Genomic DNA, 270,467 nt, shown 5'->3' with positions numbered 1-270,467 from the left:
CAAGGTTTAAATACATTTATAGATAGTCAGAAAAAAGGTTTAAATGCTAAAACGGCTTGCCATAAGGGACATCATAATGACATTTGAGATATCTTTAAATTTCATTGTGCCTATCAAAACTGAATTACAGATATCTGCAATTGTTATTTAAGATGTGTGAAAAGTTGAATGTCTTTTTCAATGACACCATTACAGATATTTGTAATTCAGTTTTTCCAAGTCAAAACTGAATTACAGATATTTCTTTCTGTTATTTCAACTTGTCACAATTACTTTACGGATATCTTAAATGATAAACTGTATCCAAAATGTAATTACGTCTAGTAAGAAAGACGTTGTTGATATCTACAATGTTACAGTTTTTCTCGATCGTTTACACACGAATTCTGGTACTTGAGACACAGTGACCACATGTAACTCATTCACCAACCCCCTGAACCAATTCTGATGAACAATAAGCATAATTCTTGCTTTACACTCAAATTGCAGTTCTAAAACACAGTTTTTTAAAAACACTACACACAAATTCTCTGCATTTGACACAATTTTCATGCAGAAAATCTCGTTTTCACGAGGAACACACTGCCATTCAAATATGCACACTGACTCGTCACATGGGCAAACACCCGTCACACAGTTTTACAATTAGCAATCAGAGCTTTAGCATAAAATACCAAAACCGAAGAGAGGATGCAGCATAGATATTTTTTTTTTTTTTTTTTTTTACTGTAACAGCATAAACATTTTTTTTCTGTTGTTTTGTATGTAGACCACTGTATGTGCAACTTTGTGTTGGTAGGGTATGAAATGTGGGATCTATCTCCCATTGTTTTTGTGGGAAAAATACTGTAAAATATATTTGTTACCGTGTATTTGTGTGTTCTGGGTATACAAACAATATTCTCAAATATTTTACAACACACTTATGTATGTAATGTCTGTAGTAAGTGTAATACTGAACAAAAAAGGCCTAAGTCATTATGATGAATGTATAAGAAGTGTTTTACATTGATCAAAGTGTTTTACATTGAGCACATCACTGTTCAACTGGTTCTTATAAATGTCTATTCATATGATGGATTGTGTGTGTCATTTGAAAACAAAATACCATTTTGAGAATATATAACATTGTTTTGAATGTAAAGTTTCATTTTGCACTAGAATCGAGGGGTTTTGCCGATTGTGTGTGTTTTTAGATTTGTGTGTAGAGTTCTAAGAGTATGAGGCATACTTGCAGGAAATGTGTGTAAACAATCGAGAAAAACTGTAATTCTGGATAGTCAAACTTAGCGTTTAAATGTTAAAAGGGCTTGCCATACAGGGACAGAGGCTCAGAGAGACGCTCACCATATTCAAACCAAAATATCGGACTTTCTGTTGGTTGGAGCTAATGACTGTAAATTAGAAAGTTGTTCGACAATATTGTTGCTCGGTTATTGTACAATATACGTACGTGTTACTGTAGATAAAACTAATCCCCCCACTTTTGACAGAAGGTGGCGCTACTGAGCCCTCACCACGCCCATTTCTGAAACTTTGCACGTCTACTGGCTAAAAGTGTAATGTATCTGTTGAGTTTCAAGCAATTTCAAGCATGTTAAGAGTCTCAAAAGCATCAAACAAGAACATTAAAGTTTGATGCATTTCCACGGAAACAGTATCTAAGAAATCAATAATCTTTTCACAGGTCTACATCTGCCGTGTGTTTACATTATACACATAAAGTTTGAAGCAAATCGGATAAAAATAAGAGGGTGATTTCAAAGCATTTTGATAGTGACACTTCCTGCTGCCAGTTGGTGGCATTATAACTTTGACTCACAATAGTCACATCCATGTGATTGGCCTCTTACAACGAACACACTGTGGAAGTTTCACCAAGATCAGTTAATGTATAAAGAAGTTATAACACTTCCTGTTTCTCTTTTCATGCCATAATTTCATTTCCTCGCCACAGCTAAATCATCTACGGATGAGATGTCAAAAATCCGCAGGCAATTTTTCATCCTCAATATCTTGACTTCATGCTGACTGAGTTTTGTTGCATTTTTTTTACGTAATTCTCTTGGAGGAGTACTTCAAAATCCATTGCACACGTTTTCCAAACAACCCTAAATAACCGACTTCCTGTTTGGCTGGCGTAAAACTTAGAGCGCAAAAGTTGTTTGCCCCGATGAGATCTATAAGTGTACCGAGTTTCATATTACATGCAAGTGTGTTTGATTTATGGACCAAGTTTTTAGACCCTGTTCCAGGGGGCGTTGTTGAGCCCCCCTGCCACGCCTGGGTACCAGCTTCAGCCTGGCCCCGATGGCCGCAGTTTCTGACCCGTGTGCAGTTTCAAGAGTTTGAGCACGTTAAGAGCCCCAAAAGTGCCGAATAGTCGTTCGAAAATTTTTAAAAAAATGTATCCTAAGGAAAACAATAGCCCTATTCAGATGGTAAGCCCCTTTCAGGGCTTGGGCCCTAAAAATCTCGTGTTTTTTCCAAAAGCTTTTTTCTGAGGTTTTAGAGTTATTAGGTGATTATTTTGACTGGCCTGGCTTGGCAATGATGGCAAATTTCAAAAGTTGTTCTTAGGAGAAGTCCTGCCAGGGTTTGAGCAAATTAACTACCATTGATATGAATGAGAATTTAACCAATCCCAACTTTTAGCTGTTTGCTGAGCATTTATCATAGTCAAGTCACCTCTATTTATATAGCACTTTAAACAATAGGGATAATACAGAGTTATCTTGTGGCCAATGAACGAACATGGTTTCATTATGATTCAGGCTGCATAATAATGGAAGTTAAGCTTTAAAACACTTCAAATCACCAAATGATTTTGCAGAATGAGTCACTACGAGTCACACTGAGGACATCTGCTGGTCACAGATGTCCACATGCTATGGAAAGACTCAACTCAGCAACTACATTTACAAAATAATTTGGGGAACAGAAATGTTACTTACACAAAGAGGTAACATGGCAGTGACAATGTCATGATTTCATTTGATTTATTTAATTGTATCAGTAATGCCTTTACACATTAAACAAAAAAGGCATCAAATACAATCGAGAATAAAAACATTTTAATGTCCAGGAGGACTTATTTATATAGTGGTCCTCAACACATAACATCAGGTCAAGACACTTACAGGTTGTGTGATAAAATCAATGACATCCCATAAAAACATTTTTCTTAAATAAAAACCGTAACTGGCCCCTGGTTCTATTCTGCTACCCTCCTAACCAGGCCATGATTTTCTTTTTGAAAGAGTTCATGCTGGAAATGACATTAACCCTGTAAGACCCAAATATAGAAATTGTTTTCACCTGTCAGATGTTGTTGTAGGAGGAGGCCTCTGATGCAAATAATGAAGGATTTTAAAATATATATATATTTTAGTAAGTTTTTAAGGAAATGTAATATTGCAACGTTGGGCCTATTAGTCACGGGGACACTCAGGAAAAGTAAGTAGATCCAAATGCAGTATGGCAGTAGGTGTTTATTAAAGCGTAATCCAACTCATAGTCATCCATGCAGGGGTCAAAATCCATTTTACCAGTCCAATAAAAAAATAAACAAGAAACAAAACAAGAATAGGCAAGAAAAGACCTTGGAAGTGTAAGTGACATTCAGCAATGACTCCAAGGCAAGGACAAAAACAGACAGGGTATTTATACACAGAACTAAACAATGTAACTAGAAACAGCTGTGTGCAATGATGAGTGATGAGAAAAGTCAAAGGATCGTGGGAAATGCAGTTCCAGAGTGAATGGTGACAGTATGGGCAAAGAGACCTCTAGTGGACATTCAGGGAAACACAAACCAGACACTGTGACACAATGGGCTATGTGCACAACTGTAGTTTCGAACTTCCGCTTTTGTCAGAAGTCGGCGTATCAGTTTCCGGTCTACGACTGGTCACCCGCATCCACTAATAAACAAACAAGATGAGTGCTGCTGTTGTACAAAAAAAAAAGAGTTCTTAAACACATCTAAGTTTCCAAGAACTGTAGGTGGATCTAACGTCCGTTTCACACCCGTTTGCAGTGTGTGTTGCGGTGCAGGAGCGTGCTGTTAGTCAAGTCAAGTCACATTTTTTTATATAGCGCTTTTCACAATACAGATTGTATCAAAGCAGCTTCACACTGATAACATGAAAGTAGCACAACACAGATCAACAACATTGCTAAACACTAAATAATCCCAACTGGGTTTATTATTGGGGAATGTTAGTGCGTTCACATATTATGATGCGTTTGCACAGTGAATAACTGATCCGCGGCTGTACAACAAACACATACTTAATATTTGTATTATTTTTTGCGTGTCGATCAAAATGTCTATTTTGTGCAGCCACTGCGCATGAAGGTTGGTGTTTATCAGGAAGCAGTAGAAGCTCAAATGGCTGTTAGCGACTTGAAGCAGAGTGAAGTGCCGCACAGCAGTCTCCTAACGCACCATGTAAACAGGTTATGGCTTTCACTTTTCACTGGTGTGGTACATATAACAGCAGCACAGCGATCGTTTCCAAACCGAATCTATTTCTGCTGTGCTGCAAACGCTGGTGGTCAAAATGATAAAGATTGACCTGAAAATGTAGTAATTTCACCATAAATGCACATTTAATCAAGGAAAACTACAATTTTCTTCAACCAGGCGACAGAATGAACTCATCTCGATCGTGGAGGTGGAAAAATAAGTTTTGTGACATGCAAGATCTATTGTTTTAAAATTAAAATGCAAAAGAAAAGGCAAGTCGGCTGCTTTTGTCAATTTCAAGTTTTAATTTAAATTATTTGCGATTTTAATATAGGAAATATTTGACCACTTGCTTGAGCAACTTGTAATGCATGGAGTAATAGCCCTAACTTACATTGTTTAAATTGTGTTTAAACGTGTGTAAGGCAGTGTATTGTCTTGTCCACTAGGTGTCCCCATAATACTATTATGTTAAAACTGATGCGAGTGCCTTTAGCGCTATTTGTGCCTCTTGAGATACCGTAGCGTTGATACGTGAGTGGTGCGTCATATTTTCCTCAGTTCATGTTTTCAACGTTATCCACAAGTTTCCTACGCCCCATGAGGCCTTGCGTCAAAAGTGGGCGCGACTTCCGGTTTGAAGTAAACAAAGCGCTACTTGACATGCTTGACACTCGTTCATTCAACAGTCGACAGTCATTCAAGTTATAGCGATCCAAACTAGCTAACGATGTGGGAACACAACCTCAACGAAATTAAAAAGGGTGAAATAACAGTACCTTTACCCTCCGCAGTAGTTGGTTGGGAGTATTATAATAACATTATTAATAATCAATACTCATCAAGGCATGGTGACAGACAGTTGTACGAGCTGACAAACAATTAAAATAAAAAATACACACTTAGTCATTGTGCTTTGGAGTTTATTCAAAATTATAAATGAATGTGCTACTTGAATACATTAACTGGCACATTTGGTATTCTGTCAACACAGGCTTTGATCCTGAGTTTAGGTGTAACATCAGTAGCGAACAGCCAAACACATGCTGATAGAGTTTATAGAATATTAAGATATTAAACAAATGTACACAGGAAGATTCGTCATCTTTTGGGAGGTTGATGGAAACTTCAGTCGTTGGTAGGATCACTGTGATTTCGTTTTCAGCTTATGTTCAAAACAATCACGTTTAAGCCACTGAATTAGTTTAGTCCGGTTATACATACAACCGCGAACAGCGCATGTTGTCCCTGAGCTCCGTAACGACATCTCTCATAAAGATTGGCGTCTTTAAATAGTAAAATAATTCTCCGAAAACCAGCTAGCCTCTTCGCTAACTAACACACAAAATACCATTGGAATGCTACTTCCGCCGCGTCACCGGAAGTTTCACCCACTTTATTTTTTACAGGAGCGCCCCTCGGAAACTTGTGGATAGGTAAGCCACGTTAATGGTAGTGGGGAAAAGGAATGTAAAATATATTTGTTGTTATCGCACAAAAGTTCAGTTTATTGAGATATTTTGTGTTGTAAACGGTTAAAGACCTAAATGCAGAGAGTTAACATTTTTTAGTTTTTTCCTATAGAATGTGATTGATGTATTGTGGCTAACGCAAAGCTTTGTGTGATGATATGAGCATGTTGTTGAATTGCACGTGCATTGAAATGTACTTTGCTAGTTTAAAACTTAAGCTGAGTTCATGTTTTCAACGTTATAGTCGCTGTGCTGTGAAAATAAACGGTCAAGCCACGATCCCGAATCCTTCCGTGTCGCTTTCTACCACCACCCACGATCATCCATAACACAACGCAGAGCAGTAGAGGCGGTGCTAGAGGCCAGTGAGCGCGCGGAGAGAGAGAAAGAGGGTTACATCTTTGGTGCCGTGACCCGGATTGTGGCACTGCTAGACCGAAGAGGAAGATAATCCGACAGCCAGTGGTTTGGATGCTGAACTATATTTAAATAATGAACTTGAATTCTTAACTGAACTGGTGTTTTTGGGGAAACATATCTGCCATCACATCAATATCCTTTACAGTCTGCTGGGGATCCTAATTGTGATTGAACTGTTTCAATTTCAGTGATTAACTGTTATTTGAAGCACATTTGATAGTTTTATGGACGAGAAAGAAGTTTAATTTTTTTTATTTTTTTTTATTATTATTGTTAGCCTTTTGAGATTTGTGGAATTTATCTAGGATTGCGGTGCATCTGCTTGATAATCAGTGAGATTTAAGTTCTAACCGACAAGCCATTTTAGTTGATGAGTTAAGTCTCTGGGAAAAGTGGGTTACATTTTTGATTGGGCTGAGCTCACTGAAACACATAGCTTCTTTAGGACACATTTATTTCTCATTTTACATAGATATTCAGCACCTCCATAGAGCTTAATTACACTGCTATTTAACCTGCTTGCACACAGTAAACAAATTTGGATTTTAAGATGTCACAGACCTATACAAACTTACCACAAGACAAACAGTGCACCTCCACAAGTGCAGCTAGCCTCCTAACGCAAGCGGGGCATGCCACCTTGAGCCCGCCATCCCCTACGAACTTGCTCTATGATGACCAGTATGTGACGCCAGCCCATGCACGAAGGCTGCCAGGCCCTGGAGCCTCAGGGCAGGTACCGCCACTTTGCTTCGACAACAGCCCAGATACAAGACCAGGTGGCCTGATAGATAGGACGGTGGATGCCTCTGTTCGCAAACGCAGTAGACATGGGCCCTCAGAAGCTATGACTTTGCAAAATTCTACACATCATGTCTGTGTTGAGATGCCAGTTATGCAGCAGTCGCTCAAACCCTATCCAGTTGCCGCGCACCATCTAGCCCAGTCTATTACGCCTGGCCCACAGGTTTACCCAAGTTATCCGTATCCCACTTCTGTGCCTGCGCCGAGTCAGAGGCCACCAGTGATGAATAGTACAGTTAAGCACGTAGCTGCTGAGCAGGCCTTTCAAGTGCGTTCTCCTGAGGGCACATTTCTCCCCGCTATCTCCCCACAATTCCAGGCTATAGTGGAGCCATTCCGGCGCTCCCATCTGATTATGCATGGGCTCCCAACATAACCCTACACAGCCCTCAGGTAGCATTAGACCAGGCTGCCGCTGATGTCCCTATTGAGCGGTCTCCTCAACAGACGCTGATCCCAGCCCCCCACATCAGCAGGCATGATGACGCCCGTTCTCCAGTCCCTCCTCCGCCTGCATCTGTTAGCCAGTCTGCCCACCCGCACATGACACAATTTAGACCTCCTGATCGAGCAGTAGCCAACCACATCCTTCCTATGACAGCCTATGGGGGTTTCATGCAAACGCATCAAGTGAAAAATGTCCAAGTTTTCACTGGAAATCCAGACTGTAAGATATTGGTGGAAGACTGGATTCGCGACATGCAATATCTCTTGGAGGCAATAGAACTCCCAATGCACCTTCGCTTCTCCACTGTTGTGCGACACCTGGGGGGTGAGGCCCGAAATCTCGTCCTTAACCTACCTCCACATGATCAGACCCCAGAAAAAGCACTGGAGGAACTGAGGGCCGAATACAGCGACACTTGAGGTTCCTTAGACCCTCTGGCTGACTTCTATGAGCGGAGCCAGTATTCAGGGGAGTCTGCCTGTTCCTATGCCATAGCACTGGAGGCGAAGTTGAGAACAGTGGAGGAGAAGCAAAGAGGAGGTAAGCCCTTCCTGGATCGAGATAGCAAACTTACCCGGCAGTTCATGAGAGGTCTTTCTGATGAGGAGGTGTACGCCAGAATCGCACCAATGGCGCCCAGGCTCTTGAGCTTCCGAGAGCTGCAGGCAGAGCTCCGAAGTCTAACCAGAGAAACTAAGAAGTTTCAGACACGGAGTACAGCAAAGAAAACGTACGCTCAGGTGCATGTAACATCGGGAGGGGGTGGAAATACCAAGATAGACAGGCCTAAACCCACATCTGAATTATCTGAACTGACGGAAATGGTTAAGAAGTTAGCACTCGCTCAAGAAGAACAATTGGCTAAGCTGTCACAACTAGAGTTGAGAGTGACCTCTCCTCGCCTTTCCTCCCCAGTAGCTGTCCAGCCAGTAAAGGGAAGAGCCAGCCAGAATCCAAGCTTTGTCTGTTACCGGTGTGGAGAGCCAGGCCACACAGCCCGAGTGTGCCGAGCAGTGCTTCCGGACCCAAGCCTAGCTGAAGCCCAGCAGCCTAGGGTTCCAGCTGACGGACACATGCACTCTGCTCAACATTTAAACGCCTAGTACCCATGGCAGCTGGGGCATCCATGGGTACACAGCAAGGGCCCCAACCACCTGTCAAGAGGATTTGCACTGAAGGAGGGGAAACACCCATAGTGGGACCCAGGAATGAAGGGGAAGTGGAAGTCAATGGAAAGACATGCCGGGCTCTAATTGACTCTGGGTCACAGATCACCAGTATTACGCACAACTACTGGCAGAGCCACCCAGCTCTACAGAAGAAAAAGCTACAGCCTTCTAAAATACCAATAGAGGGTGCAGCAGGTCAGACCGTGCCCTACCATGGTGTCCTACACATCGACCTGAAAGTGCTGGGGAAAGAGCTACGGGCTGTGCCTACCTTCGTTGTTCCTGATTCCGACTATCGCGCTTCAGTCCCTCTGTTGGTGGGAACCAATGTCATTCGAGCCTCCCGAACCCATCTTCAAACAGCTCATGGCCCGCAGTTTCTGTACCAGGTCAAAGAGAAGCATCCAGAGTGGTACACAGCTTTTCTGCAGGTGGGGAGTGCCGAGCAGAGTGGAATGCATGACGTTGTAGGTCCTGCTGTTTACACTGGTCGTACAATAAACATTCCTGCTGGGAAAGAGATGGATTTAAAGTGTATGATTAAAGCTGGCCCCCAAAGGAAGATTTATACAGCCCTGATAGAAGGCCACCCCTCCTTGCAGCTCCCCCAGGACATCCTGGTGGCTAAAGTGCTGGCAAACGTGAAAAGAGGTTGTGCTCCAGTTAGAGTGATGAATCTTTCCCAACGGGTCATTACAATCAAACGAAACACAAATCTGGCCAATGCAGTCCTGGTGGACAAGGTGGTGGAGTTTCCAGATAAGAAGCATGTTGAAGCTGGGAACAGAGGGGCATGTCTCAGCCTGGACCAAGTAGTGCCTAGCTGTGGGGTTGACCTAAGTGAAGCAGCGGTGGAAAGTGAGGACCAACGTGCTCTACTCAAGGATCTGCTGGATAAAAATACGGATGTGTTCTCCCAGCATCCCATGGACTATGGTCACACCACAACTGTACAGCATGAGATTCCCCTGGTTGACCCAAAGCCTTTTCGACTGCCATACCGCAAAATACCCCCCTCCCAGTGGCAAGATGTGAGGCGATTATTGATTGAGATGGAGACAGCAGGAGTCGTTCGCCCCAGTAAAAGTCCGTATGCATCCCCTGTGGTGGTTGTGACCAAGAAGGATGGATCACTTCGATTGTGTATCGACTACCGGAAGCTCAACTCCTGCAGCACCCGAGATGCATTCCCTCTTCCAAGGATAGAGGAAGCTCTAGAGGCTTTAGGGCAAGCAAAGTACTTCTCCACCCTTGATCTTACCCCGGGATACTGGCAGGTAGAAGTAGCAGAACAAGACAAGTACAAGACGGCATTCAGCACTCCCATGGGTCTGTTTGAGGCAAATAGAATGCCTTTTGGGCTGCAAAACGCACCCTCTACCTTTCAAAGGCTGATGACCTCCTGTTTTGGGGACTTAAATTTCACCCATCTACTTATTTACCTGGACGATATTATTATTTTCTCAAAGTCCTTTGATGAACATCTAGAGAGGCTCCAGCTGGCTTTTGATAGGCTTAGGGAGCATGGCCTAAAACTGAAACCCTCCAAGTGCCAGCTTGTAAGGAAGGAGGTGCAGTACTTGGGTCACTGGGTGTCTGCAGAGGGCATCAGGACAGACCCAGAGAAGATCAGTAAGGTCAAGGATTGGGTAAGACTTAGACTTAGACTTAGACTTATCTTTATTAATCCTTAGGGATGACTCCCAAAAGGAAATTGAAAATTCCAGCAGCAGTTTTAGCAAGAAAAGAGAAGGAGAATAAACAGTAGACAGTACAAACAACAAAATTAACAATAATAATAATAGTCAAAAAATCAACAAAAGAAAAAAAGACCATTAAAAAGTGTAAGTATTGAGTCCAGTATTAAAGTGCTAGAGCGATAAAGTAAAGTGACCAGGCATTAATGCAAGTCCAGATAGATATATATGTATTTATATATATTATCCTATCGTCCTCTCTACCCTATTTCCTCCTCCCCCCTAATGAGGAGTTGTAGAGTCTGATGGCATGAGGAACAAAGGAGTCCTTCAGTCTGTTTGTCCGGCACTTGGGAAGGAGCAGCCGTCCACTGAACCGGCTCCTCTGGTTACTGATGATGGTGTGCAGGGGGTGGCTGGCATTATTAATAATGTCCAGCAGTTTGTAAGGCCTACTAATCGTAAGGAAGTGCTGCAGTTTTTGGGTTTTGCCGGTTATTATAGGAGGTATGTTAAGGGCTACTCAACCTTGGCTGCTCCGCTTTACCGCCTTACCTCTGGTGACCCTAGAAAGAAGAAAAGAGGGATCCAGAAAAGACCAGACCCTGACCTGCCATTTCTGTGGACTGCCGACTGTGAGGAGGCCTTTCAGTCTTTAAAAGATAAGCTGATAAGTGCACCAGTGCTTGGCTATCCGGACTACAGTCAACCCTTTCTGCTTCAGACTGATGCCTCAGGAACGGGGCTTGGGGCTGTGCTAGTGCAGGTACAAAATGGGGTGGAAAGGGTCATTGCGTATGCGAGTAGAGGCCTGAGTCCACCTGAGACGAGGTATCCGGCACACAAGCTTGAGTTCCTCGCTCTCAAGTGGGCCGTAACGGATAAGTTCCATGACCACCTCTATGGTCGTAAGTTCTCTGTTCTAACAGACAACAACCCTCTGAAATATGTCATGACCTCAGCTAAACTCGACGCCACAGGTCAGCGATGGGTTTCTCATCTGTCCATATTTGACTTTGATATCCAGTATCGGAGGGGACAGGACAACTCCAATGCTGACGCCCTCTCATGTATGTCCAATCAGGAAGTGGCGGAGACCTTGCAGTCATGCCCGCAGCAGGTGAGGACTGGTGGACTGAGACATGAGGAGACACAAACCACCCAGGAGTCTGGGGAGGTCTCAGGTAAGGACACAGCGGTCACAGAGGAGCCTGACAGCAGTCAGTCACTCGAGCCCACTGAGGTGTATTTGGATGTGGGGATGGAGGCCCTACCTGCTATGACCACACAGGAGCTTCGAGCAGGACAGAAGGAAGACACAGTTATCGGTCCTATCCTCCACTTTAAGAGCAGGAACCACAAGCCAAACCACAGCGAGAGGATGAAAGTGGGCGCCACCGGGAGTCTCCTTCTAAAAGAGTGGAGGAGGTTAGTGGTAAAAAAAGGGATCTTGTATCGCAGTGTCAGAGACTGCCATAATGGGGTGGTGGAGCAACTAATACTGCCAGAGAGGCTGCGTGAAACCGTCAAAACAGCCCTTCACAATGACTCAGGGCATCTGGGATTTGAGAGGACACTACAGATGATAAGGGAAAGATTTTACTGGCCAAGAATGTTTCAGGAGATCAAGGCTTGGTGCGAACAGTGTGAGAGATGCTGCCTTAGAAAAACTCCCACAGCCAATGTCAGGGCCCCCCTTGTCAGTATCCATACCAGTGCCCCCATGGAACTGGTTTGTGTGGACTTCTTAAAGCTGGAGAAATCCAAGGGTGGTATGGAGAATGTTCTCATTGTTACGGATCACTTTTCTCGTTACGCACAGGCCTACCCCACTAGGGACCAAAAGGCAGGTACAGTGGCCAGGGTCTTGTGGAGGAATTACTTCTGCCGTTTTGGTTTCCCTGCTAAGTTACACACAGATCAAGGGCGTAACTTTGAAAGTGCAATAGTAAAGGAGCTATGCAAGTGTATTGGCACCACTAAAACCCACACCACACCCTACCACCCCCAGGGCAACGGTACCACCGAAAGATTCAACCGTACCCTGATGAACATGTTGGGAACTTTAGAGCTACACCTGAAGCCCCGGTGGCATGAGCATTTGGATTCCATGACACACGCATATAACTGCTCGCAACATGACTCCACTGGATATAGCCCTTACTACCTTATGTTTGGTAGACACCCCAGGCTCCCAGTGGATCTCATCTTTGGGTCCCCCACAACAAACCAGCCGTGTGAATACAGCGATTATGTCCAGACTCTGCATGACTCCCTGTCGCAGGCCTATGCCCTGGCTAATCAGACATCTCAGCTGGCGAAAGGTCATCAGAAAAAGTATTATGACAAAAAAGCCAAGGGTGAAGACTTAAGCTCAGGGGATAGGGTCTTAGTAAAGATCTGTCATGTAGAGGGGAGGCAGAAGTTGGGAGATCGATGGGAAAGACGGCCATATGTTGTGGTAAAGAAGCAACCTGGTTTGCCTGTGTATGTGGTGCGCAGAGAGGATGGGGAATTGGAGAGAGTTGTGCATAGGAACCTTTTGACGCAGTGTATGTTTCTCCCAGTGGAACGAGAAGGAGTGATCGTGGAAGGAAGTGAGTCAGATGGTGAGATATGTGAGACAGGCATGGAATCAGAGGCTGAGGAGGGAACAAGGAATGATGGTTCAGAGGAGATGCTAGACAGAGCCCTGGTTGGAACACCAGATAAAGAGGAGGCTGACATGTGGACAGGAGAAACAAGTAGCGATGAGGGAGAGCTTGTGACTGGTAGTGATGCCGCCGCCACTCAAGGGCCCAACCCCCCAAGAAGAAACCCGAGAAGGAACCGACATCCCCCAACTAAGCTCTCACTCGAGACCCAAGTGGTAAAAATGGAGAGTGACCACCAAAAGATAGAAAGGGGAAGAAAATTGTGGCTAAAGGCCAGAAGTAAGAGGAGCAACAGACCACACGTAGAGCCAAACTGCATGTACCCTGACAGTAGTTAGCTATCTACGCCCTCGCACATTACACACATCATGTACTATGCATTCACTCACAACACATTTATTGTTTTTTTGGCACAGATTAGACCAACCTTTTTTTTTTTGGTTTAGTTTTGGTTGGTTGGATGGCTGGAACGCCATCAATTACAGAAGGGGAGGATGTAAGGCAGTGTATTGTCTTGTCCACTAGGTGTCCCCATAATACTATTATGTTAAAACTGATGCGAGTGCCTTTAGCGCTATTTGTGCCTCTTGAGATACCGTAGCGTTGATACGTGAGTGGTGCGTCATATTTTCCTCAGTTCATGTTTTCAACGTTATAGGTAAGCCACGTTAATGGTAGTGGGGAAAAGGAATGTAAAATATATTTGTTATCGCACAAAAGTTCAGTTTATTGAGATATTTTGTGTTGTAAACGGTTAAAGACCTAAATGCAGAGAGTTAACATTTTTTAGTTTTTTCCTATAGAATGTGATTGATGTATTGTGGCTAACGCAAAGCTTTGTGTGATGATATGAGCATGTTGTTGAATTGCACGTGCATTGAAATGTACTTTGCTAGTTTAAAACTTAAGCTGAGTTCATGTTTTCAACGTTATAGACGCTGTGCTGTGAAAATAAACGGTCAAGCCACGATCCCGAATCCTTCCGTGTCGCTTTCTACCACCACCCACGATCATCCATAACACAACGCAGAGCAGTAGAGGCGGTGCTAGAGGCCAGTGAGCGCGCGGAGAGAGAGAAAGAGGGTTACACGTGCATACAAAGAATCACAATGCTGACACAACTTTTTGCTTTTAAAAATAAGTTGCAGCATAACTTCTGGACTTTAAATAAAAATATTAAGTATGTGTACTTTGTTGTACAGCCGCGGATCAGTTATTCACTGACTGTGCAAACGCATCATAATGTGAACGCACTAACAGCACGCTCCTGCACCGCAACATACACTGCAAACGTGTGTGAAACGGACGTTAGATCCACCTACAGTTCTTAGAAACTTAGAAGTGTTTAAGAACTCTTTTTTTCGTACAACAGCAGCACTCATCTTGTTTGTTTATTAGTGGATGCGGGTGACAAGTCGTAGATCGGAAACTGATACGCCGACTTCTGACAAAAGCGGAAGTTCGAAACTACAGTTGTGCACATAGCCTATTGGGGAGCAGAATTTCAACATTTGCACTCACACACTGTCAGAACAAATATACAGAACAACTAAGGGCTTATTTGAAGAGTGGATTGCTTACATAGCACCATAACAGTAATTATTATGAATAATAATAATAATCACCCAATAGTCATATTTGTATGAATTAGAATTTATTCAAAATAAACATAAAATATAAATATTATATACAAAACCAGTTGAAATCTATCAAATAAACAGTGTCCAGTGTTCACTTGCAATGGTAGTCCTAAAAGCAGTTCCTTTGCACTTCTTGTAGAGCATATTTGAATATCATTTTTTGGAGTGTCTGCAGGGCATATTAGGGCAATATAATTTATTTTTTCAAATTTAATAGTTGAATTCGATTTCAATAATCAAGAAGCATGTCTAATATTTTTTTATGTTTGCAAGTTTTTTTTAAATGAAATCTTTTAAAATGTTATTAAATGAAAAACGTAACAACAATTTTTTTTAGCAAACAAAATTAAAACATGGAAGAAAATGTACAATTCCTTAAAAAATAAAAGTTAATAATTTTGTTATTTTCATTATTATTATTACTTACTGCTGTGAGAAGTACATTCTACTGTAGTGATATATTGCTGTTATAACTTCATCAAGTTAAACCACACCTTTACTTGAACGGGTTATCATGAAGACTTTCGAGTCTCTGTGTACATATGATATGATTCAGAGATTCCATCTGCGTTTTCTGCATTGCAGAAATCATAGGGGGCCCTTTCACGGACCCCTGATCTAGCCTATATCCTCATCCTGTAAGTTCACGATTCAAAATAAAAATGTGAATGAAAATAAAAGCTCTTTTTATTAGGGGTTCAAGCACGAAGTGCTGAAACCCTATTGTTATTGTTAATTTACCCATAATGCAACATTCTCCATGTAAAACTGATCGTGCAGGACGAACCGTAAGTCCTAGAGACCTGAAACTTTGTGGGCTGGTAGTACTCATATCCGCCGACAGCGTCACAAAGGCGCGCTCCGATCGGCCTGACGGGAGCGCTACAGCGGGCAAAAGTACGAAATGGCTCATAACTCCTCAACCGTCGGGCGTAGGCTCAAGTGTCTTACATCGTTGGAATCCTTGGCTCGAGCCGGACAAGATGCATGCCTCGGATTGGCTCGTCACCCTGGGTACATTTTCGGGTATTTTGCGTTTTTCGTAAAACCTACTTTTGCGAACTAGTCCTAGGTTTTTGGCCCGGCCGGAACCAAACCAATGCGGCGAGATTCTATGGAGTCCGAATGTCAATAATTATCAAAAAAAAGTTGAAATTTGGGTTCACGGTCCCTGAGGGCCGCCAAAACGTCCCAAGTGGGAGGAGCCCCTTTGACTAAATGGCCTATAACTCGTCAACGGAACGAGATATTTGCACCAAACTCAACGCACCTGTGTGAGAGCTCATTCTGTGGTTGCGTTAAAAAGGACGGGGCGACTGGCCACTTGGTGGCGCTATAACTGTTAAAAAGGTGCCAAAATGATGTATTTCTATGGCAAATCCCATGAAATGGATGAAAGCGGCCCTCTACCTGCCTGATTTGCATGAAACCTCACAAAACCGGGCGTGCGCATGCGTCAACTGACCCAATAGAGGCCTGGAAACTTTTATGGATGTCGGTCCACCGGTGGCCCTTTAACTGTTATAAAGGGAGAAAATGCTCCATAAAATCATATGCAGAATGACATTTAAGTGACTGAAAAATGGTCTGCTCTGCTCAAAACTTCACCAAATTAGCTGAGCATGTGCGCCATATTATTCTAAGGAAGCGTGCAAAGTTTTATGGAGATCGGGCCATCGGTGGAGGTGGCGCGGTTTAAAAGGTGAAAAAATAAAACACCACATTTCCATGAAAAATGAGGTAAAAAGGCAAAAAAGCGACCCTCTCCACTCCAAGGCACATGTTAAAAAATGTGATAAAGTTTTTGGAACGCAGCAGTGCAAGCGCCAAGTGCGTTGACCCAACGGTTTTATTTTTATAGGCCTTTTTAGCCCCTATTATTAGGGGTTCAAGCACGAAGGGCTGAAACCCTATTGTTATTGTTAATTTACCCATAATGCAACATTCTCCATGTAAAACTGATCGTGCAGGACGAACCGTAAGTCCTAGAGACCTGAAACTTTGTGGGCTGGTAGTACTCATATCCGCCGACAGCGTCACAAAGGCGCGCCCCGATCGGCCTGACGGGGGCGCTACAGCGGGCAAAAGTACGAAATGTTTCATAACTCCTCAACCGTCGGGCGTAGGCTCAAGTGTCTTACATCGTTGGAATCCTTGGCTCGAGTCGGACAAGATGCATGCCTCGGATTGGCTCGTCACCCTGGGTACATTTTCGGGTATTTTGCGTTTTTCGTAAAACCTACTTTTGAGAACTATTTCTAGGTTTTTGGCCCAATCTGAACCAAACCACTGCACAAATGTTCTCTGGAGTCTCACTGTCTATAATCATTAAAACATTTCACAATTTCAATTATCGGTTGCTAAGGGGAACCAAAATGTTTGATGGCACGAGAGCCACTTTTACTAAAATGGTTATAACTTGTGACTGGAATGAGATATTTTTGCTAAACTTGGGACACCTTTTCCTGAGCTCATTCTGAGGTCACATGAAAAAAATCGCGATGATTGGCCACTTGGTGGCGCTATAACAGGGAAAAAAGTCATGAAAATGGCCATTACCGCAACCAACCACTAGTCAAATAAAAATTGGCATGCAGTCTGTTTGTCCAGGGTACCTTTATAGTCTATGAGAACATTGGTGTATCCTGAGAATTTTCAACCCTGCGTTTTTTTTTTCATGGGAGTGCCCTCTTCACACTCCTGAATCCTTGACGAGTCCAATGATACCAAACATGCCAGGTTTGGCCTTATAGTTTTTGTAACGGTGACATTTAGAGCTTTGAAAAAAATAAATGAATAAATGTTGTTATCTTCAAAGGTGTTAGTTTGATCAAGACAAAAAAATATAGGCAATTTGAAAACAGGCTTTAGTAATTGACATAATGCCCAAATGTAAATAAGTTTCTAAACTTCATAACGAAATGAGATATTTACAACACATTTTACATATATATGGGCACACTTTGAGGACTACTAAAAAAAGTAGTGTAGATCAGGCAAGACAAGATTCTGTTACTGTCAAAAAAAGGCAAAAATATATTTTCCTAAGTAAATTGTTGGTATTGGCTGTAGATGTTCTTTCCTATGTTCTGATTTTATTTGTTTATTTGGATCCTCATTAGCCTTCTCTTCCTGGGGTCCCAACAATCAAATACAAATACTATGTTTAATCAAAACCAATAAAAAGTTAGGTCAATGAACCTAACATTTATTCCAAATATCAAAAACAACAATTTACCATATATAGTGTTATTAAAGGTGCCATCTGTAAAAATTGAAATTAAAATATCGCAAAAATGAGCTACACGCATCAAAAGAATGAGAAGAAATAAGGTTAATGATGTCATTAAAAAAATAACAAGTTATAGTGCTGCTGAGATATTAACCTTGAATTTATTTCAGCATGCTAAATTACTAGCCGCAGCTCGGCAGGTGTCATAATACCAGTTTCAGCCATGGGAGGCAGTATGCGGGTGGGCAACATAACCATCAGTCAAACTGCAATACACTAATAACTCGCCTGGCTTGTGGGTCTACATCTACGTGAACCTGATGTCAATCATGTGGAAACAGCCCACTATTTCAGTTCTGGGAAGAGTTCAAAAAATTATTGGTCGATATTATGCATAAGGAATACATTCTGGTAAGTTGTAACATACTGTTTCTTTCAACAGTTTTCGAGTTCTTTTACCATTAGCTAGTAGAGATGATCGTTTCACGTGCACTCTGTCGTGTAACATTTACAAGCACCAAAAGTGTATTTATTGTTTGAATTGCATAATAAAATTAACAAAATCTGAGAGCTGAGATTTTTTAAATATCATAACTAACCTGCTCCATCTTGTCTGTCATTCTCTGTGTCCTTTTCTGTGCATGACCAAATTGATGTGTGGCCTGAGAGCGTGTGAAAACTTTTCACTGAAAAGTGTCAATTGCGTGTCTCGCGCAGAATTCATGAGAGTTGGCAGCTCTAAATGGCGCTAGCTTGGTCAACCTCAGTGAATGCTCTCTGTCAAATTAATTCAAACTAACAATAGAAATGTAATATGAAAAAAAAAATACCATTAAACTACAAATAATAGTCTGGGCTTTTTATTTTCCCATATCGTCGGAATGCACCGGCTTGTATTTGATACAGGCGTCTATGAGACGGACTTTATAATTTAGTGCTGAGATGTTGTTCATTGAGTCTCTAATCTCTAAAAATCTCCAAATGCTACACGTGAAACTGCGGCCTTCCAACCTTTTACTATCGTGTCAAATGATTTGATTAATATGCACTAGGTAGAGGGAGCAAAACAGCGCTCACCTGTGTTGTTTGAAGACGTGAGAGTGCACATGAGCGCGGCCGCTACACAACTCACTTTCTGGAGGTATACTGCGCCCATCTGGTATGGAATATGGAGTATGATTTGATTTTTTTTGACAGATGTCACCTTTAAAATAGTTTCACCTTTAAAGTAATTTTCCTAATTAGAAAATGTGTAATATCAATGGTAAATCCTTCCATAGTTTCATTCTTCTATACATTACAGTCCAATGTTTTGTAGTGGATTTTGAAACAGGAAACATCTCTTTTATGCATGCCTGGTGTTAAAACATGAGTAGAACTACTATACAAAATTTGAGAGTACAGGAAATTTGGAATTCTTGACACAGAAATATTTCTTATAAAACAAAGCAGACACAATCTTTCATCAGTAGGCTACATTCTTATTCTTATATTTTTTGTCTTTATGCACTCATTCAAAAGCCTATAAATAATAAATAAAAACAAAAATTGATGAGCGTATGTGACATAACATGCTGAAGAAGCATGCACAGTTTCATGGAGATCGAACCATAGGTGGCGCTATAACTGTTAAAAATCTTTAAAACCATGCATTTCCAATGGTAAATTGCCTGTATTGGCTGTGAATGGTGTTTTCCATTTCCAATATTTTCCATCTACTCCTGAAAGTCAAGGTGGATTATTGGGAGGAATTGTGAAGCATTGTGTTTTGAGTCAAATCCAATATTGGATTCCATTTGTATTGGATTCAGAATCAGAATCCATTTGTATTCCAGTATTGGGTTTGAAAGTTTTTATTTTTCTTCACAAATTGCGGAAATTGAATCATTTTTGAATCATTCATCCCAAAAGAAACGGTAGGGTGCAACAGTCCACAAAATTTACAGTTCAGTGTATACAATTTTGTGTGCGATACATTGGTGTCATGGTTCAGTTCATTTTAGATACAACAAAAAGAAAGAAATGCCAAAGAAATTTCCTTTTAATTTTTTTTTTCTTTTTAAATTTAAACTAGCATCATAAAGTATGATCATTTTTTTTACTTTGAACAAAGATGGAGATATACTTGACTCTAAATATGGTATATCATGGTAAATCATGCTTTCTACATAACACTTAATGTCTTTTGATGCTTTTGTGCTTAAAGGCCTTCAAGGCCTAAACTGCTTGAACCCCGCTAAATGCTGCTTGCAACTTTAATTATTATTAAAATTTAAATAAAATTGAAAAGGTAATATTAGATTATAACTGAATTTGTATGACCCTGTTGGTCAAAATGATGGACAATGAGAAAGTCTACTGTGGTACTGCTACAGCCAAAACGCAGCAGCTAGACTCCTCACTGAGACACGCAAGTATGAATCGATCACCCCTATTTTATTCAAACTCCACTGGCTATCTATCAAATTTAGGATTTAAAATTTGACTTTTTTATATAAAGCTCTTAACAATCTGGCCCCTCAGTACCTGACCGATCTGCTCTGTGTACACTCCTTCTCGTACCTTGAGATCCACTGGCTCCCTCAGAAGACTATTTAAATCTTCTTTAAATACTTTTTTTTTTTTCTCTTGCTTTTAATTCTCCCTGATTGTTAATTGCTTATTTTTATTGTCCTGTGAATTATATCTTCTGCTTTGTACAGCACTTTGGTGAGCCTTGGCTGTTTTTAAATGTGCTCTATAAATAAATATTGTATTGTAATGTATTGTATTGTATTGTACTGACATAAATGACTGACATTACCTACACTAGAGGGTGCAGTTTGCTCAAGCATAGATTCTTATTCTGTAAGGACATACATTTTATTACACATTTCTACTTGTATAAGAGATAAAAACACATTAGGTCAAAACATGCAAGTAAAGTACCTGATGACAGTTGGGTAGAGCTCTGATGTATACACATACGCAATATTTAATGCAGCACTGACCAGCAGTTTTCCAACTAGAGCCAATGATCATGTGGCACTTAAGGACCCTAAAAAAAGCAAACAACAGGCTTACCATGATGTATGGAGAACATCATGTAAGGAGAATATTGTTGAATCTTTTTATGTTCATACAAATATTGAAAAATAATTTCACAGAAATTTGCTAGGAAAAGGGCAGATTTTTTGCTGAATATATAGAAATCTATGTATACTACATACAGTATATTTACATACTGGCTCTAAAAAATTTATACTTTTAAAGCATCATTTAAAAAATAATTGAATAATAAAATAACTGCAAACCTAAAACTTTCTCATCTATAATCATGTAAAAAAAAAACTACTATATGATGACAGATATCCTCTGCAAAATGGGAAATTTGATTCTAGTGAAAACCTAATTTATTCGGAAAGATGATCACCTGATACAGGTACAACCATTGAGAGCACAGACAGGATACACCTGCAAAGGCGAGAAAATTGGCCATTGACTTCCTCCTGCCTGCCCTAAAAGAAAACAAATACGCTCAGATAATAATCGAAGAGAGTCTGATACAGCGGTGTGTGGATGTGATTGTGTGAGTGTATTTACCACTGTTTGTTATTGATGTACATGCAGAGAGGGTAAGCAGGGAGTTCCACCAGCCCATACATGGCAACACTAAGGTAACGATTACCTTTCTCTTCACTGGCATTAATAGGGCCCTATGAAATCAGTTCCCTTTCGTAGTCACTTCGAGTTACGTCAGAAGTGACGGAGATTGGGGGATTTCGCATAGAAAGCCAATCCTCTTCGAGTATTTAAACACGAGCCAATGGCATGCAATGCCTTGGGGCTGCGGAAATTTGCATAGCGTACTCCGCCCTACTCCGTGAGTATAAAAGGAGGAAGTGAACGCAACCGCAGTATGTTTTCGCTTCGGAGCCAAGAGAACCTCTTCACTCCTAAAAGCTGATTCAAGACTCTTCGAGAACGAGCGTCCTCTTCAGTGTTGGTGTGACGGCGGTACCCAGCGAGATTCTGCATTGCCTGCGATCTGAGCAGTGGTCTGCCAGACTTTGCACTTCTCCCTGGTAGCCTCAGCGCTGAAAGAGGGAATTTCTCCTTTCTCATAAAAGTGAAAGTGAAAGAGCTGCACGCGGCACGTCTTTTTAAAGATGGTTCGCCCGTGCCCTTCTGGATGTGGTAGATTTCTGTCATCATCTGATGGTCACGAACGCTGCTTTGTATGCCTGGGCATTCAGCATGCAGCAGCAGCGTTCGTGGATGACTCATGTTCCTTCTGTGGGAGCATGACCATCTCCACACTGAGGTCGAGGCTCAATGATCTCACTAGAGTGAGAGCCCCGGTCCCCCCTACTCGATCGGCTTCCTTCACGAAAGGGGACCCGTCGACCCGGGGACCCGGCGATCTAACGGTGACGGTGTGGGATAGAGCCCCGACGATTCCTCGGGCCACACCTCCCGCCTCAGTGCGTGAGCCAGCGAGCGCCAGCTCGATTCAGTCGGCTGTCTCTTCGGCGGCGCCGGCTGCTGATGTGATGTCTATCACTGCATCACTAGGCGGGCTTGAGTCCTCGGGAGAGGAAGATGCGGCTGCGTTGCCCCCTTCGGGAGGGCCAGCGTTGCCCGTGTCAGATCCCGAGCTGACGGCCATGCTGTCTCGAGCCGCTGGGAGTATCGGGCTAGAATGGAAACCTCCATCCTGCCCCGATCTCTCGTGGATGGATAACTGGTATCTGAACAAAGCTGCCGCCGCAAGGCCACGGCCAACTCCGATACCTTTTTTCCCCGAGCTGCATGCGGAGTTATCGCGCTCTTGGGGGGCTCCTTTGTCCACTCGAGAGCACGATCTCTCCCCCGCCTTTCCCCCCCTCGACGGTGGGGCCGCCCGTGGGTACACTGGGATGCCCCCGGTGGAGCGCTCTGTTGCGATGCAGCTGTGTCCACAGAGCGCCTCCACCCGTGGTCCTCCTAAGCACCCATCCAAAGCCTGTGGGTTCTCGTCTGCTATGGCGGCGCGATCCTATAGAGCGGCGGGACAGGCGGCCTCCGCTTTGCATGCCATGAGCACTTTGCAGGTCTTCCAAGCGAAGGTGCTCAGAGACATGCACGAGGGCGGGACTGACTCGACGGCATTTAAAGATTTGCGGTCCGCCACTGACCTTGCTCTCCGGGCAACGAAAGTGGCCGCTCGCGCCGTCGGTCAGGTGATGGCCACTTCGGTGGTTCAGGAGCGCCATCTCTGGCTCAACCTGGCAGATACGCGGAGCGCTGAGCGGACTCGTCTGCTCGACGCTCCGCTCTCCCAGGTTGGCCTTTTCGGCGGTGCGGTCGAGGACTTCGCCCAGCAGTTCTCCACCGCCTAGAAGCAGACGGAGGCCATTAAACACATCCTGCCCCGGCGACCAGCTGCTGCCTCCACCCAGTCATCGGCGCAGGTGCCTCCCTCTGCTCGCCGCCGAGGACGCCCCCCTGCGGCTCCCCTCCCTCCCGCCCGGCCCCAGCAGCAGCCTTCACCCGGGCCCCGGCGTCGAGGAGGCCGCAGGCCGGCGTCACAGCCCCCTCAGGCCGCTCGCCCCGCTAAACGCCAGGCCAAGCGAAGATCCTGACACGGGCCGCTCAGTGACGATCTCGAGTCTTTCCCAGGAGGCGGTAGCAGGCCCCCTCCTTCCCCCGGTGGAGGGCCGGGGGAGAATCTTTTGTTCTCAACTCCCCGCTGCTCACCCACGGGTGGGCAGCACCCTGAACTGGTTAAAGAAAGACTTGACATCCTCACTGAGCTCACAGACTGGAGTGGGTGCGCTCGATGCCCCCGTGCGTCAGCCCACACACTCCTCTCTGTCTCTGAGGGCGCGGAAGGGTGCGTGTGTCGTCCCCGGGCTACACCAATCCCTTCCCCCTCTGTCGCCAGACCCCCGGCAGAACAGACCCCCGTGGAACGCTCCGCTTTCCCTGGTCCCTTCTGTCGGGGAGCGGGCTTCGACGCATCCGAGCGGGGTAACTCCTGCACGCGTGCCAGTCGACCCGCACCGCTGCCCCTCCGGGGGGACGTCTGTGGTTCGCATGACCCCGTTGGCTCATTTCCTGGAAGCCTGGCTAGCGCTTCCCGGGATATCCCGCTGGGTCATCAGAACGATCAGACTTGGCTACGCGATTCAGTTCGCACAGTCTCCTCCCCGCTTCACGGGAGTTCGCTCCACGATGGTCGGTGGCAATGCCCCAGTCTTGAGAGCGGAGATTGAGACCCTGCTGGCGAAGGGTGCAATCGAGACGGTCCCTCCAGCCGAGGTAAGGTCCGGGTTTTACAGCCCCTACTTCATTGTCCCCAAAAAGACCGGTGGGTTACGACCGATCCTGGACCTGCGCATTTTGAACCGTCCTCTCCATCGACTACCGTTCAAAATGCTCACGGCCAAACGCATTTTCGAATGTGTTCGGTATCAGGATTGGTTTGCAGCGATCGACCTGAAGGACGCGTACTTCCATGTCTCCATTCTCCCTCGACACAGACCGTTTCTTCGGTTTGCCTTCGAGGGCCAGGCATACCAGTACGCCGTTCTCCCATTCGGGTTAGCTCTGTCCCCTCGCGTCTTCACGAAGATCGTCGAGGCAGCCCTTGTTCCCCTTCGCGAACACGGGGTTCGCATCCTGAATTATCTCGATGACTGGCTGATACTAGCACACTCTCGAGCTCAGGTTTGCGAACACAGAGACCTGGTGCTCCGGCACCTAGCCCGTCTGGGCCTTCGGGTCAACCGGGAAAAGAGCAAACTTTGCCCCGTGCAGAGGATCTCTTTTCTCGGCATGGAGATAGACTCGGTCGCCATGTCCGCGCAGCTCACGAACGAGCGCGCGCACTCACTGCTGGCTTGCCTTCGTCAGTTCGAGGGCAAGAGTGCGGTTCCACTGAAACTTTTTCAGAGGCTCCTGGGGCATATGGCATCCGCGGCCGCGGCAACGCCGCTCGGTTTGCTTCATATGAGACCGCTTCAGCTGTGGCTTCGCGATCGAGTCCCGAGGTGGGCATGGCATCGCGGCTCGCTCCGAGTTCCAGTGACTCCAGCGTGCCGCCGAACCTTCTTCCCGTGGTCGAACCTCAGCTTTTTACGGACCGGCGTCCCTATTCAGTGAGTTTCCAGGCATCTCGTTGTCTCCACGGATGCATCTACCACGGGTTGGGGTGCGATGTGCAATGGGCATGCAGCCGCCGGTTCCTGGACAGGAGCCCAGCGCCTCATGCACATCAATTGCCTCGAGCTGTTGGCAGTACGGCTCGCCCTACACCGCTTCTGAGCGTTGCTCAAGGGCCAGCATGTGCTTGTCCGCTCAGACAACACTACGGCAGTAGCGTACATCAACCACCAGGGGGGTCTACGCTCACGCCAGTTGTCGCAGCTCGCCCGCCACCTCTTGATATGGAGTCAAAAGCACCTGAGGTCCCTTCGTGCAGTTTACATTCCTGGAGACCGGAACTGGGCAGCCGACGAGCTGTCCCGGGTCCGTCCCATCTCCGGCGAATGGCGACTCCATCCCCAGTCGGTCCAGCTGATTTGGGACGAGTTCGGGGAGGCACAGATAGACCTGTTCGCCTCTCGGGACTCGTCCCACTGCGCCCAGTTTTATTCTCTGACCCGCGGCACTCTCGGCTCGGATGCGCTGGCGCACAGCTGGCCACGGGGCCCACGCAAGTATGCGTTTCCCCCAGTGAGCCTCCTTGCACGGGTGTTGTGCAAGATCAAGGAGGACGAGGAGCAGGTCTTGCTGGTAGCCCCCTATTGGCCCACCAAGACTTGGTTCTCCGAGCTCATGCTCCTCGCGACAGCACCTCCTTGGCCTATTCCTCTGAGACCGGACCTACTCTCTCAGAGACGGGGCACTCTGTGGCACCCTCGTCCCGATCTTTGGAGGCTGCACGTGTGGCTCCTGGACGGGACGAGGCAGGTTTGAGTTCGCTGCCACCTGCGGTGGCGGCAACCATCACTTCCGCAAGAGCGTCGTCCACGAGACACCTTTATGCGTTGAAGTGGAACCTCTTCGTCAATTGGTGTTCTTCTCGCGGAGAAGACCCCCGGAGATGTTCGATCAGTGCTTTCCTTCCTGCAAGAGGGGTTGGAGCGCAGGCTGTCGCCCTCCACCCTTAAGGTTTACGTCGCGGCCATTGCCGCTTCTCATGAAGCAGTGGAAGGTAAGTCCTTAGGGAAGCACGACCTGGTCATCAGGTTCCTGAGGGGAGCGAGGAGGCTGCATCCGCCTCGTCCTCCCCTCGTACCCTCTTGGGACCTCTCGGTAGTTTTAAGTGCTCTGCAGAGGCATCCCTTTGAGCCTTTGCAATCGGTAGAGTTAAAGTTTCTGTCCATGAAGACAGCACTCCTGGTTGCATTGGCCTCCATCAAGAGGGTGGGGGACCTGCACGCATTCTCCGTTGACGAAGCGTGCCTGGAGTTCGGGCCGGCTTACTCTCACGTGATCCTGAGACCTCGGCCTGGATATGTGCCCAAGGTTCCCACCACTCCCTTCCGGGACCAGGTGGTGAACCTGCAAGCGCTGCCCCTGGAGGAGGCAGACCCAGCCTTGGCACTGCTCTGTCCGGTACGTGCTCTCCGCACCTATGTCGACAGAACGCAGTGTTTCAGGACCTCAGACCAGCTCTTTGTCTGTCATGGAGGGAGCCAGAAGGGAAGGGCTCTCTCAAAGCAACGGCTGTCCCACTGGATAGTGGATGCCATTGCTTTGTCTTACCAGCAGCAGGGCCTTCCGTGCCCCCTTGGTGTGACGGCCCATTCCACTCGGAGTGTGGCCTCCTCTTGGGCTTTAGCGCACGGCGCCTCGCTAACAGACATCTGCAGAGCTGCAGGCTGGGCGACACCCAACACCTTCGCCAGGTTCTATAATCTGCGAGTTGAGCCGGTATCCTCTCACGTACTCGTTTCGGCCAGTTCTGGATCCGCTCAGGTGTCTTCGCTTGCTCGCCACTCCACTCCCCGGACTGGATAAGTGCGATATTTCCTCAGTTCTTCCATTGAAGTCTTGAGTCCTCCAGCACCGACGATGCGGGCACCACTGCTGTTGCTCTGGATGCTAGCTAGGTGCCTCCATGCACACGGTTCCCCATGGTAACCGTCTCATGTGTATTATCCACTGTAAGCCTCTCTGAGCATGTGTCTTCCCTTGGCAAGCCATCTGCCACCCCTGGAGTTTAAATTAGTAGCCACCTGCGGTTGGTACTCCAGTGTTCCATATGCGTTCCTATGTGGCCATATGTGTATTCATAAGTCCTCCCTTCGGTAGGCAGCTGGTAGCATGTCCCCTTCGGGATATGTTTCCCAGTGTACCTTGGTAATCCTGTGTCAAAGTCGGATCCCCAAAAAAAAAAAAAAAAAAAAGAGGTAAGGCTCGGGGGTTCAGTCTTTCGCAGGGCACTGGAAGACAGCTTGAAGTGGCGTGATGGCACAGACCCCCAATCTCCGTCACTTCTGACGTAACTCGAAGTGACTACGAAAGGGAACGTCTCGGTTACGTATGTAACCCTCGTTCCCTGAGTAGGGAACGGAGACGTTACGTCTCCCTGCCACTCTGCTGTATCGCTGGGTAGATGCCGAGTTCAGTCTTGGCTCCTCAGCGAAGACATACTGCGGTTGCGTTCACTTCCTCCTTTTATACTCACGGAGTAGGGCGGAGTACGCTATGCAAATTTCCGCAGCCCCAAGGCATTGCATGCCATTGGCTCGTGTTTAAATACTCGAAGAGGATTGGCTTTCTATGCGAAATCCCCCAATCTCCGTCACTTCTGACGTAACGTCTCCGTTCCCTACTCAGGGAACGAGGGTTACATACGTAACCGAGACGTTTTATTTTTTTCCAAATTCCGTTTTTTCTGATTTTAATTTTTGGGAATTCATTTTGTTTTACCCTTGACTGCTATTTTAGTTGTAAAAATAGTGTGCTTTTAAAGTTAATGATTAAAATTTATACAAATAAAATAGGAATGACCTTAAATATATTGATAACAGACATTTACTCAGTAGTATTTTCAGGACATATACTGCATGATGCAACATAACACTGCACTCTTCAAGTAACAACAAAATATGGTTATGAGCTTTACACTGTCCAGTAAAATAAATTATATTAGTTTATATAAGTATAACTAAAGTCACACTCTGTCTCTCTCTCGCCCAGTGTCGCTCACGGAGTTTGCTTTGCTTTTGTCCAGTCCGGCGCCTCATGGACCGACATGTTGTTTGTGTGTGAGTGTGAGTATAATATATATATATATATATATATATATATATATATATGAAAATAGGCATGAAGGCATGAAAGGCATGGCAACAAGGCATGAAAATGCCTTGGGGCTGCGGAATTTGCATAGCGTATCTCCGCCCCACCACGTGGGTATAAAAGAAGGAGGTGAACGCAACCGCAGTATGTTTGCGCTTCGGAGCCAAGAGACTTCTTCACTCCTTAAAGCCATTCTCACTGACAAGATTCTTCGAGACGAGCGTCCTCTTCGGTGTTGGTGTGACGGCGGTACCCAGCGAGATTCTGCATCGCCTGCGATCTGAGCAGTGGTCTGCCAGACTTTGCGCTTCTCCCTGGTCGCCTCAGCGCTAAAAGAGTGAATTTCCTCCTCTCATTAAAAGAGCTGCACGTGGCACGTCTTTTTAAAGATGCCTCGCCCGTGTTCTTCTGGATGCGGTCGATTCATGTTATCTTCTGATGGTCACGATCGCTGCTCTGTGTGTCTGGGCATTCAGCATGCAGCAGCAGCGTTCGTGGATGACTCATGTTCCTTCTGTGGGAACATGACCATCTCTACACTGCGATCTAGACTCAATGATCTGACAAAAGTGAGAGTCCCCGTGTCTGCTACTCAATCTGCTTCTTCCACGAGAAGCTCTTCGACTCGTGGACAGGGTGATCTGACGGTGACGGTGTGGAACAAAGCCCCGACGTTAGTTCCTCGGGCCACACCCCCCGCTCCAGTATTAGCGAGCGCCGATTCGATTCAGGCGTCTGCCTCTTCGCAGGTACCGTCTGTTTCGTTCGGCGCTCCAGAGGATGATGCGATGTCCATCGCAGCATCACAAGGTGGGCTTGATTCCTCGGGAAGGGAGGATGCGGCTGCGTTGCCTCCTTCGGGAGTGCCAGCGTTGCCCGTGTCTGATCCCGAGTTGACGGCCATGCTATCTCGGGCCGCCGTGAGTATCGGGCTAGAGTGGAACCCTCCGCCCTGCCCCGATCTCTCACGGATGGATAATTGGTTTTTGGGTAAGGCTGCCGCCGCAAGGCCACAGCCGACCCCAATACCTTTTTTCCCCGAGCTGCATGCGGAGCTGACGCGCACTTGGAAGGCTCCTTTGTCCTCCCGAGAGCGCGCTCCAGCCTCCCCCGCCTTTCCTGCAGCTGTGTCCACAGAGCGCCTCCTCCCGCGGTCCTCCTAAGCACCCATCCAAAGCCTGTAGGTTCTCGTCTGCTATGGCGGCGCGTTCCTATAGAGCGGCAGGACAGGCGGCCTCTGCCCTGCATGCGATGAGCACTTTGCAGGTCTTCCAAGCTAAACTGCTCAGAGATATGCACGAGGGGGGGACTGACCAAACGGCCTTTAATGAGCTGCGAGCCGCCACCGGCGACGAAGGTGGCCGCTCGTTCCGTTGGTCAGGTGATGGCCCGTGCGGGGTAACTCCTGTGCGCATGCCAGTCTCCCCGCCTCGCTGCCCCTCCGGGGGGACGTCTGTGGTTCGTATGACCCCGCTGGTGCAGTTCCTGGGAGCTTGGCTAGAGCTCCCCGGCCTGTCCCGCTGGGTCATCAGAACGATCAGATTCGGCTACGCGATTCAGTTCGCACGGTCTCCTCCCCGTTTCAGGGGAGTTCGCTCCACGGTGGTCGGTGGCTATGCCCCGGTCATGAGAGCGGAGATTGCGACCCTGCTGGCGAAGGGTGCAATCAAGACGGTCCCTCCAGCCGAGATGAGGTCCAGGTTCTACAGCCCCTACTTCATTGTCCCCAAGAAAACCGGTGGGTTACGACCGATCCTGGATCCTGCGCATTTTGAACCGTACTCTTCATCGACTACCGTTCAAAATGCTCACAGCCAAACGCATTTTCGAATGCGTTCGGCCTCAGGATTGGTTTGCAGCGACCAACCTGAAGGACGCGTACTTTCATGTCTACATTTTGCCTCGACACAGACCGTTTCTTCGGTTTGCTTTCGAGGGCCAGGCATATCTGTACGCGGTTCTCCCATTCGGGTTAGCTCTGTCTCCTCGCATCTTCACGAAGATCGTCGAGGCAGCCCTTGTTCCCCTTTGCGAACACGGGGTTTGCATCCTGAATTATCTCGACGACTGGCTGATACTGGCACACTCTCGAGAACAGGTTTGGGAACACAGAGACCTGGTGCTCCGGCACCTAGCGCCCGTCTGGGCCTTCGGGTCAACCGGGAAAAGAGCAAACTTTGCCCCGTGCAGAGGATCTCTTTTCTCGGCATGGAGATAGACTCGGTCGCCATGTCCGCGCAGCTCACGAACGAACGCGCGCACTCACTGCTGACTTGTCTTCGACAGTTCGAGGGCAAGAGTGCGGTTCCACTGAAACTTTTTCAGAGGCTCCTGGGGCATATGGCATCCGCAGCCGCGGCAACGCCACTCGTATTGCTTTCTATGCGAAACCCCCATTCTCCGTCACTTCTGACGTAACGTCTCCGTTCCCTACTCAGGGAACGAGGGTTGCATCCGTAACCGAGACGTTTACCCGCCACAACACAAAATCACCCGCATTTGGCTGGTGGCGGGTGCTAATTTCCATCCCTGATGTATATATATTGTCTTAATTCCACGTGGCATGGATTCAACAAGGTGCTGGAAGCATTCTTTAGAAATGTTGGCCCATATTGATAGGATAGCATCTTGCAGTTGATGGAGATTTGTGGGATGCACATCTAGGCACAAAGCTCCCATTCCACCACATCCCAAAGATGCTCTATTGGGTTGAGATCTGGTGACTGTGGGGGCCATTTTAGTACAGTGAACTCATTGTCATGTTCAAGAAACCAATTTGAAATGATTCGAGCTTTGTGACGTGGTGCATTATCCTGCTGGAAGTAACCATCAGAGGATGGGTACATGGTGGCCATAAAGGGATGGACATGGTCAGAAGCAATGCTCAGATAGGCCGTAGCATTTAAACGATGCCCAGTTGGCACTAAAGGGCCTAAAGTGTGCCAAGAAAACATCCCCCACACCATTACACCACCACCACCAGCCTGCACAGTGGTAACAAGGCATGATGGATCCATGTTCTCATCCTGTTTACACCAAATTCTGACTTACAAAAAAATCGAGACTCATCAGACCAGGCAACGTTTTTCCAGTCTTCAACTGTCCAATTTTGGTGAGCTCTTGGAAATTGCAGCCTCTTTTTCCTATTTGTAGTGGAGATGAGTGGTACCCGGTGGGGTCTTCTGCTGTTGTAGCCCATCCGCCTCAAGGTTGTGCGTGTTGTGACTTCACAAATGCTTTGCTGCATTCCTCGGTTGTAAAGGTTATTTCAGTCAAAGTTGCTCTTCTATCAGCTTGAATCAGTCGGCCCATTCTCCTCTGACCTCTAGCATCAACAAGGCATTTTCGCCCACAGGACTGCCACATACTGGATGTTTTTCCCTTTTCACACCATTCTTTGTAAACCCTAGAAATGGCTGTGCGTGAAAATCCCAGTAACTTTTTACGTGAAGTAAGCAGATTGTGAAATACTCAGCCGGCCCGTCTGGCAACAACAACCATGCATGCCACGCTCATTATTGCTTAAATCACCTTTCTTTCCCTTTCTGACATTCAGTTTGGAGTTCAGAAGATTGTCTTGACCAGGACCACACCTCTAAATGCCTTGAACTGCCATGTGATTGGTTGATTAGATAATTGCATTAATGAGAAATTGAACAGGGGTTCCTAATAATCCTTTAGGTGAGTGATTGTATATATATATATATATATATATATATATATATATACAGTATATACACACACACACACACACACACATATACACATATATACATATATACATATATATGTGTATGTGTGTGTGCATGTATTTGTGTGTAGTTGATTATCTGAATATCTCTTTACACAATTTTTCAAACTTCAATTTCAAATTAAAGTTATCACTGGTATGAGTTTGGTTTTTTTGAGTTGGCATGCATAATATGGTTTGCAGAGATTGACAATGTACTTGTACTGTATGTAGTTATTTTAACATCAAACTTTATTGGCATAATTGTTTTATAATAACCTATATAATGTACAGTTATTTTAATGCAGTTATTTTGTTATTTACATGGTGAAGTGCAACAGAATGTGAAAAACTTTTAAAATACTACAAAGATATTACACAATACTCTGTAATTCCTTATACGCTGAACTTGGATCAGGCATAGTTAAAACTATGGATATGTGCTCTACTCCTTGTTGCTGCTTTCATTATTAATTTAGAGATTTTTAATACTTAATAATTTTATTAAAAGTATTATTTCAAATTTAGATATAGAAAAAAACTTAGATATCACCTTTACCACTTTACCACTTAACGCAAATATGATGCATGTGCTTTATATATATATATATATATAGCACAAAAAAACTTAGATATCACCTTTATCACTTCCCATATATATATATATATATAAATATATATATATATATATACAGAGAGAGAGAGGCTTCTTCATGAACCACTGGGATTTGTAATGGGCTACAATGCAAATTCTCTCTTGAAGACAGTAAATAGAGACTGTGTTTTTAAACATTTACATTTGTGGATGAAAAATGTACTCAAGATAATTAAAGTTTTTAAAAGCATTTCATAGATTTTGTCTTTCATTATAATTCCTAATGTGATGTTATCTCTAGTGAAACTGGAGGAGAGACTGGAGATAAGGCTCAAGCCAATGATACATGTCACACCAGAATGTGTTGCTGTGAGAGCAGGAGAAAAACAAATGATCCGTGGTCTCTATATTCTAAACACAGAATATACAGTTAGCTCTAAGTTAAATCTACGTGAGAGGTTTCAGCGCGATTTAGCGCGTGAGTTCTCTTTCATAGGTTCACTCAACACTGCGGAAAGCGCAGTGGGATATTCTCTGAATGTGCCGATTGTCTGAAGCCTAATAGAATCACGGCAATTCATTGGCTGATGGCGCTCGCGCAATCTGGCCCTGCCCCGACGCAATCACGTCGCATAATCATATACGCGCGTGCACCATCTTCCCCTCAGATTTCTCTGCCTTCACGAAGCAGCCATTTCGTCCTTCGACTTCGAGCCCGTATCAACGGATTATCTCGACGGATTTCACCTGTTCTTCATTTGCACTTCAGCGACTGCTTTCATTGGAACCCTGTTCTCCTTGCGGTGAGTGCCATGGAGTATCGTTGTTGCCCGCCGCCATGCTTTCGCTTCTTCGTGAACGACGACCCACACGGTAAGTGTATTAAGTGTTTGGGTGTTTGCATGCGCGCGAGGCTATTTTTAGGAACACAAAATGTAAAATTTTGTGATAACCTCCTTCTCAAACTCTCTGCTCGGTTCGCGGTGTTTGAGAAGGAGTCATTCGCCCCCCCTCGTCGCGCTCCCGAGGCCGCTTAGGCCTCGTTTGAATCCGCGACCTGGGGCTCGGATTTAGAGCTCTAGGATATGAGTTTGAGCAGACGGGCCATGCCATGTCTCTCCCTCCGTCTCCCGAGCACACACGTGGTGCCAAACCAGTCGAATTCTCGCATGATTTTCTATGTCCCAGCCCCAGAGCACGTGAATCAGTTTCTTTCGGGCTGGAAGATATTATTTATATCACGGCTTCAGACTCCGAGGATTTCGGGCCTGTTTTAGCTTCGGATGCTCTCCCGCCTAGCGGCCAGGAAGCGCCGCCTTGCAAAATACAAGGGGTATCGCCACGGATTCTTCGCACAGTTCGGTTCGGCTACACTCTCCAATTTTGCCGCAACCCCCGCGCTTCAACGGGATTTTTCCTACTGTAGTCGACAGCGCCACTCAGGCTTCTGTGCTACAGCAGGAAATTTCTTCTCTCCTTCTCAAAGGTGCGTTAGAGGAGGTTCCTGCGGAGGAAACCGAACAAGGCTTCTACAGCCGTTATTTCCTGGTTCCGAAGAGAGGCGGCAGCCTGCGTCCCACTCTAGACCTCCGCCGACTGAATTTCGCCCTTTTCAGAGGGAAATTCAAGATGTTGACGTTGAAAGCCATCATATCTCAGATTCGGCCAGGAGATTGGTTTGTGACAATAGACCTCTAGGATGCCTATTTTCACATCCAGGTCGTGCGGCGTCACAGAAAGTTCCTCAGGTTCGCCTTTGGAGGAAGGGCGTTCCAGTACAGGGTCCTCCCCTTTGGCCTCACCCTGGCGCCAAGAACGTTCACGAATAGCATTGATGCAGCACTGGCCCGCTTGCGGCTCCAGGGCATCTGTATTCTGAATTATCTGAACGACTGGCTCATTCTAGCCCAGTCCAAGGAGTTGGCTACCCACCACAGGGACACTGTTCTGCGTCATATTCATAGTCTCTTGGTCTGAGGTTGAATGTGGAGAAGAGTGTTCTTACTCCAGCTCAGCAGACAGTTTTCTTGGGTGTGCACATGGATTCCATTCGTATGCAGGCCCGTTTGGCTCCTGCACGGATTTGCAGTTTGATGTCATGTTTGGCCCATTTTTTGCTAGGCCATCGTGTTTTTGTGGGCACTTGCCACAGGCTTCTCGGCTTAATGGCCGCAGCCTCCCCTGTGCTGCCCCTGGGTCTGCTCCTCACGAGGCCCTTCCTGTGGAGGATGAAGCTCTCAGGGATCCGGCCCACTGGGCCAGCCTTTCGCCTGTTGAGGGTGCCGGGCAGTTGCTCTCGCGCCCTGTCAATTTGGCGGGACCCCCTTTTTCTTCGGAAAGGGGTCAGTATGGGGACGGTATTCCGTCGCCAGATGATTACGACGGATGCCTCTCTAACCGGCTGGGGACCAGTTTTCGAGGGCAGACCAGCGTGTGGGGTCTGGACGGGCAAGACCCTCGCTTGGCACATAAACTGCTTGGAGCTGAGAGCCGTCTTCCTGGTTTTGCGTCATTTTCTCCCTTTTCTAAAGGGTCACCATGTCATTGTCAGGACGGACAACATGGCGGTAGTTTCCCATGTAAACCGGCAAGGGGGTTCTCGATCTCGCACCCTGGACAGGCATGCGCGTCATCTTCTCTTATGGTCTCAGAGCAGGTTCTCTGATAGCGGTCCATGTCCCAGGGATTCTGTACCTCGCAGCGGATTTCCTATCGAGGCAGAAACTTCAATCGGGAGAATGGATGTTGAACCGTTAGACAGTGGCCCTGATCTGGGAGGTGTTCGGGAAAGCGGAAGTGGACCTCTTTGCCTCACAAGAGTCATCCCAATGCCCGCTCTGGTTCTCCCTGAATCCTCCAGCTCCGTTGGGGATAGATGCATTCGCCCACACTTGGCCAATGCAGAAACTCTATGCCTTTCCGCCCGTCAAACTGATCCAGGCGGTCCTGGCCAGAGTGAGGGAGAGCGGAGTCTGCCTTCTTCTAGTAGCCCCGTTCTGGCCGTCTCAGCCATGGTTTTCGGAGTTGATTCCTCTGCTGGAATCGTCCCCCTGGAGGATTCCAGTCAGAGAGGATCTGCTTTCCCAACTGACATTCAAGAGACCATCGGTAGTGCTAGAGCCCTTTCTTCAAGGAGACTGTATTCTTCCAAATGGAAGGTTTTCGTGTCATGGTGCTTGGCACATGATAGGAACCCAGTTAACTGCCCTGTCGCTTCAGTATTAGAATTCCTGCAGGAGAGGTTTACCTCCGGGGCGGCTGCTACCACCCTCAGTGTCTACGTTGCAGCCATTGCAGCACATAGAGAATCAGACGAGATTCCCTTGGGTAAACTGAGGTTAGTTTCGGCCTTCATGCGTGGGGTTAGGCGCCTGAAACCGAATTGGTTTCAGGCGGGGAGCGCCTGAACTGCTCCCCTAGAGTTCCCTCATGGGACCTTTCTGTCGTCTTGGAGAGTTTAAAGGAGGCCCCCTTCGAAACCTTGGAGTCAGCTCCGGATCGGATTCTGACTCTTAAGGTTTCACTTTTGTTGGCTTTATCTTCTTTGAAGCGGGTAGGGGACTTACAAGCTCAAGTCATGCTTGGACTTTAGCGAGTCATGCTTGGACTTCGCTCCCGGTTTAGTCAAGTTTCCTTGAGACCTAGGCCAGGCTATGTTCCTAAGAGAACTCTCCACAGCGCTCCGCTCTCAGGTTGTTAGCCCTAACGCTTTCCACCCTCCTCCTTTTTCTTCTGAGGTGGATAGGAAGCTTAATCTGCTCTGCCCAGTTCGGTCCAGCTCCAGCAGTTGGAGAAAATCCAACCAGCTTCTGGTTTGTTTTGGTGCTAGCCGCCGTGGGCTTGCTGCGTCAAAACAGAGGATTTCTCACTGGGTCACAGAAGCGATCTCTATGGCTTACGATCTCTATGGCTTATGGTGCGTGGTTTGCCTTCGCCTCTTAGCATTAGAGCACATTCCACTAGGAGTGTGGCATCCTCTTTAGCTCTTTCTAGAGTAGTTCTCTTGGAGGACATTTGTGTTGTGGCCGGCTGGTCCTCTCTGCACACTTTTGTACGTTTCTACAATTTGGATCTTGATATGACTCCGGGTTCCCAGGTTCTTTCTGTTTGAACCTTTTATAGTCATTATCTTATTGATACCAGTCATTACAACGCTCTTTGCTTGCCGAGTTTGGTATCCTGTTCCCACTGCGCTTTCCGCAGCGTTGAGTGAACCTATGAAAGAGAACGTCTCTGGTTACTTACGTAACCTATGTTCTCTGAATAGTGAACGAGACGCTGCGTCTTCTTTTCGGCAGAGAAATCTGAGGAGAAGATGGAGCACGTGCGTATATGATTATGCGACGTGATTGCGTCTGGGCGGGGCCAGATTGCGCGAGCGCCATCAGCCAATGAATTGGCGTGATTCTATTAGGCTTCAGACAATCGGCACATTCAGAGAATATCCCACTGCGCTTTCTGCAGCGTCTTATAGCCGAGAGTAGGCGGCTGCAGTGAGGGGAGGAGAGAAAAAGTGCAGGCAAGGGGGACACTTCCTGAATCTCGCTGTGTTGTTGACTGCAAACGTCAGAGAATGGAAGAGATCGCGTTCGCGTTCTTTATCGCAGTCGAAGTGGATTCAATTGAAATACCACTGCTTTTGCACGAAGATGGTTATGATGAGGAGAATCACCGAAGGTGAAATCAGTAAATAGTAGGGATATAAATCCAGTAAACAGTAAATAGTAGGGATATAAATATATCTGGTCTTGGTATGTTGCAACTTGAATAGATCTAATGAAAGTAAACAGTCCAGACTGCAGATAATTCAGCACTTAATAAAATAAAGGTTTAATAGATTTCATTAAAACGTAAACAAACCCAATAAACAAGTTGCTTTCGAGAGAGAGGTCATAAGAAATGTTTTTTCTGTCCTAGGAATGTCCCTAAAATTCCTCACTTTGTTGAGAATGTGGTCCATTTGTACAGTCCTTCTGAGTTTCAAAGTCATTTCAGACTTTCTAAAGGGCACCAACTCAATCTCTTCCATCTCAGATTGGGGTATACTGGAAGAGATTTTGATGGAGAGCGGGAGAGTCTTCACTCCGATGAGGCGAGTAAAGAAGTAAGTTACTGCCGAGAGTATAAGAAGTCCCTGGGCTGGAGGCCCAGTAGCACGGTAAACCAGCTCAATCTCTTCCATCTCAGATAGGGGTATTACTTTATTTTATTTTTACTCTTAACTGTTTTTATTTATATTGATTGCATTTACTGAATGAGCACTGTGCCGACTGTTACTGTACTTCATTCTATTTTTGATACTGTATTTTATTTTTATTATTATGATTTTTTTTATTCTAAACTGTTTTAATTATTCTGATTTCTTTTGATTATTTTAATTTCTTCCATGTAAAGCACTTTGAATTGCCACTGTGTATGAAATGTGCTATATAAATAAACTTGCCTTGCCTTGCATGTGGAGGTATGTTGACAAACTGGCTGCCTTCTCGAGAAAGATCCACATTCCCTGGTTCCTGAGGGCATGCACATAATTGGAGATTCTGCATACCCTCTCTCGCTTCAGCTAATGAAGCCATACAGAGACAATGGCCACTTGACTGTAAGGCAGAGACACTTCCATAGGAAATTGAATTCTGCGCGTGTAGTTATTGAGCATGCATTTGGAATTTTAAAATCAAAATTTAGGAGACTCAGATGTCTGCACATGAAAAAAGTAAAGAACATTTCTTCTGCAGTCACAGCCTGTTGCATCCTCCATGAGGAGGATCAGCAGGCAGATGTTATGGAGGATGACCCATACCCACCAGAAGCCCACATTCACAATGATGCATCACATCATAGAGATGCAATCTGTGGCCGCCTGTGAACATTACATTCACTTGTACCACCTTCAACAATTCCCTCCATAACAACTTATTTAAACTTTTCTTAAAAAGCTTTTTGATTTGACTGTTTTGTGAACAGGTAGATGGGATTTTTACAGGATTATTATAAGCACTTACTATCTAATGATTGACATATTCTGCTAGTCAACCACTGTCCCCTGTCTAGGGAGGAATGTTTTGTGTTCTCTATAATAATGATGTGATGAGCAATAAAATGATGATACACATGGAAATGTTAAACTTTATAGTTAAACTTTATTTTTTAATAGATCATTTATCATTTCCTGGGATTTGCTGATTTTTTTAGTTGTTCAAGGATTTCTCCAAGGCAGGTAAGAGATTTTTTTTCAGACATTCTTCTCCACCTCTCTTTAAGCCTTCTTCAGCGCTCCAAATCAGGCCGCACTAGTGATTCAAGAGCAGCTGTTCTCCTCTCTGAATGCGTTTCATATACTTCACAGAATGTGGATGTTTGTCTCCTTCTGTGCACTTCTTTGGAGGGCATAGCAGTGGAGGGACCTGGTTGTTCTTCTGGGAGCGGCTGTTCTTGGGAGCCTGTGCAATTGAGGACTTGGTCTGGGATGAGGTTGTGCTGAACAGAGGAGTTGAGCAGATTGTGCCTGATGGTGCACTCCCAACTCCAGATTTGCCAAATAAGTCATCCATTTCCTTTGAGAAAACATGTAAAACAATGTAAATAGAGATGCTTTAGAAATATTTTTTTATGTTAACCCAGTGATTTGCAGTAATTTCAATACAAAAAGCACACCAACCTTGTAATACTCCCATGTAACGTTTCCCTCTCCTGTTGATCGACACCGGTCTTTAGCCCTTTTGTAAGTCGTGATCATGTTGCCAAGATTTTTGCGCAATTTTTCATTGGTGATATTGTAGCCTTTTTCTTTGAAGGCTCGCTCCAGCTTTTTGTAAAATGCAATTTTATTTCTGTAGTACAAATGCAGATGCATTTGTGTGAGGTCAAGCAGCAGCAGCGTGGTCCTGTGTGTGAATTCTATGAAAACAGTAGTTTAAAATTGTGAGAGATAGAATTTATACATAGTTAACTTTATACATATTAGAAACAGTTGATACTTTGTTGGGTTTCTTGAAATTCTGACTGCATGGAAGGGGATTGTGTGTTTGTGTGACATTTATTTTCCTAGTTTCAACAGGGCACTTGACAAGGGATACTGGATTATCAATCGCTGGAGGGGGACACTGAGACAGAGTAACAGAAGGGCCAAACTGGGACAGAGATGCTGGGCGGGAAGGGGGAAGTTGAGACAGATTAAAACTAGATTAAAGACGCATCTCTTTAGTCAAGCATTCACATAATGCTTACCTTTTAGTCCTCTGTTATGCCATACGGAACCATTTGCCACTGAAACTGCTTAATGCACCAGTGGAGCTCGACAGCCTTTTAGACAAACGGGTCGGCGCGTATGGTTGGGTTGCGGAGAGTTTGTGAGATAGTGGTTTTCTAACACCGACTCCGTATAATGGAAATCATTATGAACATCAGCTCTGCTAATTATTTCCCATCTGCCTTTCTGCTGTTATGGCGTTCGACAGGTCCAGTTTTGTATCCAGCCTCTCACGGGGATTTCGGATTCCCCAACGCCTGTGATGAGAGGACCAGCGCCTGTGAAGAGACGACTCAACACCTGCGATATGTTATGGCGCCGTTTTATACATAAACAATATTTATATTTAATATTTATATATAAACAATATGAATGTAAGCCAGAGGAGAACTGGCCCCCGACTGAGCCTGGGTTCTCCCAAGGTTTTTTCTCCATCCAATCTGATGGAGTTTTGGTTCCTTGCCACTGTCGCCTTGCTTTTGGCTTGCTTTGGCTTGCTCAGTTGGGGTTATTTAATATTTAACAATATTATTGATCAGTGTTGTACTACTTTCATGTTATCACTGTGAAGCTGCTTTGATACAATCTGTATTGTGAAAAGCGGTATATAAATAAATGTGACTTGACTTGACTTGAGTAACAGAAGGGCCACACTGGGACAAAGATGCTGGACAGTGGGTAGTATCTGCTAAAGAGAACACAATAATAAAAAAAATCCCCATGATTATTTTAAATGTTATTATGAATAAAAGAAAAATGCCTTACCTTGATTCTGTGTTGCAGATCTCACTTGTTGCATATGCTGCATATGTTTTGTCTATAAAAAGGATTTTCAATCAATAAAAATAAAATTCATTATTTTTACATCATCAAGCAACCAATTTTATATATTTTTTACTTACCATTCTTTATTCTCTCAGCAATTTCTTTGCTTACGGTTAATGTGATTGCTCCCTGGGAGTCTGATAGTGTAAGTAACATATTCTCCATCTTGCTACAATTGTTAACTTTGTGGATGCCTTTTATAATCAAAGACATAATGACAAATAATGAGCAAACAGGTGCTGCATTAACATTTCAGAGTGGGACATGGCACAGCTGATTAACTTAATGATGTCTATCCTAAAGGATAGTTTACCCAAAGAAAAAAAATATTTGGGTGAACTATCCCTTTTTTACGTGAAAAATAGTCCATTTAAATATATTACTCAATTGTGTGCCACTTTAATGTAAATTTGGAGGCTTCACACAGACAGTGAGTGAGAGAGATCGGCAGAGCGCGTGCAATTACCTGCGTCTGTCTTTGAAGTCGTGAAAAGCTTGTCGTGTCAAAAGGAAGCGAAAAATTTGCCGCATCATCATTTTAACGTTCTCTTCACGGGTATTTTCCCATAAATGCGCGTCTGCAGCAGCGCTGGTCAGCATCCCACAACACAAGGAAGCCGAAATAAAATCAGTGAGTCACGCATTGAATCAATGGGTCTCTAATAAGTGAAGCATCAGCTTCAGCGTTGCCTATGCGACGCATTGCTGCTCAGCTGAGCCTTGAAAAGTTGAATCTCAAAGTTAAAAATGATTAACATCTTGTTGAATCATCTTTTTTAAACGTGTTCGTTGAATGAACGGTTCAATGACTCGCTCGAAGTCCGTTGTCATAACAATATGCGCGCTGAGTGAAAGTCTTTCAATGCTGTAGACCAGTGGAGATTTCTTTAAAGGTGCCATATACAATAATTGAGGTAACAATATACGAAAAATGAGCTACACGCATCAAAAGAATGAGAAGAAATAAGTGCAAAGATGTCATTAAAAAACTGACAAGTTATAGTGCTGCCGAGATATTAACCTGAATTAGCATGCTAAATTACTAGCCCCGGCCCGGCAGGTATCGTTATACCAGTTCCGGCCATGGGAGGCGGTATGCGGACGGGCAACGTTAGCACCAGCCAAACTGCAATACGCGAGTGAGTCGCGCTCGCGCCGGCTTGTGTGTGTACTTGAACCTGATGTCAGTCGTGTGGAAATACAGCCCACTACTACATTTCAGTTCAGGGAAGAGTTCAAAAAATGATTGGTCGACATTATGCATGAGGAATACATTTTGGTAAGTTGTAGCATACTGTATCTTTCAACAGAGTTCATGTTCTTTTTCCAGCTAGTAGAGACGATCGGTTCACGTGCGCTAGGGATCTGTAGTGTAACATGTACAAGCGCCAAAACGGTATTTATTTTTTGAATTGCGTAATATAATTGACAGAATCTGAGAGCTTAACTAACCTGCTTGCTAAGTGTCAATTGCGTGTGTCTCACGGTGAATTCACGGCGCTAGCTTGATCAACATCAGCGAATGCTGTCTGTCAAATTAATTCACTAACAATAAAAGTGTAATATGAACAAAACGAATACCATAAACTTCAAATAATTGCCCAAGCTTTTATTTTCCCATACCGTCGAAATGCACCAGCTTGTTTTTGAGATCTATGAGGCGGTCTTCATCATTTAGTGTTGAGATTCATAGTGTTTAGTTTAGTTCACTCTAGTGTTTAGTTCATTGAGTCTCTGATCTCTAAAAATCTCCAAATGCTCCACGTGAAACTGCGGTCTTCCGACCTTTTACTATCGTGACAAATGATTTGAATAACATGCGCAATGGTAGGAGCACAAGTCATTTTTTGGAGGTATACTGCCCCCATCTGTTATGGAATATGGAGTAGGATTTGATTTATTATGGTAGATGGCACTTGACTGCAAGGGAAGCTCAGCTTCCCCTATAATGTCAAACAAATAATGATCAAATGTGTACTATTGTGTTAACATTTTAATGAGTAAAAATGCGTTAGAACACGGTAATCTCGAAGACGAGTTCGTTCAGAATAAGCAACAAATAGTAGGTCGGCTGACTTGATCTCCTTCTCATGCATACCTGTAGCGCGTCACAGTGCATTTCCTATGGCATTTCCCCGTTGAAGCTCGGCGTCCATTGACTTCAATTCGCCTTATTCACTTGACGGCCATTTTGAAAATGGAACGCCGCTGAGGGGTACACTCACCCGGAAGGATGCATGCGACGCAGCAGCACCAGCAATAAAAACTCGCAATGCGGACCACCAATCATTCCTGTCTGCCCGAATTAACGATGCAAAATGTGAAGCAAAGTGCCAGTGACTGAAACATCCCCCGGGCTGTGTTAATTAAGGGATACAGTACCTGTATCGGAGGTTTTATCCACGACATTGAACGTAAGAATGGACGCCAATTTACCTCAGTTTCTGCAAGCTTGTAGGAAGTTGACTGTGTACTATTAGAATCTATACAAATCCATAACCATCATTATTTTTATTCTTTATGAATACATATATGTGAACTTGTATTGTCACCATAGCAGCTTATCATTGTCAGTGTGTAACAGGATCAGTCCTTGTCAGACCTTAAAATCACTTCTCCTCTTTCCTTTTACATACCTGTGAGTGATTTGATTGTTTTACATGCATGTGTGTGTATGAGCTACTGGATGTGTATCTATCTAAACAATAAAGTACAATTGTATTACACATGGATGATTTCCTTCATAACTTTATAATTTAATATACCGGAACCAGAACAAGTATAAGAAAACATAAAAAAAAACATTAATAGGCACACTGGTAAAGGTTTGTAAAAGTAACTTTGTATATAGAAGTTGGTACAGGGGAATAATGTAAAATGGCCTGCCTGTACTGTAAGCTTGGAAAAGGAACCAGAACATCAGAAAACAATTCAAATCAACTGGCCGTTCAAAAAACAATGATAGGCAGAATAGTCTAGGTTTGTAAAGGTAACCTTGTACATAGAAGTATGGAAAAACAACCGGAAAAGCTCAGAACATTGGAAATTGCATTAGGAACAAACCATTTAAAAACATTAACAAAAGAGAACTAAATACATAAACAGATTATCAGTGATGTCTTGCTCGTTGTTGGGGGGACAGATGTGTAGCCCATCTTGGCAAAGTAAGCGAGAGTGTAGAGCAGCCTGATGAGATGGTTGCACTGTCCCAAGCCAGCTTTGCAGTTGCACTGCATCTCCCTTATAAATGACTGCTCAAGTGACAGCTCCACCTAAAAACATAATCAAACTTTAGATACTTGACACTTCAAAGTTGCTATTATATATATAATTGACACACACGATTGTGCCGCTAAGAATTAGGTACATCTGGCATTTAAATTAAAATACTGGCCATGAAAATATAACAGGTACATGCTGGTAATGGTAGGTTGTTTACAGCTGTGATGCTTGATAGTTATACTTCTCATTACACTATCATTGTCAACAAGCAATTGCAACATGCACCTAGTCCTGTCTGGCTTTGCTAATTTTAAACAATAATATTTTAGTAGATATCAATTATGTGATATTACATTAACTACAGATAACATGTTAATGAGATCAAATCAATATGTTATTTTCAGTCAGACAGGGAAAGGTACATTGTTGATATGAAGTCACAATGAACTCTTAGCTCCTGTATGTTGTGGTGCCTCATTTTTCAGCACTGAGGGAAAATACCTATAGCCCTCACAAATATGTGATGGGCTCCTATTAACTGTCGATTAAAGACATGTTAACTGTTAAATAAAATCTAGCATAGTAATATACACAGTCAACAACTCCAAATTACAGCTTAGCTTACTAACGTTAAGTTACCTTTGGCTGCTGCAAGCTCGCAGAAACTGGCAAATTGGCGTCCATTCCTACGTTCAATGTCGTGGATAAAACCTCCGATACAGGTACTGTATCCCTTAATTAACACAGCCCGGGGGATGTTTCAGTCACTGGCACTTTGCTTCACATTTTGCATCGTTAATTCGGGCAGACAGGAATGATTGGTGGTCCGCATTGCGAGTTTTCATTGCTGGTGCTGCTGCGAATGCATCCTTCCGGGTGAGTGTACCCCTCAGCGGCGTTCCATTTTCAAAATGGCCGCCAAGTGAATAAGGCGAATGGGGCTGCTTTGAACAGTTTTTTTCAGTGCTGTTAAACTAGACGGTCATTGGATAAATGCTGCGATTATGTCCCGCCCACGGACGCCGGGCGTCTCTGGGGTTAATAGGGAAGTGGGCTGGCCTGGCGTCCGGGCGTCCGCGTGATGATTGGAGGATTGCATCTCCTTTTGATTGACAGCAATTTCACCCAATAAAAAAATCGCTGACGCAGACGCTAGTTTAAAGACTTCGTGCTCAGTCTCGTCGCGAATTTTGTGTGTATTTTACTCGAAAGACGAACTGCTGTAACATATTTCTTAGTATTTGCAATTTTCATCAGATATTTCACAGTTCAACCTAATTCCCACATTTCTTCCGTCGATGTCAGGTGTCTTGCTACATGTGCGGGCGTGGTGTTTGAATCACGGCACATCTGTTTAGTTTGGTTTCACTTTTGTGTTGGGATTCGGACATGCATTCTCAGCGTGTTTGTTTTCGGTTGTGAGTGCACAGGATGACCTTATGGTCGTACTCATGCGTAACGTTAGCGTTCCGTCTTGTCGTGTTGGCTCTGTTCAGTGTGTTGTGTATTGTGTGGCACATGGTTTGTGTTTACGTCGGCCGCGTGCTTTCATGTCATGTTTTGTCTTGTGCTGTGTAGCACACAGCTTGTGTTTTAAACTAGCTGTGTGCTTTCATGTTGTCATGTTCTGTGTGAACACGTGTCTTATGAGTGTTCTCATCGTTCTTCAGGTCTCATTTTGTGTGAGCACATTTGCTTTTTAATTTGTTTTATTGGTCATGTGTTTTTGTCATGTTTGGTATGAGCACATGGCTTGTGCTTGTCATGTGTTTGTTGTGCCATATGTGCTTTCCTGTCATTGTGTCGACTCCCATCTTGTTTCCTGATTATTAGTTATTTTATATAAATTATTACCCCACCTGTCCTCCCTCGTTACCTGCCTTTTTTGCTCCCAATTTATTCCCCTTGTTTGTTTTTTGTTTTTTTATCAAAAAAGCCCATCAACTCTGCATCGAGTCCTCGCTCTTTTCACCATCCCCACACCTGACAGTCGAGTTTAAAAAAAAAAAAGAAGAAGAAAAAAGAGCTTCCCCTCTTTGAAAGACCAGCAGCCGCCACTGCTGTAGATGCTGTTTTCGGTTACATTGGTTACTGAAAATGTCCTCGTTTTTGTCCACATCGTAAACATTATTTATATAGCAACAAAAACATATAAATTAATTAAATAAATAAATGGCGGTAATACCGCATATCGCGCTATTGAGCCACTCAACATTACCGCAAGGGAAATTCCCTGGGCGTTACTGGGGGTGCGATGTCTGTATTAATGTGTGAGTGTGCTCACCTGTGCGCAAGCTTGGGTTTGGATCATGGCTGCAGGGTGATTATGGGGAGAAACTTTCTGTTGACCGTCACCACTGGCCTTACCACTGTTTTCCCATCAATGTGATCATTACTAACATCCTTTATAGATGTCTCTGAGGTACCTTTGCACTGCTTACACCATGCATCGCTCAAGTAAGTGATTGGTTGTTTATTTTTGTGAAATAGTGTAATAAAGAGATTGATCAATACATACAAAGGTTCAGCGTAACGCGTCTTCAGTGTGAATCCTCATGTTTCAGCCTGCTGTGGCGTTTTAATTGTTTGTCTGTTTGTTTGGTTTCACTTGAGTAATATACGCCACAATATAATGTCAACAGAAAGTTGTTGTTGTGTTGATTCAAACGTATTGTAGGGATAACGTTGGATGTTTGCGATCGCTTTCAGTGTTGGAATGTTGACGAGCCAGCGCGTTGAGATTCGCGTAAGCCCATTCATTCATAAATTGGCTGTTATGCTTATTTGTAGGGCTGGGTATTGTTAGGAATTTCACAATTCGATTCGATTTCAATTCCTGGGACTTCGATTCGATTCGATTTCGATTCAATTCAATATTGATTTATTAGCTTCGATATCGATTCAATAATAAGTAAATACACAAGTGCCTGAGTATATTTTTAAATAATGTGTGCAGTATTACCAATGTTAAAGAACAAATTGACCCCAGCATGTTTGTTTCCTGTCATGGTTTATTTATTCAGCAGAATAAACTGTAAAATATTGTAAATGTTGGATACAAACAAAACTGTAACAAGCACTGTACAGTGCTTTAACAACACCTCTAAAGTGCATGTAACTTAGTAGAAAGGATATTTCTTCCTATACATTCAAGTTCAAGAAATGTAAACAGAAGCACAAATGTGCATACTCAAAAAAGTGCAATATTATAATTTTGTAAACAATAAATAACACTTAACATCTGATCAGAGAACCTTTGGCTTATTTACTGTGTCTAAATGAAGGACACACTACAGACATTTCCATCATATAACTCATAACATTTTAGAACAATATATATATAACAACATGTTAACTGAGTTAACTCCAGTTAACTTAACTCTGAAGCATTTGTTATCTAACTAGTGCACATGCAGGTTTTTGTTCAAAAACAGCAGCTGGTCTACATGCTCAGGCGTCAGTGCACTTCTCTGGGCAGTGACAATGTCACCAGCAGTTGAGAAGACTCTCTCAGCTGGTACACTACTACCAGGAATACAAAGGTATTGCTTAGCTTGGCATGACAAAAGAGGGAATTCCACCTCATGCTCCTTCCACCAGCTAAGTGGATTAGTGCTGAGTGGAACTGGTTTTACCTCTTTGTACTTCATCACCTCATCTACTGCATCATCTGTTGTTTTTATGGAGTCCGCTTCTGGAGTATATGTCTCCCCAAGGAGATCTGCCAATGCACAAGAGTCTCTTTTCTTCTTGGATGGGGGTCCAGAGTCCTCAGCTGGTTCTGCTTCATTGGCCTCTGCATTTATTGGTCCACTCTGTTGAGAAAGAAAAGGAATTGTGTTGTAAATAGTTATCACCCTTTTTGAAATAATATAGTTAGTTTTAAATTCATAATTGCTGTGTATCATTACTAATAATAAAAATACATAATGTTTTTATTCACACTATACAGCACTTACTGAGCTTTTTTCCGTTGCCAGTGTCTTAGTGTTATCAGTGAGTTGGGTGAAGACTTCCTCACGCTCATCATCAGTCAAAAAAGGCAGGGACTTAAAACGTGGGTCCAGGGAAGAAGCTAAGTAAAGTTGTTCCTTTAAGCCTGTGTACCTTAAAATAAACAATAGATTTCTATTACAAAAAATTATCATTATGAAATTAGCATAATACAAAACAACTGTCTTAGAATAAAGTGTCACACTGATAATAAATACCTTTTCTGGAGATCCTGATGCACAGCAGATTTCATCTCCTTCACCATCACAGGATCACTCTGGGCTGGATGCATCTCTTCCATAAGTTTTGCTCTCAGAGGTGCGATGACCGAGAGAGTTGGGGTTCCTTCTTGAGAAATGACTAAAGTTGCTTTCTTCAGTGGCTTCAGAGCCAGTGCAACAGCCTCTGCTGCTGTTATGTCTGCCTCTGTAAGGGAGCTCAGATCTTTCTCTTGTTTTCTTATCTCAGGGGCAAGTAGTGCAGCAGAGATAGCAGCTTGCTGTTCTAAAAACCTTTCCACCATGTCAAATGCACTATTCCAACGCGTTGGAACATCGGTCAGTAACTTGTGCTGTGGCAGGTCCAGCAGTTTCTGTTTTTTTTTTAGTTCGTGGCTAGCTATGGTGCTCCGGTGGAAAAATGCAGAGATCCGCCTCACTCTTCCTAGAAGCCTTGATACTGCAGGCAACTTGAGAGCGGCCTGTGATGCCAAGTTTAGGACATGTGCAAAACAGCCAATGTGCAATATCCCTGTCAGTCCAACCGCTCGTAGCATGTTAGCTGCGTTATCAGTTACAATTGCTGACACTTTGTCATTCAAGCCCCATTCATTCATTGACTCGGTGAGCAATTTAGCAATATTGTTCCCTGAGTGGCTTTCAAAGAGCGCTCTGGTCTGCAGGATATTCGACACAAGGACCCAATCAGTTGAAATAAAATGAGACGTGATTGTTACGTACGGGTCAGTCGCTCTGGAGGTCCAGCCATCGCAGGTAATCGCCACTTTTTCCGCCGACATTAAGGACTCCAAAACCTCCGTCTTAACCTCCATGTAAAGATTTGGTATGGCCACTTCTGTGATGTGTTTGCGCGTAGGTATAACGTACCGTGGCTCAAGTGTGTTGACCATGTATTTAAAGCCTACGTTATCAACAACACTATATGGGCGCAAGTCTTTACAGATGTAGACGGCCACGGATCTTGTTATCTTCTGTGCACGAACGGAGCCTGAAGGATATTTGCAGTGAAAGGCTTTGTCTAGTTGTGTCTGTTTAGCATCATCTGGCTTAGCCACGCTTGATAGTTTTTGTTGCATTAGATCTGCATGGTGTCGAGCTAGGTGGTTGCGCAAGTTAGTTGTGTTGTTACAATATTTAAGAACGGTGTGGCAATGCTTACAGACCACTTTGGTTTTATCCACCTCTTCATTTGTTCCCGGCTTACAGTTGAATCCAAAATGAGCCCAAACGTCGGCTTTTAATGTTGGTGGTGCAGGCTTAAACGGAGTGGTGCTGCTGCCCGCCATCTCGCTGTTTTGCTAAGCGCGACTTGTACAACGCTGAACGCGCTCACTAGAGTGTAGCCCACAGCGCCGCCACTGGCCTGGTTGGCTGAATCGATTCATAGGATTTGATGAATCGATATTGAATTGAGAACCAAAGAATTGCAATGCATTGATGAATCGATATTTTTACCCAGCCCTACTTATTTGTCATCGCAATCGTCTTTATCACAAGGCATAAATATTGAACATTGGGGATTGTCTGTTAAGATACATAAGAAACATTTGTATTCCCTGTTAGGCTTAGCGGTACTTTCACATAAGGTGATTGTACTGTTTGTTTGTTTTGGGACCTTTTGTAGTGTTTTGTTCGTGTGTCAAGCGGGTGAAGCATTGTGCTTGGGAGTACCGCCGTAGTTCTGGTTCTAAGACGGTCTGTCTGGTTCAAGGCTATCGGTATTTAGGTACATAAATACCCACCGCTAGTATGCACAGAAGACTAGGGTTGAGTTAGTTTAGCTTCTGTAAATAAGTTAGAGGGAATCAAAGACAGCATTGCACCTTGTTCATATGGAAACGTGACAAAAGGGTGTTGTTTTAAGCATTTTGTTAGTAGAGATTTTTTGTGACCATTAGATTATCTTGTAAACGAAAATGAAGTCGACTGGTACCGGGTCTACTGAGAAAAGGCAAGTAAAACTTACACCTAAAGCTTTTGAATATAAATTGGAGCATCTCCAAGAAGAGCGCAAAGCAAAGGTAAAAAAAATTAAAGATGGAATAAGAGAAATTAAAAAATTAATGCACAGTGTTGGAAATGCTGAAAAAATACGGTCTTGTCTTGAAAGTTTGTCGAGTTTGTTCACAGAAGCAAGTCACATTCATGGTGTGGTGGTTTCTATGCTCCCACCTGAGGAACAAGAAAAACAAAATGCTTGGTTTTGCAGTGTTGAGGACCATAAAACTGCTTTTGTGGAGGAGACAAATAAATGGCTGCTAGAGGCACCAGCAGAGGGGGTTGTTGCACCATGTTTAGAACCTGCTGTTTTCGGTGGTGAGGCATGCATAGGTAAGACTGTGGAAAATGTAGATGACGACATTAGGCCAAGTGATAGTGTGTCTAATGTGTCGTTGAGATCAAAGAAATCCAGTACAGTAGTGAGTAAACCCATGTCTACTACATCATCAGCCAGAATAAGAGCTGAGGCTGAGACTGCCGCCCTTATGGCTCGTCAAAGGCTGCTGAGCAGGAAGCATGCTTTGGAGGAACAGCAGGAAGTGTTGAGGAGAAAGAAGGAGGTGCTGGAGATGGATATGGAGCTGGCAGCGTCTATGGCTAAAGTGAGTGTGTTCAGGGTTTCAGAAGGATCTTGTGCGTCTCACGTTTCTGTGGAATTAGATGGGATGAATTCGTATTTGGAAAGAGGGAAAAACGCACAGTTGAGCCATGAAGCTGCAACTTTTGTGCCTGAGTTTAACACTCAACCACTGGCTTCAGAGTCAGTAGATGAAGTTTTGCGTCCAACTTATGCTTCTGTGAGGCCCAAGACATGTAACAAAAGCCAGCTTTCTGCTGCTGTGACCTTGACTGGTCAGTTAACTTTACCTACTCTGCCTGCTGCTGTGACTAGAGTTGATCAGCACACTTTGCCAGAGGGTGTTTCTAATCCACCCATTACTCACTTTCAGCATGGAACCGCACCTGCAACCGTAAGTGACTCCGATCAGCGTTTTCTCACAGTTTTAGAAAGGCAAAATCAAATCACTTTATTGGTTGGACAACAGTCACTTTTCCTCTTACCTAAGCAAGATCTACAAGTTTTTGACGGAGATCCACTGCAGTATCAAACTTTCATGAGAGGATTCGAACATAACATTGAGGCAAGAACACAGAGTCAGACAGATTGTTTGTATTACCTCGAGCAGTATACGAGAGGTCAGCCTAGGGATTTGATCCGAAGTTGTCAACATCTGCCTGCATCCCATGGTTATAGTAAGGCAAAATCACTACTTCAGGAGCATTTTGGTGATCCATTTAAAGTGGCTTCTGCCTATATGGACAAGGTGCTTTCCTGGCCGATGCTTAAGGCTGAAGATGTCAAGGCTTTACGGGCCTATAGTTTATTGTTACGAGAATGCTGCAATTCTATGGGAGTTTCCGCAAGTGATCTGAATGTACCTACGAATATGCAAATCATTGTAAAAAAAACTGCCTTATAAGCTGAGGGATCATTGGAGAAGTGTGGCCCTCGATATTCAGGAGAAGTTTCATCGTAGAGCTACGTTCTCAGATATTGTAGAGTTCGTTGAGAGGCAAGTCAAGATTGCAAGCGATCCTCTCTTTGGAAATATACAAGAGACATCTGCAGGTGGACGAAATGGAGCAGGAATGGTCCGGTCTCAACCTAGTTCAAAGGTTGGAGGCAGTAGTTTCGCTACTACTGTAGCACCGGCTGAGAATAAGGTGGAGCCCGGGTTTAAACGGGAGAAGAACTCGCTAGCGAAACTTTGCTTGTTTTGTGGAGCTGGGCATTCGTTAGATGCTTGTTTCAGTTTGGATAGAAGAACACAAGATGAGAAAATTTCCTTTTTGAAGGAGAATCGTATGTGTTTTGGATGTCTGTGCGTCGGACACATGAGTAAAGACTGCCGAAAACGTATGACATGTAAAGTATGCAATAATATGCATCCCACGTTGTTACATGTCCACCCCACAGCAAAACCAACGAGTCCGACTCAGGCCAATGGCGTTTTGGATATGGCCAGAGATGGTGCCGTGGTGTCTGCTCAGTCTAGTGGCTTGACTGGGGCCGGCAAGAAGGACTGTACGCTCTCTATCTTGCCTGTTCAAGTGAAATCTAAGAGGGGACAAGAGACGGTGGTCACATATGCATTTTTGGACCCCGGGAGTACCGCCTCGTTTTGTACGGAGCGACTCATGACTCGGCTCAATCTTACAGGGAAGAAGTTGGGAATTCTCCTTAGGACTATGGGACAAGAGAAAGTGGTTGACAGTTACAGGTTGTTAGACTTGGAAGTCGCCGGGCTGGACTCAAACAACTTCTGTGGCCTGTCTGAGATTTTTACCCAGCAGAACATGCCGGTTCATCAAGGTAACATTCCAAGCTCAAAGGACCTTCAAAGATGGCCGCACCTAAGGCACATAAAAATACCAGAGATCAATTCTGATGTGGATCTTCTTATTGGCTCTAACGTTCCTCAAGCTCTGGAGCCGTGGGAGGTGGTTCGTGCAGAGAACGGGGGCCCTTATGCAATTAAGACCATCCTGGGTTGGACGGTGAATGGCCCGCTCCATGGAGATTGTCATATCAATGAACAAGGATTGCAGCCTGACATTACAGTTAATCGGATCTCAGTGGCGAGGCTTGATGAGCTTTGGGAGAAGCAGCTGAGGGTGGATTTCCCTGAAACTTTGCAGGATGAACAACCTGGTCTGTCAGTCGAGGATAAGCGCTTCATCGAGCTGGTCTCAGAGTCTGCTAAGCTCATTGATGGTCATTATAGTATCGGTTTGCCGATGAAGCAAAGTCACCGCAAAATGCCAAACAATAAGACAGTGGCAGAACAACGTGCACTGAGTCTTAAAAGACGTCTGAATAAGGATCCATCTTTTCGCTCCGATTACATTGCATTCATGTCTAAGATGTTGGTTAATGGTTATGCAGAGAGAGTTCCAACCGAGCAGTCGACCCGTTGTGATGGAAGGGTATGGTATATACCTCATCATGGGGTGTATCATTCTAAGAAGAGAAAACTGCGTGTAGTCTTTGATTGTGGAGTAACGTTTCAGGGGACATCGTTGAACTCGCAGCTTCTTCAGGGACCAGATTTTACCAACTTGTTAGTGGGAGTGCTTACACGATTCCATAAAGAACCTGTAGTACTCATGGGAGATATTGAGGCCATGTATCATCAGGTCCGAGTGCCGGCTGAAGACTCTGATCTGTTAAGGTTCCTGTGGTGGCCTGATGGAGACTGCAGTCAAGAGCTGGTGGAGTATAGAATGACGGTACACCTTTTTGGCGCTACTTCTTCTCCTAGTTGTGCTTGTTTCGCCTTGAGGAAGTGTGCTGAAGATAATCAAAGGTGCTTTCGTTCTAATGCAGTTAACGCGATCTTGCATCATTTCTATGTTGACGATTGTTTGGTGTCCACTGGCTCTGAAAAGGAAGCAGTTCTCCTACGTAAAGAGCTTAGTGCTTTGTGTGCGGAAGGTGGGTTTAAGCTCACAAAATGGGTTAGCAACCGACGCACAGTTCTCGCCACTATTCCGCAGGATGAGCGCACCAAGGAGGTAAAAGATTTGGATTTGAGCAGTGACGCTCTGCCCGTAGAGTATGTCTTGGGGGTACAGTGGTGTGTCCAATCTGACTCATTCAAGTTTAAAATTACACCCAAAACTCATCCACTCACACGAAGAGGAATCTTGTCTGTGACGAGTTCGATCTATGACCCTCTTGGTTTCTTGGCACCAGTTGTTTTGTCCGCCAAGAAAATCCTCCAAGACCTCTGTAGGAGAAGTTTGGGATGGGACGAACCTTTGCCCTCGTCAGTGACTAAAGAATGGATGGCTTGGCTGGAAGAGCTTCATGAGCTAAAAAATTGGGAAGTTAGTAGATGTTTAAAACCTGTGGACTTTGGTCATCTTGTCTCTGCTCAACTTCATCACTTTGCAGACGCAAGTGAGGAAGGGTTTGGGACTGCTACTTACCTGTTGCTCCATGATGATAGAGGTCGAACCCACAGCGTATTTATAATGGGAAAGGCACGAGTAGCTCCTCTCAAACTCGTCACCATTCCTCGGATGGAGCTGACTGCCGCTGTGATGGCTAGCAGAATGGACAAGTTGTGGAGGAAGGAGCTGCAAATGGACCTTCAAGAGTCTGTCTTTTGGACGGACAGCACTTCCGTTTTGAAATATATAAACAACGAGACGTCCAGATTTAAAGTCTTCGTGTCAAACAGAGTGTCTGAAATATTGAAAATCTCTAATGCATCTCAATGGAGGTATGTGAGTACGTTAACCAACCCTGCAGATCTAGCCTCCAGAGGTGTTAAGGTTCAGTCGTTGCTGAAGACTGATGCATGGTTCCGTGGTCCTGACTTTCTTCATGATCCTGAGAGCAAGTGGCCCCAAAATCCTGAGACTTTGGAACACACTCTGATTGGAGACCCAGAGGTCAAAGCTGTGATGGTGAATGTGGCTCAGGTTGAGCAGGTCAGTCCAGTGGAGAAGCTCATTGAATACTTTTCCTCCTGGTTCCGTCTCAAAAGGGCTGTTGGTTGGCTTCTCAAGTTTAAGACCTTACTTCTGTCTCTGGTGCAACATCGAAAGCTGCTGAGAAGAACCCTTTCTGAATCGGACCAAAGTGCTGAGCAGTTGGAAAAGGAGCTACAGGTCCGTATGAAAGGATTTAAGGCTCAAGTGCCAAAGGGTCTTCTGTCCATGGAGGACATAGACGCAGCGGAGTCAAGTATTATCCGTTTTTGCCAAAAAACAATGTTTCCGGAGGAACTGGCCAATTTGAAGAAAGGAGAGAGTGTAAGGAGGACGAGCCGCCTCTACAAGCTCAACCCGATCCTGGATGGTGATCTCATTAGAGTCGGAGGACGGCTTAGTAGAGCAGCTATGCCAGTTGAAGCAAAACATCCAGTCATAATGGCTCACATCACATCTCCAATCTTATTCTCCATCATGTACACCAAGTAACAGGCCATGGTGGACGAAACCACATGCTTTCTTACCTGCGTCAGAAATATTGGATTCCTGGTGCTTGTGCCGCTATCAGAAAGGTCTTGGCTAAGTGTGTCATCTGTTGTAGATTGTCTGCTTCACCTGGACATCAAAAAATGGCTGACCTTCCTTACAACAGAATAACTCCTGATGAGCCTCCTTTCAGTCGAGTTGGTCTGGACTGTTTTGGACCATTTGAAGTCAAACGTGGAAGAGCTGTGGTCAAGAGGTATGGGCTCATTTTTACATGCTTGGCGATGCGAGCCATACATCTTGAAGTTCTGTCTTCTTTGGACACAGACTCCTTCATTAATGGTTTCAGACGGTTTTCGGCGAGACGTGGTCAAGTCTTGGAAATCCATTCGGACAATGGCACTAACTTTGTGGGTGCTGAGCGTGAATTGAGGAATTCCATAGAGAATCTGAATCAGAACCTCATCAATGACGTGCTGTTACAAAGGAATGTAAAATGGGTTTTTAACCTCCCTACAGCATCCCATCATGGAGGTGCTTGGGAAAGGCTTATTCGGTCAGTCCGTAAGGTGCTAAACTCTATTCTGAGGACTCAGACTCTGGATGAAGAAGGCTTGGTGACAGTGTTCTGTGAGGCTGAAGCTATTGTTAATAGCCGCCCTTTAACCAAGGCATCAACAGATCCTCAAGACTTGGAGGCTTTGACTCCTAACCGTCTGCTCCTGCTTAAGTCGCAACCGTTGTTGCCACCAGGATTGTTCGAGAAGGAGGATGTCTATAGTCGTCGTCGCTGGAAGCAAGTGCAGTACATGTCGAATTTGTTCTGGAAGCGCTGGGTGAAGGAGTATCTTCCTTGACTTCAGGAGCGCCAGAAGTGGAATGCTGCCAAAAGAAACTTTGTTCCTGGAGATCTTGTGGTGCTGGTGGATGATATGGCACCTCGTAATGCGTGGGTTATAGGAAGAATCGTGGATACTGTTTCAGACGACAATGGGCTGGTGCGAAGCGTACGGATTAAAACTAAGACCAGTTGTCTGACAAGGCCAATAACCAAAGTCTGCCTTCTGCAGGAAGCAGAGGAGCAGTGAAGACCCTTGGATATATCAGACATGAACTTTGACATTATCAGGACTTTTAAAGGAATGACGTTTCAATTTGCATTTCTAACTGGTGTTTGTCTCCCACAAGAGGGTTGTAAAGGTGGTCAATTATTACTATAAAATAATTTGGGGCCGGAATGTAGGAGCCATACACTGGGTTTTGGGCTTTTATTATGTTTTCTCTTTTTCTTGCACTGTTGTGTACATGCACGCGCATGGTGACGTCATCGGTGACTGTGGGCGTTACTGGGGGTGCGATGTCTGTATTAATGTGTGAGTGTGCTCACCTGTGCGCAAGCTTGGGTTTGGATCATGGCTGCAGGGTGATTATGGGGAGAAACTTTCTGTTGACCGTCACCACTGGCCTTACCACTGTTTTCCCATCAATGTGATCATTACTAACATCCTTTATAGATGTCTCTGAGGTACCTTTGCACTGCTTACACCATGCATCGCTCAAGTAAGTGATTGGTTGTTTATTTTTGTGAAATAGCATAATAAAGAGATTGATCAATACATACAAAGGTTCAGCGTAACGCGTCTTCAGTGTGAATCCTTATGTTTCAGCCTGCTGTGGCGTTTTAATTGTTTGTCTGTTTGTTTGGTTTCACTTGAGTAATATACGCCACAATACTCTCCGTTAGATGGGCTCTGACATTCTCTGGAGCAACTGCGCTCGACTGCAGAATCCGACAGGTGCGCCTTGCGCTCGCGAGAGATTTTTGACATACGTCAGCATGACATCAGAGCCAGGCGGAACGCAGTCGGACACATTTCTAACCGGCATGCATCTCACGCTGATCACCGGTGATCGATTCTGCACAGATTTCGCTCATCTCAATCAAGCCTACTTTAACAGGCGCGCACTTAATAGACAGCAAGCAGATCAGTCCACGTTCAGTGAGGAGAATAAAACACTTTGGCAGGTGCGGCACTTGAGTGCGGCTCCGGAGTAGGCTAATTATCCTGAGCGGCCGTCTAGCGTTTCCCCACAAGTGTGAGCTCAAGAGGTTGAATGGGGGGCGTCTCGACCCCCCCTGGCCAGGAGGTATCGCGTGATATCAGCTCTCGCGATGTAACATATTCCTTTGCGGCAACACTGCACAAGTGTTGGAACAAGCTCGAGAAGGATGGAGTTTGTCACACTATCGTCATGGCGGAGCCGGCATATAAGATATAGAAAGCTAGGAAAGCATTGTCGGAGGAACAGAGAAAGAGGAAACAGCAGACTGACCGAGCGAGGAGACAGACACGAGCATAGCCATAATTTGCATGTGATATGTCCCCATTGAAACATCTCGCAGCACGGATGTACGTACCATTACAAACAAATAAAACATCTCCAGGTAACTCAGTAGACTCTCCAGTAGATTCATTTATTTCGTTTGTTAAATAAGAGGCGATCTGAAATGTGTTGTTTTTGAAATCAAGTGACCAAAGTGCTCGTTGCCGCTGCGATCAGTTTCAGTGGATTCAGTGTTCTGTTGTCAGTGTTGTGCAAGTTACTTCCAAACTGTAATAGGGAGAGCGGGGTAAGTTGTCACACTGTTCATAACTCCAACACTAGAGGCTCTATCTCAAAAATCAAATAGCCACTTTGTATGACTTCTTCTTCTATAGTCAACTTCCTGTTCACATGTGGTCAAGATCAATCGAATCTGAGGTTAGCACAATTTTCTTATTTTTCTGCTTAAAAAGTAAAAAATGTGCACTTTACATTTTATGCAATACAACATTGTTAAGTAGGAATGTTAAAAATAATTATTTTGCCAAAAATAGAGGAGACAGTAACGAGTCTTTTGATACTTTAGCTAAAGTGGTATGTTGAGCTAACCTTGAGATTTAGCCAACATTAACACACATGTCAGTTTGGGGCAAGTTGTCTCACTGACTTTGGGGCAAGTCTTCACGTGTGACAACTTGCCCCAGTAGAAATAAACACATAGAACATGCTCAAAAAATGTGATATTGTAGGCTAATTAAATTTATTTGTAATTGCAATAATGTTTTTGGAGGAAGGGAGGAAGGAAGGAAGGAAGGAAGGAAGGAAGGAAGGCAGGCAGGAAGGAAAGGCAGGAATTAAGGAGGAAAGGAAGATGGTTCGAAATTACCAACAAAAGACAGAGCATGGCAGTACACCACCTGATATAATGTTAAAGGCAGTCAGGCAGGTAAAGTTGCAGAACAAATCAATCAGAAGTACAGCGAAGGATTTTGACATAAATTTCCGTACCCTGACTCGGTATTGTCAAAAGATTACCAGAGAAGAAATTGAAAGTCAGACTGCCATGCCAACAACAATGGTTGGTTATACAAAGCCACGGAAGATTTTTTCACCTGATTTGGAAAAGCAGCTTGCTGAGTATATTATTAGGTCAGCTGACATTTATTTCGGTCTGTCTGCAAGTGAGGTCAGAAAGCTTGCCTACCAATTTGCTGTGGCACACCAGCTGAAGTTTGCGCCTTTGTGGGCAGAAAAAGAAATGGCCAGCAAAGAGTGGTTTACAGGCTTCTTAAAGCGGCATACAACGCTGTCACTGAGAAAGCCAGAGGCTACTAGCCTTGCCAGGGCAAGTAGCTTCAACAGAGAGAATGTTAATGCCTTCTTTGACAACTTAGAGAATGTGTTAACCAAATATGAGTTTGGACCAGGAGACATCTGGAATGTTGACGAAACTGGCGTCACCACTGTACATAAACCAGACAAAGTGGTGGCCAGACGTGGATTCAAACAAGTAGGGTCACTGACCTCTGCTGAAAGGGGAACCCTTGTCACACTGGCATGTGCCGTCTCAGCCACAGGGAATAGTATACCTCCATACTTTATTTTCCCCCGTGTCAACTTCCGCGATCATTTCCTGATCAACGGGCCACCTGGCAGCAAAGGAGGGGCAAATTCCTCTGGATGGATGAAAGACACGCACTTTGTTGACTTCCTGAAACATTTCAATGAACATACAAAGTGCTCAAAGGAGAAGCCCTGCTTACTCCTTTTGGACAACCACGAGTCTCATCTGTCCATTGATGGACTCAGTTATGCCAAAGAAAATGGTATAATAATGTTGTCATTCCCACCCCACTGCTCACATCGGCTCCAACCATTAGACAGGTCTGTCTACGGACCACTAAAGAGGCACATCAACAGCGCATGTGATGCCTGGATGAGGAACAACCCCGGGAAGACAATGTCAATTTATGACATTCCTGGGATTGTGGCAATTGCCTATCCCTTCTGCAACCCCCTTGAACATACAGGCTGGCTTTAGGGTGGCTGGTGTTCAACCTTACAACAGACATGCATTTCTGGAAACCGAGTTTGCACCATCCTACGTCACAGATCGCCCTGTTCAGGACCCTGCCCTACCAGGCCCCAGCACCAACTCTGCTCTGCCAGGCCCCAGCACCAACTCTGCTCTGCCAGGCCCCAGCACCAACTGCGCTCTGCCAGGCCCCAGCACCAACTCTGCTCTGCCAGGCCCCAGCACCAACTGCGCTCTGCCAGGCCCCAGCACCAACTCTGCTCTGCCAGGCCCCAGCACCAACTGCGCTCTGCCAGGCCCCAGCACCAACTCTGCTCTGCCAGGCCCCAGCACCAACTGCGCTCTGCCAGACCCCAGCACCAACTCTGCTCTGCCAGGCCCCAGCACCAACTCTGCTCTGCCAGGCCCCAGCACCAACTCTGCTCTGCCAGGCCCCTCTGCTCTGCCAGGCCCCAGCACCAACTCTGCTCTGCCAGGCCCCAGCACCAACTCTGCTCTGCCAGGCCCCAGCACCAACTGCGCTCTGCCAGACCCCAGCACCAACTCTGCTCTGCCAGGCCCCAGCACCGACTCTGCTCTGCCAGGCCCCAGCACCAACTCCGCTCTGCCTGGCAGGCCCAATTATGCTTCTGCTATCACCAGCTCACCCTTACCCAGCAGTGCTATTGTTGACAGCGGGCTACCTACTCCAGAGTACATCCGGCCATATCCAAAAGCTGGCCCCCGAAAACCAGCCAGCAAAGGAAGAAAACGACGCAAATCAGCAATTCTCACTGACATGCCAGTAAAGCTGCAAATAGAAATAGAAAAGAACAAGGCTCAATCTCGCAAGAAGATGTTCCAAAAGAAAGGGAAGCAAGAGCGGGAGCCAAAATCTGGACCTACAAAGAACAAGGCAGCTAAAAGAAGAAAAATCATACAAGAGTCATCATCAGATGATGAAGAGTGGTTCTGTCTCGTCTGTGTGGAGCCATTTTCAAACAGTCGTCCGAAGGAGACCTGGGTAAAATGTGTCAAATGCAACAATTGGGCCCATGATGCTTGCACCTCCGGCCAGGCAATTTATGTGTGCCAGAATTGTGACTCTGGAGATGAGTCTGATTAGTCAGATACAGGAGATCTGTTTTGTTCAGAGATTGTTAAGTTAAGCGAGTTATCTGCAGCATTCCATTCAGTTATCATGGATCTATGTGCAAGCCAGACAACATTTAAGTTTAAAGCTCAAAGTTAAGTGGTCTTGTCACTTAATGTGTTTTGATTGAAATGTGCATTGTTTGGATTAAATAATTGTTTTTCCAGATTCTCCAGGCACAAAAGTTTATATTTCCAGTTCTAGTTTGAAATAAAATAAAATCATAAATAAAAAATAAATAAATATTCACAATAAAGTCGTGTTCATATTTTTCTCATATTCAGATAATCTAGTGTGACAACTTACCCGCCGATGGGGCAATTTGTCTCAAGTGCACACTCTCTATTCTACAGTATACAACTCTATAATGAGATAATATATGAAGATGTTATGAATACATCATATGTGCCCAAGACTTCCTTCTTTCATTTGGTATGACATTTATACCATTGTGATGTATGGTGCTCAGTAAATGTTAGACAGTGTGAAAAGTGTGACAACATACCCCGCTCTCCCCCTACATTAGGTATTACTTGTTACTTGTTATTTAAAAGTAATTCATTACCTTACAATATTACTGTCCCAGAATTGTAATGCGTTACATTACTCATGTATTACTTTTGAGTTACTTTCACCAAAATAACTAAGTAGAACTTAACTTTTGGGCTGTAACGATATGCAATATGAAACCGAAATCGCGATTCGCCACACGATGAGTCGTGACAACGATCAACGAACCTACAGAATCGCGACAAACCTCTTCCAACTCCAGCGTTATTCACCTTACCGTCCAGATCCAATGCTGCCTTATCTTTAAATTAGGCTAGTAGTATTATTTGAAGTTAACATTATAAAATACGTAGACCTACACCACAAAACTAGTTGAGGACAAATTATTTAAAATTGGGGAAGTCCAGCATTATGGACATGACATTTGCAGTCAAAACTTGAAATAAAAATTCTCAGAAAATATATGTATTGAAACGTATATAGGCTACTTCCTTAAAGGACTCCAGACGTTAGACAAATATCAGTCTATGTTTTATTTTTAATATTAGGGAAAAGACACACATTCATGCGTGACAAAAAAATAGGAGGCAAAATATATTTTTTGTAATTCTGTTAATTACACTGCGCAAATCGGATGAGGAAGGGTTGGCTCTCCAGTCTCCAAAGAACTTAAAATATTCATTTTATTTTAGTTTTCGTGTTTGCATTTATGAGGAAAAAACAATGTTACAGACGCGACCGCTCTGAACTGGCACTAAAAGACTGCTTTAAAACTTTCACATAGTCTGTTGCCTTTAAGAAGTAAAAGCAGACAATACACTGTAATACAACTGTAATACAAGCCTCACTGAACATGTAACGAGTAAAATATTACTGAAAATTGATTAGTAATGCCTTACACTACTGCGTTACAGCAAAAAGTAATATGTTACTGTAATGTATCACTTTTGTAATGCGTTACTCCCAACACTGTCTGTTGTGATATTCAAACAGACGCGTGCTCATTGCTCAATCCGTTGCAGGGACTGAGAGACTCATTACGGTGAAATCACAAAACCCAATGCACAAAAAACATGTCCCTGCTTGAAATACAGCCACTAATAAACAATCGGTGTTGATGAGGAAAATAAACTATACTATTAGTAAGGATTAGAACTAGGGCTGGGCGATATGGTCAAAAAATCATATCTCGATATTTTTTGGTCAAATGGCGATATACGATATATATCTCGGTACTTTCTACGTTTTCTATTTAGATAAAGAAAATCTTTATATTAAAAAAAAATATATATATATATATATATATATATAGTATATTCACATTCGGCCCAATGATATCCTACAAACAATGTTGATATTGAAGGATATGGAAACAAATATAATATAGGCTATGCAATATATTATGTGCAAAAAGCTTTTGTTTTTATATTGACTAAAAGCTAAACTAAAAATGAAAATAAAAACAAAAGCACAAACTAATTATATTAGCCTGCATTTGATTACCCCATTATAATCACTTTCACTTTCATTAAAAATATATACTTGTAGGTTTAAAATTCCAGATATGGCACATTTATTTTCTCCAACAACAAATATTTTAGCAATATGTTTATTTTAGTCAGAATTATTGCGTACTACGTAGTACTATTCACGCGCATGCGTGCGCCGGCGCTCGTTCAAGGAAGCATGAATTTTAGCGGAGATTCACTTGCAGAAGCTCGTCCTCCTCTGACATGGACATATTTGTTGTGAAATGGACATATTTGCTTTACTTTCTAACATTTACAGTTGGAGAATATGTGAAATGTAAGTTGAGCACTGAGGAAAGCACCACATCTCAAACGCATTAAACAGCGCAAGTATATCTGTCAGTCAGCAACAGTGTCTGTCAGAGCATTTGACAGGGCGGCAAGCTGCCTTAAACTTGTTAACTATATCAAAGTGATTTTGACGCAATTAATATAAGCTTGTGTCATGTTTAGGACAAATTGTACTACGTAGCCTAGCTACTTTCACTGCAGCAGCTCACACTGCAAGCTCCGCTATTTTTCAGATGTGCTCATATCAAACTACTGTATCGATATAAACGGTATTGCCTCATTCCATATCGTTTCAAAAAATATAACGATACATCGTACATATTCGATATATCGCCCAGCCCTAATTAGAACCCAGAACCTGTGACACACATGGCAAAAGTTCTTCCTCTGGACGATTAAAGTTCATAGGGATATGTATTTAATCACGTGAAAATTCTCACCACTAACAACATATATTAGATCTCATTAAACGACAAATTAAACACAATGTACTATTGTATACACTATAGTGGTATTTACGACAGTAACGTTAAAAACAAGTACTCCACAGTTACTGTAGGGGTACATCGCAAACAGCGATGTTTGACAAAAACAGCATTCTTGCCTGGTGTGGCTTTAAATAGACCTCAACTCCTCCCATATCAGATGTACACATTCATTTAATTAAACACATCCATTCATTCCGATTAAGGGGCGTGCGCATTAGTCCCACTCATTAGGATTGTTCGACTTCATGCTCTGCGCAGACCGATCGGCGGCTGACTTGAAACAGTGCATGCCGGTTAGAAATTTTGTCCGACTTGATGCAGCGCTGACACCACATGACTGTGATGTATGCCATCAAAGTACCGCGAGAGCGATACGAGAGTAGCCGGAGGGGAGGACTCAGCCAGCGCAGCTTCTAAAGTGAGAACCGCGCCCACTACGGTCACAGATTCTGGTGTAACATCGCCATCTAGTGGCGAAGAACCATTTTAATTGTTTCAATATTTCATATTTCTGTATTCGAAATTTGATATTTGATACATTCTCATACAATTATTTATGCAAATTGTAAGTGCTGTGTAAAATGCATTTACCTTCAAGGAACCTAATAATAGGTGTTAGAGCCAGGTAAAAATAAGGTAGCCTAGCCTATAAAATGTAATATGTGCAGGAAAGAATGGGACGGGTGAAGGTTTTTTTGTTATTATAGAGATTCTTTAGATCGATTCTCACAAAAATCATGCTGTTAAGTCAAAGCTATTTAGTAAACCTTGTTTGTTTAAACCTTGTTGTAAAAAGCAAAATCTGCGCAGAACCGATCACCGGTGATCAGCGCGAGGTGCATGCCGGTGTTGTGCCTGCCAAATTTCGACCAGTAGGTTAAGGATTAGTTGTGGGGGAGGGGGGTACCTGTTAGAAATGTGTCCGAGAGCGGTCCGCCTGGCTCTGTATGGTTTAGGAGCGCTGGAGGGGGACAGATCTGAGTCTTTTCCTATAATGCCTGATGAGTTTGGAGAACACCTGACAAGAGATCAGAGACCATTCCATAGAAGTTCATGTTGGTGCTTCTCTTCAGTTCACTCCACTCATCGGGTCAGGGTCTGGGAAGGTCATGGCAGAAGCTTCATTTTGTGCTCAGTTACACATTTTTGCGTTGATTTTGATGTTTGTTTTGGACCGTTGTACTGATGGAAGATCCAACCGCAGCCCATTATAAGAATTCTAGCAGAAGGCGTCAGGTTTTGATTTTTATCTGTTTGTACTTGATAGAATCCATAATACCATTTATCTGAACAAAATGTCCAAGACCTCCAGCAAATAAATAGGCCCACAACATATAAGATCCAGCAGTATATTTAACCGTAGGCATGGGGTACTCTTCATCCCTGTTTGCACCAAACAAATCTGCTGGGTTTGCTGCCAAAAAGCCCTTTTTTCGTTTTATCTGACCATAGAACCCGGTCCCTTTTGAAGATCCAATCGTGTCTGACTACTGAATATGCTGGAGTTTGTTTTTTGAGGAGCGAGGAGGATTTTTCTTGAAACCCTCCCAAATAACATGTGGTTATGTAGGGGTTGTTTGATAATTTTTTTTTAGGTTTTCTGACCCCAAGACTCAACTAATCCCTGCAATTCTCCATCTGGGATCCTTGAAGACCACTCAAACTTTCATTCTCACCGTCCATTAAGGCATTATAGACACACGTCCTCTTCCTGGCAGATTCGTAAAATCTTTAGTTTATTATAACTTCTTAATTATTGCCCAAAATTGTCAAAATGGGGATTTTCAATTATTTAGATATTTTCTTACAGCCACTTTGTATTTTGTGAAGCTCAACAATCTTTTGATGCACATCAGAACTATATTCTCTGGTTTTACACATTGTGATGGATGATTCAGGGAATTTAGCCTTTGTCCTCATTTATAAACTCCTGTGAAACAAGAAGTCATAGCTGGACAATTTCATGTTCCTATAGTCACCCTGGTGTGCTTAAAAAAATAAATATTAATGGGAATGTACTTCAGAGATATTTTTCTCATAAACAATTCTAGGGGTGCCAAATTATGGCCAGTGTGTTTTGGAGAAAAACATTTATTTTATAATGTGATTTACCCCCACTTTCAATTCTTTTAACTTCAATGAAAGGTTAGAATTTTGCCAATTTTTTGAATGAAAGATCAAAAGGATAAACAATGCAGATTTATTTTTTACAGCCAGTTTTGATCATATTTACAGGGGTGCCATCAATTTTGACCATGACTGTGTCACGGGGTGTGGTGGAGTGCAGGCTGAGGAAGACAGACTGAAGAGGCAAAGCTCCAATACAAATGCTTTACTTGAACTCTCAAAAGCAGACGGGTACAGGAAACAGGCAGGGATACACTCTCAACACGAGGTAACATAAACATCGACTGACAAGGACTGAGTAAAACAGAGGGAACTAAATACACAGAAGAATCAAACATAATGAGGTGAAGACAGGTGAAACAGATGAACAGGACGCTGAACGGGAGGCTGATGAGGGAGTGAGTTCAGGTGTGCAGACAAGAGGATCATGGGAAGTGTAGTGCTGGAGACGCAGACAGGATGGTGCAGACGAAGGACTGTGACAGAACTCCCCCCTCCCGGGAGGCGTGACCTCACGCCGCAGAACAGAGGAAGGAGGGGGGACGAACTGGGGCCTGAGCGGGGCGTGGCCAGGGCGGAGCAGGCTGAGGGCGTGGCAAGGGCGGAGCAGGCTGAGGGCGTCCCCAGGGCGGAGCAGGCTGAGGGCGTGGCCAGGGCGGAGCAGGCTGAGGGCGTGGCCAGGGCGGAGCAGGCTGAGGGCGTGGCCAGGGCGGAGCAGGCTGAGGGCGTGGCCAGGGCGGAGCAGGCGGAGGGCGAGACCAGGGCGGAGCAGGCTGAGGGCGAGACCAGGGCGGAGCAGATGGAGGGAGGACCCCTGGTGGAGCCGATGGAACTGGGGCTGACGACACCAGGGGGCCGACTGACAGGGGTGGAGCAGATGGGAGAGGAGACCAGGGTGAAGCTGAGGGACAGACGACATTGGGTGCTGAGGAGGGACCGAGGGACCATGGGGACACCGCAGGCTCTGGTGACTGAAGTGACGACACGGGCACAGAGGGACATGGTGAGGGCAGAGGGAGTGAGGGCCGATGGGTAACTGGAGGGAATGAGGAGTCCGACAGAACCGGGGGGGTGACATGACAGGGCGGAGCCAAGGGAAGGAAGTCCAAAGGTGAAGGGAGGATGACGAGGGAGCGCAGGGAATCCGGAGGGTCGAAGGAGCCTGGCCGAGGTGGTGGACTGAGGGGCCAAGGAGGAGCTGAGGGAGGTAGGAGCCACGGGGGAGCCAATGGGACCGGGGGCCGAGGAAGTGTCCAGATGGAGGAGGTGTGAGGCGAAGGCTGGGGATCCAACGACCCAGCTGGGTCAGGGGAGCTGGCAGACGGAGGGGCTGACGGATGCATGATGGGAGGAGGTGGGAGAGGGAGGCTGGGTGGGATCCTGGTCTCTGGGGCAGGCTGGACGATCTCTGGCGCTGGCTGGACGGTCTCTGGGGCAGGCTGGACGGTCTCTGGCGCTGGCTGGACGGTCTCTGGCGCGGGCTGGACGGTCTCTGGCGCTGGCTGGACGGTCTCTGGCGCTGGCTGGACGGTCTCTGGCGCGGGCTGGACGGTCTCTGGAGCAGGCTGGACGGGGCTGGACGGGACCAGCGAAGAAGAGAGCTCGGGCTCGGAGAGGCTGGACGGAGCCAGCGGAGAGGAGAGCTCGGGCTCTGCGGGGCTGGACGGAACCAGCGGAGAGGAGATGATGGCAGGTGTGGTGATGATGGTGGGTGTGTGTGGTTGAGTGGTGCTGTCATCTTCAGCCTCACCAACGGTGAAGGCTGACCCACTCAACCACAACACATGGTCCAGGTATTCGGCGAAGGTTCCTGGAAACGCTGCTGCTGGGGCTTGCTGGTACAGATGATCGTCCAAACCCAGCCAAAAGACTGACTTTAGGACGTCATCTGACCAACTTACCCCAGCAGAGAGCTCCAGGAACCTGCAGACATACTCCTCAGATGAGCGTCCGTCTTGGAATACGTTGAGGGTGGTGAGAGCCGGGGTTAGGGGAAGCCCCATGCTGTCACTGTCAATGGTCAGTCGATCTGTCACGGGGTGTGGTGGAGTGCAGGCTGAGGAAGACAGACTGAAGAGGCAAAGCTCCAATACAAATGCTTTACTTGAACTCTCAAAAGCAGACGGGTACAGGAAACAGGCAGGGATACACTCTCAACACAAGGTAACATAAACATCGACTGACAAGGACTGAGTAAAACAGAGGGAACTAAATACACAGAAGAATCAAACATAATGAGGTGAAGACAGACAGGTGAAACAGATGAACAGGACGCTGAACGGGAGGCTGATGAGGGAGTGAGTTCAGGTGTGCAGACAAGAGGATCATGGGAAGTGTAGTGCTGGAGACGCAGACAGGATGGTGCAGACGAAGGACTGTGACAGACTGTATGTCTGTCTGTATCAGTATGTCTGTGTATGTATATTAGTTTGTCTGTCTGTCTGTATCAGTATGTCCATCTCTCAATATGTCTGTCTGTATCAGTGGGTCGCCTGTCTGTATCAGTATGGCTGTGGATCAATATGTCTGTCTGTATCACTGTGTGTATTTGTATCAGTATGCCTGTCTGTCTGTATATAAGTAGTCTCTCTGGTAATTAAATTGAAATATAATTGTATTCTTGGTAATGTCTCCAAAATTAATAAAATATTTGAAATTATTGTAAATAATTTGTGTTCAAGTCATTTGTTTCATCAGGCAGATTTAATTAATTCAAGAATAATTAGACATGTATTGATTTAACAGTTCGCCTTTGAATGTCTAATCAGAAGTTTGTGTTATTTTGTGCTAAAGTTTGCATATAGGCCAGGATATTTGTTTTTTGGAGGAAAAACGTGAAAGATTAGTGTGTTCCTAATACAAGTACTGTTTTATTTCAGTAAAGGAAGGCCTGCGAGAAACAACAAACAATAATTAATAAGCAAAAATAATTGGTAACAAAAACCATAGGCCTATATTGAAACTGAGAGCGGGTATAGGCTAACTGTCGTCGAGGTGAAACTGCGTATGTGCGGGGTGAAACTGCTAACTGTGGCTCTTCGGCTCTGCAGACTAAGCAAAAATAATTGATAACAATAACCATTAGATCGTTTTAATACTGAACAATATGCGCGGGTAAAACTCCTATGGTAAAACTGCTATATTGAAACTGCGCATGCGCTGGGTAAAACTGCTGGTGTAAAACCCCTGTGTAAAACTGCTGGGTTTTTTTTGTTTTTGTTTTTTGTTTTTGTTTTAGGAGGATCGTTTGTCGAATGTCGATCTTTTTTTTATTGAACTTTTTCTTTTTACAATACGAGATCATGAAATAAATAACATAAAAGCTTCACATAAAGACCTCGTACGTTTTGCTGTACTGTTTTTCAACCCAAGAAGTAACTCACAGTAATTTTTCATTTCTATCTGAAATTTAAAAAAAAAAATCGGTTTCCCTTTAGCCCATTTTTGTTTGTGTATATGATATTTCCCCATAATCAAACAGGTTAACAACAAAGACACATCTGGTCGTAAACTTGTCTATTAAAATAAAAAAAGACCTTTTTCAGGAAATAAAAATTTCATACCTAACCATTTACAAAGAAAACATTCCATATCCACCCAAACATTTTGCTATAAAGAACAGAACATTAGTTTTGAAATGTTTGGAAATGTTTGATGGGGTGCCATCTCTGTAAAGTTGTACATTTGTAGACAATTTTAATGAGACATTTGTGTAATTAAACAATAAAATTAATAATAGTGTCTGATAGACAAGTTTAGACAATCTAAATAAAGCATACATTCAATAGGGTTTGCCATCTTTTTAAATTATTTGACATTTTTCATTAGACATTTGTGTAATTAAATAGTAGTTATAGTGTCTGATAGTGGACAAGCCATCCATAAATCAAGCGAAACCTTGCAAATTAGCCCTCCAAATTGATAAAGCACAATGTAGCTTGTTATTTTGATGATATGATACATTATTGCATTTAATGTATTATATTTTTAATAATACATTTGCAATGGCAAATTGCCTTCTGTTTATTTGGTAACGATAACAATTTAAAATGTATTTGACAGAACAGGAGGTGTCAGTCATTCATGTTATGTTTTCTATCCTCTCGTGCACGCGTGTGCTCGTGAAGTAGTGTAGTGTAGTAATTTGATAAAGGCAGTTTTTATGCATGTTTTTGTTTGTGCATGTTTTATGTTGCATTACACAGTTTTGACCAGCACAGGTTTTGCAATTATTTTGCAAGCCATTTGGTTAAATCGATTCAATGCATATAGGTTTCTCCCAGCATAGCTTCATATCTTGATTCATGTCTTCGTCGTTGCAGAAGAAAATCAAAAATGAAGTGTGTGGCTCCTCCTCGTCACGTTGCAGATCAACGTGACTTGAGTTCCTGGCCGCGAGCCTGAACGTGACAAGAGAAAAACACTGAATGTGGGTCAAGCGCGCGCAGGGGTTGTGGTGGCGATTTGACCTACTTTCCACATGTGTATGACGATACGATAAGACGTGGAAAAGGTAAGTCAATTTTCAAATATATTTTGACTATTTTGTGTTGGTAGCCATGCATTAAGTAGATAATTTTCTTGTTTTTGACTTGGAGTTACATAATTGTTCTTATTAAATGCAATGAAATGTTGTGCGTGTCACGTGACTGTGGGCAGTTCTCCCATCATAACAAACAACTTACTAGCAGTCAGATGAGCTTGAGAGCTTCGCTTCCTCTGTCGTGTTTGTAGCTCAGGTCGTTAGTTTATGGCATTGATCAGAGTCAATTGCATTGTGCATTAGTAACGGTAGCTGTGGATCTCCCTCATCCAGAGCTCTGCTTTTACTCGAATGGTGAGTTTGTAGCCTATATGTGTATATATATATATAATTTTTTTTTTGACATTGACACATCTTGGGGGATTTTAAATGCCGTTCTTCTGTTTAATTGGTAACGATATTTTTTTAACAATTTAATGTATTTGGCAAGAGTGACGGAACAGGAGGTGTCAGTCATTCCTGTTGTGTTTTCTATCCTCTCGTGCGCGCGTGCTCGTGAAGTGTAGTAGTGTAGTGTAGTAGGCGTGCCGCGCCTACTTTTTCGATGTAAACAATTCTCACTCACGATCGAACAGAGTAAATTTAATTAAAATGACTGTTTCTTGAAATATTCTTGAAACACACTGTAAAAATGGAGCGTCAGTATAAAATTGGTATGTATATGTTGGTATGTATATATTTTAAAAGTCTCTACACCAAGGCAAAGCCATTCAAAAAAGTAAAAAATAAATGAACCCCCCACATTAATCATCTAAGTTGATTTGACAAAAGACAAAAAGTTGTAATAAATCATGAAGAACTTGGTATTGTAAAAAAATATTTATGTTTGACTGTTTTATTTATCATTTACACAGATTGCAATCAACAAAATGCCAATTGGATTCAAATACATTGAGCAAAAATGATGTAAAAAAAAAAAGTGTTGTGCTAGACTCTAATGCCTATACTTTTGGGCATTTCTCTCCTTTGTCCATGTTTGACAGGAACATGTCCCTGACTCCAGCTGCATGTGATTTTGGGCTGCTGGACAGGCAGAAGGAGGACATAAAACCTCTGGCAGCAGTAATTCGGCGTAACCTCTTTGGCCCTGTGGACCACCAGCAGTTGCAGCAGGACTTCCAGAGGCTCTTCTGCATGAGCGTGGAGAATGCCAAACAGCGCTGGAACTTTGACTTTCAGAGGGACCAGCCTGTCCCCGGCTGTGTCGAGTGGGAAGAGCTGCGGTGCCAGGACGTCCCAGCATTCTACCATAGCTGTGTGGTTAGGCCCGGTATGGCAAAGCAAATGGCGGAAGCAGCTGTTGGAGATGGATCCTGCGCTTGTTCTTCTCCAGCAAAGGCCACAGAGAAATATCTGGAGCTTTGGACCAGAGGAACTTTGAGGGGAACCAAGCCAGAGAAGAGAAAGGCTGCGCTGCTGGGGGTCAAACACAGACAAGCAAACATCACAGGTATACAGTCGCACACTTTATATTCTCAATTTCATTAGGTTAAAGCCAGACTGATGAAAAAATGAATAATGTTTAAAGATGAATAAAGCCTTTCTCTCTTTCAGACTTTTTCAGAGTGTCTAAACGAAGATTTCTTCATCACAAAGCTTCACCAGGACAGTAAATTTTACTTGGACTTTTTTGTATAAATGTACATACAATATTTGCTCATGTAGCTCTTCTAACTGACCAGCAAATAAGGCTTAATAGGCTATGTATATATAATATATATATTATATGTATGCTGTACCTATTAAAAATCTTAACCTCTTGTACTTTTTAAAATTTTATTGTTTCAACTGTTTGACTATTTTAAATTAGATCCAAATTCAGATCTATAGTACCTAAGTAATAATACTTAGAAGCAATTGAATTCCAATCATTGAATAAGCATTCTCTCAGTATAAAAGTATAAAAATGTTCCAATGCTGTGTTACACAGTCTAATTTGAAAATGTAGGATAGTGCATTTTTCGTTTTTTTTTTTTTTTTGTGCACTGAATATACATACATACATACATTTATTTGTATATAATATTTTATATACATTAAAATTATATATACTGTATACAGTATATACAAGTACTGTGAACATTTACAAAAATGCACTACAAACGTTTGGTTTTTTGCATTTCTCAGATTCAAAATGCATTGATCCTTTTTAGTGGCACCAGTGCCGGCTTACTCTTATTCTGTCCCAAGTTTCTTATTTATATTCCTCTTTTTATATATTACAAAAAAAGGTATGTTTAACCTGAGCCATTCATGTTTTTCTTGAAGCATATACATTTTGGTATAAAATAAAAGTGACTATTATTACAGTTGCTAGCAAACACAAGGTATGCTTTAATATCTTTGAAGTTAATTAAAAGGAGATTTTGTAAATGTTTTTAAATGGATATTGCCCTGAGGAGTGTCTGACCACGTTTCCTATGATTGTGCTTGAGGCTCCATCTTGCCAAATTGGGGGGAAATTTTATATGTTGAAAAGTTTGAATCTGTAGTATTAGCAAAAATTGCAAGGACCTTTTCCATTAATCATTTATACCATACTTTTTACAATACTGTATTTTTGTCCTGTGCATGTGTGATTTACTCAAAAATATGCGTTATTTGTTCAATTAGCTATTTGTTTGAAATTATTTGGTATTAAAGAGGCAGCTGATGCCCAAAGTAATTGCTTACAATAAATAGAAAGCCTTAAAACCCTTTGAACTGCTGTCAGGAAGATCAAAATTAAGCCACTAAAACAAAACCACATGCCGAAATATTAAACTGCAATTTAAACAGAATCTGTAAAGGAGAATTCCAGTTTCAGTTTTTTAAAGACAGTTTGTTCAGGCAAATAAACATGTTAAACATTTCTGATACATTCACTGACATCCACTTAAAGCAGTGCATAAAATAAAATAAGAAAATAATGCAGTAATAGAAAATATTAGTACTCTACCTCATGAAATGACAATGACCTTCATTTTATACACACACATGTAAGAAAACAAATATGTAAAATGAAACAATTTTGTTGTTTTTTGTTGTTGTTTTTTTCGCTCAGAAGTATAAAAAATGACAAGGAATTATCTCGAACTTCATTTCAGGTTTACAGGACGTTGTGTGTACTTTTATTGTTCAACTTTTTGAGAAAACTCACGTTCACTTAACTCTGTCATTCTGTGTTTTCAAGTGCCTCTTGATATCACCAATGAACTATTGTATTTTGCACTATGTGGTCATAAGATGTGATGCCAGCTGACTCACCCCACTTCTTTTGTTACAGATCTGTCAACAGTGTTAGGTATTCAGTGCATGATACCTCTTGTATTCACAGTGTATGATTGTATCCATGTATATGATTGAATGTTACTTATGGTAAAACATGTTAATACTAGCTGATTTGGATGTACGAGTTTGTATAGTATGTAAAAATCACTGATAAAATGTTTGTTAATAATATTTTTGGAAGTATGTCTTTATTTGATTGTAATAAAAAACACTGTGTATCTCAGAATACAAATGAACATAATACAGATTTTCAGAACACTTTGGTACTTTTACAAGTGCTATGTTTTCACTGATCACAACTCCAAACTAATCACTTAATTCAAAACCAGTTAATTCAAAACCATTTTGCATGTCTTCTTAAGGTCTACATATTTTTGTTGACATAGGCCTATACTTATTTTACAATAAGTTTAATAAACTAAACACAACAGACTTGTCTTTGAATTGAATTGAATTTGTCTTTAATTCCAGACCAGTTTCAAATGTAGCCAAGGTTTTAGAACAACTGGGTTTTAAACAATTACAAACTTATACTACATTGAAATCAATAGTTTGAGAGTTAACTCTTCTATCAGGATTTAAGCCATGCCACATAGAGAGTATTGGGCTGTTAAATTTATTTTCAATCATTGAACAATGCTCCTTGTCCTTGCTCCGTTATTTTTTTCGCTTAATTTGTTACCTGTGGGGGCTGTCTTCCGAAAATACGTAGCATTTCATTACTAGCGGATGATACTCAGATTTATGTGCCAGTGAGACAGTCAAAAACAATTTAAATTGCTGAAATTCAAGCTGAACTATACAAAACCAAGCTAATTGTGTTCAACCCTGGCAGTGATGGTGAGTCAATCTTTAAAATCAACCCCCTCTTAAATTAAAAATGGAGTTAAAAGTTTTGAGAACCAGTTTTTTTTCCTTTTTTTATGAAGCAAGCAATACAAATACAAATAAATACATAAAGAAACGCAACATTGAAAAAAACAAATATAGCGTAAACCAATATAAATGTATAAAATATAAATATATAAAAGCCAATATAAAAGCAAGTATCGGACAAACAAACTAGTTGATGACAAACAAGATTGCATAATACAAGAGAAAACAAATGAGCCAACAAATAAACAAAAGCAAAAAACATAAACACACACACATATATATATATATATACACATATACATACACACATACATACACACACACATACAGTACTGTACATATACACACATACATACATACATACATACATACATACCTATACATACATGCATACACACACCAAAATATATATATATATAATTAAAAAAGGAAAAATAAATAAACAAAATAGAAAATAAGATGCATATACAGAGTAAAAGGAATATTTTAGATGGATAGATGAAAGGAAAAAAAACAAAGGAAAAATGAAAAAAAATATAGAAATTAAAAAGTTAAAATGGCTATTGCATGTTTAATTGATTTCCTGCTGTTTATGCACATTCCAGAGGAATGTGAACATGCACCTTTCACTCCTAGATGTCTTTTAACACCAACGCACATTGGCTGGACCTGCCGTACCTCACGGAGAACTAGTTTTCTTTTTGCTAAGATTAAAACATTTTTATCAGTTTTAGATTTTGAGAAAACAATTACAACTTTGGTCTTCACACAATCTGTCCAACAATATGCACTCACCTAAAGGATTATTAGGAACACCTGTTCAATTTCTCATTAATGAAATTATCTAATCAACCAATCATATAACAGTTGCTTCAATGCATTTACAGGTGTGGTCCTGGTCAAGAAAACTCCTGAACTCCAAACTGAATATCAGAATGGGAAAGGAAGGTGATTTAAGCAATTTTGAACGTGGCATGGTTGTTGGTGCCAGACAGGCTGGCTGAGTATTTCACAATCTGCTCAGTTACTGGGATTTTACAAAGAATGGTGCGAGTCCTGTGGGCGAAAATGCCTTGTTGATGCTAGAGGTCAGAGCATCCCGACTGATTCAACTGGGTCGACTGATTCAAGTTGATAGAAGAGCAACTTTGACTAAAATAACCACACATTACAACCGAGGTTTGCAGCAAAGCATTTGTGAACACAACACGCACCGCCTTAAGGTGGACGGGCTACAACAGCAGAAGACCCCATCGGGTACCACTCATCTCTACTACAAATAGGAAAAAGAGGCTACAATTTGCAAGAGCTCACCAAAATTGAACAGTTGAAGACTGTAAAAATGTTGCCTGGTCTGATGAGTCTCGATTTCTGTTGAGACATTCAGATGGTAGAGTCAGAATTTGGCGTAAACAGAATGGGAACATGGATCCATCATGCCTTGTTACCACTGTGCAGGCTGGTGGTGGTGGTGTAATGGTGTGGGGGATGTTTTCTTGGCACACTTTAGGGCCCTCAGTGCCAGTTGGGCATCGTTTAAATGCCGCAGCCTAGCTGAGCATTGTTTCTGACCATGTCCATCCCTTTATGACCACCATGTACCCATCCTCTGATGGTTACTTCCAGGATAATGCACCATGTCACAAAGCTCGAATCATTTCAAATTGGTTTCTTGAACATGACAATGAGTTCATTGTACTAAAATGGCCCCCACAGTCACCAGATCTCAACCCAATAGAGCATCTTTGGGATGTGGTGGAATGGGAGCTGGATGTGCATCCATCTCCATCAACTGCAAGATGCTATCCTATCAATATGGGCCAACATTTCTAAAGAATGCTTTCAGCACCTTGTTGAATCAATGCCACATAAAATTAAGGCAGTTCTAAAGGTGAAAGAGGGTCAAACACTGTATGGTGTATGGTGTTCCTAATAATCCTTTAGGTGAGTGTATTTACTAATATATACTCCCCCCAGATCCTTGAGATCTTCAACCATCTGACATTCATGTGTTAGTAGGACTAAATACAAACATAAAGGAGACAGAGCTTGCTCACGAGTGGGTCCAAAACTTTGGAATGATCTTCCCTTTTCTATTAGATCAGATCCAAATCACTAGCTACTTTCAAACTTAGGTAAAAATCACAACTGTTAACCGCTGTGAAGTGGTGACTGTGTCTGTTTTATGTAGTTCTGTGTAATTTATGTGTATTAATGTTGTTTTTTGACTGTGAAGCACTTTGGGCAACTCGTGTTGCACTAAATTGTGCTATATAAGAATAAAAATGAATGAATATAATGAATTGTTGACCTTGCTCTGGCAGAGCGGGTTACGCTCTTGATGGAGTCGTAACTCCATCAAGAGTTACGACTAGTAACTCTTGATGGCTGCTCTGTCAAATTAGGAACCTGGGTTTGATAGCAATTTGTCATAAAACCACATTTTTTCATCTTAAAAATATTTCTAATTTATGACATATGGTCAACTCTATACACGATGTGATTTGCCTGACCAGAGTTTGGTTTTTCCGCTTCGAAAGCCAACGGAGAGTTGCTAGACCACACTTTGCTGCAAAATAATTTTTGCTGCCGCTAGGGTGTGTCTAGATTTCTAGGCTACATGTGCAGGTACAATTTGCTCTGAGTGTTCAATTTCCAGATGTCTTCTGTTCTGGGCCAGCTGCCTTGACATAAATGACAGCAACTGTACTGTGCAACAAGTGAGAGCAAGAAACACAAGGCCAAGCGAACAAGATGGCAGCACTGTGTTTGTCTTGTCTGATCTGCTGATCTGCAGTCTTCTCCTGTATGTTTAAATGTTGTGTGTTTTATCTCAAGAAGGCATTTTAAAATTATTAAACAGTTTGACTTTCTGGCTGTCGACCTGGAGTATGGAAAAGATTGTCATTTATGTATAGTTGGCTGCTGCAAATGCAAATAACAAATAAACCCCATAAATACACCTATACAGTGGTTTTTACTGATGATGTTAGTGATCATTGTACTGTAGTTGCTATAAGGAATTGTAAAATTCCCAAAGTAAAACCTAGAATTATTTTAAAAAGGAGCTTTAAATTGTTTGATACTTAAGGTTTTCTGCATGAGTTGTTTGCATCTGACTGGGGTAGATTGTTTTTAATACCTGATGTAACCACTGTATGGCAGTCTTTTCACACTTTATTTTTGAAGACAGGTGAACAAGCATGCACCTGTTAGGATATTCAGAGAAAAAAGCGTGATAATCCATGGTTCTCAAATGAATTATCTGAACTCCTTCATGAAAGAAACTTGGCTTGGGCCACAGCGAGGAAATCGGATACAGACAGAGATTAGCATTTATGAGAATAATGAGGAACAAATGTACAGCTTTTATACGCAGACCGAAACCTGAATATTATCTAAATGAAACCTCACAAAATCTAAATAATCTAATTAAATTTTGGAAAACCATCAAATCACTTTCTCCTTCCTTGTTATCTAATGATTTTCCTGATCAATTTTTTGTAAAAGTTTACTAACAGGACGGATATGGTAAATAGCTTTACAGTTTGTTTGTTTTTTCAATTGTTTACAGGCAATTTTGAAAACCGGGTTCTTTTTTTCAAAATATAATGACAATTTAAAACACCACACAAAATTTGCATAATTCCTAGATTGTTTGCAAATTGACACACTTCTGTCAAAACATACACACACTTCAGTCAAAAGATATACACATATTTGTGAAAATGCTATTAGTTCCCTTTCGTAGTCACTTCGAGTTACGTCAGAAGTGACGGAGATTGGGGATTTCGCATAGAAAGCCAATCCTCTTCGAGTATTTAATCACGAGCCAATGGCATACAATGCCTTGGGGCTGCGGAAATTTGCATAGCGCACTCCGCCCTACTCCGTGAGTATAAAAGGAGGAAGTGAACGCAACCGCAGTATGTTTTCGCTTCGGAGCCGAGAGACTTCTTCACTCCTAAGCCATTGTCACTGACAAAACTCTTCGAGACGAGCTCCTCTTCAGTGTTGGTGTGACGGCGATACCCAGCGAGATTCTGCATTGCCTGCGATCTGAGCAGTGGTCTGCCAGACTGTGCGCTTCTCCCTGGACGCCTCGGCGCTGAAAGAGTGAATTTCCTCCTCTCTATGTGAAAGAGCTGCACGCGGCACGTCTTTTTAAAGACGACTCGCCCGTGTTTTTCTGGGTGCGATCCTTTCATGTCATTTTCTGATGGTCGCGATCGCTGCTCTGTGTGCCTGGGCTTCAAGCATGCAGTAGCAGCGTTCGTGGATGACTCATGTTCCTTTTGAATGGGAACATGGGCATCTCTACACTGTGATCAAGACTCAATGAGCTGATAAAGTGAGAGTCCCCGTGTCCGTTACTCGTTCTGCTTCTTAAAATAGAAGCTCTTCGACTCGCGGATAGGGTGATATGACGGTGAATGTGTGGCACAACCCCCGACGCTAGTTCCTCGGGCCACACCCACCGCTCCAGTGTTAGAGCCAGTGAGCGCTGTATCGCTTCAGACGCCTGCCTCTCTGAGGTACCGTCTGTTTCGTTCAGGGCTCCAGAGAATGATGCGATGACGATCGCAGCATCACAAGGCAGGCTTGACTCCGCGGGAAGTGAGGATACGGCCGCGTTGTCTCCCTCGGGAGAATCAACGTCGCCGTGTCTGATCCTGCGATGACGGCCATGCTATCTCGGGCCTCCGTGAGCATCGGGTAGGGGTGGAACTCCGCCCTGTCCCGATCTCTCGCGGCTGGATAATTGGTTTTTGGGTAACGCTGCCGCCTTATGGCCACGGCCAACCCCAATTTCCTTTTTTCCCCGAGTTGCATGCGGAACTGACACGCACTTTGAAAAAAAAAGGCCCATGAGAGCGTGCTTCAGTTTCCCCGCCTTTCCTCCCCTCGGCGACGCGGTTGCCTGTGGGTACACTGGGACTCCCCCGGTGGAGCGCTCTGTTGTGATGCAGCTGCGTCCGCAGGGCGTTTCTCCCGCGGTGCTCCCAGATGCCCATCCAAAGCCTATAGGTTCTCGCCGTCTATGGCGGCGCGATCCTGTAGAGCGGCGGGACAGGCGGCCCCCGCCCTGCATATGATGAGCACCTGCTAGCTGCTCAGGATTGTGCACGAGGAGGGGACGGACCAAGCGGGCTGCGAGCCTGCCGCCGACCTCGCTCTTAAACGGGTGACGGAAGCAGCTGCTCGCTCCCTTGGTCAGGTGATGCCCACTACTGTGGTCCAGGAGTATCATCTAAGGAAAGCATCATCGTTTCAGCAGTGCGGTCCAGGACTTCGCCCAGCAGTTCTCGACCGCCTAGGAGCAGACGATGGCGGGTTTACACTTCTGCCCCGACGGCCAGCTGCTGCCTCACCCAGCCGTCGGCTCAGACGCTTCCGCCTGCTCGCCGCCAAGGACGCCTCCCTGCGGCTCCCTTCCCTCCCACGCGGCCCCAGCAGCAGCCTTCAGCCGGTTCGCGTCGTGGAGGAGGCCACAGGTAAGTGTCATAGCCCCTTCAGGCCGCGTGCCCCGCTAACGCCAGGCGAAGCGATGTTCCTGGGACGGGCTGCTCAGTGATAGTGTCATGTTTTTCTCAGGAGGCGGTAGCAGGGCCCCTCCTTCCCCCGGTGCAGGGCCGGTAGAGATTCTCTTGTTCTAGCTAGCTCCTCGCTGCTCACCCAAGAGTGAGCAACGCCTTGAGCTGGTTAAAGAAAAACTGACACTATCATTGAGCACACAGACTGGAATGAGCGCACGACGTCCCAGCGCGTCGCCCGGCTCATTCCTCTCTGTCTCTGAGGGTGCGGAGGGGAGCAGGTGTCGTCCCTCGACTACACCACTTCCCTCTCCCTCTATCGCCAGACCCCCGGCAGAACAGACCCCCGTGGAACGCTGGCCCTTCCCTGGTCTCTTGTCGGGGAACGAGGCTCGACTGTGCATCCGCACAGGGTAACTCCTGTGTGCATGCCGGTCTCCCTGTACCGCTGCCCCTCCGGGGGGACGTCTGTGGTTCGCATGACTCCGCTGGTTGAGTTCCTGGGAGCCTGGCTAGAGCTCCTCAACCTGTCCTGCTGCGTCATCAGAACGATCAGATTCGGCTACGCGACTCAGTTCGCGAGGTCTCCTCCCCGTTCAGGGGAGTTCGCTCCACGGTGGTCGGTGGCTATGCCCCGGTCATGAGAGCGGAGATTGCGACCCTACTGGCGAAGGGTGCAATCGAGACGGCCCTCCAGCCGAGGTGAGGTCCGGGGTTACAGCCCATACTTCACTGTCCCCAAGAGACCGGTGGGTTACGACCGGTCCTGAATCCGCGCATTTTGAGCTCAAATTCTCATAGCCAAACGCATTTTCGAATGCGTCCGGCCGCAGGATTGGTTTGCAGCGATTGACCTGAAGGACGCGTACTCCTGTCTCCATTTTGCTTCGACACAGACCGTTCTCAGTTTACCTCGAGGCCAGGCATCAGTACACGATTCTCCCTTTCGGGGTAGCTCTGTCGCCTCGCGTCTTCACGAAGATCGTCGAGGCAGCCCTTGTTCCCCTTCGCAAACACGGGGTTCGCATCCTGAATTATCTCGACGATTGGCTGATACTGGCACACTCTCGAGAACAGCTTTGCGGACACAGAGACCTGGTGCTCCGGCACCTAGCCCGTCTGGGCCTTCGGGCCAACCGGGAAAAGAGCAAACTTTGCCCCGTGCAGAGGATCTCTTTTCTCGGCATGGAGATAGACTCGGTCGCCATGTCAGCGCAGCTCACGAACGAGCGTGCACACTCACTGCTGACTTGTCTTCGTCAGTTCGAAGGCAAGAATGTGGTTCCACTGAAACTCTTTTCAGAGGCTCCTGGGGCATATGGCATCCGCAGCCGCGGCAATGCCGTTCGGTTTGCGTCATATGAGACCACTTCAGCTGTGGCTTCGCGATCGAGTCCCGAGGTGGGCATGGCATCGTGCCGCCGTACCTTCTTCCCGTGCGCCTCGTGCACTTAATTGCCTCGAGCTGTTGGCAGTACGCCTGGCCCTGCACCGCTTTCGAGCACTGCTCAGGGGCCAACATGTACCTGTCCGTTCAGACAACACCACTGCTGTAGCGTATATCAACCACCAGGGGGGTCTACGCTCGCGCCAGTTGTCGCAGCTCGCCCGCCACCTCTTGCTATGGAGTCAGAAGCACCTGAGGTCCCTTCGTGCAGTGTACATTCCAGGAGACCGGAACCTGGCAGCCGACGAGCTGTCACGGATCCGCCCTATCTCCGGCGAATGGCGACTCCATCCCCAGACGGTCCAGCTGATTTGGGACCAGTTCGGGGAGGCTCAGATAGATCTGTTTGCCTCCCGGGACTCATCCCACTGCGCCCAGTTTTACTCCCTGTCCGAGGGCACGCTCGGCACAGACGCACTGGCGCACAGCTGGCCTCGGGACCCACGCAAATATGCGTTCCCCCAGCAAACCTCCTTGCACGGGTGTTCAAGATCAAGGAGGACGAGGAGCAGGTCTTGCTGGTAGCCCTTTATTGGCCCACCAAGACGTGGTTCTTCGAACTCATGCTCTTCGTGACAGCACCTCCTTGGCCTATTCCTCTGACACAGGATCTACTCACTCAGAGACGGGGCACTCTGTGGCACCCTCGTCCCGGCCTTGGAGGCTACACGTGTGGCTCCTGGACGGGACGGGGCAGGTTTGAGTTCGTTGCCACCTGCGGTGGCGGCAACCATCACTTCCGCTAGAGCGTCGTCCACGAAGACACCTTTACGCGTTGAAGTGTAACCTCTTCGTCAACTGGTGCTCTTCTCGCTGAGAAGACCCCCAGAGATGTTCGATCAGTGACGTGCTTCCTTCCTGCAAGAAGGGTTGGAGCGTAGGCTGTCGCCCTCCACCCTTAGGGTTCATGTCGCGGCCATTGCCGCGTCTCATGATGCAGTGAAAGGTAAGTATTTGGGAAGCATGACCTGGTCACCAGGTTCCTGAGGGGATCGTGGAGGCAAAATCCGCCTTACCCTCCCCTCATACCCTCTTGGGGCCTCTCAGTAGATTTAAGTGCTCTGTAGAGGCCTACCTTGAGCCTTTGCAATCGGTAGAGTTAAGTTCTGTCCTATGAGGACGGCACTCCTGGTTGCACTGGCCTCCTTCAAGAGGGTGGGGGACCTGTACGCATTTTCCGTTGACGAAGCGTGCCTGGAGCGTGTTTCGGACCGGCTCACTCTCACGTATCTTGAGACCCCGGCCTGGATATGTGCCCAAGGTTCCCACCACTCCCTTCCGGGACCAGGTGGCGAACCCGCAAGCGCTGCCCCTGGAGGAGGCAGACCCAGCCTTGGCACTGCTCTGTCCGGTACGTGCACTCCGCACCTACGTTGACAGAACGCGGTGTTTCAGGACCTCAGACCAGCTCTTTGTCTGTCATGGAGGGAGCCAGTGGGAAGGGCTCTCTCAAAGCAACGGCTGTCTCACTGGCAGTGGATGCCATTGCTTTGTCTTACCAGCAGCAAGGCCGTCCGTGCCCCCTTGGTGTGACGGCCCATTCCACTCGGAGTGTGGCCTCCTCTTGGGCTCTAGCGCACGGCGCCTCGCTAACAGACATCTGTAGAGCTGCAGGCTGGGCGACACCAAACACCTTCGCCAGATTCTATAATCTACGAGTCGAACCGGTGTCCTCTCACGTACTCGCTTCCGCCAGTACCGGACCCGCTTAGGTGTCTTCGCTTGCTCGCCATTCCACTCTCGACTGGATAAGTGCGATATTCCTCAGTAGTCTTCCTTTGAAGCCTTGAGTCCTCCAGCACCCAAGACGTGGGCACCACTGCTTCGCTCTGGTTGCCGGCTAGGTGCCTCCATGTGCACGGTTCCCTATGGTAACTGTCCCATGTGTATTGTCCACTGTAAGCCTCTCTGAGCATGTGTCTTCCCTTGGCAAGCCATCTGCCACCCCTGGAGCCTAAGTACCACCTGCGGTTGGTGCTCCAGTGATTCCCATATGCGTCCCCTGAGGCCATATGTGTTTTGTAAGTCCTCCCTACGGTAGGCATCTGGTAACATCTCCCTCCCGGGATATGTTTCCCAGTGTACCTTGGTATTCTTGTGTCAAGTAGGACTCCTGGTTAAGTCAGTTACCAGTCAGGGGTCTAGACTTTCGCAGGGCACTGGAAGACAGCTGTAAGATGGCGTGATGGCATTGATCCCCAATCTCCGTCACTTCTGACGTAACTCGAAGTGACTACGAAAGGGAACGTCTCGGTTACGGATGTAACCCTCGTTCCCTGAGTAGGGAACGGAGACGTTACATCTCCCTGCCACTTCTGCTGTACCGCTGGGTAGACGCCTGAGTTCAGTCTCGGCTCCTCAGCGAAGACATACTGCGGTTGCGTTCACTTCCTCCTTTTATACTCACGGAGTAGGGCGGAGTGCGCTATGCAAATTTCCGCAGCCCCAAGGCATTGTATGCCATTGGCTCGTGATTAAATACTCGAAGAGGATTGGCTTTCTATGCGAAATCCCCAATCTCCGTCACTTCTGACGTAACGTCTCCGTTCCCTACTCAGGGAACGAGGGTTACATCCGTAACCGAGACGTTTTCATTTAACCAACACAATCCTCAATGATCAGACACTATTGCAGCCAGTTTCACACTGCTGTGATAAATAAAAAACACATTTGTAAAAAACTATTTTTAGGAAATAGCATGTGCTAGATTTTTGGCCAGATATTGTTATGTAAGGGATAATTGAAAAAAAGATGAAAATGAAAAAAAAGTGACAAACTCAACATTCTTCATGATTAGTTTGAGATATAGGGAGCTTGTACACAAATATATAAACTTACCAAGCACTGCACAACACTGATGCTGCAGACTGAAAATTTCAAGTATTTATTTCAATACTTAGAGTATTTCTTAGCATAATCAGTTACAGCAATTAACCAAAAATGAAATCAATGAAACAAATAATATCTGTAAACAAATGACAATTACTGCATAAAGTACATACTTGACTCTGAAGAAAAACTAATGTACAAGCAACAAGAACTTAAACTATTCAGTTACTATTCAGTAGCTATTCAGTATCAACCAGAGATTTGGTTGATCTCTTTGTCCAGCTTCCATCAGTGTCAGTCCATGGTTGATAACATGGTAACATGGTCAATACTGTAAGTGTTGCACGGATTTCTTGAGTCAAATTTGGTCCTCGTCTTCTTTGTTCAGGTTCTATCAACTCTTCAAGTCATTCTCTACCTCTTCCTCTACCTAGGCCTCTTTCTCTATCTCCTTCTTTTCCTCTTCCTCTATACCTCTTTCTCCTGTTCTTCATCCTCTACCCCAAGACAAGTAGTTTGTTCAGACATGTTTTTTAAGGAATTACACACCTGCACACATATATTGAAACACACATTAGTATAGAATTAATTGTTAATGCGCATGTGAACACCATCAGCATTTATTACACATTTTTACCTTACAGTTACCTCTAGTTCATAAACTCCAGAGGAGAACTGGCCCCCGACTGAGCCTTTTTTTTTTTTTATAGGTCACTTGATGGAGTTTTTCAGTTTCTTGCCACTGTTGTTTTTGGCTTGCTCAGTTGGGGATATGCAAATTAATTAAACAATCACCAATACCCTTGATCAGCTCTACCAACCGTGGATGTTTTTCCTCTAAGAGATGAACAAATTGTTATTATGTTTCGATTGATACTGTGAAGCTGCTTTGATGCAATCTATATTGTGAAAAGCACTATACAAATATTCTTGACTTGACTTAAGAAACACAAGCTGCAGCTGCAGTCATCTTCAAGTCTATACATTAGACTTGAAGATGACACTGGTCGAGCACGGAGCAGAGCTAACATATCAATAGCAGTTGGTTTGCCCTGAAAGTATTTCTGTCAAACCAAAAATGTCACCACGTCTACAACATTGACAACTTGTTAGTGGTGGCCTACATAAAACGCCAGGGTGGCATCAGGTCAGGCAACCTGCATGGAATGGCAAGAGACCTCCTCTTATGGGCACAGACCAATCTGAGCTCTCCGAGAGCAGCATATACAGTATACATGGCATTCAGAATCTAGGTGAAGAGATGTTCTCACAGGCCAACACTCCCCTAGTGGTCTCTGAACTCACAGACGATCAGTCTGATATGGAGTATGTTCTGAGAGGCTGAAATCGCCTTGCATGGCTGACACCGCCATCGGTGTATGAATGAATGAGTGAATGGGTGAATGTGAGGCAAAAAGCGCTTTGGTGGCCATTGGGTCAGCATTTACCGTTTTTCTGCCCTATCAGAGAGCTGAAAATCTACCTGGAGTGTTCTGTGACTTTTATACAATCAGAACAGTTTTTTGTCCAAGGATGATTTAGTGACTATAGCAAAGACTCTAGATGGATAGTGGATGCCATTTATATTATATTGATATTATACATATATATATATTTAAATTTATTTGATATAGCTTGCATTGGAACAAACACTATAACAGTTGATTGTTTTTTTTTTTGTCAAAACATACTATATAATTAAAGAGTAACTGTGGTGATATTTGTACAAGTTGTGATAGACTGTTAGTTTAAGGGTCCAGGTTGCTGGGCAACGGGGGCGGGCTAGAAACGTCTGCGAGTTTCTGTTTGATACTGCGCATGTGAATAAAGGCAGACTGAGTTCATCATCAAGTTGACGTCTCAATATCATGACATGGTGTCAGAATTGAAAGATCTTCACGCACTCCTCTGATCTGCGAAGGAGAACGGAAGGAAAATGTCGAAGTTTAACGCACCGGAATCCTTTGATTTCGCACAGCCAGCAAGTTGGCCGGCGTGGAGGCAGCGCTTCGCGCGGTTCAGGATTGCAACGAAACTCGACAAGGAAGATGGTGATGTGCAGGTGAATTCATTAATTTATGCAATGGGCAAACAGGCAGAACCTATATTCAGCACGTTTACATTTACTGCTGAGGAGGAAAATCAGTACTACGATGCAGTAGTTAAAAAGTTTGATGACCATTTCGTGCCCAAACGCAATTTGATTCATGACCGCGCTTGTTTCCATAAAAGAAATCAACGAAGTGGTGAAAGCGTGGAAGCATTTGTCAGGAGTCTTTATGAGCTGGCAGAGTTTTGTGATTTTGGAGCCATTAAAGATGAGCAGATTCGCGATCGCATCGTGATTGGAATAGCGGATAGCGACGTGTCTGAGAAGCTGCAGTTAGAGCCAGATTTAACGCTCGAGAAGGCCATACAGATCGCTCGCCAGTCGGAATTGATTAAAATGCAAAGTGCTGATATGCGAAATGCATGCGATGTAAGTGAAGTGGGGCACAAGTTTAAGCACACAAAACAATTCAAGAAACATACGGGAAGTAAATACAGGAATTCTGATATGAAACAAAGAGAAGACAGTGGCAATGTGGCCTGTTCAAGATGTGCACGTGTTCATGACCGCGGGGCTTGTCCCGCCTACGGGAAACGATGTCGCAAGTGTAATAAAACAGGTCATTTCGAGATTGCTTGTAAAACAAAGACTGTTAAAGAAGTGACCAGTGACGGATACGAAGTCGAATCAAACAACAGGTGGTTTCTGGGTTCTGTATCTGATAGTGCTAACGAGGACGAGTGGCATGTGAACCTTCCAATGAATGGTGCTACAGTAAAGTTCAAGATTGATACGGGTGCGGATATCACAGTTATGTCTGAGCAAACATTTCTGAACCTACCTAGTCGCCCACAACTTACTAAAGCACTGGCAGACATTAGGGGTCCATGGCAAAAGATTGCAGCTGATATCTGTGAACTCAATGGCAAGAAATACCTAATAGTCGTGGACTATTATTCTCGTGATATTGAGATAGCTCAACTACAAGCCATCACAAGCCAGCAGGTAATCACACATCTGAAAAACATGTTTGTTCGATGGGGGATCCCATATGAACTTGTGACAGACAATGCTACTCAATTCACAGCCACTGAGTTTGCAGAGTTTAAAGCGACATACAATTTCACTCACACTACTTCCAGTCCTCATTATCCGCAGGCTAACGGTGCCGCTGAAAGGAGTGTTGCTATTGCAAAGCGGATGCTCAGACAGCCAGATCCACAGCTGGCTCTGATGAGCTATCGTTCTACTCCCAGCAGTGCTACTGGACTGAGCCCAGCTCAACTTATGATTGGACGTCAGATCAGAACAACAGTTCCGATGCTACCAAAGAACCTGCTACCAAGTCCAATTGACTATGAACAAGTCAGACGAAAGGATAAACAAACCAAGCAGGCGTATCAGTACTTCTACAACCGGCGCTACTCAGCACGTAGTTTACCTGATTTGCATCAAGGACAAAGTGTCAAAGTCAAGTTGGATGGAGAAAAGGGATGGAAAACATCGGCGACAGTCGTCGCAAAAGCTCCCGAACCGAGGTCATACATTGTACAAACAAAGGAAGGTACAATCTCTCGTCGGAACCGGAGACATATCCAGAGTGTTCCGGAGATACCTGAAACACCTGAAACACCTGATAGACAGATTGTACATGGGCACAGTGAAGTAACTGATGGACCCTCTCTCGAGACTGATTTATACACAAACTCTGAGAATGGGTCTAGTCCCACACCACATACACCCACCTGTAAAAGAACCCTTGCTGGCAGAGAAGTAAAGCAGCCTGCAAAGTTTCAGGATTATGTGTTGGGTTAGGTAATAATTACCATTCTGATGCTGGTGATAATGTGGATGTAGAGAGTTTTCTTGCATGTTAATTCGTATAGCATACTGTAAGCTCAATACAGGAGGAAAATTGGAATTAATGAATGCTATAACATGTTTTGTTTATTGACAGGTTACGTTAAAGAGATTGGGTGTTGTAAACACTTGAGATTGTTCCACATCTTACATAATTGTGTTGTAAATAATCTGCCTCTTTCTTTGTTCCAGGAAATTATAATACTGAGGTAGTAGTACTTTAAAGAGGGGAGATGTGGTGATATTTGTACAAGTTGTGATAGACTGTTAGTTTAAGGGTCCAGGTTGCTGGGCAACGGGGGCGGGCTAGAAACGTCTGCGAGTTTCTGTTTGATACTGCGCATGTGAATAAAGGCAGACTGAGTTCATCATCAAGTTGACGTCTCAATATCATGACAGTAACTAAACCCTAAACCAACTTTTTTTGGTTAATGATCTGTAAGAATGGATCTTTATTACAGTTTTTCTCGATTGCTTAAACACATTTCTTGAAAATATGCCTCTTATTCTCAATACAATAAACACAAATCCATAATGTCTCACCCAGTTTCCCAAACAACCTATTTTCAGGTCAAAATGAAACTCTACATTCAAAACCATTCACTCTTGCTGAAAAACCAAACTTTGCCCTCAGACAGGACACAAAATAACACACACTACAACATAGTCTGGTGCAATAACAACGCACTCTCACCCCAAGGCGTCACCTTTGACCATGCTTCAATATTTGACGTTTTAGGCGCCCTTTAGCGTCACTTACATGACGCGATCCTACGGCGTCATCTAACTGACGCTAAAGGAAAGCGTCAGTTAGAGGACGCGGTTAGGTTTAGGTGTGGGGTGGGGGTAGGGTACGCGCGATCCTAGGGCGTCATCTAACTGACGATAAAGGGCGCCTAAAGCGTCAGATTAGATATTGAAGCATGTCCAAATGTTTCCCAAGGCGTCAGTTAAGTGACGCCTTGGGGGTGAGAATGGGCTGGCAATAAAGGTGCAATAAAGTCAAAACAACATTTCCAAAACTGGTAAGTTATGTTACTTGTGGTTCCCCTCCTCACAAACCTTTTCACATGAGAAAAGACACAACCAATGGATACATTAACAAATTTTTATTCATTCATGTACAACACAGTACAACACACACACAAAATAAATAAATAAATAAATAAAGATTATTCCGCCTCAGCCTCCTGTCTTTGGTCTGGGTCAAGCCAGAGAATCACATCCACATCAAAGGCTATATTAGCCTTAGCCAGGCAGCAGGGGTAAAATCCTCTTGCCTGATCCACCCGTTTTCCTGTTTTTCTCCCTGAAAGTTCTGATGATGGAGGTGACGGTGAAGCGACTCAAATGGCTGTACTCGTTGTCTAGCCTCTCTCATAGTCATGCCATGGCAAGGACATGATCAACTAAAGTGGCTCTAATTTCATCCGAGACTGCTTGTCTCCTTGCTCTTCCTCCTCCTGCTCCACTTTTATGCCAAAGCTCTGATCGCTAATTGTAAAACTGTGTGAAATGTGTTTGCACATGTGACGAGTCAGTTTGAATATTTGAATGGCAGTGTGTTCCTCATGAAAACAAGAGATTTTCTGCATGAAAATTGTGCCAAACGCAGAGAATTGTGTAGTGTTTTGAAAAAAATGTGTTTTTGAACTGCAATTTGAGTGTAAAGCAAGAATTGTGCTTGTAGTTCAGTAGAATTGGTTCAGGGGGTTGGTGAATGAGTTACATGTTGTGGTCATTGTGTCTCAAGTACCAGAAAATGTGTGTAAACAAGCGAGAAAAACTGTAAGCAATTGAGAAAAACTGTCATTTATTCGAGTACGTTTTTTGACATTTGTGAATAGTGTTTTATTTCTACAATATATGGTGTTAAAACATCTTAGTGCTGCCCTCTTGCGGATGAACGGTGGCTACTGCAGTTGAATTTTCCTATTGGATGTTCCGCACTTCGTGACGTACGCAGGTTTCAGCTCACCACGCTCTTGGTACGAGCTACGCCCTTGACAGAATAAAAAACAGCTTGTTTAGTCAAAACCAGTCAGGAGTTGGAATTGCGAGTATTGAAAACGAGCAGGATAGAGTGTTTTAGCATCTATTTCGTCCCCTCTATCTTCGCTGGGGTCTGCCCACTTTTTCAGCATTTTTCAAATATTGCCAGTGGGTGGAGTCAGGCTCTGACCAGGGGTTTAGTTTCCCTTTAACATATGAGCAGAAACTGTCTAACAAAAGCTTATTTGATGTCTATTTTAGAGTAAAAACTTTATAATCTATCCAAAACTAGTCAACAAAATGTTGTCATTACAGACACTTTTCTATATAATAATTAGAACAAATCCCAGTAGGCTACAGCAATATAGTTGCTATTGAGAATGAGGAGTTGACGTCATTTTACAGTGCCCCTCCCCTTTCCGCCATGTTGGTAGGATTCCCACGACAAAACAGTATTGATTACGTGTGTTTTTAGCTCGGTAGTAGAGGAGTTTCTCGCAATATCGCACTGTTTTACCATGCATGGAAGTAACTGCTGCGTTAAAAACCGATAAAAACCCTGGTAACCGATAGCGTCTCCTACCATCATGGCCGACCGGCTCAGACCCCGCCCAAATAGGCACGTGACTCCTCATTCTCAATAGGGTGTATGGTGAAGGTTGTGCGCAGGCATGTGGACTTGGTGTTGTTGCGTGGCAGTGCTTCACATTGGCACCTAGCCGCATGGAGTGCATACTACATTGAATTTCACACACTTTTGCGTCACCATATGCATGCGGATTTCCCACCCATAATAACACTCGTCTAAACGCAGAATAAAAAGCTATAACGCAACGCCACTTTTGCGTTTTCTCTTCAGAATCGTTTCCGTGTAAACATAGCCTTAGACATTCTAGTACTACTAACTATAAGTTACTTAGCAACTACATCTCAACTAACTCTCATTAGAGTATTAGTAGACTGTTAGGTTAGGGTTAGGTGTTCAGATAAGTAGAAAAGTAGAATAAATTGACTTGTAGTTGGCAACTTACTAAAGTCAGTAGAAAATCTTTTGGGGGACCATCAAAATGAAGCATTACAAGATATTAAGCACACAGGCTACTAATACTCTAATGAGAGTTAGTTGACGTAGTTGAAAAGTTACACTTAAAAAAAATATTTTTAAGATTAGTTATCACAACATTTTTTCTTATGTCAAATCAACTTAAATAATTTATTTAGTTGAGATAACTTATTATTTTAAGTTTCTGATGATTAAATCAATCTCCTTCATTGCATTAACTCACTTTTTCCAGTTCAATCAACTTAAAATTTTAAGGCAACCAGGTTACTTACTTTTTTTAAGTTAAACCAACAATATTTTTTTACAGTGTACTTATAGTTAGTAGAATGTCTAAAGTGGACTATAGAAATATAGTGTTACCAAATATACTGTTGTATCTTTGATGTTGTGGGCCTGTTTTTCTGCCAGATGTCTTGGACGTCTTGTTCTGATACACAGCATTATGGATTCTATCAAATAACAATAGATAAAAAAACAAACTGACCGACTTTGGCCCAAAAAAATCGTATAATGTGCCGTGGTTGGATCTGGTTAAGACAATGATTCAAAACAAGCAACAACACAAAAATGGGTCTCATTCCAATCCCCTGATCTGATCTGAACTGAAGAGGACAGTGCACCAACTTTGACCTGGGAATTCGAAGGGTCTAGAGATTCTGTAAAGAGTGCTCTCTGATCTCTCGTCAGGTGCTCTCCAAATCCATCAGGAATTACCTATATAATGATAACTCAGAGTTGTTATTTTGGCAAAGGGAGGTTGCAAAAAGTATTGAATAAAAGTGTGCCATTATTTTTGGACAATATATATATGTATATTATAGAGTAAAACATGTATTACATAATGAGACTTTCAATTGTTTTACTTCAATGAAAAGTAACATTTTTTTGTGATTTCTTTGAATAAAAGGTCAAAAGGATTAACAACGCAGATTTATTTTCACAGGCTACTTCGTTCATATTTACCAGTAGTCCCAATAACTCTGACCAGGCCTGCATTTCCAAAAAGCATTGTAAGCCTAAGTTGATCTTGCTCTTTGACCAATTTATACTTACGACGCTTTAGGGAAACTAAGCCCAGGACTATACGTATGAACATAACCATACATATTGCAATATATGCTTGGTCCAAGCATATATTGCAGTATATTTAACCAGTATCCAATATATGGAAATGTATTGTATATATGTAATATATCCCATTTTTCAGTATATTCCCATATATTGTTGTTTCATAGGGATAGGTTTGACTGGATGCAAAAAATGTTTGCCACTGAACAGTTATTACTTGACTGAAAAAAGAAGATAAACAGAAAACTGCAGTGAATACAACTAAACAAGATGAGTTTGTGCACTTTACTGAATGTTAGCATTGACATACAACTCAGTAAAAACAGTCAAAAACTGTTAATCAATCTTTGACTGAATCAATATTTCGACATTGATCTTGTTGTTTGCCTGAATTTGTTGTTACTTATATACAGGTATATATGCAGGAACAATGGATCACATAATTCAAACATTCAAGCAATACCTGCACAGGTTCAAATAGTTGAAACGAAACAAAACACCAAATTGCTGAACTGCAGTGTTACATTTAAAAATTCCATTATACACTTCACATATGTGATACTAAAGTGTAACTGAGTGTTTTTAATGTGAATTAAAAAATTGGTGCATATTTAACACAAATTACAACCCATTCAATACAACAATTCAATCAGGCTATAATCACCATAAATTAAACTCAAGAGGGCCCTGCCCTTTAACAATAATAAAATTAGAATTAAAAAAAAAAAAAAGTACAGGCACAGCAATACACTGAAATAAAACAGAAACAGACCTTAAGTACCATTCACTGTCTTCATAAATGAAATTACTTGAGGATAGGTTTATTCTTGTTTGCTGAGAATACAGGAAAAATAAACACAGAATTGCTGCCTGTCTGAACAATGCCTTGATGTAGAGTAGTCAGACTAAATATGAGGTTTCTGTTTTCAGGGGGAAAAAAACATTCTTAAATAAGAGGTGCAGCAAAAGCAAGTCTGTATTTTCAAAATGTCAGATTTTCAATGAAGACACAGGCAAAAGAAGTCACCCGAATGACCTCAGAGCTGATGTGTACGAGCTTGACTGTCTCGGCATAAGGAGCGCATTTCACGGAAGAGGAGTGGAATGATGAAGAGCACGCTGCACCCTGTCTGTGGATGAGAGAAAGACAAATGGTAAAGGTCCATCTTAACTTTTTGGGGTTAAAAAGTATCCAAAATAAATGTTTGAGAAAATATATGAGCAGCCAGTGTTCAACGTTATCTGCTTGCCTTAGCTTGATTCAAAGCTGTAAGCTTTTAATAATGTTTTTAATTCCAGTGGTACAAGAGGATTTCCACAGGGAATTCGAGATTGTCTTTGCATCATTATGTCACAAAAGGAGACTGCAACCGGAACTATGCGAAAAACAAGGATAAGCAAGGACTGTGATGCCGGTATCGACATCAGCGCAGTGATTGACAGCTGTACATTCTCCTCAAAACATTGGATTCATCCACGCAGTGCCATGTCGAGGTACAACTCACGAAAAGTTGATAATTCCGCTAATGACTGCAATTGCAGATTTCAAACAGAAATGGCAACAAAGAGGAAAAACTGCAGACTGCAGCTTTGAAGTGTCTGCTCAGCTCAGCTTTCAGAATTGACTTTAGAGTAGATGGATGGCACATTAAGGAGACGATCATGTTCATTTATGCAGTGTTTAAATCGTATACAAGCTTAAAGCTTCATGAAATGGTTTGATAAGCAGTTTTCTTTCTTGCTACTGAAACGAAGTTTGGATTGGACACAGTAAAGAGATTGCTCCCTTCCTTTAGTTTTTTTTTTAAGTATAGCCCATACGTTTTAGTTATATTACTATTATGAAGCATGATTTTCTGCTTGCCATTAAAGAGCAAAAATCATGGATTTTTTTTTTAAATGACTGTTCATGTAGTGTGGAATATAGCTCTAAGGGAATGAAAACATCCTGCAAAGATTTATATCTGAAAATGCCCGTATATAAAGTTATTGTCTTTCAAAAGTGAGAGTCGACTCTGAGTCTATGAAATGAATTGTTTTTGAAACGAGTCATTAGCTGTTACGTCGTGACGTAGATAGGTCATTGGCCGCTCCCAACAACTGCACGCGCAGACTTGAAGTGACGTCTAGAACGCATTCAAATACTTCAGCTGAATCGCATCATGTCGAGAAGACGCTGTGTTCTACATTGCAAAGACCGTTCAGCCACTTGTTTCCATTGTCCAGGGACGAGCATGTGAAGAATCAGTGGTCAGAGTTCATATTTGCAACCCACAACATTATAGCCCGAACCTTGTGTTCTCATCATTTTAATGACGAATCATTCGCATGCCGGTTGTTCCCGAAGGAGGGCTCAGTATCCAGTGTATTATATATGGATCAGGTTCGTCCTCCTCCGAATCACAATCTGTAAGTAATATTAATAATGTTTGCTGTTATGTTTTCTGTAGCATGTACAATATAGTTATATTGTGTTGTGTACACTCCGCGCAGCTTCTAAGTGGGGTAAAGTTAGTTTTATTTTTTGATATTCACCAGACATTCATTGAAAAATGGCAATTACCTCCTAAACGACTTAGCCAAATATGACTCCGCTCTATATAATAAGCACCGCCGCAATGTGAGTTTCGCCGGGAAAGCTTGCTCTTGACGGAGACGCGAGTAAGGGACCGTGTGGAAAGTGCACTTTTTCTGACACGTTTGTTCAAACCCTATATACAATTTTCAACACTTGACAAGCTATAATCCTGGTTATGGGCGTTCCGTTGCCGACAGTCTCTGCCTACGGTTTACTGACTGGGTCATTTGACCAATAGCCGCAGATTCGCGTCACTCAAGAAGGTGTTTGGGAAAATGAATCGTCAAACGGGAGTTGTTGAGCAAATCAGTTAAAAATAAATGCATATTATAAGAGAAATAAAGTGTTTTTTATCCTTGCATGCACGTTAAACTGTTTTTGGGAACTCCTAAAACAAAAATAGGAACATTTCAAATGCTATGATAGGGGCTCTTTAAAGGGGGGTACATTGTTATTCTAGAGAGAATTTGATAGGACACAATTTAATCTGATGCAAGAATTTCATATTTTGGTCCTTTTCCTGTTTTATTAATTCAGTCTGGTGATGCTAATTACACAAATTACACTTCGCCTTTAATTTGACAATTAAAAATGAGTCTCTGTTCACTGAATAATTTTGTCTAATAAAAGGATGTGCCTTTAGTGCTTCACTGTTGCAACATTACAATTACCTACCATGACTATGAAGAAATAGAAGACGCACATCCATCCAAATTTGCTCTCAATAAGCGACACCAGGTACTAAAAGACAGAAATACTTTTAAAATTAGTACTTATACATTCAGTTTTAACAGCAAAAACACAAAAACAATAATGGACACTTTTTCACAGATTTTGATGACATTTCCTCGGTCATCAAATTTAGTATCATCTATGTTTTTCATATTTTCTTCTTTTTAAAGAAAAAAGATTTCAGTTATTTCAAAAGGTCTTTACAGCCTACAACAGCAAAATAACCAAAACCCACAATGACACTGACCAAGCTTACAAGCTTAAATTAAATATAGAAGGATAAACATGTCAAATGTATTTTGCCACAAAATAACATTTTATTATGTATGGAAAGCACAACAAAACAATTCCAGAGATAATATATTTACAATACAATTTATTTCGGTAATTAAATGTACAATTTTGCAATTTGTAGAGACGCTGGTGCCGAAACACTGTTGAGATTCGCAGACTCTCAGGTAATTCACACCCGATTAATCTCTCTCTCCCTCTCTTTAATTACTGCATTAGACTGCTATAATAAATGGCTCAAGCCTCTGTCACTTAGCTCTACAATGGACAATTTTATGGACAAAAACAGGTTTAAGGAGTTAAAAATGCAACATTTGGACAATGTCTTGAGGTGTGGTAACCGTAGTATAAGCGAAAAAATTGATTCCCAGTCCATTGAATTATTAGAAAATAATCAGCTTTGCATTGTGGCCGCATCACCACCTTGGGTGTCCAATAATTCAACCTTGTCAGTAAATGATTAACGCTGCCGCGAGGGTGTTTCTAATACAATGGCAAATATTTTTCTCTTCTGACTGCTGTGATCAATTTCTCTCTATTTTATTATTGTCTTTTGGAAAGTTGTGGAAACGCAGTTTTTTTCTTTAGTTATTAGAGCAAACGGGAAAACAAAAATTATATTTGCTGTTATCTCCCATTCACTGCTATAGACGTTTACCCAAGTGTGACTAATAATAAAAATAATGTCTTTAAATACAAAATAAACATCACACTTAGAATTAAAATGCATATAATTTTGGCAGTGTGACTTTTTTACAATAAGAGTAAAAAATACATTGACTTTATTCCTTGATTTTATTCCTTATTCCTAGAGGGCTATGACATTATTGATTAATAGTGTTTTGTACAAGTTATTAAAGCAGCATAAAGATTATTCTGGACTTCATGAGCCACATTAATACAGCAAGGTTCAATTTTTTTTTAACTTCTGAGGTTAAAAAATTCTGAACTTAAAAAATCTGAGGTTTGACACTAAGTTTAAAACCAAAGAGAAAAAAAAAAATCAAAGCAATGTATTACCTGTCCCGCTGCAGCTCCAATGCTGCCTGTGCCGTCCACGATTCCTGTGACTGTGGCCAGAGCCTGCTGACTGTTCTGCAGCGCCTCCTGTCGGCCTAAATCTGCAGAGATTGCTGAACTGATCATGTTTGATGGGCCTCCAATAAGGAAACCTGAAATAAAATAATTCCGAAATATTCAAATGTTAATAAACTCTTAGATAGGGAGGAGGAATAACTGTTGACTTCGTTTCAGAAAAATCGTTTCAGTGTATTATAATGTGTCACCTGTCGTTGCTAGTAGAGCTCCATTCACAATCTGGTCATTTGGAGAGTCTGAGCAAGCATTGAAAGAAATAAAAAAAGGAAAAAAATAAATAAATAAATAAAAACATTTATTAAGCTGTCATTTCTCAAAGTAAGCAATAAAAGAAAGTGTCTGAAATGGTACTCAAGATTCTTTTCTAAACTTACGGCTGTATCCCACTAATGCTCCCATGGCCAGCAGCAAACTGACTACCAACACAGGAGCTCGCTTTCCTAAAAGATCGGAGATCAAGCCTTGTACTGTTCCTCCTAGAAGAGATGAGCAAAATCCTTAAACCATGTTTGCAAACTACCTCAAGTTTAAAGGCACTCACAGCAAATACACATACTCACAGCAAAGTTCTTCTTTATTCTTTGCTCAGGGGTAAAACAAGGTTAAAACAACTGAGCAACATTATACTATTAGCAATAGAAGCTTCCCATCAATTTGCAAAAGCATTCAAATGGGCTGAACAGACTAGTGAAGAAAAGAACCAGATGTAGTACCCAGGCAGTTGTTAATTTTTCCTTTTTTGTCTTTTTAGAAAAATATCCTGTATAATTAAAAAATGTACCGTGTGATATTTTATTCATTTTAGACAAACATTTTAGTCAAGGAAAATAGTATTTTAGAAAGTGCAAAACTAAACCAAATATATGAACAAATATTTCCCAAATATGCAAAAACATTGTACAATTGGACAAAATTTACCCAAAGATAGCCACGTTTTCATTACCGTTCTAATTGCGCAAATATAGAAATTACCTTTCGAAAGGCAACTCACACTGTGTCAATGACGCTATTGGGGAAGTATAAAAGGGGCGCCTAGAGAACATGTCATCCTCTTTTCGTCTTCAGGGAGTGTTTTGATTTCTGATTTATAATCACCTGAATAATGGCAATGGTGTGGATCCATTATCCAGGTGGATACCCATAAGTTTGATCTCCTCCCTATGAATGGTCAGTACCTGGATGAGACAACTCATGAGAAAAACCAGGTTGCTGCTGGCAGAGGTGTTAGTGAGGCCAGCTAACACCTCAGTCTATAAGAGCACCGTTCTTCGGATGAGATGTTAAACTGAGGTGCTGACTCTCTGAGGTCATTAAAAATCCCATGGCACTTCTTGTAAAAGAGTAGGGGTGTAACCCCGGTGCACTGGGGACGCGGTCTACTAATTATACCCATCCACTGAATTGGCTCTATCACTCTCTCTCCTCTCCACCTGTAGCCGGTGTGTGGTGAGCCCACTGCCGCCGTTGTACTGTGGCTGCCGTTGCATCATCCAAGTGGATGCTGTACACTGGTGGTGGTTGAAGAGAGAACCCCTGATATGATTGTAAAACGCTTTGGATGTACAGTAGTACATATGAAAGCGCTATATAAATGCCTTATTCATTCAAATGACACGCACGACTTGTGCGTTTACTGTTTGGGGGAAGAGCAAGCTCGACCAGCTCTTGAGGGATCTGATTGTGCAAAATGTGAGAGTTTTCTGCTTAGAAAACTATGCTCTCGCCTGTTCCTCTTCTCGAGGGAAGAGAGACAGGCATCTGGGCCCAGCAGGATTCGGGTCCTGCTCGAGACTCAGATCATGGGGTTCCCAGATGGAGCTCGCTGAGGAGTTTGAGAAAGGCGCTTCTCTCATGCTCTCTCTCTCAAGTCATCTTCATTTATATTGCGCTTTTAACAATGTAGATTGTTCAAAAGCGCCTTTACAATGATAAAAGAAATTAAAGTAACAGATTGTTTTGGCTTTAGCAGTTCTAGAATAACATTATTTTTGGTCAGCTTGGTAGAATAACAGTTCTAGAATAACGTATTATGGTCGGCTTGGTAGCAATGCATTTCCTCCTACGCATTTCCGGCATGCTCTTCTGCACCACCTGCCATTTGTAAATTCTAAAAAAGACTAGGAAAGAAACAAGGAAATGGACCAAGTGACCGAGCGATTGGTTGAAGAGGTGAGGAAATACAGCGATCTGTATGACTCGTCTTTTGCAGAATACAAAGACTGCCAGGTGGCAGCGAATTCATGGAGAGAGATTTTCTCCAATGTCAGGTTGGATGTAGCGGAGTGTATGAAGGATGGCAGAACACTCAAGACAAGTACGTTCGACTCCGTAAAAAACTCGCCACAAAGAGTGGGGATCCAGGAGGATAAAAAGTCTCTGATGCGTTTTATTTATTCCTGTTTTGGCTGGCACGTCATGTGAAACACCTGTTTACAGAGTCAAACTTTGACGATAAGGTAAATAATGCACGTCCTTTGTGATTAGGTTAGCTAACTTAACTAGCAATGCTAATGGAGTATTGATTTGTGCAAAAATAATATCTCTGTGAAAACAATGTTCTAGGTTGTAATTATATATGTAACGGGTTGTTTATTTAACGGGTTGTTTATAACAATCTATTACATATAATATAAATAAATAATGTCTGGCTTGCAGATAATACAAACAAAACAATGTAGCGTTTGCAATGCAGGAATATGCAGTATCCATAGCTCTGTCAATCTGTGAATTAACACTGAATGCATCAGCTTATATATAATATATGTATATACTGTATGTATGCATGTACAGTACTGTGCAGAAGTCTTAGGCACACTAGTATTTTCACCTCAAAGAAACGGTTTTAAGCCAGTTATTTATATATTTTGTTGTAGTGTCTCAGTAGGAAATATCAGTTTACATTTCCAGACATTAATTATGCCATTAATTGTAATAATCCAGTGAAATTTTTGAATGCACAAGGATTCTGACAACAGCCAATGCTCCACACGGAGGTCGGATCTCACCATCATCGAGTGCATCTGAAATTATATGAAGAAACAGAAAAAACAGAGACTAAGACCAGAAGAACTGCGGCAACGTCTCGAAGGTAGTGCCTGCCTGCCTGCAAAGCTACAATACTGTGAAAAAGTTTAAGGCACTTGTGTAAAAATGCTGTAAATGAGAATGTTTTCAAAAATAATGTCATAATCAGAAATAGATTAACTGTTATTTATATTAACTGTTATTAACTTTTAACAGTTAACTAAATCAAATCAATAGGTGTTTAGTACCCTTTATGTTTAAAACAGCTTTTGTCCAAGTATTGCACATAGTTTTCAGTTTTGCAGGTTTTTTCAAGCATCTTTGGAAGCGTTGCCGCAGTTCTTCAGGCCTTAGTCTCTGTTTTTTTCTGTTTCTTCATATAATTTCAGATGCACTCGATGATGGCGAGATCCGACCTCCGTGTGGAGCATTGGCTGTTGTCAGAATCCTTGTGCATTCAAAAATTTCACTGGATTATTACAATTAATGTCTGGAAATGTAAACTGATATTTCCTACTGAGACACTACAACAAAATATATAAATAACTGGCTTAAAACCATTTCTTTGAGGCGAAAATACTAGTGTGCCTAAGACTTCTGCACAGTACTGTATGTGTGTGTGTGTGTATATATATATATATATATATATATATACACACACACACACACACACACACACACACACATGTATATATATATATATATATGTATATACACCCCGTGCATATATATATATACAGTATATATATATATATATATATATAAACTATTTGCTATTATATATACAGTATAGCAGTAGTATAACTACTACGTCTTTCTTAGTCACAGGATGGGAGCGATTCAAGCTTGTGAGACCTCCAGTCAACAATGATGAGCAACTACCAAGTTTAGCCCCCATCACCAGCCAAGTCCCCCCAGCCATCTCTTCCGTCCCCCCAGCCATCACCAATGACCCCTAGTCCAAGGATGGCACAGAAATGGAAGAGTAAAGAACAAGATGACTGGATCAGATGCAGGTAGCTCGTTTGGAGGCTCAGTTGGAGGAACGGCGGGTGGAGCTGCAACAGATATTGAGTCAAGGAAACGAAGAGAGCGACTGGTTTGGTAACACTGTGGCTGATATGCTGCAGAGGGTGCCGGAGGAGCACAGGGCGCATGCGATGTTTGACGTATCCAAAGTCCTGTTCAAGTGGCAACAGAAAAAATTAACAATTGTGCCTACTTCTACTACAACATTGCATCTGTATATATAGTTTGCATATTTTAGTAATTTGTGTGTAGTTTGCACTTTTGCATCTATTCATATTTTGCTTCTTTACACCTAGTTGTGTTGTTAATATCATGTGTACATTTTTGTATATAACTAGCACTTCAGCATTTTGTTATATTTTGGCTGTTTGCACCAATTTTTGCAGGTTATAGTTTTTATTTTTTGTGTAGTTTTCTCTTGTGCATCTATTGTTAATAATTGTAGATCATTGCACCTTAATAAGCTACACTAGGTGTCATGTATAGGTGCATCTATTTTACACCAGTACAATTTACTGATCAAGTTCACCACGACACACTAAGTTATTCTGCCATGGCGCAATTCCGTGGGGTGATTGAAAGAAGGCCCTCAGGTCATTCCGCACCCCAACTGCAGCTCTGGTGGAGCGGGCCCTTGAAAGGTGACGTGGATCTAGTGGTTCCAAAAGATTTGTGTCCAAATCATCGAATCTACCGGCAGACATTCGGAAATATCTGAAGTGCATTTCCTCGTTCATGTCTCTCAGTGGCCAGACAAGCACAGAAAATTCACCCTCCTTCTGCTTCAACCGGTTCAGGGGCACGTACCATCTGCTCCGACGTCTTTTAGTTTTAGTAATTTAAAAAAAAATTAACTGTTTTCCCACCTCAATAAGCTCCAACTCCAACATGATCCGCTCTCTTTCAGTCGCCATTGCGTGTAGTAACCTAGCCGTGAGGAATCTAAACACAGTAGAACATTAAAACCCTCCGCCGCTAACTGGCGTTTCGGGGCTGTACTGCAGAGCAACCAAGACCTGAACGCAGAAGTATAAATGCTCACGACGGCATAGGCTACGGCGTACCCTCGACACAGAAGTATAAATTGGCCTTTAAGCAGTGGCGTAGCATCTGGGCATGCAGGATATGCATGTGCAAATTGGCACATCGATTGAGAACTTTTAATTAAAACCAGGTAGTTTTTTTTTAAGTGTAGCACTAGCCACAATAAATATTTTTTTTTGTATGCATGTCATGATATATTTCTATAGCGTTTTATTTTTACAGGAGCGGCGAGTCATAATTTCGGCCAGTGGAAAAGCAGCTAATGGGTGAATATGGCATGGAAAAGACTTATGCGCATAAGGCTACTCGTTCTGTGTTTTCTTTCTAAACAGTTAGGCTATGTTCAGGTGGTATTTTTCATGTTTTTTATTGCGCAATCATGTTTTTGATGCAGTGGTGAGTGACGCAACATGTAAGCCTAAGGGTAGCGGCGGCGATAATTAAAGCCAATAATTAAAGCACCTAAAAGCTGTCACAAAGAACCAGCAAAAGCATGATTATGAATATGCCAAATATAGCAAGGAGGATACATTTTAATTGTTTATTAATAAAGATGAACTTGACGATGCTGACTCGCGATCTTCGCAGTATGCTTGTGAATGCGCCAGAGAATGCACATTTGCTTTCATAAGCAGAGAGCAATCTGTTTAGTTTTGTTTTGAATTGTTCTGTTTACAATTTGACATTTCAATATAGATATAGTTTCAGATCTGTGGAGTAGGCTATACTTGTAGGCTGAGTTTCGGTATAACCTATTTATGAAACGCGCTCCAGTTCACATGCCGGCGCCTGCGTGTCGTGATTATCTATAATTGTCTGCTTTTCGTTAATATTTATTAAATCCAGTCAAATGGTTGAAGAAACATTGATTAAAATCAAGATAAAATTAATTCAAAACGAAATTCCCTTTGGGCTTTGTGTCCTCTGTGAACTTTTTAAATCAAGTCTTTTAGTGCCGCTTCAGAGCGCTTGAACTGTCACGTCTTCAAATGCAAACACGAAAAATAAAATAAAATGAATATTTTATGTTCTGTGGAGAGCCATTTCACAGTGTAATATTCACAAAATTACAAAAAATATATTTTGCCTCCTAAAAGTTGTTTTTTTTTTTCACGCATGAGTGCGTTTCTATTTCCTTAATTTTAAATATAAAATGTGTAGACTGATATTTTCCTAATGTCTGGACTCCTTTAAGGGAGAAGCATGGATAAACAGATGTTTCAATATATTGGTAGGCTAGTAATGCTTTTTATGAGTATTTATTTTTCAAGTTTTTACTGCAAATGTCATGTCCATAATGCTGGAATTCCCAGTTTTAAATAATTTATCCTCAACTAGTTTTGTGGTGTAGGTCTACGTATTTTATAATGTTAACTTCAAATAATACTAGTAGCCTAATTTAAAGATGTGGTAGCATTGGATCTGGACGGTAAGGAGGATAACGTTGGGAGTTGGAAGGGGTGTGTCGCGATTCTGCAGGTTTGTGGATCTCAGTGCCGTTAAATATGATTTATTGATTTATTTATGATTTATGATGATGTTTTTCAACGGCTCTGGTGGATCTGAGTGTCACCAATCGTGATTTTGGTTTCATATCGCATTCCGTTACAGCCCTTTTTAGAACGTTCTACTTCTGAATAGCCTAGTTATTTTGGTGAAAGTAACTCAAAGGTAATACAGGAGTAATGCAACACATTACAATTCAGAGACAGCAATATTGTAAGGTAATTAATTACTTTTAAATAACAGTAACAAGTAATAGATAATGCATTATAGTTTGGAAGTAACTTGCACAACACTGATCTTCAATGTACTTGGGGGGCGGGGTTAGGGGGGGGCCCTACCATTTTATTTTGCATATGGGCCTGGGACTTACTTGCTACGCCACTGCCTTTAAGAGTTAATTCTATAGGTATGCATTTCAATATATGTGCGCAGGCATGTAGTCCTTTGCTTAAAAAAAAATACCAACCCTCAACAAACTATTTGTCTGGCCTTAAAATTTACAATACAGAATTTTATCACTTCGGCGTAGCCAAGTAAACCGGAATTATCCTGACAACGATTATCTGTACAGAGGTAAGGGGAAAGAGGCACACAGGAGGGACTAGTTGACACTTCAGGACTGCATTGTCATCGCATTGTCGTTTGGCAACCCACAGAGCTTTAGTTTATTTGCCCTACACCAATAGGGATCATTTTAGTACTCCCTCCCATTGGGGACGGGTTTGAGTACACTCCCTTAGAGCCTGAGCATGTCATGAGCTGACGCTGTTGATAATTGAATTGAAGTATCGCCATGAAGTAGTAGGCCTTCACAGGCCACCTTGAAGGTGGCTCCACTATGTTGTGGATTTTAGCAATATTCATCATGTTAATTCTAGCCCAGAGCCTAGTCAAATATATATATATATATATATATATATATATATATATTTATATATGAAGAGTTCAGATGCAAAAGCCTCTAAATGCCATTTGAAATTTTCTTCTTTAATGATGATTTTTATCAAACTTGTATATTTAAGTTCAGTAATTTCACTTATATGGCAATGATAATTACCTATTAATTGTTATTTAAGTGAAATTACTGAACTTAAATATACAAGTTTGATAAAAATCATCATTAAAGAAGAAAATTTCAAATGGCATTTAGAGGCTTTTGCATCTGAACTCTTCATATATACATACACTCACCTAAAGGATTATTAAGAACACCTGTTCAATCTATCATTAATGCAATTATCTAATCAACCAATCACATTGCAGTTGCTTCAATGCATTTAGGGTTGTGGTCCTGGTCAAGAAAAACTCCTGAACTCCAAACTGAATGTCAGAATGGGAAAGAAAGGTGATTTAAGCAATTCTGAGCGTGGCATGTTTGTTGTTGCCAGACGGGCTGGTCTGAGTATTTCACAATCTGCTTAGTTACTGGGATTTTCACGCACAACCATTTCTAATGTGAAAAGGGAAAAACATCCAGTATGCGGCAGTTCTGTGGGCGAAAATGCCTTGTTGATGCTAGAGGTCAGAGGAGAATGGGCCGACTGATTTAAGCTGATAGAAGAGCAACTTTGACTGAAATAACCACTCGTTACAACCGAGGTATGCAGCAAAGCATTTGTGAAGTCACAACACGCACAACCTTAAGGCGGACGGGCAACAACAGCAGAAGACCCCATCGGGTACCACTCATCTCCACTACAAATAGGAAAAAGAGGCTACAATTTGCAAGAGTGCACCAAAATTGGACAGTTGAAGACTCAAAAAATGTTGCCTGGTCTGATGAGTCTCGATTTCTGCTGAGACATTCAGATGGTAGAGTCAGAATTTGGCGTAAACAGAATAAGAACATGGATCCTTTGATGGCTACTTCAAGCAGGATAATGCACCATGTCACAAAGCTTGAATCATTTCAAATTGTTTTCTTGAACATGGCAATGTGTTCACTGTACTAAAATGGCCCCCACAGTCACCAGATATCAACCCAAAAGAGCATCTTTGGGATGTGGTGGAACGGGAGCTTCGTGTCCTGGATGTGCATCCCACAAATCTCCAACTGCAAGATGCTATCCTATCAATATGGGCCAACATTTCTAAAGAATGCTTTCAGCACCTTGTTAAAGCAGTGCCACGTAGAAGGCAGTTCTGAAGGCAAAAGTGGGTCAAACACACAGTATTAGTATGGTGTTCCTAATAATCCTTTAGGTGAGTGTATATATTATTTTCCTAGCTACCCTAAGTCTGGTTAGAAGGTTGATGAGGCCTTCCTGCCCTAGTATAGAGCAGGAGGTGCCCCCCTTTATCTAGGGTCTCTTGTTAGAGTGCCCAGCATCCACAATGTTTCATTGCACTGTGTAGATTCAAGATCGAGTGGAGTTACCCTCGTTTGCAAGGGTTATACTGTACTATGCTGAGATCTACTCTCCAAGATTCCCCTCTCTATGATCCGGTCTGTAAACGATTGTGATGAAAGTGGATGACATGTTCCAGGTGCCCCTTCTATTCACACTTCCGGTTCGCACTATTAGTGACGTCGTAGGCTGTCGCCGGTCAAGTTCGATTGCCTTGACTGGATAGTTTTTCAGACAACAATTCACGTGGAGGGGGTTCACCAAAAAGATTTATTGACATAATGTCTCATTCCCTGTTCTCAGGGAACAGAGGTTACAGTCATAACTTAGACTGTTTCCGCCAACAGCAACAATATAAAACTTCTCTTTCTATAATTTATATTTTCTAACAAGTGTCTGCAACCACTTAATTTCATCCTTGTGTCAATTACAATAGTGTAAATACTTCGTGTTTTAGTTAAACATTGTCCGTGTTTTTTAGCACATTGGAAAGAGCCATTCACAACGTGACTCACAGATTTTGACTAGCATGTTATTTAGTTCAGGTTGACTTGTGCATTTACATAATTCTGTGAAGATGTAAAGGCCAATTCATACCACACCGAAAGATACCAACAGATCAGTGTGTTACAATGTTAATACTTTATATGATGAGCATTTTTGTTTTGTGTTTACCATCGGTGACAGAAATAAAATAAAAAAACTGGTTAATAACCAGTATCATCAGTAATTCCAATGATGAGAAAAACTGGTAACAGCAAAGATCTTTCAGTTAGATGTGATGTTTCTTTCAGAGTGGTCAAAGAATGCTAAGGAACAGTGCCCGGTTGCATAAAACACCTTAAGTTTTTCCCTTAAGAATGATACTTAAGGGGCGATTTCCCCTTACCTAAGAGAATAATTTAAGGGTGTTGCATATAATCTCTTAAACGGTTCTCTTAGGTAAGGGAAAAAATTAAGTGTTTCACGACAGCTATCCTGGATTCACGTTATAAAAGTCTGTTGTTGCCATAGATACGCAAAACACTAACACTAGCAATTTCGCAGTTTCATCAAATAAAGTAGGCTAGGATATCGGAATGGATAAAGAAAACAAAAAAGAAAGCCTAATTGGACAGAGGATGATAAATGTTTTCTTCTTGACTAATATGGTCAAATAAAAACAATTTTGAAAAAGCAAACTACGGGATTGAGTCTTTTAAATGACGGAAAAGAGCCCCCGCAACCCGGTGAACCCCTCTGCTGACAGGCGATTTATGCATGTGGAAAACCCAGCTATTGTCTGAAACACACGCGTAATTCTATGGGGGGACACGTATCTGATATCCAATATCTGATATATCCACGTATCCAATATCTGATCATACTGTATGATTGTGCAGGCACTATCTAGTGATTGCAAATAACTTTACGTCTATCTTTCTAGCTCCGAAAATATAAAATCCCGGCCGGTCCATTTCCCAAATCCATTCGACTTGCCTTAGGCTACACATTAACAAAACCTATTTCTCCTGAAATCCATGTCATGTTTTCCCTTTACCTTAAGTGGCTTGTGCACCGTCGTCAGTGAGTTAGGAAAAACTAAACAGAAGAAGAGAGCGCGAAATCTGACAGACATTTGGCACATATCTGTTAATGATAAACTAAATATCTGTCTGGTAAATATCCTAAACAGTAATTAATTAAAATCTTAATAGCCACTATATGTTTATAGAAGAGAATAAGAGAGAGATCACTGGTCGCTTTGTTGTCAATTCAGGCTTGTAATTATTGCCGATGCAGTTGGTTGCTGTTGCTGATACGTTGGTTTGACGATCAGATGTAATAAAATTCCTTGTTGCGTTACACAATTACAAACATTCGGACTCTTTTATTTTATTTTGATTAAAAAACAAAAAGGGTCCAAAAGGGTTCTCCCTATCCCTAAAAATTATTCTTGGCACATAATGATCTTCAGCTGGTTTCATACATTCAGCCATTTCGTCTTTATTTTTGTCAGTGTTACTCTTAAGGTTAAGATTTCCAAACCTTAAATTATACTTAGGGAAATGACCGTTAAGGGGTTTTATGCAACACTTAACAATTTTTTAAGGGATTACTTAAGTGAAAAACAGCATTTAAGGGAAAATCTAAGTGTTTATGACGTTTCACTTAAAGAAACCCTTAAGTAACAGATAAGGGGTTTTTCTGCAACACCCTTAGGTTTAAGGGAAACATAAGGGTGAACTTAAGAGAAAATTACACTTAAGGTGCTTTATGCAACCGGGCACAGATTTACTAAACAGCAAATTAACGTGAGAGCGCCATTTCAAAACAGCACCGATGTGAATGGAAAGTTCTGCAAATGATCAACAGATGACACACAAATTAAAGACCACAGCTGGATCATTTACATAATGACCAACGCAATCTATCTGTATCTGGTTTAAGACATGCCTTTTGGCGGGAGGGGGGTAAATAATGGTGCAAACACCAGTACATTGACAAGCGCAAACCTTAGTAAATCAGCTTGTGTGATTCATTTAAATACTCTCCTCTGATCAATTTTGCATCTGAAAAAGTTAAACTCCTACAAATGCACATGTAACAAGCGCTAATTTTTCACTGCGTGTCTTAAGTAAATCCTGACAGTAGCACAAACTGTTAGTAAACCTGACCCTTAAAGTTGATTGGTAACATCTGTTTAAGACCAAACTGGGTACTCACCAACAATTCCTCCCACATCATACCACACAGATAGTCGGTCGGCCTGAACTTCCTTCCAGCCGAAGTTATTGCTGAGATAAAATGGCAGCCAGAAGAAGAAAGAGTAGTTGACCAGCTTCAGACATGCATAAGCCAGGGAATACTGCAAGAGACAGACAAAAAATACAAATCTAGTCGACAATAATGGATAAGGATAAGTAAGGAAGTGTATAAATGGACACAGACGGGAAGGACTCCAGGCAAGCAGAAGGCCTGTAGGAAGCCGATGGCTTTGGGCTGTGGTTCAGGTTCCTCTTCCTGCTGCTGAATGGAGGAGTATTCCTCACATAACTCATCTTCATCATCACTCATCAGAGGGCGCTGACTGTCTGAGTCTCTTGTCACTGATCTCAGACCTGTCTCAGAGGGGTCACTTAGTCCTTAAAAAGAGACCAAAAGATGAGAACACTCTTTTACATCAAGTTCAATATTACAGGGGCCCATTTGTAGGATCACCGCAAAAACATTATTCTACTGGCCCCGCATTGTTTAAAATTGTTTACAATGTTTTTGACCAATGTAACCTTGTAATTGAATAAATAAAGTTGTTACGACACCAAAATATTAGATACCAATGAAACTTCATTATTCTCCATTGCAATTTCAACACCATAGCAAAAATTATTAGCTCAATAATATAAAGTTACAAAATTTCAAAGACAAATGAACAGTAAGAAATAAAATAACAAATAAACAAATAACAAGTCAATAGCACAAATAAATACAACAGAACAAAGATACAACTTAAATAAATAGTGCTTTAAGTTTTTCAGGTAGGTATTATTTAGTTATGAAATACTAAATAAATTACATAAACCAAGTTGATTGGAGCCGAGAGTTGATTTAGTATGATAAACGTGTAGCGTGGCCACATAGGAGGAAAGTTTAGATGAGATTAGTGACTATTATTTAATGTTTAGTCACTGGAATTTCCTAACTTTTTCTACTTTGCTCTGTACTCTGAATGCCTTGCTATTGTACTGTATTTGGATCCCAAGGTGTGTGCGCACTTGAACATGTGATGACGTTTGTCACGTGGGCGTGTGTCACAGGTAAACAGGAAAAGACTTTTAGTTTACCATAAAAGGAACCGGAAAACTAATGTTCGAGAGAAGCGTCTTCTCATTCACAAAACCGACCGGTGTTTATGTGGATTTTCCGGGGATCGATTGTCTTAGAAGCGCCGAGTCGCCGTTCCTCAGTGGAGAACTTCTATTGGCTCGTTGCCAGGATTACTTTGAGGACATAAGCCTGTCATCCCCGCCTTTGATCACGCTCACGGTGTTGACATTCCTTCTGGTGAGGCTGATCTTAACACTCACACACACACACGGGACTATTGACATTGCCTTTGGACTTATGCACACATACCTACTCTCATACAATGGGCTTTATTGTTGTGGTATATGGTATTATGGTTTGTTTGTATGTTTTGTGTGAAATACACGGAAGGAGATATTGAACTTGCATAATGTTCCATGAACTCTGTTTTCAACCATCTTAAAAAAGGAAGTTAGAACAGGCGTTCTTATGCAGTTTGTAACTCGGCTTTATTGTACGGTCAGTTTGTTACAAACATTTGGATATGAATGAACAACTTGTGCCGTTATCGTGCCTGATCAGACAGACACAGACATTTACATGCCATTAATGTGTTAAAAGATTTTTTTTTATGGATCTAATCACACTGCAAAAACACCAATAAGATATATGTTTTTGTTCACATGCCCAGAGCTGCTGCTGTTACATACAAGATGCAACCATGGGGTGCATCTCAATCAGCTGCCAAGATCATGTAAGATCGAAAAAATGTAAATTATGATGAATACTTTGATTATTACACATCCCTTCAACGTTTCAGCTGTAATTTAATTATAAATGGTAGCAAGATTATGTTCACTACCTATCCAACAATGTTTGTTTATTCTGAAATATAATTAGATAGCTGTAATAATTTAATTAAATCATTAAAAATCTGTCACATTTCATAATGTGTATTGAGTTGGCTTGCACAATTTATGTTTCACGCATCAGAATTTCCATTAAGAGAATATAGTGAGCATCGATGCTACGTGGTTTTCACCACTGTAAATACAAAAATCTGAAAGGCTATAAACTTGTAAACACTGTGTAACTTCCTTTCATCTCTGTGACAATTGCTTTGTGTGCCCGAGTAACCGAGGTAACCAGCGAATTTGCACTTTCATTGAGTCTGTCTAACATGCGAAAATCAGAATGAATTTTTGTGTAAGTGTGAAATGGCCTAGTAGTTCACTTCAGAAATTTAATTTCCTGATAATTTACTCAACCCCATGTCATCGAGATGTTCATGTTCATCTTTCTTTGTTCAGTCGAAAAGAAATAAAGGTTTTTGAGGAAAACATTCCAGGATTTTTCTACATATTCAATTTGGACTTCAACAGGGTCCAAATTGCAGTTTAAATGCAGCTTATATATATATATATATATATATATATATATATTATATATATACATACTTTTTAACCACAAATGCTTGTCTTGCTCGTTCCACGACTTCACGCATTACGTAACCACACTGGAAAGGTCAGGTGGAAACCTGACGTAGGGGGAAAATGATGGGTAGGGCAAACAACTTCATCTCATTTTCTTCTCTAACTCCGACATCGTTGTTTTACCTTTTATTTTTTTGGTAAAGGGCAAATTAGTCTTTGCACGTTCAATTTGTAAACACTTGGTCCGTACTTCCGCCTACGGCTGGACCTTCAAACCAGTTTCCCGTTAAGGTTCATTATACAGGGAAAAAAATCCTGGAATGTTTTCCTCAAAAACCTCATTTCTCATTTCTTTTCAACTGAAGAAAGAAAGACATGAATATCTTGGATGACGTGGGGGTGAGTAATTTGTCAGGAAATAATATATTGTTATAAATTGTCAGGAAATTATCATTCTGAAATGAACTAATCCTTTCATTTCATGGATGCAAGAAATAAAAGAGGAACTGATAAACTGAAACACTAAGAAGCAAAGAATCGGCAGCATCCATAATGAACTTACCAATTTCTTTTGGGGATGTGAGCAGGGCAAAAAACACCACCACACCACCCGCAAACTGCACCACTGATGTCACGAGGAAAGCATACTGAAACATACATTTAAAAACACACTTATCAGGACTACTACACATCCCCTACTCTAAGCATAACCCTCACATAATATAATAATATAATAGATTAACTTTCACAGAAATCTTTTTGACATTTACATTAAGATGTTATTTAGCTTACTAAGCTGTTTTCCTCAAGGGAACATTAATTGATATGATCTAAAATTAAGTTATGTAGTGCGCACTTACCTCATAGCCATACTTCAGGACACTGGAGGCAAGAAACGCACCCAGAATATTCCCCACAGATGCACATGCACTCCACAGTCCAAACACAAAGCCTCGGCTGGCAGACAGAAGATATGACAAATGTATAAGCAAAATTACTGCCATAAGGAAACATACTGTTACATGTCTGTGAATTCCTTGAAATCAAAACATACAGGTTCTCTCAAAGAAAAACTTACGCATTAGGTTTGTTGGTGAAATACATTTTTGATCAAGTGTCCCACCACGTGTGCAAGAATGCCATGTTGTGACGAGTATATCATGGTGTAATTACGGGTGCAAATGCATAATGACAATTTTGTTTTGATATTTGTGCACCTGCATATCAGTTGTTAATGTGTAATGTGTACCATCTGTTAGTATAAATACTAATAAAATAATAATAGAATTTTTCAACTACACCAGAGTTGGCACATGCTATCGTCATTGTTTTAGCACCCAATTTACTACATAAATTGTACAAAACAGCTAAACGTGCATTTAATAATCTTAAAGGGTTAGTTCACCCAAAAATGAAAATTAAGTCATTAATTACTCACCCCCATGCTGTACAAATTTGGTACAGCATGGGGGTTGCTGTACCAGCAAATTGGTCTCGCATGCGCGAGAACTGAACTGAAGTAGTTAAAGGAGATCGCAATTCTCGTGCATGCGTCGTGGAAATCGTATTGAAGTCTCGTTTCAGGCCAACAAGGAAGAAAAGGAATAGTCGAATAATGTCATTATTTTTGTTTGTTTTTTCGCACAAAAAGTATTCTCGTCGCTTGATAAACTTATAGTTGAGCCACGGTAGTCACATGGAATATTTAAACATTTTCTTCTTTGACTTTCTGGGCCGTCAAGAGCCAGTCTCTTAGGCAGTCTATGTGGTAGTTATATAGCTCTCAAATTTAATCAAAAATATCTTCATTTGTGTTCCAAAGACGAACGAAGTTCTTACAGGGTTGGTACAGCATGGGGGTGAGTAATTAATGACTTAATTTTCATTTTTGGGTGAACTAACCCTTTAAGAAAGGAGGCAAGTTTGCACTGTAAAAAAACTGCACAGTGTCATTTCAACGCATTTAGCACCTAATTAAACTAGATCAAGGATGATAAGTTGCAGATATTTTTGCATAAAAATTCTGAAAAGTCTGAAGTCACACATACAGTTATTTTTTTTTAAATAATCACTAACTTCTGGAATCGTGTGTGTATTAAAAGATGATGTGAAATCCTGACACCTACCCAGATTTCCCAAACCAGTTGCCCATGATGGCGACCACACAGGGCCAAACTGTAGATTGCAGAAGTCCATTTATCACCCACAAAACGCAATAAAAGTACACATTATAAAAGTGAAGCCATTCTGTCAAAGTGCCAAAAATAAATTCCTAAAGAGAAGAGAGGGTGAATGTAATTAAATAAAGACATGAATTTTTGTTCCCTTTTATAGGTTCGCGCAACACTATTGTCTGTGACTGACGTTATGGGAACACCAACCAGGTGTGAGAAACAATTTTCTCATTAGCTGATGGTGATAGAGTTGCACTCTGAAGCACCAGATCATCATTGCTTTAAAAGGACATGTGCGTGCCATCAGTCCACAGATTGTTCTTAAAGAAGGTTTATCTGCCCAGGCTTCATGACAGCTTTATTTGAATAATAGACCCTCGCTTGTCTTGACGATCGGTTGCTGATTGTGCTAGTCGTGTTCCACATTTTGGATGACATCAGTTCAACTGTTTTTGATCAAAAATTTGATTTTTTTTTTTTTTTTTTTTTTTTGAAAATTTCAAACACTAAGGAGTTCAACTGCAGCAACAAGCTTATTTCAATTCTTTGATTGGTGAAGATTCTTTGCAGAATCTTGGATAATGTTAGCCTGACATTGTCATACTCATATTCTAGTCAGAATGAGAGTCTGATACTCCTCCATAGGTCTTTGATTATGAGGCGTGTCTTAACTAAACCAGGAAAAAGCAACTCTGCACTCAATTTACTTGGTCCTCCATGAGTGCGACCAAATGAGAAACCACAAAGACCACAGGGTTTTTTTTCATTGCGTCATTGCGACCCTCGGAGTCCCCGTCAGAAGGACGGCAAACACATCTTTCCGATCGACTTTCCGATCGAAATGCCTTGATTGTAGTTCTCTGTTCGTCTTTTAAAATTAATGCACTGTCGATTTCTTCACCAACAGACGCGATAGCGGAAAACATCTCAATTCTCCAGCTGCAGTCATCTTTGAGGGAAACCAGTTCAACCCAAGCACTCTTTGATAAAGTGCTGATTACATAACTGCAAATCATCTGTCCATCATCGTATAAAGCCCACCCAGATTGGCCTGACGATTTCTAAACCGATCATAATTACTTAATGGATCGAGTCCAAACCGAACTTCCAGACCAAAAATTGTAGTGGGTGGGGTTCAGGCAGGCATCCAGGCTAGGATAATGTAGTTTTTTTTACCAGGAATTTCATTGCAAAACATGATTATAAAAAAATTAAAGTTGAAAATGTGCAACTTCAACAAAAGCATTTACCATTAATAAGTTGTTGTTACAAATCAATTCCACCATGGAGAAAATTAATGGAAATTTTACCTCTGGAATCCAACTGTTGTACATTTGGCGCATTGATTCTATATCAGTTCAAGCAATTGTCTCACCTGGAGGGTGTTTCCATAGCACCAGCTACTATTTAGGGAACAAGGGCTACAAACGTAACCAAGAGGTTTTCTTTGCTTTATACTTAATGCATTCAGCTTAACAAACATAACTTAATAAAATGTTAGATTAATCACAATTAAATATTTGAATTGATTCACAGCACCTAATTACAGAATACCAACCGTGATTGCAGATCCACATAAACCGAATGACAGAACATAGCGGAGGTTGAACCGATCCCCAATCACCCCGCTGATATACAAACCCTGAAAGAAAACCAAACAAATCACTGTCACATGGGGTGTGTGCAATCTTAAGGCAATATCACAATTATTGTTTTATATGCGATTTTGACATTATCAGGTCTCACTCACTTTTCAAAAAACAAACAAAAACTGCTTAATACAGCCAAGCAGGGTATGCTAGAGCACGAATGATAAGGAGTTTTTGATGGCTGATGCCAATATAATATAAAGTTTATATAGATTACATCAAACTGTTTAATTCAAAGATACTTTTAGAAATAAAAATTGATGTTGATTGAGGGTGATGAAAAAAAAAACTGTGAAATAATATATATATATATATATATATATACAGTGCCCTCCACACTTATTGGCACCCCTGTTTAAGATGTGGTTGAGGACTTTTAAAAATTCTCCCTTTTTTTTAAACAACATAGAACCCAAATGCAAAAAAAAGAGAAAAATCCAACCTTTTATTCAAGTACATTACTTTGGTGGTAAAAAAAAATGTAAAAATTTAGAAAAATAAAAACTTCAAATCCTGTGTCCCACAATTATTGGCACCCCTAACAATTCCGCTGAAAAATGTAATTGATTTTTAAAAAAATATATATTTTCTGTAGTTGCTAATGTTGGTCAGGATATCTAGGAACTTTTAATTAGTAATTCATGACTTCCTATTTCCCTGGGGTATAAATATGACATGACACAGAGGCCTAATTCTCTTACCCATTTGTCAACATGGCAAAGACAAGAGAACACACCATTCAAGTAAGGCAGATGTGTGATGACCTTTATAAGTCAGGCAATGGCTACAAGAAAATAGCCACTCACCTTATATTGCCCATATCTAAAGTTAGAGGAATCATTAAGAAGTTTAAAACAACAGGAACAGTGACAAACAAGGCTGAAAGAGGTCCCAAGTTTATCTTGCCACAACGCACTGTGAGGAGGATGCTAAGAAAAGTAAAAAAAAGTCCTAAGCTCACGGTCACAGAATTGCATCAAATAGTGGCATCTTGGGGTCACAAAATCTCCAAAACAACCATCAGACGCTCTCTACATGCCAACAAGATGTTTGGGAGGCATGCTAGGAAAAAGCCTTTTCTCACTAACACTGACAAACGTAAACGTCTGGAGTTTGCCAAGCGGCACTGGGACTTCATCTGGGATCGTGTGCTTTGGTCGGATGAGACTAAGATTGAGCTTTTTGGCAACAAACACTCTAAGTGGATCTGGTGTAAAACAAAAGATGTGTATGCCGAAAAGTACCTCATGCCCACCGTGAAGTATGGTGGAGGATCTGTGATGCTGTGGGCCTGTTTCTCTTCCAAAGGCCCTGGGAACCTTGTTAGGGTGCATGGCATTATGAACGCTTTGAACTACCAGGACATTTTAAATAAAAACCTGATGGCCTCTGCCAGAAAGCTGAAGATGGGTCGTCATTGGGTCTTTCAGCAGGATAATGATCCAAAACGTGTGGCAAAATCTACACAAAAATGGTTCAGTCACAAACTCAAGGTCCTCCCATGGCCATCTCAGTCCCCAGACCTCAATCCAATCGAAAACCTGTGGGGTGAGCTAAAGAGGAGAGTGCACAAGAGAGGGCCCAGGATACTGGATGATCTAGAAAGATTTTGCAAAGAAGAATGGTCAAAGATCCCTCTCTCTGTGTTCTTCAATCTTGTGAAATGTTATAGGAGGAGATTAAGTGCTGTCTTGTTGGCAAAAGGGGGTTGTACAAAGTATTAACATCAGGGGTGCCAATAATTGTGGGACACATGATTTGAAGTTTTTATTTTTTTAAATTTTTAATTTTTTTTTTACCACCAAAGTAATGTACTTAAATAAAAGGTTGGATTTTTCTCTTTTTTTGCATTTGGATTCTATGTTGTTTAAAAAAAGGGAGAATTTTTAAAAGTCCTCGACCACATCTTAAACAGGGGTGCCAATAATTGTGGAGGACACTGTATATATAATACTCTGGGACAGGGTGCAGCATGTGCATTTCACTTCATCCGAATGCATTTAGAACGCACAGAGCAGTGTTTTGTTACTAAATTAATCAGCATTTTTGAACAAATCGTTTAAGTTAATGATTCAGTGACCCTTTCATAAAGACAGTCACTTGCTTTTGAATGAATGACTCAATCAGTATGTTTACATGGACAAAAATATTCAAATATTAAGCCAATTAAGACAATACTCTGATTATGAAACGACCATGTAAACAGGGGTTTCTGATTACCTTAATCCGAGTAAAGTCATAGTCGTAAACACAAATCGAATTAAGGCATGAGGAGTCGTCTTATAGACATGTACAAACCTTAATCACACAATTAATTCTCCCTCTCTACAATTAATTCTTTGCTGCATTTTGGACAGGACACATACAGTACACACACGCCAGTGGTCAACCGTTTGACGGCAAACAAGAGAGCATGGCTTTAGAATTTATATCAGCCCTCGTCTATTTGTACGTCCAGCAAGACAAATAATTAACTGTACTTTAAGCTTTCGTACGTCTAGAAATAAAACACTCAAAACTCTAATGGCCATGTGCCATTAATTGATTTATGTTCAAACATGTGGAGGAGTGCTCAAGATGGTGATGTGAGTGGCTGTGATATTTTGAGCTGAGACAGAAACATAGGGCCCTATTTTAATCTGAAACGCAAGTTCCAAGTGTGAAGTGCAAGTAACTTTGCAACTTTGTCACCCAAATCAGCATCGGTTAAACATTATATACTTGAGATGGTAAGATTCACTGTTTCGCATCCGTGCATCGGCTTAAAAGCTAACGATGCGATGCATCGATTTAAATAAGTGTGCATCGGATACAAGTTGGTATTTGTATCGCGATGCATCGTTTCTAACATCTGCATCGGTAAAAAAATGATAAATTCATATATAATTACTAGTAGATTGGGCTATACTTTTATTATTTAAAAAGTGACCAATCTTTTATTATGCAGCCTGTGACTGCCAATAATAGTTTTTATTTTTTTAGTTTTACATTTGATTAGTTATGAAAGACCTGTGTTGTGAAATTTTTTTTTTTGTAATTATTTGTTAAAACAGCACCAGCTTTTATTTAATCTTTTGGTTTTGTGAAAAAAGATGAAAGAACCATGCATTAAAAGTCTGATGGCACTTATACTTTATGATTTGCTGTATGTCTGAATAAAAGAAATAAACCATATTGAAATGCATTATATTTTTCTCCATTGCATCATATTACATTGAATTGCATCGTGTTGAATCGAATAGAAATCAGATTGCACCGCATCGTAATAGTAGTGAATTGTATCGCATCGAATCGGTAGCTGCTTATTTGTATCTTTAATATATCGTATCGTTGGCTATGCATCGAGATGCGTATCTCTCATATGGAAATGCCCTATTATAAACAAATGTTTCTTGCCACAATTGGGCAAACAGGTCTGATCCTTTAGTACTACAATTATCCTTACACAAATTGGGTAATTGGGTTCTCTTACGAGAGGTTCTCTCGTATTGCGTAAGCTAGCTTACGCTACGGGAAAGATTCATCTTTGCTGAGAAGTTGAAGCCAAAAAATTATTCCATAATTTTGTAATCATTGTCAACGCAGTCTCTTCTGAGGCAGACCATGAGCGGGCTAGCTAGCGGCTCATTGGTTCGCTCAGAGAGAATGCACGAACCTATGGGAGAGCGGCGCTGAGTCCGCGCCCAATGAGCGGACGGCGCTCACTCACTGCTTCACAGCCCGCCAAAAGGGGCGTGGCTACAGTGTATAAAGGTAGCTCTCCCAGGCTAGTTCGTCGATTCTTTTTCATTCAGCGAGCTACACGCATCCGCTGTCCTGGGAAGAAGCCGCCGTCGTCGAGAGGGCACGTTCTAGCGAGCTCCGGAGTCTGAGGAAGCCGGCCGTCTGCCACCTTCAGCCGCCCAGCAAGCTAAGCCATCCGACGCGTATCCTTTTTATTCCATATCCCTAAAAGAGCCGAGCGTCTTTTTAAAGATGCCTCGAATTTCCTGCGGCTCATGCCGCTCTCCACTCGAGGAAGCAGACCGCCACCCCATCTGCGTTCTCTGTCTCGGAGTGGAACACGCAGAGCTCGCCCTCGCCAACGGAGGATGCGACCACTGCGAGGACCTGCCTCTGTCCTCCCTGCGGGCTCGACTGCAGGCGGTCAAAACCGCTCCCGCGCCGCCTCTCACTTCGCCGCGGAAGAAGAAACGCCGCTCCCAGAGGCCGCCGGAGCCCCCTGCGGATCCATGTGGGCCGCCGCCCACCGACCGCTCTCCCTCTCCGCCCCTGCCGGCTTACAGTTGCCGCCGAGTGGCCGCTCTGTCGCCTCCGACGACACCGCGGATGAGAAGGACTCTTGTTCGCTGCACGCTTCTGACAGCGAGGATTGGTCGTCGATCGGCTCATCGACGAGAGAGTCTGCGAGGACCCGCGCCGGCATCGAGGAGGAACTAACGCGCCTCCTTTCACAGGCCGTCAACCGCCTGGGTCTCGAGTGGTCTCCTCCCCCCGAGCAACCACCGAACCGCATGGATGGGAAGTTCCTGCACCGGCGCCCAGCCCCCGCTTGCAGCCGGGCTGCACCATTCCTGCCTGAGCTACACAACGAGCTCACGAAATCCTGGAATGCCCCTCTTTCGGCTCGTAACCGCTCCGATGTGTCCGCTTCGCTGCGCTCAGTGGACGGAGCCGCCGAGAAGGGTTATACTGCCATGCCGCCCGTCGAGGACTCGGTCGCCGCACATCTTTGCCCGCCCTCTGCTAGATGGCGTTCTTCCCATACGCTTCCTTCAAAAGCGTGCAGAGCGACCTCCAACTTCCATGCCCGCGCCTATGCCGCCGCCGGACAGGCCGCTTCAGCGCTGCATTCCATGTCAGTCCTCCAGGTGCTCCAGAGCGACATCTTGTGCGAAATGGCGAACAGCGGTAGGAACCCGCCCATCCTTTCGGATCTGAGAAGCGCTACGGATCTTTCCCTTCGCGCCACTAAAGCCGCCGCACAAGCCCTGGGGAAATGCATGGCCGCCCTCTGTGTCGCTGAGAGACACTTATGGCTCACGCTTACCGACATGGGAGATTCAGAACGCGCCGTGTTCCTCAACGCGCCTATATCTCCGACCGGGCTCTTCGGATCTGCCGTCACGGGCATCGTTGACCGCTTCTCCGAGGTACAGAAAGCGACTCAGGCCATGAACTTGTTCCTGCCCCACCGCTCTAGCTCTTCGGCAGGCCGCTCTCATGAGCCACCTGCCAGAACCCCACAGCAGCGCCCGCCTCAGCAAGCTCAGCAGCCCCAGCGTAGACAGGGCGGCCGCCCTCGCTCTCGCTCTGACAGCCGCCGCAGACAGCCTCCTCCCCGGGGGCCTCGACCCAAGATCGCGCTGAAGCCCGATCAACAGAAGTCTGCCTAGCACAGCTGAGAAAAAGACGGCTCTCTCCCGCTGCGGCCGGACCGCCGTCAAAGCTTCGCCCACTGTTAGTCCCCGTCTCACCGCCGACTGCAGTAGAGTTTACCGCCACAATCAAGCCGGTTTCCCTGCCCGCTTGCGAGCGACTAAAAGCCGTTTTCACGGCTACCCAGAGAGTTCACAAAAAGAGCATAAAAGCCTCAAGTGTAAAAAATGTGCCCACAAGCATGTGCTCACTTACACACACAAGCACCATATGCCCAGGGTCTCTCACAGAGCCCATTCTCACGGAGCGAGCACTATCCGCTCCAGTAGCAGAGAACATAAGCACGCCCACGAGCCCGTGCGCGTGTCCCCCCCTCTGCCCGCTCTGTCACACGGCCCATAAACTCCTCTCTGAGTGTAAGTCCCGTTGCCATACACATTATAAGCGTGCCCACACCCAGTGTCCAGCCCGCTATGTGCAGCAATCAGGGCGAAATCAGTCAAGAAACTCCTCGCGCATGTCTGCCAGGGGGACTGGTTCATCTCTCTAGACCTGAAAGACGCCTATTTTCAGATCCAGATAAACCCTCATCACAGGCCATTCCTACGTTTCGCCTTCGAGGGTCAAGTTTACCAGTATGCCGTTCTCCCGTTCGGCCTATCCTTAGCACCCCGTACGTTCACGAAGTGCATGGATACAGCGCTCGCTCCCCTGCGAAGTCAGGGGCTGCGCATTCTGAATTATCTGGACGACTGGCTGATTCTAGCAGATTCCCAGACGGAGCTTCTGTCGCACCGCACAGTTCTCCTCAACCATCTGGAAGCGCTGGGACTCTCTGTCAACTGGACAAAGAGCTCTCTCCAGCCCAGTCAAACTATTTCCTTCCTTGGAATAGATTTGAACTCTGTCACTATGACGGCTCGCTTATCCACACAGCGCGCGCACGCCGTGTTCAGCGCCTAGCCGCCTCTTTTCAGATGGGTACCCACACATCCCTGAAATCTTTTCAGAGGATGCTGGGTTATATGGCTTCAGCCTCCGCTGTGCTACAGCTGGGTCTTCTGCACATGCGCCCCCTTCAACTCTGGTTAAAGAGCCGCGTATCCCACCGCGAGTGGACGACGGGCCGCCAGATGATCAGGATTACTCAGACATGTATCACTGCACTGCAGCCATGGTCAGTAATCGAGTGGTTTCAGAGGGGCGTTACCATGGGGACTTTTTCTCGCCGGAAAGTCATCTCGACAGACGCATCCAACTCGGGTTGGGGTGCGGTTTGCGAGGGCTCACCGGCCGCCGGCCAGTGGTCGAGCCACGAGAGTTCCCTACACATAAACTGTCTGGAAACGATCGTGGTCGAGAACGCGCTGCTGTTTTTCCTCCCGCGCATACATGGTCACCACGTCCTGATTCGCTCCGACAATATGGCCGTGGTATCATACATCAACCGTCAGGGCGGCGTCAGATCCAAGAATCTCTTTCATCTGACACGCCGCATCCTATTGTGGTCCCAGAGTCACCTGCTCTCGCTCAGAGCGACGCACGTACCAGGCCATCTGAACGACGGTCCAGACATGCTGTCCAGGAACCTGGTCTCCCCCAGAGAATGGTCCCTGCACACTCAAACAGTCCAAACGCTGTGGCGCCTATTCGGCAGAGCGGAGATAGATCTTTTCGCGTCAGAAGAGAACGCTCACTGCCCAATATTCTTCTCAAAGAGCGAGGACGCGCTAGCCCAGGATTGGCCCCGCCGCCCGCTCTATGCTTTCCCCCCGATTTCTCTGCTACCGCATCATTCAGAGAATCAGGGACTCACGCCACTCGGTGCTTCTCATAGCCCCGCGCTGGGAGAATCAGATTTGGTTCCCGGAGCTTACGCGGCTGTCACAGACAGCCCCGTGGCCCATTCCAATCAGAGCAGATCTCCTCACTCAAGCCCGCGGCTCGATCTGGCATCCCCATCCACAGCGCTGGGCGCTTCATGCATGGGTGACCAACGACTACGCGTCGAATTGCCAGAAGAGGTTCTGAACACGATCAAACACGCCAGAGCGGATTCAACCAGAAAGCTCTATGCTGCTAAATGGTCTGTGTTCTCCAAATGGTGCACCGACAAAAATTTGGACCCACGGACGTGCGAGGTTTCGTCTTTGCTCGTGTTCCTTCAGGAGATGCTGGATAAGGGCAGGTGCCCATCCACTCTTAAGGTTTACGTGGCAGTCGTCGCGGCGTTCGTTGAACCCCGGCGCGCCCAGTCTCTGGGCAAAGACGAGCTAATCATCCGCTTCCTCAGGGGAGCCAGAAGGATGAACCCCCCTCGCCCCTCGGTCTGGGATCTTTCTATAGTTCTAGAAGCTCTGAAAGCCCCACCGTTTGAACCACTTGAGTCCGTGGAGCTAAAATACCTCTCGTTAAAATACCTCTCGTTCCGACGCTCAGAGCAGCTGTTTGTGTCGTTCGGTGGCCGCACCAAGGGTTTAGCCGCCTCGAAACAGACTCTATCCAGGTGGATAGTAGACGCGATTGCCTCTGCTTATGCCGCTAAAGACCTGCCTTGCCCTCTGGGCATTAGGGCTCATTCCACCAGAGGCATGGCCTCATCGTGGGCATGGTCCTGCGGAATTTCCATTCACGACATTTGTGTGGCTGCGGGATGGGCCTCCCCCTCCACTTTTGTCAGATTTTATAACTTGGAAGTTCCAGCCTTACAGGCTAAAATTCTGGCGGTCTAGTACTTACAGCTCTCCTTAGAAAGCCGCACTATCGGGAGTTCCATCACAACCGGCTCACCCCTTGTGTTCCCCTATGTGCTTATGCATTACACGTCACGGCCCGCTTCGCCGGCCGCCTTAGGGCGTTTTGCACTAGATGATAACGGCCGCTATGCTGGCCGCCTTATTATCTTCATCCACTTAAAGATTCCCCCGGGGTTTCCCCCCTGTGATGCTTAGTGGTTACTTAGCGCGCACGGCGTTGACCAGGTGTTCCCGTAGCGTAAGCTAGCTTACGCAATACGAGAGAACCTCTCGTAAGAGAACGAATCGGTTACCTAACGTAACCTCGGTTCTCTTTAGATGAGGGAACGAGTATTGCGTTCCCGTCCGTGCTTGCGCCACTAGCGTTTCGCTTCATGCTACAGAATCGACTAACTAGCCTGGGAGAGCTACCTTTATACACTGTAGCCACGCCCCTTTTGGCGGGCTGTGACGCAGTGAGCGAGCGCCGTCCGCTCATTGGGCGCGGACTCAGCGCCGCTCTCCCATAGGTTCGTGCATTCTCTCTGAGCGAACCAATGAGCCGCTAGCTAGCCCGCTCATGGTCTGCCTCAGAAGAGACTGCGTTGACAATGATTACGAAATTATGAAATAATTTTTTGGCTTCAACTTCTCAGCAAAGATGAATCTTTCCCGTAGCGTAAGCTAGCTTACGCAATACTCGTTCCCTCATCTAGAGAGAACCCGAGGTTACGTTAGGTAACCGATTCGTTTTTTCATCTTCATGGAAACCACAATGATTTCCCTCATGTGTTCATATTTTTCCTTGTTATAATGTATGATTTGCAAAAATAAAAACTGCGGCATCTGTGTTTATGAGAGAATCAAAGTGTATGTGTGTTGTCCACCCGCTACATTATGGCCAAGCATGTGCGCGTAAAATAGCATTATGAACAACGCGCAATGCGCCACTGACTTTAGACCAGGTTTTTTCTGGTCAGCGGCACAATTGTTTTCAGTAACTGCAAAATAGCACTAGGGAATGTTAGCGCCGAAACACGCCTCCTTTTTGCGGTCGATCCGCCCAGGGAAAGTTTATTTTCTTTGTTTATCGACGTGCTCTGTGGACGCATTCACTGTGGTTATCGTCTGTGGACGCATTCACGTTCTGACGGTGAAAATCGATGAAAGAACCGATTAAAATGACATGGCAGTCAAACAAAACAGTCTACAAATCGAAGGACTCAAAAAGTCACTTGATAATGTCACGGATCCATCTGCGTCAGCACCAGACACCTTCACTCCGCCCACTCGTTCCAGCTCCCCAGCCTTCTAATCACCGTCACCTGCCCGCATCAATCACCGTCCCAATCATCCTCCCTTTATAAACTCACTCCTCACAGTCACTCACCGTCTGGTCTCGTCGATACTACGGCTACAGACTCCTGCTACTCTTACTGCTACGTTAAGGATTACTTACCCGCTTGCATCAGCCCCGTCTGCCTTTCATCTGCTCCTGGTTCCCGGTCTCCACCTGTTCATCCGTCTGCTGCTTCCACTCTCCGTCTCTCCGTCCTGCACAAGATAAGATATACTTCATCAGACTGTTTCCCGCTGCATCCCCGAACTTTCTCCATTACATACTCACCTGTTGTTTACCCTACCACCTGTTCAATAAACCTGGTTACTCTCATCCATCTGCGTCCTTCTAGTCTGTGACAGAAGACCAGACCAACAACATGCTGCAACCTACCCCGAGCACCAGCGCTACACCGACCCCACCCTCTCCTACCATTCCCCGGACTAGCGCTCCAGCACTCTCCACGGCCACCGTCACCACTTCTTCCCCATCTGCCTCTGTCAGTCCCATGGCCCAACCAGCGCCCTTCTCTGGCGAGGAGGAGGAGTGCAGCGGCTTCCTCCTGCAGTGCGAGCTCTACATGGAGATGAATCCATCCGCCTTCCCCACCGAACGATCTAAGGTCGCCTTCTTCATCTCACTCCTGCGAGGTCGAGCGCTCAATTGGGCTCATGCCCTGTGGAAAGATCGAGGTCCAGTTACTCGGACGTTTGCTGCTTTCTCCGGTCATTTCATCGAAGTATTCTCGCAGTCTGCACATTCCATCTCGGTTCAAGACCAGCTGTACCGGTTGCGGCAAGGGAGATCGTCAGTCGCCTCCTATGCCCTGCAGTTCCGCACCCTCGCCGCCACTCTCGGTTGGAACGAGAGCGCGCTCATCACCGCATACCGTCATGGCCTGAATTCCGACATCCGCCTCCAGCTCGCGATTTATGATGACACCGTTGGAATAGAGAGCATCATCCAGCGATCCATTCGCATCGATCAGCGACGCACTGCATGCCAGCTCGACAGCCCTGCACTCCCACCTCCTCGTCCAGCGTCCCGTCATCACAGTCCTCCAGCACCAGAGCCGATGGACATTGGAACCTCGCGACTGCCAGTGTCCGAGAGAAATCGGCGCATCACCAGCGGTCTGTGCCTGTACTGTGGAGCCTCCGGCCACCTGCTCGCCTCCTGCCCCGTTCGTCCACCCCGACCCGCTGTGAGTACAGTCCACCTACCACTACCCATTTCCTCCTTGAAATGTACAGCGGCCACTATCACTTATCTGAACCGTTCCATTTCAGTTCAGGCGCTGATCGGCTCCGGATCAGCGGCCAATTTCATCGCTCTGTCCACCTTAAACCGGCTGCAAATCAGGCAACGATCCATCCCTCACAAATTGCAAGTACAGACCATCCTCGGTCAACCTCTGGGGCGTGGCCGGGTAGGACATCGTAGTCCCGACCTGGGGCTGGAGATCGGCTGGCTCCATAAGGAGGAGATATCTTTCCTGGTGCTGGAGGGCTCCACGGCCGAGATCATCCTGGGACGCCCCTGGTTGGAGACCCACTCCCCGCATGTCCAATGGTCCACCGGCGAGATTCTACGGTGGGGTAAGGACTGCTTCCATCACTGCCTGCCATCTGTGACGAGGACCTCCGTTCCTACCACCACTCCGTCCGTTCCCCTCTCCACCACCTCCGTGGAGAGCCCACCTGTGGGACATCCTCCCGAGATCCCCTCTCCCTACCGGGCGTTCCAGGATGTCTTCGATAAACACCAAGCGACCACCCTACCTCCACATCGGCCATGGGACTGCGCGATCGATCTGCTGCCCGGGGCGGTCCTACCGCGAGGTAAGATCTACCCTCTGTCCATCCCGGAACAGAAGGCCATGGAGGAGTATATCCAGGAGGCTCTCGACCACGGATTCATCCGACCATCAGTGTCCCCTGCCGCTTCGAGCTTCTTCTTCGTGGGGAAAAAGGATGGAGGCTTGCGCCCCTGCATCGACTACCGTACCCTCAATCAAGCTACTGTTAAATTCCGCTATCCTCTTCCTCTGGTCCCAGCTGCCCTGGAACAACTCCGAGGGGCATCCATCTACACCAAGCTAGATCTTCGTAGTGCCTACAACCTCATCCGAGTCCGGGAAGGAGATGAGTGGAAGACCGCCTTCATCACCCCCGCGGGGCACTACGAATATCTCGTGATGCCCTTCGGATTGTCCAACTCACCCGCCATCTTCCAAGGTTTCATGAATGAGATATTCCGCGATCTCCTCAATCAGTTTGTCATCATTTACATCGACGATATCCTCATCTACTCCCCCGACCTGACCTCCCATATCCATCACGTTCAAACAGTACTCACCCGGCTCCGAGATTATCACCTCTATCTCAAACTGGAGAAATGCGAATTCCACCAAAGCACCATCCAATTCCTTGGTTACATCATCACTCCCCACGGAATCACCATGGACCAGAGGAAGGTGGAAGCGGTACTCCACTGGCCACAACCCACCACCCGTAAGGAGCTTCAACGCTTCCTGGGGTTTGCCAATTTCTACCGCCGGTTCATCCAGAACTTCAGTCCCATCAGCTCTCCCCTCACCGACCTTCTCAAGAGTGGGGCCAAGTCTCTATCCTGGAACGACCCAGCCACCCGCGCCTTTCAAGACCTTAAATCCGCCTTCAGCTCCGCTCCTACCCTGGCCCTTCCGGACCCTGCCCTACCGTTCCTCGTCGAAGTGGATGCCTCCATCTCGGGGGTAGGAGCGGTCCTCTCTCAGCGGCAGGGGAACCCACCTCAACTCCACCCATGCGCCTTCTACTCCAAGAAACTGTCCCCGGCGGAGCAGAATTATGACATCGGCAACCGGGAGTTACTGGCCATCAAACTCGCGCTGGAGGAATGGAGGCACTGGCTGGAGGGAGCCCAACACCCTTTCACAGTGATCACGGACCACCGTAACCTCGAGTACCTCCGAGAGGCCAAGAGACTCAATCCCCGTCAAGCCCGTTGGGCCCTGTTCTTCACACGCTTCAATTTCTCAGTCACCTACCGCCCCGGAGATAAGAATGTGAAAGCAGACGCTCTCTCTCGTCAGTTCCAACCCGAGGTCCCTCCTTTTGAGTCCGAAACCATTCTCCCTCCAGCCGTGGTGGTCAGCCCCATTCAGTGGAGCCTGGATGACCACATCGCCGAAGCCACACAGCTTGAACCTGCTCTGCCGGGAGGTCCTGAGGGACGGGTCTATGTCCCAACCCGTTTACGCCTGTCCCTCATGGACTCAGTTCACACCTCTCCGGGCTCTGGACACCCAGGCAGCCAGTCCACTCTCTCGCTCGTCCAACAGCGCTACTGGTGGCCGGGTATGGCCCAGGATGTCTCCCGGTTCGTCAAAGGATGCTCAGTCTGTGCCATGGCCAAAGTTCCCCGTCATCTCCCAGAAGGCAAACTGGTCCCTCTTCCCATACCCACTCGACCCTGGTCCCACCTCGGAGTGGACTTCGTCACCGACCTGCCCGTGTCTGACAATCACACCTGCATCCTAGTAGTAGTAGACCGCTTCTCTAAAGCGTGCAAGCTAATTCCCCTTCCAGGCCTGCCAACAGCCCTTGAAACAGCGGAGGCGCTGTTCCAGCACATCTTCCGAAACTTCGGTATCCCAGAGGACATTGTCTCCGATCGAGGACCCCAATTCATCTCCCGTGTCTGGAGGGCCTTCTTCAACCTTCTGGGAGTGACCGTCAGCCTCACTTCGGGTTATCATCCCCAGTCAAACGGCCAGACTGAGCGGAAGATCCAGGAGATAGGGAGATACCTGCGGTCATACTGCCACGATCATCAGGACTGTTGGAGTCGTTACCTGCCCTGGGCCGAGTATGCACAGAACTCCCTCCGCCAAACCACCACCGGACTCACCCCATTCCAGTGCATACTCGGCTACCAACCCCCACTCTTCCCCTGGTCAGGAGAACCATCAGACGTCCCAGCAGTCCACCATTGGTTCCAGACGAGCGAGAGAGTCTGGGACTCAGCTCATACTCACCTCCAGCGGGCTGTTCGGAGACACCAGAACCAGGCCAACCTTCACCGCGCCGACACCCCTCACTACCTTCCCGGACAACTGGTCTGGCTCTCCACCCGGGACATCCGTCTCCGACAGCCCTGTCGGAAGCTGAGTCCCAGATACATCGGACCTTTCGCGATACAGAGGCAGATCAACCCCGTTACCTACCGGCTGACCCTTCCCGCTCACTACCGCATCGCACCCACCTTCCATGTCTCCCTGCTGAAGCCCTACACTAACCCTCTCTCTCCTTCTTCCCCAGGGTCTGGTGCTGCGGAGGTGCCCCCTCCTCCTGCAGATCCCGAAGACGATAACATCTATCGAGTCCATGAGATCCTCGACTCCCGACGACCGGGCGGTCGCTTGGAATATCTCGTGGACTGGGAGGGATTCGGTGCTGAGGAGAGATGTTGGGTCAACCGGGAGGACATTCTGGACCCCTCATTACTCCAGGACTTTCACACCACCCACCCAGATCGTCCAGCGCCCCGGAGCCGTGGTCGTCCCCGTCGTCGGTCCCGTCCGCCAGCTGGAGCTGGCCGTGGGGGGGGGGGTACTGTCACGGATCCATCTGCGTCAGCACCAGACACCTTCACTCCGCCCACTCGTTCCAGCTCCCCAGCCTTCTAATCACCGTCACCTGCCCGCATCAATCACCGTCCCAATCATCCTCCCTTTATAAACTCACTCCTCACAGTCACTCACCGTCTGGTCTCGTCGATACTACGGCTACAGACTCCTGCTACTCTTACTGCTACGTTAAGGATTACTTACCCGCTTGCATCAGCCCCGTCTGCCTTTCATCTGCTCCTGGTTCCCGGTCTCCACCTGTTCATCCGTCTGCTGCTTCCACTCTCCGTCTCTCCGTCCTGCACAAGATAAGATATACTTCATCAGACTGTTTCCCGCTGCATCCCCGAACTTTCTCCATTACATACTCACCTGTTGTTTACCCTACCACCTGTTCAATAAACCTGGTTACTCTCATCCATCTGCGTCCTTCTAGTCTGTGACAGATAACTGATTTAAAGAAGGAAAGTGTCTTGAAATTACATGAAATGGAGCAGAAGTTGAATGATGCTGAGCGATATAACAGGTGATGGAACTGTCTTTATGGAGCCCCTGAGAGAGATCAGAAGACGACGTTGTGAAAGAAATATGCAAAGAGATCCTTCCAGAAGCCAAGTGCAGCTTTTACCAGGTGCCATCGATGTAGTCCACAGGATTGGCAAACCTCCAGAGATGAAGAACAGCGTCACACCCCGACCAGTGATCATTAGGTTTCTTTCACGGACAGCAAGAGACTTGGCAAAAATACCAAAGCAAATTAATATCTATAAAGAAAGCATCTCTTTTTTACATTTTTTTTTTTTTTTGAAATAGGCTCATTTTACAACTCCCTCAGAGTTAAACAGTCGAGTTTTACCGTTTTCAAATCCATTCAGCCGATTTTCTGATATTTAGAAGAATACCAGTAAACTGTTTAACTCTGAGGGAGTTGTAAAATGAACCTATTTCCAAAAAAAGTGGAGTATCCCTTTAAAGAGGATCTGACCATTGCAGAGCGTCTTGAGCGTCTGGCGCGAGTGATTTCAATGTTAAGTCAATGTAAAGACACGTTTACGTGCGTCTAGATGTCCTGTGGCGCGATTGAGGCATTTAGCGCGGTAGACGCATGAATGAGGCGAATTGACTACCACAGATAATTCTTTGCAATCAATCCGTGTTCAGCAGAGGCTGATATATTTCCTTAATTTATTAATAGCATGTTTTTCATTGTGCATGATCACAGTTCATATGTGTGGGGAAATATATAAAAAAAAATATTGCAATAATGTGCGTTCACACCAGACGCGAATAGCATGTCAAATTCGCGCCTACCGCGTCTAGTTATATGCTTGAACTTCACGCGTCAAGAGCGAAATTGAGGCACGTAAAAAAAAGTGAAATTTACGTGCGTCACGTGCATCGGAATCGAAACCCAGCGGCGGCCATCTTTTTTATGTTGATCGAGAAATCATCGAGAGAGTCACCGCTCTGTATTTGCTCTGGAGAGCAGAACGGCAGCGTAGGGGTCATCGTTGCCGTATTTGTGTCCACCAGACCCTTCGGAGGCAAACCCAGTTTGGGGCGTTTCACTATTTGCTCGCTCCAGGAGCTGCGTCTGGATGATGGACCTTATTTTTATATTGTAAAGGAAAGAGTGTAGAATTTTATTTTGTGCAAGAAACGCATGCTTGAAAGCAAGATGAAAAGTTCTGCAATGACATCCTACAAAAATAAATCTCTCTTTTTTGATTACTGGTTAGAAAATAATATTATATTAGTTAGTCAGTTTTTTGAAAGCGACACACTTCCAGCTGCCAGTTGATGGCGGTATATCTTTGACTCACAATAATCACATCCATGTGATCGGCCTCTTACAACGAACACACCGGTGAAGTTTCATCAAGATCAGTTAATGTATGAGGAAGTTATAACACACTTCCTGTTTCACGTTTCTCGCCATAATTTTGTTTCCTTGCCATGGCCAAACCGTTCGAGATATCAAAATTTTCTCATCCTCAATGTTTTGACTTCACGCTGACGAGTTTCGTGGTATTTGGAGAAATTCTCAAGGAGGAGTACTTTAAATTCCATTGCATGCATTTTCAAACAACCATTAATAGACGACTTCCTGTTGGGCTGAGCACGAAAGTTGTTCGGCCCGGTGAGATCTAGAAGTGTACTAAGTTTCATATTATTACATGCAAGCGTGCATGATTTATGGACCAAGTTTACGGACCCCATTCCAGGGGGTGCTGTCGGGGCCCCCTGCCACGCCTGGGTACCAGCTTCAGCCCGGCCTGATGGCTGTGGGTTCTGCAAAATTTCAAGAGTTTCCAAGCATGGTAAGGGCCCCAAAAGTCCCCAAAAGGTAGTAAAATAATAATAATAAAAAGAAGAAGAAGAATCCTATAGAAAACAATAGGGCCTCCGCCTTTTCAAGGCTGGGGCCCAAATAATCATTAGGAAAACAATAGGGCCTTTGCCTTTTCAGAGCTTGGGCCCCTAATAAATTAAAAATTAAGAAATTTTAAAAATTTTAAAAACCAGAAATTAAAAATAAAAAGTTCTAACATGTAAAACGGGAACATGAAAGGAATATTCTAAAAGCAACCCATGTAAACACCTTATTCAGATTAAGGTCAATAATTAAATTACTGCTGTCCATGTAAACATACTGAATGACACACCTCATATCACACACCTCTACTGTCACAGTAGCATTTAATAGTTCAATGTGGTGCACCAGCAGGATTATTTGTTCATAACAGATTATCACTGTCCAACTCCAACCCACAAATCCTGCCTGCTGCACCTATTCCTGTTTTTAACTTACCACAGCATAAGAGAAGAGAAAGATTGAGTCCAGAGCACCCAAAAACAAAGTAGCCTCCCCCACATCAGCAAACAGTTTGTTATCCTCCCATGTCTACAATAGTAAAAAACAAAAAATAAGTGAGTAGCATTATTATTATAAATTAATAATAAAAACTGAAAATTCTGCATTGGACTTTGATTTGTAGAACTATATTGCAAGTTGTGAGAATGTTAGTTTGTATTTTTGCCAACCAGAAAGAATCAAGTGTGAACTGACTTAATGCTTGACCTTGTGTTGCCCTTTCACAGACTTAATGATTCATCGCCTTTGTCACAAAAGTAGTCATGTGAAATATATATTATTTATACAGTACTGTGAGGCATTCAAAAGGACAAGCATCAACACAGTGTTGTGAGGAAAAATGCAATTTTTCTCTCATCCCTAGGACCTGGCAGAGCACTTTTTCTCCAAAGCATGCAGTGAAGTTAACAGATAAGACATGGACTACTTGTTTATGAATAAAACTATGTTAAACCATAACAAATGTTTGAACTTGTGCAGTTTACGTGCATTACATTCATGGCTGCAATCTACTTATCGAAAGTTTTTTTTTCTTCTGATTTTCTGTATTAATATTTTTTGTTGTTTTTAATTGAATTAAGATTTACATTTTTGAGTAATCAGATACTCATTTTTTTTCAACAACAAAATGACTGGAAATGCTCATTTACTAACATCATTATCTATCAGGCTAGGGACAATGTTGCTCTTTCTATAGAGATAAATCACATTTTAAATAATGGGAAATTAAACAAGTAAAAAAAATTTTGGAAGTATGTATTATATGCGTACCACTCCAGGAGACAAAGCTACAGAGCTGCCATTCTGCTGCAATCCCGACGGGGTCCATTGTGCTGAGATGCTAACTTTCACATTACTAAAAGTCTTACGTGACGAGTGAAGCAGGACATAGCTGGATAGAGTGGGGAGATAGACAGTGTGAATGGAGATGAGCACATGTATTATGCAAGCTCATTAACACTATGTCCTTCATTAAGTTCTTCATGTATATGGGTCAACACTAACTTTCTCTTTCATTTCTGCATTATTATACATGAATCATTAGACTTTTCAAAACCACATGAAACCAACATTATACAAAGCATGCATTTCTAAGAACTTGCCACATGTGTTTTATATTATATTTTCCTTCTTTTTAAAACATTTTTCATTTCTTTATTGTGAAAACTCTTATAGTTTCTTGCAAAAGTATTCATACCCTTTCACTCTTTTCACATTTTATCATGTTGCACCAATAATAACAAGGGAAAAAACACATTACATTGCATAAATGTTCAAAGCCTGGTGACAAATTGAATTACTTGACATGATTTGGAAAAACACACCTGCCTATACAAGTCAATGCTGGAAAATCATTTTAGAGCAAAAACCATGAGGTGAATTATGAGGTCAAAGAGACTATATGCACAGATCAGAAACAGATTTGGGAAAGACTACAAAAAAATGTTTAGGTAAAGGGTTCACATGAGCACAGATGGGCTCAAAAACTCTTAAACGGAAGAGGTTTTCCCTTTAGAAAAATGTCAGGAACATTATTTTTAATCAGTTGACTTTATCAATCCTTTGTTGCATTACACGGTAATGGTGACAGTCCAAAAACGCATTTTCCCACCTCAAGTTTGCATGCTTATAACTCAAAAAAATGTAAAAAGCTATCTTAACATTTTATAGATTTTGGAACTCAAGATCCTACGACTCAGATCTAGAAATGTGGGGATCTGAGTGTGGCTCTATGAGAAATTGTTTTGTAGGCTACACCTTTTCAGTAATCAAAAACCATATGTGGGTCACTTTGCACACAGTTAATTTTTTTTTCCTTATTGAAGAGAAATGTCTGAAGAACAAAACATTTCAAAACTAGAAATGTATCTTGTTCCCCTTTATTAAAACAATAACATAGAAATTAACTGTCTGAACGCCTAGAATATTCTTTTTCCAAAGTTTGCGTGCCTGTAACTCAAGTATTACAGATATCACAATATCAATATTCTGGTTCTTAACAAACTCTCCTTTTCTTTTCTGATCTTCATTTTAAAAACCTAGGATTTGGGATACACAATGTGGCTCCTTTTCTGTTGAATTTTACCTATTTTAATGTGGTAATTTTGCAAGCAAAGAATACTTTTTGAATATCTGAATAAGAACAACGTTGAAACTAGAAATGCACCTTTATTTATTCACATAGAAAGAATAATTTCAATATCTTGATTTTTGAATCTACACATTGTCTATACATTGTATAAATATTAAATAACAAGGAAAATGTTTAGCTGGTGCAATACCTTTATTTATTTTCTAGATTTCATGTATACCGAACAAGCTCTGGAAGGTATAGCAGTAAATTATCCCTTGAATGTGTTATCATTTGAGGTGATATCAGTGATTCTGCTAAATATGCTCCTCAGCAGTGAATACTACTAAGTCTATGTGCACATTTTATAACAAGACAAAAATGTAACACTTAAACAATGTAACACTGTAACAATTAAACAATCCAGGTGAGGCAAATATTGGTTGATTGAATACACATATGACATGTGTGGGGAGAGAAACCAGTCTTGTTTGCCATGAAACTTATTTCAGCCATGTAGTTACTATTGTGTATTTGAACTCTTATTCAAATAAAGAAACTTGTGAATACACTATTGAAAACTATTTAATACACTATTGTTAATTTCAATGTATTTGCCACTCAGGCAAGTATGTTCTTCTGCTTGCAATCATTCTGATAAAGGGAAACAGGATATATTTCTAGTCTCAACATTATTTGTTAGTCAGACATTCCTCTTTGTATACAATTATTCACTGTATGCAAAAGAAACAATATTTAGATACATATTTAGATACATTTCATATTTATCAAGGTACAGGCATGAAAACTTCGAGGAGTAGACAAAAAGTTATTTTTCCATTATAACATGTTACTAGCTGACCTACCAATCTCTGTATAAAAATAAAATAATGATGATGATGCTATCTTTCTAAAGTCATTTTCACTCTCATATAATTTGGCTCCAAATTTGAAAATTGTAATTTTGATCCCCTTTTGTCATTTTTGTGTAATTGTAATTTTCCCCTTGTGTAATTGTGTAATTCCCCTTGTGTAATTGTAATTTTGATTTACTCTGTAAATATTGATCCATGGCATTTCATATTTTAGCTTTCGTCACTACTTATATTTGTATTTCTTCACCAGAAATAATAACAAAATCATTTAGCCAGGTAAGTTATGTTTCTGAAATTTAGTTGATTTGACATGGAATGACCCATAACATTTTAAGTAATCAGAATACAGCTAGTTAAATGACATACAGCTCACAGAACTTTGCGTTATGTCATCAAAGATGGCAAACACGGCAGAGTTCAGTATACTTATTATGCACAATAAAATAGTGCCTGACACATGTCAGCAAACCATTCATGTAAAGCAGGTCTTTTCATCAACTACAGATCCAGGGACAACCACACAGAATTTCGACCAACGCAGATAACGTTAGAACATTTTATATTAATATTATAGAAAAGCTAGCAATATTAAAATAAAAGCTAGAGACTGTCAGTAACGCAGGAGAAACTGATTACCATAGTAAGAACAGAGCAGAAGGTGGTAGGAACAGGAGAGCATACCTGAGGAAGGTGAGGAGGAAAGCTAGCAGTTGATGATAGGTGCAGAGGGGCCACATTATAAGGGTCTGGGTCAAAGGGAAAGGAAGAGAAGGGGCTGGAGTCTTCAGCACACTCTACTGGACCATCTAAGTTACAAACACTACAAACACACCACATCACATCACTGTCAAATCTATCCATCGACAGATAGATAGCTAGATCAATAGGCGCTATCATTGTTAACGTTACACTTTAATGCTCGTCTTTAGCTTATCAGGACATGATACATATTTACAGCCTTCCAGAGATTTACTAATAGTAATTAGCTATACTCACCAGTAATTATTTGCTGTAAATAAATCTCTGACTGGAAGATATTATCGTGATTGTTTTGAAATGCAACGTAAACACGTTCAATCATAAACACGGACGTCATCCGGAAGTTGCACGTTTCAAAATAAAAGTCACACTATTACGGTTCCGAGTCAGATCAGTGAAGCAGGGATGTTCTTATTGTTATAGGGACATATCAACCGCCTCTTTTCTTTTCATTATTGCTCTCTTACAATACAACGAACAAAATCAATAACAACTGTAATTATTAAAGTTATTCTTTTTATTTTACAGCTTTATAATACAACAAAAGCAAAATGGAACAACTCCATAACTCACAAAAATAACATGGCTAAGAATTTACACATCCAGTAAAGTGAAAAGCCTGTCCAAAAGTTTTTTGTTTTGTTTTTTTGCTAACAAAAGATGAAATTGTAATAATGTAATGTTTTATCTTATTTAACAAAATAATAAGTTTCAAGTTTTCAATAAAAAATAATTAAGCCACTTTAAGCCAACCACTTCTGCTTCAAAATATCCCAAAAATAAGACTACAATTTATCATTTAATTAATGTTTATTGGCAAAAGGCAGGAATTTCCATTGGAATTGGTAGACCATCCGGGGTACCTTGCATTGTAAGAAAAAAAAAAGAAAAGAAAATAGAAAATACAGAAAATAGCTGATTTTTTGACGTTCTTTTTCTTTCATTTTAATTTGTACTCAAAATGCTATTAAATTACAAATAATATCTTTATATTCTATAGTTTTTTCTGTATTGTTAAATGACATAAAAATGTATGTAAAATTATAAATAATCTGTAATTAAACAGTAACAAAATAATGATAAGACAATAAAATGTCAACTAAAGTCAACCGTTTTAAAATAATGATGCTGACATTTTTCTGTCAGCAAAGTAATAAAACGGTTAAATTACTGGGGAAAAAAACCCTGTAACATTAAAGTAAAACATCCTAAATGAAATAAACTGAAAAACACTTATTTTGCAGGTATTTCCTATATTATCACAATGATACACCTTCATTGTAAAAAGAAATCGTAAAAAACTGGTCAAATGACTGGCAGCTACGGCTGCCAAACAAAAATCGTAAAATCAAAGTAAAATATTCTAGTTTAAATAAACCGAAATAACACTGTTATTTCATAAGTAATTCTTGAATTATTAAAAAAAAATCTTATAAAAATGGTCAAATGACTGGCAGCTATGGCTGCCAAACAAAAAAAAAACAAGTAAAATATGCTAATTTAAATGAAGTGCAAAAAAACTCACAGAATTATGATGTCACCATGGAGATAATTGTTTGCTTTAGTTGGGCTGTTGACCCTTGAATTTTTAACATTATTTTCTCCCTGGCTGCTTTAACTGTTTTTGATACACATTTGTTATGGCAATAAATGCAGGAGAAAATGTCATCAGATTATTTTGTAGTCATCATATGGTGACCTGATTCACTGATATGACTTTGAGCCAAATCTCTGAGGTTACATAATGTATATAGAGAGAATTAAATTGTATATGTAGAGTATGATTGTCAATTTTTCACAAGATGATATTGTGGAGCTGTGGGGTTTTTTTTTTTAGGAGTACAGAGATAAAGAATTAACATATGAATCTCAACAATGGTGGATTCGAACCCGATTCTCTCACACCAAAGGCATGTGTTTTATCTAGAGCCTGACCGATAAAGGATTTTGAAGGCCAATACCAATAAAAAAAATTTTTAAATCCGATATTCCGATATATCAGCCGATATTTTTTTTTATTAAATATTGTTGGATTTCACACGTGTAAAAGAAAAGCTAACTTTTCAGCACAAGATACGTTTGATACTTTTTCTCTGTCTAAATGTTCACTCCTCGCAAGTATAACTTGACTATAACTAGAGATATGCTAGTTATAAATACAGTAATCATTACTTTATTTAGGCAGAAAAAGTTCATTGTTGTTGCAAGCTCATTAATGTTAACGTTAGCGGTCTTCCACTGATGATAGTGGCATTAGCTATCTTTGTGGTTAGCTAGTCTATGATGAGCCATAATTTAACAATAGATAACATCATACTGCAAATTGTAAAACATACATTTTCAATATAACAGGCCAAGAAGAGATGATTGAAGTGTGTTTTGTCCGTTTTTATTTTATTTTTTAAATATTAATTTATCGGCCATTATAACTGCCGATACCGATATTTTGGAAAATGCCTAATATCGGCCGGCCGATATATCGGTCTGGCTCTAGTCTCATCCACTGCGCCATCACTACCTATGTTCTGTTTCTGCATGGTCTGATTTGTGGGTAACCATTGTGTTGAAGAGTAGAGCCTGTGCTTCAGTCAAAATAAAAATGAGCATAGACACACTGACGATATGCTGCATGTTGCTGTATTTGACTGTTAGTAACTGTGTAGTTGCTGATGCAGTGACGTATAGTCACAGTAAATCATGCATGTAGTTCACTGCAAAATATTCACTTTTTACAGTGAATATATTTGTAAGAAAAATTCAGGAAAATATGTGTGAAATAACTATTTATGTGTTAAAAAAGTTTAATGAATTTTTCTGTAAAACTCTTTTGAACTTTATTTAAATTAGGATATTTTACATTAATTTTATGTTTTTTGTATGGCAGCCTTTGCTGACAGTTATGTTTTGTTTTTGTTTTTTTACTGTGGTGTTTGATCGTAATAATTCAGGAAATAGCTTTAAAATAACAGTGTTTTTCTGTAAAAGTTTTAGCACTTTATTTAAATTAGGCTATTTGATGACAGTCATTGACCATTTTTTAAGGTTAAATTTTTTTCAGTGTGGGGATACTCATTTCAACTCTTATTAAACCATAAGAGGTTTTAATTAAATTAATTAAGCTTTTGGCATTAATTAAAAACCTTGCACAAGAGCACTTGACCCAAACAAACAACATCTTTCCAAAGTTGCAGAGTATAGCTCTTTTCCACAAGATATTGAAGCCAAAATATTGGGCCGCGCAATACTTCCGCTATGCATAGCCGTCTATGCACTGCCACCAGTGTTGTGCAAGTTACTTCCAAACTGTAATACATTAGGTATTACTTGTTACTGTTATTTAAAAGTAATTCATTACCTTACAATATTACTGTCTCAGAATTGTAATGCGTTACATTACTCATGTATTACTTTTGAGTTACTTTCACCAAAATAACTAAGTAGAACTTAACTTTTGGGCTGTAACGATATGCAATATGAAACCGAAATCGCGATTCGCCGCATTCAGATCCACAAACCTACAGAATCGCGACACACCTCTTCCAACTCCAGCGTTCTTCTCCTTACCATCCAGATCCAATGCTGCCTTATCTTTAAATTAGGCTATTAGTATTATTTGAAGTTAACATTATAAAATACGTAGACCTACACCACAAAACTAGTTGAGGATAAATTATTTAAAATTGGGGAAGTCCAGCATTATGGACATGATGACATTTTCAGTCAAAACCTGAAATAAAAATTCTCAGAAAATACATGTATTGAAACGTATATAGGCTACTTCCCTAAAGGACTCCAGACATTAGACAAATATCAGTCTATGTTTTATTTTTAATATTAGGGAAAAGACACACATTCATGCGTGACAAAAAAAATAGGAGGCAAAATATATTTTTTGTAATTCTGTTAATTACACTGCGCAAATCAGATGAGGAAGGGTTGGCTCTCCAGTCTCCATAGAACTTAAAATATTCATTTTATTTTAGTTTTCATGTTCGCATTTATGAGGAAAAAACAATGTTACAGACGTGACCGCTCTGAACTGGCACTAAAAGACTGCTTTAAAACGTTCACATAGTCTGTTGCCTTTTAAGAAGTAAAAGCAGACAATACACTGTAATACAAGTAATACAAGCCTCACTGAACATGTAACGAGTAAAATATTACTGAAAATTGATTAGTAATGCCTTACACTACTGCGTTACAGCAAAAAGTAATATGTTACTGTAATGTATTACTTTTGTAATGCGTTACTCCCAACACTGACTGCCACTAAGTAGGCTGTATCGGCATTACACTCGATGTCTGTACTGCAGATCTTCCAAGCCGACCTTGCTGGAATTGTGCTGGGCTTAAGAAGCGCTATGGACCTGGCTCTTCACACCGCGAAATCCGCTGCACAGGCCAATGGAACATAGGTGGAACATGGCTTCTCTCACCGTAGCTGAGAAACACCTATGGCTGATGTTATCTGAGATGCAGAACTCGGAGCGCTCCGCATTCCTCAACGCACCCATTTCCCCAGCTGGCCTCTTTGGATTATCCGTCAAAGATTTCACGGATATAATCGCAATAGCTCTGAAACCTTGGAGCAATCGACTGGTATTATTCAGGTGTAAACCTGGGGACTTCCTCAAGTATGAAAGTGGTGTCCACAGATGCCTCCACCTTGGGATGGGGAGTGCTGCTCGGGGGCAGATCGTTCTTTGGTCAGTGGTCAGAATTGGAGAAGCTTCTACACATAAACTGTCTGGAAATGATGGCAGTCGACAACACGCTGAGGCGTTTTTGTCCCCAGATTTAAAAAATCATTTAAAAAATATCTGTACGCTCGGACATGTCAGTGGTGGCCTATATAAATCAGCAGGGTGGCGTCAGGTCCTGAAACCTTTACAGGCTGACAGAACGCCTCCTGGTCTGGGCTCAGCACAATCTGTGCTCATTAAGCAGCACATGTGCCTGGTCACCTGAATTTGAGACCAGACAGACTGTCCAGAAACAATGTTCCAGCAGGAGAATGGTCTCTGCACCCGCAGACGGTCATACTGCTATGGGAGACAAGTGTGAATCCCTGAATAGTGAATCAAATTAGAATTGTAATGACAGACACCAATGAGTATTGAATTATCTGGGTATAAAAGGAAAAGAGGACAATAATTCTGGGAGTCTGTAGGTTGACTGCCCACACAATCGCTGTGTGTAATTCTATTGACAGGTAATATTTTCTACTAATTCTGTGATTTCGGAATCTTTGCTGTAAAATGCTTAACTGATCGTTTTTATCTTTTTGAATTGAATTTGAATTATTACTTCATTACCTGTTCAATAAATTGTAAACGTTTGATTTTATTCTAAGTGACTCTGAAAGATTGTTTTTTCCTAGATCATTGGATTCGAATATTTCCACATCTTTTGCGTCAGATTAGCGACGGCTAATATCCGATACCATTTTAAGTGTACTTGAATTGGCGGGGCAAGTTATTTCCGACTAGAATCAGCAAACGCTGTTTTAATCAACCTAGTTTTGGGTGTGCCCATATTCACTGTTCTAAGTTAATGATTACTTTGGATAAACGTGCGTGGTTCTCAGACCGCGGGTTTTGACCTGAAGCCATTTAAGAGAAGTTGAGTTGGTTAAACTGTCTTCTTTCATGGTGGTCATATTCGCCCCTACCATAGTAATACATTGATTTAAGTTCTAGAGGAGGCATTCAAGGGGACTTGTGAAGATATCTCTGATTGTACGTGTGAATACGGCAGATCTTAGATATTAAGTCAAACTACCTCTGAATTGGTTATTGGAACTGACGGGGGTGTGCCGTGCGCGCTTTGAGATAAGTACTGCAGAGCGATATTGTTTCCTGATTACGGATAAACTAAAATCAGCGTCGAATTGAATAAGCAAACATTCACTAACGTTTAATGATACACGGATATCATTAAAACCTATTCATTTTATGGAGTCAGATGAATAAACGAGTCAATACATATAAGAAATTTTCTTGTCTTTAACCTTGTGTTGCGTGAAGGAAAGGCAAGAAATACGCAGAGTAACCTTCTCCCGCTGATTGGATGCCGGGCTTTACACTCCTTTTGCTAAGATAACAGATCTGAGTCTTCTCCTATAATGCCTGATGAGTTTGGAGAACACCTGACCAGAGATCAGAGACCATTCCTCCATACAGACTCTCTCCAGATCCTGCAGATTCCCAGATCCATGTTGGTGCTTCATCTCTTCAGTTCACCCCACTCATCAGGTCAGGGTCTGGGACGGTCATGGCAGAAGCTTCATTTTGTGCTCCGTAACTAATTTTTGTGTTGATTTTGATTTTTGTTTTGGATCGTTGTCCTGATAGAAGATCCAAGGCCCATTATAAGATTTCTAGCAGAAGGTGTCAGGTTTTTATTTTTTATCTCTTTGTATTTGATAGAATCCATAATACCATGTATCGGAAACAAGATGTCCAGGACCTCCAGCAAATAAATAGGCCCACAACATATAAGATCCAGCAGTATATTTAACCGTAGGCATGGGGTACTCTTCATCCCTGTTTGCACCAAACACATCTGCTGGGATTGCTGCCAAAAAGCCCCTTTTTTAGTTTCATCTGACCATAGAATCCGGTCCCTTTTGAAGATCCAGTCGTGTCTGACACCTGAATATGCTGGAGTTTGTTTTTTGAGGAGCGAGGAGCATTTTTCTTGAAACCCTCTGTAGTGAAGTTTTTTTATTCTTCCACGCAACAGACCAGGAGACTCTTGAGGTATCTTTCACGCAGACGTTCTTTATTGCGTAGCTGTAGTCATCTCAAGGATAGTCTGACTAAGGGAAAACATTCCCTTACAATTTATACATTTAGAGGGGAGGAGTTTACAGTGAGGGGGGAGAAACTGAAACAAAAGCAATGTAAAATGATTCAACAGGCATCTCAGTTCATCAGCATAGCAGGTTTCTGTGCCCTGAGATGCTAATCTGGAGGAGTTACATTGAGGAGGAGTCTCTTGAAACAAAGCATAACTCTCACATTATGTACAAATTTAAACACTTAAGAAAGTTCATTCATGTAACTTGTGCTAGTTACAGGCACATACTTATGTTCTGTGTTTGCTTTTTCTGTAATTACATGCTGACACAGAAAACAAACATGCAATTAGGGTCCGTGAAGCTCTTACGGAAAAATTAAACTTCAGTTACATCTGGTGTAATTTTTGCTGAAAGATCAAGACTGTTTAACCATCATGTTTGTGCACAAGTGAGTCAATGCAGCCATCTTCGGCTGTGGCCTGCAAGGTTTCCAGCAAAAACGAGGATTGTGGAGTCTTCACTTTGTGCGATGTCCTGGTGGTTACTACATCTTGATAATGTTGATGGATGACTGAAGGTTCCGTAAGTCTTTTCTCTGCGTTGTGTATTTTTCTTCTTCACTTTGGTGATAGTTGGCTTGGCAGTGGGTCTCATTGTTTTTCTGGAAGTGGTGTCTTCATACGCAGGTGAAGACGTCTGTGCGTATGGGTCTCGGGACAGCCATCAAGTGGTATCTGCACAGAGGAAAAAGAAAACAAGAGAGCAGTATTTCTTCAAAGACAAGGGTTGTATCCTGCTGAGTAAACACTGAGTCTGCTATTGTTCCCTCTTTCCCTATTTCTTAATTCTTGACACCTAAAGAAGACAGTGAGGTGAGGATGAGACTAAATGGATGGGGAAGGCCTATGAGGGAATCTTCGCCCAAGGGGTGACCCCCGACGCATATGGCATTTCGGTTCTTCCCTTGGGTTCCTCACTGGTTCGTGTCCTTTTTATGTCCCTGTCAGTGGGCAGAACTTTGCAGAACACTTTGCAATGTGACAGAACCCTTTTCAATGTGACACATAATACCAAGCTTTTTCTTCCTTGACACAATACTGCCAATCAACATCCCTTGATGGGGCACATGCCACTTAGGCTCTAATGGCTTGACCTGTCCTGTGACATGTGTACTTTGATCTGTTATTTCTCCTTCATCCTCTAACAAAACATCAGTCGTTGTAGACATCATACGTGAGAATGGGTGAGGGTAGTTAAACCAATTTCCCCAATGGGAAAAGGTGACAAAATTGACTTTTGCTTCATTCATTATTGCGGACACTGCATGTGGGCATTTACAGTCTGACCTAACACAATTATTGATGAAAGGCCTGTGCTGAAGGCTGTGAGTTTACTTAAAGCAGGCCCCCAAAGGAAAAGCTGAGACAGTCACTTTCCTTTTGTTCCGTTAAACAAACATAAGTCTTTTATCTCTGTTGTAAGTTACTGGGGAAATTAAGCACTCACAGTCCAAATGGTTAACACGTCAACAAGCTGCCCCACCCGTTTAAAGACGTGGGGAATGGCGGCTTCAGAGTAGCAAGCAAACTGAGAAGTTGGGCAAAAAGGTTGACTTCATTAACGTTCTTTCTGCTTTTTCTACACTCTCTGCTCCAATGTCCTGGCTGACCACAGTAATAACACCTGCCCTCTCTCTTAGGACATTTACGTTTCTGTGGGTTTTCTGTGCTGACCTTAAAAGAGACTGCTGCAATTTGTACTCTTGCCTTAACATCAAAATCTCTTTCCCAAGCAGTTAACCTGTCCAGGTTACTTCTAAGACTTCTGTGAGACCAAGTCAGATCCAAAAATGGCAAAGCTCTTCTGTAGTCAGCTATAAGGCCATCTGACCAGATGCGGACCAGCGGTCCTTTGTCATTGAGTACACTTTCAGAATCATCCACTATTCCACTGTACGTGACAGCTGACTGACAAAACCTCTCAGTATATTCATTCACAGTTTCTTCTTTCTTTTGTACACAGTTTGTAATTCTAGACCAATCTATCTTGGGTCCTAAGATATTCTTTAGGATTTTCAGAACACCTTCTCTCAATTCATCTTTTCTGGCATGTTGCAGTTCAGAAGTAACAGCAGACTCAAAACTGTTGAATTCAGATTCAGTTAGAATTTGAGACATTAACTGTGTGACTTCTGTTAACGACATGTCGTACAGACGCATTTTGCTAACCAATGCTCTACTAAATTCAGTGAACTGTGTGCGTGCTGGCGGTAAACTCTGGGACAATCTCTCTATGTCTCTAGGTCCAAGCGTTGTAGCAACAGTTTGGATTTGAACAACAGAAGCACTGGAAGGAACACTTTCTGACTGTTCAATTCCCTGCGGTCTTTTTCTAGCAGCACACACCTTCACTGAATTTACATGCTTATCTGTTTCTGATGGGATGTCTACATCTCTTTCAAACAATGCTTGTAAGTCAGGAAAAGTTTCATCTGACTGTTGGTCTTCAGTGTTACATTTGGCTGAGGCCTGGTTATTGCCCACCTTTGTCGTGAAACAGGACAATTGAGTCTGCAATTGTTTGTTCTGTTCATTTAACTTAGCAATACACCTAGCTTGTTCCTGTGCAATGGATAAACTGTATTCTTTGTAACAACAGATAATGGCTTTCACATTGTTCTTGCGAATACTTGCTCCTAGCACTTTTTTACACTCATCTATAGACCATACTTTTTCTGGGTGAATGCCAAATTTCTTTGTCAAATTCAATCTGACTGACTGAGTCACTATGGAGTCCATGTGCTCTCCTAACAATGACTTAAATTCACTATCTGACCACAATGGAGTGGCAAGGCCACTTTTCTCAGTTGTAGGAACCAACATTCGTCACAACCATTTTGTGAGTTTCTTTGTTATCACACAAAACAACTAACTTTCTCTGATCAACAGAGGCTACACTTGTTTACACAGATCGACTTTTGTAAACCTTCTTTGACAGAGCAAAGGAAAATCCACAATATTAGTAGCACTTTATGCTAACCTTCCCTGCTTGTACAGAGGATCAAACTCTCATCTCTAAAATACATTTTTAGAGGGTAACACCACAAAACAACAACAAACAAACAACACAAACTATTAGCATGTTACGCTAATCTTCCCTGAAAGAAAAAGGAAAGGATCTTTCACCTTCCTAAACTTTTAGAGGATGACCAAAAAAATAACTAGCACAAAAATGCTAATCCTTCTCTGTGAACAGAAGTTATCACCAATATTAACACGTAATGTTAATCTTCCCTAAGTTTAGAGGATACCTTCTCTAGCAACGTAGAGGCACTATTCCGTTGAACAAAACTTCCCTGACTTATTCAGAGGATCCCAAAATATTAACACGTAATGTCAATCTTCCCTGCCTGACAACAGAGGATATCTTTCATCTTTAAAAGACAACTTTTAAAGGATAACTTTAGTTAATCAAACACTACAGCTGTCTGATAACTCTTTCTCTGACGGCGCAGAGGCTCAAATTGGTACTGGTCTGGTTCTTTGAATAGAGTGAAAACTCACCGAATCGTTGCTTGTATGAAAAGATTCAGTCTGGACCTCAGTCAGAAAAGTTCTTTTTTTCTTGTTCTGGAACTCAGTCCGCTTTGAGATCTTGTTCTGGAACTCAGGTAAGATTTCTCTGTTGAAATCTTTTGTTGCAGTTCTTGATTCAGGTAAGATTTCTCTATCCGGGTCACGGCACCATCTGTAGTGAAGTTTTCTATTCTTCAACGCAACAGACCAGGAGACTCTTGAGCTATCTTTTACGCAGACGTTCTTTATTGCGTAGCTGTAGTCATCTCAAGGATAGTCTAACTAAGGGAAAACATTCCCTTACAATTTATACATTTAGAGGGGAGGAGTTTACAGTGAGGGGGGAGAAACTGAAACAAAAGCAATGTAAAATGATTCAACAGGCATCTCAGTTCATCAGCATAGCAGGTTTCTGTGCCCTGAGATGCTAATCTGGAGGAGTTACATTGAGGAGGAGTCTCTTGAAACAAAGCAAATGTAAATGATTCAGCAGATTACCAGAGACGCTAATCTAATCAGTCTGACCAGCGTGGTCACACTTTTACCATTACAAAAGCAAAGCTGAATCTTGAACTTAATGGCCAGGAAGCGCATAAAGACAAAAGCTAATGTGTGACACCTGGAATGCTTGGCTTAATCTTATTGGCCTCAAAATGGTAAACTCTGTATACATTTTTCAGTTCAAAATACTGTTAAACCTTTATGAAACATTTAATAAATTTGTATTTCTTCACCTCTCAAACAACATGTGGATGTAGGGGTTGTTTGATATTTTTTTTTAGGTTTTCTGACCCCAAGACTCAAGTAATCTCTGCAATTCTCCATCTGTGATCCTTGAAGAGTCTTTGGACACTCAAACTTTCATCCTCACCATCCATTAAGGCAATGTAGACACACGTCCTCTTCCTGGCAGAATCATAACATCTTTAGTTGATTATAACTTCTTAATTATTGTCCTGGTGGTCAAAATGGGGATTTTCAATTCTTTAGCTATTTTCTTACATCCACTTTCTAATTTGTGAAGCTCAACAATCTTTTGATGCACATCAGAACCATGTTCTTTGGTTTTATTCATTGTGATGGATGATTCAGGGAATTTGACCTTTGTGCTTCCTCATATTTAAACTCCTTGAAACAAGAAGTCATAGCTGGACAATTTCATGTTCCTAGTCACCCTGATGTGCTTAAAAATTTAAATATTAATGGAAATGTACTTCAGAGATATTTTTCTCATAAAAAAATTCTAGGGGTGCCAACAATTATGGCCAGAGTGTTTTGGAGAAAAACATTTTTCATAGTGTGATTTACCCCCACTTTCAATTCTTTAGCTTCAATGAAAGTTTAGAATTTTGCCAATTTTTTGAATGGAAGATCAAAAGGATAAACAATGCAGAATTATTTTTTACAGCCAGTTTTCATCATATTTACCAAGGGTGCCATTAATTTTGACCATGACTGTACCGAGTACCGCCATTGGATCGATTTAGCAGGCCTTACAAATGAAGTATCTTGGAATTAATTTAACAAAAGATATTAGCCAATTGAAATCAGCAAACTATGACCCATTAATATCCCAAATAAATGAAAACAATGCAAGGTGGAATTTAATTCCCTTTAGGACTCTTACATCTGAGTTGAGGTAGTCAAAATCAACGTTCTTCCCAAGGTGTTATACCAGTTTCAGAATCTTTCAGTGGAGATACTGGACAAGGAAGTTGTAGAAGGGACAAAATTATCTCAAGATATATCTGGCAAGGACAACAACCTGTATTAAGCTCCTGCATTGGGTATGGGTTTACATCCCATCCCTGTGCGTTGAGCCGACCAGATGAACCAGTTCTTTCCAGTGCCGGCGATCTTGTGCCAGCTGCTCTGCATCCTCCATAGCGACTCTGTGTTGTTGGAGGTCACCCGCAAGGACGTCAAGCCATCGGGTGCGCTTACCTCGTGTTCGTCTCCAGCCTGCAGCTCTTGGATCAAACTGGAGAATGGCTCTTGTCGGATGGTCAAGAGAGAGACGGAGGATGTGGCCAAGCCAGCGGGTGCGGCGTTGCGCAGCCAGACAAGATGCTCTGGGCTGGCACGTGCGGGCTCTAAGCACTTGATTGGAAACCCGCTGGGGCCACCTGATGTTATCTATGGTCCTGAGGGGCCTGTTATCAAAGCCATCAAGTCTTGCGGCCAGTGTCTTATTTAAGGGCCAGGTCTCAGAGCCATAGAGCAGGATGGAGAGTACTGCTAAGTTATAAATCCGGAGCTTCGTCCTGCGGGAGATGGTTTGGTGCTGCCAGAGTGGTTTCCAGAGAGACTGCAGGGCTGACGCAGCCAGGGCTCTTCTGTGGGTAATCTCTGGTTTTAGGTCCCCGTTGTTTGTCACTAGGGATCCCAGATATACAAAATTGCTGACAGGTTCTACAATATCATTGCCAAACCGCAGGGGGGTTGGATGCGGTCCGTCACCGATATACATGTACTTGGTTTTTCTCCAGCTCACCTGGAGGCCAAGCTTCTCAGCCTCCTCACTGTATATGCCCAGAGTATCTCTCAGCTGGCTAAGGGACGTGCTGAGCAGGATGGTATCGTCAGCGTACTCCAGGTCAGTCAGATGGTAGCTGCCGAGGGCCACTCCGGGGGCCCGTTGACAAACCCTGGACATCAGATGGTCAATGATGCAGTTGAAAAGGTCAGGGGCAGCCACACAGCCCTGTCAAACGCCGCTAGAGATGGAAAACCAGTCTGAGTCTCTGCCATTGATGCGGACACAGCTCTGTGTGTTACTATAAAGCAGCTTAAGCAGGGCAACAATCTTGGGTGGTGCTCCAAGAGCACGTAGGATACTCCACAGTGAAGAGTGGCGGACAGTGTCAAAGGCAGCCTTCAAGTCTATGAACCCAATGTAAAGATGGCGATCTTTACGGAATTCATAGGTCTTCTCTATGAGCAAGCGAATTGCGGAGATTTGATCTTGTAAAAAGGTCCACGAAATCGGTCCAAAGCGCAGAGTTCGATTCGTGGTGAAGGTTTCAAGCGCGTTCCGTCTTTTCCAAGCAAACCCCTTAACTGTCACCGTCCCGGTACCGGGACGCCTAACTTTACTTCACTATATTTCTATTAAATCCTAATCTAATTATGACAAATTATATATTGTTGGAAAGGTCTAAGACTTCTAAATAGATATTCTACCCCTGTTTTGTGTTAAAAATTATGTAGAAAGAGTAATTGATGAATTTATGACAAGAGTGCACCTCAAAAAATCTGCATCATAACAGTTTTGACCAAGAGTTTTGACCTTTGTCACAAAAAGTCGATGCACCCACTTTTAATCATTGAAACTTCTGTTTTTATGCTAAAAGTTCACAATAAACATATAATCTAGTATTTTTCAATAAAAAATAAAAAATTTTAGTACATTATTATCCTCTAAAAATGATAATATTTATATTTATTATCCTCTAAAATATAATATTATTTTTTTATCGCCTTTTTTTATTATATCACATATTTTAGTAGTTATCATAAATTAGGTATCATTTGAAAGCTTATAAACTCAGAATTCATCGTGTGAAAACTGTTTTATAATTGAAAGTTGGGTTACCATAGAAACGGTACTTATTTTATCAGGCTCCTCCCCTTTTGGGCATCATTATATTTCATAATTTATGATCAAAACCTTTTCTAATCTTGACAAAACTGATATTGTCAGAAAGGTCAGAGTCTCAAGGTTCCAAATTTTGTGACAGAATTGATATTTGGACAGAAACTTATTAATTTGTTAAGGCAGAATGTACACAACTAAATTCAATGGAATTCAATTGCACCCGGTGGCTATTTTTGGTACTACGCCTAAACAAAATCTCATGGTAACTTCATTTTTTGTGATATCAACTTCAAATTTGGAACATAACTTGATAAGATGTATGGCTTTGATTTTATAGAAATTTTTGAGTAAAAAATATTTTATAAAATATTTATTTTATATAAAATAAAAAATATATAGTACAGTATATTTAATTTACTGTAAATTTAAACTTCCATAACTTTTTCATACTTTCATTTTTTGAAGTGTTTTCACTTCAGCAATATTCTGCTGAGTGTTTTCTTTAAAACAAGACCAAACTTGGGTATATATTCCAAAGCATTCTTAAATTACAACCATTTAAGTTTGAATAGTGCATTTTAACCCCCATTCTCAAAAAGGGGGGTGACAGCTAAGGGGTTAATTAAATGCAACACATTTAATCTATTAACTCGTTTCATCTGACTCCATAAAATGAAAAGGGTTCATCAATGATATCTGTGCATCATTAAATACGTTAATGCTTGACTATTCCTTTTAACTCTAATGAAAATAAAGTCAAAGTCTGTTAGAATAGCCAAATATAACAATTTATTATGTCAGGTAAATGTATCATTAGAATTCCACAAGATAATCAGAGCAAACCATTAAATGTTTCAAAGAACAAAGAACTTTACCCAACATATTACATGAGCTGAGCCTTGAAGACACATCACGGGCTGATCTGAATACAGAAAGCAGCCCTGAGCTCTCCCGCTGCACCCCTTAAGTAGCCAGACCTTAACTGATATGTTAATCACCAGGTTTCAATGGAAAGTTACTGAATCCCCCTTCCATGTTTATCGGGGGCAGACCATTTGCTTGGTTGTAATTTGCATTCAGACAACAAGGCAGAAGGTGTTAACTCAAAGACCAAACTCCTTTGTGTGACAGTGATTCCTAAACTTCTTAAAAACCTTATTACCTTTTCTTTTATTACTTTGGGAATGAGACATTATTACCAGTCACCCTGAGACCAACAAAATGATTCTAAACAATCCTTAAAGATTATCAGATTCACAGTAAAACCATATTCTTGTGTGAGTTTTCAGTATCATTGACTGAGAGAGTGAAAGAGAGAAGATGCAGATAAGATGTTCAGAGAAAAGGGGGTAGGGTGTCAAATGTTAATTTGCAAGCAGTGCATTTGTCTTTAAAGGCCACTGGTCAGATATTTTCTCTTTAACCAGTTTTTCCAGTCTTACAGATTCCCTCCTTGACCCCATGGGTCAGATTCAGACACTTAAGGGGTCACAGAGTAAGACGTTTGGTGTAATTCAACAATTGTCTCTTGACAATGTTGGCATCTGTAGAAGCTCTGGCTTTGTTCACCTGCAGAACACCTGTTCTCATCAGGCATATGTAGCTTGAGTCCAGCAGGTGGATGAGGCTTTCTTCTGGTGATGTGAGCAAAGTTCATAGGGTCAATCTGGACCTCTTGACTTTTTCAGTTGGCGTGTCGTTTCTTCATGAAGACACTCACGTTTTCCTGGCACCTTTCCCATATTGATAATCTGTCCCTTCTCGACCAATCCTGTCACCTCCAGCGGTGCGGTTGTCTGGACAGACCTCAGTGGGTGAATGGGCTCTCTGTGAGACGTCTGAAAAGCATCTTAAATGTCCGCTTCACGATTGAAACAAATATGAACTTGAACTCAAGAAGAAAAGCATGGAAACGCATAATACAACAAAACAAAATCATGTCATGTTCTTTTCAGCAAGTGTGCTCATATTTTTCTCAGGGTATTGAATGGTAAGGATGTCTCATTAAATATCCAATTCTTAAATATATATATATATTTTTTTGGTCTGAATTATAAAAAGGAAATGTAGCAAGAGGTCAGAGTATTCAAAGTAATCAAATAGATTCTATGATAAAAAGTCATGTAATAAAAACAATAAAATTCAATCATGTAATAAAAACAATAAAACATATAATAATCAGTGTTTGTTCAGGAATCTTCCAATGCAAGCCACTTATGCAATTCTAGGAAGTGACTTGGAGCATTCTTAAATGTATTCAAGAATGGAGATTGTTCATTCCTTTCAACAGGTGTGAGAGTGTGTGTTTGTTTGAGGGTGTGAGTGCGTCTGTGTGTGAAAGTGTGTGTTTGTTCGTCTGAGTGTGAGTTTGAGTGTTTTTGTGAGAGAAAGAGAGAGAGATAGAGTGTGCGTGTGTTGTTGTTGGCCAAGTCACAGACAATGACAAGGTTGAATTGAGAATTCTGTAGTTGATTGAAGCGCTCATACTTCAGATCTATTTAGCTATGATGTTACTATTATTAGTGGTATGTTGAGAAATCAGGGGCCCTCTGATTTTCCAACCACCCTAACAACAATCAGAAAGTTTAAACATTATGAAATTTAATGGCAAGTCTGCCACTGTTTTTTGATGCATTGCATTGATTTGTGACTGTAGCCATTAATATGTGTTTCCAGTGTTTTTCCATGAGTTTGCAGGGTGTGGTGATGAATAGCGTGTGCTATGTCATGGGATCAGCTTCCCATCATATGTGTGTGAAGCTATCCGGATCTGTGAGTGTGAAGATGCACAATAGATCTTTAGTGACGTTCGTGAATCGTTTTTCTAGAGCATTAAAGAAGACTGTATCCATAGTTTCTATTCTAATATGAAATACTTCAGAACTTTTGGGTATTACTTTTGGGTATTTGTGATAGATCTGGAAGATTACTATTGAAGTTATCTTCAGTAATTAAAATAATAGTTCTACCAATTTGGTAATGCTGAGCAGGCTGATTGACTTGGCTAAGCGCATAAACTGTAAGACACAAGGTAGAATGTCATTAAACATCATTCTAAAATGTTTAATATTCTAAATCATTTTCATTATATATGCAAGTGTTGAAATCACCTACAATCACATCTCTTTCAACTGAAACTACAAGATCCGACAGAAAATTAGCTAATTCTTAATGAAAGTCAGTATACTGTAGCAAGTACAAAGCAGGGCTTGTGTTTAGCAATGCCCTGGGGGATAGATTCATTAAACAAATATATTTATCTGATTTTAGCCAGGTTTCTGTCAGACAGAGTGCATCGATTTTATGATCGGTAATAATTTATTTTGCAATTAGTAATTTAGATGAAAGTGATTAAATATTCAGAAGCTCAAACTTTAGAAAATAATCTTGATTTTTTTTTCCTTTAACATCTTTTTTCTTTTTCAGACGAGCATTTTGCAGAACAGACACAATCTCTAAATTAAGTGATGCAACTCAAGCCAGCTAACATACGGTCGGGTTAAGCTTGTCTGTCTGCTTACTCTGAGCCCCAGTTGGTCAACTACTGTATGACAATTTTGAGAAAAGGAGAGTGGCACTTTTTTCCGAGGGATGGAGACATATTTCTTTAGCAGGTCAGGTCTACAAAAACTTAGACAAGCCATTCATTGACAATAACTTACTGATATGCAGAGAAGGACCAGAGCAGATAACAGGATCTGACATTGTTTTTGTGAGCTCACACACCATTTTAAAACAATCTTTAGTTGTAGTTCTTGATAAACGTGTTTCCCCAAGATTTAAAGTTTATTATTTGGGAAATTACAATTAGTGAATTAAAATGAATGAATGAATGAACAAACGAACAATGTCAATTAAACAGATTATCATTTTTTTTTAAATATATTTAATTGTTAAAGGCTTGTTTTTATTAAATTATAATAAAGGGCATTGGATCCAGATGAGGCCATTACGGCATGTATGCTTCAACTGGTACATCAGCTTCTTTGTCTCCCATTGCTTTCTTCTTTTTCTCAATTTTAAAACATACCTAATGTGTCAAACCTTTTTTTTTTTTTTTACTGTACATCACTGTTAACTTAATTTACTTTTTATGTATGCAAATAGAAATAGGCTACAGAGCTGTTTATCTTAGTATAATCTTTCTTTTTTTACCATTTAAATGCAATTGTAAAATACTTTAAAAATGACACGGCACCACAATATTATGAGAATTTTAACTCCCACTTTAAGTTGTCGACACATTTATTTAGTTTATTATAAGGGTATAATAATCAGCACATTACATTAATAGTTGTATACTGAGGATGATGCTAGCTTAAAATATTTAAGAAAGAACTAAATCTAAAAGAAAACTAACAGTGGGCTCCAAACCAATATTTCTTACAGAAAAAAATCCATGGCACGAAACTGTTTTACACATTAGTAATGCAAGAAAATGTTGAAGCTGTTCTATAAATGACTTAAACCAACTGCAGAGCCTCAGATTAGAAGGAAACAGAGTTGTAACGTTTTAATTAAAGGGACAGTTCACCCCAACTTATTTACTCACTCTTATGTCTGCTAGTTATCTTAAGTCTTAGTTTTGTGTGGATAACAGACTGGAACTTAAAGGGATAGTGCCTTTTTCTGCTGACCTCATAAGAAGATATTTTGAAGAATGTCAGAAGGCCCCAATGAAAGTCGATGGGCCCCAATGAAAGGATGACATCACCTTTAGTAAGCAGTTTTCTTTTTCTTTTTTGTTTAAAGACAATTATTTTTAATAAATCATATGATTTGGTTTACAAATCAGACTGATTTAGTTCTCAAGTCAATGACTGAACAGCTCAGAAGGGCAATATTATCACTGAAAAAACAACCTGAATTTCAATTTGTTAATTACAGAAAGTCATCATCGGTTTAAGACTTATAATTTTATAGATATAATGCATAAACTGTATGGATTATAATGATACTCTTCAGACGTTTTGACATTTTTAGAGCTTAAAAGATGTGGTCAATTATGATCTGTCAATTGTAAAAGGCTTGTGGAAAGATTCTTTTAAAAATGTATAGTGTAAACAGGTTTGGACATGGACATTTTGTCATGAGGGTGAGTAAATAATCACAGGATTTACATTTTTGATTAAACCATTACTTTAAAGATCAGTTGTTTTCACTCCACACAAGGCACTCAGAATGACAAAATGATTTAAGTCAAACACTATGGCTCTTCATGTGCCTGTTCAAGTGTGTACGGCACGTGTAAGCCTTTGGGCACAGAGGACATGGGAACGGCCTCTTTCCAATATGAGTGTACATGTGCTTGCTCAAGTCATAGCGCCGGATGAATCGTTTCCCACACTGTAAGCAGCAATGTGGACGCTCTCCGGTATGAAAGCACATGTGAGCCGTCAGGTGACTCGAAACCACAAATTTCTTGCCGCAGATTTTACACTGATACGGCTTCTCTCCCGTATGAGAACGCAGATGCACCTGCAGGCATCCGGCAGAGACAAAACCCTTTCCGCACTGATGACAAACGTATGGCTTCTCCCCAGTGTGAATTCTGATGTGGATTTTCAAATTCCCAGATAGTGAAAACTGCTTCTCGCAGTACGGACAAACATGCGGCCGCTCACCAGAATGACATCTCATGTGGGATTTTAATTGGATTTTGCTGTAAAACCGCTTTCCGCATTGCGAACAAAGGAGAGGTTTCTCGCCCGTGTGGTTTGACAGGTGGGCAAGCAGGCTGCTGTTTGCCGAAAAGCACTTCCCACACTGGTCGCATATATATGGCCTGAACTCAGCGTGCGTCTTCAGGTGGCTTCTTAATTCACTGTCGACGCTAAATGTCAAATCACAAAAACGACACTTTCCTGGCTGCCGTTCGGGTTTAGATTGGTGGACGTCTTTAACTTTATGAGTCTTCTGGTGGATTAAACTGGCTCGGTACGACCCGAAAGTCTCGTTGCATTGTTTACAGGTATAGTTCCTTTTAACACTGGGAGTTCGGTGAGATCGCCGGTGACTGACTAATCGTGACAGACTTGTGAACAGCCGTCCACATTCAGGGCATTTGTGTGTTGTTTTCTCTTTGTGCACCCTGTTATGTCTGTATAGGGTCCTGAGGGATCTAAAGTGGGCGGTGCATTTGATGCACTTAAAAACTCTGGTATTGCAGCTGGTGCTCTTGTGCGCCGCCAGCTGCGTCAAATCGTCAAAAACTTGGCCACACTGAAGACACTCATGTGTCCCCGCCTGGGTGTGCATTTCCTGGTGTTTGACAAGATCAGAGCGATAGATGAAGTATTTTGTGCACTGCTGACATTTGTGTACAGTCCTGCCTGCATAGTGGAAGCCTTTAGAAGGTGTGTTTGGGAAGTTGTCGACAGCAGGCCGCTGTGGCGCAGCGGTCTGAAAGATTAAATCACCTAAAGGATCACATGGGACAAAAAGAGTGGTTCAGTCAAAAGATGATGAAAAGGTATAATGAGAATCTTGACAGATATTCGGAAGGGCTGTACCTCTATGACTATCATTGGTGGATGACGGCACGCTTGGCTCTTCTGAGTTAATGCTACAAAAAGAATAAACAGGATATTTTACAATGAAACATTTTGTCTTAATTCAGGAACACAACAGAGGAGAGCAAATTTCATAGCGATGTGCTCAGTCCTCAAAAATAGACACTCAAGAGATTTCCAGTCACAAATAGACTAAAATTGGGAATATTGCTCAAAAGCAAACATTTTGAAGTCTGACAGTAATCATCTTGAAATATAGAATTTGGGGAATTTGTTGCACAAGATGCACTGAGAAATTGCATATCAGAAAATGATCACCTTCACAATTAGCACCAACACTGTAAAATTACTTCATTTGAGTGTGACAACTTAAATTTCACTGTGTTCATCATACAAAATGGCCATATTGCTGATTTTGGAGAGCATTGTATGGACAAAAACAGCTGAAATACTGGTATTCTACAAATATCTCTCTTTGTGTTATACTTTTTTTTTTTTTTTACAAATCTAAAGACATGAGGGTGATAGAAATATTTTTTGCACTATTCCTTCAAGCTAAAATAAATAAATAAATAATCAATCTAGTTAACTTCAGTAATAGCTGGTTGTTATACAACAAGCTGACCATCCTGCCAACACGTAGTAATATGGTGACATACCATTGCAATTCATCAGCATTTGAGTTTGTTAACTTTTCTCCATCACTTTCTCTGGAGAACTCTGATGATTCACAGCTGGAGCTGGGTCCCACATTATGGACATTTGGATCACTTGTCACAGTCTCCTTGTTCACAACATGTGGTTGGTTTGGCAGATTTTTAGAATCAAGTTGCAGTAACTTTCCATCCTCATTGTGCTGGTTTAAAATGAGTGAGTCACCGACAGGCGGCAGTGACAATGATGAAACCATTCGATCCTCAACTATTGATGGAAGAACTTTCAAAAATAAAAATATGAAAACAAAATTAGCCATTGACAAATTGTGCTTAATTACTGTATTTTTCTAGTAATAGAATTGGGTTTTAATCTTTATCTGGGACTTCCTTGGTTAGCCAGAGCCAGATATATACCTGGAGATATATATATATATATATATATATATATATATATATATATATATTATATATAAATATATAAAATGTTTTCCATTTTTATCTAGGAAGCTCATACAGCTATATTAGAGTAGTAGTAATTTCGAATTTTCAAACCTGGTTGCTGGGCGAAGTAGAGATCTCAGGATTGTGTCAAACAATTCGTAACATATCTGATTAACCAAGCATGCCAATTTCAACCTAAAACTAATATTCAAGCACTAGATTTTACCATTTTTTTCCAAAGTCCCACAAACATCTGTTTGTAGTAAGGATAGCAAATTGTGTGATTTACAAACAGAGTCCACACATGCATCTAGTTCCCCAGGGAGACAGCTGAGCAACAGTGAAAGCTGAAATGAAAGAAAATCAAGTTTCACACATTACAAACAAATTCTGTATAACTAAGTAGCTGGCCTGAATAATTTATATATGATAAGCGTGTATCATCAGACCTGTTTGAAGTTTGGTACAGGCAGAAGTTGCTCCAATCTGGAGAGGAAAAAGCCAACAAGGACTTGAAGCGCTTTATCAAAGTCAGGGCCATATTCGACTGGAAATACTTCCTGAAATACAAAAACAATTTCACCTGAAGTTTTCATGCAAATCTATCTGAAAAACAGCCATTCATTTTTTTTGCAACATCCACTGCAGTTCATAGCACTTATGTTGCAGGCTGGACATCCATAACAATAAATGTCTTCAGCATATGTTTACAAGCCTTTGAAATTAAAGGGTTAGTTCACCCAAAAATAAAAATTCTGTCAGTATTTACTCAGCCTTATGTTGTTCCAAACCTCTATTTGTTTATTTGTTCTGCTGAACACAAAGGAAGATATTTGGAAGAATGTTTTGATTAACTAACTCTTTGTGCTAGAAAACTCAAATCATATGGAACTATTCATACCTGAAACGAACATTCACTCATTGAAAAAGTTACACTCTTGTAATGACAAGGTAATATTTTTTTTACTGTATGAATTAAATATACACAGATTTTTAAAGCTGCAAAATAGGACAATTACCGGTTTCATGATAAACCCCGATAAAATGTACTGACAGTTAGTATTATTGTTTAAAATTCAATTATCACTAAAACAGTGTTTGGATTATCGCAATTTTAATAACTCACAATAAATCATGTCCAGTCTGACAGACACAGGTACGCAAAGTTGTTGTTTTTTTATTTGAGAAGGAAAAGCGGAAGGCAGTGACCGTGATCGGGAGATTTTTCAGCCTTTTAAGAGGTCCAAATCTGAGGTGTGGTCATATTTTTTTTTTTTTTACAAAAGTCCTGAGGGAAACTTGATCGAGGATGGTTACCCTGTCTGCCGAATATGCACAACAAACTCGCTGTAATAGAAACACTACAAATCTGCCGAGTCGTCTTGTGTGACCATCACCCAGTGTTGTAACTTATAGCGAACGCAAGGCAAGTTAAAGGGCATATTGCAGGTTAGAGGACCCAACGAGTCAATGCATAGAAAAACAATGTAGGAACTAGATTTTCTTTAAAACATACTTATAAATACGCTACAGAAGCTTCTGGAGTCGTTTTTGTGAGAATTTTTTACTTCCGCGTCTGAAAATGGGCGTGGCGGGCGTGACGCAATGAGCGGGAGACTGGGGAGAGCGGTCGATTCACACAACAGGAAAACAATGGATCGCAATGACATTTCAGACGCTGAGGAAATACTCGTATGACGGATCAAGCCAAAAAGTTATGAGCCTGCTATGCTAAAGAGAGCAGGACAGGCCAGGATAATGTCAGACAGAACGGTCAGAGAAAAATTGAGTTGTGGTGTGAGCTGAGGAGAACCAGTGGAGAACAGGACAGGTGTCTTCTGGCGAGAGACGTGCTTATAGATATACACGCAACGATATACACTGTGCTCACAATACTGTACAGATTATTATGATCCTATAACAGGCCAGCAGACATTAGTATGTTTAGGTTAGATTTATACTATTAAATGTATAAAAACTTTACTAGAGTATATTTCTATTGTACTAAAAGCACTCAGGTAAAATTTTAATACATATTTTTCACCTGGGTTATAACATAAACAGAAAATTAAAGATTTGAGTATTTAAACAACCAATTTTGTTTTTCAATTAATAAGTTGCCTCTATTTAGGGCAAGACAAGACTACCTATATATCACACTATTTGATGCCATTGGTATAGTATACGACGATCAATATTCTTGCTTTGGCATCTCATGTTGATCGCCGGGATGATAATCATTTGATCTGAAGTGAACGCTACACACGACCGCGTTTTCCAAAGCCGATGCGGAAGAGAAATCCCATCTCTTCACCTGCACAAACCGCACCAGGAACGAAACATATAGGCTACAGCACCGTCCCTTTTCTTGTAATGTAAACTTGTGGACTCGACCTTGAAGTACTGACAGGCCTGAGTTTATGCAACCTCCACAAACACAATAATTTACCATGAAGATGATAAATTAAAATACAAAAAGTACTGAAAGCACACTGACAGACGACCGCCCTCACTGAATACCAGCCTACTCTTCACTGAGCCGAGGCTGCGGCTCCCTGATATTACGTCAAATGACGCGATGTTAAAAAAAAAGCCGTTTTTACTGGCAGTCCAAGAAACGCTCACTTTATCTACTAAATTAGTGCCCTTATGTTGTTTTAAAACATTTTAAATCCTGCATTAACTTTTCATATGGTATTTTCATACAAGATTATCTATTCATTTCGATTTTTTTTTACCTGCAATATGCTCTTTAACTTTGACCTCAATACCAAAACTTCGTCTGGGAATCAATTGGGCACAAAATATTATTTTGAGTTGAAATAATTATAATCACTAATAATCACTCACTTGAAATAAACGTGAACCTTCCGCGAAGAAAAGTTTGCAGAAAGTGGCTTTGAGCCAAAGACGAACAAACACGTTCAATGGGCTATATGCATGCATAAGCTCCGCGTTTGACGCAAGGATGTTCTTTAGTTTCTGGTTGGGGAGATTTAAAGCGGTGGAAAACCGAGGAAAATGGGATTTTGGCAGAGTCTTCCAAATTTACTGTCCTCTCGTCTTTGAAACGAAACTTTAATATGTTTAGATGTAATTTTATAAATAGTTATGTTTGTTTAATATAATTTTAAAAAGAAGCATAAACACAATGAGGGATGTCTGTTTTTGTGACTAACGTTTCTTTAGTATAACCATACAGAATAAAATCCAATATAAATTCTTGGTATAGCATTGGACTCGGCAGAAGTAATCCAGCATCCTTAGACCTTCACCGGAAATACCGCCGTGAATAGAGCCCATTAAGAGTGACATTTAGGAGATAATAATGTATATATTTATTGTACACTGATTATATACAATTTTTTTTTACCACATAATTACGGGGACATATTGAATTGAGATTAATGTTTTAAATTTTACCTGTTAAATCCATTTTGTACAGTGTACAAAACTCGTCCACACAAGGTGATCACAACAATATTATCAAACTCGGTAAATAATAAATCATCTGATTTCATTTTCAATACAATAAAAAAAAGGAGACGCAAAAGTCAAGACGGCAAGTTGTATTTGAATGAAATGAGAGCGCGTCAGCGCGTGATACATGGATGTGCTTTTGTTAAAATGCGTATTGACGACGGAAAGGAAATGCCACAGAATAGAATCTTGCTTTAAAAAGTGGATAGAGCTTGCTTGTTTTATTATTTGTATGTAGATTTATTAAATATAAAAGTTTTAAAAATATTAAAATGTTTTCAGAGTGAGCATAAGTTCTTTTTGAACACTTTCATCTTGTTTTAACAAAACCGTGATAATACTGATAATCACAATAATTTTGTTCACTATAATCATGATATGAAATTTTCATTCCATTCCATCCCTACTGCAAAAGTTATTCCGTCAAGAGCTGCAAGTAGTTTTCTCTTTGTCTAATGTTGTTTGATTAACATTAAACACACAGACGGAAGCAGGTTTATAAGGCTGCTGTCACTTTAAGAGCTGCACGGATCCAATAAATTATCACAAGCAATTCTCAACTGTTTACTCCACCCAAGACATATACTATTCCAAAACTTTGAAGCCATTTATATATATATATATATATATATATATATATGTTTTTTTCATTATGACTAATTAATTCTACATTTACAATAAACTCCCAGGTATCAGCTTTCAAATGAGATAATACTTGTGCTTTTAGTACAAAGGGTTCATTAACTGTATCTGTTTCAGTGGGGTTTACAGGTTAAACAGGTAACACTTATTCACACACGCAATCGCTTTCTCACTAATGCATTGCATTCAAACAAATGTAATCTTACAGTACTGTCAGTATTTGATTTCGAATGAGCGGAAATCTGTAAGAAATGTAGCGACACGTAAATAAAAAAAAATGAAAACAATGAAAACTTAGTTATTTCCTAGCCTGGCTGCGCCCTCCTACGCACTTCCGCTCAATTTCATTTTACTTCTGTACTACGTCTGGGATCGCTCCATATCCTTAGGTTTCCAGAAATAAATTTTTTGTAGGACCAATCAGCGAATAGAGGGAGTGGCTGAGAAAGATGACGATGTAAGCGCGTCAGTTTCAATTCAGTAATGGCAGCGGAGAAAGACGTGAGAAAAGCTATTCGGTCCGTTGTTGGAAAAGAAACTGCCGAATATACAGAATTTAAAGCCGGATTGTTATCGTCTAACCTCTTGTTGCACAACTGAGGACCAAGTGAAGGAGGCAGAAAGTTTGGAAGTTTGTGCTGGGCAGTTCGTGCACGATGACCGTGACATTATGGACGGACGGTTTAGCCTGGTGTTCGGAAGCCCCGAGTTCTGGCTGCTAAACTATTGTTGAAGATCCGCTCAGGAGTCATGTCAGTCGCTCATATTCCCAACTGTAAATTTACTGATTCTTGTGATGAATAGAACATTTTGAGCCCTTGTGCACTCGTGCAGGAGGTTGGTGTGTCAGTTTTACATGTTGTAAATCATACAAATTGATTGTGATTTAAAAAATAATAATAATTGTCATAAATAAAAATGTGAAAAACCATACTTTGAAGATATTTGATTTTCAGTTTTAGATGGCAATGGTTGATTTGTTTTACTTAAAAAAATAAATGCCACATAAAAATGTACTAACACATACTTTGAAGACCATAATTAAGGTAATTAAAAAACAATAAGGTGTAATATGAAAAATTGTTGTTTATTACACATCTGCAGATAGAGACAGACTGATCATTCACTGTAGCTGCTACAGCATTTGCGGCAGATCAGAAACGACCACAGCGGCGTATTTGTAATGATTAGACACAGCTTCCACCGTTGAATGAATATATCACTGTCCTTCGTGGCAAATATACATTTCGAATTAATAATTGTTCCTAGATTAACAAAACCTGCGGCGCTCGTTGACTGAAATCCTATTGTAAACATAATCCTCTGATCATTCGGACTTGTTGTTTCCAGCCATTTCGGCGCGTGACATACGTCACTCACGACACCACGTTAGCGATTGGCTATGGCAGATCGTGAGTGACTGGGCAAATCCAATAGATTTGAAGTTTAATAGTGAACCCGTCTACAAGGAAGGAAACGTTTCTCAATGGAACGGTTCCAGACTCTATGTGGAAATGAAATGAACTAGAGTCTGGTTGAACCAGGCTAGTTATTTCCTTCTTTCCAAGCAAAATGTGTTCTGCAAAAAGCAGCAATGATTTTTAACTTATAATGCTGATAACCTGTAATAAGCATAGCATGTCATAGGAAAAGTTTGAACCACATAGCAACTATTCTCCTAATGTTGTTGTTTTTTTAAATTATTTAATATGCCTATATATGCCTATATAATGATGAGGAGAGATTTTGTGAGATTTTAAAGCCTTCTTAAATACTTTTTTTTCTTTTTTCTCCATGGAGAACGAAGACAGAGCGGTGTTTCTGATAGGTCACCGTGATTTTGCAAAGTAAGGCATGGTCCTGGATCAACATTCCTGTCCCAAAATGTGGTCCTACCCAATCCCTACCCCTAAACCTGACCCTACCCATAACTTTTCCCTAAAATCATAGGGTGATGATGAATAACACTGATGTTTAAGTACTTTATCCTGATTTTAAGCCTAAACTTGACATAAACTGTAAACTTGTCCCTCAAATCTGAATGGTTGATTGGAAAGTTGATCCAGGATCAACAAACATGTTGATCCAGCAACATGTGGTACTTGGTGAAATCACATTCACCATTTCGAACTTCAGTGAGCGAGGAGAATAGTGTGGAGCAGTAAATCAAGTCAAGTATATAGCGCTATTCACAATTTAGATTGCATGAAAGCAGATTAACACTCACAGTATCAATCAAGACATAATAACAATATTCTGAGCTGGAGCGGAGGAGTGATTATTAAATGCTTGCCACGCCACTCCGCTCACATACTCTGCTCTGTAGACTAGACTAATAATGTCCCCCGAGTCCCGACTCTGCCCATCTGATTTGTTGGAAGTCACAAGTCCGGCCAATCAACGTGGAAAGCTGAAGGCACTGAAAGTTTTGCACTCTCACACCGAAAGAACTTGCTGACTGGAGCTGCATCACTGATCATCAGTTGTCTCTCAAAGTTAAGGCAGCAGCAGACTTTGCTGAATAAGCAATAAATTACTACACTGAAGTTGCAAAATACCTCAATATAATAGAGCCCTGTGATTTCGGCGATAAAGAAAACAGACGAATTCCAGTCATAAAAACAGAAATTATAGTATAAAGCGGAATATCAGGGAATTTGTCAACTTTGATGAATTCATAAAAAGCAGGTCAGTACAAATCAAATTGAATTAAAAAACTATTTAAATATGAATCCTGCATGTCTCTAAATGAATGGATTTGGAGTATGGATTTGGAGATTTGGAGAATGGATGAATGGAGTACGCCTGACGCTTGTGCTGTTTTCAGCCTCAGCCACATCATTATCTGAGGATATGACTGCATAAACATTATCTCTAGAGTCGCTTATTAGTCACTTCATGAGCTTTTTAATGCTTCAACTGAGAAAAGTTATCGTTATATAATAAACACACAGAACTCAAAAGAGCTCCACGGCAACCCGTCAAAATAAAAGTTCGGTTTTTCAAGTCCCTAAAAAATGTAATTTTTGTTCAACTGTAAATAAATTGACTAAGTTTGATGATTTCAATTAATTAGAAATATTTTCTGATAACTAAAATTTAATTTAAACATTAAAATGCTGCTGGGTGCTCCCTGCACTTTTTAAGTTATTATAATTAGGGGTTCAAGCACGAAGTGCTGAAACCCTATTGTTATTGTACTGATTTTTATTATTATTAGGGGTTCAAGCACGAAGTGCTGAAACCCTATTGTAATTGTCCAGATTTTTATTATTATTTTTCTGCCGTAAAACGCATCGTGCAGCCAAAACCGTAAGTGCTGGAACTCTGAAACTTTGTCAGATGGTAGTACAAAAATCGAGGAGAGGTTATCAAATTATGAGCCCGATTGGCCCATAGGTGGCGCTATAGCAACCAATTGCGCGAAACTGCTCATAACTCCTAGACCGTAAGTCGTACACTCAAGTGTCTTATATCATTGGAAAGCTGATCACCTTACAAAAAAAACGTATATCTCCGATTTCATTTCCGCCAGGATAGATTTTCCGCCATTTTGAATTTTGTCGAAAAACTACTTTTGCGAACTAGTCCCTGGTTTTTTGCCCGATCGGAACCAAACCAGTGCAGAAATATTCTCTGGAGTCTGAATATCAATAATTATTGAAAAAAAGTGGAAATTTCTATTTCCGTTTGCTAGGAGGCGCAAAATAAACGTTGTGGGAGGAGCCTATTTTACTAAAATGGCTATAGCTCGAGAAGTAAATGAGATATCTTCACCAAACTCGGTACACATGTGTAAGAGTTCAATTTGAGGTGACGGTAAAAAAATCGCGACGATTGAACACTAGGTGGCGCTATAAAATGAAAAAAACAGATAAACACCTGACCGTCAGTCCGATTGACTTGAAAATTGGTATGCAGTGTCTTGGTCCAAGGCCTCATGTAAGTCTATGAGGACATTGGTGTATCTCAAAAAACATGGCCGCCATCGGCCAATGAAGTTTGAGCATCTATGAAACAAGGTTAACGAAGGCCGATCGGAACGAAACTCGTTGGGAATGTTCGACTCATAGCCTTAGAGGTCTGTAAGAATTTTGAAAGAAATCGGCCACTAGTTGGCGCTAACGAGTTTTATTGCTCTGTAATCACGTGGTGTTGCACACACCCCCACAAAATGTATATCAATTGATAGATCTCCTCATGATCAACAACTTTGCCTCAAGAACCATTGCTGTCAATCAAATCGTTCGTTAAATATTCATGAATATGTTAAAAACCTACTTTTGCGAACTAGTCCCTGGTTTTTTGCCCGATCGGAACCAGACCAGTCTAGGATAATTCTTTGGACTCTCTTGATCAATAATTATCAAAAAAAGTTCAACTTTGTCATTTGTCTTGCTATAACAGGGTAATTTACAAAAGGAGGCTTGAAAAAATGCACCCAAAAGCCTATAAATCCTAAAGGAAAACTCAGAACTTCACAAAAATTGATGAGCATATGTGGCATGACATCATTAACAAGCATGCAAAGTTTCATGGAGATCAGACTATAGGTGGTGCTATAACTGTTAAAAATGTTAAAAACAATGTATTCCCTATGGTAAATTGCCATTATTGACTGTAAATGGTGTGTTCCATCTAAGATCATCTAATTTCCATATATTAACGTTCAAAACCAGTGCAGTACAATTATCTGGACTCTGTAGATCAATAATTATCAAAAAAGTTGAACTTTGTCATTTGTTTTGCTATAACAGGGTCATTTACAAAAGGGCTTGACAAAAAGCCCCCAAAAGCCTGTAAATCTTAAAGGAAAACTCAGAACTTTACAAAAATTGATGAGCATATGTGTCATAACATGCTGAAGAAGCATGCACAGTTTCATGGAGATCGGACCATAGGTGGCGCTATAACTGTTAAAAAGCTTTAAAACCATGTATTTCCAATGATAAATTGCCAGTATTGGCTGTAAATGGTGTTTTCCATCTCTGATCATATCATAATGTTAAAACCAGTGCAGTACAATTCTCTGGACTCTCTAGATAAATAATTATAAGAAAAAGTTGAACTATGTCATGTGGATGACTATAATAGGATGGCTTCAAAATTTAGTGTGTTGAAGCCATCTATTACTACACTTTCAGTGTCCCTGAAAGCGTTGATCTCTTCAATAAACAAGTCAGAACACGTGACATTAAATAATCATGAACATTTTCAGACAGATCTGACAAAATATGCCTATATAACAGTTAAAAAGGTGAAAATTATATCAATATGATGGTCTATTAAGCCAATAATAGGTGTTTGACTGCCCTCTGCTGTTCAAAATAGTCATTGTCACACTACTCAACTATAATTCATACTATGACTTTATTAATTCACTAATTTAACATTTGCAATCACATTTAGTCAAATATTAATATGACAACTCACTTTAGGTCCTGAATTTAAAAAATGTGTAATCTACACACTCTTATTCTGTTGTAGATAAATGATATTAATTAATATCAAGACATATTGTATATGAAGGCTGTAATACCACTGTTGTCACTGGTTTTAACATAGTTTTAAATCATTAGATAACAAATAAATATGTGAATGAATATGCTTATAGACCAAATAACAAATAAACTATCCCAAATGTGTGTGTGTGTGTGTGTGTGTGTGTGTGTGTGTGTGTGTGTGTGTGTGTGTGTGTGTAAGCATGAAGTGATCCATGCTAAGCATGAAGCATGAGTCATCTATTGAAGTGACAATTGAGTCACTTTGGATCCTTTACAAAATGTCTGAAGAATGAGTTTGTGTATATGATAATAGCACTCTTGTCCACTAGATGGAGCAGCAGCATTAGACATTTTTAATTTTTTTATTATTCTGCCATAAAACGCATCGTGCAGACCAAACCGTAAGTGCTGGAGATCTGAAACTTTGTCAGATGGTAGTATAAACATCGAGGAGAGGTTATCAAATTATGAGCTCGATTGGCCCATAGGTGGCGCTATAACAACCAATTGCGCGAAACTGCTCATAACTCCTAAACCGTAAGTCGTACACTCAAGTGTCTTATATCATTGGAAAGCTGGTCACCTCACGAAAAAAGTATATCTCCGATTTAATGTACGCCATGATAGATTTTCCGCCATTTTGAATTTTGTCGAAAAACTACTTTTGAGAACTAGTCCCTGGTTTTTTACCCGATCAGAACCAAACCAGTGCAGAAATGTTCTCTGGAGTCTGAAGATTCATAATTATCAAAAAAATGTTGAAATGTATCTTTCCCGTTGCTAGGGGGCGCAAAATAAACGTTGTGAGAGGAGCCTACTTTACTAAAATGGCTATAACTCAAGAAGTAAATGAGATATCTTCACCAAACTAGGTACACATGTTTAAGAGTTCAATTTGAGGTCACAGTAAAAAAATCACGACGATTGAACACTAGGTGGTGCTATAAAATGAAAAAAACACATAACCACCTGACCGTTAGTCCGATTGACTTGAAAATTGGTATGCAGTGTCTTGGTCTAAGGCCCCGTGTATTTGGATGAGGACATTGGTATATCTCAAACAACATGGCCGCCATCAACCAAGGAAGTTTGACCAACCATGAAACAAGGTTAACGAAGGCCGATCGGAACGAAACTCGTTGGGTATGTTCGACTCATGGCCTTAGAGGTCTGTAACAATATTGAAAGAAATCGGCCACTAGTTGGCGCTAACGAGTTTATGGCTCTGTAATCACGTGGTGTTGCGCACATCCCCACGAAATGCAATTTCATTTGATAGATCTCCTCATGATGAACAACTTTGCCTCCAGAACCATTGCTGTCAATCAAATTGTTCGTTAAATATTCACGAATATGTTAAAAACCTATTTTTGTGAACTAGTCCCTGGTTTTTTGCCCGATCGGAACCGGACCAGTCTAGGACAATTCTTTGGACTCTCTAGATCAATAATTATCAAAAAAAGTTGAATTTTGTTATTTGTTTTGCTTTCACAGGGTCATTTACAAAAAGAGGCATGACAAAATGCACCCAAAAGCCTATAAATCCTACAGGAAAAGTCAGAACTTCACAAAAATTGATGAGCACATGTGTCATAACTTATTCAACAAGCATACAAAGTTTCATGGAGATCGGACTATAGGTGGCGCTAAAATTTTTAAAAATGTTAAAACAATGGATACCCTATGGTAAATTGCCATTATTGAAACTTAAACCTTAATGTCTTTTGATGCTTTTGTGCTTAAAGGCCTTAAAGGCCTAAACTGCTTGAACCCCGCTAAATGCTGCTTGCAGCTTTAATTATTATTATTATTCTCCCCTAAAACGCATCGTGCAGCCCAAACCGTAAGTGCTGGAGCTCTGAAACTTTGTCAGATGGTAGTACAAAAATCGAGGAGAGGTTATCAAATTATGACCCCGATTGGCCCATAGGTGGCGCTATAGCAACCAATTGCGCGAAACTGCTCATAACTCCTAGACCGTAAGTCGTACGCTCAAGTGTCTTATATCATTGGAAAGCTGGTCACCTGATGAAAAAAATGTATATCTCCGATTTCATTTCCGTCATGATAGATTTTCCGTCATTTTGAATTTTGTCGAAAAACTACTTTTGCGAACTAGTCCCTGGTTTTTTGCCCGATCGGAATCAAACCAGTGCAGGAATGTTCTCTGGAGTCTGAAGATCAATAATTATCAAAAAAATGTTGAAAAAGTCTCTTTGCGGTCGCTAGGGGGCGCAAAATAAATGTTGTGGGAGGAGCCTATTTTACTAAAATGGCTATAACTCGAGAAGTAAATGAGATATCCTCAACAAACTCGGTACACATATGTATAAGCTCAATTTGAGGTCACAGTAAAAAAATCGCCACGATGGAACACTAGGTGGCGCTATAAAACGAATAAAACTAAAAAAGAGCTCTGACCAGCTGACCGTTAGTCCGATTGACTTGAAAATTGGTATGCAGTGTCTTTGTCCAAGGCCCCATGTATGTGTATGAGGACATTGGTGTATCTCAAAAAACATGGCCGCCATCGGCCAATGAAGTTTGAGCACCTATAAAACAAGGTTAACGAAGGCCGATCGGAACGAAACTCGTTGGGCATGTTTGAATCATGCCCCTAGAGGTCTGTAAGAATTTTGAAAGAAATCGGCCACTAGTTGGCGCTAACGAGTTTTATGGCTCTGTTATCACGTGGTGTTGCACACACCTCCACAATATGTATATCTATTGATAGATCTCCTCATGCTGAACAACTTTGCCTCAAGAACCATTGCTGTCAATCAAATCGTTCGTTAAATATTCACGAATATGTTAAAAACCTACTTTTGCGAACTAGTCCCTGGTTTTTTGCCCGATCGGAACCAGACCAGTCTGGGACAATTCTTTGGACTCTCTAGATCAATAATTATCAAAAAAAGTTGAACTTTGTCATTTGTTTTGCTATAACAGGGTCATTTAAAAAAGGGGGCATGACAAAATGCACCCAAAAGCCTATAAATCCTAAAGGAAAAGTCAGAACTTCACAAAAATTGATGAGCATATGTGTCATAACGTATTCAACAAGCATGCAAAGTTTCATGGAGATCGGACTATAGGTGGCGCTATAATTGTTAAAAATATTAAAAACAATGTATACCCTATAGCAAATTGCCATTATTGAAACTTAAAACTTAATGTCTTTTGATGCTTTTGTGCTTAAAAGCCTTAAAGGCCTAAACTGCTTGAACCCCGCTAAATGCTGCTTGCAGCTTTAATTATTAGTGGTGCTTGCTGAAAGCAAGGCAACACTATTACTATTGTGTTTTTTGAGTCGGCCCAAAAGTTTGGCACGCTACTCCTCCCGCAGTTTTTGTCACACACCCATGAATGAGGTCTCAAAACGTGCGGAATATTCGGGAATGGTGTGCTATGACTTTTCTAAGCGATCGGGGGTACGATGTTCGCCCGAAGGGCGAACAAATTTCCCAAAAATCCCATAGACTTAACATTGCGACAAACTTTGACGACTCATAGCTCCGAGCGAGAATTTCACAGAAGCCTGCGATTTACCACATTTGAAGAGGCTGACAGGCTCTGTAAGAACATACCTCACAATGGGGTAAAAGTTGCACCCCTGGGGGGCAGGAGCTGCCCAAATTTTCCCCCATTGACTCCCATGTTATTTATTATTAGTGGTGCTTGCTGAAAGCAAGGCAACACTATTACTATTGTGTTTTTTGAGTCGGCCCAAAAGTTTGGCACGCTACTCCTCCCGCAGTTTTTGTCACACACCCATGAATGAGGTCTCAAAACGTGCGGAATATTCGGGAATGGTGTGCTATGACTTTTCTAAGCGATCGGGGGTACGATGTTCGCCCGAAGGGCGAACAAATTTCCCAAAAATCCCATAGACTTAACATTGCGACAAACTTTGACGACTCATAGCTCCGAGCGAGGATTTCACAGAAGCCTGCGATTTACCACATTTGAAGAGGCTGACAGGCTCTGTAAGAACATACCTCACAATGGGGTAAAAGTTGCACCCCTGGGGGGCAGGAGCTGCCCAAATTTTCCCCATAGACCCCAATGTTATTTATTATTCTTATTCTTATTCTTATTGTTCCGCCGTTTTTCTGTTCGCTACTCCTCCCGCAGCTTTTGTCAGAGACCCATGGGTGAGGCGTCAAATCGACCGGCTTATTTAGGAGAGGTGTGCTATGACTTTTATAAGCGATCGGGGGTACGATGTTCGCCCCAGGGGCGAAAAACGGCCCAAAAAATCCCATAGACTTAACATTACGACAAATTTTGGCGACTCATAGCTCTGAGCGAGAATTTCGCAGAAATGTGTAATTTACCACATTTGAAGAGGCTAACAGGTTCTTTAAGAAAATACCTCACAATGGGGTAAAAGTTGCACCCCTGGGGGGCAGGAGCTCCCCAAATTTTTCCCATTGAAAATTTTCTAGTATAGCATTTTACTATTCCAGGAAAAAGTTTGGAGCACTCCTACGTCCACAGTTTTTGTCACAGACCCATGAATGAGGCATCAAATCGTGCGGCCTATTGAGGAGAAGTGTCATATCACTTTTATCAGTGATCGGGGGTACGGTGTTCGACCCAGGGGCGAACAAATTTCCAAAAAATCCCATAGACTTAACATTGAGACAAACTTTGACGACTCGTAGCTCCAAACAAGGATATCGGACAAACGTGAGATTTGCCACATTTGAAGAGGCTGGCAGGCTCTTTAAGAACATACCACACAATGGGGTAAAAGTTGCACCCCTGGGGGGCAGGAGCTGCCCAAAGTTTCCCCATTGACTTACTATGGTGAAGGACGTCCCATCAAATGCATGTGTTTTTCCTACTATGGTAAATTGCATAGGGATTTTGTATTGAACATAGCTCTGGATCACAGTGTCATAGAGACAAGGGGGCGGGCTCATTTTACTCAGACGACCAATCAGTCTCTCAGGATCATTATGAAGCTATTAAGCCACGCCCTAGCAACCATTTAGAGCACATTAGCAACAACTCCCATAGACTTCCATTGAATTAGATCAAAGGGATATCTCAGGATATAAGTGTCATAGAAACATGAGGGTGGGCTCGTTTGACTTGGGCCAGCAAACAGCCAATCCTGAATCACCTCAACACTTACTGTCAACGCCCTAGCAACCATTGTAGAGCACCTTAGCAACCAAAATCCAAAGAGGGATATCTTCCATTCTGAATGTCATAGAGGCATGGGAGTTGGTTTATATCATTCATACTGACAAGCATCCTGTGGAGATTCATGTTTGGCAGCTGCCAAGCCACTCCCTAGCAACCAAACAGAGTACCCTAGCAACCATTTTGCACAACCTATATCTCTACATCAGAACATCGTATAGAGATGGGGGTTGGTTTATATCATTCATACTGACAAGCAGCCTTTGGAGTTTCATGATTGGCAGCTGCCAAGCCACTCCCTAGCAACCAAAAACAGTACCCTAGAAACCATTTTGTAAGACTTATATCTCTGCACCAAAACATCGTATAGAGATGGGGGTTGGTTTATACATTCACATTGACTTTTGAGCTTCATGATTGGCAGCTGCCAAGCCACTCCCTAGCAACCAAACAGAGTACCCTAGCAACCATTTTGTAAGACCTACATCTCTGCATCAAAACATCGTATAGAGATGGGGGTTGGCTCTTTTTACTCATGCTAGCAAACATGACTTGCTACATGCTACACATGCTAGCAGAGAATAGCTACATGCTAATATTGATTAGCTAAGTGCTAAATCATGCCAAGAAAATGCTACAAATTTCATAGTAACCATCTGTGACAACTACCAACCACCTATACCAGAACATCCAAGCAACCTCCTAGCAACACCCTAGCAACCACCTAGCAACCACCCAGAACACCCTAGCAACCACCAAGAACACCCTAGCAACCACCCAGAATATCCTAGCAACTGCCTAACAACACCATAGCAACCACCCAGAACACCCTAGCAACCACCTAGCAACACCCTAGCAACCACACAGAACACCCTAGCAACCACCTAGCAACACCCTAGCAACCACCTAGCAACCACCCAGAACACCCTAGCAACCGGGTGGTGAGGTTTGCCACTGCAAGCACCACTTCACATTTTCCTCTGGAAATGTACATTCTAGTTAGTGGTGCTTGCTGAAAGCAAGGCAACACTATTACTATTGTGTTTTTTGAGTCGGCCCAAAAGTTTGGCACGCTACTCCTCCCGCAGTTTTTGTCACACACCCATGAATGAGGTCTCAAAACGTGCGGAATATTCGGGAATGGTGTGCTATGACTTTTCTAAGCGATCGGGGGTACGATGTTCGCCCGAAGGGCGAACAAATTTCCCAAAAATCCCATAGACTTAACATTGCGACAAACTTTGACGACTCATAGCTCCGAGCGAGAATTTCACAGAAGCCTGCGATTCACCACATTTGAAGAGGCTGACAGGCTCTGTAAGAACATACCTCACAATGGGGTAAAAGTTGCACCCCTGGGGGGCAGGAGCTGCCCAAATTTTCCCCATAGACCCCAATGTTATTAGTGGTGCTTGCTGAAAGCAAGGCAACACTATTACTATTGTGTTTTTTGAGTCGGCCCAAAAGTTTGGCACGCTACTCCTCCCGCAGTTTTTGTCACACACCCATGAATGAGGTCTCAAAACGTGCGGAATATTCGGGAATGGTGTGCTATGACTTTTCTAAGCGATCGGGGGTACGATGTTCGCCCGAAGGGCGAACAAATTTCCCAAAAATCCCATAGACTTAACATTGCGACAAACTTTGACGACTCATAGCTCCGAGCGAGAATTTCACAGAAGCCTGCGATTTACCACATTTGAAGAGGCTGACAGGCTCTGTAAGAACATACCTCACAATGGGGTAAAAGTTGCACCCCTGGGGGGCAGGAGCTGCCCAAATTTTCCCCCATTGACTCCCATGTTATTTATTATTAGTGGTGCTTGCTGAAAGCAAGGCAACACTATTACTATTGTGTTTTTTGAGTCGGCCCAAAAGTTTGGCACGCTACTCCTCCCGCAGTTTTTGTCACACACCCATGAATGAGGTCTCAAATCGTGCGGAATATTCGGGAATGGTGTGCTATGACTTTTCTAAGCGATCGGGGGTACGATGTTCGCCCGAAGGGCGAACAAATTTCCCAAAAATCCCATAGACTTAACATTGCGACAAACTTTGACGAATCATAGCTCCGAGCGAGGATTTCACAGAAGCCTGCGATTTACCACATTTGAAGAGGCTGACAGGCTCTGTAAGAGCATACCTCACAATGGGGTAAAAGTTGCACCCCTGGGGAGCAGGAGCTGCCCAAATTTTCCCCATTGACCCCCATGTTATTTATTATTCTTCTTCTTCTTCTTCTTCTTCTTATTATTATTCTGGCCACTTTTTGGTTCGCTACTCCTCCCGCAGATTTTGTCACAGACCCATGGGTGAGGTGTCAAATCGACCGGCTTATTTAGGAGAGGTGTGCTATGACTTTTCTAAGAGATCGGGGGTACGATGGTCGCCCCAGGGGCGAAAAACGGCCAAAAAAAATCCCATAGACTTAACATGGCGAAAAAATTTGACGAGTCATAGCTCTGAGCGAGGATTTCGCAGAAACTTGCAATTTACTACATTTGAAGAGGCTGACAGGCTCTTTAAGAAAATACCTCACAATGGGGTAAAAGTTGCACCCCTGGGGGGCAGGAGCTCCCCAAATATTTTTCCCATTGAAATTTTCTAGTATAGCATTTTACTATTCCAGGAAAAAGTTTGGAGCACTCCTACGTCCACATTTTTTGTCACAGACCCATGAATGAGGCATCAAATCGTGCGGCCTATTGAGGAGAAGTGTTAAATGAATTTTATAAGAGATTAGGGGTACGGTGCTCGCCCCAGGGGCGAACAAATTTCCAAAAAATCCCATAGACTTAACATTGAGACAAACTTTGACGACTCATAGCTCCGAACAACGATTTCGGAAAAACGTGTGATTTGCCACATTTGAAGAGGCTGGCAGGCTCTGTAAGAATATACCTCACAATGGGGTAAAAGTTGCACCCCTGGGGGGCAGGAGCTGCCCAAAATTTTTCCCCATTGACTTACTGTGGTGAAGGACGTCCCATCAAATGCATGTGTTTTTCCTACTATGGTAAATTGCATAGGGATTTTGTATTGAACATAGCTCTGGATCACAGTGTCATAGAGACAAGGGGGCGGGCTCATTTTACTCAGACGACCAATCAGTCTCTCAGGATCATTGTGATGCTATCAAGCCACGCCCTAGCAACCATATAGAGCATCTTAGTAACAACTCCCATAGACTTCCATTGAAAGAGATCAAAGGGATATCTCCGGATAGAAGTGTCATAGAAACACAAGGGTGGTCTCGTTTGACTCGGGGTAGCAAACAGCCAATCATGAATCACCTCAACAATTTCTGGCCACACCCTAGCAACCATTATCGAGCACCTTAGCAACCAAATTTTAAAGAGGGATATCTTCCATTCTGAATGTCATAGAGGCTTGGGAGTTGTATTATATCAATTATACTGACGAGCAGCCTTTGGAGATTCATGATTGGCAGCTGCCAAGCCACTCCCTAGCAACCAAAAAGAGTACCCTAGCAACCATTTTGCAAGGCCTACATCTCTGCATCAGAACATTGTATAGAGATGGGGGTTGGTTTATACATTCACATTGACTTTGGAGCTTCATGATTGGAAGCTGCCAAGCCACTCCCTAGCAACCAAACAGAGTACCCTAGCAACCGTTTTGCAAGACCTATATCTCTGCATCAAAACATCGTATAGAGATGGGGGTTGGTTTATCCATTCACATTGACTTTGGAGCTTCATGATTGGCAGCTGCCAAGCCACTCCCTAGCAACCAAACAGAGTACCCTAGCAACCATTTTGTAACAGCTATATCTCAGCATCAGAACATTGTATCGCGATGGGGGTTGGGTCTTTTGACTCATGCTAGCACATAGAGCTTTCAAAATGTTAAACATGCTAGCTGTGAATAGCTACATGCTAATATTGATTAGCTAAGTGCTAAATAATGCCATGAACATTATAAAAACTCTATAGTAACCATATGTGAACAATACCAACCACCTAGTAACACCATAGCAACCACCCAGAACACCCTAGCAACCACCTAGCAACACCATAGCAACCAACCAGAACACCCTAGCAACCACCTAGCAACACCCTAGCAACCGCCTAGCAACCATCCAGAACACCTTAGCAACACCCTAGCAACCACCTAGCAACACCTTAGCAACCACCTAGCAACACCATAGCAACCAACCAGAACACCCTAGCAACCGCCTAGCAACACCCTAGCAACCGCCTAGCAACCACCTAGCAACACCCTAGCAACAACCCAGGACACCCTAGCAACCACCCAGAACACCCTAGCAACCACCTAGAAACACCCTAGCAACCATCCAGAACACCTTAGCAACACCCTAGCAACCACCTAGCAACACCTTAGCAACCACCCAGAACACCCTAACAACCACCTAGCAACACCCTAGCAACCACCCAGAACACCCTAGCAACCGGGTGGTGAGTTTTGCCACTGCAAGCACCACTTCACATTTTCCTCTGGAAATGTACATTCTAGTGTTGTGAATACTATTCTCCAAGACAAAACTTTGGCACGCTACTCCTCCCGCATTTATTGTCGTAGATCCATGAATGTGGTGTCAAATCGACCCGGTCATTGAGGAGAGGTGTGCTATGACTTTTCTAAGCGATCGGTTGTACGATGTTCGTCTGGCGGGCGATAAATCGGACAGAAAAAGTCCCATAGACTTAACATTGGCATAAAATTGGTGAGATCATATCTTTTGAACAGAAGGTCATAGAGACATGGGGTTGGGCTCTTTTTACCCGGCCTATCATGCAGCTAACAAGTAGAGACATAATAAGTTCATATTTACGCCCTAGCAACCACTTAGGGCAGCCTAGCAACCATAAATCAACATATTCAAGTCATTTCTCATCTTCAGAAAATAGAAGAAACATGGAGTTTGCCTTTTTTGACTCAGACTGTCAACTAGTCTTTAAATATAATCTCATACACTGTATAAGCACACCATAGCAACCATATAGAGTACCCTAGTAACCACCTGGACACATTAATAAGCCATATTTCAGCTTAATAAACCATATATCATCACAAAAACATTGTACAGACATGGTTGTTGTCTCATATGCAATTCTGTACCACACTCTAGCAACCGAGCGAGCTTTTTGCCACTGCAAGCACCACTTCACATTTTCCTCTGGAAATGTACATTCTAGTTCTTCTTATTATTATTCTGGCCACTTTTTGGTTCGCTACTCCTCCCGCAGATTTTGTCACAGACCCATGGGTGAGGTGTCAAATCGACCGGCTCATTTAGGAGAGGTGTGCTATGACTTTTCTAAGAGATCGGGGGTACGATGTTCGCCCCAGGGGCGAAAAACGGCCAAAAAAAAACCCATAGACTTAACATGGCGAAAAAATTTGACGAGTCATAGCTCTGAGCGAGGATTTCGCAGAAACTTGCAATTTACCACATTTGAAGAGGCTGACAGGCTCTTTAAGAAAATACCTCACAATGGGGTAAAAGTTGCACCCCTGGGGGGCAGGAGCTCCCCAAATATTTTTCCCATTGAAATTTTCTAGTATAGCATTTTACTATTCCAGGAAAAAGTTTGGAGCACTCCTACGTCCACATTTTTTGTCACAGACCCATGAATGAGGCATCAAATCGTGCGGCCTATTGAGGAGAAGTGTCAAATGAATTTTATAAGAGATCAGGGGTACGGTGCTCGCCCCAGGGGCGAACAAATTTCCAAAAAATCCCATAGACTTAACATTGAGACAAACTTTGACGACTCATAGCTCCGAACAACGATTTCGGAAAAATGTGTGATTTTCCACATTTGAAGAGGCTTGCAGGCTCTGTAAGAATATACCTCACAATGGGGTAAAAGTTGCACCCCTGGGGGGCAGGAGCTGCCCAAAATTTTTCCCCATTGACTTACTATGGTGAAGGACGTCCCATCAAATGCATGTGTTTTTCCTACTATGGTAAATTGCATAGGGATTTTGTATTGAACATAGCTCTGGATCACAGTGTCATAGAGACAAGGGGGCGGGCTCATTTTACTCAGACGACCAATCAGTCTCTCAGGATCATTGTGATGCTATCAAGCCACGCCCTAGCAACCATATAGAGCACCTTAGCAACAACTCCCATAGACTTCCATTGAAAGAGATCAAAGGGATATCTCCGGATAGAAGTGTCATAGAAACACAAGGGTGGTCTTGTTTGACTCGGGGTAGCAAACAGCCAATCATGAATCACCTCAACAATTTCTGGCCACACCCTAGCAACCATTATCGAGCACCTTGGCAACCAAATTTTAAAGAGGGATATCTTCCATTCTGAATGTCATACAGGCTTGGGAGTTGTATTATATCAATTATACTGACAAGCAGCCTTTGGAGATTCATGATTGGCAGCTGCCAAGCCACTCCCTAGCAACCAAAAAGAGTACCCTAGCAACCATTTTGCAAGGCCTACATCTCTGCATCAGAACATCGTATAGAGATGGGGGTTGGTTTATACATTCACATTGACTTTGGAGCTTCATGATTGGAAGCTGCCAAGCCACTCCCTAGCAACCAAACAGAGTACCCTAGCAACCGTTTTGCAAGACCTATATCTCTGCATCAAAACATCGTATAGAGATGGGGGTTGGTTTATCCATTCACATTGACTTTGGAGCTTCATGATTGGCAGCTGCCAAGCCACTCCCTAGCAACCAAACAGAGTACCCTAGCAACCGTTTTTCAAGACCTATATCTCTGCATCAAAACATCGTATAGAGATGGGGTTTGGCTCTTTTTACTCATGTTAGCAAACATGACTTGCTACATGCTACACATGCTAGCAGTGAATAGCTACATGCTAATATTGATTAGCTAAGTGCTAAATCATGCCATGAATGTTATAAAAACTCTATAGTAACCATATGTGAACACTACCAACCACCTAGTAACACCATAGCAACCACCCAGAATACCATAGCAACCACCTAGCAACACCCTAGCAACCACCAAGAATACCCTAGCAACCACCTAGCAACACCCTAGCAACCACACAGAACACCCTAGCAACCGCCTAGCAACACCCTAGCAACCAACCAGAACACCTAGCAACACCCTAGCAACCACCCAGAACACCCTAGCAACCACCTACCAATACCCTACCAACCATCTATAACACCCTAGCAACCACCCAGAACACCCTAGCAACCGCCTAGCAACACCCTGGCAACCATATAGAACACCCTAGCAACCACATAGCAACACCCTAGCAACCACCCAGAACACCCTAGCAACCACCTAGCAACACCCTGGCAACCATCTATAACACCCTAGAAACCACCTAGAACACCTTAGCAACCATCTAGCAACACCCTAGCAACCACTCAGAACACCCTAGCAACCACCTAGCAACACCATAGCAACCACCCAGAACACCCTAGCAACCGCCTAGCAACACCCTAGCAACCACACAGAACACCCTAGCAACCACCTAGCAACACCCTAGCAACCACCCAGAACACCCTAGCAACCACCCAGAACACCCTAGCAACCGCATAGCAACACCCTAGCAACCACCTAGAAACTATCCAGAACACCTTAGCAACACCCTAGCAACCACCTAGCAACACCCTAGCAACCACCCCAAACACCATAGCAACCACCTAGCAACACCTTAGCAACCACCCAGAACACCCTAGCAACCACCTAGCAACACCATAGCAACCACCGAGCAACACCCTAGCAACCACCCAGAACACCCTAGCAACCGCCTAGCAACACCCTAGCAACCACCTAGCAACCACCCTAGCAACCAGCCATAACACCCTAGCAACCGGGTGGTGAGTTTTGCCACTGCAAGCACCACTTCACATTTTCCTCTGGAAATGTACATTCTAGTTTATTATTCTTATTCTTATTCTTATTGTTCCGCCGTTTTTCTGTTCGCTACTCCTCCCGCAGCTTTTGTCAGAGACCCATGGGTGAGGCGTCAAATCGACCGGCTTATTTAGGAGAGGTGTGCTATGACTTTTATAAGCGATCGGGGGTACGATGTTCGCCCCAGGGGCGAAAAACGGCCCAAAAAATCCCATAGACTTAACATTACGACAAATTTTGGCGACTCATAGCTCTGAGCGAGAATTTCGCAGAAATGTGTAATTTACCACATTTGAAGAGGCTAACAGGTTCTTTAAGAAAATACCTCACAATGGGGTAAAAGTTGCACCCCTGGGGGGCAGGAGCTCCCCAAATTTTTCCCATTGAAAATTTTCTAGTATAGCATTTTACTATTCCAGGAAAAAGTTTGGAGCACTCCTACGTCCACAGTTTTTGTCACAGACCCATGAATGAGGCATCAAATCGTGCGGCCTATTGAGGAGAAGTGTCATATCACTTTTATCAGTGATCGGGGGTACGGTGTTCGACCCAGGGGCGAACAAATTTCCAAAAAATCCCATAGACTTAACATTGAGACAAACTTTGACGACTCGTAGCTCCAAACAAGGATATCGGACAAACGTGAGATTTGCCACATTTGAAGAGGCTGGCAGGCTCTTTAAGAACATACCACACAATGGGGTAAAAGTTGCACCCCTGGGGGGCAGGAGCTGCCCAAAGTTTCCCCATTGACTTACTATGGTGAAGGACGTCCCATCAAATGCATGTGTTTTTCCTACTATGGTAAATTGCATAGGGATTTTGTATTGAACATAGCTCTGGATCACAGTGTCATAGAGACAAGGGGGCGGGCTCATTTTACTCAGACGACCAATCAGTCTCTCAGGATCATTATGAAGCTATTAAGCCACGCCCTAGCAACCATTTAGAGCACATTAGCAACAACTCCCATAGACTTCCATTGAATTAGATCAAAGGGATATCTCAGGATATAAGTGTCATAGAAACATGAGGGTGGGCTCGTTTGACTTGGGCCAGCAAACAGCCAATCCTGAATCACCTCAACACTTACTGTCAACGCCCTGGCAACCATTGTAGAGCACCTTAGCAACCAAAATCCAAAGAGGGATATCTTCCATTCTGAATGTCATAGAGGCATGGGAGTTGGTTTATATCATTCATACTGACAAGCATCCTGTGGAGATTCATGTTTGGCAGCTGCCAAGCCACTCCCTAGCAACCAAACAGAGTACCCTAGCAACCATTTTGCACAACCTATATCTCTACATCAGAACATCGTATAGAGATGGGGGTTGGTTTATATCATTCATACTGACAAGCAGCCTTTGGAGTTTCATGATTGGCAGCTGCCAAGCCACTCCCTAGCAACCAAAAACAGTACCCTAGAAACCATTTTGTAAGACTTATATCTCTGCACCAAAACATCGTATAGAGATGGGGGTTGGTTTATACATTCACATTGACTTTTGAGCTTCATGATTGGCAGCTGCCAAGCCACTCCCTAGCAACCAAACAGAGTACCCTAGCAACCATTTTGTAAGACCTACATCTCTGCATCAAAACATCGTATAGAGATGGGGGTTGGCTCTTTTTACTCATGCTAGCAAACATGACTTGCTACATGCTACACATGCTAGCAGAGAATAGCTACATGCTAATATTGATTAGCTAAGTGCTAAATCATGCCAATAAAATGCTACAAATTTCATAGTAACCATCTGTGACAACTACCAACCACCTATACCAGAACATCCAAGCAACCTCCTAGCAACACCCTAGCAACCACCTAGCAACCACCCAGAACACCCTAGCAACCACCAAGAACACCCTAGCAACCACCCAGAATATCCTAGCAACTGCCTAACAACACCATAGCAACCACCCAGAACACCCTAGCAACCACCTAGCAACACCCTAGCAACCACACAGAACACCCTAGCAACCACCTAGCAACACCCTAGCAACCACCTAGCAACCACCCAGAACACCCTAGCAACCGGGTGGTGAGTTTTGCCACTGCAAGCACCACTTCACATTTTCCTCTGGAAATGTACATTCTAGTTCTTCTTATTATTATTCTGGCCACTTTTTGGTTCGCTACTCCTCCCGCAGATTTTGTCACAGACCCATGGGTGAGGTGTCAAATCGACCGGCTCATTTAGGAGAGGTGTGCTATGACTTTTCTAAGAGATCGGGGGTACGATGTTCGCCCCAGGGGCGAAAAACGGCCAAAAAAAAACCCATAGACTTAACATGGCGAAAAAATTTGACGAGTCATAGCTCTGAGCGAGGATTTCGCAGAAACTTGCAATTTACCACATTTGAAGAGGCTGACAGGCTCTTTAAGAAAATACCTCACAATGGGGTAAAGGTTGCACCCCTGGGGGGCAGGAGCTCCCCAAATATTTTTCCCATTGAAATTTTCTAGTATAGCATTTTACTATTCCAGGAAAAAGTTTGGAGCACTCCTACGTCCACATTTTTTGTCACAGACCCATGAATGAGGCATCAAATCGTGCGGCCTATTGAGGAGAAGTGTCAAATGAATTTTATAAGAGATCAGGGGTACGGTGCTCGCCCCAGGGGCGAACAAATTTCCAAAAAATCCCATAGACTTAACATTGCGACAAACTTTGACGACTCATAGCTCCGAACAACGATTTCGGAAAAATGTGTGATTTTCCACATTTGAAGAGGCTTGCAGGCTCTGTAAGAATATACCTCACAATGGGGTAAAAGTTGCACCCCTGGGGGGCAGGAGCTGCCCAAAATTTTTCCCCATTGACTTACTATGGTGAAGGACGTCCCATCAAATGCATGTGTTTTTCCTACTATGGTAAATTGCATAGGGATTTTGTATTGAACATAGCTCTGGATCACAGTGTCATAGAGACAAGGGGGCGGGCTCATTTTACTCAGACGACCAATCAGTCTCTCAGGATCATTGTGATGCTATCAAGCCACGCCCTAGCAACCATATAGAGCACCTTAGCAACAACTCCCATAGACTTCCATTGAAAGAGATCAAAGGGATATCTCCGGATAGAAGTGTCATAGAAACACAAGGGTGGTCTTGTTTGACTCGGGGTAGCAAACAGCCAATCATGAATCACCTCAACAATTTCTGGCCACACCCTAGCAACCATTATCGAGCACCTTAGCAACCAAATTTTAAAGAGGGATATCTTCCATTGTGAATGTCATACAGGCTTGGGAGTTGTATTATATCAATTATACTGACAAGCAGCCTTTGGAGATTCATGATTGGCAGCTGCCAAGCCACTCCCTAGCAACCAAAAAGAGTACCCTAGCAACCATTTTGCAAGGCCTACATCTCTGCATCAGAACATCGTATAGAGATGGGGGTTGGTTTATACATTCACATTGACTTTGGAGCTTCATGATTGGAAGCTGCCAAGCCACTCCCTAGCAACCAAACAGAGTACCCTAGCAACCGTTTTGCAAGACCTATATCTCTGCATCAAAACATCGTATAGAGATGGGGGTTGGTTTATCCATTCACATTGACTTTGGAGCTTCATGATTGGCAGCTGCCAAGCCACTCCCTAGCAACCAAACAGAGTACCCTAGCAACCATTTTGTAACAGCTATATCTCAGCATCAGAACATTGTATCGCGATGGGGGTTGGGTCTTTTGACTCATGCTAGCACATAGAACTTTCAAAATGTTAAACATGCTAGCTGTGAATAGCTACATGCTAATATTGATTAGCTAAGTGCTAAATCATGCCATGAACAATATAAAAACTCTATAATAACCATATGTGAACACTACCAACCACCTAGTAATACCATAGCAACTACCCAGAATACCCTAGCAACAACCTAACAACACCATAGCAACCACCCAGAACACCCTAGCAACCACCCAGAATACCCCAGCAACCACCTAGCAACCACCTTGCAAAACCCTAGCAAACACCCAGAACACACTAGCAACCGCCTAGCAACACCCTAGCAACCACCTAGTAACACCCTAGCAACACCCTAGCAACCACCCAGAACACCATAGCAACAACCCAAAACACCCTAGCAACCACCTAGCAACGCCCTAGCAACCACCTAGCAACACCCTAGCAACCACCCAGAAAACCCTAGCAACCGCCTAGCAACACCCTAGCAACCACCCAGAACACCCTAGCAACCACCTAACAACACCCTAGCAACCACCCAGAACACCATAGCAACAACCCAGAACACCCTAGCAACCACCCAGAAAACCCTACTAACTGCCTAGCAACACCCTAGCAACCACCCAGAACACCCTAGAAATCACCTAGCAACCACCCAGAGCACCCTGGCAACCGCCTATCAACACACTAGCAACCAACCAGAACATCCTGGAAACCCCCTAGCAACCACCCAGAGCACCCTAGCAACTGCCTAGCAACACCCTAGCAACCACCTAGCAACACCCTAGCAACCACCCAGAACACCCTAGCAACCACACAGAATACCCTAACAACCACCTAGCAACCACCAAGAATATCCTAGCAACTGCCCTAGCAACAAAACGACAAACTACATGTCAAATGAGCAATATCAGACTGGTAGCCATGCGCCATTGCTGTGATTTGGCCCTAACCTTATAGGCCAGGATGCTGATATACAGTAAGAGCTTCATAGCAACCACATAATGATTTCTTGAATACAACATTTAAATATTGAGACAATATTATATAGATGCATTTATAAATTAAGTGAAATTACATGAATTGAAGTAAATTATATAGGTATTTTATTTTTATTATTAAAATATATAATTTAAGAATTAACTCAATTTCTTGTGTTTTACTAACAGCAAGGTGTTTTAATAATTTGTGGAATTGTTGTTTACTGGCTAAACTGCAAGAAAGAGATGATAAATTGATAAAAAGTAAAGTTTTTTTTGTATTCAATCCTTTCACAAGTACGTTTAAAATATTTTAAGTTTTTCCAGGCGACCATTATTTAGAAACAGTCACTTTAATGTTTCCATGGTGACTTGTCATTGCTTGTCACGTGACACAGCGCTTCCACGACACAGAATGAATGATGATCTGCTTTCATGTAACTCTCCTTTTTCTATTCAAAATTTATTAGCTATAACATGAAACACTTATATCCCAATTGTCAAATATGTTAGTTTACAACACGCCAATTAATTCCTCCACTTCTCACGAAATATGTGGCCGGTGAACTGGAGGGTAAAATGAAAAGCTACTGACACAATTTGCATATGAATAAAACGTGTTGTCTTATTAAAATAGAAATGATTAATATTGCCACCTCCATAGACATCAGTGTGTGAATTTACTCTCTCTCTCTCTCTCTCTCTCTCTCTCTCTCTCTCTCTCTCTCTATATATATATATATATATATATATATATATATATATATATATATATATATAAATTTTTTTTGGCTGGTACTTATGTGTATTTAAATATCTGAAACCTAAAATAAACATTATGTGGTCGAAAATACAGACAGCACTGTTTCAGACACAGCTAAGTTACTTCACTTCATTTCGTTCACTCATTGCAGATAAAGTGCATGCACCCAGATGCAATAACGTTACACTACATTAGTGAGCGAGCTGTTTCGGACACATTCGAACTCGGTATTCCCGATTCATATTAAAGATTTGTTCACGCTGAACGAATCGTTCATGATAGATTCATCTCTACAAGGTGTGATTTTATTGGTTGTACAATCAAAGCTCGCTGCTGATTGGCTGCGAGATCGACTCTTCACAGGAGCAGAACTGATGAACGGCCCACATTATTCTCTTCAGGTAAGTGGAGTGGTTGATTTCTTATGCTGTTTTATAAAGCCTTGTATTGTCAAATTCAGCTCTTTATTTGAATTAAAAATAGGTCATATTATTAGTTTTATTGAAGTTAATATTGTTTTTACATTTGAAGCTGCCCTTTTCTCTGTAAAGAGGAAAATGCATGAAAAGTTATGTGTAACTTACAGCTAGTTACACTTCTATGATTCTAACATGAAATTTGTGTGTCTGATGGATATTAACGTTACTCTCTTTGAGTTTTGCTGTTTGTGTAGCTTATATTAGCTTAATCACTGTGTGACGAGTTCATTTTGGCGCTTATTATAAGCTAACGACACAGCATCCTCACTAACTATAGCTTATTTGGTGATGTTATATACTTATGGTATACTCTCCGTTGTATTTTACATTCATGCATAGGTATTTCAATGAAAATTGTCGAGTGATGCTGGTCGCTTCATGTCAAAGGCAGCGTCAAAGTTTCTGCATCTAAATTAGTAACTTACGGCCTAATCAAAGGCGGTTAACATTAGTCACGGTGAAGAATCCGGTGACATGATAGAATTCTCTATACATAAACAACAAAGTGCAAATGTAAGAATTCCATTTTTCTCTGTAGTTGGCTTTATTTAATATAACGGGAGATTCATGAGTGTTTTACAGATAATTTAATACTTGTGAGGGAACTGAGGCAACCGTGCTTTCGCGCCTTGCGGTCACGTGGTTGATGTTACACAAATCCCCGCTGACTATCTGTTAGCTTGGGTTCAAGTTGCGTCACTATTTGCAGTGATTCTTGGTAAATATTAACGGATGTGTCGCATTCTGGTACCAGAATGTATTTTATGTATTTAATGTAGTTCATGTCACTCAAATAATGCGTTGAGCAGTACAGCCAATCACATGTTTTTCTGCTGAGTTTAAAAAGCAACGTCCAATCAAAGGAGGTTAGATTAGTCTCCGGTGAAGAATAGAACTGATTTCGTTACTCACTGACATAATGATCAAATCATAAACCACAAAGTCCAAATATAATGTAAGAAATTCATTTTACACTGTAGGCCGCTTTGTTTCATTGTTTTTCCTGTATTTAAGTTATTTTATTTGTCTTATAAAAGCCTTATTTGATCGGTGATTGATGTACATGACTGCTGCGCATTTGACAGGGTGCGCGCAGTGAGAGAGACTCAGCCGCGCGCGCTCTTACCGTCTTCAAACCATAGGCAGTAAAAGATGCCTCAAAGCGCTGTCATATGCTCTCTCTCCCTCGCGCAATTAATCAAAGTCAAATGACGAGATGGTAAAAAGTCGGATATTTATATAAGATTATTTATTTGACAATGTGTAGATTTTTCTAGAAAATTTACCAAAAATGTAGATATGACTAAAAAAATAATTTTGTTTTGACTTGAGTGAGTTAAAAATGTTCAGCAATGAAAGTTCAAGTTAAATGGGTTATAAGTGTGGTGACTCTTGTTTCTCTGTTTCAGAATACTGTTCATTCCTTACTGCATTTTGAGGTAAAGGTTTGATTTAGGGACATGGCCACATACAAAATGTTTCAGATTTGACTTCTTGATAGAAAATCGTTATAGTTAAAAAAAAGATCTGTATCATAGAAGCTATAAAAAAACTGTTTTGTTCATGCAACAAATAATGAATTACCCATCCATTTTTTGGGCCACAAATTTTATATAACTCTGGTTCTTGCAAATATGATAGAATTTCAAAGAAAAAAAAAACATTATTGAGATACATTTCATAAATGATATTCTACAGAGTAAAATAATGAATATAGAACATGCAAAGAAGTTATGCATAGTTGACTTGACTTTACTAATTGTTCATTGTTGTCATTTTCGTTTTTTTTCAGACTGACTGATCAGAGCACAACCTGCATTTTCTGCTCCACTTTTCTCATTGGTTAGTATTAATATGGTTTCTTAATCTGTACTATGACATTTTCATTACATCACCATAATTGTAGTCCCTGTGCCCTAATATGTCTGGTTCTGTTTTGTTTCTTTGCAGGTTCCTTCTGTTTTGGCGTTTTCCACAGAGAGCAGTTTATTTCATTTCTTACCCCCAAACCCCCCCACCACAAAAAAAAAAAAAAAAAAAAAAAAAAAAAACATTTTACAGGTTTACATTCAGTGTCTCTTTCATTTTAACTGTTTGTTTTTCTTCCTGAGAGTACTACAGGTTATATCTTTTCAGGCTTAACACCTGTGACACCAGGACAACTTTCAAAGTATGTGCCTATCAAAGGGAGAATGTCCTGTTAAAATTAGTTTGACTAGCAATTTAAGTCGATTTTATTAATGTATAAATCACTTAAATTAAATTACTTTAACTTAAATTACTTTAACTTTTAAAAATAGAGATTTTACTCTTCACTACACTTTTTACTTTTACTATTCACACAAATAAGTGAGTTAGATATATTTGACAAGAATATTTTTTCTTTTTCTTTTTATCTCTTCATATTTTAAAGGATGCCGCGGAGAGGAAAGAGATCACAGGGTCAAAAAATTCGTTGGAGGAAGTTCGACCTGGAGGATGAACAGACCAGACCCTCCAGGATTAACCAGGTACTATTGATATCTGTGTCTTGCAACATGCTCATTACAGGCCACCCTTATTCTTGGGATTAGGACTGTCACGATTGCACTTTATTAATCCCTTATATGGACAAAGTTTATCCAGATGTAGCTGAATTAATGTGAATTTAAAACATTATTTAAGACAAGTAAGCAGTCGGTAATAATATAACAAATTAATCAAATCCTTTCCAACTAATCCAACATGTACAGAAATTTGAAAAAAGTCATCAAATGTGAAAAAAAAAACACTGCATATCCATTACTGTATAAATATAATATATATATTGATCTTTATGTAATGTTACAAAAGTAGCCTATTTAGTCAAGCGCCGTGAGTCATATATTTGTCATTTGTTTGATTAACATTAAAATACTTGCCAAGACAGGTTTTTTTTTTTTTTGTAGGTAAACCGGTGTTTCGGCTGAACACCAACTATCACAGCAAACCTAGTGACCGTCTCAGATTAGATAAAACATTTCTAAAAACTAGATATTTAAAAATGCACCTTCATTGTTTTGCATTTTGTGACTTTAAGTCGTATAAAAGACATTTTTCCACTCATACATCATTAAATCAGGGGTTCTCAACTCTAGTCCTCGCGACCCACTGCTCTGCATATTGTGTATATGTCTCCCTTATTTAACACACCTGATTGAGATCCTCAGCTCGTTAGGATAAACTCTATCCCTGCGTCCCAATTCGCTTACTTATACTACGCCCTAAAAGTATGTTTTTGTGAAGAAAAAGTACATACGTTTGAGTGTGTATCAAAAAAGTATGCAAGCTTTGGGACATACTATCACGTCATCTTTAACCGACGGCTCTGTCGTGTGCTGCGTGCATCCTGTCACCGTAAACTGCCCTGTCACTCATATCGTCACAGTTAAAATCCTCCATTCAATCTAATTTGATTTACTACCGTATCAGAGCACGTTAATTTGCCAGTTATGGGTCTGTCACGTGTATACTTTCCTGTGTTTTGCACTTTGAATATAATGATGCATTTAAAAAGTAATGGCTAAACGTATCCTGACAAAAGTTCACAATGCTGCTGCAGATGCAATATAATGTGGAGAACATTGAATAAATTAATTTTTGTCAGGTCAGATAGTGTTAATTAATCACTCATACCGCTTTATCTAAACCTCTCAACATAACCGCGGGACTCGCGTGTCTGTAGTTTTTTAACACTTTTTACTCGTGTTTGTAGTTCTAACCGAATCCTCGTTCAACGCGCAAAGGGTTGTGGGCAATATCAGCCGTTAGAGTGTGCATCGACAGAGACTATTTATAGAGACATGCCACTTCCTCAATCCTTAATACAAATGTATAGGGAAAACCCGTAACACCAAAGATGGCAGTTGCATTCACATATCCCGCCCCTCCCGCTGGACAGCCAATCGTCTGCTTTTAACAGTCAAGCCGGGAAACATGCTGAGGATCTGAATTAGGTGTGTTAAATAAGGTAGACATACACAATATGCAGAGCAGTGGGTCGCGAAGACTGGAGTTGAGAACCCCTGCATTAAATGTTTCATTTCTAAGGCTATAAAAATGTTACTGAATAATCTATCAATGCATTTACAGCTGATATTGAAATAATAAAGGGTCTCAATGAAGTATGTGCAGTGTCACATCACACACCCAACACCACACACACCCCTCCATGCACACTCCACACGCACACAAACCCCACACGCTCCACACACTCAATCACCCCACATGCACATGCACACGCACACTGCAACACACCCCACACGCACGCACACCACACATCCCAACCACACACATGCAAACACCACACTCTACACTCATGTCACAACACACATCCCAACCACACACACACACACACTCAACACCACACACATGCCACACACTCAATCACCCCACATGCACACCCACAAGCACATTGCAACACACCCCACACGCACGCACACCACACAAACGCACACCCCACACACTCACATCACACACCCAACACCACACACCCCACACGTGCGCACACACCACACATCCCAACCACCCCCCCCCCCCCCTTTTCACACACAAGATTTAAAAAAATATTTAACAAATGTATTGTTTCAAAGGGATACTAATGACACATGATTTGGATCTTTTTGTGTCTGGGAAAAAATTGGGAATAAATGGGTTAAAATATCATCTGATCTTGTTCACGTGAACACATATTTATTGGCAAGTGTCAGATAAGTGTATGGTTACAGCCCTAATAAAATGCAATTTTCAAACAACTATTTTTGTATTTGTCATTTGTGCACACGTACTGTGTACAAATGCCCCTTTCTTTCATTTTTTAGTTAAGCTTTTTTTAGAACTGTTTAGTAAAAATCCCTTTGTCCCAAACAGCATGAAGTGCAATTTAAGATTTAAGACTGATTCTACAACACTAAGTTTGACCAGCAGACTAATTTCATGAATGATTATTTACAGGTTGAACAGGCAAGCACCAGTGCACCTGTAGCTCAGTTTTCAGGTAGAACGTATTTAGAAGGTGGTGATACTGCATCCAGGGTTGTGTCTGTGCGGGCATCTCATTGTCAGGGTGATTTTAGGTATGCCAGTTTCTCTAGAAATCACCAGTGCACGTGTGTAGCATTGACATTTTTGGCCAACCAGAGTGAAGGTATTGCATTCAAGATGCCTGACCTTGATAGAGTTTTAGAGGAGGGAGATGCATTATATATCAGCACTAAATTGCAGCTTATTGCTGAAGGACGGTTTAATTTCGACCATCTGACCATGGAGGAAGTACCGTTGAGGGTTTCATCATTTAACCGGACATACGATGTGCTGAAGTCAGGAGTGATGCATGGATACCTCAGAGCTCCTGGCACTGAAGAGTGGTTGATTCCTCTCACTGAAAGGCTACAGTGTCTCTCCACAGATGTCAGCTATGCTCTCCTCATTGTATCTCCAGAGTGTATTGCTGTGTTTAGAGACAGATCTGGAAGGTATGGATACTTTGATTCTCACTCGAGGACTGCTGCAGGCTTGCCCCATCCTAATGGAACTGCTGTCATGTTGACTTTCACCCATCTGAGTGACATGGCTAACAGATTTCTCAAGATCTTCTGGGATCGTGGTGCTGAGACCAGCTATGAATTCATGCCTGTATCATTTGAAGCAGAGCAACAGTCTATCCTACTGCCTTCACCATCTGTTTGTGAACAGGCGTCACAATTGATTTCAGCTCTACCAGAACCCATGACAAATGTTGAAGCCAAAGTAAATTTTTTTTGCACAGGAACTGAAAACCAAGATGCGGTAAAAAAAACAAATAAGCACAGGAGAAGGAGAGAAATGCGTAAAACATTAAAAATGTCGAAACAAGGTGGAGATTGTAATGACACGGCTGCACCTTATGCCACCAGAAAACATAAAAGACGGGATCATGAGAGATGGAGGTATGCCACTTCTTTGCAATACCAATCAAAGAAAAAAGAAGCAAATAAGGTGAAGTATAATCAAGATGCTCTCTTCCGAATAAAAATGAAATGGTCTATAGTGAGAAGATACAGAACAGATTCTCGGTTTCAGATGAAGATGAAAGAAAACATGAAAAAAAGGTATAGCACAGATTCTCTCTTTCAGACGAAGATGAAACAATACAGTAAGAAAAGGTACACCACAGATTCTCTCTTCCGGAAAAATAAGAAAGAGAACAGTAAGAAAAGGTACACCACAGATTCTCTCTTCCGAAAAAATAAAAAAGAGTACATTAAGAAGAGGTACAGCACTGATACTCTATTTCAGAGGAGAATGAAACAGTACATGATGAGAAGATATGCAGGTGACCCAGAGTTCAGAGCACATCACATCCTGCGATGTACCCTGCGCAAGACCCCGAAATGTGCCAGTGATACTACATATCACGTTCTTCATCGATTGCAATGCGCACTGCGGATCAAAAATAAATATAAAACTTACATCCGTTCCAGCCAGGAAAGACCCCAGCCTTTGGTTAGCAAAGAGATGGAAAGTGCCATACATGCATTCCGGTGTAAGATTCAAAAAGGCCCTACACATGTCTGCACGGTCTGTCACAGAGCCCTGTTTCCTGATCAAGTCAGGGTGTGTCATAGAGCGAGATATGACAAAAACGCTCATGTTGCAGCGGCTTGCCTAACAGGCAAGTATGTTCACACGTGTGATAGTGCCTGCTCAGGTTCCTGTGTAGTTCCGGAAGAGAGAAAACAGGAGTGGATTTGCCCCACTTGTGACAGCCACCTCAAGAGAGGACAGATGTCTTCAATTGCAGCAGCCAACAAAATGGAGTTGCCGCCAATCCCTGCGGAATTGGATGACTTAAATGTCCTTGAACGTCAACTCATTGCAAAAATTTTACCATTTGCAAAAATAGTTACACTACCCAAAGGACAGCAGAGAGCAGTACGTGGTGCCGTTGTGTGTGTGCCCTCCGAGATGGAAAACACTGTCAACTCTCTGCCAAGACCAAGAAGTGAGGCCCAGCTGCTGCAGGTGAAGCTGAAGAGACGTGTGAACTTCAAAGGATATCAGCAGTTCAACACGGTGAATATGCACAACGTGCTTGCAGCTTTAACGAAGCTGAAAGCAGTGCATTCGGAATACAGGGATATCTCCATAAGAGATAGTGCTGTATTTGAAAGTCCCCTAGACGAGGACGCTGATATCTCTGAAAGTCATCTAGACGAGGAAGCTGATGTCTCTGAGATGCAAATAGAAGCCAATGCTGCCGAGCAGGATGAGATTCAAACGGAAGCCGATGAGCAACACGTTAGCGTCGAGGAAAAGGACGAGCTTCGACCCGGCCTCACATTAGACACGTGCATGCAACCGCCTGACATCGGACAAGAGATCTTGTCGTACGGTGAGGGAATATTTAGTATCGCACCTGCACAAGCACATAAGCCTGTTGGATTTTTCAAAATCCCAAAGCTGGAAGCCATGGCGTTCCCTGTTCAGTTCCCCACTGGACAGAATTCTATTGATGAGGAAAGACAAATTTCAATATCTCCCAGTATGTATTTCAACGCCAGATTGTTCAGCGTGGACACGCGTTTTGCGAAAGATCAGAGTTATCTTTTCTTTGCACAGTTTGTCACGGAAACGCATCTGGCTAGAAACAGCATGTCTATCCAGTTACGAAAAGGCAAACCCGTCACAAGAGACGGCCGGAGAATTTCGAACAGCATGCTTCAAGACAACCGGGAGATTGAAAGATTGGTACATAACAGAGACGCCACACGGTTCATGCAACCACTGAGAGGCTCTCCGTCGTATTGGGAGAAAACGTTGAGAGATCTACAGGCTATGATAAGACAGTTAGGAACCCCTACGTTTTTTTGCACGTTCAGTGCCGCCGAAATGAGATGGCCTGAAGTAATAACAGCAATCAAGGCCCAGCAAGGTGAACACGTCGACTTTTCCGAGCTTGACTGGACGACAAAGTGCGAAATCCTCCGAAGCAACCCAGTCACTGTCATGCGCATGTTTGAGAAAAGGGTGGATGCGCTAATGACTCATCTGCTTTTGTCGCCTGCCCAACCCATTGGTAAAGTTGAGGACTACTTTTACCGAGTGGAGTTTCAAGCTAGAGGAAGCCCACATATCCATCTTCTTGCTTGGATAAAGGACGCTCCCGAGTTTGAAAATGACTCTGATAAGGATGTCTGCGACTTTATTGACCGCTACATAACCTGCCAGTTGCCCGATTCCTCGGCTGATCCTGAGCTTCATCGGATCGTCACAGAGGTCCAGCTTCACAGCAGGAACCACTCAAAGTCCTGTAAGAAGGGAAATGTATTGTGTCGCTTTGGGTTCCCCAAACTACCGGTGTCTAGCACCACGATCACTCGTCCGCGACCACAGCGTCCTGAAGAAGAGGATGACACGGACACTTCTCCATCTGGAAGCTGCATGTTTGCGTCTAAAGCCGCACAACCACAACGTCCTGAAGAAGAGCGTGGGAAAGCCCAGGAGCAAGAAGAACGACGGAAGTTGAGACGGGAGGCTGCTCAAAAGGCAATGAGCGAAGCTAGGTCAAAACTCAAGCCGGTGTGGGATCTGTTGAACGACCCCCAAGCCTCCTTTGACAGCTTGTCAGCGCTACTGACAGAGTGTAATTTGTCCATCAAGGACTACAACGAGAACGTCGAAGCATTGTCCAATGCCAACGTGATTCTGCTGAAGCGTGATCCAAAGGAGTCCTGGGTGAATGGATACAATCCCGATTTGTTGAGGGCATGGAATGCTAATATGGACATTCAGTTCGTTCTAGACGCTTTTAGCTGCGTTATGTATATGCTTTCGTATATTTCTAAACCGGAGCACGAAATGGGCGATTTACTGAAGAACGTGATCCAGAGCGTGCGCGAGACGAACGTTAGCGAGGAAGATGAGATGAAGCAGATAATGCAAGCCTACTCCAAACATAGGCAGGTTAGCGCTCAGGAGTCTGTGGCACGAACATGCAGCTTACCGTTGAAGAAGTGTTCACGAAGTGTTGTGTTTCTACCGACGGATGATGACGCGCTAAAGATGAGTCTTCCCTTGAGCGTCCTACAAAATAAAAATCCCGATTCTGAGGATGTATGGATGTCAGGGATGATCGAGAAATACAGAGCAAGGCCTCTAACGCGTGACTTTGAGAAGATTTGTCTGGCAGATTTTGCTTCGGAGTACCGCATCGTGTACGGTCAACAAACAAAAGGCAAGAACGTTCACCGGCTGCTCAACGGCATGGGTTTTTTTCAGAAAAGAACTGGAAAGGCAGCAGTTATTAGGTATGCACGTTATTCGGAGGAAAAACAACCCGAAAAATTTTACTCTAGATTACTTAAGCTTTATATGCCACACCGGAGCAACGAACAGCTAAAACCGCCTAGATTTCCGACATATGAAGCATTTTACAAGAGTGCTAACGTGGAACTACCCTGGGCAAATCCTGGTTTGCTTTTCCCTGTCTGCGCCGTCGTCCAAGCACACAAGGAAAAATTCGAAAAACACAGCGACGAGGTGGATAAGGCGTACGATCAGCTGCAAGAGCAAGGGCCATCCGAAAACGCATGGACCGCTTTTGCACCTGAAATTGAAGTGGATCGTTTAGAGTGCGTCGCAGAACGACAAGACATCAATCCGGATGATGAGAGTGTAGAAGACGATGTCCCGGAATTTCAGATTCTTGAACACGGAGACGGAGTCGTGCCACAAATCGAGGCACCGCAGATGAGCGTTGAATTCATCAGGAGCTTGTTTAGGAGTCTAAACGAGACGCAGGCAGCCATATTCTACACGGTCTGCCAGTGGTGTCAGAAACGTGTGTGGGGTCATAATCCAGAACAGTTTTTCTACTTCGTGTCAGGTGGTGCTGGTTGTGGCAAATCACACGTCATCAAGTGCATATACACGGAAGCGACCAAGATTCTACGACAACTGCCTCGTCTGCGGGAGGAAGGAGATCTGTCCGTGCCTACGGTCCTCTTGAGTGCGTTTACTGGAACCGCAGCATTCAACATTTCTGGCAAAACGTTGCATTCCATTTTGAAACTTCCGAGGAATCTGAAGCCACCGTATCAAGGACTTGGAAACGCACTAGATGAGCTTCGAGCAACACTACGCGACGTGGAGATTCTAATCATCGATGAAGTGTCCATGATTTCGAAGGACCTTTTTGCTTACATAAACTGGAGATGTCAGCAAATCAAAGGCAGCAAGAAACCCTTCGGTGGAATCTCTGTCCTCGCCGTGGGAGATTTTTATCAACTGCCACCTCTGGGTAAAGCCAAACCACTCTGCGTGTATGAAGAGGATGTCCTGGACTTTTGGAAAGATCATTTCCAAATGATTACCCTCACCGAGATCATGCGTCAGAAAGAAGACCTGGCTTTTGCCCAACTTTTAAACCGCCTACGGGTAAAGCAGAAGACAGACGATCTTTCCGAAGAAGATAGAGCTTTGTTACTCCAGGCTGTGAAGGACCCCAACGACTGCCCGTGTGATGCACTGCACGTATTTGCCACCAACAAGGAAGTTCATGGACACAATACCAAAACAATCCATGCTCTTCACACCGACATCATAACCATCGATGCCGAAGACTACAGGAAAGACCCAAGAACAGGAGGAATGAAGAGACAAAAGAAGCCCATCACCGGAAAAAAGGACGACTTGCCTGACACCATACAAATTGCGTTGGGAGTACGCATAATGGTGACTAGGAACCTGGACGTCGAAGACGGATTGGTCAACGGTTGTTTCGGGAAAATTTCTTACATCGTCAAGAAGACAAAAGACGGAATCGACACCGTGCAAATGCTAGGACTTCAGCTCGACAATCCCAACGCAGGCAGGAAGAACCGCAGAAGGGTGCAAGGTGAAGAAGACGACTTGGTTTACATCGATAGATCCGAAGAACCTCTTAGAAAAGGAGCAGTTCGTCGACAATTCCCCATCAAGCTAGCCTACGCCTGCACAGCTCACAAAGTCCAAGGCATGACAATGGAGAATGCCGTGGTGTCGCTGAAGAAGATTTTCGAGCCCGGAATGGCCTACGTTGCCCTCAGCAGAACGACCTCGCTTCGTGGATTGCACATCACAGAGTTTGATGAGAAGAAGATCTATGCTGATCCTACAGTCACAGCCTCGTTGGAAAATATGACAAGAGCAACATTCGACGGAATCATGCCACTTTTGCAGCAGGTGAGGGAAAACAACATGGACCAAACACTCACCATCATTCATCACAACACAGAAGGACTGTCCTCCCATATTGAAGACATCAGATGCCATCATGAACTGCTGCTATCGGACATTCTTTGCATGACGGAAACTCACCTAACCGGATCGGTCATTACACCCCAAGTCCAATTAGAAGGATACAACGTGTTTCTGCGTAACAGACACGTCTCCTACTCGACACACCGAGAAATCGCGCAGAAAGCTGGCGGTGGAGTCGCAATATATTGCAAAGGGCATATTTCAGCTCAGCCTAGGCAGTTTATTCAAAATGTGACCGATCTGGAGTATGTCGTCATCAAAGTAGATAGCCCGATCAAAGCGACAATCGCTGCCGTGTACAGGCCTCCACACTACGGTTTTGAAGAGTTCTCGAAGAACTTGAAGAGTCTGCTGGATTATTTGGACATCGTGGACGAACATCCCGCAATAATCTGTGGAGATTTTAATGAGGATCACCTCTGCGCTGGGAATAAAACTGTTCTGGAACTGTTTCAGTCCAAAGGATACACACAACTGATCACCACAGCAACAACCAAAAAGAACACTCTATTGGATCACATTTACGTCTCTCATCCGGATTTGTGCCTTCAGTCAGGTGTCTTGCATACCTATCATAGCTATCACAATCCCGTGTACTGTGTTTTGCGTGAATGAGATTTTTTTTTTTAGTGGACAGATATTCTTGTGTTTGGTGTAGGTTAGTATGCCATACGGAACCGTTGGCCACTTACTGCTTTAAACGACATGGGTGGTGGCTTCGACAGCCTTATTCAAACGGTTGGGCGCGTATGGTCGGGTTGTTGGGTAGTATGCCATACGGAACCGTTGCCAATGGACCTGGATACATCACATCAACGGGGCTTCGAAAGCCTTCATCAAACGGGTTGGCGCGTATGGTCGTGTTGCGGTTAGATTGTGGTGTTTGAGATTGTGGTTAGGACATTGCGGTTAGGTCATGCCAAGGGTTTATACCACTGAGCTACGAAGAAGGAGCAGCAGCAGGAAGGACGGAGGAGGAGTGTGACAGCCCCAGGGAGGACACAGACAGAGCAACAGTGGCAGTGAGTTATAAAAGACAAGGGACAGAGAGAAGTAGCCAAGATGCCATTGTAATTTTTGATTTTGATCTTATAACATACATTTTAATTTCAATTGATGTTCAATCTACCCAATTTGTGACAATCTGTGCTGGATATGCAGTCCCCTGCTATCCTATGATTGATATGTGCCCTTCTGTAAAGTTGCAGGAAGAATTGGGAGACCATAGCAGTCGTGTCTGGATATGAGTGTGCAATATACCTTCTAAAGCTAAGTGTTAAAATATTTTGTTTCAGTCTGTGTACCATTGCTTTTCATAACTGCGTTTGAATGGAAATGTTATATTTGAACCTCTAATTTTGATTTTTATGTTTTTTAGGAACCAGTTAAATAAAGTGAGATTGTCTGAGAAGATCACGTGTGCTACATCAAGGACGATGACGAGCTGGATAACAGATTATGTGCCAATTTCTTTCCGTAAGCTTTTTGTATTTTTTTTTTCTGTTTACTAGTACGGGTGTTTTAGTGATCCCATTGTTCATTTATTCATTTCATGCCCAGAGAAGAGGTCCAAATATCTATGGCATTGAAGACAACTCCAGAGAATGAAGAAGCAGAGGAAGAAGCACACTGAGGTCAATACTACTGCTAAGGTGTAGTATTTCAGTGCATTTTGTTATACAATGGTTTCAGGGTTTTTCCCGGGTAAAAAATTTCTTTGTTGGTGGCCAACAGACACTATTGTCCTATCTTGCTCTCTTATTAAAAAAAAGATTTTACTACTGAATTTCATAATTTTGTTATAACTAAAAATAACTGCATCAAAAGGTTTATTTTAACTAATAGTCTTAATTTTCTAACATATAGCTAACAATTGAATAAAATTAACAGCTAGCTAACAATAATGTGCTTTATGATTTTAATCACTCCAGTATGAACTTTTTGACAATGTTAATGTTTACAAACAATTTATTTTAAAAACTTCTGTTCAATGTTTATTCATGTTAGTTCACTGCATTTACTAATGTTAACACTTACAACTTTTGATTTGAGCAATGTATTGTATTATTAAATGTAAAAATCACTAACAAAGATTAATAAATGCTAAAAAAGTTAAATGCAGGAAAAAACATGGGTTTTGTTCAAAGATGTATGATTTGATGTAAAAACTAAAGGCTTACATCTGATCCATCAACTATGCTGCTCAATAAGTCTTGGAGAATCTGAACAATTCTAATAAATTTACTAACATTATCATATATGTTTTACCTCCTCTGCCCTCAGGATATCCAGGGAGACAGATGCGTGCCATTCAGCATAGAAGCATCAGAGACACAGTTCACCTGAGCGCAGAGGGAAACCAGCTTCTCCTGAGCAAACCTGACAGACGTTCTGCGGGTGGAACTCCAAAGTTGAAACCAAATGCCTTTTTAAAGGCAACAACGGCTCTTATCAGAGCTACCCACTCATTCAAAAACAAGAGCAGGGCCAGATCCTCCGGCTAGATGGCGGGAGATGCTCCATTACACCACATTGCATATCAACATTGGATACACAATTAATTAATTTTAATATATTCATCATATATTTGCTTAAATAAAGTTGTTATAATGTGTATGCCGAGCCAGAGGAGAATGGGCCCCCCCCTGATGAGTCTGGTTTCTCTCAAGGTTTTTTTTAATCTCCCTTAAGGAGGTTTTTTTCCCTTGCCACTGTCGCCACTGGCTTGCTCAATGGGGGTGTTGTGCCAGGTCCTGTCCCTCCCAGGTCCCTACCGACCAGGGTTTCCAAAACAATGGTTTGCATTGCATTGATGGTTATGTTATTATTATTTAAATGTAAATGTTTACATAAAAATGTAAATTAAATTAATTTGAAATCAAAATTAAATCATGTTATAGCTTAGCACTTAAAGCTGTGAGCCCTGTGAAGCCGTTGTATATTGTGATTTTAGAACAGCTAACAGCGTTGTTCAAATGTTCTGAAATCAGTGTACATCATGACTTCACGGGAGTTATGAGATCATTCCTTTTTATAAATGCATGCCGCAATACACCAAATCAGACAGTAAAACTGTATTTTATTTAAAATGTACTTTAGTGAGTAGAAACTTTTACCAGTATTCTGTTCAAATTAAAGTTTAGGGTTAGAAATGATGAAAGTTAAGAATTTAAAACAAGATTTTAAAAAGTGAAGGATTTACAACTTATTGTGTAAAATAAGTTATCAGATAAGCTACGTTATCAAATATTAATTGTATTATTAATTGCCACAGAATCCATGTCTGTTTTCATTCTCAAAGATGATGCTGTAAAACTAATTTTAATTTGAAGTAGATCTAACAACTATAATCTAATAACACAACAGATCCTCTAATCCATTGACTGGGTGGGATTTGGCACAACAGGCGCTTTTATAAATCTTGAATAAACATTTTGGTTGAATTGGCAAATCCAGCATTTTTGTCTTTATTGAATTTTACACGTTAAGAGTTTTGTCTTGTGAACTTCAGAGAAGATCGAGGTATGATGGTAAGAGGGTCATGTAAAAGTTACTTTTAAAATGTCTTTATATTCTTAAAAATCAGGACCACAACAATTATAGGGTAACAACAATCAATCAAAAGTTTGATGTTTTTAAAAGAATGACAACATACATTAGCCTCATAGCATAATTGCCTATATCATGTTCCTTTGAAATATGTTTAAGGCAATTAGGCTATGAGGCTAACGATATGTAAAGCAGATGTCTGCTCCCGTTTACGTTTCTTCGTGGAAATTGCATAAATTGGAGATGTATCAATACATTTAGACAGAATCATTATTTCTTTTCGTATACCAATAAATTGTGACGACCTGATGAGCATTGGTGGCTTCGAGCGATCGCTGTTATGAGGTGGTGTGGTATGGTATTGTCATAATTCTCTCATTTCTTAATTATTAACTTTAAATTTACTTTAACTATTAACTTAATTTACTTTTTTGTATTTCAATTACAAATCTAAATGAAATTGTAAAACAATTAAAATTAAATATTATTTAACAACTATTATGTCAACCAAAATGCTAAAGAATGGATTGGCGTTGTGTTTAAAGTAGCTGCATGCGGGGTCCCTCACAGAAACGAGTGAGCTATGCTATTTTAAACAATACAAGTAAAATAATATGCACTGTTGCCCAGTATTAAATTATAGCTTGAGATGCATATTTTAATTTTTTATCAGCAGGATATACAAGAAGCGTGTGCAGGGACGCGCAGACGGTTATTGTCACGAATCATTTAAACGCTTAAAATAAACCATATTACCATATAAGCAGAAATCATAAACATTTCACAAGCAATCAGTTGGCATGGATGTGCGTTAATTCATTCATTTCTCTGAAGTGCAGTTGGGTGGCCTGTAGAATGCGCAACAGCCAATCAAACATGCAGCACTCATCATAAATACTGGCGGTAATCGCATTTCCCGCACTCTTCTTTGAGATGACACCACCACGCGTTTGGATCGTTGGTAGCTCCATCATTCGCAGGTTGCATTCTCACATATGTGAGCAGCGCCTCGATGAGAACCTCGATCTGCGCTGTGAGATTTCTTGGGATGGCAGGGGAGGCAGACTCTGGGAGCAGCTCATTCCTGCTCTGCGTTCTCTTCGGGCCAGAGCACCGGCTCCTGACATTCTGATCATTCACCTGGGTGGAAACAGTCTGCTACGGGAGGGCCGCAATCGCCTGGGTTTCCTTCGGGATATGATGCGTGACCTGACCAAATGCTTTCAACTGTTTCCCTGTACCCGGATTGTGTTTTCTCACATCCTCCCCCGTCAAATTTGGAGAGGTCAGACTGGCAGGACTGGTTACGGCGTGGAACGCGGCCGACGGTGGATCAATAAGAAGGTCTCTGATTTCTTGGCAGAGAGAGGAATGCGCACCATTGGCCACCAAAACATCTGCCTTTCCCATCTGTGCAGAGACGGAGTTCACTTGAACCCAGAGGGAAACCAGCTTCTGCTGGGGAACCTGAGGGAAGCTCTGCTGGTGGAACTCCAAAGCTGATGGTGGACATCAGCTTTGGAGTTCCACCCGCAGAGCATGTCCTTGTCTGCCTCCTCTGCCATCACAGGCAACAACGGCTCTTTTAAGAGCCACCCACTCGTTCAAATAAAGAGCACTTTTATAAATGTGTTAAATTATTTGTATTTCACATTAATTGAGGTCAGGTGTTATAAAATAAAAAAAATTCGACGACACTCTAAAAAGCGCGGTCAAAGAAATTTCAAGCGCGAAACGACTCGCGTGCTATTATGAGCTGCACCATAACGTGCTATTACAGAAACACGCCCTGTTATAGAACAGCTCTAGTGGCGTGGTTCGTAAAGCATAGGCTATAGTTAGCGAATGAGGTATTGATGCATGCACTCGGACCTGAGTTCGAATCTGGCTTTTGCGAACATATGAGATGTAAAAAGTAAGGTCTCTAGCTATACAGGAATAAGCTTACTTTTGATTATTTTTTTTAAAAAAAAACATTCAAACGCGGGAGGAGTTGCGCTGGTTTCAGTGCTGCAGGCATGTTTGGATCCGTTCAAGTCTTAAAATGACGTTGTTTCTTACAAATAATTTTCTTTGCAAAAATATCACAGACAATGATAGGAAATTATGCGGAGACAGAGACGATTAAATGCGGATCTATGCATTTGTTCATGTCAAAATTGTATGTAGAATAGGCTAAACTACATCTCATTAAAACAAGTGATAGGAAATCGTATGACTTTATAATGAATAAAAATGGAACTTTAAATCTAGCAATATAGGCTATAGTGTTCACTCAGAACATAACCGTTTAGAGCCACCTATATTGCAAAATAAAGAAGCCATATCCACAATATCTTACAGATATGATTGTTGGCTCAGTTTGTGAGATTATATCTTTGGATCATTTTTATTTTTAATAAATATTTTTTTTTTGGGCGGCCACTATTTGAATGGTGATAGATGACTGACTCGTGACAGGACACTGAGACAGAGGGCACGCACACTGTCACTATTCAAACTGCCTCCATGGCGCATAGTAATAAAAAAATCAATCAAAAACATTCTCCCTTTTCTGACAAAACGTATAGGAATATATGCTTTATTTGATGCATTGTGTGTATTTTCACAAATATCATTGCAAAGGATTTTAGAAGTTGACCGACATTTTTTACACGGGGTAGCAAAAGAACTAAAGCCCCGCCTCACCCAGATCGGGTACCGGACCTAATTGAAACACTAATGCATGAGTATTTCAAGCAGGTCCGGTACCAGAACTGGGTGAGGCGGGGCTTTAGTTATTTGCATCAGTACTAGTATAGGAAAAAAACGCGCTCGCCACTGAGTCTCAAAGGGAAAAGCACTAGCTGCGTTTTATTCGAACGTGATGAGTGACACCTTTGAACACGAATCCCTGGAAGTGCCTGTGATGAGAGAATGTGAAAGGATGCGACTTTCTGATCCACCGCCTTCTGGAGCGTTTATTTGCACTAAGTGCCTGTGTTTTACGAATAAAGACACCCGTCACGTCATAGATAAAGTGGCGTAACTTGTAGAGCATGAAGACTATGAGTGAGCTGATGCGCTCGACGCGAGTTCGAATCCGGCTTTCGCCGAGCTTTCTTCTCCTTTTTCCCAACACATATGAGATGTACAATGTATAACCTGACATTAAGGTCCCTGGTGTTATATTTTGCCAATGAACTAAAACCGAAACCATGATATGGCTTTGTGTCTTTCTAAAACAACACAAGACTTTAAGAATAGGAATTCTGTTTGTTTTTTGGCATCCAAAAACTATAAAATAGTGTTGTGAATACTATTCTCCAAGACAAAACTTTGGCACGCTACTCCTCCCGCATTTATTGTCGTAGATCCATGAATGTGGTGTCAAATCGACCGGCTCATTTAGGAGAGGTGTGCTATGACTTTTCTAAGCGATCGGTTGTACGATGTTCGTCTGGCGGGCGATAAATCGGCCGAAAAAAGTCCCATAGACTTAACATTGGCACCAAATTTGTGAGATCATATCTTTTGACCAGAAGGTCGTAGAAACTTGGGGTTGGGCTCTTTTGACTCGGCCTATCATGCAGCTAACAATTAGTGACATAATAACTTCATATTCATGCCCTAGCAACCACTTAGGGCAGCCTAGCAACCATAAAACAACATATTCAAGACATATCTCAGCTCCAGAAAATAGAAGAAACATGGATTTTGCCTTTTTTTGACTCAGACTGTCAACTAGTCTTTAAATATTAACTCATAAACTGTATAATCACACCATAGCAACCATATACGGTACCCCAGTAACCCTACAAACACATGAATAAGACATGTCTCAGCTGAATAAACCATTTATCATCACAAAAACATCGTACAGACGTGTTTGGTGTCTCGTATGCAAAAATGTGCCACACTCTAGCAACCGAGCGAGCTTTTTGCCACTGCAAGCACCACTTCACATTTTCCTCTGGAAATGTACATTCTAGTTATTATTATTATTATTAATAACAGTTCTCAGATTCAAATATAGGTTTAAAATCATTTAAAGTATTTGTCAAAACTCTTTATTATTATTAATTTTGACATTCATTTACATTTTTACACCAGACATATACTGGTCCAAAATATCGGTTTATCTGTCTATTTGATCTGTAATAATCGGTTTCCTGCATCGGTCAACCCCTAGTTCAGTGTAGACCGCATCATAAGAAAGTTACTATTGAAATGGATTAGCATAACATCTAACTCAACTGGTACATTAAGCTAATGCACATGTAATATATATTAGAATGAAGGGCTTGACATTAACGCTTGTCCGCTTGTGAATTACAATTACCCTGATTAAAACGACAATGCAGAATAACTCTAACTATTAACTTAATTAAAAAAACTAGGGAATCGCTAAAACGAGAATGATTCTGACTCATTGCAAGTTGTGATCGATAGTGGTTAATAAATGTATTACTGACACGGAAGTTTTACCTTTCACTGTGAAGATCTAAACGTATTTAGATATACAGGAAATCGCAATGGAAGACGATTTCGATATATATTTCTAAATATGTTCAGTAAAAGGTAAAACCTTTAAAAAAGGTAAAACCCGAAATCTCTGTGTAAACAATGAGTGATGTACACACGCAAGCAATCACATCCGGCGGAACGTTGGACACGGTTCAGTTGGACATTGGACAACTGATTCAGATCAGTTGGACATGGCTGTGGTTACAAGAGGTAAAAACAATATAAATACTATTCGTTTTCTCACACAAACTGCTCGTTTCGTGTCTTAGGCTATCAATAGCTGCGTTTCCATTACCTTTTAATTTGCGCAAATTGAAATTGAGAAATGAAAATACGCTCAATGGAAACACATCAATTTCGCAAAAACTCCCGTTTATCGCAAAAAAGTTTTTATGCTCGCATGAGGAGATTTTCAGGCAATTCGAAAAAGGATTTTTTCGCAAAACTGCAATGGAAACGGATTTTGCACATTTACAGTCACCTGACTTAGAAGACGGAGTATGTTTTAGGTCAGTGTCTGCAAATAATAATAATAATAATTATCATCATTAGCCTATTATAACATTTATTAGGCTACATATGAAGACGCTTTTATCCAAAAAAGGAACAAAGCAATTCGTCACATCTCATTCATAGTACAGGTTGGACAATCATAATAATAGGGCTAAGATTATCACAAATAAACACTCGATTTTGTCCAATATCCAAGAGTGTGTGCGGAGTTTGGAGCACGCACTGGATGGCAGACAGGCGCGGTCGCGCCGTGAACACTTTCATTTTCCCCATCAACAGTGGAATCAACTTAAAATACTCTATCATTTCTGGTTATACAGAAAATAATAATACATTATTTGCAACTTCTTTTATTTGCGTAATGTCACAATAACAAGAAAACGTTGTGCTTTTGTAAAATAACATAAAACAATCAGGCGTGCTTTATGATATTCGTGAACTGGAGCGCGAGAACTGAAACAATATCCTTTATAGACTAAAGATTTAAATGTCCACTTTAAAAAGAACAAATTCGAATCGTAAACTAATACCTTCCGATTATGTAATCCATATGAAAGGTGCAGTTCTCTCTAAAGGTGCATCCGGGCATTATGTTTTTATCCGGAGATTGTTTTTATTTTTTCAGACGCATTTATAATATTAGCCTACAGCACTGCGGGAAAAATGTAATAAAAATATATGATATACCATACTACCATATTCTAATTTGGCCTTAGAAAACCAGTAAAATCTACATTTTTCCAATATTAATTTGTGAATATTTTAAATAGTTTAAAGGGGGCAAAAAATCATAAACAAATATCTGAAAATTCGTTGAGATGTATATAGCGCAGCATGGTGTGGTCAAACTAAAATGTTGGTGTTCAACTTTGCGTTTTAAAAATACAAAAACCGTTCATTTTTCCTTTTGCAATGACCGTTTGGACATAATACGAAAGAGTTCTTTATTAAATTCATTTTTTTTTAAAAAGAAACAATAATTACAGGAATAGCCTCTCTAAACTTCAAAGAAATGCCATCAAGACATCGAAGCAGAAATAAGGAATACCAGGAACTCCATGTCTTTCCCTGCCATTAATGCTTGGATAACACACCACGTCTCCTTCCATTAATAGTAATAATGTCTAGTGCAGTGCATGACTGTGAAATAGGTAATAAACCTACCAAAGTCCATTGCCATGATTTTTGGAATGACTAAAGGCCCGTACACACTGGGACGAATATCAGTGCGCGTTATTCGTCAGCGTTTTTCAACACGTTTTTTGTGTTCATACCCAAGCGTTTTTCGCTGACTTCAAAGCATTTCGCCAAGCGAACATGCAAATTCCTGACATTAGATGGCGCTTAATGTAAAACAGAAATAATAATAGAATACTATACTAGGGTGATCATATTCATGTCTCAATGTTTTATTATGACAGATTAAAAAAAACGAATGAAATAATGATAGAAAAATCATTAGAAATATAAATATATAAATAATTAATAACTAAAAGAAATGCCTCCAAATGTAACAAAAAATAGCTCACAAACTTTCAAAAACGAACAAATAAAATCTATTTATATCTTTAATTTTCATTCTCTTTATCTTGTTTTTCTTCCTTATCCACCTTGTTTGCCCATCTATATTTTGCTGTAGAACTGATCTTTCCCAGCAGTTTTTTTGAAAACCAGGACATTTTCATCACTTAAAAACAGCCAGGACAGGACGTGGAAACAGGACATGTGTAACGCAAACTTGAGATGTTGCCCAGAGATAAAAACATAGCACTAGTTGTCGGATGAACAGATGGACGAGAGTTGTCGTATTTCCCCGCGTTTAATAAAACCACTCAAACATTACACTCGTCCTCATCCATGGGGATCGAGCGAGAAAAAAAGAAACAAACAAACATCTGGTCACAATAGAAAAATAAAATAAAAGAAAGAATACAAAGAGTCGGCAGAGCGGTTATCTCCTCTCCTCACTAGTCAAAATCTAACTGACACTACGCACACTATGCGCAGTTCTCATCTCAACTCAGATTTCTATAAAGCTGAAAGAGACCGTTTTACACATGTCCCGGGAAAACAGGACTGTTGGTCACCCTATACTATACTATTATTACAGAAATACTAATATAAATATTATCATATAGCTCTTTATGCTCCGAGACCAGCAGCTCAACATTCATCTTGCCCATAGTTATCTTGCCTTGTAGGCTCTCTTCTTGTGCTCGGCAAGACCGTTTTGTCTTTGAGCGCCCCCAAGCTGTGTTTTACTGCAACTTCAGAAGTACCAGACACGTGAGCAAACCCGCCAATCTTGTTGGTCGGATAGGTTTTGACGCGGCGCGTCAAACCAAAAAAACGAACCCGAGGCATTTTTTTAAAAATGACGCTTTTGCGCGTGGCGGTTTTCGCGTCGGTGTGAACACTCACATTGGCGCCCATTGTTTAGTCACAAGGCGTTAAACGTCGACGAATATCGCGCGCGAAATTCATCCCGGTGTTAACAGGCCTTTAGGCTATCACGAGAGGAAAAAAATACATTTTAGTCGCATAACATCGGTTAATGGAAACACCGTCATTTCGCAATAGTTTTTTATCGACATTTGGAAAATATCGCAAAAGTTTTGCGCAAATCTGTAATGGAAACGCACCTAATGTGTACTTATATTTACGAGTCGTTGAATCATGTTTAATTTTGACTTCTCTGTGCATGCTCTTTGACATGGACTCCCATACCTGCATTATATGACTGATAGACAACAACGGTTTGACTGAAAAATGTCAAAATTGAAAATAACAATGGTGTGGAAACAATAACATCTTGCATCTTGGATGCCCTTGAGGTAAGCTAAAACATATCAAAAATGAATTTCAAAGTGAACTATCCCTTTAACATATGATACAGTTAACCAACCTCACATGACGAGTGTTTGCCTGAATAACATCATGATTGAAAATGTGACATTTCATACATACAACAGTTCATTAAAGAGTTAAAATTGAGTCGCTTACATTTTAGATGCACTATTGAATATTTTTGTTCCATTTCAACAGCGAAAAAAATTCCAAACAAAGATCACAGCAGCACCATAGTGCATCTCAAAGCAACTCTCAACCGTATTTTCATTACTGAATGATTAAACGTTTTGAACAAATCAATCAAAGTCAAAGATTCAATGACCCATTCATAAGGAACTGCCTCATTCTTGAATGAATCAGTCATTTGAACAAATCATTTGAATAAAAGACTCAATGACTCGCTCATTAAGACGGTCGCCTGCTGCCACCTACTGGTTTTTTAGTGTTATTTTTAAAAGTATCATTCTTTCCAACGTTTCTTGTTTGTTTTTTCATAACATTATCTAATGTAGTTGTAATTTCAACTCCGAACTTCACTCCGCATTGAAAAGCATGCAAAATAATAAAGCACCAGGTCCAGATGGCTTCCCTGCTGAGTTTTACGAACATTTTTGGTCAACTTTATACCCACTATTCAGCAGAACAATAACAGACATAAAACATAAAACAAAGTTCCCTTCCCACATGAATACAGCACTTATATCACTCATTCCTAAACCTAACAAAGACCACACCTTCACATCCAACTATCGTCCTATCTCACTTATAAATGTCGACATAAAAATTATTAGCAAAACATTAGCCCATAGAATTGAACAAATCATACCGTATATAATCCATCCTGATCAGAACGGCTTTATAAAAAATAGACATGCATCTAATAATACCCGCAGATTATACAATTTAATGCATTACTCATCAGTTCAACAGAAAGATACTCTCATTGCCACATTAGATGCCGAAAAAGCTTTTGATAAGGTCAACTGGAAATTTTTATTCACCACGTTACAAAAATTCGGCTGTGAAGAGTCATTTATTAACTGGATCAAGATTTTATACAAATCACCATCGGCCACAGTCACAACAAACGGACTAACATCACAAAGCTTCACACTGCACAGGGGGACGAGGCAGGGATGTCCACTCTCTCCATCCCTATTCACGATTTTTATTAAACCTTTAGCAACAGCTATCCGTCAAAACCCAGCAATCAAAGGTATTGAAACACCACAACAAACACATAAAATCTCACTTTATGCAGATGATATCCTACTATATATACAAAAACCCCTAACATCTACTCAAGAAATAATTAAAACAATCCAGTCCTTCTCAAAAATATCAGATTATGCAATAAACTTGGATAAATCTTCCATCCTCCCTTTACATAAAACCAAATGGGATGTGGCACCCCATCAATCACCAATACCTATATGTCATGATCACATCACTTACTTAGGCATTAAGATTTCCTCCAGACTGTCAGAGTTGGTAACACTCAACTTCACACCACTGTTAAAAAAAAAATAGAAGACGATTTGCTCAGGTGGCTCAACCTCCCAATCTCCATAATCGGCAGGATAGCAGCAATAAAAATGACGATTCTACCAAAAATTAATTACCTATTCTCAATGATTCCAACCCACCCCACACTCACCTGGTTTAAATCACTAGACTCCATTATAACTCACTTCTACTGGAAAAATAAAACGCCAAGGATAAAACTTACTACACTACAAAAAAGTAAGGTTCAAGGAGGACTAGAAGCACCAAATTTCCAACATTACTCAAGGGCTAACTAACTGCGATACATATACAAATGGATTCACCCCACCCAATCTGATTTTATATGGCTAGATATAGAACAATCACTATGCAAAGAATTAAATATAGCTGACATACCGTTCCTCACCAAATCAATTAAACAACACACGTTTTAATGCAGTAAGTATAGCCACCACTCTAACAGCCTGGTGGAAATTTCACCAAATCACAAATTCTACACTAGCTCCATCTAACCTCACCCCACTATGGAACAACCGTGACATTATCAGCAATAAAAAAAAAAACATTGTATTTTCACACATGGGCGGAAAGGGGTATCACCCACATTAAGCATATTTTCAAATCTAACACATTTAGACCATTTCCACAACTGGTCCAGGAGTATGGCATCGGGAACAAAGAATTCTTAAAATACCTACAACTCAAATTTTCTGTTCTGACAAAAATAAACATCAGAGACACAAATTAAGAACTCCCACCGGCAATATCAGACTTGGTCAACATTTCCTCTCCAAAGAAACTTCTCTCTAAAATATACAAAATGATTTCAAACCAACCTCAGACCATATACTTACCAACAATGAAATGGGAAAACGATCTATCAATAGCCCCTGATGCCAACTTCTGGACCCAAATCTGTAAAAACATCTACAGTATCTCATGTCCAAAAATGCGAATCTTCAGTTGATACAATACAAAATACTTCACAGAACGCATTACACGGGCAATAGATTAGCTAAAATGGGTTTCACATCAGAAGTTTGCACACTTTCTTTCAAAATTCTACAGATACATACATCCATGCAATCTGGCACTGCACTCCAATCAAACACTTTTGGGAAGAGGTCACACAGTCACTATCCACTATAGTTGGCTGCCACATCCCACTTTCGCCTTCTCTTTGCTTGCTGGGAGATCTCACAATAATCACTGATAAAACTATAAACTCTAAAATACTCCTCATAGCTCTAACCATCACCAAGAAAACTATCCTCATGAACTGGAAAACTCTAAATAAATTACACATTAACATTTGGAAAAATCTTATTACAGACTTCATTGCAATGGAATTCGCATCTCCCCTTCATAATTACAGATCTGAAACTGACCTCTGCCGTCCAACACTTTCTGACCTCTTACAGCTATGAATCCTTTCTCTGTTCTCAACTCTGACTTCTCTCACCTTCTTAATCAACCCACGAATATTAATGCATTTTAGTTGTTTGAACTTGTTTTTGTCATCATTGTTATTACTATCTTTACTATTACTGTTATGATTACTATTTTCATTTGTACTTTTTTCATTGTTGTAATTGCTATTGTTGCTGTCTTTTGCTCTCACCATTGCGATCACCACTGCCGTCATCATTATCATTTATTATTAATATCAATATTATTATTATTACTATTAAAATCATCAATATTGCCACTGTCAATGCTGTATTGGAATTAAGTGTCACTATCATCACTACTGCAATAATTTCCCCCTTATCTTTTCATGGGTTTTTAATGCACCACAACATAGAATAGGGGGGGGGGGGGGGGATATGTATATATGGAAAACCTCAAACACCAGGGCAGGCAAGTCAGGCGAGAAGTGGTTTCAGCGGGACAGCATCTCTGTCCCAAGTTGAGACACTATCGCACTGTACTCCCTCTTTTAATGCACTTTAGACATTGCACATAACACACACACACAAAAAAAAATTAGGAGAAGATAAGGACTGAAGCGATGTGGGGGAAGGTTATCATATGTTATCATATATTATCTTATTATATCATCTTTTATTTTATACAGGGTTGACAATGGCAATTGATACATAGGAGAAAGGATAAAAATCGACTAATACAATATTGGCAATATGGTGGTAGTGGGGAGTGGGGGTGGTGATGGTAATGACAATGGAAATAAATAATAAATAGTTACTTTGGGTGTGAGTGCGTGTATGTGTGTGTATGCGTAAACACTCACATACACACTTAGATCAAGCACTTAAATCACTCTGTCACTTCTGGAATTACAAGATTGCTCACTACTGCACTATGTTGGTTTGTATGTATGTTTGACTGTTTAATAAAAAAAAAAAAAATTAAAAAAATGTAGTTGTAATTTTTCAGTGTAAATTATTTAATTTGATCAGCCCAACCTAGGGTAACAGCCCTATAGTGCCTTATTATTCTGATTGAATTTATTGATTTATTTATTTTATAATTTATTGAATTTATTGAATTAAGGGGGAAATGCCTAGCCTGGATGCCAGCCCGAACTCCGCCCACAACATTTTTTGGTCGGGAAGTTTGGTCTGGACTCGATCCATTGAGGAGTAATTATGATCAGGCAAAAAATGTTCGCGCCAATCAAATGGCCAGGGCGGGCTTTATACGATGATGGACAGATGATCTTCAGGGACGTAATCATCACGTTATCAAAGAGCGCTTAACTGGTTTCCCTCAGAGATGACTGCAGCTGGAGAATTGAGATGTATAGATTCCGCTGTCGCGTCTGTTGTAAAATAAATCGACAGCATATTAATTTTAATAGACAAACGGAAAACTGCAATCAAGGCATTTGTCGATCGGAAAGATATTTTGTGCCGTCCTTCCTACATGATTCGGGAAAAGTGTAACTCATCAGCTGGCTCTGACGGTCGCTAAGAAGATGGGACGTAATGAAAAGCCTGTGGTCGTTGTGGTTTCTCCTTTGGTCGCACTCATGAATGACCAAGTAAAAGAAGCAACACTCGTTATTTTACTTCTAAAATAAGTAAGTTCTGTTGACAACTATGAAATGCAAAGTAGTTGCCTTACAGCGTTGCTCTGACTGGTTGTAGGTCTACCGACTATTGAGTGGAGAGTTTTTTTTTTTTTTTCCTGGTTCGGTTAAGACACGCCTCGTAACCAAAGCCCTATGAAGCAGTTTCAGACTCATATTCTCACTAGAATATGAATATGACGAAGTCAGGCTAGGAAATGCCCTTTAAAGGTGTAGATATGACAATATGCAGATTTAAATATATCAAAGCTGACTGAACACTGATAAGAACATTGCTTTAGAATAAATTATAATTTCAACAAAATGAAATGTAAAAAGAAAATCCGGACAAGCAACTTTTGGAATGATGAATGACAAATTTACTCGCGCTTCATGTGAAAAGGCTTAATGTCGATCCCTGAGAATGTTATCCATGTGAGGTTCGTAAATCTCAACTTAAAGACCGCTAATGATTATAAAGTTCACAAGTAAACATGGGCTCTTTCCTCCAGATTTTCCTTAATATGCACACCATCCTTTTAAGGGGAAAATAGGATGCTTACAGTAAGAAAAACTGCTGACATGGACGCATTCATGCACCAGTTGCCAGAGTGCGCATCTGAGACTGCATTATATTAATCATTATATTTTATTATTAAATAATAAATGATTGATAAATCTATTAAATGATTGATCATTGATTTATTTTATAATCCTACTAGCCTTTTTTTACAGAAAAAAAAACCCTTTCTTTTGGGTAAGGAAGCTTGCGTTTTGAGTGTCATTGATTGCACGTCATCCTGTCATGCCAGTGACTTAGGCTGCATTTACACTTGACATTAACATTACCATCAAGCAGATCGGATCATAAGCCAATCAATACACAGTGCGTTTACACCTGTCCACATCGTGTGTTTTTTTTCTGTATCTGGATAACAGATCGGATCTCACAAAAAAAAAAAAAAAAAAAAAAGGGATGACTCCGGTGCAAAGTCGGGTGGTGGGTTTTCTTTTAAACAGTTTTCAGTCAAGGGACATTTTACAAATCTCTCAAAATGAGGAGGATGAAGAGGCTGAAAGTGCTATTAACGTGGATAGATGCTGTAATGGAAACGCTACAGAGAAACATATGGGTCTGAGAACGTTGCCAGCTGTGGTGGGAAAAATGCGCGTTCGGTACAGAAAATGAATGGTTCTGCAACTTTCGAGTGCAAAGGCTAACATTTCAGTATGCGATGTACTTCGCACTCAATTCTATTGCAAAAACACACAGCTATGTGCAACAATTCCTGGAGAGGGGAGGGGGAATAATGACAGTGGGCGGGGTTTTGTGTGGCATCCACCTGTGAATGCAGACATGATGGCTGGATTGCGTTTACTTTACACTGAGATCCAATCACAACGGGTCCTCGACAACCTCTGAACCTGGACACGCAGATCGATTAACATTCCGATCAGAAGCACATATACACTTGTCTTTTCAATTTGTATGTGGACAGCATCCGGATACAAATCGCATACTAATGCCAATTGTACATGCAGCCTATATACTGCAATTCATAGATGCCACCTACGTCACTACAAATAGAACGCCGCCATATTTGCGACCGACTCGCCCGGTACAGCCGCCCAAACTGCCTATTTGAATGAGAGAGACACAGATACCTGGAGAAAATTCAAATTTTAGGCTCCGATTCTTATTTGTTACCCCCAGTTTTCTTTAGTCCATTATTATCTGCCCCAGGCTTGCCTCAATTGGCCTTTCATGATATAGAAATACATAAGTCATAGAGTTCACCCGTTCATGAGAGTCGAGGCGATGTCATGAATGAATCTTCTGCAGCAGTTCGGCTGGCATGAATGAATCTTTCTAATCCGAACAGCAGCACTGAGAGAGACACCTGCATCAGCACAGTCAGAGACATCAGTCAAATATCATAAAAGACTGCCATATCTGTCCGAAAGAACAGAAGTTCAGTTACAGAGAAGGTTTAATTATCACAAATATCGAAATGAAAGAGTCTTCCGAGTCGAATCTTTTTAAATGATTTGGCTGCGATTAAATTCTATAGAGGTAAAGCTCTTCAGTGATTATAATGTAACGACTTAAATTGCAGTTTGTTCGTCACATAAAGCTATCATATTAATAAATAACGATATTAATATAACGGACGAGTTGTATTAGATCACTTTTATGATACTTTTGTTATGTTTTTTGTCTTTTATTATTATTTTTTGCGTGACAGCCCCCAGTCGGCTAATGTTACTCATTGACTTTCATTACATCAACAAGAAGAGTCTCCATTAGGCTACATACTCAAAAATGTCCCTTTGTCTTCCACGGAAAGTAAACTAAGGATTTGCACATGAAGGTGAGTAGTTAAATGACGGCAGAATTATCATTTTTGGAAGAACTAACGTTCATCCTTTAATATGCATTTCAAGGCTGAGATCGTCTCCAGAGCCAACATTATGAACTTCAGAAAATATTTATTAGATTTAGGTAGACAGACAGTTACATTATGTTCAAAATAACCCCAAATCTAATAACTTACCATGATAAAGTGCATTTAAACAGATCCAACAAATAAAATGAAGAAAAACATTATCTGTCGATGTCTGTTTGTATAATGTTGGCAACTGAGAGTAGGCTAGGCTATAGCCTAATAGAAATATAATTAACCACAATCCAGCAACATGATCTTTTAAATAAATGATTTTCTCTTCTTTCTTTTTTTAGTAGCCTATAGATTAAAATACCAGTTCAGGCTTCCTCTTTCGGCTGTTTCAGCCAACTGCACAACATATTGCAGGCATTGGGCATTAATGAGACGATGACCGTCGGTCGCAAAGATGGTGGCGCAAAGCTACAGTGACATCACGTGAACCGAATGAATAGTTCTTGCAGTAAGCCTGTTAAGGTTAACAATTTGGTGAGAAAGGGCATAAGGTTGGATCACTATCAATCCATTTCCTTTCACCCTAAATATTACATCATCCTCAGCAAATTCCTATTTCGGACAGCAAACATACATCATGTAAAAATCTATAAATGCATGTTTATTCATCTGCAGTATGTCTCTGATTTTTGGAATGGATCTTGAAGGCACTGACCTGAAAGAAATATTCTCTTTTCATGGAGTCCTCAAGCAAGCTCAGTACGAGTTGAAGTACGCTGTCTTGTAAGCTCTCCATGTCTGTGTCACTCACCTGTGGACAGGTAAATATATAAATGTAAATGATAATGATAATATATATATGAAGTTTAATGATATCAAATGGGATGTATACCAACTTGAGGAAGACAAGTTTTTAATGCATATACTCAATCATTAAAAAAAAAAAAGTTTGTAACAACAGTACTAACTAGTAAATGATGTGTGAAAAGCATAGATGTGTAGTCCAGACGTTAGAGCTGTACATATACATTGTAGGAACTGAGGGCGAATCAAACACAAATGAATCTTCCAGGTGATTCATTCAAACATTATTACACACAGAACTCAACCCGCAAAACACCAGTCTAATCACGGGCCATAAATGGAGTGGGCTCCTGCCAGTCCCAGCTAAGAACCACAAAACAATGCAAGCTTCAAAGAGATGAGCTAATAGAGGAAGAACTGGTCAAAGTAGGATAATTTGGTTCAGTGATGGCACGGCTCGGGACCCACCAAGATAACAGCAGAGATGTTTGATCCCAGGACAATGGATTTAAAACAGACCGCCGTACTCATAAATACCTCTGAAGGACCCAGAGCTGAAATCTCTCACAACCACAGAGACAGAGACTAAAAAATGCATAATTTTTTCATCCCAAAACAATTCTTGACGTACTTGTAAATTTAAATGCAGTTGCAAAGGGAGGATTAGCATTTTAAGGGTTTCAGTTGGGTTTTATTAAAGTCGGCATGAAATCAAATTTGACACATCTTCTTTATATATGTAATATTGTAGTGTTTATTATAAATGACTTATTTGTGCACTTCATTATTTTTTTAAAATTCATGTACCCTTATAATCTTTAATCAAACACATTACCCTTCCCTCCCCCCTCGAAATGACCTCTCTTCTCTTTCGGTCATGTGGCATGGCGAAAGGTTGCGGTCAGATCCGATGAGGGTGTGGCTATCGGTGCACCTCCCATCAGAGAATCGCATTCAAATCTGCCTCCATTTTGTTTGCAACACCCAACCTACCAACGATCCAATCAATTCCTGAAGAACAAAATCAAGCCCCGCCCTACATTTTTTTCTAATTTCAGAAGCCGTTTCACTCGGATATACGTCACAACAAAGAAAAAATGACAATCTCAACTTCCGTTTCATGCCGACTTTAAAATTACTAGATCAGTACTGGCCATTCAACACATGTATAATGCATTGCCTTTAAACGTCAGCACTTGTTAATTAAGATTTGGATTTAATATTGGGGGGTGGGGGGGGTGTAATAGAAAAAATGGAGGCTGTACATACCTTTAATAAATCAGTAGTCTTAATTTGGTGAATGTGTGATTTGACAGTGTGAAGGTCTGCAGGGAGTTCGCCTCGACACATCTCAAGAATCATCTAAAAGATTATTCACAGTGAACAAAACATACAACAATTAGTGCACAATCGACAGTATCATATAGGTTTTGAAGTTAATTCCATCTCAAATAAAATAAGGAGTTTTTCTCATGTTTAAGTCACAAAGTAGCCTGTAAATCTATAAATTTTAAATTACAAAATTAAAGAGCATGCATCTCCTTAAAGATCCCCTATCATAGCATTTGAAATGTTCCTATTTTTGTTTTAGGAGTTCCCAAAAACAGCTTAACATGCATGCAAGGAGAGAAACACTTTATTTGTCTTGTAATATGCATTTATTTTTAACTGATTTGCTCACCGACTCCCAAATGATTCGTACAACGACTCATTTTTCCAAACCACTCCTTTGCGTGACGCTAATCGGCGGTGACGCATAAACATATTGATAAAGCACTGCAGTACTACAAGACGCTCTATTCTTTATGACAACTCCGATAACAGCAACAAACATTTCACATATTTAAAAAAAAAATGACATTGGAGACCTAGAAGCTGCGCTGAGCGTAACTTACACACACACACACACACACACACACATACTTATTGCGCCTCCCCTCCTCACGCCCATAAAAGCGCCCACAAATCCCATAAAAGCAACAATTATTAATAATACTTACAGGTTGTGATTCGAAGGAGGAAGCTGATCCATATACACTGGGTAAGTAAGTTACTGAGCCCTCCTTAAGGAACAACCGCTTGCGAATCCACATTTGAATTTATTTATGTTTTTGAACGATTCGTAAAATGATGAGAACACAATCGGGATATACTGTTGTGGTATCGTTGCAAATATGAACCCTAACCACCGATTCTTCACATGCTCGTCCCTGGTAAATGAAAACAAAGTGGCTGAACTATCTTTGCATTGTAGGACGCAGTGTCTTCTTGACATGATGCTTTGATGAAGTATTGGAATGTGTGTAGACTTCAAGTTTACACTTCTGTCTGCGCGCGCAGTAACTGGGCGCGGCCAATGACCTCTCTACATCACGATGTAACAGCTAATGACTTGTTTCAAAAACAATAGGGGATTATCACGCTGATACGTAGGACTTCCGGATTCAGTGATCTTTGTGCACTGCCACTTCCATTGAATCACAGATCTCGCTGGCGAACTGATGACGGACTACACTAAGTTTTTTTTATACGGCATCCCTGGTAAATTAGTAAACAAACGTGCTACCTTGTTTTATTTTAAAGTTTAAATCCACTTCTTCCTTATACTCAATTCAGTCGGGAATCCATGAAAACTTACGTAGGGTTGGCGTTGTTGGTTAGATTTACAAAGTGGAACAGAGCAGTGACATATATAGCCTTCGTCTCAGCCATTGTTGAACTGCGTCGGAAGTGGACATGCACAAAGTTAACAAATCCCGCCCATGAAACCCGGAAGCGTGATAATCCCCTATTCATTTCATAGACTCAGATTCGACTCTCACTTTTGAAAGACAATAACTTTATATACGGTGCACTTTCAGATATAAATCTTTGCAGGATGTTTTCATTCCCTTAGAGCTATATTCCACACTATATGAACAGTCATTTTCAAAAATCCATGATAGGGGCTCTTTAAGAACGGAAAGATTTAGCCGACATTCCACTTTTTGAAAATGAAAAACACTTTTGTAAATTCAGCAGAACGCTAAAAAATTAAACAATTGTTAAATATTACGTCTGCATATTGTTCTGAAAGCAAGTAGGGTCTCATTTCAAAGGCTGTGAAGGTTGCATTGATTGGCCGCATTCGTCGAAGCTGCAACAATTATAAAATTCACTATTAGCTCTTGAGAGTCATAACTAACGTTACTATAATTTCTTTCTTACTTAAGAATGTGATGGTTGCTTTTGTGAAATGACACAGCGGGTAGTAATCTTTTTCCAAGCACACTGCCTATATTGTGTCAGGAAATGTGTTGCATGTGCAAGAATAGATTACGTAACATCGGACAGACACATTATACACTTTAACTGGAGGAGAGCCGTGCACACAGAGCTCAAAGAAAACTGTAACAAATACATAAACACATCTAACCTTGGCTCGCAGCCCTACTATCAAAGTGGCTCTCTGTCTCCTACTTAAGAGTTCTGGCACGAGGTTTGTCATCACGGAAACAAATTCTTCCAGTTTTCCAAACTGCTCCACATTCTGATTCTGGACCACTTGCCACATGAAGGCAGATGTAAGACGAAGGGGAGAAACCAGCAGGCGAAGTGAGGAGAGAGGAGGGACGGACTCTACAGAGACAGAGATATACAAACATTTATGAAAAGGATTAACAATGTTTTGGATGAACACACACGTATATTAATTTATACGTAAAATATTGTAACAAAAACAATTAATAATTGCGTTACATGCCAGAAAATAGCCATCAGTCTCACCAACAAGATGTACTAGCTGTGTACTTCAAAGCTATGATCATCTAACCTAAAGTTCAACAGCCGAGCCATGAGAAAAGCTGTAGCTCTGGGCATTACAAATCTGGAAAATAATATAAATTATTGTAATGTAAATAATTATACACACCCATTGCTTCTTTCTTTAAAAATATGGACTGACAACAAACAGTCTTGTTTCCAACTTCGTCCGTTGACTAGTTCCGTTACACACTGCGCATGCGTATGAAATAGACTGCGCAATAGATAGAACGGAAAAAGCGTAATACTTTTAAAGGGGCGGGCTTATCGGCTTTGTCTCTGATAACTCTGGTAAGATTGTTGTAAAATAACCAGTCCCTCTGTAAACTGTATAAAAACATGTATGAGTCTCTTTCTTTCTAATTTTTGTTTGTTCGCTTTTTTTGTCTAAAATGTATTTTTTTCCCTTTTGTATTTTTTTGCACTTTTGTAACCCCCTTAAATTTTTGAATTTTGCTTTTGATTATTGTACTAATTATGCAATTTTTGTTTGTTTGTTTGTTTTTTGTAACCAATGTAAGCATAGGCGTATATGCACTGATATATGAATGGTTTATTTTTGTATGCATAGTATTGTTCCCTATTTGAGTTTGTAAATTGATACTGTTTCAATTAAAAAAAAAAAGATTGTTGTAAAAAATAATTATCCAATGTTTACTTTCACTTTCTGAAAGTTTAAAACTATCTATTTAAATATATATATATATATATGACATTACTTGATATATGTTACTTGATATATGTTACATTACTTGACATTACGTGATATATGTCACTTTTCTAAGCGGAGCTCAAGATGGACCAATCACGCCGTTTATGATTATTGCATTCGGATGCATTTAAAAATAATTGTAGACATATTAATAAGGCTACATACATATGATTGTCAGATAGCAATCTGTGCAGCAATCTCATTTAAAAGAAGTGTACAAACATCTCCAGTGAGACGAAAAACCTCTGTAGAATTGAATGAGGTGCTATTGACTCTCCGTCTTCATGAGCCATCAGGCTCCCCCTGGAAAACAGCACCATGCGTCTTTAAGCCTCCCTCACATCTTCTTTCTTTCAGTTGTGTACTGCACAAACCGAGAGTGTACTGCCATCTACCGTTCAGTATAAGTATGTATACTGTAAACATCTCATATTATTCACCACTGTCATAAAAAAAAGAAATTAAACAAATTAATACATTGTTTGACGATGATCATTAAAAAAAAGTATTACTTTAACAGTAACTATAAAGATCACTGGTTGCTTAACCATATGGAACTATGAATATGCATACTATGCAGACTAGTAACCAAACACAGTATGTCCAAACAATATGCCCTAATCTTCAATGATGCAATGCTACTGACCCATGTAAAATGACTGAAAACTTTATGGTAAGGGTACTTTATTCCATAAATTACACATACACTACAATGGTAAATGTAAAAGTGTTAAACTCTGACATACAGTAGGCATAAGTGGCATTGAGAGACATAATATATTTTGTGAAAAAGTACAGAAAATTATATATAATCAAAATGTTTAAGTTTTGTGAGAAATGGACTACATAAATTGCATAGTGTTTGTTTAATGAAGTGATCTGACGTGTAGTGAGATTTTACAGTATTTTGAGCTTTGTGTACTGTGTTGTACTGCTTTACATTAATTGACCAATTTGATGGCTAATTTTAAAGGGGTCATATAATGGTACATGCACATTTACAAGTTGATTGTACAGAAATGTGTGTTGGCAGTGCCTGTACACAAACATCATATAATGCTAAAAATCTATCCAGTGTTTTTGTTTTAATCTCCTTAAATGTTTTCCCCTGAATAATATTCCCCACGCGCGAATCATTTCTCACCAGACTGCTTTATAAACGAGGGTCAGTAAAGCTGGTTTTGAAAAGAAGCTTTTTTTTTAATAAAATCTTTTATAATAAGTAGAAAGAAATAAATTGAGAGTTCACATTGTACTGTAGTCAATTCTTAAGAAGTCACTGTATTATAATGTTTTTTTGTTTGCTTTTTCGTTGTTTTTTGCATAAACTGACATGCGGCCAATAAAATCACATGATTCAGAGTCTAGGCCAGAATATCCAAGCAAACCCAGGCAGGAACAGTGCTATGAGGACGGAAGAGAACAGATTCACTCCGTTGTTATCCAGGATGGGTTTTCCACATATTCGTTTAACACTTGGTGACTCGTAACTAACAACTTTCCCAGTGGATTCATCGTATCCTTGATGGAGAGAGAGAAATGGTCATCATGAATAATTTAAAAGAAATACTGAAAGAAAAATAAGCACAAAAGGTCAGTCATAAATAAGATTGTCCAATATGATAAAAGAGCATGTTTTGAGTGTTGGCCATATCACATAAATTTTTACCACAAACATTTTATATTTTTTCACAAATGTTCATACAGTTATTTCCAAATGTTTGTATCAATTATTACATGCAAAGTCAATAAAATAAAAATACAATAAAACCAACAACATAGTTACTGCTCGTAGATATGGGAATCGGATTCAGATATGGAAATTTTTTTTTCTTTTCCGATGCGCTGTAGATTAAGTGGACCAATCAAAATAAACTGGATCTATAATAGATCTATCAAAATAGACCAATCAAAATTGAGCCTACTAAAACGTGATGCCCATTCAGTGCTCAGTAACTTGGCATTCCCAGGTAGAGTAAAAGGAGGGTAGAAGTTTATATTGCATTGAAAGTAAATTAACCACTGTTAGTATGACTGGTAGAGGAAACCTGGAATAATAATGTGACATGTGAATAATTTGATTTTATTTACCTTATTATATTTCCATTGGTTTATCTCATTTTGATTTTATAATATTAATCAGACAGTTTACCTGAATACTGCACGGTTGCACCTAGGAATGAGTCCAGCAAAGATCCAAACAGGCCAGCTATTGCTGCATACAAGATGATAGGCCACTGAGGAACTGTCAGATGCAAATCTTTCACCAACAGTAGCTGCATGACGAAGTACGCTACACCTACTGTGCCTCCACCCAAAACACTGGCCACTAATCCAACAGGAGTGACTCCACCATTGGTACCTATAAACCATTTTATTTCAGTGAGGACAAATGCAATTTTCTTATATACATATATACATATATATATATATATATATATATATATATATAGACATATATATGTATATATATACACATATATATATATATATACATATATATATATATACACATATATATGTATATATATATATAGACATATATATATATATATATATATATATATATATATATACACACATATATATGTATATATATATATATATATATATATATTCACAAATATACATATATATATATATATATATATATATAGAAGAGTTCAGATGCAAAAGCCTCTAAATGCCATTTGAAATTTTCTTCTTTAATGATGATTTTTATCAAACTTGTATATTTAAGTTCAGTAATTTCACTTAAATAACAATTAATAGGTAGGCCTAATCACCATTGCCATTTAAATGAAATCACTGAACTTAAATATACAAGCTTGATAAAAATGATCATTCTAGAAGAAAATTTCAAATGGCACTTAGAGGCTTTTGCATCTGAACTCTTCATATATATATATATATATATATATATATATATATATATATACACACACACACACACATATATACATACATATATACATACACATATATATATGTATATATAATATATAGACACACACATACATATATATATATATGTATATACATACATACACATTATATATACACACACACACACATAGAGGAAATAATTAAATGTAAAAGCCCCCAACAATACCTTAAAAAATAATCAACAAAGGCTATAGTACAGTAGCCTACGTTACACTGAGATTTCACGTCGGAGCTGGATTTGAGCGCTTGGGCCGTGAGCGACTGAGTGGAGCACATTGGCATAGAGCGGAATATTGAGAATAGCTCACATGCTGAGTTATAACTATGTATTCAGGATTTACATTTATATATTCAGAGTTATAATATATTCAGGATTTTCATTTATATATTCAGAATTATAACTATATATTCGGGACTTACATTTATATATTCAGAGTTTTGACTATATATTCTGGATTTACATTTATATATTCAGATTTATAACTATATATTCGGGACTTACATTTATATATTCAGAGTTTTGACTATATATTCAGGATTTACATTTATATATTCAGATTTACATTTATATATTCAGAGTTATAACTATATATTCGGGATTTACATTCATATATTCAGATTTTCATTTATATATTCAGAGTTATAACTATATATTCAGGATTTACATTTATATATTCAGAGTTATAACTATATATTCAGGATTACATTTATATATTCAGGGTTATAACTATATACTCAGGATTACATTTATATATTCAGAGTTATAACTATATATGAAGAGCTCAGATGCAAAAGCCTCTAAATGCCATTTGAAATTTTCTTCTAAAATGACCATTTTTATCAAGCTTGTATATTTAAGTTCAGTGATTTCACTTAAATGACAATTAATAGGTAATCTTCAATGCCATTTAAGTGAAATTACTGAACTTAAATATACAAGCTTGATAAAAATGGTCATTTTAGAAGAAAATTTCAAATGGCACTTAGAGGCTTTTGCATCTGAACTCTTCATATATTCAGGATTACATTTATATAATCAGAGTTTAACATTATTTTCGGGATTTACATTTATATATTAGCTTAGCTTAGCTTTTTTCTTTCATTCTTTTCATGAAAAATGCATTATTTATACCAATCTCAAACAATTCATTTGAAATTTCCTTTACATTTCCATGATCAGAAAGGAGCAGATGGAAGAATAATATTCTTATATTTATCTGCCCCCTTTATAGACATCAATAGATGGCATTAACATTGTTCCCTCCACCATCACCTAAATTTTATTAACATAAATAATAGATGGCATTAGCATCACCCAAAATATTTTAACATACATAATATATATCATTAGCACTGTTCCCTCCACCATCACCCATTCTCCAACATATCTAATTTTTATTTCAACTTTTATACATTTATACATTGACCATATGCAGTTCAATTAAAATTTCAGTTTGATATAATTCAAGTTGTTTCTTTTTATATCTCTTTTTAAATTCCAAAATATTTGTACAACTTTTTAAGTCTTTCCTTAGAAGATTCCATGCTTTTACGCCAGCAACAGACAAACACATTTGTTTCAGATTTGTTCGTGCTATTCTATTAGATGTTTAAAGTCATACGGCCGTCTGTGATTTCCATCTTCAGAAGTACAAACAAATAACTTTGTAGGTCATGTGGAAGAGCTTTGCTTCTAGCTTTAAACATCACTAATAAAGTTTGTAATTCTACAATATCTTTAAATTGTAATAATCCTGACCTAATAAAGAGTGGATTTATGTGGTCTCTATATCCTGCTTTGAAAATAATGCGAATGGCTCTTTTCTGTAAAATAAATAGAGGCATAGTGTTGTGATATGTATTTCCCCATATTTCTACACAATAGTTTAAATAAGGAAAAATCATTAAACAATATAACATTTTCATTGTATTATACAGTAGACTGTATTTAACCTTATTCAAAATAAATAGGCTTTTTGCCACCTTATTTTTAACATGCAATATATGACTTTTCCACGTCAATTTTTCATCTAAGGTGACTCCTAAAAATCTAATTTCGGACACCTTTTCGATATTTACATTATTTATAGATAAGCTGACTTCCTCTTTTCTTTTATTGCTGAATATCATAAACTTTGTCTTGTTCAAATTTAAAGATAATTTATTTTCATCAAACCACAATTTTAGTTTATGCATTTCATCTTCAATATTATTAGCTAAAGTTTTCAAGTCATTTCCTGAACTGTATAAATTTGTATCGTCTGCAAATAATACGTAATGTAATTTTTTTGAAACCTCACAAATCTCATTTATATATAAAATAAAAAGTTTAGGTCCTAAAATTGAGCCTTGTGGAAGTCCACATTCAATATTCATGCATTCTGACCTATGACCATCCAACTCAACATATTGTTGTCTTTGTTGTAAATAGCTGGTTAACCAGTCCAGTACAACCCCTCTAATTCCATGAGCATATAATTTAGAAATAAGAAGTTGATGATCTATAGTGTCGAATGCCTTCTTCAAATCAATAAACACTCCTATTGTGTATTTATTTCTGTCTATTGCGGTTGTTATGTCTTCAATAATTTTCATGATAGCCATTCCTGTAGACCTATTTGATCTAAATCCGTACTGATTTTCATTTAATAATCCATGTTTTTCAATAAAGTTATCTAATTTATTAACAAAGAGTTTTTCAAGCACTTTGGAAAATTGAGGTAGGAGAGATACTGGTCTATAGTTATTAAAAATATGTTTATCTCCAGTTTTTTTTATGTCACATTTATATATTCGGAGTTATAACTATACATTCAGGATTACATTTAATTATTTCCTGTTTGGCCCCCCATAATACACACACACACATACATATATATATATACACACACACACACACACATATATATGTATATGTATATATACAGTGGTATGAATAAGTTTTGGCACCCATGCTAAAGTTGCCTAAAAAGAGGAATAAAAAATCTTCTTTTGGATATTGATCTTAATGCCTTAATTAGAAAAATGAGGAAAACTCCAACCTTTAAGGACACAAATTTTCTTTGTGAATGAATAATGTATCATAAATAAATAAATGTTTTTCCTTAAAATACAGGGTGCATAAGTCAGGGCACCCCAATGTTAAATTCCCATGGAGTCAGGCAGATTTTTATTTTTAAAAGCCAGTTATTTTATGGATCCAGGATAATATGCATCCTGATAAAGTTCCCTTGGCCTTTGGAATTAAAATATCCCCACATCATCACACACCTTCCACCACACCTAGAGATTGGCATGGTTTTACTTCAGTTAGCCTAATAGCTGGTTTGATTTGCATTGAAAGATGATCTTATGGAAAGTACCCCATGCCAATCTCCAGGTGTGGTGGAAGGTGTGTGATGATGTGGGGATATTTTAATTCCAAAGGCCAAGGGAACTTTATCAGGATGCATATTATCCTGGATCCATGAAATAACTGGCTTTTAAAAATAAAAATCTGCCTGACTCTATGGGAATTTAACATAGGGGTGCCCTGACTTATGCACCCTGTATTTTAAGGAAAAACATTTATTTATTTATGATACATTATTCATTCACAAAGAAAATTTGTGTCCTTAAAGGTTGGAGTTTTCCTCATTTTTCTAATTAAGGCATTAAGATCAATATCCAAAAGATGATTTTTTATTCCTCTTTTTAGGCAACTTTAGCATCATGGGTGCCAAAACTTATTCATACCACTGTATGTGTGTATATGTATATATATATAAACTTCAATGAGCCCATGATCACGGCTTAAAATCGATAAATGCTCCAAATCCACTTTTGCGTGTCGTCATACACAGCAAAGCCAGTATTCCCAGGCTTTCAATGAGAAATATTTGCTGTAAATACAGTGACGCAAAGGGCATGGTCATTTTATCATCATAAAATATAATATTGTCATTGTGATATTTTGGGGCATGATTATCATTAGCATTGTTATGCACCTTGGGAGTGAGAGTAATGGGTTTGTTTTTTAATGGATGTCAATAGAAAAGTGGATTCAAAGCACTGAGTTCAGTACACTGACTTTTGTGAGGAAACCGCTGATCACAGCTGATGAATTGACAGCCTGTATACTAATCTTAAACATGTTTACCATTAAACATTCATTTTGGAGCTGCACTACCAGCTAAATTTTTTAATAATACGATTTGTTAATCGATTTGTTACGATTTGCATAATTCTGTATTTGAAAGTATCTTATGCTCACCAAGGTTGTATTTATTTGATTAAAACATTACAATTTCAAATAACTTTTCTATTTTCAGAGGGTCATAAAATGCAGTTTCAGATTTTTATATCATGTTTGTTTCTTGAGGTTATTATAAGTAATGAATTTAACTACGGACCTGAAGAATATATAAACAACTATGAATGGAGGTGCTATAAAAATAGGATGAACTTGCGGTTCGCCCTTTTACATTGAACACCCTATGTTCCAAGTGCCAAAAGATATGGCTCAAGATGACTCATACTATTCTTCCATCTTTAAAATATATCTAAATTTCTAAATTACGACATATGCTTTTAGTGACAAATGTGAATGCATTTAGTTCATGCATTCATTACCTCAAGGATAGATTATTGTAATGCTCTTATGGGTGGTTGCCCTGCACGCATAATAAACAAACTACTGCTGGTCCAGACCAGAAACAGGAAGTATAACCATTTTAACCCCGTTCTGCAAACACTCCATTGGCTCCCTATTGAATTAATTATATCTGTGTGTATGTTAGGCAAACATGTAAGTCCATTTATAAAAACCAAACTGGATTTACCAACCTGTCCAGCAAACACAGAGCTACCTAAATGTTGGATTGGAAGCACTTCTACCGGCGGAGATCTTCCTACCTTTCAAAGGCTTTTCCAATGTAAATCCTTCCGCCATTAACACATTTTTTTAAAACCTACTTTTTCGAACTCGTCCTAGACGGCTGCTCCAATTTTCACAAATATTTAACCAGATCATCTTCAGACCATGCTGAAAAAATGTTACAGTTGATAAAAGTTGATTCGTCAAACTGTTTTTGAATACTTATTTTACATTGCAAAAACAGACTTAAAGCTGTATCTCTGCAACACTTTATCGTATTTAGACCAAACTTACATGTCATCACAAGCATGACTCGAGGCTACATGCTGCGTTTCGGCACATCGCTACCTACTGGTCCGGATGTACGAAAAATTCCGATTTTTGGTTAGAACTTCGGAACAATTTGTCCAAAAATCATAAAAGTGGTCTCGCAGATTCAGGGCGTCATGCCGAGTCGACTGATATCCGGCACAATGCTCTGAAAGAGTCTGAGAAGTTTCGAACTAGGGCCACCTAGTGGTGAAATTTTTTTTTTTACATGCTTAGAACTTTGGATTTGGTTGACTTATTTTCACGGGAGTCATCTCCTTACATTCCTGAATCCTTGCAGAGTCTAAAGATACCAAAAATTCTAGGTTTTGCCTTATGGTTAGCGCAATGTTGTAAATTAACGCTTAAAAACATTTACCAATATCTTCGAAACCGTAAGACCAATAGAGACGAAACCACCTTAGGAAGTTTGGAAACATAGGTTGTTGGAACAAATACCCAAATGTCAAAATTTTTATAGTAAGTAGCAAAAAAGTCACCCATGGGTCATTTTTTATGCTCTCGTACATATAAATGTTTATAACTCCCCAAAAAAAAAGAGAGATATTTTCATCAAATTTATTTGCGCTTGGCCATGATAATTGCAGCTTGGAGCTAAATTATTTCTCTTGTTTTGCATGGGATTTATTAAAATACCTTAAAAAAATTAAAAAAAATTTATAATAATTTTTAAAGAAAGGGTGAAGATGTGATTTTTTTTTCATGTGAATCACATTTGGCAAAACATTCTGTTTGTGTTGCTACTATTTTTTTGGTATCAACAAACAATGATTGGCAGTCATAAAACAAAGCAGTTCAATCATTCAGAATCAGATTTATAATAAATATATTTAAATCTAAGATGTCATTTTATTTCTGATATTTCTATTTTGGCTAGTTGAAGTTCTGAATGGCAGGTAACGTAGGTAATTTTGTAGCCAATTTGACTGGCTAATTAAAAAAGTTAATTTCAAGCCCTGGACCATAATTATTGACTGTGGTCATTTATAGCATCTGAGGAATCGGTTTGTGTTTTATTTAAACATAAACTGATTCCACATATTCTGCTAACTTCCACAATTTCATTTTTGGGCTCTTTACCTGGTGGGACATCTCTCCATGAGGTGATGAGCCTGGGCGTGCTCTTACTAAGCACAGGACCCACCTCAGAAGCCCAGGTGTCCCCTGTGCTGCAAGCCAGGGCTCCTAATAGGGATAAGCACATCCATGAAGCAGAATATTGCTTCCCAAAATCCACAGGTATTTCTCCAGGACCAGCTTCGATCATATATAGCAGGGCCAATTCTGTAGGAACACCACCATTACAGAAAACTTGCAACCAGTTCCTCTGGCCACCTGCAGAGATTAGAGAAGTCAACATCTGTCATAATATCAGAGGTGTTTTTTTAAGAAATGTTGCGTTAGACAGCACTGGAATGATGTGTCTATAAACAAGAACTATAAAGCTTAATCATTTTAAGAACGTTTTGGATTTTTGAGGTCGAAAATGAGAGACGTATGGCTCGGACCAAATTAGATTTTCGGAACACAACCTGAAATGTATCTCATGATACCACCAGAGCTGATGGAAACAACTAAGCCTCTGCAGCACTCAGAAACGGTGAAGAGAATTATGAGGGCGAAGCAGAGCAGAGAGGTTTAAACCTTAATCCATTCGAAAGGACATACAGTATAAATACTTGACCAAATTAAAAACCAAAACTGGAAAAGTCTGCACATGTCCAATAATGTAGAAATGGTGTAATAAAGTATGACACACAGAACGAGCTGTTGATGAATATAGTGTAATTGTAAAATGATTGTTGTGACAGTAAAATTCTGCTTCCACTTATCATCTGCGAAGTGGAACAGGAAAAAATCCCAGCAGTCCTTTCTTCAAACTTCCCCACTATCCCCACATCATCACACACCTTTCTTTTACTTGTTAAAGTAAAAACTTACCTTCTTTATAATCGGAGTCAATTTGTTTCTTGATGTTACCCTTCCATTTGGTTAGTTTGGTGGATGTGACGAAAAAGGTGAACAAAGCTGCAAAAAAGCTCATGTTGGCCATAGTAAGAACAAAGCCAACCAGCATCGCTGCAAAGAGGAGGAAAATTGGTTTATTTGGAATTTATTAAACTAGTCACATCATCATCAGTACAGTAAAGTCCATTCAGTCCAACTGGATCAACATCAAGATGATCCAATTTTAATATTATATAATATTACTTCCTATTACATATTATATAATTTCTTACTATTGTAAGATATTTCCATCCTAAATGATTAACTTTCACAAGTTAAACCATCATCCTTCCCTCAGGTTATTTTGACCTGGAAATTTGTTTAAAAAAAAAAACTTTAAAAATTGAGTGTTCATCGGAGGGGTCCAAGACCCCATGACATTTGTCGCACTTGAACCATGAATATACTGTACACACACACACACACACACACACACACAAATTAATGGATTTGAGGAAATAGAGGCATCATCAAAGTCGTCCATGTGACATCAGTGGGTTAGTTAGAATTTTTGAAGCATCGAAAATACATTTTGGTCCAAAAATAACAAAAAAAACTACGACTTTATTCAGCATTGTATTGTCTTCCGGTTCTCTTGTGGTTCTCTTGTCAATCTGCATTCACGAGTCCACAGTGACACTGATGATGCAAGACTGTGGTGACGTGTATCTGGTGCGTCCATGTGTTCGGGTTCAACTGGGCAAAAAAAAACTTCCTGTGTCGAAATGCTTAGTCATGTTTGCGAAAATTGTTTTGTTTACAGCGTGCATTTCCCTCACACTGTAAAAGAAGCTTGGGTACACCAGATTACACATCAGCAGCGTTTTACGTCATCAGCATCACTGAACGCGGATTGACAACAGAAACGGAAGACAATACAATGCTGAATAAAGTCGTAGTTTTTGTTATTTTTGGACCAAAATTTATTTTAGGTGCTTCTAAAATTGTAACTACAATTGTAACTAAAATTGTAACACTGATGTCACATGAACTACTTTGATGATGTCCCTATTTCCTTTCTGGACAAGGACAGTATGTATACATTTTCAATGGAGGGACAGAAAACTTTCAGACTAAATCTAAAATATCTTAATCTGTGGTCTTACAGGCTTGGAATGACATGAGGGTGAGTCAATGACATATTTTTTTTATTTTTGGGTGAACTAACCTTTTAACCCTCTGGGGTCTGAGGTGTTATTGGGGCCCTTGAGATGTTTTGAAATGCCCTTACATTTGTGCTTATTTCAGTTACTTACAACATACCATTGGCCAACATATAATTATGCTGTATTCAGTACAAACTCTGCTACAATAATATGTCAGCAAAATGGATGTACATGTTTGCATTTTATTCAAAACAAAATTATGCATGGTTGGTACGTTATGCGTGGTTAGTACGTTTTAGGAAAATAAATTTCACTGCAATAAGTAAGGAATAATTGACGACAGGCCGTTGAATTATTAGAACAATAATGCACACCCGAGGCGGTAATGCGGTCATGACGCGAAGCGGAGTGGCCGTTACACCTCCGGTGTGCATTATTTTTCGGATAATTCAACGGCCTGAAGTCAATTATTCCGCTTATACTACAGTTACCACACCTCAAAACATTGTTCAGATGATTCATATCAAGACGTTTATCAAGTTTTTGACATTAAAGCGATCTTGTATGTAGGACTAATTTCTTACGCATCTAATCCCATGCCTCCGTTGCTAATTCCAAAACGTAACTTTAGAGGTAGTAACGGAGGTTTGAGCCACTGATAGCAGACCACGCCGGTTTCAGTCATTTTAAGCCAAAATGGGGGTCAACCTTGAACAAATTGCAACAGAAGCAAACTCAACTGATTTTGTATCCTCAATATGTACTGAGTAAGGAAAAAAAAGCCCCGAAGAATCCCATTGGGGAAAGTTTCGAAAAAGACCCAAATATATCCCATTCATTCGCCTATGCATTCTTTTTCTCACGTGAATAGGGTAAAAATTTTAACCTTATAAATTAATAGTCCTGCTGCACGGATTTTCGTAATTATTCCAGATAATATAACAAATAAAAAATGATTGATAGGCTTACTTGTTAAAAGGGCTTTGTGTTTTTCATTTATTGTGTTATATACTGTCAATTATAGAAAACAATAATGAACAAATTAATTAAAACGAAGTTAATAAATAAATAATATTGACGCACATGCTTTTCTGTCTCATTATTTCAACGTCTCTCTCTCTCTCGCTCATTTCCTCTCTCTATAACTCCATTAATAACTGCATAAAGCCGGGACAGACTAGTTTAGGCCTACTAATAGTCCAGTCATTTTATGAAAAAAGGTTGAACAAATTGCAACAGAAGCAAAGTCAACTGATTTTGTGTCCTTAATATGTCCTGAGTAAGGAAAAAAAAGCCCCGAAGAATCCGATTAGGGGAAAGTTTAGAAAAAGACCCAAATATATCCCATTCATTCACATATTCATTCTTTTTCTCACATGAATAGGGTAAATATTTTAACCTCAAGATATCATCATGAAAATCACTGAGTTGATTACTTACATCAAGACAAACAAAACATGTATTACAAGTTTTTTGCAATTGTTTGTTAACATGGACAAATGGTGCATAATCTAATTACATATGTGCTAATTTGCATAATTACCCAAACAGATCTAAACATTGGGTATAGCAGGTGAAAATGTTTTTTGAATCTTGTTGACATATAACAGTAAAAGACTTAGGGGGCGGTTTCCCGGACAGAGATTAAGCCTAGTAAAACGCCCCTTTAAACCTGATTAACAGAAATCTGCTTTCTATGTCATGGCTTTAAATAGTCCTAGATTTAGTTTAGTCCAGAGTTTAATAAGCCGATTTCCTGGAGGAAGACTACAGTTACTCCAGGACTAAATTGAGTCTTAAATTAAACCTACCAGGAGGCAGGTTTAACTTCAGATTAACTTTGTGTTTCAAAGAAGACACCTGCATTACTTGGATACACACACACACACACATTCAGTACATATATTAATATATCATTTAATTATGTTTTAATTGTATCGGGTTTCTTGTTAAAATGTGATTAGTTCATCTTAAACTAACTTGAAATGGTCACTTAACTTTGACTTCACTTGTTTTAATTTTGAAATATGTTTCAATCTAGTAACCTATACATGACATTCACTTCCCATCATGCTTTGCACAGGGCTGAAATGTAAATTTTGAAATAAAGGGATATTTTATGCAATTATTTTATTAAGATGAGAAAACAGAGAGAATGTTTAAAGGAACACTCCGACTTTTTGGGACTTTAGCCTATTCACCTTACCCCCCAGAGTTAGATAAGTCCATACATACCTTTTTCATCTCCGTGCGTGCTATAAGTCTGTTTGACGCACCCACCGCTAGCCTAGCTTAGCACAAAGACTGGATGTGAATGGTTGCAGCTTTCATACTAATCCAAATGAGTGGCAAAATAACGCAAACGTTTTCCTATTTACATGTTGTGATTTGTATAGTCACATAATGTACAAATAACAAAGTCAAATGAGACACAGACATCTTTTAACCGTATAAAACCTGGGAACTATTCTCTGAAGGCGAAGCACTGCTACTTTGACGGAGTAATAACCGCGTCACCGGAGACACGCCGTGGTGAGGAGCGGAGAGTTCGCTCAGTGTTTGGGTAACAGAGTCAGCAATTTTATAAATAGTAAAAGCGTAGTTTAGTCATGGGTTTTCGCTCTATTGTAAATCGCTGCGACAGTAAACAGGGGAGGTATGTTTCACAGAATTCCAACTAAAAATGCTGACTGGATGAAGAAATGGCTAACTTACTCTGGATATTTATCCAAACACACCTAAATAGATTATCAAGGGACATTATGTTTGCTCGGTACATTTCAATGGACGACTATTTTGAAAAAATGGAATTTGCCACACGGACCATAATGTGCTGAAGGATACAGCCATCCCATCTATAGCACAGACAGGACAAGTGGATCACTTGCAGCTGAGGTAAGTGTTCCGTTATGTTTTTAGATGACCTACTGTAACAGTGCCATTAGCCAGAGCTAATGTAACGTTAGTGACACTATTATATGATTAGGGTATGAATGTTTTTTTCTTGATGCGGTGCGGACGCGCTTGGAAAAAAAACGAGCGCGTTCACCGCATTGAACTTGCACCCTGCGCGCGGTGCGCCTAGTAGCCTAAATTTGAAATAACCATGGAAATAACGAACTTGAGCGTGCAAAAGGGTACGATAGGCTGTGAGTTCATTGTGCAAAAACAATTTGTGCTATTACTTTCCCCGTATTCTATCCTATAGTAATGCAATTATGCTGTATATTATATACTGTTGAATACATTTGGTTCAGCTAATAAATTGCATTTAAAATATATTGATTCCTGTAATAATAATTATTTATTCATGTGATATTTATAAATCTGGGTGCGTTTTTGGTTGGAAATCAATGAAACATGGTACCTGGTCTCCCCTGTTTACTGTCACAGCTCATACAATAAAGCAAACACCCATGATAAACTATGCTTTTCTATCTAACGTTAGTAATTGCTGACTCTGTTACCCAAACACTGAGCGAACTCTCTGCTCCTCGTCACGGTGCGTCTCAGGTGATGGTTATCACTCTGCCCAAGTAGCAGTGCTTCGCCTTCAGAATTATTTATACGGTTAAAAGATGTCTGTGTCTCATATGGCCTTGATATTTGCACACTCTGTGACTATACAAACCACAACATGTAAATAGGAAAACGTTTGCGTTATTTTGTCACATTTGGATTAGTATGAAAGCTGCAACCATTCACATCCAGTCTTTGTGCTAAGCTAGGCTAGCGGTGGGTGCGTCAAACAGACTTATAGCACGCACGGAGATGAAAAAGGTATGTATGGACTTATCTAACTCTGGGGGGTAAGGTGAATAGGCCAAAGTCACAAAAAGTCGGAGTGTTCCTTTAATGTTCTATTATTATGTTGTTATTTAAACGTTTATGTTATGTTAGTATTTTTGGGGGTTAGCGTTTTGGTGAAGTGTTCATTTTCATTTCATTTCATTTCTTTATTGTCATTGTTATAAATAACAACGAAATAACATCAAAGAGTCCTACAGTATAAGTGCAGTAAAAAGTATACAAAAGTGCAATCCATTTGCAGTGTTGAGCCTTGGATCGAGGACCTGCTACAAAAAGTCAAGTTGTATAATTAATAAAGCAACTCCTAGGTACTACTCTAGTTGAAAGTATTGCTTCTAGACTGTCAACACTGAACCCCACATGTGTAAAGTAATGTTTTAATAAGTTTGTTATGTAAATCACAGGAATAAATAAATAACAGGAAGCATTAATTAAAGCATATGAGTTGTTTGAATAATTCATTTTAAAGAACATCATTGATTCTAGTTGTACATTGTTGATTTTACATGTATATGTATTTTGTTATATATATATATATATACATATATATATATATAAATATATAAACACAAACAAATTTCCAACATTTCTTCTCTTTTATTCCATAGCTGGTGTGTGCAGATTATTTAGCTAGCATAAAAATAATTTTCTCTTGTTAGTTTGTTTTTTGATTGCAATATTTTTCTGATGCCATTGTTTTCCTTGGATTTTCTTCTCAGTTCCATGCAATTTTAAGCTTTTTTTTTAAGCTTTTTTTCTTGGTTCATTCCGTGTTTTATAGGCAACCTTTGTCATGCTAATTCAGATTAGCACAGTTGGTTTTAATTTAATCTGATTTATTTTAGTTCAGGACTCCATAGTCCAAGTGTAATCTGTACTTAATCTGTGTAACAAAAAGCCATTTTTTAAGACACGATTAACTATTCTAGATTAAGGCCTACTCCAGGCTTAATTTAAACCCTGTCCGGGAAACCGCCCCATAATGTTAAGGTCTGAATGAAACCCATTTAGGCAACCCATGAACATTAATGCAGGAAGAAGTACAAAGTACTTTAGAAACCAGCCTTTATTAATTATTATGGCAGAGATGGGGTTACACACACCAACATGAAATACGTCTCTTACAAATCTGGAGCGTGGTCATAAAAGTATTGATACTAATAAATTTAAGTATCGTGAGGTTTTTGATTTCCGAGTATCGCGATACTTTTGAAGTATCGGTGCATCGTGCAACACTAGTCAGCCTAATGTAATCATTCGTTTACTGTCATTGTGAGGGGACAAGAAACGGCGATTTAAAAAGCCGTTTTTTATCATGTTAGGTACAGGATTAATAATGAATGTGTACATATTGAAAATATAATAGAAATTGTAGCCTTTAAAAGGCTCAGCTTTAGAAGGGGAAGAGAAAGGGCACGATGTGGAGACTGACAAAAAAAAAGGATGATGGAGATGAAGAGAGAGCAGGTATTGACAAATAGTCTACTGACATAGTTTTAAAGCTATTTCTTATCCTTTTTTTTGGTCTTCAAACATCTTGAAATGCACATATCAGAGATTAAAAAATTTAAACCCCAAACCTCCACCTCAAATGTAGGACCTCTTTGATTATAAAGCCCTGTCTACAGCCCTGTATTAGGCATCAGAATCAGAAAGAGCTTTATGGCTTTATCCCATGGTGGATAAGCCAATTTTGGTGCTGGTGCTTCCAGTGCACATATACGTACATGTGATAAGGCATAAGATCAATAATGAATGTGTAGCATTTAATGTGAATTAATTTTATAAACTTAGTTACCTTTCCTAGTTTTCAGTAAATGAACACATCTGAGAAAATGATTCATAGGCAAAATCAACCAGTTGACCCTATACTTTCTTCACTGTCAGACAAAAATGAAAAGCCTATTATCAGTCAAAGCTCAACTTTAGGAGGGGAAGAGACAGGGCAAGAGAAAAACAACGAGAAAAAGAGTGTGATAAATAATCAGCTGCCCACTGACATGGTTTTATCCCCCCAAAAAATTGCCTTGAAAACATCTTAAAATGCACATAATAGTTCAGAGAATTAAAAATTTTCTCGGGGAAACCCCGAACACCCCTAACTGACAGCTCATATTAAGGACTACAGTGATAATAAAACCCTGCAATTGCATGGTAATGAAAGTGAGCGTTAGATCTTAAATTTTTAGATCTAAAAAAAAACTTTTAGATCTAAAATCTTTTAAAAAAAAAATTTTAAATCATACCCTCATTGGGGGCTTAGCCCCCCTAAAAGGAAAATCCTAGAATCGCCCCTTCATGGGACTCAGGTCTTTTAGCATTGTGGCATGCTCTTCCTCAAGACATCTGTCAAGCATCCAACCTTCTCTCCATCAAAAACCTCTTAAAAAAACGTATTACTCTTCAGCTCACAATCTTTAAAGGTTCCTTGACAAGCTTATTTTTGTACGCTTTGATGTAGGCCTCTGCCTTGTTATGGATATAGTAAGAGATTATTGTTAAGTAGTTCTGAATATTACTTTCTGCCATCTTTGATGTTGAGGTTTTTTTTTTTTTTCTTAACCTATATTGTAAAGCGACCTATAAGGTGTTGGAAAGGCTATATAATTAACAATTCTTATAATTAATAACCACCCAAATACCATTTAAGGATACCAGTCCTCTTTGAAAAAGTAATTATTTAATGCCAATAAGATTGAGGCATTCTTGCACAAAAACAAACATATTGTATAAACTTTCCATTTGAAATTGAACTCAAACTATGTACTGATTACTTAATTAGCTAATTAAATAAAAAAAAAGTATTACCCACAACAATTTTGAGTGATTCCTGAAGCAAATATTCCACATGTACAGTAAATAAGACTTGTCCTGACTTTAGTAGTGGTGAGCATGGGCGCGGGTACGGCCGTGCGCTTGCTTGGGGCGCTACAAGAATCGCCACCAGAGTATGAAATTTATTTCACACAAAATTTCTAGTTAGTTGGCTTGGAAGCATAAAAGGAGGAGTGACCACAGGGTAGATCGAGAGAGGAACAGGCATGATTTTATGTTGTGTTTTGTTTATGTTGTGCGTGGACAGCTTTCGTCAATGATGGGCTGTTGGCTTATACTATTGTTTTGTATTTGTTCATTTTACTATTACAATGTTTTTATGTTCGCCGGTTCCGAGAGCACTGAAGCAGTGACGTCCCACCCACTGATCTGTAATAGGCCTGTAGGGTGAGTGGGTCCCACACCTTTGAATAATAAATGAGCTAATGTTTGTAGTCTCTACACTTTTCAATGAAATGTGACTTCCTGCTTATTATGATGCAAAGTTACAATTTTTACGTCATAATAAGCAGGAAGTAAAACACTTCAATCCTTAATTCTCCTAGCTCAGGGGAAAATAAGGGAAAAAAACATGCCCATTCAAAAATATGACTGGGTTTCTAAAGAAACAAAGCTTAATGCAAATGGGTGAAGTGTTAATACAAAGCATTATAGCCTAGGAAAATTCTGTTAAGGGTGTATTATTTCCTTTATTTTAACCAGGAGAATCACATTGAGACATTACTCCTCTTCCAGAAAGACCTGAAAATAATATAATTAATAATATCTATGTGTGATAGAATGGGTTAGTTTAGATTGATTAGGGTTTTTGTGTGTGTGTGTGTTTTTGGCGCTCCTTTGGTACATGTGTGAAATTCCAAGCATGTCTGTTTTATGGTTTGAATTAAAAAAACTGTTAGAAATGTTTGGGAGTTTTTTTTTTAAGAAAGAGCTGCTTTGGAACATATTCTGGTGGTCTATCTATTTATAATCTGTAACGAGTGTTCAAACATTAATAATGTGTCATTAAAATGAACCCATAAATCCATCTGAACTTTAAAATGTCTTCCTCACCTCCTATGGCACCACCATGATCAAGACTTTTACGTTTAAAGGCTCGAAACGTGATGAAAAGAGGGACCAGTATTGAGAACAGCCACCGCCATGGTGAGACTGGCTGCAGAGTACCTGCAAAACAGCATTTTATATGCAAAGATTGAATTGTACATGAAAAGTCAGAATCTTCTGTTAACTATCATGACATTTCTAGGCGTAGAAATTACACTTTTTATATTCTCTAAAATTTCCAGGAAAGTGGGACTCAGAAGACAATTTCAATTTGCTTTTAAAGTCCCCGTGAACCGGAAGTTGCAAACGATTTTTCTCCAGTGCTGTGACGTATTTCCAAGTGAAACGGAATATTGAACAGAGGGCAGGGTTTTACTCTAGCGCTCCTCCTCTCCATCTCTCGCTCATAGCAAACTAACGGTTTGAGGGGAGTGGTTAAGCGTTTTCCCACCCAAGCTGTGAAACCTACGTCATCAGAAAAAGAAATCGTTCCAGACCGGAAGTAACTTTTCAGATTTTGATTAAAGATTACCAAGGTAAAACATTTTTTTAATACATATTTACTTGCACGGATTAATTGTTCACCACAAGACTAGTAATATGAGCTAACAAAGTAAATAGGTTCAATTTTGATTTCACGGGGACTTTAAATCCAATCATTTAATAACAAAAAGAACACTTATTTGCAAATGCTTAAAATACATTTTGAAATTAACTTTACACTTTTTTGAAATGCACACTGTAATCATTACATTTTAACATCTTTTCATTGTCAATTTGTTCAAATGATTTAAAGTGTTTCCTGTATTTGCAAAGTACACATTAATAGGTGGTTTGCAGTCACGTGATTGTGTTGACACGCGGAATGCAGATGGAGGGCAAGGAGTGAAGAGCGCAATGGACGAGATGGAGGAAAATCCGTAGTGTACTACTTTAGACGCTATTACAAGAGAAATATATAAACAGAAAATCAAAACATATGTTGGACGTGATCCTTACGTTATGAAGAGGAGCGATTTTCAACTGAATTGAGAGATTTGCCTGCCATCGGGGCTGTAGATATCAGCAACTAACTCGTCTTACAGACATACTTTGACTTTACAAAGTTCGGAAACTAGTCTGGTACGTTACACGAACAGCCACATAAGTGTATTTAAACACCTGAATAATGTAATTATAAGCCACATAAATAATGTATATTAACTCACATTTGAAGAAGTGATCACTGCACACACAGGCATTTTCCCATTCGGCTCCTCCCGACCGCAGACATAGGTTTGCAAGGCATTTTTCCCGGTGTTTTTCTGTCAATTTCTTGTATTTTCCCCCCCTTATGAACAACAACTTTGGGCACACGATAAAAACTCCTCGTGGTTTGATCGATTTGAGCAACCATAAAAGACGCAAAACATAGGCATTTTGAGTGTGTTATAGTGCTTCCTAAATATAGAAAATCACTTCCTGCCCTCCATCTGCATTCCATCTGCATTTTCGTGACGTCACATGAAAACAAGCTATTAAATAGCCAAATGGGCTATATGCACGCATAAGTTCCGCATTTGACGCAAGGATGCTCGTCCATTTCCGGTTGTGGAGATTTAAGCGGAGGAAAACCGAGGAAAACAGGATTATGGCATCTTCAAAATTTAAGGAGTCTTCAAAATTTACTGTCCTCCCGTCTTTGAAACAAAACGTACATACGTTTAGATGTAATTTTATATATAGTTATGTTTATTTAATATAATTTTAAAAAGAAGCATAAACACAACGAGGGGTGTCTGTTTTATCTGTTTTTGTGACGAACGTTTCTTTAGTATAACCATGGAGTATAAAATTCAGTATAAATTCTCGGTATTGCATTGGACTCTACGATCAGCGCAAGTTATCGAGCATCCTTACACCTTCACCGGAAATACCGCCGTGCATAGAGCCCATTATTCTGTAATGGAAAATTTTGGCCAAGTCTGATTGCTGCAAAAGCTTCAAAAATCCCAAGCTGTACACCAATGCAGGAGAGAGCCACAAGGACACACAATCTTGTATGTAGATGGTGGAACGATTGATGTATAAGTGTCAAAAAAAAAATACAAAAAAAAATTACCAATTTAAGTCACAATTTCTAGTGAGAAATAAGAATTGTAATTTCGAAATATGTCCTTGACTATCTATAAAAGTTTAATTATCTATTAAATTGAATTCATTTACTAGTTGTAAGACTAAGGTATCTGAAACCAGTTTTCAAAGGAGGCCCTTTCATACACTGACAGACTGGGAGGCTGGTTTCACACACAGCCCTCATGGATACAGATACGACTAAGTAACTCTAAAGCATGAGAAAGTGAGCTCTCACCATAGTAAGTGCTGGCAGTTATTGACAGGACCCAGAACGATAATGAAATTGCCAGTGTGGAACACAACACGATCATATACGCCATCATCTTGATGTAATCTTTGATGAATATACCATCCTCAAATTGCATGTTCAATGAGGAGCGCACAGCTATGGAGAAAATCAAACAGATTAGAGTGGAATGTCAACCGAATGTTATTTTTTCAGGATTAAAAAAAACAGTTGTGTTAAAATTGATTGGTAATCATAGTGCTACCTTCCCTTTCAAAAATGTGACATGCTAATTTCCTGTAGAGCTACAGCTCCTATGTGACAGTATCAGTATGTATTGTAGGGGGGATAAGCACAGTTTCTGTCAAAATGTATTATTTACTACACTCATTTTTACTCATTTGTGTCTCACTATCACAGTCAATATCATCCAAAATAGTATCAAACTACTCATTATTGCATAATATAATATGGAAGACCAAATATCTTATAATTATTATGATATAATTTAGTAACGTCATACGTTTATTGTATTAAATACACCTGTAGTAACTACGATAAGTTAGACATTATGATTGTAGTGAATTTTTGTAAGGTTGTCTACAAGCTTCTAACATCAACCTTTACCACTAACATAAATATTAAATTATTACCAACAACACCTGAAATAATCCTGCCACAAATACTTGTTCTCCAGTTCCTCCATGTTTCCTGAAGTACAGCCACGTTCGGAAGTTAGTAACAGTTTGTAAATAAGCAAAGTCCAAATGTATTTTCGCTGTGAAAATGTGAACTGGAACTGACAGACAGATTTCCGTCAACTCAAACGAACAGCGAAGTTTGACCTATCAGGATAAAGTACGCAGACATACAAATGACGCATAGCGATTGGCGCAGGACAAAGCGGGGCTTTACCTTGATTGGTGAAAATCTGTTGCTCCATGTTAGTAATTGGATAGCAAGCCGCGAAGCCGATCTTCTTCTTCTTTTGCTTTTATAGTGCTTCGCAAACGTCTCTGAGCACCTGCTTATGTACTGTGGCGAGAGCAGAGAAAGTACAGCCTGTATTACTCTGCCGTTTAACTATGAGGACTGATAAAGATAAATTAGACTGTCTTAAAACACACTTTTCAGTTTTCACACTATCTGTAATTTGTCCTGAAACAACGTACAACAGAAAACATTCTGTCATTTGTCATGTTTTTAAACATTTTCAACATGTCGCAATGAATTGTGTAACATTTTAAATATTTTTACAATAAAATAGCTAAATTCCTTGACTTGATATGACTCATTCCGTTGGTAGTGTTTTAATTATTCTAAGTGCACAGACTCCACACATTAGGCTTTTTAAATGTAATATTATTTGTTTATTTAAAATTTCATAAAAGTATCTTATATCCAGTGTGTAGGCACTCAAGTAATTAATTACTGCAATTTTATTGCTTTTTCATTGAAAATGTAAGTGATTACTCTTATTTGTTCTGCAATTTAATTACAGTTACTTGTGTTAAATATTGTATACTATGATGCAATTCTATGCAAAATATAGCCAAGTGGATTTAATATGCAGGATTTTTGCAGTAAAATATCCAAAAACCTCTGATATTTTGTTTTGTTGATTACTTAGGCTACAATATCTCAAATGTTTCCAACTGTTTGTAAATCATGAGAAAATTGCGATTTTAACCAAGGAAACAACAACTAACAAATTCCACCCACATGCCGTTTAGTGTGATACGTTAACTGTTAGAATAGGGTGACCAACAGTCCTGTTTTCCCAGGACGGCCTGTTTTCACGTCCTGTCCTGGCCGTCCTGGCTGTTTTTTTATAAAATGATGAAAATGCTGATTTTCAAAAAACTGCTGAGAAAGTTCAGCTCTACAGCAAAATATATGTGGGTAAACAAGGAGGAGGAGGAGGAGGAAGAAAAACAGGATAAAGTGAAAGAAACCTAAAGATATTTTGTTTAGTTAGTTTTTGTAAGTTTGTGTGAGAGCTATTTTTGTTCAGTTAGGAAGTATTTCTTTTAGTTATTTATTATTTATATTTTTTTTCTAATAAAGAAGATACATTATTTCATTCATTATTTTTGAAACCTGTCATAATAAAACATGTTGAGTAGCCTAACCTCTGAGAAGCCTATCTGAATTTTTATAACCATTTTATCCATAGGCTACAGTGGAGGCATAGCTTACTTGAAATGTATTGAAATTAAAAAGCCATCTTTGAGAAAACTTTATGTAGCCTATCATTTGAGTATCTGTTTGCCGGGCCGAGTGTCCTGGTTTTTGGTATTCAAAATATGGTCACCCTATGTTAGAACAAGTGAAACAGTGCTGTGTTACCTCAAGTTCCTCTAATAAACTGACCTGTGTGAGTATTAATTCAGCACTTGCGTGTAGTTCGGTAGAATCTGGTAGAATGAAATGTCCTTATTCTTTTATTCGGGGGGCTCGCGTCGCGTTGCGTGTGGCTCTGGATAGCCTACGTCTACCAATCGCGCCCTGCTTCATACCACAGTCATGATAAAATGTATTCACTCATCCATAAAAGATACATTAGCTTGACGACAAGATCCATAATTCAGCTCAATGCGGAATATTAACACCCTGCATTACAGTGATATGCCTTTCTTATCGTAAGAGGTTAGCGACCCCTGGTGGCGACACACCCTGCATATTGTACCTCGAAAGTAACCTATGTAAAAAAATAATAATAATAATAATAATAATAATAAAGATTAATTTTAACCTTCTCCCTTTAAATACTTGAGTCAGGTCAAGAATAATGCATATCATTTTAATTTTTTTATTTATAAGAGCAGTTTCATGTTTAACATGTTTCATGTTCTACTGGTTGTAATTAATTACTTTTATAGAGTAACCCAACACTGCTTATATCATACAAAAATAATACATTTAATCTTAAATGATTTCAAACTTTTGTCTCATTGGTACACAAATACATAAACATTTGAAAAACCTTGGGTGCAATATTTGTTTGGGTAGAAATGACCTGTAGGACAACCATAATTAAAATAAATAAATGTAAAAAAAAAAAAATCTTTTACATAATTTTCACACAATAATTGTAATTTTTTTAAAAATACTAACAAAAACATACATATATTTTAAACATGTAATAATATTTCTATAATTAATTTTTATCATTTAAGATTGAAAATCTGTATACATTTTGGTAGAGAGGTGACAGAAGCTTCTATTAGCGCTTAATCGTTTATTAGAGGTTATAATGAATAAAAGATTCTGCACAAAATTTGACTTTTGGGAGTTGAATAATTATCAATTTTGTCAATTATTTATTTTTTCATTTTTCATCAACTTTACATTTTCAGAATCCCTCAAATGTATATTAATAAACTTACTATAATAGTTTAGGCTACTGTTGCCTTTGTTGAATTGTTTTCATAAAAGCAGGAAAATGTCTTGCAGGTCGAGGGGTTGAATAATTTTGATTGCAACTATATTACAAACATTTTAAAAGACATATTTTAAAAACATCCCTTTATAATGACATAATGAGACCATGTTTCTTGTCATTTAACTAAGCAATTTAATAAAGAACTACAGACTAAGATATGATAGTAGACCAGGACACATCAAACTGGTATTACAAGTATTAAATATAAAATTATGATAGAAAATAATTAATCAAATAATAAATTAACTGCACTTACCCAGTGTACTTACCCAGAAGAAGAAATGTGTGATTTTTGTATTTCAATGTGACTCTCTGCATGAAAAACCATGATAATGCATTTCAAGACAGTGATCATATGATCTTAAAAGGGCCCTGTGTTCTGGGACACCTTTGATGGCTGACAACATGCAGCTAAACATGGTTGCCAAGTCTACTATTGGGCTACTTTTAAACTGTTGCCGTAGGTTAAAGGTTTGTTATATATTTGATTATATTTGATCTATTTACATTACACAAGTGATGTAAAAAGGGAGATTTTTGTCGGGAGGGGACACTCGTTGGGCCTTTGCTTGCTCCTGTTAGGGAGTGGTTTGCTCCAGTTTGGCAGTGGCATGTCATTTTAGAATTTGGGGTTAGATTTGATTAGTCAACAGGCTGTTTTTATTGTGCAGATTTGGCAACCCTGCAGCTCAATGACCATATTCATCTGCATGACCCATCAGATCATTTCTGAGAAACAGAGTTCATGATAATGTGCAGTAATTACAAGTTGTTCTCTGTTAATGAAAGTATAGAAAATGGCCATGAATAGCACAAAAATGGAGTTCTTGGTCTTGCATCTCCTTATTAAACAAAAAAAATATATAGAATATACTGGAAAACAATTAAGCAATATTATATTACATAATACGTTTCCATATATGGGAAACTATAGTGCTCATATTTTTAATATATTGCAGTATATGCATGGATCATGTATAGTTATAAAAAATATTGAGCACTGAGGACAGATTTTCATACATACAAACATTTCATACATAAAAATCTGTCTAGTCAGCAATCTGGAGACTCAGACTGCTGTTTCACCTCATTCACCTGGACATCAAAAAATATGTTTACTAAATACAAATAATCAGCCCATTCTCACCCCCAAGGCGTCACTTAACTGACGCCTTGGGAAGCATTTGGACATGCTTCAATATCTGACGCTTTAGGCGCCCTTTAGCGTCAGTTAGATGACGCCCTAGGAGGATCGCGTGTACCCTACCCCCACCCCACACCTAAACCTAACCGTGTCCTCTAACTGACGCTTTCCTTTAGCGTCAGTTAGATGACGCCGTAGGATCGCGTCATGTAAGTGACGCTAAAGGGCGCCTAAAACGTCAAATATTGAAGCATGGTCAAAGGTGACGCCTTGGGGTGAGAATGCGTTGAAATAATTCATTATAAAAATTATATTAAAAACAAACTTGTATTACAATACCCTGAAACATAATACCCAGGGATTTCTGATGGAGCATGGGTTTGTAAGTTTAATAAAAAGCTAAGTAATTAAACCTCAAAACTGTAAAATTTAAATGAATACTTTAAAAGAAAAACAATTTTAAAAATGTTTACCTGCATGTATGTGACCAACATAAGTAACAGTGCAAAGCCATGCCATGCAAACATGGAAATAAGAGATTCATTAAATATAACAAGAGTTTTGGTGACCTGGAGTCCAAACTCAGTCTGATAAACTTAAACTTTTTTGATTCTCAGCTTCAGTGATTGTAAATGGATCGTTCTTTCTTGTACAGTAGGCCTATATAATTTAATGACAGTTTAATCATCAGATTTTTTTTATCCTACTAAGAGAAACAATGTGAAGTTGACCCCTTAGTCAATGGTTTATTTACTGGAACATGAATCATTGATCAGAAATCACTGAGCATCAGGCATTAGAATTAACACAGTTACTCACATTGTGGCATTACTGTCGAGTCCTCGATATCATAAAAGTCTGTTTGCAATGCCTGTGCTGAAATTGTGACTGATTTACCAAAGAATCCACAGTGAAAATTTACCAAATACAAATAAATAATGCTCAACTGAGACAAATAAATAACCACATTTCTAGCATTAGGATCCTTTCGAACACTAAAAAATAACGAGGAAGATTGTGCACTTTACATCATATATTTATAGTTTACTTATAATAATTGTGTTTTTTGACTTTGAATGTTTTTTTTTTTTATTAAGGTCCACGTAATTATGTATTTCAACTGTTTGGTTGAATAAGCATTTAAGCTAATATACTGCAAATAGTTAGTTATAGTCTATACATTAAATTATAAATAAATGATAATTATAAATAAATTATAAATAAAATTATGAAAATAAATTCACTAAAATAAATGAAATATTAATGGATCAATGACTATAGAAAATACTTGAATCATTTCAAGAAGCCTTTAAAAATCCCTTTGAGACTACTTTAATAAGGACGCAAAAAAAAATATTTATTCCATGATGGTGAAGTTACATGAACAAATTATGTTTGTTTAACATAACGTTATGTGGAACCTGTTGATGAAAAGAATAATATAATTTTTTTTTAAAAGGTAATGTTACTTTTTTAGTCCAGTGATCCTGTATCCAGTGGGTGGGGCCAAAGTTGCAGTGATGAAGTAGGGTTGATCTTCTGCATAGTCTTTCACCACATAGGCACATTCCATACTCGCTCTCTGGGCTTGGTTACTTTAAAAGCTGCTTTTTGGACTAACAAGCAAACTTTCATTTCTGAAACCTACCGGATATTCTCATAGTATGATGACCTCTTATATGTCAAAAGCTCAAGAAAAAAATATTTCTCAATTCATAACTTATTCATAACCTTTGACGATTTTTTTTCATCAATATAGGAACAGTACAGTTCCTATAATTCACCTATTATACTGTCACTCTCCAACCCTGCTAATTTTGTCAGGTATTCAGTAGCCAACAAGTTTAAGGATATTTTTTCTCTCATTCTTTTCATGTAAACTGAGTACACAACACTTACAGTATTTCTATTTTTCACAATTATTTATTCAGGTGTCAGACACACACCAGTCATCATTTTAAAAGACAAGTGGGAAAGGTTAGACATTCATGTTTATTATTGATTTTTCCATCATTGTTGCTCATACCAAAACAACAGGGCTTGTGCTTTTCATTGGTCCCAGTGTATGATTTTGTGTGAAAATAAATCACACAAAGTGGTTTATTTTGTTTAAAAATCTTATAAATGTATTAGGTCCAATGGCAAAGGGGCTCTCTTACCCCTCACACTGGGTAAAACTAGCATAGGGCAAAAGACACAAAGTAAGATACAAATACTTTAGCTAATATGCTTAAAATAATGTCTAATACTTGACACTATTTTTACAGAGTTTGGAGCAAACTTTGAGTGCTCCAAATGATGAGTGCTGGCCACCCCTGCTTTAGACCTTACAAATGTTTCAAAATCCATAAATGCACAAGAAGGGATCCACAAAAAGATTTCTTTAAATAAATGACAGGCAGAAATTTGTTTGTGACATTAAATAACACAGTCTCATCCCAAAAAGTCATATAACTGACGTTTTGGGACGTATTTTGACCATACGTCAATATCCGCCTTTTTAGGGCCCCCTTAAACGTCGCTAGATGGCGATCCCGGGCCGTCATACAACTGACGCTTTACCTTTAACGTCAGGTAGGTGACGGGTTAGGTTTAGGGTTAGGTTTAGGTATGGGGTACAGTTAGGATCCCATAACCTAATCTACCGACGTTTAAGGGGGCCCTAAAAAGGCGAATATTGACGTATGGTCAAAAGACGTCCCAAAACGTCAGTTATATGACGTCTTGGGATGAGACCGGGTTGCATTAAACATACTTGGATACTTTTTAATTTGCCATTCTTTTGTTTTTAATTATAGGAATTTATATTCTTTTTTATGGATTTTACATGTGATTAATACTATTCAATACTGAATGCAAACATCTTTAAAACGTATTTATTTATTGTTGTTCCAGTTTATTCTTCTCTCCTTTTTCTCTCTTCTTCTTTATCAAATTTTCAGCCTACATGACCTAAATTAGTTTGGTTGTTTTGATTGTCAAAGAGTCTTTATTTAACATCATAATAATAAAAAAAAATTAAGCATCGATCTTGTGAACCGATGTATCTATGAAGAAGTTCCAAATGAGCCAGTGAGAGATACGCTGCTGCCATCTAGTGGCTGCCTTTGAAATGTAATGTTCTTTTATTTGAAGTGTTAGTAGATGGCAGCAATCTTCCAATAAACCATGGCACACTGAAAAAAATTAAACGAATGAAGTGAAATTGAGAAATAGTAGTGTGTATATATATGGTGTAGTGCAGGGTATACACAGCTATACGGAGTATATACCCACTTCTTTTTCAGTCGGCATTGCGTAGGCCTATAGGCTACCCACTTCTAAATCCCCTCTGATGCTCATCATTTAGTTGCTATCCAATCTCGTCAATAAAAAACACCCAGTCGTCGTACCCCTAATATACTGTATATAGGCTACTCTAATTTTTTTGCTACTCTAATTCTCCCATCGCGACGATAACTGACCTTCTCATCTGATCTGCTTCAGCACTCAAACACCCGCTCGTCAATGTCCAAATGTTTGTGAGACCAATCAAAGAATGCAGGATTTTTGAAGGATGAAGGAGAAGAATGCTCGAAAAACACCAATGGCCAGTCTCGAGAGGCTGGTTTTCTTAGATCCGTTCGGCCTAGCACTCTCTCCCCGCATGTTCATGTGTAGGTATATGGATGCGACTCTGGCTCCACTGAGGCTTAATGGGCATCCGTATACTGAATTACTTCGATGACTGGCTCTTGTTGGCTCAGTCTCGAGGAATGGTAGTTCGGCATCGAGATGTCGTCCTTGGCCAAAATTAGAATCAGGGGTTGAGACTCAACACTAAGAAAAAGGTGTTGGACCCAGTTCAGAAGACTGCTCTTCTGAGCATGAAATGAAATTCGGTTACAATGCAGGCACGTATGTCTCCCGCTCGTATCGAATCCATCCTGGCCATGGTGTCCGGGATAAAGCTAGGCCAGGCCATCACTGTAAAGCAGTTTCAAAGACTGCTGGGCCTCATGATAGCGGCATCCAACATTATACATTTGGGCCCTACACATGAGGCCCCCTTCAGTGGTGGCTGAGAGCCAAGGGTTTTTCCCTCAAGGGGAATCTGTTCTGGATGATCAGAGTTACGCGCAGATGCCTTTGTTCTCTGGTAATTTGGAAGAAACCTTGGTTCCTATGCCAAGGGCCAGTGCTGAGAGCGTCATGTCGCCGGGAAACCGTTTCGACAGTCGCCTCCCTCACTGGTTGGGGCGCGGTCAGGACGGCCACTTTGCCAGGGGTCTGTGGCAGGACCATCATCATTCTTGGCACATAAATTGTCTAGAATTGTCTAGAATCTTGTGTTCAGAGCATTGAGGAGCTTCCTTCCAGACATCAAGGGTTATCATGTCTTGAAACGTTCGGATAATACATCAGTGGTAGCCTATCTGAACCAACAAGGGGGACTCAAATCGCGCCCTCTGTACAGACTGGCGCATCAGATTATTCTTGGGTCCCAAGGGAAAATACTGTCTATCAAAGCAATGTATATTCCGGGGGTTCAGAATCAGGGAGCAGACATCCTGTCGAGGCAGGGGCTGAGGCCCGGGGAATGGAGACTTCATCCAGGTGTGGTGAAGTTGATATGGGAGAGGTTTTGGACCAATGGAAGTGGATCTATTTGCGTCTCGAGAGACGTCCCACTGCCCACTTTGGTTCTCCCTCTCACATCCAGCCCCACTGGGGTTGGATGCCATGGTACAGGCCTGGCCGAGACTTCGCCTGTACTCCTTTCCCCCGATCGCTCTGCTCCCGGGAGTCCTGGAGAGGGTTCGTCAAGAGGGCATCAGTCTACTTCTGGTTGCCCCAATGTGGCCGACCTGAGTATGGTTTTCAGAGCATAATTTCACTCCTGATAGCTCCGCCATGACGGATTCCTTTGAGGGGTGATCTGTTTTCTCAGGCGGAGGGCACAATTTTCCATCCTCGCCAGGAGCTGTGGAAGCTGTAGGTCTGGCCTCTGAGGGGGTTCAGTACCTGAATGCTGGTCTATCAGCCGGAGTGGTTGAAACCATACTTCGCTCTAGGGTTCCATCTACTAGGAGATTATATGGCCTCAAGTGAGGCCATATAATCAAGTGTTTGTCACTTGGTGTAGAGAACAAGAGTTAGATCCAGTTAACTGCCCGGTGGCTTCAGTTCTGGAATTTCTTCAAGATCGTTTCTCTGTGGGTCTCTCCCCTTCCACGCTTAAGGTGTATGTGGCTGCCATTGCGGCTGTCCACGCACCGTTAAGTGATGGGCCTCTGGGGAGGCACCAGTTGGTCATTCGGTTTCTCCGCGGTACATGGAGGATGAGACCGGCAACCAGGTCCAGGGTTCCGGCCTGGGACCTGGCAATAGTTCTGGAAGGGTTATCCCTGGACCCCTTCGAACCTTTAGAGTCGGCTTCGCCTAGGATTTAACACTGAAAATGGTTTTTCTCTTAGCTATTACCTCTCTTAAGAGGGTGGGAGATCTCCAAGCCCTGGTGACACCAGCTTGCTTGGAGTTTGCCCCTGGCAGAGTAAAAGCCTTTTTGCACCCGAGTCCGGGCTACGTGCCTAAAGTTCCATCTAATACGGCTCAATCTACAGTCCTTCAGGCATTCCATCCTCCAACTCATGTGTCGGCAGAAGAAGAGAAGCTTCATTTGCTCTGCCCCGTCAGAGCTTTGAGCGTGGACCTTGAGAGGTCCTCTTCTTGGAGAAGGTCAGACCAATTATTAGTATGTTTTTGGGTCACCTAAGAAGGGGCTCCCGGCATCCAAGCAAACCATTGGTAATTGGATTGTTCAGACTATTACTGAGGCTTACAAGGTGCGCAACTTGCCTTCACCTTTAGCCGTGAGGGCTCATTCAACTAGAGGCATGGCTTCCTCTAGGGCCCTCCTTTCGGGAGTACCTCTACAGGAGATCTGTGAGGCAGCGGGCTGGCTACTCCACATACTTTTATCAGGTTCTAAAGTCTTCACCTTCCTAGTACACCTGGAGCACATGTGCTTGGTCCTTGCTGAGTGCCTAAACAGTTTCACTCCGGGACAGGCCTATTCGGTGTGCGTGGCCTAGTGGGCACTCGTTCCCCAAAGTGTCGATTCTCGACGCAGTGTAGAGTTATCGGGTTATGACTATAACGTCTCGGGTTATGACTATAACCCTTGTTCCCTGAGAAGGGAACAAACACTGCGTCGTTCTGCCACGCCCCCCGAGGCCTTAGAGCATCTTGCTTAATCGCGAGGCTTGTGTGTGTAGTGACAGCGTCACTTTTATACTTCCGGGTATGCCATCACATGTTACGTCACGATGCAACACCAATCAGGATTGGATTAGTTTCATTCATACTTCAGAGGCGCACACTTAGGGAGCGTCCCCAAAGTGTCGATTCTCGACGCAGTGTCTCGTTCTCTTCTCAGGGAACAAGGGTTATAGTCATAACCCGAGACGTTTTATTGCAATGCATAAAATATCTAACTTGTTCCTCTTTGCAATGAAAAGAAAATATATGCATGTGCCTTCGCGAGTAGGCTATTGTATACAATGTAAAGCGACAGGTCATGCGATGTTTTCTCATCTGAGCGCAAACAAATTAGTTTGTAAAATAGAAATGCATGCAAAATCACGTTATGTCTTTTCATTGCAATGAAGAACAAGTTAGATATGTTATGCAATCCAATGAAACATATGTGTTTTCATTGCACAGAGAAAGTCATTGCATGCTTTGCACAGAGATAGTTATTGAGTGCATATTCTTTAATGCACAATGTCAGACGTTGGATGTTGTGTTTTCGTTGAACAACGGAATGAGTTAGTTATTGTATGCATTGTAAGGAAACAGCTAATGCAACGATTTCTCATCACAGAAATGTAAAACTAATGCAGTTATTTCCCTACAGTTACGAAACACATGCATTACACATCTCTTCATTGCACAAAGGAACGAGTAAGTTATTGTATGCATTGTGAAAGCGACCGCTGATGATTTCTCGTCAGTGCACAAAGGAATTAGTAGTAGAATCCATGGGAACGAGTCAAAGGGTCCTCAAAGGTTTTAATAAATATTAACTTATTGATTTTTGATGATTTATTAGCTATAGATAGGTTCCCTTTTATCCCAGTGAACATATTTCTGGCCCACGGGTACTTGATTCTAAGCCATAGAGAAGTCCATATCTGACCTATTGAACTAATTTCTTGTCAATGTTTCCTCAAAAGTTTATAAACAATATCAACTGATAGACTCAACCTGATTTTATATTTGCTACACATAGGTTCCTTTTTGACCTACAGGAACACATTTATGGCCCATGGGTAATTAATTCATCCTAGGTTACTTTAAAGAGAGATTTACTTCTCATGATGTAATTTCAGCCAGACAAATATTTGACCTACTGAACATATTTCTGGCCCAAAAGTACTTGATCTTGAACTTTCCATACATACTCATAGACTCCAACAGATTTGTTGCTAAGGTGTTGCTAAGAAGTTCTGGGTGGTTGAGAGGCAGTTGCTAGGGTGTTCTGGGTGGTTGCTGTGGTGTTGCTACGGTGGTTGCTGGGTTGTTTTAGGTGGTCACTATGGGTTAATATACCGAGAGATTTACTTCTCATGATGTCATTTCAGCCAGACAGATATTGTACCTACTGATCATGTTTCTGGCCCAAAAGTACTTGATCTTGACCTTTCATTCCATACATACTCATAGACTCCAAAAGATGCTTCCTAAGCCATAGAAAAGTCCATATCTGACCTATTGAACTCATTTCTGGTCAAAGGTTCCTCAAAAGGTTTTAAACAATGGAAACTTATAGACTCCTTCTGATGTTATATTAGCTATACATAGGTCAATTTTTGACCTCCAGGAACACATTTATGGCCCACAGGTAATTAATCTGTGGGTTAATACATGGAGAGATTTACTTCTCATGATGTCATTTAAGCCAGACAGATATTTCACCTACTGAACATGTTTCTGGCCTGAAAGTACTTGATCTTGAACTTTCCAGTTTCTATACATAGACTCCAACAGATGCTTCCTAAGCCATAGAGAAGTCCATATCTGGCCTATTGAACTCATTTCTGGTCAAAGGTTCTTCAAAAAGTTTAAAATAATATAAACTCATAGACTCCTGATGTTATATTTGCTATGCATAGGTCATTTTTTGACCTCCAGGAACACATTTATGGCACATTTCCAGAAGAAAAGGTGAAGTGGTATTTGAAGTGAAAAAACTTACCACCCGGAGGCTAGGGTGTTCTAGGTTGTTGCTACGGTGTTCTGGTTGGTTGCTAGGCGGTTGTTAGGGTATTCTGGGTAGTTGCTCTGGTGTTGCTATGTGGTTGCTAGGGTATTCTGGGTGGTTGCAAAGGTGTTCTGGGTGTTTGCTAGGGTGTTGCTAGGTGGTTGCCAGGGTGTTCTGGGTGGTTGCTAGGGTGTTGCTAGGTGGTTTCTAGGGTGTTCTGGTTTGTTGCTATTGTGTTCTGGTTGGTTGCTAGGGTGTTGCTAGGTGTTTGCTAGGGTGTTCTGGGTGTTTGCTAGGGTGTTGCTATGATGTTCTGGGTGGTTGCTAGGCAGTTGCTAGGGTGTTCTGCGTGGTTGCAATGGTATTGCTAGGCATTGCATGATAGATATAACTGGTTTCACATTATGCATATGCACGCAATAACTAACCTCTGTGCAGTGAAAAGAAAACACCTAAGATGTGTTTCAGTGCATTGCATGACATATTTAACTTGTTCCTCGTTATGCATATGCACTGCAATAACTAACCTCTGTGCAATGAAAAGAAAACACCTAAGATGTGTTTCATCGCATTGCATGACATATCTAACTTGTTCCTCGTTATGCATATGCACGCAATAACTAACCTCTATGCATTGAAAAGAAAACACCTAAGATGTGTTTCATTGCATTAAGTAACTTATCTAACTTGTTCCTTGTGTCAATGAAAAGATATAACGTGATTTTGCATGCATTTCTATTTTACAAACTAATTTATTTGTGCACAGACGAGAAAACATCACATGAGCTGTCGCTTGACAGTGCATAGTATAGCTATTGAGCTCATTTCTGGTAAAAGGGTCCTCAAAAGTTTTTAAACAATATAAGCTTATAGACACCTTTTGATGATATATAAGCTATACAAAGGTTCCTATTTGACCTACTGAACATAGTTCTGGCCCACGAGTTCTAGATCTTAAACTTTCTAAACATGCTCATTGACTCCTTTTGATGTTACTGAAGCCATACAAGAGTCCTTATTTTACCTAATGAACACATTAGCCATATGGATTGTTTATATCTGACCCATTGAACTCATTTCTGGTAAAAGGGTACTTGATCATTAGGTTACTATACATTGATATTTACTACTTATGATGTTTTATGAGCAGGAAGATATTTGACCGACTGAACATATATCTGTCCCACGAGTACCTGATTTTGAACTTTCCATACATACTAAATAGACTACTTCTTATGCTACTTCTTAGACTACTTCCAGGCCTATAGGTTCCTCTTTTACCCACAAACATAGTCCTGGCCGACGAGTACTAGGTCTCGAACTTTCTATAAATTCTCATAGACTCCTTTTGATGCTTCTTAAGCCATTATTTTAAGTACTGAACATATTTCTGGCTAAAATATTCTTTGAAAATCAGGATACTATACAGAATGACCTCTTATCATGTTATTTTAGCCAGACAGATATTTGACCTACAGACTATATTTCTTGCCCATGTGTACTTGATCTTGAACTTTCTACATACTCATAGACTCCTTATGATGGTTCCTAGGCCATTTAGAATTGTCCACATCTGACCTATTGAAATTATTTCTGAAAAACTTATGGACTCCTTTTGATGATATATAAATCAATTGCCAAAAACATTATAAAAGCTCTATAATAATTTAAACACTACCAACCACCTAGAAACACTATAGGAACCACACAGACTACCATAGTAACCACCTAAAACACCCTAGCAACCACCCAGAACACCCTAGCAACACTCTAGCAACCGCCTCAACCACCCAGAACACCTTAGCAAGACCCTAGCAACCAACCAGACCACCCTAACAACCACCTAGCAACACCTAGCAACCACCCAGAACACCCTAGCAACCACCTAGCAACACCCTAGTAACCACCCAGAATACCCTAACAACCACCTAGCATCCACCCAGAACACTGTAGCAACCAACGGGAACACCCTAGCAACCGGGTGGTGAGATTTGCCACTGCAAGCACCACTTCACATTTTCTTCTGGAAATGTGCCATAAATGTGTTACATAGGTCAAAAATTTACCTATGTATATAGCTAATACAACATCAGAAGGAGTCTATAAGTTTATATTGTTACGGTAAAAGGATCCTCAAAAGGTTTCAAACAATATAAACATGAAATGTAATAAAAAAAATTTGATTAGTTAAGAGCTAAATCATGCCAAAAACATTATAGAAACTCTATAGTAACCATATGTGAACACTACCAACCACCTGGTAACACCATAGCAACAACCCAGAATACCATAGTAACGACCTAAAACACCCTAGCAACACCCTAGCAACCACCCAGAAACCCCCACCAACAAAAAAGAACACCCCAGCAACCACCTAGCAACACCCTAGCAACCATCCAGAACAACCTGGCAACAGCCTAGCAACAACCTAGCAACATTAGCACCTTAGCAACCACCCAGAATACCCTAACAACCACCTAGCAACCACCCAGAACACCCTAGCAACCGGGTGGTGAGATTTGCCACTTCAGGCTCAACTTCACATTTTTTTCTGGAAATGTGCCATAAATGTGTTCCTGGTGGTCAAAAATTGACCTATGTATATCTAATACAACATCAGAAGGAGTCTAAAAGTTTATATTGTTTTAAACTTTTTGAGGAACCTTTGACCAGAAATGAGTTCAATGACATCATGAGAAGTAAATATATCGGTATATTAACCCACAGATCAAGTACCCGTGGGACATAAATTAGTTCCTGGAGGTCAAAAATTGACATATGTATATCTAATATAATTGACCAATGCATATCTTATATAACATCAGAAGGAGGTCAAATATTTGTCTGGCTGTAATGACATCCTGAGAAGTAAATCTCTCGGTATACTCACCCACAGATCAAGTACCCGTGGGCCATAAATGTGTTCCTGGAGGTCAAAAATTGACCTATGTATAGCTGATATAACATCAGAAAGAATCTATAAGTTTATATTGTTTTAAACTATTTTGAGGAACCTTTGACCAGAAATTAGTTCAATAGGTCAGATATGGACTTCTCTGTGGCTTAGGAATATAACATCAGAAGGAATCTATAAGTTTATATTGTTTTAAACTATTTTGAGGAACTTTTGCCCAGAAATGAGTTCAATAGGTCAGATATGGACTTCTCTATGGCTTAGGAAGCATCTATTGGAGTCTATGAGTCTGTATGGAAAGTTCAAGATCAAGAACTTTTGTGACAGAAACATGTTCAGTATGTAAAATATTTTTCTGCCTTAAATGACATCATGAGAAGTAAATCTCCAATTAACCAGAACACCCTAGCAACCACCTAGCAACACCCTAGCAACAAACCAGAACACCCCAGCAACCAGATAACAACACCCTAGCAACCACCCAGAACACCTTAGCAACCACCCAGAATAGCCTAGCAACGGTATAGCAACACATATATCAACCACCCAGAAAGGAATCTATAAGTTTATAATTGTTTTAAACTATTTTGAGGAACTTTTGACCAGAAATGAGTTCAATAGGTCAGATATGGACTTCTCTATGGCTTAGGAAGCATCTATTGGAGTCTATGAGTCTGTATGGAAAGTTCAAGATCAAGAACTTTTGGCACAGAAACATGTTCAGTAGGTAAAATATTTTTCTGCCTTAAATGACATCATGAGAAGTAAATCTCCAATCAACCAGAACACCCTAGCAACCACCTAGCAACACCCTAGCAACAAACCAGAACACCCCAGCAACCACCCAGAATACCCTAGCAACGGTATAGCATCACATATATTAGCCACCCAGAATACCCTAAAAAGCCACGTAGCAACAACCCAGAACACCCTAGCAACCGGGTGGTGAGATTTGCCGCTTCAAGCTCCACTTCACATTTTCTTCTGGAAATGTGCCATAAATGTGTTCCTGGAGGTCAAAAATGTATCTATGTATCTATTTTATCTGATGTTATAGTTATCTATGTATCTATTTTATCTGATTGTTATAGTCAGACTCCTTCTGACTATAACATCAGAAGGAGTCTAAAAGTTGATATTGTTTTAAACTTTTTGAGGAACCTTTGATCAGAAATGAGTTCAATATGTCAGATATGGGCTTCTCTATGGCTTAGAAAGCATCTGTTGGAGTCTATGAGTATGTATGGAAAGTTCAAGATCAAGTACTTTTGGGCCAGAAACATGTTCAGTAGGTCAAATATTTGTCTGGCTGAAATGACATCATGATATGTAAATCTCTCGGTATATTAACCCACAGATCAAGTGCCCGTGGGCCATAAAAGTGTTCATGGAGGTCAAAAATTGACCTATGTAATATAACATCAGAATGTTATATTACATAGTCTTTGAGTATGTATGGAAAGTTCAAGATCAAGTACTTTTGGGCCAGAAACATGTTCAGTAGGTAAAATATTTTCAAATGACATCATGAGAAGTAAATCTCCAACCAACCAGAACACCCTAGCAACCACCAAGCAACAGCCTAGCAACCACCCAGAACACCCTAGAAACAAACCAGAACACCCCAGCAACCATCTGGCAACACCCTAGCAACCACCCAAAACACCCCAGCAACTGCCTAGCAACAACATAGCAACACCTTCGCAATAACATCTGGACACCTTCGCAACATCCCAGAATACACTAGCAACCGCATAGCAAAACCATAGCAACCACCCACAATACCCTAAAAAAACACCTAGCAACACACCCAGAACACCGTAGCAACCTCCCAGAACACCCTAGCAACCGGGTGTGGAGATTTGGCGCTTCAAGCTCCACTTTACATTTTCTTCTGGAAATGTGCCATAAATGTGTTCCTGGAGGTCAAAATTGACCTATGTATATCTAATAAAACATCAGAAGGAGTCTAAAAGTTTATATTGTTTTAAACTTTTTGAGGAACCTTTGACCAGAAATGAGTTCAATATGTCAGATATGGACTTCTCTATGGCTTAGGAAGCATCTGATGGAGTCTATGAGTATGAATGGAAAGTACATGGTCAAGTACTTTTGGGCCAGAAATATGTTCAGTAGGTCAAATATCTTTCTGGCTGAAATGACATCATGAGAAGTAAAGCTCTCGGTATATTAACCCAAACATCAAATACCTGTGGGCCATAAAAGTGTTCCTGCAGGTCAAATATTTACCTTTGTAATATAACATCAGAAGGAGTCTATACGTTTATATCGTTTTAAACTTTTTGAGGAACCTTTGACCAGAAATTAGTTCAAAAGGTCAGATATGGACTTTTCCATGGCTTAGGAAGCATCTATTGGAGTCTATGAGCATGTATGGAAAGTTTAAGATCAAGTACTTTTGGGCCAGAAATATGTTCAGTAGGTCAAATATCTGTCTGGCTGAAATAACATCATGAGAAGGATCAATTAATTACCCATAGGCTAGAAATATGTTCAGTAGGTCAAAAAGGAACCTATGTATATAACATCAGATTGAGTCTATCAGTTGATATTATTTAAAAACTTTTGAGGAAACAGACCAGAAATTAGTTCAATAGGTCAGATATGGACTTCTCTATGGCTTAGAATCAATTACCCGTGAGCCAGAAATATGTTCACTAGGACAAAAAGGAACCTATCTATAGCTTATAAATCATCAAAAGTCAATAAGTTAATATTTATTAAAACCTTTGAGGACCCTTTGACTCTTTCGCATGGATTCTACTACTAATTCTTTTGTGCACTGACGAAAAAACATCACTTGAGCGGTCGTGCAATGCAATAACTTACTCGTTCCTATGTGCAACAAAGAGATGTGTAATGCATGTGTTTTGTAACAAGGGAAATAATTGCATTAGTTGTTGCATTTCTGTGATGAAGAGAAATCGTTGCCATTAGCTGTTTCCTTACAACGCATGCAATAACTAACTCACTCCGTTGTTCAACGAAAACACATCTAACGTCTAACGTTGTGCATTAAAGAATATGCACGCAATAACTAACTCTGTGCAATGAAAAGAAAACACCTAATATGTTTCATTGGATTGCATAACAATCTAACTTGTTCTTTGTTGCAATGAAAAGACAGTAACGTGATGTTTTCTCGTCTGTGCACAATCTAGTTTGTAAAATAGAAATGCATGCAAATATATGCACATGCATATATTTTCTTTTCATTGAGAAGAGGAACAAGATCGATATTTTATGCATTAAAACAACACCCATAGCTTTGTGCAATGAAGAGATGTGGATTGTGCATGAAGAACGTTGTGCATTCAAAAATAACATATATGTAATTTGCACTTTATTGCATTCAAGAACTAAACCCTTCCTTAGTGCTTTGACTTGACATCAAACGTGTGTTGTTTCATTGCAATGCTTACATTTTCTAACTTATTCTTCTTTGCAATGAAAAGGAAAGATAAAACACGCGTGCTTTTCCATGCATTTCCATTCTACAACTAATTAATTTGTGTTTTGACGAGAAGACATCACAAGAGCGATTGCTTTACAATGCATACACTAACTTGTTCCTTTGTGCAACGAAGAGATTTGCAATGCTTGTGCTTAAGGATGTACGCAATAACTAACCTCTGTCCAATGAAAAGAAAACACCTAAGATGTGTTTCATTGCATTGATGACATATCTAGCTTGTTCTTCATTATGCTTATGCACGCAATAACTAACCCCTGTGCTATGAAAATAAAACAACTATGATGTGTATCATTGCATTGCATGACATATCTAAATTGTTCTTCATTATGCTTATGCACGCAATAACTAAACTCTGTGCAATGAAAATAAAACAACTATGATATTTCAGTGCATTGCATGACATATCTAACTTGTTCCTCGTTATGCATATGCATGCAATAACGAACCTCTGTGCAGTCAAAAGAAAACACCTAAGATGTGTTTCAGTGCATTGCATGACATATCTAACTTGTTTCTCGTTATGCATGCACGCAATAACTAACCTCTGTGTAATGAAAAGATAACACCTAAGATGTGTTTCAATGCATTGAATGATAGATATAACTTGTTTCTCGTTATGCTTATGCACTGCACTCTGTGCAGTGAAAAGAAAACACCTAAGATGTGTTTCAGTGCATTGCATGACATTAACGTGTTCCTCGTTATGCATATGCACGCAATAACTAACCTCTGTGCAGTGAAAAGAAAACACCTAACATGTGCATTGCATGACATATCTAACTTGTTCCTCGTTATGCATATGCACGCAATAACGAACCTCTGTGCAGTGAAAAGAAAACACCTAAGCTGTGTTTCATGGCATTGCATGATAGATCTAACTTGTTTCTCGTTATGCATATGCACGCAATAACTAACCTCTGTGCAGTGAAAAGAAAACACCTAAGATGTGTTTCAGTGCATTGCATGACATATCTAACTTGTTCCTCGTTATAGATATGCACGCAATACTAACCTCTGTGCAATGAAAAGAAAACACCTAAGATGTGTTTCATTGCATTGCATGATCTATCTAACTTGTTCCTCGTTATACATATGCACGCAATAACTAACCTCTGTGCAGTGAAAAGAAAACACCTAAGATGTGTTTCAGTGCATTGCATGACATATCTAACTTGTTTCTCGTTATGCATATGCACGCAATAACTAACCTCTGTGTAATGAGTAACACCTAAGATGTGTTTCAATGCATTGAATGATAGATATAATTTGTTTCTCGTTATGCTTATGCACTGCACTCTGTGCAGTGAAAAGAAAACACCTACGATGTGTTTCAGTGCATTGCATGACATATCTAACGTGTTCCTCGTTATGCATATGCACGCAATAACTAACCTCTGTGCAGTGAAAAGAAAACACCTAACATGTGCATTGCATGACATATCTAACTTGTTCTAACCTCTGTGCAATGAAAAGAAAGGAACTAAGATGTGTTTCATTGCATGACATGACATATCTAACTTGTTCCTCGTTATGCCTTTCCACGCAATAACTAAACCTCTGTGCAATGAAAAGAAAACACCTAACGCGTGTTTCAGTGCATTGCATGACATATCTAAATTGTTGTATATGCACGCAAATAACGAACCTCTGTGCAGTGAAAAGAAAAAAACCTAAGATGTGTTTCATGGCATTGCATGATAGATCTAACTTGTTTGTCGTTATGCATATGCACGCAATAACTAACCTCTGTGCAGTGAAAAGAAAACACCTAAGATGTGTTTAAGTGCATTGCATGACTTTTCTAAGTTGTTCCTCGTTATGCATATGCACGCAATAACTAACCTCTGTGCAATAAAAAGAATACACCTAACACGTGTTTCAGTGCATTGCATGACTTTTCTAAGTTGTTCCTCGTTATGCATATGCACGCCATAACGAACCTCTGTGCAGTGAAAAGAAAACACCTAAGATGTGTTTCATGATAGATCTAACTTGTTTCTCGTTAGGCATATGCACGCAATAACTAACCTCTGTGCAATGAAAAAAAACCACCTAAGATGTATTTCATGGCATTGCATGATAGATCTAACTTGTTTCTCGTTATGCATATGCACGCAATAACTAACCGCTGTGCAGTGAAAAGAAAACACCTAAGATGTGTTTCATTGCATTGCATGACCTATCTAACTTGTTCCTCGTTATGCATATGCACGCAATAAGATATGTCATGCAATGCACTGAAACACATGTTACGTGTTTTCTTTTCACTGCACAGAGTGCAGTGCATAAGCATAACGAGAAACAAGTTATATCTATCATGCAATGCCATGAAACACATCTTAGGTGTTTTCTTTTCATTGTACAGGTTAGTTGAGGTTAGTTATTGCGTGCATATGCATAACGAGGAACAAAGTAGATATGTCATGCAATGCACTGAAACATATACATAACGAGGAACAAGTTAGATATGTCATGCAATGCACTGAAACATTGCATGACATTATCTAACTTGTTCCTCGTTATGTATATGCACGCAATAACGAACCTCTGTGCAGTGAAAACAAAACACCTAAGCTGTGTTTCATGGCATTGCATGACATATCTAACTTGTTCGTCCATATGTATATGCACGCAATAACTAACTTCTTTGCAATGAAAAGAAAACACCTAAGATGTGTTTCATGGCATTGTATGATAGATCTAACTTGTTTCTCGTTATGCATATGTACGTAATAACTAACCTCTGTGTAATTAAATGAAAACACCTAAGATGTGTTTCAATGCATTGCATGATAGATCTAACTTGTTTCTCGTTATGCATATGCACGCAATAACTAACCTCTGTGCAGTGAAAAGAAAACACCTAAGCTGTGTTTCATGGCATTGCATGATAGATCTAACTTGTTTGTCGTTATGCATATGCACGCAATAACTAACCTCTGTGCAGTGAAAAGAAAACACCTAAGATGTGTTTAAGTGCATTGCATGACTTTTCTAAGTTGTTCCTCGTTATGCATATGCACGCCATAACGAACCTCTGTGCAGTGAAAAGAAAACACCTAAGATGTGTTTCATGATAGATCTAACTTGTTTCTCGTTAGGCATATGCACGCAATAACTAACCTCTGTGCAGTGAAAAGAAAACACCTAAGATGTATTTCATGGCATTGCATGATAGATCTAACTTGTTTCTCGTTATGCATATGCACGCAATAACTAACCGCTGTGCAGTGAAAAGAAAACACCTAAGATGTGTTTCATTGCATTGCATGACCTATCTAACTTGTTCCTCGTTATGCATATGCACGCAATAAGATATGTCATGCAATGCACTGAAACACATGTTACGTGTTTTCTTTTCACTGCACAGAGTGCAGTGCATAAGCATAACGAGAAACAAGTTATATCTATCATGCAATGCCATGAAACACATCTTAGGTGTTTTCTTTTCATTGTACAGGTTAGTTGAGGTTAGTTATTGCGTGCATATGCATAACGAGGAACAAGGTAGATATGTCATGCAATGCACTGAAACATATACATAACGAGGAACAAGTTAGATATGTCATGCAATGCACTGAAACATTGCATGACATTATCTAACTTGTTCCTCGTTATGTATATGCACGCAATAACGAACCTCTGTGCAGTGAAAACAAAACACCTAAGCTGTGTTTCATGGCATTGCATGACATATCTAACTTGTTCGTCCATATGTATATGCACGCAATAACTAACTTCTTTGCAATGAAAAGAAAACACCTAAGATGTGTTTCATGGCATTGTATGATAGATCTAACTTGTTTCTCGTTATGCATATGTACGTAATAACTAACCTCTGTGTAATTAAATGAAAACACCTAAGATGTGTTTCAATGCATTGCATGATAGATCTAACTTGTTTCTCGTTATGCATATGCACGCAATAACTAACCTCTGTGCAGTGAAAAGAAAACACCTAAGCTGTGTTTCATGGCATTGCATGATAGATCTAACTTGTTTCTCGTTATGCATTTGGACGCAATAACTAACCTCTGTGCAATAAAAAGAAAACACCTAACGCGTGTTTCAGTGCATTTCAGTGATAGATCTAACTTGTTTCTCGTTATGCATATGCACGCAATAACTAACCTCTGTGCAGTGAAAAGAAAACACCTAAGATGTGTTTCAGTGCATTCCATGACATATAACTTGTTCCTCGTTATGCATATGCACGCAATAACTAACCTCTGTGCAGTGAAAAGAAAACACCTAAGATGTGTTTCAGTGCATTGCATGACTTTTCTAACTTGTTCCTCGTAATGCATCTGCACGCAATAACTAACCTCTGTGCAATAAAAAGAAAACACCTAACGCGTGTTTCAGTGCATTGCATGACATATCTAACTTGTTCGTCCATATGTATATGCAGGCAATAACTAACCTGATGTGCAATGAAAAGGAAACACCTAAGATGTGTTTCATGGCATTGCATGATAGATCTAACTTGTTTCTCGTTATGCATATGCACGCAATAAGATATGTCATGCAATGCCTTGAAACACATCTTAGGTGTTTTCTTTTCATTACACTGAGGTTAGTTATTGCGTGCATATACATAACGAGGAACAAGTAAGATATGTCATGCAATGTTTCAGTGCATTGCATGACATATCTAACTTGTTCCTCGTTATGTATATGCACGCAATAACGAACCTCTGCAGTGAAAACAAAACACCTAAGACGTGTTTCATGGCATTACATCATAGATCTAACTTGCTTCTCGTTATGCATATGCACGCAATAACTAACCTCTGTGCACTGAAACACATCTTAGGTGTTTTCTTTTCACTGCACAGAGGGTAGTTATTGCGTGCATATGCATAACGAGAAACAAGTTAGATCTATCATGCAATGCCATGAAACACATCTTAGGTGTTTTGTTTTCACTGCAGAGGTTCGTTATTGCGTGCATATACATAACGAGGAACAAGTTAGATATGTCATGCAATGCACAGAAACATATACGTAACGAGGAACAAGTTAGATGTCATGCAATGCACTGAAACATTGCATGACATATCTAACTTGTTCCTCGTTATGTATATGCACGCAATAACGAACCTCTGTGCAGTGAAAACAAAACACATAAGCTCTGTTTCATGGCATTGCATGACATATCTAACTTGTTCGTCCATATGTATATGCACGCAATAACTAACTTCTTTGCAATGAAAAGAAAACACCTAAGATGTGTTTTATGGCATTGCATGATAGATCTAACTTGTTTCTCGTTAAGCATATGCACGGAATAACTAACCTCTGTGCAGTGAAAAGAAACCACCTAAGCTGTGTTTCATGGCATTGCATGATAGATCTAACTTGTTTCTCGTTATGCATTTGGACGCAATAACTAACCTCTGTGCAGTGAAAAGAAAACACCTAAGATGTGTTTTAATGCATTGCATGATAGATCTAACTTGTTTCTCTTTATGCGTATGCACGCAATAACTAACCTCTGTGCAATAAAAAGAAAACACCTAAGATGTGTTTAAGTGCATTGCATGACTTTTCTAAGTTGTTCCTCGTTATGCATATGCACGCAATAACTAACCTCTGTGCAATAAAAAGAATACACCTAACACGTGTTTCAGTGCATTGCATGACATATCTAACTTGTCCGTCCATATGTATATGCACGCCATAACGAACCTCTGTGCAGTGAAAAGAAAACACCTAAGATGTGTTTCATGATAGATCTAACTTGTTTCTCGTTAGGCATATGCACGCAATAACTAACCTCTGTGCAGTGAAAAGAAAACACCTAAGATGTGTTTCATGGCATTGCATGATAGATCTAACTTGTTTCTCGTTATGCATATGCACGCAATAACTAACCGCTGTGCAGTGAAAAGAAAACACCTAAGATGTGTTTCATTGCATTGCATGACCTATCTAACTTGTTCCTCGTTATGCATATCCAAGCAATAAGATATGTCATGCAATGCACTGAAACACATGTTACGTGTTTTCTTTTCACTGCACAGAGTGCAGTGCATAAGCATAACGAGAAACAAGTTATATCTATCATGCAATGCCATGAAACACATCTTAGGTGTTTTCTTTTCATTGCACAGGTTAGTTGAGGTTAGATATTGCGTGCATATGCATAACGAGGAACAAGGTAGATATGTCATGCAATGCATTGAATCATATACATAACGAGGAACAAGTTAGATATGTCATGCAATGCACTGAAACATTGCATGACATTATCTAACTTGTTCCTCGTTATGTATATGCACGCAATAACGAACCTCTGTGCAGTGAAAACAAAACACCTAAGCTGTGTTTCATGGCATTGCATGACATATCTAACTTGTTCGTCCATATGTATATGCACGCAATAACTAACTTCTTTGCAATGAAAAGAAAACACCTAAGATGTGTGTCATGGCATTGTATGATAGATCTAACTTGTTTCTCGTTATGCATATGTACGTAATAACTAACCTCTGTGTAATTAAATGAAAACACCTAAGATGTGTTTCAATGCATTGCATGATAGATCTAACTTGTTTCTCGTTATGCATATGCACGCAATAACTAACCTCTGTGCAGTGAAAAGAAAACACCTAAGATGTGTTTCAGTGCATTGCATGACATATAACTTGTTCCTCGTTATGCATATGCACGCAATAACTAACCTCTGTGCAGTGAAAAGAAAACACCTAAGATGTGTTTCAGTGCATTGCATGACTTTTCTAACTTGTTCCTCGTTATGCATCTGCACGCAATAACTAACCTCTGTGCAATAAAAAGAAAACACCTAACGCGTGTTTCAGTGCATTGCATGACATATCTAACTTGTTCGTCCATATGTATATGCAGGCAATAACTAACCTGATGTGCAATGAAAAGGAAACACCTAAGATGTGTTTCATGGCATTGCATGATAGATCTAACTTGTTTCTCGTTATGCATATGCACGCAATAAGATATGTCATGCAATGCCTTGAAACACATCTTAGGTGTTTTCTTTTCATTACACCGAGGTTAGTTATTGCGTGCATATACATAACGAGGAACAAGTTAGATATGTCATGCAATGTTTCAGTGCATTGCATGACATATCTAACTTGTTCCTCGTTATGTATATGCACGCAATAACGAACCTCTGCAGTGAAAACAAAACACCTAAGACGTGTTTCATGGCATTACATCATAGATCTAACTTGCTTCTCGTTATGCATATGCACGCAATAACTAACCTCTGTGCACTGAAACACATCTTAGGTGTTTTCTTTTCACTGAACAGAGGGTAGTTATTGCGTGCATATGCATAACGAGAAACAAGTTAGATCTATCATGCAATGCCATGAAACACATCTTAGGTGTTTTGTTTTCACTGCAGAGGTTCGTTATTGCGTGCATATACATAACGAGGAACAAGTTAGATATGTCATGCAATGCACAGAAACATATACATAACGAGGAACAAGTTAGATGTCATGCAATGCACTGAAACATTGCATGACATATCTAACTTGTTCCTCGTTATGTATATGCACGCAATAACGAACCTCTGTGCAGTGAAAACAAAACACATAAGCTCTGTTTCATGGCATTGCATGACATATCTAACTTGTTCGTCCATATGTATATGCACGCAATAACTAACTTCTTTGCAATGAAAAGAAAACACCTAAGATGTGTTTTATGGCATTGCATGATAGATCTAACTTGTTTCTCGTTATGCATATGCACGGAATAACTAACCTCTATGCAATGAAAAGAAAACACCTAAGCTGTGTTTCATGGCATTGCATGATAGATCTAACTTGTTTCTCGTTATGCATTTGGACGCAATAACTAACCTCTGTGCAGTGAAAAGAAAACACCTAAGATGTGTTTCAATGCATTGCATGATAGATCTAACTTGTTTCTCGTTATGCATATGCACGCAATAAATAACCTCTGTGCAATAAAAAGAAAACACCTAACGCGTGTTTCAGTGCATTGCATGACATATCTAACTTGTTCGTCCATATGTATTTGCATGTTTTCTTTTCATTGCACATCAGGTTAGTTATTACTAACCTGATGTGCAATGAAAAGAAAACACCTAAGATGTGTTTCATGGCATTGCATGATAGATCTCACTTGTTTCTCGTTATGCATATGCACGCAATAAGATATGTCATGCAATGCCTTGAAACACATCTTAGGTTTTTTTTTTTTCATTACACCGAGGAACAAGGAACAAGTTAGATATGTCATGCAATGTTTCAGTGCATTGCATGACATATCTAACTTGTTCCTCGTTATGTATATGCACGCAATAACGAACCTCTGCAGTGAAAACAAAACACCTAAGACGTGTTTCATGGCATTACATGATAGATCTAACTTGTTTCTCGTTATGCATATGCACGCAATAACTAACCTCTGTGCACTGAAACACATCTTAGGTGTTTTCTTTTCACTGCACAGAGGTTAGTTATTGCGTGCATATGCATAACGAGAAACAAGTTAGATCTATCATGCAATGCCATGAAACACATCTTAGGTGTTTTGTTTTCACTGCAGAGGTTCGTTATTGCGTGCATATACATAACGAGGAACAAGTTAGATATGTCATGCAATGCACTGAAACATATACATAACGAGGAACAAGTTAGATATGTCATGCAATGCACTGAAACATTGCATGACATATCTAACTTGTTCCTCGTTATGTATATACATAACGAGGAACAAGTTAGATATGTCACGCAATAACGAACCTCTGTGCAGTGAAAACAAAACACCTAAGCTGTGTTTCATGGCATTGCATGACATATCTAACTTGTTCGTCCATATGTATATGCACGCAATAACTAACTTCTTTGCAATGAAAAGAAAATACCTAAAATGTGTTTCATGGCATTGCATGATAGATCTAACTTGTTTTCGTTATGCATATGTACGTAATAACTAACCTCTGTGTAATTAAATGAAAACACCTAAGATGTGTTTCAATGCATTGCATGATAGATCTAACTTGTTTCTCGTTATGCATATGCACGCAATAACTAACCTCTGTGCAGTGAAAAGAAAACATCTAAGATGTGTTTCAATGCATTGCATGATAGATCTAACTTGTTTCTCGTTATGAATATGCACGCAATAACTAACCTCTGTGCAATAAAAAGAAAACACCTAACGCGTGTTTCAGTGCATTTCAGTGATAGATCTAACTTGTTTCTCGTTATGCATATGCACGCAATAACTAACCTCTGTGCACTGAAACACATCTTAGGTGTTTTCTTTTCACTGCACAGAGGTTAGTTATTGCTTGCATATGCATAACGAGAAACAAGTTAGATCTAACATGCAATGCAATGAAACACATCTTAGGTGTTATCTTTTCAT

General features: G+C 40.9%; 5 protein-coding genes, 1 long non-coding RNA gene and 1 pseudogene across 8 annotated transcripts; 2 read left to right on the top strand and 5 right to left on the bottom strand.

The window, feature by feature from the left end:
* Window positions 1-40,334: 40,334 nt before the first annotated feature.
* On the bottom strand, window positions 40,335-41,424 carry LOC120470632 (uncharacterized). The gene is made up of 3 exons (XR_016149744.1): window positions 40,759-41,424; window positions 40,622-40,673; window positions 40,335-40,541 (listed from the first exon to the last, which is right to left on the bottom strand). It is a non-coding gene; the product is annotated as an uncharacterized LOC120470632 (long non-coding RNA).
* Window positions 41,425-46,791: 5,367 nt separating this feature from the next.
* LOC120463006 (E3 SUMO-protein ligase ZBED1-like) lies at window positions 46,792-49,598 on the bottom strand. Its single transcript, XM_089127083.1, has 3 exons — window positions 48,115-49,598; window positions 47,863-48,010; window positions 46,792-47,718 (listed from the first exon to the last, which is right to left on the bottom strand). Exons 1-3 carry the CDS (start codon window positions 49,419-49,421, stop codon window positions 47,305-47,307), a joined length of 1,869 nt encoding a protein of 622 aa, XP_088983209.1. The 5' UTR covers window positions 49,422-49,598; the 3' UTR covers window positions 46,792-47,304.
* Window positions 49,599-58,321: 8,723 nt separating this feature from the next.
* Window positions 58,322-60,590, top strand: LOC148965228 (uncharacterized; annotated as a pseudogene).
* A 9,364-nt stretch (window positions 60,591-69,954) lies between these two features.
* Window positions 69,955-71,888, top strand: cdkn1d (cyclin-dependent kinase inhibitor 1D). Of its 2 annotated transcripts, none has more exons than XM_039660248.2 (3): window positions 69,955-70,075; window positions 71,089-71,555; window positions 71,660-71,888. In XM_039660248.2, the coding sequence occupies exons 2-3, from the start codon at window positions 71,093-71,095 to the stop codon at window positions 71,716-71,718; spliced, it is 522 nt and encodes a 173-aa protein (XP_039516182.1). In that variant the 5' UTR covers window positions 69,955-70,075; window positions 71,089-71,092; the 3' UTR covers window positions 71,719-71,888. The 2 variants fall into 2 exon arrangements, with proteins under 2 accessions (XP_039516182.1, XP_039516181.1); XM_039660247.2 differs by lacking the exon at window positions 69,955-70,075 and adding an exon at window positions 70,260-70,399 and having other exon boundaries at window positions 71,660-71,884.
* A 21,011-nt stretch (window positions 71,889-92,899) lies between these two features.
* slc37a3 (solute carrier family 37 member 3) lies at window positions 92,900-135,825 on the bottom strand. Its single transcript, XM_089126610.1, has 16 exons — window positions 135,687-135,825; window positions 135,372-135,510; window positions 132,516-132,636; window positions 131,682-131,774; window positions 114,696-114,779; window positions 113,090-113,235; window positions 111,824-111,920; window positions 111,526-111,610; window positions 108,676-108,869; window positions 108,451-108,592; window positions 97,168-97,269; window positions 96,982-97,029; window positions 96,716-96,867; window positions 95,348-95,413; window positions 93,131-93,224; window positions 92,900-93,014 (listed from the first exon to the last, which is right to left on the bottom strand). Exons 2-15 carry the CDS (start codon window positions 135,425-135,427, stop codon window positions 93,132-93,134), a joined length of 1,479 nt encoding a protein of 492 aa, XP_088982736.1. The 5' UTR covers window positions 135,428-135,510; window positions 135,687-135,825; the 3' UTR covers window positions 92,900-93,014; window position 93,131.
* Window positions 135,826-154,152: 18,327 nt separating this feature from the next.
* On the bottom strand, window positions 154,153-220,075 carry LOC120470651 (uncharacterized). Its single transcript, XM_039660238.2, has 9 exons — window positions 219,951-220,075; window positions 219,456-219,658; window positions 217,310-217,402; window positions 215,952-216,047; window positions 157,483-157,593; window positions 157,260-157,380; window positions 156,596-156,872; window positions 155,937-155,989; window positions 154,153-155,843 (listed from the first exon to the last, which is right to left on the bottom strand). The coding sequence occupies exons 1-9, from the start codon at window positions 219,952-219,954 to the stop codon at window positions 154,624-154,626; spliced, it is 2,178 nt and encodes a 725-aa protein (XP_039516172.2). The 5' UTR covers window positions 219,955-220,075; the 3' UTR covers window positions 154,153-154,623.
* Window positions 220,076-221,220: 1,145 nt separating this feature from the next.
* Window positions 221,221-242,669, bottom strand: tmem19 (transmembrane protein 19). 2 transcript variants are annotated; one of them, XM_039660237.2, is made up of 7 exons: window positions 242,484-242,669; window positions 241,840-241,989; window positions 239,496-239,609; window positions 230,626-230,763; window positions 229,765-230,019; window positions 222,706-222,915; window positions 221,221-222,074 (listed from the first exon to the last, which is right to left on the bottom strand). In XM_039660237.2, exons 2-7 carry the CDS (start codon window positions 241,967-241,969, stop codon window positions 221,911-221,913), a joined length of 1,011 nt encoding a protein of 336 aa, XP_039516171.1. In that variant the 5' UTR covers window positions 241,970-241,989; window positions 242,484-242,669; the 3' UTR covers window positions 221,221-221,910. The 2 variants fall into 2 exon arrangements, with proteins under 2 accessions (XP_039516171.1, XP_039516170.1); XM_039660236.2 differs by having other exon boundaries at window positions 242,493-242,669.
* Between the last annotated feature and the right edge of the window lie 27,798 nt (window positions 242,670-270,467).

Source organism: Pimephales promelas, chromosome 24 (assembly GCF_988280905.1).
Source record: "Pimephales promelas chromosome 24, fPimPro1.hap1.1, whole genome shotgun sequence".
Lineage (NCBI taxonomy): Eukaryota > Metazoa > Chordata > Actinopteri > Cypriniformes > Leuciscidae > Pimephales > Pimephales promelas.
The sequence above is the reverse complement of the archived record's forward strand: the minus strand, read 5'-3'. Positions and strand labels throughout refer to the sequence as shown.

Excerpts from the sequence above, each read along its gene's own strand:
- LOC120463006 (XM_089127083.1), bottom strand. The coding sequence starts at position 49,421 with ATGGCGGGCAGCAGCACCACTCCGTTTAAGCCTGCACCACCAACATTA. Across the intron at positions 48,011-48,114 it reads CATCAGGATCTCCAGAAAAG|GTACACAGGCTTAAAGGAAC; the intron begins GTATTTATTATC and ends GTTTATTTTAAG. Across the intron at positions 47,719-47,862 it reads TGGCAACGGAAAAAAGCTCA|AGTGGACCAATAAATGCAGA; the intron begins GTAAGTGCTGTA and ends CTTTCTCAACAG.
- cdkn1d (XM_039660248.2), top strand. The coding sequence starts at position 71,093 with ATGTCCCTGACTCCAGCTGCATGTGATTTTGGGCTGCTGGACAGGCAG. Across the intron at positions 71,556-71,659 it reads CAGACAAGCAAACATCACAG|ACTTTTTCAGAGTGTCTAAA; the intron begins GTATACAGTCGC and ends TCTCTCTTTCAG.
- slc37a3 (XM_089126610.1), bottom strand. The coding sequence starts at position 135,427 with ATGTGGCCCCTCTGCACCTATCATCAACTGCTAGCTTTCCTCCTCACC. Across the intron at positions 113,236-114,695 it reads TATGTGGATCTGCAATCACG|GAATTTATTTTTGGCACTTT; the intron begins GTTGGTATTCTG and ends TCTTCTCTTTAG. Across the intron at positions 111,611-111,823 it reads TCCTGAAGTATGGCTATGAG|TATGCTTTCCTCGTGACATC; the intron begins GTAAGTGCGCAC and ends TGTATGTTTCAG.
- LOC120470651 (XM_039660238.2), bottom strand. Across the intron at positions 217,403-219,455 it reads TAGTAGGGCTGCGAGCCAAG|ATGATTCTTGAGATGTGTCG; the intron begins GTTAGATGTGTT and ends ATAATCTTTTAG. Across the intron at positions 157,594-215,951 it reads AAAGAGAATATTTCTTTCAG|GAAGTATTTCCAGTCGAATA; the intron begins GTCAGTGCCTTC and ends TTTGTATTTCAG.
- tmem19 (XM_039660237.2), bottom strand. The coding sequence starts at position 241,969 with ATGCAATTTGAGGATGGTATATTCATCAAAGATTACATCAAGATGATG. Across the intron at positions 239,610-241,839 it reads AACTGCCAGCACTTACTATG|GTACTCTGCAGCCAGTCTCA; the intron begins GTGAGAGCTCAC and ends GCTGTTTTGCAG. Across the intron at positions 222,916-229,764 it reads ATGGAGAGATGTCCCACCAG|GTACCAATGGTGGAGTCACT; the intron begins GTAAAGAGCCCA and ends AATGGTTTATAG.